At 37.7% G+C, this 288,358-nt stretch overlaps 9 protein-coding genes, 1 long non-coding RNA gene and 2 pseudogenes across 16 annotated transcripts; 6 read left to right on the top strand and 6 right to left on the bottom strand.

Annotated features, from left to right (window-relative positions):
• The window catches only part of LOC127435791 (WASH complex subunit 4-like), a 36,547-nt pseudogene extending 25,650 nt beyond the window's left edge, over positions 1-10,897 (bottom strand).
• A 2,664-nt stretch (positions 10,898-13,561) lies between these two features.
• On the top strand, positions 13,562-20,502 carry LOC127435707 (solute carrier family 41 member 2-like; annotated as a pseudogene).
• Positions 20,503-22,345: 1,843 nt separating this feature from the next.
• Positions 22,346-52,953, top strand: nfybb (nuclear transcription factor Y, beta b). Its single transcript, XM_051689494.1, has 7 exons — positions 22,346-22,449; positions 23,434-23,527; positions 23,624-23,757; positions 50,384-50,581; positions 51,114-51,192; positions 51,381-51,460; positions 52,490-52,953. Exons 2-7 carry the CDS (start codon positions 23,434-23,436, stop codon positions 52,520-52,522), a joined length of 618 nt encoding a protein of 205 aa, XP_051545454.1. The 5' UTR covers positions 22,346-22,449; the 3' UTR covers positions 52,523-52,953.
• Positions 52,954-72,633: 19,680 nt separating this feature from the next.
• Positions 72,634-88,433, top strand: si:ch211-106e7.2 (uncharacterized). 3 transcript variants are annotated; one of them, XM_051689822.1, is made up of 5 exons: positions 72,634-72,700; positions 73,631-73,690; positions 80,348-86,425; positions 86,539-86,598; positions 87,928-88,433. In XM_051689822.1, the coding sequence occupies exons 3-5, from the start codon at positions 80,392-80,394 to the stop codon at positions 88,080-88,082; spliced, it is 6,249 nt and encodes a 2,082-aa protein (XP_051545782.1). In that variant the 5' UTR covers positions 72,634-72,700; positions 73,631-73,690; positions 80,348-80,391; the 3' UTR covers positions 88,083-88,433. The 3 variants fall into 3 exon arrangements, with proteins under 3 accessions (XP_051545782.1, XP_051545783.1, XP_051545784.1); XM_051689824.1 differs by having other exon boundaries at positions 72,657-72,700; positions 73,631-73,670; XM_051689823.1 differs by lacking the exon at positions 73,631-73,690.
• A 1,250-nt stretch (positions 88,434-89,683) lies between these two features.
• On the top strand, positions 89,684-100,806 carry amn1 (antagonist of mitotic exit network 1 homolog (S. cerevisiae)). Its single transcript, XM_051690078.1, has 7 exons — positions 89,684-89,878; positions 90,021-90,153; positions 90,261-90,390; positions 95,819-96,036; positions 96,141-96,197; positions 96,344-96,455; positions 98,755-100,806. Exons 1-7 carry the CDS (start codon positions 89,850-89,852, stop codon positions 98,826-98,828), a joined length of 753 nt encoding a protein of 250 aa, XP_051546038.1. The 5' UTR covers positions 89,684-89,849; the 3' UTR covers positions 98,829-100,806.
• A 269-nt stretch (positions 100,807-101,075) lies between these two features.
• On the top strand, positions 101,076-105,942 carry LOC127435990 (uncharacterized). Its single transcript, XR_007896317.1, has 4 exons — positions 101,076-101,214; positions 102,107-102,211; positions 102,327-102,515; positions 105,282-105,942. It is a non-coding gene; the product is annotated as an uncharacterized LOC127435990 (long non-coding RNA).
• A 16,972-nt stretch (positions 105,943-122,914) lies between these two features.
• LOC127436166 (AT-rich interactive domain-containing protein 3B-like) lies at positions 122,915-175,750 on the bottom strand. The gene is made up of 9 exons (XM_051690159.1): positions 175,462-175,750; positions 173,318-173,992; positions 155,727-155,789; positions 153,653-153,725; positions 131,790-131,973; positions 131,182-131,432; positions 129,388-129,693; positions 129,189-129,278; positions 122,915-124,874 (listed from the first exon to the last, which is right to left on the bottom strand). The coding sequence occupies exons 1-9, from the start codon at positions 175,495-175,497 to the stop codon at positions 124,723-124,725; spliced, it is 1,830 nt and encodes a 609-aa protein (XP_051546119.1). The 5' UTR covers positions 175,498-175,750; the 3' UTR covers positions 122,915-124,722.
• A 608-nt stretch (positions 175,751-176,358) lies between these two features.
• Positions 176,359-181,525, bottom strand: LOC127436132 (cytochrome c oxidase subunit 5A, mitochondrial-like). Its single transcript, XM_051690079.1, has 5 exons — positions 181,358-181,525; positions 180,059-180,175; positions 178,720-178,841; positions 176,629-176,757; positions 176,359-176,518 (listed from the first exon to the last, which is right to left on the bottom strand). The coding sequence occupies exons 1-4, from the start codon at positions 181,428-181,430 to the stop codon at positions 176,644-176,646; spliced, it is 426 nt and encodes a 141-aa protein (XP_051546039.1). The 5' UTR covers positions 181,431-181,525; the 3' UTR covers positions 176,359-176,518; positions 176,629-176,643.
• Positions 181,526-185,322: 3,797 nt separating this feature from the next.
• Positions 185,323-189,307, bottom strand: rpp25a (ribonuclease P and MRP subunit p25, a). Its single transcript, XM_051689849.1, has 2 exons — positions 189,181-189,307; positions 185,323-186,949 (listed from the first exon to the last, which is right to left on the bottom strand). The coding sequence occupies exon 2, from the start codon at positions 186,835-186,837 to the stop codon at positions 186,139-186,141; it is 699 nt and encodes a 232-aa protein (XP_051545809.1). The 5' UTR covers positions 186,838-186,949; positions 189,181-189,307; the 3' UTR covers positions 185,323-186,138.
• Positions 189,308-195,103: 5,796 nt separating this feature from the next.
• Positions 195,104-209,059, bottom strand: LOC127435933 (protein mono-ADP-ribosyltransferase PARP6-like). Of its 5 annotated transcripts, none has more exons than XM_051689756.1 (23): positions 208,968-209,059; positions 208,216-208,401; positions 207,346-207,423; positions 206,228-206,322; positions 205,907-205,967; positions 205,701-205,791; positions 205,457-205,523; positions 205,191-205,340; positions 204,887-205,025; positions 204,536-204,670; positions 201,358-201,453; positions 201,154-201,246; positions 200,805-200,930; positions 200,634-200,699; positions 200,467-200,534; positions 200,034-200,082; positions 199,828-199,940; positions 198,242-198,314; positions 198,056-198,125; positions 197,027-197,106; positions 196,715-196,778; positions 196,082-196,166; positions 195,104-195,990 (listed from the first exon to the last, which is right to left on the bottom strand). In XM_051689756.1, the coding sequence occupies exons 2-23, from the start codon at positions 208,225-208,227 to the stop codon at positions 195,894-195,896; spliced, it is 1,908 nt and encodes a 635-aa protein (XP_051545716.1). In that variant the 5' UTR covers positions 208,228-208,401; positions 208,968-209,059; the 3' UTR covers positions 195,104-195,893. The 5 variants fall into 5 exon arrangements, with proteins under 5 accessions (XP_051545716.1, XP_051545715.1, XP_051545717.1 ...); XM_051689755.1 differs by having other exon boundaries at positions 208,857-209,028; XM_051689757.1 differs by having other exon boundaries at positions 204,536-204,667; positions 208,857-209,028.
• A 14,275-nt stretch (positions 209,060-223,334) lies between these two features.
• On the top strand, positions 223,335-237,906 carry pkmb (pyruvate kinase M1/2b). Its single transcript, XM_051690076.1, has 11 exons — positions 223,335-223,487; positions 224,454-224,623; positions 225,673-225,764; positions 228,393-228,524; positions 228,682-228,868; positions 229,445-229,715; positions 230,868-231,018; positions 231,133-231,285; positions 233,540-233,706; positions 235,351-235,532; positions 237,454-237,906. Exons 2-11 carry the CDS (start codon positions 224,482-224,484, stop codon positions 237,558-237,560), a joined length of 1,584 nt encoding a protein of 527 aa, XP_051546036.1. The 5' UTR covers positions 223,335-223,487; positions 224,454-224,481; the 3' UTR covers positions 237,561-237,906.
• A 5,100-nt stretch (positions 237,907-243,006) lies between these two features.
• On the bottom strand, positions 243,007-287,454 carry LOC127436129 (potassium/sodium hyperpolarization-activated cyclic nucleotide-gated channel 3-like). Its single transcript, XM_051690075.1, has 8 exons — positions 286,739-287,454; positions 271,001-271,424; positions 269,542-269,703; positions 260,731-260,949; positions 256,091-256,237; positions 255,524-255,764; positions 246,845-247,009; positions 243,007-246,278 (listed from the first exon to the last, which is right to left on the bottom strand). The coding sequence occupies exons 1-8, from the start codon at positions 287,329-287,331 to the stop codon at positions 244,762-244,764; spliced, it is 3,468 nt and encodes a 1,155-aa protein (XP_051546035.1). The 5' UTR covers positions 287,332-287,454; the 3' UTR covers positions 243,007-244,761.
• Positions 287,455-288,358: the final 904 nt, after the last annotated feature.

Raw genomic sequence — 288,358 nt, 5'->3', positions numbered from 1 at the left:
TACTGATTAATCTGTGCCAGTAGTTGCTTTTTGGAACTATCAGTTATTGGCAAAAATCAACACAGATAGTTTCCAAGAGTTTTTTTTTTTTACTTATTTTTTTTTTTTATTCCTCCGTGTTTCTCTGCGGCCAGTGCTGGAGGGTTATACATTTATAACGGCTTGTTTCTAAAGTATAATAGCAGCCTCAAAAGGTGTACACTAACACCTTTTGAATTTACTGTATCATCATTTATCATATTTTTATCCTCACTTCAATGCATATTTTGTCATTAAAATTAGATCAACTATACAGTTGACATATAACTTAGCCAGATACATTTAAACTCAGTTTTTCACAATTCCTGACATTTAATCATAGAAAACATTCCCTGTCTTAGGTCAGTTAGGATCACTACTTTATTTTAAGAATGTGAAATATCATCAGGGGTCTGGGTAGCTCAGCAAGTAAAGATGCTGACTACCACACCTGGAGTCACAAGTTTGAATCCAGGGCATGCTGAGTGACTCTAGTCAGGCTTCCTAAGCAACCAGTTGGCCAGGTTGATAGGGTGGGAAGAGTCACGTTGGGTTAACCTCCTTGTGGTCGCTATAATGTGGTTCTCGCTCTTGGTGGGGCACATGGCGAGTTGTGCGTGGATGCCGCGGAGAATAGCGTAAGCCTCCACACGCGCTAGGTCTCCGCGGTAACGCGCTCAACAACCCACGTGATAAGATGCGCAAACTGACTGTCTCAGACGCGGAGGCAGCTGAAATTCATCCTCCGCCACCCGGATTGAGGCGAGTCACTACGCCACCATGAGGACTTAGAGCGCATTGGGAATTGGGCATGCCAAATTTGGGAGAAAAGGGGAGAAAATCCAAAAAGAAAAAAAAGAATGTGAAATGTCAGAATAACAGTAGAGAGAATTATTTATTTCAGCTTTTATTTCTTTCATCACATTCCCAGTGGGTCAGAAGTTTACATACACTTTGTTAGTATTTGGTAGCATTGCCTTTAAATTGTTTAACTTGGGGCACCTGTTTTTGGTAGCCTTCCACAAGCTTCTCACAATAAGTATTATTGGTGTAACTGAGTCAGGTTTGTAGGCCTCCTTGCTCACACATGCTTTTTCAGTTCTGCCCACAAATTTTCTGTCAAATTGAGGTTAGGGCTTTGTGATGGCCACTCCAATACCTTGACTTTGTTGTCCTTAAGCCATTTTGCCACAACTTTGGAGGTATGCTTGGGGTCATTGTCCATTTGGAAGACCCATTTGCGACCGAGTTTTAACTTCCTGGCTGATGTCTTGAGATGTTCCTTCAATATATCCACATAATTTCCTTCCTCATGATGCCATCTATTTCGTAAAGTGCACCAGTCCCTTCTGCAGCAAAGCACCCCCACAACATGATGCTGCCACCCCCATGCTTCACGGTTGGGATGGTGTTCTTCGGCTTGCAAGCCTCACCCTTTTTCTTCCAAACACAATGATGGTCATTATGGCCAACCAGTTACATTTTTGTTTCATCAGACCAGAGGACATTTCTCCAAAAAGTAAGATCTTTGTGCCCATGTGCACTTGAAAACTGTAGTCTGGATTTTTATGGCAGTTTTGGAGTAGTGGCTTCTTCCTTGCTGAGCAGCCTTTCAGGTTATGTCGATATAGGACTCTTTTTTACTGTGGATATTGATACTTGTCTACCTGTTTCCTCCAGCATCTTCACAAGATCCTTTGCTGTTGTTCTGGGATTGATCTGCACTTTTCACACCAAACTACGTTCTTCTATAGGAGATAGAATGTGTCTCCTTCCTGAGCAGTATGATGGCTGCGTGGTCCCATGGTGTTTATACTTGCATACTATTGTTTGTATAGATGAATGTGGTACCTTCAGGCATTTGAAAATTGCTCCCAAGGATGAAGCAGACTTTTTTTTCTGAGGTCTTGGCTAATTTCTTTAGATTTTCCCATGATGTCAAGCACAGAGGCACTAAGTTTGAAAGTAGGCCTTAAAATACATCCACAGGTACACCTCCAGTTGACTCCAATTAGCTAATTAGCCTATCAGAAGCTAAATGGCTAATTGCCTTAAGGCTTTTCTGGAATTTCCAAGCTACTTAAAGGCACAGTTAACTTAGTATATGTAAACTTCTGACCCACTGGAATTGTGATGTAGTCAATTAAAAATGAAACAATCGGTCTGTAAACAATTGTTGGAAAAATTACTCGTGTCATGCACAAAGTAGATGTCCTAAACAACTTGCCAATATGAATAGTTTGCTAATATGAAATCACTGGAGTGGTTAAAAAATATTTTTAATGATGTCAACCAAGGTGTATGTAAACTTCTGACTTTAACTGATATTTATACACACCTTCATCTGGTTAATATATAGGATAAAAGCTTATTTTGGTTTAATATTTTAATATTTACATATAAAGCATTATAAAGGAGTCAAGTCTCTGTCACAGTTTATCGACTTTTGTACAATTATTAATATGGAATGTTATAAAACAAAACACATATGGAGCATAGACATTATTGAATGTACAGGTGCATCTCAATAAATTAGAATGTCGTGGAAAAGTTCATTTATTTCAGTAATTCAACTCAAATTGTGAAACTCGTGTATTAAATAAATTCAGTGCACACAGACTGAAGTAGTTTAAGTCTTTGGTTCTTTTAATTGTGATGATTTTGGCTCTTTTTTTCTCATTTAACAAAAACCCACCAATTCACTATCTCAAAAAATTAGAATATGGTGACATGCCAATCAGCTAATCAACTCAAAACACCTGCATAGGTTTCCTGAGCCTTCAAAATGGTCTCTCAGTTTGGTTCACTAGGCTACACAATCATGGGGAAGACTGCTGATCTGACAGTTGTCCAGAAGACAATCATTGACACCCTTCACAAGGAGGGAAAGCCACAAACATTCATTGCCAAAGAAGCTGGCTGTTCACAGAGTGCTGTATCCAAGCATGTTAACATAAAGTTGAGTGGAAGGAAAAAGTGTGGAAGAAAAAGATGCACAACCAACCAAGAGAACCGCAACCTTATGATTGTCAAGAATTCGATTCAAGAATTTGGGTGAACTTCACAAGGAATGGACTGAGGCTGGGGTCAAGGCATCAAGAGCCACCACACACAGACATGTCAAGGAATTTGGCTACAGTTGTCGTATTCCTCTTGTTAAGCCACTCCTGAACCACAGACAACGTCAGAGGCGTCTTACCTGGGCTAAGGAGAAGAAGAACTGGACTGTTGCCCAGTGTTCCAAAGTCCTCTTTTCAGATGAGATTAAGTTTTGTATTTCATTTGGAAACCAAGGTCCTAGAGTCTGGAGGAAGGGTGGAGAAGCTCATAGCCCAAGTTGCTTGAAGTCCAGTGTTAAGTTTCCACAGTCTGTGATGATTTGGGGTGCAATGTCATCTGCTGGTGTTGGTCCATTGTGTTTTTTGAAAACCAAAGTCACTGCACCCGTTTACCAAGAAATTCTGGAGCACTTCATGCTTCCTTCTGCTGACCAGCTTTTTAAAGATGCTGATTTCATTTTCCAGCAGGATTTGGCACCTGCCCACACTGCCAAAAGCACCAAAAGTTGGTTAAATGACCATGGTGTTGGTGTGCTTGACTGGCCAGCAAACTCACCAGACCTGAACCCCATAGAGAATCTATGGGGTATTGTCAAGAGGAAAATGAGAAACAAGAGACCAAAAAATGCAGATGAGCTGAAGGCCACTGTCAAAGAAACCTGGGCTTCCATACCACCTCAGCAGTGCCACAAACTGATCACCTCCATGCCACACCGAATTGAGGCAGTAATTAAAGCAAAAGGAGCCCCTACCAAGTATTGAGTACATATACAGTAAATGAACATACTTTCCAGAAGGCCAACAATTCACTAAAAATGTTTTTTTTATTGGTCTTATGATGTATTCTAATTTTTTGAGATAGTGAATTGGTGGGTTTTTGTTAAATGTGAGCCAAAATCATCACAATTAAAAGAACCAAAGACTTAAACTACTTCAGTCTGTGTGTATTGAATTTATTTAATACACGAGTTTCACAATTTGAGTTGAATTACTGAAATAAATGAACTTTTCCACGACATTCTAATTTATTGAGATGCACCTGTATATTCATACAGTATAACTTATCAATTGTTAAACTGAAACCACCGACATTTCAAATTAAGAGTCCCCAGTTTATTTTGGGCTTGTTTATAGTTAAAAGTCCTGCGTTATGCACCAAATCTTTATTTTTTTCTTAGGGTTTTGGCTACACAATAAACTGCATCTGGGGTTTTATTTATTTTGCACTCTTGGAGACTCTATGTCTGTACCCGTCACAGCAGTGGTATATTCTCAGGGCCAGCAAAACCTTCTCTGCTGGCCTAACATGCCAAATAAATAAATATTTTTCATCCTTTCATTCTCAATCACCTTTTATCCTATGTATTTTTAATCGCTTTCCACTCTTAATTAATCTACAAACAGATAGAGAAAAACTAAAAGTTTATCCAGTCAGAATTTATTCCTTGATGTTTACAAGCGAAGCGTGACAGCTGTTTCACAAATCGCATGCCCGAAGCCTGAAGCCGAAGCAGCGCGTGAGTCTGAGCTCCACCCCCTCAGGCCTTCAGAATTTCTTCAAAATCCCTCAACAGTGCAAATGAATGAGCAACTAAAGTCAGATTGTCAGATTCATCAGTCAATCAGATTGATTTATTTGTTCTTGGTGGGTGTGATCTTTAGGATATGTCCCGGTCGAGGCCTTCTAGCTGGCCTTGAGTGAAGCAATCACGCTTTATGTGATGTATGTAATTCAAGAGCGAAAAGCACGAGATCTTGCTGACGAGTCGGCTGTCATCACTGCCGCTATCGCCATTGAGAAAGAGATCCTTATGGATTTAAAAACACGAGATGTTCTGCATGACCGTGTGATTGCTTAATTTATTAAACAGGAAAGGAGGACTGATTTTCACTTCAAGCAAATTGGTAAGTGTTTTTTGCATTGTTATAGCAACATCAGGAGTTTTCTAAGTGTAAATTAGGCTGCTTGAGCATTCAGTGTCGGATCAAGTTTTGAGAAGTAGTGCTGCGTCGGATTTTACAACTTCCTAATAGGAAAAGTGCAATGGAATGCATCTTGAAGTCAGAATTACAACTTGTAGGCTCGTGCAGAAATTCTCAACTCAACATGTCACACAAACATTTCGACACTCAGGGAGATATACAAAGTAAGTGATAAACATTCACTTTATTAAGTAATATCGATAAATGTCTTAGTTTCCACATTATATGATATTAAAGCTTGTTTAACAAACACCTGCAGAAACAGGTATACAAATTTAAAACATTATAATCTCTTTTGATAATCGTACACCTGAAGCACAAATGCTAGCGCTGCAGCATTGTTGATCAGTTGGATTGCTAGGAGACATCTCAAACCCCTGCTAAGATAACAGGAGCACTGCAGTTCCGAATATCGGGGAATGGAATGCATTTATGGTCGGAGATATCAAGTAGGAATATCCCACATCCAACTTGCTTGAGCATTAAGCGTCACTTCAAGTTCTAGCTTTCGTGCGTGGACGTGTTTTTAAAATGTCAATTGGTATTATTAGTTAGCTGCGACATAATGTATGATGCCCAAAGGCATTGGGTGTCTTTTTCATTATGAAACTGTTTTCTTAATGGCATGAATCACACTGAAGGCTTAGACTTTAAATGCATGGCCCGCCACTGCATCACAGTAAGGAAAGACTAAGAACATTTTTTAACATTCAATAAATGTTAAAAACTATGGGTTGATTAATTGGTTATTGGCCTTTTCCACCAACTTAGCTATTGTATTAGCAAAATCCACTATCTATCGACCTCTACTGAACAAAACCCAGTCGTTCTCGACTAAAACAATGTAACTGAACGAAAACAATTCATTCACTAAAAAGATTCGTTCAAAAACCCTGATTTGAGTAAAACAAGACTAATGTGATAGCAGTGCAGAGAGTGAGTTGTGCTTGATGCTTTGGCTTCTTTTGGAACTATTTCACTGGCGGAGAGGAAATGCATAACTAACTGGACAATTTTTGTCTGAAACGTAAGTTAATCAATATTATTAACTTGCACATTGGAACTATTGTATTAAAGCAATAAATAAATACATGAAATGCATTCGCAACACATTTAGCTTTTGTAAAGAGTGACAAAATATTCAGCATGAAATAATTGTGAAAGACTTCAGCAGAAAAGTTGTTGAGTCAGAGGAAGTTATTATTTTTATCAAATTTTTTCTTTATAATGTGCACAATAAGACCATACAGTGCATTATAATTATTATTATTATTATTATTATTATTATTATTCTTTAAGCTCTTGCTAGCTGAATAACAAATAAAGCTCAAAAACTGAATGAGAAAAATGAGGTCTGGAAATGGTTTAACCTGAAAGATCATGCTGTCCAACAGCTGCCCCTCCAGCTTCAGTAGGAGTTTTTCAAAGGGCTTTAGCATCTCCTCTGGGATGGCAAACTTAGCTGGGTTATGATGGACAGATTTCAGTAACCTTCATAAAAACAAAACACACACACACACACACAAGGTTGTGATCAGAAAGTAGGGTCACTTTGTTAAGAACCACAAGCTAAAACATCATAAAACTCTTAATTTGCTTTCTTAAAGGGATAGTTCACCCAAAAATAAAAATGATCTCATTATTTACTCACCCTCATGCCATCCCAGATGTGTATGACTTTCTTTCTTCTGCTGAACACAAATAAAGATTTTAAAAGAAAAATATCAGCTCTGTATGTCCTCACAATGCAAGTGAATGGTGACCAGAACTTAAGTCCAAAAAGCACATAAAGGCAGCATAAAAGTAATTATATAACTCTGGTGGTTACATTTATATCTTCTGAAGCGATATGATAGGTGTGGGTGAGAAACAGATCAATATTTAAGTCCTTTTTTAATATAAATCTCCACTTTCACTTTCACATTCTTCTTCAATTGTTTTTGGCAATTCACATTCTTTGTGCATTTCACCACCTACTGGGCAGGGCAAGAATTTATATTTAACACAAACACCTATCATATCGCTTCTGAAGATATGGCTTTAACCACTGGATGCTGCCTTTACATGCTTTTTGGAGCTTCAACGTTCTGGCCACCATTCACTTACATTGTGAAGGCCTACAGAGCTCAGATATTCTTCTAAAAATCTTCATTTGTGTTCAGCAGGCATGAGGGTGAGTAAATGATGAGAGTAAATGATTTACATTTTTAATTTACATTAAGCAAGTTTTAGTGGCTAGTACAAAATGTACAAGACATGGCTACAAAGATGAGTCAAAAGAATCAATGAAGATGGAAACTATAGCTAGTTAAAGTCTGTTCACACCTTTTATACATCTTTCAGTGTTCCCTCAGAGTGTCATGGTTCTCCATAATCTCATCCAGCATAATGAGGACCACCAGCAGCTCACCTAGTTGCTCATACGCGGTCTGAGTGAAGACACAGAGAAACCGTCAATGCAAGAAAATAGGAAGCAATGAAGAATGACATGAAGAAAACCTAAGTTACCTGAAAGGGTACTCCAGTGGACTCAATGATTTTTGTTGCACTCCTAGAGGTGAAAATGAATAATTAAGCAACACTGCATTAATGTAATATTAAACATTATGTTAATATTTTTAACATCTCACTTGTTGCTGTTGTACAAAGCAGCCAGCTGGTGAACCGTATTGACCACCTCCTCAAAGCAGCATGCCGCAAAGCAAGACAGCTCCTGCAAGAATTCAAACAACAACAGAACAAATAATTTTATATTTGAGGGCTCAGAAAAATTTATTTTTTTTAGAATGCAAAAAAAAAATAATGTAATGCAAAAAAACAGATATCAAACCTGCAGAAAGGAAATGAAGCGGCCCATTTGAATTTGGGACTCTCTCTCTCCACCACACTAGTGTCTGATACTGCAATCCAATAAAAAGAGAATCGTATTTCGATGCATTATATTTTTCTTTTTATTAAAAGGCACAGCTGAGCTAAATGAGCTTAAAGTCAACATGAAATCAATATTTACCAATTAATGTTCTTAATATGCATTTGTGGTCATAAGTTTCATCAGTGCAAATTAAAAAAAAAATTCTTCTTAACCTTTTAATCAAAATGACTTATCCAAGCCAGTCACCTAACATATAGTGACCACGTTTGTTCTCGTTTCACTAAGAAAATGCCACATTAGGGAAGTAAAGTGGGTGGCAAATACTGTCTGTATATAGAATACAGACTGTATTGTAAAATCTAAAAACAGCAATTATTACCTCCTTCCCCATAATACAACAAGCTATTGTAGAACTTGGTTTCAGCCTAAAAGTAGAAAATGTAAAACACAAAACAGAATTAACACTTTCAATCGTAATTTACTTTACATGATTTTGTATAATCCATCTCCATTTATTCGGCCAGCCTTAAATTTACCTCATACTTCAGCTTTTTTACCTCACAGCAAAGAGCTGCATATACTGTGATGACTTTATTAAGCACCTGATGAAAAAAAGGAATGGGTGTACCTTACACATAATACACTATAATTGCCCTTTAGTATTTGCCAAGTCTATAGCTGCTATAAAATTAAATATAAATTCAAATATTTGAACCAAATAACCATCTCTAAAATTACAATGACAACTATTTCTAAAGAATAATATCTTTTACACTATCACATTTAAAACTCAAGTGATTGCAGCACATAAGAGGGCAAATTGTTCAATCGTGAGTTCAAGATCTGCAGACGTATCATACCTTATTATCTGTCTTGATGAGCTCCAACAGTGAGGGCTGTTCATGAGGGAGAAGCTGGACAAAATCAAAGCAAAGAGTTATATTACATGTCATAGCCAAATAGAAGGTGAATGCAATTTAACTGGAAATAATTGCAGGTATGAATCCATAATCATTAAGACAACACCTTCAAATCAATGGAGTCCAGAGTGAAGTCCCATACATCTCCGATAGAGTCATCCAACGCTTCTTCAATACCCTGGAGCTGAGCAGTATACTCCTCTAAAAACTTCTCATTGTTTTTATGCTGCACTTCCGTGTGAATTTCTGCACAGGAAGGAACCAGTTGCAATAATTAAACAGTCAACACAAAACCAGACTTACGCCTTAAATGATTTCCTTCTTTTTTTTGACTGAATGACATTTTTCAAGATACTGATTTCTGCATTAATTTCTACCATAGGAAGACATGTACAGTGGGGTCATAAAGTATTATGATTATAAAAAAAAGTAAAACAAAGAAAGGGTATGTCATGACATTAACAAGAAGTATTTAAAGGAATAGTTCATCCAAAAATGAAAAATCTCTCATTATTTGTTCACCCTCATGCCATTCCAGGTGTGTATGTCTTTGTTTTTCTGCAAAACACAAACAAAGATTTTTAGAAGAATATTTCAGCTCTGTAGGTCCATAAAATACAAGTGAATGGTGACCAGAAATTGGAAGCTCCAAAAAGTACATAAAGGTAGCATAAAAGTAATCCATAAGACTCCAGTGGTTTAATCCATGTGTTTTGAAGCAATCTAATCATTTTTGTGTGAGAACAGACCAAAATAAAACTCATTTTTACTGTACATTTTCCCATGGCAGTCCCTAAGCATGATCATGATTTCAAGCTCGATTACACTTCCTAGTGCTTGATGCATGCGCAGAGTGCTAGATGGCGCCAGGAAATTTTATTTATCTTAAAATCATGATCAACAAGGTGACTGATAATGTAAAGATTTATAGTGAATAAGGAGTTATATTTTGGTCTGTTCTCACCCAAAACCGATTAGATCGCTTCAGAAGATATGGATTACTTTATGGTTTTATGGATTACTTTTATGCTGCCTTTATGTGCTTTTTGGAGCTTCAAAGTTTTGGTCACCATTCACTTGCATTGAATGGAGCTAAAGGGCCGAGATATTCTGCTAAAAATCTTTGTTTGTGTTCTGCTGAAGAAAGAAAGACGAAAGACTGGAATGTATGAGTATGAGTAAATGATGAGAGAATTGTTATTTTTGTAATTTTTAAACTATCCCTTTAAGATTCTGAAATATTTTTACTCAAATAAGCAAATGCTCTTTGGAACATTCTCAATTCATGCTGGGATAAATTTGTGGAGTCATTACAGCAGAAAAGGGGTTATTTCAAACACTATGAAAATATTTTTATTTTTAAATTGACTTTTCAAATAGCGGAGCTGATAATATAATTTGCAAAGGGAAAATGTGGGTTAAATAAGGAAATAGAAGTATATTCAAATGGTCTCAGACCTTTTGACCCCAATGTATTCATACTCTACAGTACAATCTTTGGGCCATATTTAAAATATTTTAGCATGTGTGCATAGAATTTAGACCACTTATTAACAATGACAGTCAAACTGCATCTGATTCTGTTATCTAAAAGGAAATATTTCATGAGATATAATACATTAAGATACCTAACAAAGATGAATAACTGATGCAATTTTTGAGCACTGAATAAAATGGCCAATTAATGCAATTAGCAAACTGATTTACTATTTTTGCACATACAGTTTAAGTACTCCAGTGCAACAGTACCATAGTGTTTACACTTTAAAACAAAAGTGAAAGGTTTCCCTATCATTTTCATTTTTGTCAAATCAGGCCAACACAATCTAATCAAAGTGTCTTAACTTGACCACTTTCCCTGATCATCTGACAACTAACTAACATTACTCAGCTAGCAGCAGGCTCTATGAAGCTTTTACATAATTTTTTTTTATTTTATTATTTTTTTTTTTAAATCCCAACATCATTTCTGATCAGACTTACTTTGCGATCCGTTGTCAAATCGATCAAACTCCTAGTCAGGCGATAATGAATCCACAGCCATCCTAAAATAAATTACACAGACTAAAAATATTCGTAATCCATTTATGACTTGCAGTGCTCACTCTGTCCAGTGGGTGACAACATAATACAATTATATAAATGAAAAAAGAACCATTATTTTGCCAGTCCATTGATCCACAGAGGTCTGGAGGGCACATTTATACCTCAACCCTATTTTAATATTTTCAACAACAACAACAACAACAACAAAAAAATACATACATAAATAAAAAAATCCCTCACCCCCTTGCCCTTTGGATTCTGAACTTCCTGCAAAACAGATCACAAGTAGTGAAAATTAATAACAAGTTCTTGAGTTCAGTGTCTATATGTATGGGTGCTCCCCAAGGCTGTGTCCTGTCACCTTTACTATATTCTATGTACACTTATGACTGTATCTCACACTGTGATTCTGTTACAATTTTCAAGTTTGCAGAGGACACAACACTGATCGGTCTTATAACAGATGATAATGAATCAGACTACAGGAGGGAGGTGTCTACACTGATTGAATGGTGTTGTACCCATAATCTAAATTTGAATATCTTAAAAAAAAAAAAAAAAAAAAAAAAAAAAAAATATATATATATATATATATATATATATATATATATATATATATATATATATATATATATATATATACTAATGAAAATGTGTCTCAAATAAGTTAATGGGCAGTAGGGGCATCAGTGATTGTGCTGATCTGCTGATTGACTTCACTACTGCCACACTGTGGTAGGACTTCAGCTGCAGAATGTAATGAGGACTGAATGGCAGAGAGAAGAGGAAAATGTGCTCTACCTCACCATATGTTCAACTTGTAGATTTTAAGGCTGTGGCTACATTGGGGTAAGGTGATTTTTTTTTAGAGCTAATTATGATGCTGCTGCTTCGTTGACTGAAAGCTTATTTCTGTGATTTTATATATATATATATATATATATATATATATATATATATATATATATATATATATATATATATATATAGTAGTCACTATGTCAGCACATACTGTATGTTGTTGAAATGTACATATTTTTGAGTTTATGTTTATAACTTGTCTGGATGGAGAACATGCACTGCTCAGGTTTTCTAAATTTACTTGTTATCTCCTCATGTATGCCACTGTATTCTCAAAGTCCAGCTTTCATAGGTTTTAAACATTCAATGTAAAATGCCATAGACTTCACCCATTATGCTTACAAGTGTCTTTCTTGAGACCAATGCACATATAACGGTAACATTCACATTTAAAAAAACACTTTTATTTTAATGGTTTTCCTACTTTTTAAAATTGCTCACATTGGAATATATCTAATTTATTATTTACTGTTTTTTAGTTGGAACATATATTGGAACATTTGACAAATAAAATCCTTTATTTTCAACTTTGAACTTAATAGGTTACAACTTCATTTACAGTTCTTACAGTTCTTCTGAAACTAGTTACTCTTTACCGTATGCTAATGAAGAAATATTTTACAGTGAAACAAAGATTTGCTGACAGTTTTATCTGATGGCTTTCACCCTGCTGACTGACAAATTAACTATTTTTATTTATTTATGTATTTTTGTTTGTTTAAGTATGCATTAGACAACTAGTTTTATTTTGGTAAAAGAAATGAGTACTCAGATAGAACATGTACATCTCTGAGATGTCTGTTTTAGATATTTTCACCTGGAAAGCATCACAGTCTAATTAACATCTGCTAAACATCTTAAAAAGATCAGATTTACAAACATTCTACATCATAAATGCCTCAAAGACATCTGTTGAATGTCTTATTGACATCCGAGACATACTTATTGACATGTGCCTTAAAGACGATTTGCAGATGAGCTGACAATGTAAAAAATACGTCTTTGGGGGTCCTGGGTAGCTCAGCGAGTAAAGACACTGACTACCACCCCTGGAGTCGTGAGTTCAAATCCAGGGCATGCTGAGTGACTCCAGTCAGGTCTCCTAAGCAACTAAATTGGCCTGGTTGCCAGGGAGGGTAGAGTCACATGGGGTAACCTCCTCGTGGTCGCTATAATATGGTTCTCGCTCATGGTGGGGCAGTGGTGAGTTGAGCGTGGATGCCGTGGAGAACAGCGTGAAGCCTCCACATGCACTATGTCTCCGCAATAACGTACTCAACAAGCCACTTGACATTGAATGTTTCAGACACGGCGGCAACTGAGATTCGTCCTCCACCACCTGGATTGAGGCGAGTCACTACGCCACCATGAGGACTTAGAATGCATTGGGAATTAGGCATTCCAAATTGGGGAGCAAAAAATAAAATAAATAAATAAATAATAAAAAAATGACATGTTCCAGGATGAAAACACACACATCAAATAGATGTCTAGGTAATGTACATGTGTTGTCAGGGGAATGAGGAAATTTTAACATAGGCTGTCTCTATTAATTTCTCTAACATTATTTTTGCAAATTTTCCCTAGGTTTTAATTGTTTATCAGGTGAGATGTCCAGCAACTACATCATCAAACTTCAGCACTGAATGAACACCAAGCTACATCATACAAGAACAAATCTGAGAATGACGATAGCTGTACTAGTTAATGGTGATCACATTTTTACTCTGAATAGCCAACAAGTGAAACAAAACTTCTAAGCTTAATTACTTTATTTTCATGTTTAACTCAGTGAACGCTACATGAGTTTGTGGAATACATATTTGACAAGGCCATGTGATGACAATGGGATCTGTCACCAAAAACAACAGGGATGGCAGCTGACCTCAGCTAACCTGCCATCCAGAGAAAATGGCCATCCATTTAAGCCCAGTCTAGAGACAGGAGGACCTGACAGAACATCAAGCCTCACTCGCTGTATCTGCAATAATATAGACAAAGTGTATTCAGAGACAGATCCCTTGCTTCCCAATGCAGCCTCTGAGACCATATTACAGGATAAGCCGCAGAATATTCATGGCCAGGAGAATACCACCATGACTCGGACAGACACGTGAGCCTGTCAGAGTCATGGTGGTACAGATTTTGGTTCCATTCCTCTTAGCAGGCTTTGGAACAGTGCTTGCAGGGATGTTATTGGACATAGTGAGGGTGAGTTTGGGAGATAATGGGTTTACGGTAGATTCTGGATGAGTAAATGGATGTTTTCTGTCTTGATGTGACAGCACTGGTACGTGTTTCGGAATGTGACTGAGATCTTCATCCTAGTCCCACCTCTGATTGGCCTAAAGAACCTGGAGATGACACTGGCATCACGACTCTCAACAGCAGTAAGAATACTATTTTACCTATTTAGCTATAAAGACCCATTTGTGGTTAAGAAGCCTAGTGGAGACACCAGCAGCTGGGTTATTCTGTGTCAAATCAACCAATTTTTTTAGAAATTTCCATTGCTGAATTTTTTTTTATTTTTTAATACTTTTATGATCAATGATGATGAAATCCCAAAGTGTGAGGTGTTTTCTTTAACTTCTCTGTGGCTTCACTAAAGAGAGTGATGATCATGAGATTATTCTCAATTGAATGACTCGTGGCTTGTGATCATGACATGCAAACCCATTTTCCATGTGTGAAAATACTGTACATGGCCGAATATAGACTCATTATCCTCAGGCAAAATAGCTCACACAATCATAATTTAGCGTGAATGAAATTGTCAGTATGATTTATGGAATTTATTAGTGATGGAAAAAAAGTTAAGCATTGAACTTGCTTTTTCATAGATATGTTGAAAACAGAAGATATTTAACGGTGCTGGCAAAGGCAAGACTAAATGTATCAATCTAGTAGAACATAAGAATTTAATTGTAATTGTATAAAGTATATTCAAGTGTATATCCTGAATGGTTTTTATATCCTCAAAAACTGCTTTTTCTATGTATCATAATGGTTGGTTTGATTGTTGGATCAAAGAAGATAGGTGTCAACCCAGACAATATAACCACGCCCATCGCAGCCAGTTTTGGTGACCTCATCACACTGGGACTGCTTGCCATCATCAGCCAAGGCTTCTTTTACTGGAGAGAAGGGAATAAGTTAACATTCAAAACTAGTAGCTTTTGTCATGATTTGAGATAATGACACATTATAGATTTGAAGAAACCCCTAACCCCAAGTGTCAAACTTTGGTGGATAACTTGTCCTGCACCGTTTGTGGACATTAGTATCTCAAATCATGCAGCTTGTTGAGAAAAGCACATTTTCTGCCTGCTGGACAATAAATGGGCAAAAGAATCCTTCAGACTTATATTAAAAGATAGGTCGGAGCCATATCTAGAGACCAGAATATCATAGAGACTCGGGGGTGGGCTATTTTTAATTCCACCATAGAAACATCATAGTAATGCAATCACAAACATTCAGAAAACCTTAGTAACCATATAGCAATGTCCTGGTAACAAGTTTTGTATGGACAAACACCACTCACATTTCCTTAATTCCCTTTCAAGTCAGTCACTTTGACCCTGTGTCAGTTGCTGACGGTATGGGAAAATCCTCCCAGGAGTGACAATCTCTGATGCCCTATAAAATCACGGCAATCTTTTGGAAGATGGCGCTTGATGCTCTGCCCCTAATGCGCGCGTGTTTGCAGGCTGATAAACTGGAGCACGTGGCCATTTCATCAGAATTTTTCTTTACAGGGTTGCATGCATTGTGTTGTTATTTGTTTTATTGAGTGTAAAGCACATTACAGAGCTGTTTGCTTAACAACGTCTTTTTCAAGATGCCGTTCGCAAATGTTTTCCACCTAGTGAGCGATATATATCTTTGTCTGACGGGCACAAGTGCTGATTTATCTGCCTGGGCCAAGCTCACGCGGAAGCGGCACTCGGCTCGCCTTCTTTCTAAAGGATGATGCCAGTCCCTCTCACTATACACCCTCTGTGGCTCCTGATGGACTGTGTAAGACAGGCGGAGACCAGGATATAGAGTGCGGAGAGTTTAAGCAGGATTTGCCACCGGCGCAAGACTTGAGTATCTCCTCGCCTCCATTTCAAGCATCTTCACACGTTGAATGCACGCGAGACGATCTATGATCATGTTTGGTGGTGACGATGAAGACGAAGATGCTATATCACTTGCAGCATCTGAAGGCAAGGCCTGGTCTCACTCTGAAAACCGGGCGAAAGTCTCTGATGCTGAGCTAATGCAGATTCTCACTCGGGTGGTGGAGATGCACCAGCTTGAGTGGCCCACTTTGTGTGCGCACTAGTGTTCTTGGCTCGACGCACGGTTCTTACTGAGCTGGCACGACTCTGTGTCCCGCTGTTGGGTGCCATTTTCCCTCGAGCTGCATGACCAGCTGGTCAAAACGTGGCATTCACCCTACTCTGCATAAATGCATGTTTTCAGTGCAGTGGCCTTCAAGATGCTCAACTGTGGCGTGCAAAGAGGCTGTAGTGAGATTCCACCAGCTGATGAGGTAGTAGTAGCCCGTTTATGGCCCTCCTTTGGACTTGGATGGAAAGCCAAGCCGGTGCAGACATCTATGCCATGCTGGCTTACATCCTTGCTTGTGGGCCTACACTGCAGCAGGTCATGCTGTTTCGGCCCTGCACACCATGACGGTCTTGCAGGCCTACCAGGCTGACTTACTCAAGGACATGGAGGAGAATGGGCTGGACTCGCGCTACTAACCTGGCGCTCTGGTCTACTAAGATCACTGTCTAGGCCATCAGCAGATATATAGGTAGCTTGATGTCCATAGAGTGTCATCTCTGACTCAACTGCTCATTGCTTGACTCCCCAGTGTTGCAGCAGGGCCTCTTTAATGATGCCATGTGTGCTTTCACTGAGTGGATCCAGGCAGCTAAAAGCAGTCGCAAGTGTACAAGCACATCTTGACGAATGCTCTGTGGCTCTGTGGTACAACCGGCTTGCTCGCACTCTTCCTCAGGGCAGCGTACAGCAAAGCTTAGTGCCCCCGCCACTCCAGATCACCAGAAAGTGGAGAATAAGCCAGCGGTTAGGCCCAATTGGCCATGGCCTAAGCATAAAATTGTGCTCTCTGGCCCTCATCCCAGGCAAAAACCTACTTCTGGGCAAGGCAAACATTCCTGATGGTCAGAGTACCATGAAGTGGGGATCAGAGCCCACGGGACAGTCTACTTCGTCTTCGAAGAAGGCCTGGAACACTCCTCTGTGTCCCCACTGAGTTTTCTTTGCTGTCCCCGCTGCGGGATAAGATGTTCACAACAATGCTACTGTTTGTTCTGTTGCCCTGGCTCCATGGCAATTTTTTGTCACGTTCCAATAAAAAGTTCAGTCCTTGTTGCTCGAGACTCAACTATAAGCACAGAAATTATTTTATTTCCAGTTCCCAATACAAATTCAGTTGTATTGACCATTCACCGAGGGTGGGTGGCATTCATTTCCAGTGGGCACATGCAAGCTCTTTCCTTTAGTCCAGTTTTTATGCCTCAATGACATGCACCATCAGGGGCGGAGCGTCAAGCACCATCTGCCAATAGATTGCCATGATTTTATAGGGCTTCAGAGATCGTCACTACTGGTAGGAGTTTCTCATAGCATCAGCTACTGACGCAGCATCTCATTCCCTCCTGTCTGGAAACCAAGGTTACAGTCGTAACCAGAGTGTTATCTAGAGTTATGTACTTTTTTTTATTTTTTATTCTAAATCAGAATTATTTGTTTTTTCTTAATTCCCTCTTTTATTCTCTAACTTCCTGTTTGTAGAGTCTTACACTTACATTGCCTACCTGGTGTGTATTCTATTTGTGTGCCTGACTCCAGTGTGAGTAATTATTTCATTGCAGCACCCTGAGAGCCACAAACTGCTGTATTCTAGTTGGGAGCCAATAGTAACTGCTATGGTGGTCAGCAGGTAAATTTATCAAAACTGAGATTAAAATATTTTACCCCACTCACTACATCAACAACCATAAACAGTATACCATGTTGCAACTGTTCAGACAAGTTCTGTCTACTTCCAGTTTAGATACAGCAAAAAGCTTTGGCATAGGCAACAAAAGAAGAACATGTTTCTTTGATTCTTATCTCAAGTCTTGGAGGAGTAATTCTGGACGGAACAATCTCTGATCCAAACCTTGAGGGAATTGTGGTTTACACACCTGTTATAAATGGTAGGTCAAACAAAACACTTGAAAACTCACTTGCTAGGCCCTAATCCACTGACTAAAATTTACTTTCCAATGTTAACGTCTCCTTAAGGTGTTTGTGGTAATCTGGTTTCCATCCAGGCTAGTCGTATAGCTACATATCTTCATCTTTATTGTCCTCTGGGGAAGCTTCCAGAAGATGCTAAAGGATGTTACTGCCCATGTCGCAGCTTTTGAACCAAAGGTAAAAATAAATATATATGCAATTATATTAATATATGAGTGCATTAAAAATTATGCTACTCTGTGAGATAGCAATGCCTGCAGCTCCATACTGACACAGAAATAAGGAAAAAAGCACTTTTAATCATAAACATATTTTTTGGTTTTACATTGTGATGGTTATTTAATTGCTATCGCTTTCAGTGTGCTGCTGTCAGGGCTGAATGGCAGATCAGTGCAGGTTCTGCTGTCACATATTCCCTGTTTTTGTGTTGACTTATATGTTGAAATTCTTGTTTAGTTCCTGTTTCCTGTTAGTTTGTAGTCCTTTTGTAGTTTCATTTTATGATTGGTTTTCCCCTGATAGTTTTCCCCAGGTGTTCTTGTTTCCTTGTTTGCCCATGTGTATTTAAGCCCTTGTTTGCCCTGGTTTCTTTGTCAGTCTTCACATGTGTTGTCATGTTCTGTGCTTGGTTTTCTGTGTTTTGTTTCATTTTTATTCTGAGTTACTTTGTTTAACTTTGGTTTCCATTAAAAGCCGCATTTAGATCCTCATTCCACGTCTGCCTCGTTACAGAAAGACTGACCATCCGAAATGGATTTAGCAGCGTGCTTTGTCCAGTTGAGCTGAGCGAACTTTCCAATTAGAGAATACTCCTGTCTGTTTAGCACTGTTGCCAGATACACAGGATTTACCGATTCCCACTTGAAGTCCTTGTATCAGATCGGCCTCCAAGCTCACAAGTGGAGGGAATTGCTGGAGACTGGTGATTACATGTGGGAGGAATATTTGGATTTAATTTTAGAGACATTCGCTTCAGAGGAACCTCCTCTCTCAACCCTGGTTCCAGTTTCCAAGTCTTCCACGCCTCAGCCTGCTCCATACCATGTCACAGCCAAACCTCAGCCTGCTCCACGCTATGCCACAGCTACGCCTGAGTCTGCTCCATGGCATGTCACCACCACGTTTAAGTCTACTCCACGTTATACCACAGCCCAGCCTCCCACGGCCCTTGTTTCCAAGTAAAATTATCCACCACTTATGTCGGTGCGTAGGGTCACAAAGACCCATCCTCACAGCTTGTCAGTACCCATGCCTGCCACGGCCAACGAGCCCATGCCTGCCACAGTCAACAAGCCAGAAGCCTTGTCCGTCCCAGAGCCAGCATTGTCAACTTTGGCCATCCGGAGGAGGAGAAGAAAAGTTTCTGTTCCCAAGTCTCTTCTCGTGTACACGACCACGGAGGTCGTTCCCTCATTACAGCCTCATTACAGCTGCTCAAATTGGCCATCCCAGGTCATCTGGTCTTCATCTACACTATTTACTTAATACAAGGCAGCCCCGACCCGCCCACTCCTGTCTTAATTTACTTCTATTTGGCAGCAGCATTTACACAAGCAAGTGAACAAGATCCATTACTGGTACTATTGCTCATACTTAGGGGTTGTTGTTGTTGTTGTTGTTGTTAGTTACATATGGTTTATTTGGTCACAATGTCCATCATTGTCCATGCCTTTATTCTCAACCATCTCCTAATATTATTCCATGCAGGTTTTGCTCTGCACTGCTGATGTGATGGTTCACTGCTTGTGGAGTTATGGCAGGGATCCTGATTTTTTTCCATCCCCTATCTGACAGCTTTGGGGGATCTACTGGGCACTTTCTTCTTGGCACTTTGTTTTTATCTCATGACATTTTTGACACGAATGCAGAAGGCAGTAACCTCCAAAAACCGATCATATATATAATCTATGGCTACCTGATGTGCTGGGACGTGGTGTTGGTCTACACTTTTATTTCTCTGCACAATTCATATAATTGAACAGCTTTACTTGGAATATTTGAAGTGAAAGAAATCTTCAACCTCTTCAAGCATACCAGTCAAATCACTGTGCACAATTCATTGAATTGCACAAATGCTGCCTTTTACCATGTGTGACTGTAGTTTTTTTTTTTGTACATTATGATGTCATGTTACCATCTCCATTGGTTCAAGAACAGCTGTTCTCTGCTTCCATTATTATGTTAAATATATGTGGCACAAATGGCAGCTCTTACATTAACACATTGAACAGTACACCACAGCAATAAATTGTCCTGGATCTTGCTGGATAGAGAGATATGCAACCCAGTCTCATAGAATTGTGTTAATATAACTACATTTTTGCTAAATGAGTTTAAGAGATCATCTTACAGCAGCTCTGTGTCAAAGATATACATGTTGTAGTTATATGTAGTAACGTCTCTAATTATGCACTAAGGCATTAAGATCCAAATTATGTTTTGGAATGAATAGTGCTCTAACTTGACTAATACGTCACATGCGGTTATGTTGTTCTCTTGATTGATAAGGGTTGAGGGAATGTTTAAAAAGAAATAATAATAAAAAAAAAATGTCTATCTTTTCATCTTTAAACAATGATCCATGACTTTCCAATATTTTCAAGTTTTTCCTCTGGATTGCCTGAGTGTCTTCTTCACCACCTGATACAAACTTCATATGCCATAGACTAAGGGTAGTTACTTGGCAAAGAATAATTTAAGAGATGTTTTACATACTTGAACAACATTATTTACCCAAGTAGAGCAAATCTCTGGTTCAACATCTTTGTTTTGGAACAGCATTTCTAATATGGTTCTGATAAAGGTGTTAACATTTTTATGCATAAATGTATTCATTGACATCAAGATTCTGGAACCCTTAAACATTTAATGTAGATAAATGATTGCATTTAGGTAGCCTTATAAAACTGAACAGAATTCAGGAAAGCATTTTGATATTTACTTATTATAAATTTATTTTAAAGGGACAGTTAACCCAAAAATTCAAATTCTCTCATTTACTTATCCTCATGCCATCCCAGATTTCTAAAAGAATATTTCAACTGTAGTTCCATACAATGCAGGTGAATGGTGACCAGACCTTTCAAGCTCCAAAATCACATAAAGGCAGCATATAAGTAATCCATAAGACTCCAGTGGTTAAATCCATATCTTCTGAAGTAATGCAATCACTATGGGGTGAGAAACAGATCAATATTTAAATCCTTTTTTAATATAAATCTCCACTTTCACTTTCAGAATATAAAAGTGGAGATTTATAGTAAAAAAGGGATTGAAATATTGATCTGTTTCTCACCCACACCTATCATATCACTTCAGAAGACATATATTAAACCACTGGAGTCTAATGGATTACTTTTATGCTGCCTTTGTGATTTTTGGAGCTTGAACGGTCTGGTCACCATTCACTTGCATTGTATGGACCTACAGAGGGGAAATATTCCTCAAAATCTTCATTTGTGTTCTTTAGATGAAAAAAGTCATACACATCCGGGATGCCACGAGGTTGAGTAAATTATGACAGAATATTCATTTTTGGGTTAACTATCCCTTTAAGAATATGTTTGGAGTGTTAAAACAATAATCACATGATTTCACTCATTAGCATTTGTAGCATTCTGTTTGTATTTTCATAGCAATTAACAACTGGTCCAGATATCTACAGTAAAGTAGCAACTGAAGTAGAAAATTTAGGGTATGAATAGACAGTGCTGCTCTGAATGTTGTGTTATTTAACCTTATAGATGATTCAAACCTACAGATCATAATGTATGTTATCAATTTCAGTTATTTAATTATTTAAACATCCAAATAAATTATATGATTTATATTATATTATAAATGATAATTTGGTAGTTTTCCAAAAGCACTTAATTCATTTTTAGTAAGCACATATTTCAAAGCTGACAGCACATAAAGATAGTCTATATTTTCAAGATCTATTTTGGACAGTTATGCATTGGGGTGTGGGTTTAGTGCCTATATGTTGTCTGACAGTGGCCAGTGTTACACGCATGTTATAAGGCATGACGTGAGTTTCTATTTCTGAGCCAATAATTGAAGCTCTTGGTCAGCGTGTTTTCTTTTTGGGGCACTATAACAGGTAGTGATTGTGGGAGGAAAATATATTTTATAATAATATTTTTGGGATTCAAATTTGAGTCAAACTATGGTAATGATGTTTTTGTAAAGAAAACTGATAGCTAATAATTATGTCAGTTGAAGGACGTTCATCACCACGAGAGGGCACCATATTGATACTTGATTGTGTTATTAAAAATAACTAAATACTGCCACCTGGTGTCCATGTGAGACTTCTCCACGGGACTTTTCAGCCCTGCGCAGGGACTGGCTCTTCCGCAGCCATTTTCTGTCCAACCAAACGGCCGAACCGAGACGAGAACCAACCAGGGCTTCATCGCAGGTTAGTGTGCGGCTCCGGCCAATGATTGCTAACCAATATTTCGTTACATCGAATGGAATTCTCCGCGCGCGACTCTTTTATTAGTAGTTGGCGGGGAGAATGAGAAAATTAAGCGCGGGAAATGAAAAGCCACTCGCAGATGTGGGAATAATTGTATAAAAGCTTGTCATGGTGTGCGGCCCCTTTGTTTACTCCAAACAATTTTGAGCTGATTCACGTTTGCGTTGACTTGTCTACCGTCTTCGTGCCATTTAATACATTCACACATAATCATTCGTTTACACTCTTTCAATCTGTTTTATCGGATTAACCCAATAAGTGAATGTGGTCTGTCTTTATTTCACGTGTTTTCCTTCCCTGTTCTTTGCTAACACTAGCGCAAAATGAGCGGTTTAGCAAATAAAATACACCATATGCAGTCAAGTACCAGTTATATAGATATAATGTGTCCCCTTGTTCATACTATTTTTTTTTTCCATATTATTATTATTTAATGCCCTATTTGGCCTGAACTGCCTATCTACAAGATATAATGAACAATAGAGTAGTTTGTGTACAACAAACCTGATATGGTCAGTGAGTTTTTTGTTTTGTTTCTTGTAGTCCTTAATAAAAATGTGATCAGTTCCTTTGAAATAAAGTTATCTAAGCAATTGACACTAATGAATAAATGCCCATTAATTCAATAAATTATAGGTACTATAGTAGCCACAGTGCCTGTGTCTCAGAAACTAGTGAGCTGCCTACCTAGAAAGTATCTTTGGGCATTACAGACCTATGATGCCCAAAAGTGCTGTCTAGATAGGTGGCTCACTAGGTTTTGAAATACATCCATATTGTAAACGTTGATGTGTTTAGCAGATTACTAAACCATCCAACGTTCAAATGCACCTATCTAGGTAGGCACACTAGGTTTTGAGACACAACCAATATCTCCCTGTACCTACCTTGTACAAATTGTGTATAATTTCATTTATGTTTTAGATGGACGGGGATAGTTCAACCACAGATGCCTCCCAGCTTGGCATAGCAGGAGAATATATCGCTGGTAGTCACTTTGTGCTCCAAGCTCAGGATGGTGAGTTAGCCCAAAACCCATTTTATTGTTGTATAAAATTATTGTGCTGGGTTTGTCAACAGAGATTAATGTATGCATATTAATGTTATTTTGAAGATGAAGGTGATGAGGGACTCATTGACCATGATGATGGCAATGGAAGCAAAGACAACTTAAGGGAACAAGACATCTATCTCCCCATAGCCAACGTAGCCCGAATCATGAAGAACGCAATCCCCCAAACTGGAAAAGTAAGTCATTTTCAAGGCAGTTTTGTTTGGAAGTGGACAAAACTGCACTATACATTATTTATTTTAAAGGGATGATTTGCTCAAAAATAAAATTCTCTCATTTACTCACCGTCATGCCATCCCAGATGTGTATGACTTTCTTTCTTCTGCAGAACACAAACTAAGATTTTTAGAAGAATATTTCAGCTCTGTAGGTCCATACAATGCAAGTGAAAGGTGGCCAGAACTATGAAGATTCAAAAACATATAAAGGCAGCATAAAAGTAATCCATACAACTCCAGTGGTTAAATTCATATCTTCAGATCAATATTTAAGTCCCTTTTTACTATAAATCTCCACTTTCACATTTTAATTCTTTTGTTTTTGCCAATTCACATTCTTTGTGCATATCGCCACCTACTGGGCAGAAAGGAGAATTTATAGTAAAAAAGGACTAAAATATTGATCTGTTTCACCCACACCTATCATATCACTTCTAAAGACATCGATTTAGCCACTGGAGTTGTATGGATTACTTTTATGCTGCCTTTATATGATTTTTGGACCTTTGGACTGATTGCATTCTTGGGCTATAAAAGGCTAGATGCAGTGTAACAAATTAAGTTTAATAGAACACAGGTGTCGATATGTGTTCTTAAAGATTAAAGTTCTTTTTAACTTGACATGGAATCTAAAAAACACAGCCCTCCTGCATGAGACCCTAAATAAACTACAAAATGTGGCGAAAAGAGTCAAAGACATTTAGAAAGAGTTTAATTTATAAATGTGCGTCTCTAGATCCTTGTGTTTTGTTCCATACTGTTGTGCTCTATCTGTTTAAACAACACCAGGGCTTATAGTCTGAGCTGCTTCACCACCAACTTTAGCCGAATACCACTTCTATCTAGGAATATTGTTACCGTGCACACAACTGTAATAAGTAAAAAACAATATGCTATTGCCGTTGTTATGAAGCTTGAGTCTGCGGTAGTGGCACCAGTGCAACACCATGTTAACACAGAACTGTCTACTGAAGCTTTTTTCCCCTCATTTGACTTTGTACTTAAAGCTGATGTAATTTCTGCGACAGAAGCGCCATCGAATGTAACTGGAAAAATAAACTACAGCTTTCTGAATACGCTTCTCATCTAACGTTGATCAAACAAAGAGATAGTCCTGCCCCCATCTTATGCTATTGGTTTAGAAATGTTGTTGTGGTGGGTGTAATTGGGTCAATCAAAACAAATACCACCACTTTTCATAGCACCACAGTGTTTAAAGTTTTCGAGAAAATTAACCTATTAACTACTTTAACTACTTATTGTTGTCTCTGCATATTAAGCTGTGATAGTAGAAAGTATTTTAACACAAAAAAAAAGTTACATACTTCAGCTTTAACATTAGAGACTATGAACTACCTACTGTAAATCTTTTTTATTTATTTTTAATGCACTTTAGTTTTAAATTAAATGCACTTTTTTAAGAGCCAGGAATGTACTAATTCTAACACGGTACTGTTAGGCTTATATGTATTTGTTGTGCCCTCTTGTGGACTAAGGTAACAGCATCAATTTCAAATTCTGGTGACTAAAATTGTATATTGAAAATAAAAATTTGAATTTAGTTTCTTAGCCCTGTGGACAGCCATAATGTATTTTGTGTTGTTCAAAGACTCTTTACAAAACGGAATGTGATGATGCACCTTATGAGAGCTCTCAGGCAAGAAATCCAGCAACTCCAAATGCAGTTAGAGATGTTCCTTCTTACCCTTACAATCTCTTTGAAACAGACATGAAACAAAGAACTTACATTCCATGGCTGTAACTTATCAGCCAACCTTGAAGATAACAGAGACACAGTAGCAGAGAAACTCTCCTTGGTGCCAGAAGAAATTAAACCTGAAAAACATTGTGCATATTACAACTGCATATATGTATAGTATGACAAAAACAATAGAAATTTAATTTGATTACATTTACCAATGTAGAAATGTAATTAAAACAAATGTATGCCAAATGAATTTAAAGAATAGGTAAAATGATATATGAGATAAAAAGATGTATATTACTACATTATATGGATAGGATGTATGAGAAAACAAGTATGCCAAAATATGAATCATATAGTAAAAACAATAATGAATAGAATATAACGCAGTTGTGTCTTTGCCAAATGGAAGCAAGGTAAAATTAACAAAGCTTACAGTTTTCTCTTGGCATGAGCGCCCCTCTCAGATAAGATATACACACAAGTGGCTTTGAAAACCACTTATCCAAGAATCCTCCAACACTTTCCCTTTCCAACAACAGGAAGATTCGTTAATCCAAAAATGAGAAGAGTTTAACTATAACAGTAGTGATATCCTATGGCAAATGTCAGTTGATTGATGAGGGGGCATGGCCGGAAGTAGTTGACAGATGTTTATGTTTGATAACAATAGCTGGAAGTAGACCGGATGTCTGGCTGGAGAATAACAATAGCTGGAAATGGCAGACCGGATGTCTGTTTGAGAGATAACAATAGACCGGCTGTTTTGACAGCATGTGCATTTTGCTAGATAGGATGTGTGTTTGTGGTTACAAGATGTGTGTTTGACCTCTGGTTTGACTATGGTTTGACCGTTGACAGATGTTTTAAGTGATAAGCTTTAGGATGTGTCGAGCGTGTGGTTTAAAAGGTGAGTTTTTTCCTGAGTGTGGATAAGTCGGCACATTCAGAAAATATTCTGAAGGTTGAGGACCATGGCTGTTTCTCCAGTGCGTGGGCAAGTGGAATTACCTGAAAGGTTAACTTTTGCCCCGAAGCGCAAGACTGAGGCGAATCTGCCCACGTCGAACATTGTGAATTGTGAACTCCCCATATCTGGTAACTATTTTGCTTTGTGCGAGTTTGATAAAACAGCATGCACCGTCAAGATCTACACTAGGGTTGTTGATGATGACTTGTTCGACAATCCGCCTTTTAAAAAAAGATTGGTGTTATTTCTATACTTACTGTATGTCTGGAAGAGTGTGACAGCCGCCCGTGACACACCTCTGTCCATTATCGTATGGAACTGCATAACCCCAAATGTACGATTCAGTTGTTGGTGATTTTATGAACAAGATCATGTTTTCATAGGCACCTCGGGGGTTAAAACAGTAGATTCTGATGATGAGCACTGAAAAGCAACATAGCATTTTACATCCTCTACAGGATGAACAAGTCAGGACAAGTTGTAGGACAGGTTACATTGTCCCCCAAAGTGTATGACAAATGACATAGCCCAAAGTACAATCAGTAAGATGATTGTTTCTGTCATGGTCCTGTCACTTTGTCAGTCTGGGTTTTTGTCTGACAGGACCGTGGCTGTGTTTCTTAGTGTGAGCTTGTGGTTTCGGTTGTATTCTCTGCCATGCGCTCTTCGGTCTGTCTTGTTTCATGTCGGGAGCACGGTGTCTGGATCCTGACTTCCTGTCTGGTTTGTTTCGGTCTGTGTCGGGATCCGGACACTCGTGCTCCATGTCTGTCTGTTACTGACGTGGGTGCATCGTACTTATGTTGTCTTGGCAGCATGCACTCGCGTCGATAGTTTGATTAACAAAAAAAAAAAAAAAATAGCATGTAAAAATAACATGTAATATAACTAAAGCATGTTAGTTTACATGTTAGCATAGCATGTTAAATTAACTACTAAATGAAAAATAACATCAGCTGTGTGAGCTTTTAAAGTAATGTCCTATGATTATTAACAATTAACATATACTGTAGGTGTGCGACCGCACAGCCAGACTGCTCCTGTCTGTACCTTTAACTCAGTGGTTCTCAACTGGTTTTGCTGCAGGACCCAGATTTTACATTGGAAATCAAGTGGCGACCCACCATAGTAAAGACGTAACCTGTATTTAATGTATCCTGGGTCACATTTCCTTTTATGTTGCATAGTTTTGTTCATGGTTTTCAAGGACATGCATCAAGTGACATTATTTTGGCTGTTGATGTCAACAACAAAAGTGACAGGAAGTTTTCTCTCCCCCCTTTTAATAGTCTAAGAGCATATTTACTTACATGAGCCCATTATTATCCCGTTTGTTTCCTAATTTCAAACATAATTCAAACAGAACATACATATTACACAGGAGGAAAGGCTCCTCCTTACCATGGTTAGGTCAGTGTAGCTAGTCTTAAATAATAGTAATAATAACAAATTACAGTAATTATGAAAAAATAAATACTAGCTGAAACACATATTGAAACTTTAACTACAACTGCCACTGTTGATATAAAATGAGGTCTACTAGATTCTACCTTTAGATTATTTCATATGAAACTATAACATTTTGTCAAAATATAACAGTTACTTTTACTCATGTAAAATCGTGAAATTTTTTGTAAAGGTGATAATGTATAACACAGTGTTGCTCTTTTCCTCCTCAGTGCTGTTTGGCATGTCAGGGCGGCCTACTGTTTGAGAGGTTCGACTTGACTTCCTCCGTAATGCTTTAAACTAGAAAAGTCTCACTAGAATTGAAATTGGTCACATCAGTTTTGAGATCTGCGCTCCGCAATATCGAGGGAAGCCAGTTGTTGCACGTGCGTGCCAGAGAGAAGAGCAGATCATGATCGCGAGCTGGTTCCGTTACACTCGTGCGAAAGTGCAGATGAGAAGCCTTTACCTGATTGCGAGATTATCATTAAATCTGCCTTGGCAGTCCTAAATAGGCTATCACTTGGACGGCCGCCGAAATATCTTCAATGGAAGAACCATGGCATTCTTCTTTCCCTGCTGTCCGCGACCCAGTCCGAATAGACATGCGACCCACTTTTGGGTCACGATCCACCAGTTGTGAAACATTGCTTTAACTCACACACACATTCACTTATGTCAGACCCCCTCGCCTCGCTTCTCTCTGACATTTTCTCTGCTGCATGTGTGTGTGTGGCACAAGTTGACGAGTCTGACAGGCAGTCGAGGAGGAAGGGAGATGCGCATGCGCAGGTGAGATTCTCCGTCCGGTTGCATTATTTTTCTCAATACCGTAGATAAGCAAATGTACATGGTATGAAAATGTTCATACCATGGTATACCGTGAAACCGGTATACCGCTGCATCCCTATTGGCATGGCTGTATATTGCCTCATTGTCTTGGCGATGTGCGCTCATGCCATTCGGGTGTTTTGTTGTCTTGTAAGAGCACGTGGCTTTGTTTTGTTTCTGTATCGCCACGTGTCTCTCTGTCTTATGTCATACCCCGCCTCCTTGTTTGCCCATTATTAGTTTATTAGTCACACCTGCCCTGTCTTGTTAACCTGTTGATTTCTCTCCCTATTTTATTCTCCTCGTGTTTGCTGTCCAGTGCCAGTTTGTCTTGTTTCCAGTCTTGTGTGTCTTGTGTTTCCAGTTGGTCTTGTTTCCAGTCCCAGTCCTGTTCGGTCCGGTCGGTCCTGATTCCCCGTTACCCTCTGCCCCAGCCCTGGATTATAATTAAGTTTTATATATACATACATATATATATATATATATATATATATAAACAGATGCAGCAGATGCACAGGTAGCTGTAATAACCACCAGTGCCTTCAGCCAAGCTGTGGGGTCATCAGCCAGGAGCCACCTATCTTCAGTGTTTCACCCCATTAATCCCGGAACATCTCCTGGTGGTGGGGCACCAGTCAGGGCCATTTCCCTGTCACCCCCCGCAGCTGGACACCGGATCCCCTCCAATGCCTCTCATCCTTGTGTTCCCCCATATGTCATAACACCGACACGACCATACGCGCCAGCCCGTTGGCCAACTGGCACTGAGATGCGTACTCATTGCCCTACTTGCACTGGCACCGTATCTCTTGGTAACTTAGTGCCACCAGTTCCATATGGCGTACTACCTCAACACAAGCCTCACCACATATCACCCAGGTTCCCTATTCCTCAGTTTCCTACTTCTGAACCCCCCACTTTTTGTCCTTCCTTCTTAACCATAGCCAGAAACACTCTTTCTCAGCTTTCTCTGCCAGTTCCTTCAAAGACTTTTTAAAATCTGCTCCTATGGTGCCAATGTCTCTAAATAGGTGCTGCATTGATGTTCCCTTAAATCCTTGGTCCTCCATCAATTTTTTCCCTGCACTCTGCGGTCAGATCAGCATATTTTAGCTTCTTCCTCTCATAGGCTGTCTCCAGACACTCTTCCCATGGAACAGTAAGCTCAATCATTACTATTTTCCTAGCTGAAGTCGACCACAACACTACGTCTGGCCTTGAGGAGGTAATGTCAACCTCGGTTGGAAATTTTAGCTGCTAGCCAAGGTCGACCATCATTGACCAATCACTTCCAGGTGCCAAGCTTGATTTGGCTTCCCTCCATGCTGTGCCTTGTGCGGCACCTCCCTTTTTAACAAAATCAACACCCTGCCTCTGGGGAGCATGGTTGCCTTTGTTTTTCTTTATGCAACTCTAGGATCTTTGCCCCTTTGCAGGACCTAATCATGCCGCCACCTGTACTGTCCTTGTGCCAGGGCAGTCTTGCACCCAACCAATATGTGCTGCAAGTTTGCTCTTGGGGCCACACAGATGGGGCAACTCTCCTCTTTGCCATACCACAGACACAAATTCCCAGGGCTTGGTAGGGTATCGTAGGTGGATCTTATTAGAAAACTTAGCATGGTCTGGGTACCTTCTACAGATCAGCCCATTCTAACACTCTATCAGATGTCCCCTCCCATATGGTCAAGCACCCTTGCTGCTGCTGGCTGACTGCCCTAACCTTATACCCTTCCTCTTCCATCCTAGTTACTTCTGTAACTACCATTGCTTTCCTCTGTTTTCGGGAGGCTGCTGACCACAGTTTGGGAGCCATCCCCCCATCCAAGGCCCGTTCTTCCTGACTGTGTTCTTCCAACAATCTCTTGATGCTTCAGTCTTGAAACCGCCTGGTTTACGACCTCCTCTGCCTTCCAAGTTCTGCCTGTTCGGACTTGGACTTGACCTGCCCTCACTGCCTGGTCTGTCGATTCCCGTAGCTCCAAAACAAGCCTGGTGTTTTCCTGTTGTAGCCCAGAGTGAGTGATTTTAGAGGCAGTTGTAAAGCATTTCTTCCAAACAATGCTACATCTGAGAGACAACATGGCAGACCTAGCCACTTCCTGATATAACTGTTGGCCTTGTTGTCCATCCTTGCCACTGCCACTGCAGAAATTTCACACATTTTTAGTGGCCACATCAGGCGATGGTAAAGTGTAAGTTGGTAACACCAAACTTTTAAATTGCCTGGGAGATGACAATTGTCTGTCTTATCCAGGCCCTCTTCCAGTTGCTTCAGGACCAACTCTGCCATGTGTTTGTTTGAAAGATCTGCTGTGTATTCTGTCCCTAAACTTCAAATAGGCTTGCCCAAACGAAATCTGATCGTCCCTCATCCCCATTCTAATAAAATGACTATGTGATTTTGATCTTCATTCTGGCCCATGCCAATAGCTCTTCCAGCCTTTTCAAGAGCCGGTTAGTACATGCAGCAGTCTGGAGGATGCTTGTGACATCATCCATATAACTGTGCAGAGCTGGCAATCTCACCCCAGATTGTGCACAGATTCCTCGGATCATTTGTCTTGCACCAGTTAGGATGATCTCGAATGCAGTTGTGAACAGGATGGGAGAGATTGAACATCCCATCACTATTCCTTTTTCCAGTTGCTGCCATCGCATTGTGTAGTACTGTGTTGCATGACATATCTTCAGGTCCCCATAGTAGCTGTCTACCAAGCTCCTAATGCACTCTGGTAATATATATATATATATACTATAAACATATATATATATATATATATATATATATATATATATATATATATATATATATATATATATATAAAATGTATACTGTATAGTATATTAGAAATAATACTGGTCTTAATACAGCATTGAGATTACTAAAGAACAACACACTGTGTTGTGGTGGTTTTCAACACACAAGAGAAATAACACATAATGTGTGTGTTTACTTAGCTATAGATTTGTACCCAAAAGTGAGCTAAATTCTAATAATGCAAAAAGTTTTGCTAGGTTTAGGGTATGGGTTAGGATTTGTTTATAGTAGTTATTGTTGGCTTTATATAAAAGCAATAGAAATCTATGGTAAGTTCCCCATTTAGCTGAGCAGACGTGTGTGTGTGTGTGTGTGTGTGTGTGTGTGGTCAAAATGTCTGTTACGGTGAGATAATGGAAAGGAAGTGTTGACTTGGTCCGTTAAGGTGCAATAAACACCAGTTATTTAGATATATATACCAGAAAACAAAGACTAACATACTGTAGACCTATGGACCTTGCCATGGACCTTGAAAACTTTGGCTAGTCCAGCAACAACTTTTTCTCATAACCAACTATTTTATCTTATTTTATGGATTGGTAACTTCTAAACACAACTGACGATTCAGTAATTTAAAATTGTCAATTGTACACAATGCATGTTGAACTACGGAAAGTGTGTTTTGTTCATGTTTTGAAGTTGTGAATTGTGTTTAAACTACATTGAGCTTATCTGAAGTTGAGAAAAGATTTTCAGAAATATTTTAAAAAAGTATTTCACACAAGTCCTCACAGATGTAAACTTTAACCGTAAAGTGTATTATATTCCTATTTTCATCAAAGAATAATCCCCCATACATACCCCCATACAGTACATACCCTACCGCACCTGGAGTTAATACACTTCTGTAAAACTGTAAATATCAGGTCTGTGGACCACAATATCTGTGTCAGAGCATGGCCTGACTGTCTGAGTGTGATACCAGCAACTTAACAGAGCATATGTAGTTTTAAGTGTTATCATTTGAGTTAGAAGCCTGTTTGTGAAATTAACAGATGAGATTTGAATTAATAAAAGCAATTAAACTCAACAAAAAACATCTTACACAGTTTCATGTGATATTTCACATATTCAGATTTACTCTATTTTACAATCTGACTGACGCATTCAAAGAGATATTTTTAATTAAAACTATGATCAGTCACATCCACTGAATGAATAAGATGGACAAAGGGTGAAAAAGCAGACCACCTTCAAATCGCTAACCACAGCAGATCAGTATGCATACTCTATTTATGCTTATCATGAATTGGTGTGCTGTTTGCTAACAACCAGTTTCTTACTAATTTGTGAACTTAAAATTTAGTTTAATATGTTTTATGATCACTGAATATAAAACTTTTTGAACTAAAACTATAGGTTTTTACAAAAGTTTACATTTTAATTATTTATTTCATAGTTGTCCTGTGTTACAGAGGGTGACCCTTAGCTATTCTTCTCTGTCTTCATAAACCCTTAGTACCATGTCTGGATCAGTGAGGTAAGATAGATTGAGCATTTAAAACCAACTAAATAAATACATTTTCTCAACTATTTTATATACTGTACATTCACAGTGGTAAAATAAAATCATAAGTGCTTACCTTAAAACATTATTATTAATATTATTGCCATTATTATTATTTCACTATGTTTTCATCACAAACTAGGGAACACATACTCGACAGGCTTATGTTTGTTGCTTCTACCCCAAAATGATGTCTCTGCCATTTGAAATAATATGAATACATCAGTGATTAATCACTTATTCAGTGTTATAACTGTTGTGCTAAAATCATGTTTTCTGTGTTAATCGTAATTTTGATGATTTTAAAGAGTGAGATAAAGAAATATCCGTAATTATTTGATATATTTGTGTTGTTCTATGACTGCCCGCCTGGTATGGTAACTTTTTCATTCTAATAAAATTGCACATGCATAACAATTTAAAAATAAATGTCTATGTATTGTTTGCAACCAGAGGTGAAAATTAGAAAGACCAAAAAATGACAAAACCAAAAAGATGAAAAATGTCAATACTTTGAAATCAATACCCTGTTAGAAGAGGACAGCGATTATACATCAGTTGGTCTTTTCTACAAGTTTTCAATAAATTATTTTCTCCGGTAAAAGGTTATGTTTTAGTGTGCTGTCAAGAAAGAGGGGTGTTAAACGTAGGGGTGGCCAGCTATATCTGTGTGTGTGTGGAGGGGATTAGTGAGAGACATACAAACTTTAAAAACATAGTTTAAGATACAGCTGTTAGTCAAGTGACCGGTGTAAGTACTCTTGCTTATCCATAGCCGTTTAAACTTAGTAGAATTAAAAATATTTACGTCTAATTAAACATTTCGTTTAAACCTTAATTTTGTAGAAGATGGAATGATATGGAATGTTGTGTTAAACAACCTAGTCATCGTGTTTAAAAATCATTACATTGATAATTTTATAGAGTTAGGTAGTAAGAGAGGGATACAAAATGATCATTTAAAATATTTATTTATTCTTATTATTATTTCAGGTGTATGCAAAAATGAATCATCTTTAAATAGTGTACCCATTTATGATTGATAATAAAAGAGTAAATGTGACATTTTAAATTTCTTCAACATAAATTATAATGAAGTGTATGTACTTTAAAAACTTCAAGTTTTAAAACATGCTTGTTTGTTAAAAAAGCATTGGAAGTGCGTTTGTTTTAACATTAATTTACATGCAGAATTAAGCATTTAAATTTAATTTGTTTAAATGTACTTTGTGCTTCTTGACACTTTGTGATACAGACTGCTGTGCTTAATAGCCTAGTCTTATGAAGTGTATGTGCTTTCAAAACTTTATAAATAAAAAGTTTAAACATAATAGTTTGTTAAATAATCATTGTAAGTGCATTTTGTTTTAGCATTAATTTATACAGAAATGCCACTGGTGGATTCTGAAAACTGCTTACTCATGGCTTGTATGTTAAAGAGTAGACCCTCTTGTTAAAACAAATGTTGTTTATTTGTCTTTAACATTTTAAGTGAGTTATACATCTCATTCAAAACAGGTAAATACAAGCATCACACTTATACACATTCATTTCTTTTTCTTTACATTTAACTTTTTTGAAAACATTTGGTCTATTATTGGAAAAATCTCATTCAGCACCGTTACATAGCAACTGTCGAAAATAAAGTTGTTTCAAACACCTCACACAACCTCAACAACACAGACTCAGACACTGAGACAGACATGTCAAGAACCCAGTCTTAGTTTTCATCATCTGTGTCTTCAGAGTCTGTATCGCAGGAATCGGTGTCACTGTCTCCTGAGAAAGATGAATCATCATCAGATTCTACTGTATTAACCCACAGTCAGGAAAACACTCACCTTTTAAACTGCACGCTCGACACATCTGTCAATGGTAAAACAAAAGGTCAAACCATGCAGGGATGTGATTCTTCTGGATTAACCGGAATTAAATTTTTTCCGACCTAAATATGTGACCTGGATGAATTGTGTAGATCCGTAAAAAAAATAAATAAAAAGCAGGGGGTGTTAATATTTCATCGGTTGTTAATATGTTATCAACAATGTCCTGTCCGGTGCATTCTCAATAAGCATTTTTCACCCAAAAAAGTGTCATTCAACCTTCCCTCGGAACAACTTCACTCACAAACTTCACTGCTGCTTCTGCATCACGCACACACTTTGTTGAGAATGCGCGAGATGGAGGCTCCTGATTTTCACCATCAGGACTTCTTTCAGGTAAGGCAGGTTTATTTTAACTCATCAAGACAAATAAAATGGTTGGATATAAAACGGGTTTGAACCGTTGCCACTGTTGCTGACAGGTTAAAAAATCGCTTGCTGCAATTCCAGCGTTACTGACGTGATATTTGCAGTGAAATTGTGAAATTAATCTTCACATATTAAGTGCTCATTACCAGTATATTGAACCATTTGTATGTATAATCGTAAAACCCTGCAGATACAGTGCAGACATTTGAAAATGTTCAGTCTAGACTTAGGCCGGTGTTGTATCGAATTGTGTTCTCCGTCCGAATCTGTTTCCCCCTAGCCCCGATAGGGTATGGGGTTATGTTTAGGGTAGGTATGGTAGTGTAGGTTAGGGTTGGTAGAGTACGGTAGGGTAGGGAAGGGTTAGGCTTAGGTTTGTGCATGGGGGAATGCATTTTGACAGCAGAGAATGTTACCATCAGATACTGTTCCCCCCATACAGATCTGCTGGGGGGAAACAGATCCCGAAGGGGAAACAGAGTTCAACACAACACCGGGTGTACGCAGTGCAAATTCTGACCTGCCGACCTGATGAATTCCGGACCAATCGAATGAATTTTCGCAGTATTTATCATTATTAGACATAAAGCCAGATGAGGGTATTGCTTTAATTCCTTGTAGCTTGCGATTTGGAAATAAAAAAAAGACTGTTATGGCCAGGGTTTGCATTAGCTGCAAACTCATCTGCCGATGAAAAAAAAAAAAATAGGATATTTATTACAAATGCTGTCCAACATTTGACATATTCATATTTCGAAGGGAGGTTGTATGATTTTATGACAGTATACATCAATAATAACGTCAGTGTGTTTCTGCCAGTTACTGCATGATAATAAAGCGCACAAAATGAACAAGATTAAAAAGAAAGTGTGTGGATTCACGTGACGCCATGCGAGGTTCGCAGCTCTGTGCACTTTGCTAGTTTGATTACTTTTTATATCATAACCTGTGAGATTCGATACACCCTGTTCTAGGAAGACAATATGTCAAAGAATTCAAAATCCTCAGGCTCTGGAGACATTAAAAGACACTTACGTGCTCAAGCTGATGCCCCTGACAAGGCCGTGGACCAGGGAGATGATTTGGCCGGAGAAGTGAAGAAAATTTGATGAGAATTGTTGAACGTGTCGGCAATGCTGACGAAGGTCATTGCTGACTTGCAGGATCTTGCTGTAATATGTCGATCGATCACTGCCATGACGAAATTCATTGAGGTGGTTACAAGCGTGGGGGATGTCGAGAAATGGTTCGATTATCTGGAGTCATTGAAGAGGGAATTAGCTGCTAATCTGCTAGCAACCAAGGTGGATTTGGAACACGTCTGGGAGAAGTTAGAAGACTTGGAGAATCGTAACTGGCAGAATAAGGTCAGAATTCTTGGAATTCCTGAGGACGAAGAAGGTCGGGATATGGTGAAATTCCTTGGCAGGCTCCTTCCGAGTCTGCTTGACATAACAGGCCATAAGATGGAAATCGAGTGAGCTCACAGGGTTCCGGCTTGGCGATCTGCTGAGGGAGACAGGCCCCGATCAATTCTGGCCAAATTTCTGAGATCATCCAATAAAAATCTCGTTTTGCAAGGCGAGGAGTAAAGGAAGGCTTTCTTGGAAGAACCACAGCATTTTCTTGTTCCCAGACTTTGCGAATTTGACGAGAGAAACGTGATAGATTCAAGGAATGCAAGAAACTTTTACATCAACGGAAGGTCACTTTTGCACTGATGTTCCCGGCCAAATTGAGAATAGATGGTAAGGATGGCCGTAAAGTATTTACATGTCCCCATCAAGCGATGTCCTTCATAAAGTCAAAGGACTGAGTAAGTTATTCTGTGGCACTCACGTTGCAGCCAAGTGGACCGACTCACTGAACATCCACTTGATTGTACGAGGAAGCTGAGTGCCTTTTTTATTTATTTTTGTGCTGGTTCAGCCTAGCAGCTGGAGTTTGTTTTGTGTAGCAGCATTCCTTCGGGACAGTGTTGTGATGAATCTGCAAATTTTTTGTGCTTATGCCTCCTATTGGTTGGAGTTTGTTTTGTGGAGTATTTCTTGCAGGACATTGGAGTGATTGGGTCATTTGTTGCACTCGTTTAGCAGTCGAATGGGCCAGCTCACTGACCATTTGTTTGACTCTCTGAGGAAACTGAATGGCCTTTTTAAAAAAAAATATTTATTTATTTTTTATTATTATTATTTGTGTGTGTGTGTGTGTGTGTGCTGGTTCCGCTAGCGGCTGGAGTTTGTTTTGTGGAGGAACACACCTTCGGGACAGTTATGTGGATGATCTACATGTTCTTTGTGTTTATTCCACCTATTGGCTGGAGTTTGTTTTATAGATTATCTTCTGTTGTGTAATTCTGTTTTACAAAATTTGTATAGAAACACCGGACTTGAGCAATCCGATGGCAAAGTTGTCGCGGGGGCTCTCGTTGGCATACATGGACTGTTTGAGTTTAGAGGGATGGACGCCGGTTTGCACCGTCGTACGTGGGGTTAATGCGCATGTTTTTCTTTTTTCTGTTTGTTTGGTTCGGGGGGAAGTTTGGGGATTGATTGTTGCACTAATGTTGGAATGTGGTCTTTATAATTTTATTTTTGACACAATCTATTTTTTCTAATATGTCAAAATGTGGATTGTGTGGATTGTGTCTCTCCACCTGGAATGTGAATGGGTTGGGGCACCCCATAAAAAGAAGGAAAGTTATTTCTCTTCTTAAGCGTGAGAAATATGATATAGTGTTTCTTCAAGAAACACATCTTTCCCCGCAGGAAGCTGAAAATTTGGGAAGTTATGGGGTGGACATGTTTTCTTTAGTGCTGGCTCAAGTAAGAGCAGGGGAGTCATTACACTGACAAGTAAGCATCTACAATTCAAGTGTCTCAAACAGATTAAAAATAAATTAGGAAGAGTCATTATTGTTTTAGCAGAAATTCAGGGGCAACATTTTATTTTGGCTAATATTTACACACCTAACATTGATGATCAGGGCTTTTTTATAGATCTTGAAGGGATGTTGCAAGCCGCTGCCACCCCTCATGATATAATATTGGGAGGAGACTTTAATCTGTTGATGGACTCAGTCCTTGATCATAGTGAAGCAAAAGTGTGTAAGCTCCCTAGAGCAACATTGACACTTCACAGGATGTGTAAAAATCTTGGTATTACATATATTTGGAGACTTTTGAACCCATCTGGTAGGGACTATACATTTTTTTTCATCAGTCCATAAGATTTATTCTAGAATAGTTTTTTTTAATATATATATGTAAGTCCCTCATTTCATCTCTTTTGATTGCTCAATTGGAAACATCTTAGTCTCAGATCACGCCCTGGTGAATTTAGAGGTGTTGCCACATATGGAGAAAAAGAAATCATATTGTTGCCACTTTAATGTATCCCTTTTGCAAAATCCTGAATTTCAACAAATGTTAAAGGCTGAAATCAGTGTTTATATGGAGACCAACTGGTCCTCAGTATCCTCTGTGGGCGTGGCTTGGGAGGCACTTAAGGCAGTTCTTAGGGGTCGGATCATACAGTATGCCTCATTCATTAAAAAATCCAAAGCACGAGAACTTGTGTAGTTGGAAGGGAATATTTACAGTGCCAAGGCAGAGCTGAAGCACCAAATGTCGTCTGATGGCCTCAGAGAATTGGCCCGATTGAAATACAGATATAATACTATTTTGTCACGGAAGGTGGAGTTTTGGCTATTCAGGGCAAGGCAGTCATACTTTGAGTCAGGGTGACAAAGCAGGGAAGCTTTTGGCTAGATACATAAAGCAGAAAGAGTCTTTTTCTACCATTCCCTCAGTAAAATCTGCTGGTGGTGAAATATTTACCTCGGCCATTGATATTAATAAAGCTTTTAAAGAATTCTATCTCGATCTCTATAGTTCCACGTCATCGTCTACTGATGAAGATTTTAGAAACTTTGTGGAACCATTAGAACTCCCTAAACTGATGACTGAGCAAAAAAATTCTCTTGATTCTGAGATTACCTCGCCAAGCTCCTCTAAGGTTATTAAGGCCTTACCAACAGGCAAGGCTTCGGGGCCAGATGGCTTTGCCGCTGAATTTTTTAGATCTTATGCTACTGAACTGGCTCCACTTTTGTTAGAACTTTATACGGAATTATTAAAGAATGGAAAGCTTCCGCCAACCATGACACAAGCCCGGATCAGTCTGATTCTTAAAAAGGACAAAGATCCAAGCGAGTGTAAGAGTTACCGTCCAATTTCCCTGATCCATCTAGATGTAAAAATATTGTCAAAAATTTTGGCTAACCAATTAAGTAAAGTTATGATGTCTCTTATACATATAGATCATGTGGGGTTTATTCAGGGGCGCAGCTCTTCTGATAACATTAGGTTTCATCAATATCATGTGGTTAGTGGCGAATGATCAGACTCCGGTCGCTGCCATCTCACTTGATGCCAAAAAGGTGTTTGATATGGTAGAATGGGATTATCTTTCTAAGATTTTGGAAATATACAGGTTCGGGAATACTTTTATTGGATGGATTAAGTTACTTTATAGACACCCGGTAGTGGCGGTACAAACAAATGGATTAATTCAGATTATTTTACTCTGGATAGGGGCACCTGGCAGGGTTGCCCTCTTTCCCCATTATTGTTCTGTCTTGCCCTGGAACCATTACCAGCTGCGATAAGAAAGGAAGATGATTTTCCAGGGGTGGTGGCGGGAGGTGTGGCGCATAAGCTTTTGCTTTACGCAGATGATATTTTATTATTCGTCTCCGACCCTACTAGATCTATGCCTTGCCTCCACAGAATTATTCATTCCTTTTCTAAGTTCTCGGGATACACCATTAATTGGTCTAAATCTGAAGCTTTGGCTCTGACAGTGTACTGCCCGGTAACAGCTTTTCAGCCGGGTGCCTTTCAGTGGCCCAAACAGAGCATTAAGTATTTGGGTATTTTATTCCCAGTAAATTTGTGTGATTTAGTTAGTTAATTTTGACCCTTTAATAAAAAGGTGTTCGAGCGATGTGGGCAGGTGGGCTTCATTACATTTATCTGTGATTGGGAAGGTTAATGTTATTAAAATTAATTGTATTCCAAAATTCAACTACTTGCTACAGTCTCTCCCTATAGATGTCCCCCTCTCTTATTTCAAGCAATATGATAGCATAGCGAAGTCCTTCATTTGGAATGGTAAACGTCCCAGACTACATTTCAGTAAGTTGCATAGGCCAATTGACAAAGGTGGGCTAGGCCTACCCAAGATTTTGTTTTATTGTTATGCATTTGGTCTCAGACATTTGGCTCATTGGTCGCTTCCACCTGAGAGAGCCCCTCCCTGGTTTTGTATCGAACAGGAACTTCTTGCCCCTATTTCGCCATTGCAAAGCCTTTCTATCAAACTAACCGGAGAAGTTACACCCCGTTATCTTGCATTTGCACTCGGTATGGACAAAAGTGTCCAGAGTGTTTAATTCTGACATTTATTTAAATGTTGATTCGAGCATATGGCTGAACCCAAAATTATGTATTAATATGTCCCCTTTCTGCTGGTCAGAGTGGATTGTGAGGGAGGTTGCTACACTCGATGACCTATATGAGAGTATAGTGTTGAGATCCTTTGAAAATTTGGTTCAACATTTTGGGATTCCCAGATCTCAGTTTTTTAGGTATTTACAACTGCTCCACATGCTCTGTACTATTTTTGGGAGTAGCATACACCCCCCTAAAGCAGCAGACACTCTGGGAGTGGTGATTACTGCTTTTGGAAAAGGTCATGAGGCATCAGTGTATTACTCCCTGCTTATTCAGAGTCTGGGGGACGGAGCTTTAACTTCTATCAAAAGATTATGAGAGAAAAATTTAAACTTGGTATTGGAGGAGGGAGTGTGGGCTAGGATTAAAAAAACGTCAAGTCTGCATCTAGAGATGCAAGGGTGCGCCTTATGCAATTCAAGATTTTACATCGATTCTATTGGACACCCTCTAGATTGTATAGGCTTGGTCTTAAATACCCACCCACCTGCTGGCAATGTCAATCAGAAGATGGAGACACAATCCATGCCTTTTTTTTGTGGTGTGTTAAGATCCAAGAATTTTGGTTGAAGGTTCAGAGTTTTATTTGTGATGTATTGGGCACTCAAATTTCATTTTTTGTGTTTTCAGTGCCCCAGACTCTGTATTTTAGGGGATTGGGCGGTCATCAATATAGAGAATAAGCACATAAAAAATTGGGTCTTAACCAGCGTCATGATCAACAGACAAATAGTTTTAAGGGGATTGAAGTCGGCTGGAGCGCCCCCATTTCAGGAGTGGTGCTCGGAGATGGGGAGGGTGGCAGCTTTTGAAGAAGGGTCATCTAGAAGACTGGGGAATTTGGACTTGTTTGTGGGGAAATATCTGCCGTTTTTGGAGAGCTCTCGGGGAGGGGCAGTGGAGAGAGAGGTATAGTTGTTAATGTGTGTGATTATTATATATATTTTTTTCTTTGTTTGGTTTTTTGTGCACGTCTACAATAATAAGTTTATTTTTATTTATATAGCGCCTTTCCACAAAGGACACTTTACACTCCATAAACATTTAACAGGACAAAGTACATTAATATACATTTCAACAGAAGATACAATTTCAAAGGGGGAAATAAAACATCAATCTGTAATGGACCGATAATGTGCTGAGAAAAGATGTGTTTTAAGCTGAGATTTAAAGATAGAAATAGAGGAGCTGTCACGGAGGCTCTGAGGTGTGAGTTCCACAGTTTAGGTGCAACTACACTGAAGGATCTCCCACCAAAAGTGGATAGACGAAATCTAGGGACAGACAACAATTTGGAATCAGAAGAACGAAGAGTGAGTGCTGGTGTGTATGGATGCAGCAGATCACATATATAACGAGGTGCCAGGTCATTGAGAGCTTTTTATGTCAGGAGAAGAATTTTAAACTTAATAAGGCATGAGATAGGCAGCCAGTGAAGACTAAACAAGATGGGAGTAATGTGTGCAGAATGTTTGGTGTTAGTGAGAACTCTAGCTGCAGAGTTTTGGATGTATTGTAATCGGGCTTGTTTTAATCATGTTTTACCACTGGGGTGTTGTTGGGGGTCAGGGGTGGGGGTAATAGTGGGGGTTAAGTATTGATTCTGTTTGTATATGTGTTGCTTTTCTTTTTTTTATATATGAATCAATAAAAAAAAGTTAATCAAAAAAAAAAGAAAGAAAAAAGTGTGTAAAATTTGCGCACCATTTCTGTCGGTTATACTTGGATTTAATTTAATCACAAACATGACGTTTAGTGCAGAATTCTGAGTTATTTTAGTGGAGTAGGCTACCTGTATTATTCAGCTTTAGATGACAGCTACGTCCTTCTCATCTGTGTCACTGCTTGCATGTTGATAGCAGACATGCTGAAGAAGATCCATGAGGTCTTCTTGTCCATGTAAATGCGCTTTAAAGCCACACATAGCAAAGCTTAAAATTCTTATTAGCGCAGCGGTTGATTGACGGGTAGAACTTTCAACCTAGAAGTCCTTTGTTTCACTAGACGTGCGCTTGGGGAGTTAAAAAAAAAAAAATCTATCACATATCCACTGACTGTTGTGTGCATATACAATTATAACAGATGCTATATCCCACTAAATGTCGCCCTAGAACTGAAACGAATGCAAGTATGACGAATAAAAATAGACCATGATGGAAATTTGAAAACTATGTCCGTCAGAGTGATAAAGATTGTTTTCTAGCGCAACCTGTATGGCAAATTATTTGTTTGAAGAGCAGAGATCCTTTCTGTAGAATCCTTCTCAGTGAAGTGGTCATGAATATTATGGGAAAAACAACGTTTTAACACAACCATTTTCTCAAAATGTTTAAAAGCTTCATGAACACTCAGTTTACATTGATCGTGTGAGTTGTAACACCTTCTCCTGATTGGTCAACTTCAAGTAGATCACCAAATCAGCCCAAATTTTTAAAACATTTTTAAAAAATATCAGGAGGTCGTGAGCTGCTCGTAAGCCACTCAGCTCCGCTCGTAATTCCTCTCACACGATGTGAGCCGCAACCACACGAGCACCCACGATTTCCACGCAGTCTCTCCCGACTGGAAAAAATCGGTCGGGAGCTTGCACCACAGCCGAAAATCGCACTGTGTACACCCGCCTTAATGTCCCCCCATTAAGATCGGGAAATAAACTTGGGTTATGGATGTAATAAAAAGGGATATAAGTTATTGGGAGACCACTCTCTGTAAAAACTCTGTGAATTTAAATGCACAATACAGAAATAATACTAGCCACATGATGAAGAGGGGTCTACGCTTCTAAGAACATGTAATATTACATTTTTATTCATTGGCATTTTCACATGAATGTGGAAAAATCAGCGAAACAGTTGTAAAAGCAGCACAGGAACAGTACATGTTGAGGGAAATCGCTTTAAATTCTGCAAACGTTGACCTCAGAGACACTGGTATATGATATGATATCCGCAGCATTATGGAGTTAATTAAAATTGAAATCGCTATTTAGCCTTGCATGCCATATCTGCATTAACTGCTTTAGCCAGCACTGTACGAGCTAATGGCGCCATCTTGCGGTTGTGTGTGGGAAAACACTGAGATGGCAGCATCATTATTAGATGATCCAATGTTTATCATATTACAATTCAAATCGCAAAGCTTGTCAAAATTATTCCTTCCCAAATGTTTGCTATAGATTTATAACTTCTGCGCTCTGTTTGGGTGTTTTTGTGCTGATCAACAATAGCTATGTGTTGTCAAGAATTATTGGTAACACTTTACAATATGGTTTTATTTGTTAATGCATTATGTATCGTGAACTAACAGTTAACAGTCTTTTGCTGTCCAACACTTTGCGCGGTCCATTTTTGCTTTTTTGTGCTTAGCCAATCACATGCCTGACCATGGTCAAACCAGAGGTCAAACACACATCCTGAAACCTCAAGTATACATCCTGTCAAACTTTATCAACCCAAACACACATCCTGTCTAGCAAAACACACATCCTTTCAAAACATCCGGTCTATTGTTATCTCTCAAACAGACATCCGAGGCCTGTACCATGAAGCCAGTTTTTGTGGCTAGCCAGGTTAGTTTTAGTTTAGTTTGCTTCAACCCCAGGTGTTAAGCACCATGAAAGTTTTAGCGGTGTTCATCTTCATAGTAATTTCCGTTACACGGCTAACCAGCTCTGTAGCAGGTTTCGTTCTGGATTACAGATGGCTAACATATGCTGGACCAATCAGCTGTGAGTAAAATGACATCTCTGACACAATCAAGTCATTCCCCGTGTCTCTAAATGCACACTTTACAAATAAAATCTTAGAAATCCACAAAATTGACTCTTCATGATAAATGACTTATTTGAGAATCTAAATGTAGATTTTCAGCAGATAGAGTGTTGTATTTTATTTAAAATGTAATTGCTTTTCATTTACCCTCTTTAGCCATAGCAAAAAAAGGCTATCTATAAAACAGCCAGTAAAATGGATTAATATGATACCTGCAAAAAATAATTGTTTTTAAAATATTAAAAGCTTAAGATTGCTATGGGAAGGGGTGAATGCCACCCAAACCCCTTCTTTCGTTCATGGACTCAAGATGAACATACATTATTTTACTTGAAGTTATAATAATATAAGCAATATAAGCTTTTATAAAAAGAACAAATATGTCTTATTATTGCATACAATTTTTTTGCATACAGTTTTCCAAGTGCTCACTTTTTAATTAATTAATAGTAGCATTTTTTATGCTTTTTATTTTTGCATGTTTTCTTTTTTTTTTTTTACTAAAGACAATGTACAAATTGTACATCAAGAAAGAGAAATACAAAAAAACACGATGTTATTTTGAATAACCATATCAAATAACCATTCACAGCATTTTCTATAAATAATGTGTAATTCATTCATTTACATGTTATAGTTTATTTCAGATAAAGTGGAAAGTTAAGGCATCACAATGTTAAATGAGATAGGACATCTTACCTAATATTTTAACAAATTTAGTTAAAAAATCAAGAGTCTGAAGGAAATAATCTAATTTAATTTATAATATTTTTAAGCAAATCCCATTTATGTTCACATCCCAGACTTTAATTATTCATTTTAAATGTTACTTTATCCATTTGGTATATTTCCAAAATCATATTTCTCCATCTTTGAAATTGTGAGGGTTCTGGTTTAAGCCAAATTTTTGTAATCTGTTTCAAAGGTACTATTCTGATTACCCTAAATTTGTATTAAAATTTTATTTCTTAAGTACAATGGCATTTTACACAATAAGTTTTTCTGGATGTAAACTTAGCAAAAAAAGAAACGTCCTCTCACTTTCAACTGCTTTTTTTTTTTTCAGCAAACATAATGTGTAAATATTTGTATGAACATAAAAAGATTCAACAACTAAGACATAAACTGAACGAGTTTCACAGACGTGTGACTAACAGAAATGGAATAATGTGTCCCTGAACAGGGGGGGGGGGGGGGTCAAAATCAAAAGTAACCTTCAGTATCTGGTTGGCCACCAGCTGCATTAAGTACTGCAGTGCATCTCCTCCTCATGGACTGCACCAGATTTGCCAGTTCTTGCTGTGAGATGTTGCCTCACTTTTTAACCATGGCACTTGCAAGTTCCTGGACATTTCTGGGGGGAGTGGCCCTAGCCCTCACCCTCCGATCCAACAGGTCCCAGATGTGCTTAATGGGATTGATATCCGGGCTCTTCGCTGGCCATGGCAGAACACGGGCATTCCTGTCTTGCAGGAAATAATGCACAGAATTAGCAGTATGGCTGGTGGCATTGTCATGCTGGAGGGTCACGTCAGGATGAGCCTGCAGGAAGGGTACCACATGAGGGAGGAGGATGTCTTCCCTTTAACGCACAGCGTTGAGATTGCCTGCAGTGACAACAAGCTCAATTCGATGGTGCTGTGACGCCCCAGACCATGACGGACCCTCCACCTCCAAATCGATCCCTCTCCAGAGTACAGGCATCGGTGTAACGCTCATTCCTTCAACGATAAACGAGAGTCCGACCATCACCCCTGGTGAGACAAAACTGCGACTCGTCAGTGAAGAGCACTTTAGTCCAGCGAAGGTGGGTTTGGCCCATAGGCGACGTTGTTGCCGGTGATGTCTGGTAAGGACCTGCCTTACAACAGGCCTACAAGCCCTCAGTCCAGCCTCTCTCAGCCTATTGCGGACAGTCTGAGCACTGATGGAGGGATTGTGCATTCCTGGTGTAACTCGGGCAGTTGTTGTTGCCATCCTGTACCTGTCCCGCAGGGGTGATATTCGGGTGTATCAGTCCTGTGCAGGCGTTGTTATAACAAAATACCAAAATATCATCTGCGTAAAGCAGAAGCTTATGCGCCACTCCTCCTGCAGTCACCCCTGGAAAACCTCCTTTCTTATCGCGGCTGCTAATGGTTCCAGGGCAAGACAGAACAATAATGGGGAAAGAGGGCAACCCTGCCGAGTGCTCCTATCCAGAGTAAAATAATCTGAAATTAATCCATTTGTTTGTACCGCTGCTACAGGGTAAAGTAACTTAATCCAACCAATAAATGTACTCCCGAACCCATACATTTTCAAAATCTTAAAAAGATAATCCCATTCTACCATATCAAACGCCTTTTCGGCGTCAAGTGATATGGCAGCGCCCGGAGACTGATCATTCGCTAATGACCACATGATATTGATGAGACGCCTGATGTTATCAGAAGAGCTGCGGCCCCGAATAAACCTCACCAGATCTATATGTATAAGAGATGTCATAACCTTACTTAATCGGTTAGCCAAAATTTTTTACATAATTTTTACATCTAGTTGGATCAGTGAGATTGGACGGTAACTTTTACACTCGCTTGGATCTTTGTCCTTTTTAAGAATCGGACTGATCCGGGCTTGTGTCATGGTTGGAGGAAGCTTTCCATTCTTTAATGATTCAGTATAAACTTCTAACAAAAGTGGAGCCAGTTCTGTAGTATAGGATCTAAAAAAATCTGCAGCAAAACCATCTGGCCCTGGAACCTTGCCAGTAGGTAGGGACTTAATTACCTCGTCAAGCTCCTCCAAGATTATCTCAGAATCAAGAGCGTTTTTTTTTTTTTTTTTTTGCTCAGTTTTCTGTTTAGGAAGATCTAATGGTTCCACAAAGTTTCTAATATCTTCATCAGTAGACGAAGACGTGGAACTATAAAGATCAAGGTTGAATTCTTTAAAGGCATTATTAATATCAATGGCTGAGGTAAAAATGTCACCACCAGCAGATTTCACTGAGGGAATGGTAGAAAAAGACACTCTCTGCTTTATTTGTCTAGCCAAAAGCTTCCCTGCTTTGTCCCCCTACTCAAAGTATTACTGTCTTGCCCTGAATAACTCAACAATTTGGCCGGAATCGATCGGGTCTTCCTCCCTCAGCAGATCTGTGAGCTGGGACTCTGTGAGCTCGCTCGATTTCCAGCTTGTGGCCTGTTATGTCGAGCAGACTCTGGAAAAGCTTGTCTAGGAATTTCACCATATCTCTGCCCTCCTCATGCTCAGGAATTCCAACAATTTGAATGTTATTCCTGCGGCTTCTATTCTCAAGATCTTCAAGCTTTTCAAGAACATGTTCCAAATCAATTTTGGTCGCGGGCGGATTAGCGGCTAATTCCCTCTCTGATGACTCCAAATAATCTATTCGTTTTTCAACATCTGCCACTCTTGTGACTAGCTCAGAGAATTTTTTTTTCCATCGCCGTAATCGAGCGACGTATTACAGCGAGGTCCTCCAAGTCTGCAAGTACCTTCATCAACATCACTGACATGTTGGACAGTTGACGCTGGATTCCTTCTCCCACCGCGCCAACCAAATCGAGTCCCCGGTCCACAGGCCTGTCTGGGCTTTCATCTTGAACCCATAAGTGTCTTTTAATGTCTCCAGAGCCCGAGGATTTTGACTTCTTTGCCATGTTTACCTCAAACAGTAAATGTGTAACTGGTTGAATCGAATTTAACTGGATTATATCACGAAAATAATTACAAATAATTAGCAAAGTGTGCAGAGCTGTCTCTCACATGTCTGCCTTTTGCATGGCGTCACCGTACTCCTATATCTTTCTTAATTTTACTATTTTTGTTTTTTTCTAACCAAATTCAAAAAGTACTATTAATACAAATATTAACTATTGATCTAAATTTGTTGCTTTGTTTGGGTAGGAACAGGGATATACTAATAGGTTCCCCCATTTAATACATTTCCATCTTCTTCCATTTCACTTTAGATTCTTCATTCATCCAAATCAGTATAGGTTGAATTTGGGCAGCTTTATAGTAATTTATTAAATTCAGCAATTCTGGTCCTCCAAGCCTTTTTGATAACTTAAGACTAATTCTAGGTTTCCTATTATCCCATATATATTTACAAAGTAGTTTATTCTATTGTCTAAAAACACTTTTTGATATACTAACTGGAAGATTTTGAAAAAGGAAAATAAACTTAGGGAGAACATTCATCTTTATAGTCTCTATTCATTTTGTAATCAATAGTAGCCTATATTTATTTGTAATAGTTTTGAATGATATATAAAGTTTTCAGTTCAAATAAATATAAAACCTTTTATATTTTAAATAAATTTAAGCTTTTAAAATTAATAAGACTGTGTTCTTGTTGTGGGCCTATATGAATTCACTTACGCATTGATATACTAGCTGTTTTATATATATATATATTTTTTACCACATTAAGAATTTGTTTGCAGCAGTCCTCTTGAGCTCTCGTAGTGTCCTGAAATTTGGAAGTCTCTTTACTTCTATGCAAGAAAACTCTCGAAGTCAGGAGTTCCAGATGTCAAAGGTTAGGGTTTATTGAGCAAAACAACAAAACCTGAGATGCCAGCTGTTCATCAGACTCTCTCATTCCAAACTTTCATCTTTATACACTTCTGTTATCATGAATTACCTCATAAGCACACCTCTCTTGTCATTTTAGCCAATAGGCATGCTTTTCCACTTTCTCTGTCCGCCACCATTATTTCACAGACTCTCTGGCTTCTTGTTAATGGTGGAATTCTGGCAATCAATCTATTTTTTTTAAATAACCTTTTAATTTATTATGCAAGTATACATTTTAAGTAAATGGAATAGAACATTCTACAATAGAAGCATAATAAAGCAACTTTGACTATTGGTTGTGCCATTCAGTGCCTTAAGAATGCGCTCTCTCTGCCTTGCACCACTGTGTTTGTTACAGCTGAGTGCACCGTGTGTTTCTCTCAGCATAAGCACTTAGGCCCCACAGCCTCATATTCTCTTTCCTGGATTACATAATGCCCAGGCTATTCTATATAAGTACCTTTTTCTGTTTGATGTATAAAAATATACTATAGTAGCAGCTGCTGTTTCTTCTTGTTGTGTAAATGTCTTTAATTGCTTCATAATTTTACAGTTATCCCTTGTATTGTGTAAATCATGTGTTTTAAGTCTTCATGATTTCATGCTGAACTTTTGAGCAGTGTTTTTATATATATATTTTTTAAACAATATCTTGTGCAGAATGAATTTAAATTCTTATTTTCATAATCATCAGCTTTCAGCAGAGAGGTAAATCCCGCTGAGTCTCTCATGAGAAGTGAATCACACGATTGGTTGTGCGAGTTGACAGAGAAAGTTGATGAGCTGCATCATGGTACCAATTGAGCCCCATCATGGTACCAATTGAGCCCGATTGGATTGGTTTGAATTTGTCAACCCTAAAACCCTGAGTTCGTTCAGCGACCTTCATAGTACAGGCCTCCGGTCAACTTCTGGCTATTGTTATCAAACATAAACATCTGTCAGCTACTTCCGGTCACGCCCCCTCATCAGTCAAATTGACATTTGCCATAGGATATCACTACTTATAACTATAAACCTTGACGATGTAATGAAACAAATGAATATATGCATAATAAGAGTAGACATTCAACTGTTCAAGAAAGGGCCAAAGGAAATTGGCAGTTCTTTCAAGAGAGCTGATTTGTTTGTATTGGAATTTAACACAGTGTTGCTCATTTCTTTCCTTCTCCACAGATAGCCAAGGATGCAAAGGAGTGTGTGCAGGAATGCATAAGTGAGTTTATCAGCTTCATCACTTCAGAAGCCAGCGAGAGGTGCCACCAGGAGAAACGCAAGACGATAAACGGAGAAGACATCCTGTTTGCAATGTCAACGTTGGGTTTCGACATGTATGTGGAGCCTCTTAAGCTCTACCTGCAGAAGTTCAGAGAGGTAATGTTAGCATCTGTTTTAATGGCGTCATAGCACAAAAAGTCATGAAATTTGATTTGCCAATAAGGTGTGGGAACCCTTTCATAAGCTGCATCTGACACTCGTTGTGCTTGAAGGTCACAGAAACCCTGGAACGATCAGGCAGTTTTAAAATGGTGTTTTCCAGCCATGGAATCATAATGGAAATTTCTGTAATGAATACATATTTTTGTAGGTGTGCTATGCTGTTCATTGCCTAGATATTGCTTGCATGAGATCTTGTGTGTAGAATATAACTTTCAAAAGTGAGGTTCATGATTCAGTTCATTTAAACAGATCAAAATAATTGTGATTCTGTCTGAATTTAGAAGTATTTGATAATCCTTATTTAGCAAACACAAATGACTAGAAAGTTCATGGAAAAGTTGATGGAATTTAATTTGTCAAAAATTTTGGGAAACCGGTTTACATTTGGGAAAACTATGCATAGCTGTCCTCCTTTTTATTGGTCCAGCACTTCTGATTGACATTATGTTGGTTTGTTTGTTCTCAGGCTATGAAAGGAGAAAAAGGCATAAGCACTGTAACAGTAACCGAAGGCATGGGAGAGGAACTTACCGATGACTCTTTCAGTAAGTAACCCATTATTAGTGTAGATGGTTATGTTATTTATTAGTAGTACAACTTTCTACATTGTTGTTGTATGTGAATTTAAAATGCTGCCTCTAAGTCTCAAAACTTCACACTCTGGGTTAAGACAAGTCGACATTGCTATAGCAAAGGTTTTAATTAATCAAATGTAATATGTTTCCTTTCTCAGCAAATCCATTACCTGCAGGGATTATAACAGCTGATGGACAGCAACAAAATGTGATGGTGTACACCACCTCATATCAACAGGTACAATTCTGTTGGAAAATGGAGTGAGCAAGAGACAAACACAGTGGGACTGGTAATTAGTGGGAATCTGGCATCCTCACGGTGCAAAAGGACTGAAGGTTAGGGGGTGTCCGAAGGGATGATCCAGAACATGGTGGGATCCGGCGGTCGCATGCACTCCTTCCTAGGGCCGGGGGGTGGCGGCTTCTTCCTCAGCGGCTCAACCTCTCAGGGGTTGCGACGTGTGAGGAAAAGAGTGTCTTGGCATCCTAGACTGTTGGGCACAACGTGTGCCGTCATCTCCAGTGACACATCTACCTCACAGCTGTGTTCTGGGAAGTGGGTCCGGCGACACATTTAACTCACGCCGGCAACCTCCATGATCTGCTCCTGGACTTGCGAGGACACCAGTGTGCATGCACTTGTATATAGTAGCCATCCTCCTTAGGAGAGGCACACTCTAAGTTTAAAAGGCAGTGGCGATTACGCTTTATTCACATCAGGTGCGCCTCGTCATCCGCTGCCAAATGAGGGATATTAAATTGCGCCTCTCCTGAGCCTGGTTGAAGGATGGCCTTTAGAAGAGGTGGGGTGACGATGACATGAGGGCGGGAGGGAGGGAAGGGTCATTCCACCACAACTGCCAATCAAAACATTTCACAAAAAGAGTTTTTATTGATTTTAAAATTATTAATATGCTGTTTTAAAGAAAAAGTATTTTGACACTTTCTGATTAGTAGAACATGTCCATAGTTAATGTGATGAACTACACTCTGGTAGAACACCTGTATAAATGTGAGTGGAACTAACTTCATACATCCACTAAAAATCACCTTGATTGGTTAAAAGTAACTGCAAATGTGGCCAAGATTAGAAAAGCTATTTGTTTGGATATGACAAATATCTTTGAAATGCAGGATAAGTGTCCAACTTTGGGGGTCACTGTATGATATTACATTTTATGGGCTGCTGTAAATGAAGGATTTTACTTCTAAAGTTCTTTATGCTATTTTTATTTTTTCTATTATTTACATTTCATTTATGTTGCAGATCCCGGGTGTGCAACAACTACAGTTCTCCTGAAGTTGTGCTACATTGTCACGTCCAGAAATCAACACCTAATCTTCACAAATCAAACCTCCACACTTCCACACACAAGTGAAGGTTATGAATTAGTTGGGTCTGTTGTGGGGGATCTTCTGTGGACCCATTTTTGTGCTCTCAGATGTCAAAGAGCTGGACTTCTAAGTTTCACTTTGTTTTTGTGTGTGGTCTGTGTGTGTCTGCGCACACATTTTGATTTTTAAATGAACTAGTCTGTTGGGTGTTACTTTTGTTTTTTTCATCACATATTTGTACTTTTTATCTATTTAAAAGGGTTGAGATAAAAAGGGTGTTAAGCGCCTCTATTAAAGCAATAAAAATAGAACAAATGTGAACCTTCCAGCCACTGCATGTCTAATTTTAGTTTGATGAAATGTTAACTGTTAAAATAAAATGGGGTTGTGATTTTTGTTGTTGTTGTAAATAATGCAATTCCCCCCCCCCATATTTAGCAATATGAGCTTTACATCACTTCTGCAGAAACAGGGTCACATTTAGTCAAATAATCTTAAAACAATAAAGCACCTAAAGTTCCATAAATTACAAAACAGGGAACTGAAATGTAATACAGATCAATTTATCTTCAGTAGAGTAAACGGATGGAAACTATGGAAGTCTAGAGCAGAGGTTTTCAACCCAGGTCCGAGGTTTGCATGTGGGTGCTGGGGTACCCAGAAAATTTCAGAGAAGTGTAAGAAATGCATTAAAAAATAATAATAATAATAATAAAATAATGCAAAATAACGTCATTACATTATTGAAATTTTTTAAGACTGGTCAGAAATCATAAAATGCTGTTTAAAATACAGGTGCATCTCAATAAATTAGAATGTCGTGGAAAAGTTCATTTATTTCAGTAATTCAACTCAAATTGTGAAACTCGTGTATTAAATAAATTCAATGCACACAGACTGAAGTAGTTTAAGTCTTTGGTTCTTTTAATTGTGATGATTTTGGCTCACATTTAACAAAAACCCACCAATTCACTATCTCAACAAATTAGAATATGGTGACATGCCAATCAGCTAATCAACTCAAAACACCTGCAAAGGTTTCCTGAGCCTTCAAAATGGTCTCTCAGTTTGGTTCACTAGGCTACACAATCTGCTGATCTGACAGTTGTCCAGAAGACAATCACTGACACCCTTCACAAGGAGGGTAAGCCACAAACATTCATTGCCAAAGAAGCTGGCTGTTCACAAAGTGCTGTATCCAAGCATGTTAACAGAAAGTTGAGTGGAAGGAAAAAGTGTGGAAGAAAAAGATGCACAACCAACCGAGAGAACCACAGCCTTATGAGGATTGTCAAGCAAAATCGATTCAAGAATTTGGCTGAACTTCACAAGGAATGGACTGAGGCTGGGGTCAAGGCATCAAGAGCCACCACACACAGGCATGTCAAGGAATTTGGCTACAGTTGTCGTATTCCTCTTGTTAAGCCACTCCTGAACCACAGACAACGTCAGAGGCGTCTTACCTGTGCTAAGGAGAAGAAGAACTGGACTGTTGCCCAGTGGTCCAAAGTCCTCTTTTCAGATGAGAGCAAGTTTTGTATTTCATTTGGAAACCAAGGTCCTAGAGTCTGGAGGAAGGGTGGAGAAGCTCATAGCCCAAGTTGCTTGAAGTCCAGTGTTACGTTTCCACAGTCTGTGATGATCTGGGGTGCAATGTCATCTGCTGGTGTTGGTCCATTGTGTTTTTTGAAAACCAAAGTCACTGCACCCGTTTACCAAGAAATTTTGGAGCACTTCATGCTTCCTTCTGCTGACCAGCTTTTTAAAGATGCTGATTTCATTTTCCAGCAGGATTTGGCACCTGCCCACACTGCCAAAAGCACCAAAAGTTGGTTAAATGACCATGGTGTTGGTGTGCTTGACTGGCCAGCAAACTCACCAGACCTGAACCCCATAGAGAATCTATGGGGTATTGTCAAGAGGAAAATGAGAAACAAGAGACCAAAAAATGCAGATGAGCTGAAGGCCACTGTCAAAGAAACCTGGGCTTCCATACCACCTCAGCAGTGCCACAAACTGATCACCTCCATGCCACGCCGAATTGAGGCAGTAATTAAAGCAAAAGGAGCCCCTACCAAGTATTGAGTACATGTAGAGTAAATGAACATACTTTCCAGAAGGCCAACAATTCACTAAAAATTATTTTTTTATTGGTCTTATGATGTATTCTAATTTGTTGAGATAGTGAATTGGTGGGTTTTTGTTAAATGTGAGCCAAAATCATCACAATTAAAAGAACCAAAGACTTAAACTACTTCAGTCTGTGTGCATTGAATTTATTTAATACACGAGTTTCACAATTTGAGTTGAATTACTGAAATAAATGAACTTTTCCACAACATTCTAATTTATTGAGATGCACCTGTAGATGAAGAAAGTGTCACACAGCAGGACACCGATGACAATGCTTAAAATTTCATTTCAATTACCCACTGTTTATCTAAAAAAATGTATGAAAACAAAGTTGGCCAGAATATGTACATATAAATATAAACAAATATAGATATATGTAAAAATAAACACCTCATAAAGTGTAGATCTTTGCAGATATTTTGCAGATTAATTGCTCATATTTTCACTCTATGTGAGTTTGTTGCATATTAATATCTGCAGTGTTATAATTCTTTCCCCAGATTAAAAAGTGAAAAGTCCTTTGCTTTGACAAGCACTGTTTCTGCTATCCTTTAAACAAAGTAAGCCTCAAAGTCTCAAATAACCACAAAGTAATATTGTTCATGACTTATTTTCTGCATTTTTATCAGGCGTGAGCATCATTCAGCAAGCTGCACTTCTGCTCCCACTAATGCTTTACGGTATGAATGAATTATGCAAATGACTTTGTGCTGCTCATAGCTTTACTGTTTGCTGATTTTATTTACGCTGCTGTTATTGTATTTGTTGTAACTTGCAGTTATTTGTCATTTTGTGATTATTCAGAGCTCATCATATATTCAGGTTGTCACCATTATTGTGATTTGTATGTCAGATAATGAGGTCCAATTTCATGCATTCAGATTTACGTAAAAAATGTAAGTAATTTCAAAATAAAAGCCATTGTATTGGCTTTACCTTACAGAGTTTATTTATTATTTGCTTTATAATGGGGTCTGTTGCATGTTGGAGTCCAGGGCGGCCTCATATATCGCCTGTAGGGCAGGCCGGTACTTAAGCAGCAGCGGGCCAGCCCAAATTACCCAGTGACCCAATGGGAAAAAGCCTGGTGCTCCCGACAACCAGTCCCCCCTGGGTAGTGCCATAAATGAATCACACCTATTGCAAAATGGTCTGAATTATAAAACTTTTCATACAACTGAAAATAGCCCACTCGAAAAATAAACGTCATGCCAAACATGTTGAAGATTAGGGTGTCAATTTATCATGTGACAATCTGTTTCAAAACAAAATTCATTCATTTCCTGTCCTGGGTCATTTCTTGTGCTCACATTCAAAAAACAGCCTTTTGTCTTCCTGAAGTAGCTGCACATTTTAACTAGCCATGAAAGTGCTCTGGAGGATGGGCTTTGTTAATAACCCTCCTGTACTGTCCATCAGCAAGGAAATGACATAAAATATGATTGGCAAGTGTCATTAATCAATCACATTTTGACAGTCTGTTCTAATTACAGCTAACAGATTTCATCATCTGCAAAACAGACATCATGCTGTTTGGAGGGAAAACTGTGTTCTGAGAAAACGTTTAACAGCATGTTTCCAGAAATATGAGAAGCACTCACTCCTTGAAGAGAGGCAGGAGAGGAGGCTCATACATCAGATTGATTGACGTGTCAAAAATGGGGAAGGGGTGGATTCTGGAGACTTATGTCTCTGCAAACATAAATCTCACATGCATTTTTGACCACATTCGTATGTGGTTTTTGCGATCCTATCACAAAATGTTTTAGACCCCGTCTGGACCTGTATTTAGGGCTGACCACATGTGATTGGATCTCCCGAACACATCTTAACACTACATAGAAATGGGTCAAAGGCAGCATAAAAGTAATCCAAACAACTTCAGTGGTTTAATCCATGTCTTCTGAAGCGATATGATAGATTTGGGTAATAAACAAAGCAACAATTCAGTGCTTACTGAACAAAATAAGCACTCGTTCACACGTCTGCATTTGCATGTTCAAGCAAGAACTTCCGGTTGTATTGTGAACGAGTCAGTTTCCACCTATGTGCCTATTCTGTCCTGGCAGTTGTGTTCTTTACAAAGCTTTGACAGATAGTTAGCAAGAATGAAGCTTCATGACACGTCTTTCTTTGTATTGATGCCATGCATACTTAATGCGCTCCACTTCACTACATCTTTTCTGTAAATCTGAAAGAAACATAAAAACATACAAATTACAGAGTAATTCACAAACAACTTAGATATTTTCACATTCACATGAATTCATTTATACATTTGAATAACTGAACAAACAACCCGTCATTAATTACTTCGTGTAAATTCCTCAATTTGCATTTAACAATATGCATTTGCATAAAGAAAAGATTACATAACCTTCTCAGAAATACTACACATTAGCTTGTTCAAACTTTCATAACAGACCATCGATCGATTAACATTTCACTAAATGTTCAACTTTCAAGTAAACTTGCACATAAGAGCACTAAACTTGTTTAAACACAATAATTATTGTGGTTGAACATGACGATGTGCATCAGAACACAGACAGAGAGCTTTTTTTTTTACAGACTTCCTGTTTGTTCTTTAAACAGGCTCAGTAACATTTTTCACCACTAGATGTCACAGTAGAACCACATAACTCAAATCAAAGGACAGCTCAACAAAAATGACACACGATTAAGTATTATACAGAACACTCCCTGCCTGGTATAATTATACCACTATACATTCTTATTACTTGACAGAAGCAAAACTGTGTCACAGACAGGCCTTAAATTTTCCCTAATAATTCCTTGCTTGGCCGTCTTTACCATAACTTTGCGAACTTTTCCATCAGCTGAAGTCATGGTGTTTGTAAAGAGACCAATAGGCCATTCATCGCGCTTAGCTTCTCCATCTTTCAACAAAACAATGTCTCCTTCTTGAATGTTGTCTCTCTCCACTGTCCACTTCCTCCTAGGTTGTAATTTGGCCAAGTACTCCTGCTTCCATCACTTCCAGAATGAATCTGCCAGCATTTGATCTTGGCGCCACTGACTTTTGTGTAGATGATCCAGCTCAAAATTTCCTAGAGAAGCTGGAGCAACACTTGCTTTTTGGGTTAAGAGCATTGCTGGAGAGAGGACTTGAGGCACGTCTGCATCTGTTGAGATTGGGTTTAAGGTCGAGAGTTCATAATGGCCATGACTTCTGCAATTAATGTCGTTAAGACCTCATGCGTGAGCTTTGTGGAGTTCTTCATCAAGAGAGCGTCAAAAATATGCCTTGCAACTCCAATCATTCTTTCCCACACTCCTCCCATGTGAGAGGAGTGTGGTGCATTGAACGTCCAAGTGCAGCCTTGGTTCTGTAAAAACCTTTTAACTCTTGGTAAGCACTGTTGATCTGGAGTTCTTTAACTGCTCCAATAAAGTTTGTGCCTCTATCAGAACGAAAATGATGGCCAAGAAACGTCGCAAAGCATTGATGAAGCTTGATGCTGATAGAGATTCTATGACCTCCAAGTGAACTGCTCTGGTACTCAAGCAACTAAATATGACAACCCATCGCTTGTTCTCAGAGCTGTAACCCCTTGTTCTACTTGTCACCATGGCGAATGGTCCAAAGACATAAAGACCTGTGTGTGTAAATGGTGGGTCTACTGAAATCCTGTCTGTGGGCAAAGCTGACATCTGATTCTCCATACTTCCCCTCAATTTCTTACACAACACACATTTGCGGATTACATTTAAGATGAGTCTTTTGCCTCTGATGACCCACAATCCAGCATTGCGTATCGCACCTTCAGTAAAATGGTGACCTTGGTGGGCCACTTGATCACGGTAATGCTGAATTAGCAGATCAACTACATGATGATTAGGTGGAAGAATCAAGGGATGCTTTTCTGGATCTGAGAGATCAGCAGCATGGATACGACCACCAACTCTTAGCAGATCTTCATTGTCTACAAAAGGGTCAAGTTTTAGAAGAATGCTATGCTGCAACACTTTTCCGTTCTTAGTCAAGCTCTCAAATTCTTCCTTATATACCTCTCATTGTACAGTCTTAATGATAGTCAACTTGGCCTGTGAGAATTCTGTGTCTGAAGTTTTGTTACACCAGTGCCATTTCTGACAAAGACTGTTGGGTAGAGATCGAAAAAAATGACTTTGCAATGTGGATAAGTGTGGTAACAGCTCTTACCAGGGATCTCCAGCTTGAAAACCACCGAAACCTGCTCGAGCCGAGTGTCTGTGTGGTGATGTTGGTTGTCAGTGCAGTCACCTGGGGGCGAATTTCCACATCCTCTTCTGCCCGTACAAGTCCATAAGATTCCTCAACATCATACCTTGTAGAGCTGCATCGCCTGAGGAACTCTGGACCAGAAAACCAGTTGGTAAGGGGTAAGTGAGCTGCAGACACAAATCTGGTGGCATGATCTGCTGGGTTCTGTTCAGAACAGACATAATGCCATTGAATGGGTTCCGTAGATTTTCTTATGCGTGCAACTCTATTAGCCACGTACAGGTAGAATCTCCTTGTGGCATTATTAATGTAACCAAGAACTATGCGACTGTCTGTATAGAAATTGATGTCACATAGCTCTGTATCAATTTCTCCTCTTATAAATTCCATCAGTTCCACAGCAAGCACTGCTGTGCACAGTTCCAAATGTGGAATGGTGTGAACAGGAAAGGGGGCCAACTTAGATTTTCCCATTACAAAACCAATGTGGGGCTTTCCGTCTGTGTCAGTTACTCATAGATATGCTAATGCAGCAATAGCCAGAGTAGAGGCATCTGAAAAAACACATAATTCCCTACATTGAGCTCCAGAGAATGAGGTGGATACATAAGGCCATGGGATTTGCAGTAAGTTGAGTTCTGCTAGAGATGAAGTCCATGCCTTCCATTGGACTTCTTTGTCTGATGGAAGAAGAGCATCCCAGTCCTGTTGTATAGTTGAGAGCTCTCTCACTAAAGCTTTGCCTTGCATGGTTACTGGACAGACAAGACCAAGAGGATCATATAAACTGTTCACTGTAGAAAGTGTTCCTCTTCGGGTGAAAGGCTTGAGATCCTTAGAAACCTTGAAGTAAAACTATCTTTCTTGAGGTTCCAGCTTATACCAAGACTACGTTGAAGAGGCAATGGGTCCGTGTTTAGATCCAAGTCCTTGAAATCTTTAGCTCTCTCATCAGATGGAAAAGCATTCATTACCAAGGCACTGTTGGAGGCTACCATATGAAGCTTCAAGTTTGATTCTGACAACATTAACTGAGTGCGTTTTAAGAGATCAACAGCTTCTTCTTCAGTGGAGACAGATGTAATGCCGTCATCAACATAGAAATTGCACAATACAAAATCTTTGGCATCTGCTCCATATTCTGCTTCACCCAGTTCTGCTGCTCGTCTTAAGGTGTATATGGCAACTGCTGGTGAGGGACTGTTGCCAAACACGTGTACAGTCATTCTATAATCAATGATCTTCTTCTCTGCACAATTGTCTTTGTGCCACAAGAAGCGCAGATAGTTGCGATGCTGTTCTTCCACCTTAAAACAATAGAACATTTGTTCTATATCTGCCATTACAGCTATCTTCTCTCTGCAAAAGCGCAGCAAGGCACTCAAAAGTGCATTGTTAAGATCTGGACCGCTCAGTAATATGTCATTGAGTGAGATACCTTTAAACTGAGCACTCGAATCAAAGACTGCACACTAAGAACATCTCGTCCCAGGAGGAGGAGGATGGGAGCGCTATGATCTAAAGGCGGGATTTTATCTGCCACAGTCGTGAGGTGAGGGAAATGCAGTGCTATTTCTGGTGTAGGAATTTCCACTCTGTCGTCTGGTATTGTGTTACATTCTATCAGAGTTGGAAGAGCAACTGTAGTTACCCCATCAAGTGTAACAACTGTGAAGCCACTCACTTTCCTCCCCACCGTCTCCACTATGCCTGAGCATGTCTGTAGTGTGTAGGGAGATGAACTGCCATCAATGTTAAACAGACCAAAAAATTGTGACTTTACCAATGATCTATTACTCTGTTCATCCAAAACAGCATACATGTGTTTGGCCTTGTCACGCTGGTTGGAAGGATGGACATTTACAAGGCAAATCTTTGAACATGATTTGGGCTGATTTGATTCACCACAGATCTCAGTACACTTATTGGTGACTTCAAGAGCACTCTCCATAGTTCCTGCTTTATTTTGCTCTGCTGCCATTGCAGTCACTCTGATAGACCACGGAGTAGGACCGGGATGCGTGGCTGCAATATGTCCATCACTGTCACATTCCTTGCATTTAATAGGTGCTTTGCAGTCCTTTGCAACATTCTTGGTGGAAGCACAACATCTAAAACAGATGGACTTTTCTTTTAAATATACTTTCCAATCATCAAGGTGTTTGCTCCTGAATGCACGACACTTGTGTAGGGGGCGTGGCTTACTGTGAATGGAGCAGAATTTGTCAGGATCAATGTCCTTATCTGAGTTACTGCTCTGAGTTGCTTGTCTTGCAGCTGCTACTTCAGTTTTCTTCACAAAGACAGAAGTTTTGTTATTGAGCCTGACTGCTCTGTCGAGTTTCATACTGTTTGAGCAGCTAGTTGAAGCAAATGCGAAACTTGGATCATTTCTGTTTCTTGCTTGTTTGCAAACAAACTCAACAAAGAAGCTGAATGGGGGAAAACATACATTGTAGTCCTCTTTGTACCTAGAACCTTGTGTAATCCACTTGTCCTGGAGACCGTATGGGAGATTTTCTACAATGGGGTTGACTCCCCGTGCTGAGTCAAGATAAGCCAGTCCAGGTAAAAGACCATTCTCTTTTGCAGACTCCAGCTCCAGCAGCAGATCTCCTAAGTCTCTAAGACGATGAGTGTTTTTGTTTATGATGCGTGGAAAATCCTCAAGTTGCTTTAACATAGCCTGTTCTATGACTTCAGGACATCCGTAGCAATCCTCCAGGCGACGCCATATCATTCATACTCCTTCGGAAGGATTATTGACATGGACTTGATTTGTCGTTTGACAAATTGATTTGCTGATTCAGGACCCAGCCATCTGATGAGAAGATCAATCTCCTCTCTAAAGGTCAGACTGAGTTCACTTGTTGTGGCTTGAAAAGAGGTTTTCCACACCCAGTAGTTTTCTGGGCGAATCGGATTAAACCTGAACTCACCATCTCTTTTCTCAGCAAATACGTGGTGAAGTCATTAACTTGTGGAGGTGCAGGAGTAAAGCATCTAGAAGGGGCATGAGAGAATGGAACAAATTCGTGCTTTATCTGTGCTGACTTGTTTTGACGGCTTACTTCATCAGCTCTGTACAGCGAATCGACTTTAACATCTGAAGGAAGAGACTGAAGGTGATGTTGAATTGTGCATCTCTGACTCGTGGGAACTGTCTTTGTGTATGACCCCCCCTCGGCCACAGGAGGGTAATACTGAATTGAACTTTCAGCAATGCTTCAAGTTATATACTTGAACCTCCGCATACAGATTGGGATTTAGGAATTTGCTGGTGAGTATTTTGTACCTGAGAGTGTTTCTGCACGTACTCTCTGGTGCGTTCAGCTCTGTCTGACCTGCATGATTCCTTATCTAACTTAACACTCAATTCGTCTTCCAAATTAGCTGCAGCTTCGTAAACCTTCTGTGGATGCTGCCACAGCCTCCTTCTGTAGTTGTAACACATACAAGTCAGCACGTCATACTTAATGCACTCCACTTCACTACATCTTTTCTGTAAAACTGAAAGAAACATAAAATTACAGAGTAATTCACAAACCACTTAGATATTTTCACATTCACATGCATTCATTTACACATATGAATAACTGAACAAACAACCCGTCATTAATTACTTTGTTTAAATTCCTCGATTTGCATTTAACAATATGCATTTGCATAAATAAAAGATTACATAACCTTCTCAGAAATACTACACATTAGCTTGTTCAAACTTTCATAACAGACCATCGATCGATTAACATTTCACTAAATGTTCAACTTTCAAGTAAACTTGTACATAAGAGCACTACACTTGTTTAAACACAATAATTATTGTGGTTGAAAATGACGATGTGCACCAGAACACAGACAGAGAGCTTTGTTTTTTACAGACTTCCTGTTTGTTCTTTAAACAGGCGCAGTAACATTTTTCACCACTAGATGTCACAGTAGAACCACATAACTCAAATCAAAGGACAGCTCAACAAAAATGACACACGATTTAGTACTATACAGAACAGTGCCCTTTTAAGAGATTTTAAGTTTTGGACCCCATTGACATATTTTATTGGGGGGGGGGTGTCACTAACATCCTGTCTATACAGGGCGCATCCGTTCACGAGACGCAACACAACGTCTTAAGGCTATCTACACTGCAGTGCGGGCGTCGACATCAATGTTCTAAGCCATTTATTTGTGTTGTTGGTAGTAGTAGCGCCAGCGCGTGCAGCACTAAATGGTACGGGACACGCGTTTACTGTCTCCGCAATGCACCGCAACGGACGCTTGCAGTGTAGACAGCATCAATGATTATAATGGGTTCTATTGCTTTTGACGCAATGTAGACAGGGTGTGGGGAAACTATAACAAATAAAACTTGAATATTATAGGAATTTTATAATGGAACGCTAAATGTAATGGGCAGATTTAAACATGCCCACATTTATCCACCAAAATTTTTATAATTTTGGTAGTATAAATGCACACGGTCTGGATTAAACTGCCCATGTTTCCACCATTATATGTAGGGAATTAGCGACTTTGTGACAGGGTATATTTCCAACTGCCAGCATTCATCACCAATTATATGTAGGATTTTATATGTAAATAATTAATTAATTTGTTTAAGAATCTTGGCCGCATTCAACCACCATTATATGTCAGGAATTTGCATAATGGTTAGCTTATGGATTTAAGCTTATGCCTGCATAATTTTTCAACCACTAATGCAGGTAATTTAGCTCAAAGGGAATCTTGATTCGGGGAATAATATAAGAATGAATCTTTACGTAAGATCAAAGTCTTCGGCCAGCGATGAGTTGATCTGAACATAACGTTAATTCATACAGTAACACTACTTTCAGTGTGATTGAAAATAATATCACAAATAGATTTAAACAATGTTAATGAGCAATGCAGAATTTTAGGATCAACAGATTTCTAAGGACTGATATGATTTAATAAAATACACAGTCAAATTCTCTTTGAATACAAACAAGACTTTATTGCTAATCTACAACATAAAACTAAACTAATACACATAGACAAACATAAAACAGCTTGGTGAGTGAGCTGTAACAGAAGGTGAATGGAAATTATCTGTAGCAGAGAAAATTTAACTTTATGGAATCTATAGACCATGCCCTGAGAACCATCAATACTTAATTTATTATACCTCGATTTGCAATCGGGTTGCTCAAAGTATTTAAATGAAACACCAGCACTTTCTAGCAAAACTCTGGAGGTGTACTTGCGTTTCATTGTGTTGATTTGGTTCTTTGGCTGTGTCCGTAGAAAGTTCTGGTTGTGCTCCGCTGATGTTTTGGACCTCTGTTTAAGATCGTGGATGCCGGATAGTTCGGTGCTGGAATTATCAGGCGGGGCTTTGAAGCAATGTCTTCGACATCTTTGGAGAAGTTGGACAGGATGGAGTTTGAAAACTCCTGCTTGGTTCAGTTCCAGGAGGCCTTTGTTCGGTTCAGTGGATGGGTGATGGAATGACCAGGTAGAGCCCCGGAAGTGAGGCCTCCTTCCTTGGACAGAGGTCAAAGTGTGTGTAAGCTGTAGAGCATAGAAGAGAGCCAGCGAGAGGCGGTCAGGCATGGCCTTTTAACCCTTTTGGTTTGGTCCAACACTGAAAAGGCTCTAAGCCAATCAGAAGTGTCTTTGTTACATGATCGCCTCTTTTTTTTTTTTTATTTTTATTTACAATCCTTTGTGTAAAGGCCTCTTAAAATTCCCACTCGAAAAAGTAAAAGTTTTAATATTAAATAAAACAAATTATAACAACAAAATTAATTCACCCATTGCTCTCCTCATGGAAAGGCAAACTTTTACATACCAAACACGATATATCTGCTCTGAATAATAGTTAACTAACTATTTCAACATGGATAATACAAGGTTAAGAATCACAATCACAATGTATCAGTTATAAAAGTCATAACACATATTTTAAAGGTTACATCAGGCTATAATCATTTGTGTAAGATTAATTTTTACTATCAAAAATAGACTGTGCATTGTGCAGTGTAGAATCATAATACAATGGAGTCTTTTGATAGTGTTATAGTTCATAATATATGTATATGCATTGTAAAAACCTAAGAAAAGTTTGTTTTGTGCCTTTGGAAAAGCACTAGTTTTGGTCCAGCTAAAGAGAGTTTCCAAAAGTTCAGATCCAGTGAGAGTCTGTTCAATGTCTCTGTCTTGGATGAGTTTTAGCATGTGATGGTCATGCTTCCACAGAAAATGTCTTGTGCTCCCGTATTAGTCTATTTTTTTAAGTGTAGCAAACTGGTTATATCGAAGGACAAAGACTGGTTTAGTTCTGAGTGGGATTTTGGGGGAAGGTTGTTCCTTCAGCTGAGAGAGTTAAAATAGTCCTTTTGTTCTGGAAAAAGTTGACACTCAACAGAGCTGCTTTTATGGACTTTTTTCAGGCCTCTTCAGCTCATTTACACCCGGTTTTGGTAGACTTTCGGGCGTCAGCAGGGCAAAGTCTTTAATTTATGACGTTGAGGAATTTCGGGGCCTTTCTGTATAATTTATCTTACTCTTCCTCTGTTTCCTAGCTCCTCAGATCTGACGACAATAATATATATATATATAATATATATATATATATATATATATATATATATATATATACATATATAAATCTTGCTACATCGAAAGATTTAGCATATTGTGTCAAATTTTGCTCTACCAACATAACCCTTAAAGGGGACAAATTACATGATGTAATATAAGTCTCAGGTGTCCCCACAATGTTTCTGTCAATTTTCAGCTCAAAAGACCTCACAGATTGTTTATTCTACCGTGCCTTTATACCCCTGTTTTGTAGCCCTATTCCAAATGGGCTGTTTTAGTGTCTGTAGCTTTAAATGCAAAGGAGCTGCTGCTGCCCACACCCCTTTCTGGAAGTGGGCTGTGCCTTTCCCACTGGTGCCATGGATACCCCGGCAACAACAATGCAGGAGAACTTAAACAGTTAAAAAATTATAAATAACATGGAGAACACACTAAGTTAATCATCTTACTGTATTGTGCATAACAAAGGTCGAGTTATGAAATATGATAAACAGCTATAGTTGTCGAAAATGCCACTATCATAATAGTTTTTTTAAATGATGACCGGTTTTATTACATGGAAAATCTTCATGGCATGACCACTCAAGCGGGACTGGGGAGGACACCAATCAGTTTATATCATAACCAAAACAGAGCTACAGCTTCATTGTTATGGAATAAGGTAGTTAGGGACTAGTTGCTACGTTTTTCGCGCAACATGCAAACAAGCAAATTCAGAAAGCCAAATTGCAAACATTAAAATAGTATAAAGTGCGAAACTTACAACTTGCAAATCTGAAGTTGGGTCACGGATAGTTGGTATTGATTCATCCTTGATCCTTAGCTTTGAAGCAAATCCAGACTTGTGTTGACCATCGTTGATGAAGCAGTCTGAGTTAGCACAAACGGCTCTAGCAAGGAGATAAATATGGCGGACTGTGCGCTGCTTGCTCAGGTTTTAATGAGAACGGATCTCTTTGCCAGCCGTGGGCGGTACCTTTCCCCTTTTGACATCATAAGGGGCTGCTAACCTAAACGGCTCGTTCGGAGACACTGTTTTTTATTGATGGGGAAAGGAAAGAAATGAGGGGATGGTCTTTTACCATATTTTCTGGTTGTCTACACACACTGGGGACACATAATTACATTCAAAAAAATTGAAATGTGGATTTTGCATAATATGTCCCCTTTAAATCTAGACTATAGCACTATAGCCATCAAAAACTGAGACAAAAACAAATTCTGTAGAAAAGCATTATAGCCTTCAACCAGTTGTCCACTAAAATTAAAAACATGTATGTAACCATTATCTAAATCATTTTATTTCATTTTATAATTTATTCGTTTAGTGATCCAGCCTAGTGAATCACAAATTGATAATCTGATTGCTTTCACTCTGGCGCCTCATTTCATCAGCAATGCGTCAGATCCTCTTAATTCAATTAGACTGTTGTTAGGAATTTTCAGGATTGGCCCCTAAGTATCAAGTCAGGTCTGCAGTCACTGTCTCGATCCAGATCCTCATGAGGGGAGAAATGAATGACACAGACACTTAAGTATGCATCAGAGATTTCTCGTACTTTATTGTTCAGCACAGCATTATATATCTTTGTAAGAACAGGAAAAGCAGTACACTATCCAATGTAATCAATCATTACCTTATTTGAAAAAGACGTACATACAGAATCTGCATTAATTATGTAAATGAAACTAAATATTCTAGAACTGAGGAGTGGTGTTCAACATTTGACCTGACACTCAGAGTAGAAAAACAGGAAACCCTTTCCAAATGATTTCCGTTACTGACACACACACACTATGAAAATACTAACTGAGTACTAGCTGTGAAATGTCAGTTTAAATATATATCAACTGAGAGGTCAACTTTTCTCACAATGTCCGCTTTGATCCTGGAAGGACCACTCGGAATCTCAGTTGACTTCGAAAGCGGGTAAGTGTACAAAATGAAGCATAGCAATATTATGTAGTTTTCGTCCCTCCACTGGCCCTCCTAATTTTCAAGTTCCCGGCTAGGCACTGGCGCTGCGTGTTCAGCTCCTCCAGTACTTTCACCGTTCGCTTTCGAAATAGTCGGACTCTCCTCGAGTGCAGGTTTCACACAGCTTGTGTGTATCCACTGTGGTTGAAGATCCGTTAGCACTCCAGTTCTGGTCAACGCCAGGACAGTAGCTGGGCCCAGATACTTTGGCTCCCCCAACTTAGTAGGTTTTAGACACCTGAGCAGGACCTGCTTACAAATGGGTGAGTAGGGCTATCTGCAGGCAGAGGGAGAGAGAGAGAGACATTACCATTTATGCCACTTAATGTCTTAATGAGTGAATCCACATATTCTGCAATCACCACCTCCGTGTCACCTGTGGAAAGAGAGAGCCAGCGCAGCCTTTGACCCATGGGGTCAAGAAAGGCCTACCCATTAGTATTTCAAATAGAGAGAGAACTTAGTGGTAGAGTATGGTGTCTGAGCTCAGTCAACACAGCTGGCAATACATCAACCCATGTTCTTCCTGTTTCAGTACAGGCCTGTGGTTAGTTCTCTCCACCACACCAGCTGACTGTGGATGATACGGTGTGTTTATGTTTAGTTCTTTTGCTAAGAGCTGTGTTACCTTTGAAGCAAACTGCCATTATCGCATTCAGTGACCGACAGGATACCGAACCTCGGTATTATTTCTTTAGCTAAAATTTTAACCACGGTCTTAGCATTTTCCCTAGCACACGGGAAGGCTTCTGTCCACTTGGAGAAGTGGTCCACAATGATTAATAATAGTTTATTGTTTCAATACGGTGGCATGTAGGTAAAATCAATTTGCAGATGTTGGAATGGTAGTTCTGGATGTGGTAACGAGTCATGTTTTATAGGCTTATGTCTGTTATTCTGTACACACGTTAAACATGAATCCAGGATTAAATTTACAGCGTTCCCTACCCCGTTTATGCAATACGTTTATTTAATTGACTGGATTACCTTTTCTTTTGACACATGAGAAATACCATGATAATGTCGGCAAAGTACTACTATGGCTATTTTTGGTAAAGCTAGGCACCCTTGTTTGTCTCGTAACAAATTATTTTGATCTGGTTTTACTTAATTAGAGGCCCAATGTTGGAGATCAGATTCATATGGATTAGCCTGCAACAATTTGATGTCAATATCTCTGACTAAAGTGGATTACATCATCGAAACAGTTTCATCAGCTTGATTTAGATCAGGGCTTACCACAACTTCGCTGCCCATTTCGCAACCTCATCAGCTAATCTGTTTCCCCTTGCCTCCTCAGACTCTCCTGTCATGTGTCCTGCAACTTTTATTACAGCCAGTTTAGCAGGCAACTGTGCTGCTCTCAGAAGCTCTGCTACTAGGTTATGATGGGATATCAGTTTATCCTCGGCTGTCTTAAAATCTCTTTCTTCCCACATCATGGCAAAATCGTGCACCACCCCATATGCATATTTTGAATCTGTGTATATATTGATTGATTTGTCTCTGGCCAATTGGCATGCTCTAATCAATGCAAACAGCTCAGCTGCTTGTGCGGATTTGTATGGAATCGAATATGCTTCGATGATACGATTTGGAAGTTCAGTTATGGCATAACAACACCAGTATACAGCATCATTCGGTTTTGAACATCACCCATTATATACCAGTGATCCCCCTCCTCCTCGTCTGCCCTGCAAGAGGTGGATGCATGCAGATGATCCAAACAATCATGTGAGTCATCAGAAAACTGGTCATTGGTTAACAACTTATGCAATGACAAAGTTGGACCATGCACAATGGAGGTTGGTTTAATAGTCAGATTAGCAGTAGCCAACAAAATAGCCTCATACCCTGATTGACGTTGTGCTGTCCTGTGTTATGTAGTAATATTAAGCATAATTGCTCCTACCTGATGCGAGGTGTGCACAGTCATAGGGTGTGAAAGAATAATGCATTCTGTGTCTTGTACCATCATGCTGTAGCAGCAACCACCCGCAGACACGCAGTGAGGCCTTTGGCGACTGGATCTAATGTCTTCGACAAGTATGCCACCGGTCTATATGTTCCACCATGGGACTGGGTGAGGATCGCTGCTGCTGTGCCTCCAGCCTCATGCATGTACAGATGGAAAGGTTCACCATAGTTTGGCAGACCTAGAGCTGGTGGGGAACTTATACTGTTACGCAAGTGCTTGAAAGCCATGTCCATTTCAGCAGTCCATTTTATGGGCTCTTCGGTCCCTGAGAGTGTGGCCTCTCTCAATATCTTGTCGTACAATGAGCAGTTCAGGACCCAGGTTTGACAATAATTAACTAGACCCAGAAAACTTTCCATTTGGGTCTTTGTTGTCGGATGTTGAAAGGTGGTTACTGTTTTGACTCTATCTGTGGAAAGATGAACTGTTCCTTTCTGCAGCTCATAACCCAGATAGTCAACTCTCGGTTTCACCCATTGCAGCTTGCCTTTTGACGCCTTGAAACCAGGATGTCGTCAGCGTATTGCAGCAGACAGGTCTGTGATGGCAGCTTGGTGTCTTTCAAAGTAGCGTGCACTACAGCAGAGGACACAGCAGGCGAGTCTCTAAATCCCTGGGGCAGTCTTGTCCATGTGTATTGTCGGCCTCCATACGTGAACGCAAACAGGGTCTGCGTGACAGGCGAGACTGGCACACTGAAAAAGGCAGAACACAGATCAATAACATTAAAACAAGTTTGGTCTGCTGGAACAGAATTAATAGTTGTGTACACATCTGGCACTATAGGAGACATTGGAACAATTAAATCATTAACATTAGCCTTTTTGACAGGATTGATTGGTGTGTTATATGGTGAATTGGTTGGCCTCAATATCCCTTGTGACAGCAACTGTTGTATTACTGGACCAATACCTTCTTCCTTTTCTTTTGAGAGTGGGTACTGTTTGCAGTATTCTGGTATGTTAGACCAAAGTTTAGCCACGTATGGCCTAACGTCAATTAGGCCAGCCTCATCTTTGTGGGTGGACCACAATGCTGAGTTGACATTGAGTAGTTCCTGTTTCACATCAGAAGACTTCACAGACATTGAGCTGAGCACTTCACCACAAGTTCCTGTACACACAGACTGAAAATGCACTGAAGAAAATATAAGTTTCAAAGAGTTAGATTCAAATGATATCTTAGCACCAATTTTGTGCATCAGATCACGCCCCAATAAGCAGAATTGAGAGTCAGGTAAAATTACAAAATCATGCATCCGAATAATAATAATAATTAAAAAAAAAAAAAAAAAATGTAAACAATAATGTGCTTCCTGCCTTCTCCATGTGACGCGTGACCTTACCAACGAGCTTACGTCATCCCTCTCATGAGCGCACATCACAGAGATGTACGGAAGCGAACATTTGTAGTTAAAAAGTTTATAAGTATTGTTTTGTTTCACAAAATAATCAATCGTTTGCATTCAGAAGAAATTTATTTGTCGACTGGAGTTGTGTGGATTATTTTGATACACCCTAAAAATGCATTTTGGACCATCAAAAAATGGAGTACATTCACATGCATTGTTTAGAGGAGGAGGCCTGAAATGAAATCCTAAAAGTCTTAAATTCTGTTTTGATGAAGAAAGAAACTCAGATACATCTTGAGGGTGAGTAAATTATCAGCAAATTTTCATTTTTGGGTGAACTATTCCTTTAAATATATATATCAACTGAGAGGTCAACTTTTCTCACAATTGTCGTGGAACTTCTGCCTCTTATGTAAAGAATCACTCTCAAAGTCTTGGGTTTTGATGCCATGAGATAAGACTTTTTTTAAATAATAAAATCTGAGTTGGTCTGCAAAGCAACTGCAGATTCACTCTCTACATGCTCTTTTGTATGTTTCAAAACAGTCTGTCCCCCTAGGTGGGGATACATTTTCATTTACATCTTCAGTGTTGGGGAGTAACGGAATACATGTAACGGGATTACGTATTTAAAATACAAAATATTAGTAACTGTATTCCACTATAGTTACAATTTAAATCATTCGTATTTAGAATACAGTAACATTCAAAAAGTATTTTGATTACTGAAGAGATTACTTTGCATTTTATTGTCATTTGTTTCATTTAATATTTAGTTCTTTCAGATGGAAAACATTTATACATATAAATGATGTGATCCAAAGTGCATTTGAACAGCAGTGAAACACTTTCTTATGATGTGTTACATTCATACGAGCAGACAGAGAAGTAAGTTTGAAGTAAGTTTGGAGCACAAGAAATAGAAATAAACCTTGTGTAAATTGTCAGCTTTACGCTAAGCTAAAATGCTATTTCTAGCCATTTTACATGCACATGTTACCAGGCACGATCATATTTTTTTATCAAGAAAATTCACGTTGGATCATAATTTCTTTTCTTCTAGTAAGACCTTTGATATTAGGGCAAAAATCACATTCTTGATAATAATTTTTGTATTGTTTTCCTGTAAAAATATCTAAAAATCCTTAAAACAAGATCAATTTGATTGATCTTGTTTTAGAAACAACACTGCATAAGATATTTCGGTTTTTATAGTCAAAACAAGTGAAAAAATCTACCAATGCTGAAAACGTATTTAGATTACTGACCTTGAGTAATCTAACGGAATACGTAACAAATTACATTTTACAGCATGTATTCTGTAATCTGTAGTGGAATACATTTCAAAAGTAACCCTCCCAACCCTGTACATCTTATACCTTCTGGGCTCTCTGCCACAATTGTCTCCTCAACTTTCTTCACTTTGCTACTTCTGTGGCTCCAGTCTGTTTTTTCATGCATATAGCAAGAGGCCCAATTTTATTGCTTCCAGATGTGAGCACAGCCCCCCCACCCACCAAACACACAAATACATTCCTGGCCATATGCTTTCAGGAATGATAGTACTGTAACTTTTTCTCTTGTTTAACAGTTATGAATACGTTCTTACTGATTATAATTAATTACAGTTCTGATCAGATCTGTGGCGAAATCTCTCCGTAAAAGTCACTAACTTGTTAGGATAAAATTTACTAGCCCGTAAAAACAACAAAAACAAAACCCCTCACCAACAAAAGAACTGCAATGCATGAGTCTTCAAGATGAAAAGATACCTGGCAACTCAGGGCTGTTTCGTTCCCGCCCACCTCTCGTGCAGATGAAGGCGTGATCAAATCCTTCTGCTGTTGCATGGAGTAAGCGGAAGAGAATACCCTTTCTTTGCACGAACGATCAGTAAGTTATTCAAATGTTGTTTTTGTTTGGGCTTTGTTCATGGCCCGGTGGTAATGTCTTGCTGTTGAGGAGCAGGGTTTCTTGGTTTAAATGTGGTTGCTGGTTAAAATATGTCGATGTTGTTGTTTCCGAACACGGAGAGGAATTCTTTGTTTCAGTCCGTTTTCATTCAAATTCATCCCTAGAGAGCTTTTAAAGTTACATTTAATAAAAAAATCATAAAAAAAACTCTTAATACTACATATATCAGTTGATTGGTTGGAAATTACTGTGTTAATACATTCCAGTCTAAGCTGTGTGTTTTTTATTTATTTATTTATTTATTTTATTAAATTGTAGCTGTATCAGAGTGTTTGATTGTGCATCTGTTACAGGATAACGTTTAGTTTTTGTAGATTCGATATGTACAGTCGGGATGCAACAATTGTTGCATGAATATTCTGGGTTCAATACAAGTTAAGGTCAATCGACAGCATCTGCGCAATGTTCATTACCACATACATGTAGTTTCGTTTCGAAGCAAACATGGAGGTTACAGTTAGGCACTTATACAATGAAATTGAACGGTGCATTTTTTTTTTTTCTTTCAGTCATCTCATGGTTTATAAAGCCAAGCATCTGTTTAGTAAAATACACTATGCCCTTTAATTTCTCATGTCTCTTACATGATGAGTAAACTTTTTGCTAGAACAGTTGCTTGAACCCTTTCTTATCTCTAATTCTTTATATCCTATTTAACAATCAAATATTTCAGTCATTATTCTCTTACAGGCTTTTGATTGATTACATAACTGCATATATGGTTAAACGTAACATTACATGCACTGGAACTTTCTTGATCTAGTTTTTTTTTTTTTTTTTTTTTTTTTGGAATCCAAAAGTAGTGAAAATAGCATCAAAGACATTCAAGTCTCCTCTGTTTACCCACAGGCCTTTCTGTAACATGAGGATGCTTTCTGGATAATTTTCAGTGAGTGACCACTCCAACAGGTAACTAACATTGCCATCAAAAAAATCAGTTAGATGCTGGATTTAAATTAAGACCCTCAGAGCAATTTTAGACATGAGTATTGAACCCATGAATGGCATTCTCGAAAATCATAAACCCAATTGGTGGTATAAAACTGAAATCAAATTATCCAGAGAGAAATTTAAATCCACATTACAAATTACAAATCATTAATGATTACCAGCACCAGTGAGCATAGGATGACCTATATGGTAACACGCTCTCACTTCATTTTCTCTGTGAGTGAACATCACTCTGAATGATCAACTTCAAAGTAGACTATTATAGTAGATTTTTAATAAACATGAACTAAAAACATAGAAAGCCTGGACTTTATGTGACTCAGGAGAGGGCATATGAGGTTACTGAAAGTGCTGATGTTGCAAGAAACACTCTGTGCACTAAGCTGTAGCAGAGATGTTGCAAGAAACACTCTGTGCACTAAGCTGTAGCAGAGATGTTGCAAGAAACACTCTGTGCACTAAGCTGTAGCAGAGATGTTGCATGAAACACTCTTGTGTCCTCAGCTGTAGCAAAGAACAATGGTACTGAGACATGAGAAAACTCTGGGAAGCACAGCAAAGTTAAAGATTAACACAACCAATAATCAAAGTAACTATATTTTGCTTAGATTGTGATGTATTATTCACTCAGAATGTATACTTTCATGATAAATGAATTTAAAATGTTATTTTTTTAAATGGACTAAAAGCCAGGTTTCCACCATTAAAAAGATGTCAGTGAAATAATGGTGGCGAACAGAATCCATTGGATACAAAAAATATTAAGAGGGCATAGACACGAGGTAATGCTAGATAACAAACTGTATAAAAAAAGGAGGGTTTTGACCAAGAGAGTCAGATCTCAGCTGAAATCTCGGGTTTGTTGGTTTGCTCAATAAACTCTAACCTTTGACACCTGGAACTCCTGGCTTCGAGAGTTTTCTTACAGAGAGGGAAGAAAAGTCTTCCATGCTCCACAACACTATCTACGCCAACCATCTGTAATGATAAGACACTAGTTCCTTAAGTTAGTGACAGTGATGAAAACATCCATTATTCCTGGTGATCAGAATTAGCAACTATAGTATATTTTTATTAAACATATAAAAGATATTTGTAGAGTAGCCTGGGCATTATGTAAACCAGGAAAACTCTGAAGGCTGCATGGCCTACGTGACTGTGCTATGGGAAACCCTGAATTTTCACTGAATTAAAGGGAAAAAATTCTATTGTACTCAAGTGTTTTTGTCTTGTTTTCCATTTAAAATTGTCTAAAAATCCTTAAAACAATATACGTTTACTTGAGAAGCAACATATAAGATATTTAGACTTGCTTTTAGAGAACAGATCTTGAATATAAGTATATTTTGTCTTTACTGCACTCGCAGAAGTATAACCAAGTGAAAAAAACACTTATATACAAAATACACTTAAGATACATTCTCAAATATAAGTATATTTTTCACTTGGTGAAATGCAGTGCATCTTTTTTTTTTTTTAAAGGATGTTTAGATATTTTAAATTATTTGTATTTTTAATATTATATTCAACATTCTCTGATAACAATTTTTTCTTCTGCAGTATAGCTTCTATGGTATATTTTCATTTAATCATTCAGTTAATCCATTCTGATGATTGCATTGGCAATATGCAATGATCTAAAAATGACAATGTGTAATCAACGTACTATGATAAACTGCATTATGAATGTTATTCAGTATGCTACATATATAATCATTCATTTATTGATTTAATTATCATTTACTCAGTTTGATAATCAGGGTGCAGAATAATGGAAAAATACAGCTTGGAAAGTTACAGTCTCTATCTGTGTCTCCCTGTAAGGCCCTTTCTGTGCCAAGGAATAATGAGTTAATGCTTTTAATAGAACCGAGTCAGACAATGCATGATGCGAAGCAGACAATATGTGTGAGCTAGAAACGGATGCATGTGTCAGGAGAAATGGGGAGTATTAAGGATAAACGGGATGAAACGGATGCATAGGGAGTATTAAGGATAAAAAAAAAAAACCTGTGGCAGTGCACACACTTCTCCATCTCACAGGGATGTTTTGTGTGTGACCAATAAACTCAAATAAGGGAAATAATTTATTATACTAATCAAATTAATACAGAAAGTAATGATTGTTAGTAATATAAAATATGTAACCATATGAGTTGATTATAGTGTTTTATGCATATAAGATGGAATAGTTATGCTTTTGCCACCACTGAAGTAAACTAGGCCAGGATGTCTGGTTAGAAGGGAGATAGTGTGACGTAAATGGCGGGGCAAAAGATTTCATTGGATAATATTATTAGATGATATTATGGGATGATTTTGGGATAATTTTACTGGATAAAGAGGCCATCACTCAAAGAGATAAGAAGAATAGAAACTGTATAAAATAGGCATGTTCTAAAGTGTAATTTGGGATGCTTCATTAACCGTCTTTGCTTTGTTACTCTGTAATAAAAGTCTATTTTTAGAATCAGAACTTTGCGCCTCCGAGAAATCCTTGACTCGACTATGCTTTGATTGCTGGTGTGGGGAAGCTGCCATGAAACTCCCAAAGTAAATGTACATTGTTTAAAAGGAGTTTTAGATATTTATATTGAAAAACAAGCCAAAACAAATCAAAAACATATTTTGTTGCAGTGTATAATGGTGCGAAGACTACCTCTCACCTTTCTGTTCATTTCAATAAGTTCAATCCATCTTTAACTCACAAAAAAACAAACTCTCTCTCTCATTAATAAAGCTGCGCATTGCCAATTTTCTTCACGATAAGAAATGCACAGTGACACACATATAACGATTCAATAAATTGCGAGCCATCATGTTATAATCTAGCTGCGGCAAGCGTGCGTGAGGGGGATGAGCATCCTCACGACGAGCACGTGAAGGGGACGAGGCAGAGTGTGCCTCAGCCGGGTGCAGTTTCAGTCTCTTCCCCCTTACATCGGGACATTCGTGCAACTCATCGAAGAGGTGCTGACCGCACCAAGAAATGCCACTTTCGGAGTTTGTAGTTATTTACATGACCTGCTTCCGTATTATTTGAACTTTAATAAAGCTATAACGCATTAAATATAAAAGCATTAAAGATGTCACGTGTTTACTTTAAAGACGCTCGACAACTGTTTGACAACGAAAATTTTTGTCGACAATTTTTTATTGTTGACGTTGTCGACTAATGGTTTCAGCCCTAGTAATATGAGATGTCACATTGGGTATTAATATTGTAATGATAATCGATTCTTAAATTCCATAATCGATGCATTGAAATTTCTTTGAATGATTGATGCACTGCAATGCATCGATGCATTTTCACATACTGGGTAGTATGCCATTTTCTAACATCAGAACTTTAATATTAAAAAGCTACTTCGGAACTTTAATGTTAACTAGATTGAAAAGGTTGGCTTGAAAATGCCTAGTCCGAGTGTTTATTGATATATAGATAGAATGCTTAGCTAGGTATTGCTAGCATGTTTTAGCATGTTGCTTTGCAAGGCTTTTGTATTTGGTTGTTAGGCAGTTACCAGGGTGATACTAACAAGGCTCCTTGCTAACCTGAGTCAAATGAGCCAACCCGGAATCTCTACAGTGTTCTGGTGCAGAGATATGTGTTTTGCTACTTGGTTGCTAGGGTGATCCCATCTGGTTGCTAGGTAGTTGCTAGGGTGTTACTAACAAGGCTCCTTGCTAGCCTGAGTCAAATGAGCCAACACGGAATCTCTACAGTGTTCTGGTGCAGAGATATGTGTTTTGCTACTTGGTTGCTAGGGTGAGCTCATTTGGTTGCTAGGCAGTTACCAGGGTGATACTGTCGTGGCAGATTCCCCAAAATGGCAATCGATGCACAGTCGAGTCAGAGATTTCTCAGAGATGCAAAGTTCTGATTCCAAAAATAGACTTTTATTACAAAGTAACAAAGCCGAGGTGGTCCATGGAGCATCTAAAATTACACTTCAGAACATGCATATTTTATACTGTTTCTGTTCTCCTTATCTCTTTGAGTGATGGCCTCTTCATCCAGTAAAATCATCTTATGACTCCCTAGTTTTATCATCACCGTCTCCCTTCTAGCTTGTCATCCTGACCCAACTTTGCTTCAGTGTTGGCAAAAGCATGACTGTTTCATTTTATATGCATAAAACAAACTGTAATCACTTCATATGGTTACATATTTTATATTGACTAACTATCATTACTTTTTGCATTCATTTAGTATATGAAATGATTTCCCTTATTACAGTAGTTGGTTACACAAACATTCCTGTAAGATGGGAAATGTGTGTCCACCCGCATACATGTTTCATCTCATTTCTAGCACTAATTAACACACACACATCATATGCCTTTTTTGGACACCAGGCAGTGCCTGACTCCTGGTCTTATTAAAACATTACATCATCATTTTAGTATCAACACACACACACACACACACACACACACACACACGCATCTCCTTCAAGGTCATTCACGGAGTTATACAGAGAGAGGCTGTAATTCTCCATAAAGAAGTTAAGTTGTATTTTTCCATTGATTTGCACTTTGATTATTAAACCAAGTAAATGATAAGTAAATCATTAAATAAATGATTAAATATCTAACATACTGAATAATATTCATAATGCAATTATTCATAGTACATTGATTACACATTGTCATTTTTAGATCATTGCATATTGCATAAATATTAATTCAATTATCAAAAATGGATTAACTGAATGATTAATTAAAAATATTCCATAATACCAACAAGGCTGCTTGCTGGCCTGAGTCACACAAGCCAACAATTAAGTCTATGATATTCTGATCCGGAGATATCCATCTAAGCCAATTTGAATGGAAGTCAATGGGTTTTGGTTACTAGGGTGCACTAAATGGTTGCTAGGTTGTGGCTAAGTATTTTACAGCATGATATTTAAAGGCTCCTTGCTGGTCTGAGTCAAAGAAGCCAAAGTTGAAGTTTCTATGATGTTGTGGTGCAGAGATATGCATTTTGCTATACTGTTGCTAGGGTAAGTCCATCTGGTTGCTAGGCAGTATCTAGGTTGATACTAAAAAGGCTCCTTGCTAGCCTGAGCCAAATGAGTCAACCCGTAAGTGTCTACGATGTTCTGGTGCAAAGATATGTGTTTTGCCACTTGGTTGCTAGGGTGAGCTCATTTGGTTGTTAGGCAGTTACCAGAGTGATTTCAAAAGGCTCCTTGCTAGCCTGAGTCAAATGAGCCATCCCAGAAGTCTCGATGTTCTGGTGCAGAGATATGTGTTTTGCTACTCAATTGCTAGGGTGACCCCATCTGGTTGCTAGGCAGTTGCTAGGGTGATGCTAACAAGGCTGCCTGGCTTTTTCAAGCCAACCTAATAAGAAGTTTAAATAGTAGATCAGTAGGCTTGCTTTTCAAGCCAACCCATTTATTTTAAACATTTCTGTGATGCAGGCCTCCATTGTTTTAAAAATAAACGTGCACCTTACATAGGGCCCTATGAAATCCGATTTATTTTTTCTCAAATTCCGTTTTATTTTTTTCGAAATTCCGTTTTTTTGGATTTTTCATTTTTAACCAGTTTTTACTTGTAAAAAGTCAACTACGTGCACAATTGCAATATGTCAATATTTTTTTATTCAAACTGTGGATACATTCAGGATAGTGTAAACTCTCACCACTCAAAAGCTCTCGGGGCAAAAATATAATTCATACCAGAGAATAAAATAAATGAAATTGCAATAATTAGCCTGTAGGCCAAATAAAATATACAAATAAAAGTGTAGCTTAAAAACGGAATTTAGCTCAAACTAAGTCCTTTCTGGTGGCTCAATGCCCTCAGTTAATGTTATTTAATTTAATTTAACATGTGCTGCTTTTTTTTTATTTTTTGGATTTTTTCCCCTTTTCACCCATTTTGGAATGCCCAATTCCCGCGCATCTTATCACATGGCTTGTTGAGCGCGTTGACACGAAGACATAGGCTTCACCCCATCCACCACGGCAACCATGCTCAACTCTTATCAATGTTTCTTATCAATGATGGCAATTCACGCGTGAACGTGAATATTCGAGACATGGTTACTAGGCAACATTGACTCATTTGGCCATATTTTAGCAGGATTCAAAAGTCTCTGACTGGTTATGTTTGCGAGTATTTTACACTATCATGAGTTATGTGAAACACGTAGGTTTGGAATACCAACACAGAAAAATATGCAGATTCCGTGTTTATAAGTAAATTCCATTTTTATGTATAGATTCCGCGATTCTGTCCGTGTTTTTCGCAATGCGGAAACCATAGGGACCCTACTTACGGCACTTTGCAGTGGTCAAGAAGTATTTCGAAGACTTTTTGATTAATTTCTTTTAAACTCTGATGTGGATTCAGACAAATTAAATTATCACATGCCCTTGGTGTTTGTCAAAACACAGTAGGTAATTTGGCCGTTTCTTGCGGGTGGTCGGAGAAAACAATGACATTTCGGATTCAGAAGGTAATAATCACAGACTAGCCCCTGTAAATCCGGGAATTAAATCACGCCCCCATGTAAAACAATTACCGTCCGAATAGGGCTTAATAAATCTTTCTAATGTCAAGCAAGAACTGTTCTAATAATTGTCCCCTTTTTTACAGGGATGTGATTCCACCACATATTCAACAAGCACACATTCATTAGAATGCAAGCCGATTCTCAGCGCCCAGGACAATGGCAAAACTTTCATGGCAATGTGGACACATCTGGAGACTGGACATCCAATAATCCAGGCCACATCCTTCACCACCAATGTGTGGCACCTCATCTTGCAAGCTTCACATATCCAAATCAAATTGCAACTGGAAATGAGTTAACACAGTTCTCTTGCACAGTCCTACAGACAACCAGTGACAAAGGTTTGACTAGTAGCACTCAGTCTACTGAGAATATGATGCCACCACAAGAAAATAACTTCAATTCAGAATGTACAGGAAAACTGAACTCACACATTATTATGTGGAACATGCCCTCTTCTAATTGCCAGATGTTCTTGCCAGTGAACAACATTAATGTGCAGGGGTCTATTTATGTTGCATCGAACAATAATGGGCCAAACATGTCACATTGTGCTCTCCGACCAAGCTCAGAGACCTTTAACTCAAATAACAGTTCATACACACAACAACAAACTACCTCCATTTCAACTGGCCCAAGTAGCTCACAACAGTTTGAAGCAAACAGAACTATGGACACCCAGAGTCACAATGAAACTGAAAGAAATGTGAATACTAGAAGCCTGTATAGTAGGCAGCAACATGCAAATACTGCTAATAATTTGCCAAAACAAACTTTGCTAAATCAAAATTTGTCAAAGTCTGCCAAAAAAAGAAAGTCATCATCCACCATGAAAAATCCTCTCCCAACAGAAAATGCACCTCATAGACAGAGTAGTCCTATTGGTGGATACATTTACCCATCTACCTGTGCTAATCCGCAAACACTTTCTACTTGTAAACCGAACCTCCAACAGAACAATGCTGCACAAAAAGCTGTTGCTGTTGTCACACCATTATCTCCGGTAGAAATAGCATCTGCTGATTCTTCAAACAAATCCATACATAATACAAAGATAAGTGTTCTTGATGCAAGATCAGCGCAAGGAACAATACACCATTATCCGAATATTCCTCATCCTCTGGCAAACACAAATCTGAAGGCAATGGGAGAATCAAATAACCCGACAAGCAAGCATCCACGGCCAAGTTCAGGAGGAGAGCAAAGGCTATATGATGGACTTTGTTATGCAGCTGGAGCCAGAAGTCCTGTTTGGACTGATGAGTCTACCAGTGATAGTAACTGCACAGCCTCACCAAAGCTGCATAGAGTGGTTACAGAACAAAAGGAGTCTGTGCTGTCAACTCTGAGACAAGCTAACGAAAAAATGCCTAACAATAACTGTGCAGTCACAGATTCACAGAGGACGGCCAAAGAAGAAACTGACAGGTGCTCCCCTATTCCTGTAATAGAATGGTCACTAGACAGATTGCACACATTAATAGCCATGGTTCAGCAAATAGATGATGGACATCAGAAAAAAGTCTGCAAAACAGATCCTGGAAAGGAGATTTTGAAGATTTATTGGAATGGGGATTTTTGCAAGTTTTGTAATGCAGCTCAAACCGGCATATATCAAAACATAATGAAAGAAGTCTTCTTTTACTGTCAGAAAAATGACCCTGTGATACTGAGGCAAATTAGAGGTGATAAACACAACCAAATCGCCAAGGATTTTCACATTTTAAAACACAATGAAACTCCACCAAATATGATGCCCTACAAGTCATCTTGGTTAAACCTTAATGAGAAACTTGATGACATTGACAAGGAATGTGGTTTTTCTTGGTTCTATAGGTCTTTACATGGTACCCCCCAGGAGAGGGATGAACACAAAGTAAGCAACTCTGCTTGTGAAATGACAAGCAAATTGTTAGATGCCTCTGCTCAGTTAGTGGCAGCTTGTCACAGTCAATGCCAAGCAGAAGCAGTGAACAAAGTTCCAGTTGAAGAACAAAAATGCTTGGAGTTAAAAGACACTAAATCAGACAGTGAGAGTTTTTGTGAAAACATGCATGTTTCCTTGGAGCAATTGCAACCTGTGACTGATAACTGCTCAACAAAACTTAATGTTGTGCTTACAGAACAAGCCCATTCTCAACCAAGTATTGTAAATCCTCTGAAGACCATGACTAATCTGGTGAAGGTGTTAGATAAACAAAATGTCCCAACTGAAATGTCAGTAAAGGCAATGCTGGATGACAGATTTTGTAATGATGTTGAAGCCATGTTGACCGAATCAACCAGCCAAAGTAACCACACAAGTTTACCAAAGCTCAATCCCATGGTTGCAGAGCAACAGGAATTTTTAACATCTAAAATAAAAAACAAATCTAATATAAAAATGGACATCAATGACCGCACAGTCACCGATAACAATGTGAGATGTAAGACTTTGCCAAAACCTAATTTAAAATTGACTGTGCACATAAATAAAGAGGTGATTGAGAAGATTGAAGCTTCAGCCTCTATTCAGATTAATGTTCTCCCACAGGAAATGGCTAAAAAGTACTTTGCTGGTGAGATTATGGAAGATAAGGACCTGCAAAAAGATAATTGTACACCACCAGATATGATGGACAAGTCATCTTCACTGGATACACCCCATGTATTTGACCCAACAGCGGAAAAACAGAGAAACATGGAGAAGTTGGAGCTAAATGACACACATGCAGACAATTGGAGTCTTGGTGAAAACTTGCCTGTATCCTTTAATAAGCAATCAATACTTGTGACTGATAATTGCTCAGCTAAGATTAATGGAGTAGTTACAGAAAAAAACAATTGTCCATCATCAAATGTTGTAAATCCACTGAAGGCCAGGAATGTTTTGGTGAACATATTGGATAAACAATATGTTTCAAAAAGAGCACATCAGCACTCAACTGGAATGTCAGAAAAGCCAAATCTGAATCACGGATTTAGTAATGGTGTTGAAACCAAAAGTTCCATGTTGACTGAATCAACCAGCCAAAGTAACTGCACAAGGTCAACAAAGCTCAATCCTGTGGTTTTAGAACAAGAATTTAAGCCATCAACTCAAATACAAAATGGATCCAATAAAAACAGTTACTGTACAGATATAGATAAGGGCGTGAGATGTGCGAGTGTGCTAAAAGCTTGTGAAGAAGAGGAGACTGAGAAGATGGACATTTCAACCTCTATTCAGATTAATGTTCTCCCACACAGAACTGCTGAACGGTGCTTTGCTGGTGAGATGATGGAAGATAAGGACTTAGAAAAAGACAATGCTGCACCATCAGAGATAATGCACAAGTCATCTTCGCTGGAAACACCCCAAGTATTTGAAACCATATCAATAGAAAAATGGAGAAGTATGGACCGGTATGACAAGAATGCAAAAAATTCAACACAATCAATTCAAAGCACATTATTAGATGTCCCTAATAAGCCATATTTAATGGAGCATAATTCATACAAAACCAAAATGGCAAACAAAGTACCAGTAGAAGAACAATCATCCTTGGAGTTGCAGGAGAAAAACTCCGATATTGAGTGTCTTTCTGAAATCTTGCCTCTTTCCATTGAGCAATCAATAGCTGTGGCTGATAATCACTCACCGAAACATAATGATTTGGTTACAGAACAAACTAATTCTGAAACAAATTTTTTGAATCCACTAATGGCCATGACCAATCTGTTGAGGTTACTGGAAAAAACTGATGTTTCATTAAGAAGGCATCAGTGCCAAATTGGAAAGCATGATATTTTGGACCAAAAACATCAATACTCAACTCCATCAGAAGGGTCAAGGCTGGGAGATCGTTTTAGTAATTGTGCTGGAGCCAAAAGTCTTCATGAATCCTCAAGTCAAAGTGATGGTGCAAGCTCTCCAAAACATAATCCCGTGGTTGGAAAACAACCGGATTTAGTGGTGTCATCACTAACACAAAATGAATCCAATGAAAAATTGTCTAACAGGGACTGTGCGGGCACAGATAACTGTATGAGAGATGAGACTGAGCCAAACCCTTGTACAGAAGTTGTGGCTTATACAAAAGAAGATGACATTGGCTTGGACTCTTTAGCATCTCTTAAGATTAATGTTCTCTCACACTATATAGCTAAACAGTGTTTTGCAGGTGAGGTGATGGAAGATAATGGCTTGCAAAAAGACAGTGCTGCTCCACAGGAGATGCAGCACAAGTCATATGGGTTGCATCTTCTTGAGGAACTCTACAAGTCTTTTAACGATACACCCCAAATACATGAACAAACATGCTTGAAGTTAAATCAGACTCTTCCTGAAAACTTACCCATTTCCTTTGAGCAATCACTACCTGTGACTGATAACGGCTTGCCAAAGCCTAATGGTGTGGTCAAAGAAGTAACCAACTGTCAACCAAAATTTGTAAATCCACTGGAGGCCATGACTTATATGGCTAAGAAACTGGAAAGACTGAATGTTTCAAACAGAAAACGTTTACGTCAAATATTAAATGAACAAAACAGTGTTCTGAAAAGAAAGCATCAATGCTCAATTCGAACATCAGAAACGTCAAGGCTGGATGACCATTTTAGTAATTGTGCTGGAGCCAAAAATCTTGTGTTGATTGATGAATCAAGCAGTCAAAGTGATTGCACAAGCTCACCGAAACGTAATCCTTTTGTCGCAGAACAACAGGAGTTTGTGCCATCTCAAATACAAACTGAACCAAATGAAAAAATAACTAACAATGACTGTGCAGGAACGGATAAGAGTGTTTTATGTGAGACTGAGCCAGAACCTAGTGGAGTTGCTGTGGACGCTTTAGCCTCTGTTCAGATTAATGTTCTTTCACACGAAATGGCTGAACAATGGTTTACTGGTGAGATGGAAGATCAAAGCTTAGAAAAGGCCATGGCTAAACATCCTTCCAGTGAGGACCAGCTAAAAGTTCTAGTCCTGGATATAAGGTCTGACACAGAAGTGCTCATAGAAGATGTTAAGCCAAAAGAAAGCAACAATCAAAGTGATGTTCATGATGAGTTGGAGTCTTACTGTTGTCTTGCTAAATGGTTTCAAATTTTGCAATATGGAGATGGCTCATCATGCAAGTGCCAGGAAAAAGCAGTATTGAATGAAAAGGGGACTGAAATAGAGGCCCATGCTACGAATTTAGAGGTGCTGACAAATAAAGATGATGGTAGCAATGCCTTCTTTGATGAATGTGGACCTATGGAATTGGAATTTGGTTCTCCTGAAAGAATGGACGAAAATGCTTCTCAAAGCACAGAGGCAAAAAACCCATTAATGTTACATACAAATGATGCTTATGTTGACAAGATAAACATTGTGAAGGACAATACAAGTTCTGAAATAGAGGTATTTGAGGTAGAGAGAGTGATGTCAGAGCAAACAGAAGAGCAATCGCCTTCAAAATGTGCAACAAATGAGACTCTGAAGCTTTGTGAGGTGGAGAAAGACCCCTTAGATCCTGATTCTAAGAGACAGAAAACCAAAACTATATGTCTTTCACTGTATGGGTCATCTTCAGATGGAAGCAATAAAGTAATGCCAACAAGAAGATATCAAGTTAAAGAAAGTTGTCAAGAACCACCAGAAACTCTTAGAGTAATTTTAAGCTCTCATCAGAAGACAGAAGAGAAAAGCAAGTCAAATAAGCGTAAATGGCTAGAATCTCTGAACAATGAAGATGCTTTGGAGACGAGACGGAAAATATTTGGAGCATCCTTTACAACCATTGATCCGAGCAGATCCTCCCCTTCACATGAAATAACCCAAAAAAGAGTTTCTGAAGTTTCCAAAGAAAATGCACTTTCATCACCATCAATCAGTAAACTGGTTAGTCCAAGTTTTAATCCCCAGAGCAAAGTCCATTTTGCTGACGGAAATAGACGAAAGGGAAAACTGAATGATAGAACAAAACAAATTTCTATTAATAAATTTATTATAAGGGGGAAGTACATGCCATCCAAATCTTCTTTGCAGTCACCTTTGACTGTAATGAAAAGTCAATACGAAATGGGGAACCCTGCTTTGATGCCATTGGAGGAGGGTCTTGGGTTGGAATTTAAAGTATTGCCCAAGTCTTTCAACTTTACGGATGGAAATGAACTCAATGGCGATCAAGTGGACAAGTCCACAAATTCAAAAAATGGTAACTTTATGCTTATTTATACTTCTTTTATTTACGGGATGTGTATGTATTTGTGTCTGCTGTGTTGTATGTACTTAATGTATGTATTTAAATTATTGTCCCCTTTTCTTAAGAGATGTCACACCCAGAAGATAAACTAGCTAGAAGGATGAAGACTAGCCATGCAACACAAGGTTTGGGGTTGTTTATTTGAAACATACACTATATTGCCAAAAGTATTCGCTCACCCATCCAAATAATTGAATTCAGGTGTTCCAATCACTTCCATGGCCACAGGTGTATAAAATGAAGCACCTAGGCATGCAGACTGCTTCTACAAACATTTGTGAAAGAATGGGCCGCTCTCAGGAGCTCAGTGAATTCCAGCGTGGTACTGTGATAGGATGCCACCTGTGCAACAAGTCCAGTCGTGAAATTTCCTCGCTACTAAATATTCCACAGTCAACTGTCGGTATTATAACAAAGTGGAAGCGATTGGGAATGACAGCAACTCAGCCACAAAGTGGTAGGCCACGTAAAATGACAGAGCGGGGTCAGCGGATGCTGAGGCGCATAGTGCGCAGAGTCAATCGCTACAGACCTCCAAAGTTCATGTGGCCTTCAGATTAGCTCAAGAACAGTGCGTAGAGAGCTTCATGGAATGGGTTTCCATGGCCGAGCAGCTGCATCCAAGCCATACATACCAAGTGCAATGCAAAGCGTCGGATGCAGTGGTGTAAAGCATGCCGCCACTGGACTCTAGAGCAGTGGAGACGTGTTCTCTGGAGTGACGAATCACGCTTCTCCATCTGGCAATCTGATGGATGAGTCTGGGTTTGGCGGTTGCCAGGAGAACGGTACTTGTCTGACTGCATTGTGCCAACTGTGAAGTTTGGTGGAGGGGGGATTATGGTGTGGGGTTGTTTTTCAGGAGCTGGGCTTGGCCCCTTAGTTCCAGTGAAAGGAACTCTGAATGCTTCAGCATACCAAGAGATTTTGGACAATTCCATGCTCCCAACTTTGTGGGAACAGTTTGGGGATGGCCCCTTCCTGTTCCAACATGACTGCGCACCAGTGCACAAAGCAAGGTCCATAAAGACATGGATGAGCGAGTTTGGTGTGGAAGAACTTGACTGGCCTGCACAGAGTCCTGACCTCAACCCGATAGAGCACCTTTGGGATGAATTACAGCGATGACTGCGAGCCAGGCTTTCTCGTCCAACATCAGTGTCTGACCTCACAAATGCGCTTCTGGAAGAATGGTCAAAAATGACCATAAACACACTCCTAAACCTTGTGGAAAGCCTTCCCAGAAGAGTTGAAGCTGTTATAGCTGCAAAGGGTGGGCTGACGTCATATTAAACCCTATGAATTAAGAATGGTATGTCACTTAAGTTCATATGCGTCTAAAGGCAGATGAGCGAATACTTTTGGCAATATAGTGTATGTTGTATTCATCTCATGAATTTTAAAATAGAGGGATAATAAATCTAAACGGCCTTGATCTGCTTGTCTATCTTCAGGTGCTTGGTGTTTCACCCCCTTGAAGATGAAGCACACTGGTTCCAACCAAGCCACAGATGTCTCTGGCTCAGGCAGCCTCTTCCAAGAATTCAAGAAGAGATTTCATGACAAGAACAGGGAAAACGCCTCCAGACAGAACTTAAATTCTAAGTAAAGGACTTGAATTCTTATTATAATTTAAGAAAATTGGCTCATTCTCATGTTTTTACTCTCTGTGAATATGATCAGCCTCCCGAGTGTTTTCAAATGGGACCATACTTTGCCATTTTACTTTACTATATTTTATTTTTAATGCATTCATTTGCACATTGATGATGCTTTTAAATGGCTTGTTTGGTGTTACTGTGAGAGTCTGAGTTTTATACAACTTTATTCAAAAGATACATTGTTTGAGTGGGGTCATTGATATTTATATATTTTTGCTGCTTTATTTCACTGGTTTGTTATATTTGTCTTTTGATACAGTATTTTTGTACATTTGTAATAAAATCTTTTTTTTGTTGAACTGTTTTCATTTGATCTTAGCCTGATAAAGTTATGATGCACGAAACAAGTAAAGAATATTTTGAAAGTAACCCAATTTACAGAAGTATAGTGAATGTTCTCATCGATGACCGAAGAGAGGAGTGTAACGTAAATGAATACAGGAAGTACACTTTACATATACATACATACGTATTTACATATTCGGCCCAGGAAGAAGCAACTACAGTAACAGATAGGCTGCTTTAGTAGTTAACACATGCAGAGACAGGAACAGGAATGTTCAAACAATGCATATTTGCAGAAATGCAGATTCATTTTTTTTTTACTAATGCCAGTAAACTGTAAAGGAAAATTGCCACTCTATCTGCTATAATTTTTTTTTTTTTTTTTTTTTTACCTCAAGTAAAATAATACATATGTATAATGTATTAAATGTATTTCATCAATATGCCACAATTCATAATGAGTTTTCAGATAAACATTAAATGTCCTGAAGTTGAAAGCTCAAAGTATTGTTGTAATAATGGAGATACACAGAATAGATTTTAGACTATTGATAAAAGTAATACATCTAATAAAATAGGACAGATTATGTAAAAATCGGAATGTGCATTAAGTTTAAATATGCACAACTTCTTAATTTTAACCCTCAGATATCCAGTGAAGCAGTTTACAGCAATTAAACAATACCTATTTTTTATGATCAAAATTTTAAAATTATTTACAAATCTGGTGGGGGGAAATTGTACATTGTATGTCAAAGCTCACATACACACACAAAATGTGCTCAAAAATCAGAATTGTCACATATAATTTTTTTAAGTCACGCAAAATTCACCTCAAACTAAAATATGCTTCGAAATCGAGATTTTTATAATCAGTAGCTTCCTAAAAGCACATTCAAGGAGGGGAAAAACAACATCAATTTCTGTGCTTGGGTCTCTGAGGGTTAAACTCATTGTTTGTACACTGCACAAAATGTGGAACAATCTTTTTAAAGTCACTGTTACTATAGTAACAGTTCCTCTAGAGCTCTACATTTCCTCTACTTTATTTTATTTGCATATTACCGGTACATAAAGAACAGATAGTGCTGCATTGGAGAAAAAGGAGGGGGGTGAAATATTATTTATAATACGTTACAAATAAATAAGCTATATATAAATAATTAAAAAAGTAAATAACAAATACTCAGACAATCATAATACTTAAGAAATGTGTTACTCTTCAGTCTCTCCCTTCTGCTCATGTTTGTCGCTTGTGAATGACGTAAACGCATAAATGCGACACACCAACAAAACCAAAACAAAACAACGTGGCTACAGAGACGTTGATCAAATTAGAAATCAAACTAACAATCACCATGTTTATCTAATGTCATTTCCAGTGGTTAGATTTAAAAAGGTGTACAAGAATTGCTGAATGCGACCAAATAATGGCAACTGTAGATTCTCTAGTGAGCCTGTAAGTAATGTACAATATACTACTACCAGATTAGTATGTAAAGTAGTGACATTATTGACAGTATTGATTTTGTTTCTGTTAAAGCTTGCATTTTCGAGATCTATGAGTGATGCGTTCATATTCTCTTTTCATATATCCTTAGGTGTGCTGAAAGTGTTGCTCGGCGTGCTGAGAAGTATGATGACGACATCAGGATCTTGCCTGTTGGCGTTAAAGACAGATTATTACGAATAATGTCGTTTTATGGAACAGTCACCGATTCCAACATCAGTCAGGTAAGGTGTTCTCTGACTATATTATCTGGGGGGACATTATTGTTAAGCAATCAATCAACACTATGCCTCACACTAGGCCTGTGTGTCTTTTGTATTGGGGATTTTAGCTCGTGCACTCCGGAACTCACAAATTGGACCTGCAGAACTGTAAAGTGTCAGACTCTGCGCTTCAACAAATTAACTGTCGGCAACTGAAGACCATATTTCTAAGAGGCTGTGCAGATATATCATCTGAGGGTATTCCTTTTATTAACTTACAGTTAGGGGTTTCATTTGGGTTGCTGCTTAAAAGGGAACCCTCGATTTGGGAAAGTCTTGTTAGAGTTGCATTTGCTGCTACTTAATGGAATAGTTCACCCAAAAAAATTAATTCTCTCATCATTTACTCACCCTCATGCCATCGATGTGAATGATTTTCATTCTTTTGCAGAACACAAAGATTTTTAGATGAATATCTCAGTTCTGTAGGTCTTTACAATGCAAGTGAATGGTGACCAAAACTTTGAAGCTCATAAAGGCAGCATAAAAGTAATCCATATGACTCTAGTGGTTTAATCCATGTCTTCTGAAGTGATCCAATTGATTTTGGGTGAGAACAGAACAAAATGTGACACATTTTTCATTAGAAATCTTGACATCAGCAGTCTCCTTGGCGAACATGATTTTAAGCTCGATTTTTTTTTTTTCTTTTTTTTTTTGGATTTTTCCCCTTTTTCTCCCAATTTGGAATGCCCAATTCCCATTGCACTCTAAGTCCTCGTGGTCGCATAGTGATTCGCCTCAGTCCGGGTGGCGGAGGACGAATCTCAGTTGCCTCCACGTCTGAGACATTCAACCCGCGCAACTTATCACGTGGCTTGTTGAGCGCGTTGCCACGGAGACATAGCGCGTGTGGAGGCTTCACGCCATCCACCGCGGCAACCATGCTCAATTCACCATGCGCTCCACCGAGAACAAACCACATTATAGCGACCACGAGGAGGTTACCCCATGTGACTCTACCCTCCCTAGCAACCGGGCCAATTTGGTTGCTTAGGAGACCTGGCTGGAGTCACTCAGCACACCCTGGGATTCGAACTAGCGAACTAGCTAACTCCAGGGGTGGTAGCCAGCGTATTTTACCACTGAGGTACCCAGGCCCCGATTTTAAGCTCGATTAAACTTCCTAGCGCCATCTAGCACTCTGTGCATGCTTCAAGCACTAGAAAGTGTAATCAAGCTTGAAATCATGATCGTGCCCTGGAACTGCAATGACGAGATGTACAGTAAAAAAAAAAAAAAAGGGTTATATTTTGGCCTGTTCTCACCCAAAACTGATTGGATCGCTACAGAAGACTTTGATTAAACCACTGGAGACCTATGGGTTATTTTTATGCTGCCTTTATGTGCTTTTCAGAGCTTCAAAGTTTTGTTCACCATTCACTTGCATTGTAAGGACCTACAGAGCTGAAATATTCTTCTTGTAATCTCTGTTTGTGTTCTGCAGAAGAAAGAAAGTCATACACATCTGGGTTGGCATTAAGGTGAGTAAATGTTAAGAGAAATTTCATTTTTGTGTGAACTATTCCTTAAAGTTAGGTTTAGGGGTACTGTAGGTGTAGGGTTTCTCTGGGACTCCAAATTAACACAATAAAAACAGTGTATGAATGTTGCATGCCACTCTCGCAAGACTTTACCTGGATTAGTTGATGAATTAATTGAGAAATGTAAAAGTTGGTGTATAAAGGTAAATTGTAGCAGGGTTACCATGGTCATGGACAGCCTGGATATATCAGGGAAAGTAATAACATTTTAAAAGTAAGGAAATTTCTATTGTGAATATAGTAACGTTGATAATATTCTTATTTTCAACTCCTATATATTTAATTGTCTAGAAATTGCTCTTTTTGAATGCAATTCCACTAATATGATATATACAGTAATCACGAATGACTGGAAAAGTCATGGAAATTCATTGACCAGAAAGTCATTGTAATGCTTAGATATACAGTAGATAACCAGAAATGGAAATCAAAGCCAAAAAACCCCAACAACAACTGATATTCAATGCTAGAAAAAAATGGGAATGTTACAATAAATACAACCCCAATTCCGAAAAAGTTGGGACAGTATGAATTATGCTATATTCACCCTTTGCTATATTGAAAGCACTACAACTAAACATTATATGATGTTTTACCTTGGCAATTCACCCTCTACAGTGCACAATATAGTTAAGAGTCAAGGAATCTGGTCAAATCTCGGTGCGAAAAGGGCAAGACGAAAACCACTTCTGAATGCACGTGATCTCTGATCCCTCAGACATCACTGTCTTAAAAAACATCATTCATCTGTAATGGATATCATGAACATAGACTTGGGATTACTTTAGTAAACATTTGTTATTCAACACCTTTCGCCACTGCATCCACAGATGCAAGTTAAGACTTTACTATGCAAAGCAGAAGCCATATATCAACACTGTCCAGAAGCGCTGCCGACCTCTCTGGGCTCGGTCTCATCTTAGATGGAAAGTAGAAGAGTGGAACTGTGTTTTTTGGTCTGAAGAGTCCACATTTCAAATAGTGTTTTGAAAAACACAACCGTCGTGTTCTCCGGGCCAAAGAGGAAAAAGACCATCCAAGGTGTTATCAGTGTCAGGTCCAAAAGCCAGTGTCTGTATGGCCCAGGGGTGTGTCAGTGCCCATGGCATGGGTAACTCGCACATCTGTGAGGGCACCATTAATGCAGACAGATATGTAAACATTTTGGAGCAGCATATACTGCCATCCAGCACCATATTTTCCAGCGATGTCCCGGCATTTTCAGCAGGACAACTTCAAACCACATACTGGCCGAATAAGCAGAGAGTGCGGGTGATAGATTGGCCTGCCTGCAGTCCAGACCATCTCCAGTTGAGAATGTTTGGTGCACTATGAAGCACACAATACGCCAACGAAGACCCTGTACATTTGTGCAGCTGAAGACCTGCATAATGGATGAAAGGGGGAAAATTACAACTTTTAAACTTAACAAACTTGTGTCTTTTGTGCCTAAATGCTTAATAAGTGTTATTAGAAGGTATGGGGATGTTTCACAGTGGTAAACACTTGACTGTCCCAACTTTTTTGGAGTGTGCTGTGTGCTGATTTGAAATTATTGTACATAAAAAATAAATACAAAAAAACTATGAAATTCACAAGGTAAAACATCATGTAATGTTTAGTTGTAGTGCTTTCAATATAGCAATGAGTGAATATAATTTACAAATCACTCCTTTTTGTTTTCATTAGAATTTTTCATACTGTCCCAACTTTTTTGGAATTGGGGTTGTAGTAATAATTGAGAAAACTGATTTATCAGTTTATTAAACATTGATAAGCTTATTGTTCATATACAGTTTGTCAGAAAACTATATACACCTTTGCCAAATTCATTTAAAACTCAGTTTTTCACAATTCCTGACACTTAATCGTAGAAAACATTCCCTGTCTTAGGTCAGTTAGGATCACTGCTTTATTTTCAGAATGTAAAATGTCAGAATAATAGTAGAGAGAATGATTTATTTCAGCTTTTATTTCTTTCATCACATTCCCAGTGGGTCAGAAGTTTACACACACTTTGTAAGTATTTGGTAACATTGCCTTTAAATTGTTTAACTTGGGTCAAATGTTTTGGGTAGCCTTCCACAAGCTTCTCACAATAAGTTGCTGGAATTTTGGCCCATTCCTCTAGACAGAACTGGTGTAATTGAGTCAGGTTTGTAGGCCTCCTTGCTCTTTTTCAGTTCTGCCCACAAATTTCCTATCGGATTGAGGTCAGGGATTTGTGATGGCCACTCCAATACCTTGACTTTGTTGTTCTTAAGCCATTTTGCCACAACTTTGGAGGTATGCTTGGGGTCATTGTCCATTTGGAAGACCCATTCGCGACCAAGCTTTAACTTCTTGGGTGATGTCTTGAGATGTTGCTTCAATATATCCACATCATTTTCCTTCCTCATGATGCCATCTATTTTGTGAAGTGCACCAGTCCCTCCTGCAGCAAAGCACCCCACAACATGATGCTGCCACCCCCATGCTTCACAGTTGGGATGGCTTGCAAGCCTCACCCTTTTTCCTCCAAACATAACGATGGTCATTATGGCCAAACAGTTCAATTTTTGTTTCATCAGACCAGAGACAATTTCTCCAAAAAGTAAGATCTTTGTCCCCATGTGGACACTTGCACACTGTAGTCTGGCTTTTTTATGATGGTTTTGGAGCAGTGGCTTCTTCCTTGCTAAGCAGCCTTTCAGGTTATGTCGATATAGGACTCGTTTTACTGTGGATATAGATACTTGTCTATCTGTTTCCTCCAGCATCTTCACAAGGACCTTTGCTGTTGTTCTAGGATTGATTTGCACTTTTTGCACCAAACTACATTCATCTCTAGGAGACAGAATGCATTTCCTTCCTGAGCGTTATGATGGCTGCGTGGTCCCATGGTGTTTATACTTGCGTACTATTGTTTGTACAGATGAACGTGGTACCTTCAGGTGTTTGCAAATTGCTCCCAAGGATGAACCAAACTTGTGGAGGTCCACAATTGTTTTTCTGAGGTCTTGGCTGATTTCTTTTGATTTTCCCATGATATCAAGCAAAGAGGCACTGAGTTTGAAGGTAGGCCTTAAAATACATCCACAGGTACACCTCCAATTGACTCAAATTAGCCTATCAGAAGCTAATTGCCTAAAGGCTTTGACATCATTTTCTGGAATCTTCCAAGCTGCTTAAAGGCACAGTTAACTTAGTGTATGTAAACTTCTGACCCACTGGAATTGTGATATAGTCAATTAAAAGTGAAACAATCTGTCTGTAAACAATTGTTGGAAAAATTACTTGTGTCATGCACAAAGTAGATGTCCTAAACGACTTGCCAAAACTATAGTTTGCTAACATGAGATCTGTGGAATGGTTAAAAAATAAGTTTTAATGACTTCAGCCTAAGTGTATGTAAACTTCTGACTTCCACTGTATGTAGTGAAGTTAAAAAGTGCTTTTATTGCAAATGACGTAATTTAATAAAAAACTATAGAAATGTTTAACACTATGGATTTATGGTTGTTGATTGTAATGTATAGAAACAATATATTTTAAGTTTTCTGCAAAGCATTAGGATAAATAAATTATATATATGTAGTTTGAGGGTGTAGAAAGGCCGACTCAATTGCATCTTGGAAGTGGGCGGTCACTGCTGGACTTGTTTGTCAGGCTTTGTTGGCAGTGATTGTCTGATTGGTGGTTCTCTCTGCGGGACCATGGGTAGTGTAGTTTTTCACCAGGAATTCCGCTATTAAACCCGCTTTTTAAACAATGAAGTTGAAATAACGTGGACAGATGGCTTTAATAAAGCCATGTATTATTACCGGAATGGTAAACTAATAAACTGATTTTTCATATATTTGAAGTGAATTTAAAGTGTTTTTATGAACTGTCAATTGCATAATCAACCAAACTACTGTCAAAAATGTCGTCCCAAATTTGACAGAAGCTGTCATTGGCTGAAGCCCACTGACTGGTGTGGTAATTTATCATGTGAAGGTGTCTGACTTGTCTGAGTTACACACACACACACACACAAACAACCTGTATCTGGTTGCACTGTTGGTCAAATTGAATTATTAAAGTAATCAAAATATCTCCAGGTATAGAGGTATTGGCCTCCCAGTGCCCCTGTCTTCAGGTAGTTGATCTGACAGGTTGCACAGCTGTGACCGATTCAGGGATACAAGCTCTGGCTCAACACTGCAAATGTTTAGAAGTGATTTCCCTCCGTGACTGCACTGCTCTCAGTGATAAAGCCCTGCTAGAGCTGGGGGCAAACTGCAGGATGATGCACAGCATCTACTTCTCTGGGACAGAGGTACTACACACCATTATTGGGCTTTTGAAATCAAATGAAACTCAAATTGATGCTTTGTTGTTTTCTCCAAATACTCACTTCTTATCTATACAAACTACTTAAAGGTAACTGACCAAGGGGTCATTGGACTTGCAACTGGAGTTTGTTCAAACAGCCTAAAGGTATTGTGCTTGTTCTTTGTGTGTATTCAACAATATTTATACAAATATTACAGACTAATGAGGGAATTTGTTTATTTCTGACCATTTAAAATAAATATTATTATTTATTATTATTAAATAATATTTGTTATTTTTTTCTTACACAGGAGTTACAGATGGTACGATGCCGCAATTTAACCGATCTCGCTGTGACTGCTGTTCTTGCAAACTGTGCCAACATCCGAATTTTCAATTTCCATGGATGTCCCCTCATTACAGGTTAGTCACATGATCCTGGAGATACAATGCAACCCTGCGTTAATTTTTGTCCAAATAGGTGACACAAATTCTTACAGGGTTCGTACAGATGCTTCAAAGTTAAATTCAAGGACTTTTCAAGCACATTTTTATTTGTTTTCAAGGACTATGCTCGAGATGTCATTAAAACAAATTCTTTATTTGTTAATTTTAAATACAAATATTTTATTCAGTTAATTTATTTTTATAAAACACCACTTATTACAAATACAACATATCTCAATGTGCATCTTTAACTACGTATTCTCAATAATAATTCTTGGTTCATTCATGATGAAATTTATGTGCACTTGTAGTGTGCTCCCTTAAAACGCACTTCGCTTTCCAACAAAAGTGAATAACTGGGTCTGTAAACAGTAGTCCATATGACTCATGTGCTGTGTTCTATGTTTTCTAAAGGCACACAACAGATTTATGTGAGGAATTGACTGAAATTGCATATAGGACGTTCTCAAAAAATTATTGAAATTTTCCGTTCAGTTCTTGCATATAAACGCTGAGGGTAAACATTTTGTAACATGCTGACATTAATTTTTATTCATAAAGGACAGCTTAGCTGTTGTTCTTTATTTATTATATAATTTTCTTTCACTAATGAAGTTAACACTAATGAGGGTTAAATGGGGTACAACACCAAATATTTTTGTGAAAATATTAGTTAAAATGTGAATTAATAACTTTTTAACATGCTGGGAAAAATCACTATATGCATATTTAAGCAGCCTCTGAACTTTGACCTTAAAAATAATTTTCCACTTTTTATATTAATTTTTTTTAAAACATAAAGATGTTTTTAACATTGATAACACCAATGCCATGAAATCAAGGGACACTTTTTTTATTTATTATTTAAATTATAATAATATTTTATTAAATTAATAATATTTTTTGCTTTTTTGCACACTTGTTCAGCCTTGCACTAATGCTTGTATTAAAAAATAAGTACAAAATAAATACACATAACTTTACATGTCATAGAAGTGATGTACCAGATGAAGGGAACAAGGATTTTTTTCAGGCAACTGACATTTTCAAATGTATTTTCTAAAAAATTTGCAAAACAGAGTCAAGCCATTTCATATCAACATATTTTGATATTGACCCAAATGTTGTCAGAAATAACCTATTTTGTGAGACACAAAGCTGTCTTTACAGCAGGGGGCGCTAGACGGCTCACAAAACTGAATCCTCCATTGATCTGCATTCAAATCTCAGAACGTTTTACATCTCATTTTTTTCACACTGGAGAGTCATTTTTAATTAAAACTGATAGTTGCAAGGATTCATACTTGTTAAATCCGCCACAGCAGTATCTATAAAAAAAAAAAGTGTTTTAATCCTCCAGTTACTATTGAACTTTTTCACAGATTGTGATGCTTTTCCACCTTATTTAGCAGCTTAAATCTAGCAAACATTTTTATATGATAAATTTTTTTAATATTGAGTGTAACTTTATAACATTATACTTTGTGTTATATTACTCTGGAATTAGTTTTAAAAACGAATTACCACAGCTGCGAGGGGTTTCTGTTACAGCTCCTGAGAGTGACGGTACATTTAGCTTCTTCTCCCATCTGACTGTCTTAATCCACCACTCTCTATTTTTATTTATTTATTTATTTATTTATTTATTTATTTATTTATTTTTTGGAAAGTCATACAAACGTAATAGTGGATTTTTTTTCTTTTGGTCTTGGAGCAAATGGCTAAGTGAAAACAATATTTGCTTTGATCTCCCATTCACTCCCATTCAACGCTGTCAAGAGTTTTCCCTACAATCGTTTAATTCCGCATTCCAAAATGAAAAAGGTCTATTGATTGTGATTGACCCATGCTGAACAGCGCTGCCAAAAGTAACAGGTGCCACGTGACCGTGCCGTCTATGCGCCGCCTGCTTCAGCAGTGGTCTGTCATGGTGTTTTTCAGAAAATAAATAAATACTTTTCATTTATTAAATGATTTAAGCAACATATTTTATGATTTTCTGTAATTCAAGCACTTTTGTAATCACCTCTTGGTAATAATGGCTATTTTCAAGGGTTTTCCAGGACTTAAATTTGAAAAAGCCAAAGTCAAGTACTTAAAGCACTTTAAGCACCTTGTACGAACCCTGTTCTCAAAGATACAAACACACTGATATTTGACATACTCTGCAGGTACAACTGGCCACATGGCTGGTATATTTGGGCCGATCAAGATAGCAACAAGTTTTTGTGAATTTTAGTGTAATTAAAAGGTTGTATTTATACTTCTCTTGTAGATAAATCAAGGGAGGCGCTCCAAAACCTTATTGGCCCAGGCAAGATCCAACAAGTGTCATGGACTGTATACTGATAACAGTAGTCTTATATGTGTGTATGTCATCCTCATATCTACTGCAAAGTTCATCAGAGTTTAACGAAACAAACATTAAAAGCACATGCATTTCTAAAGTGTCATTTAGTCTTCACTGTTTGTATTGTAAATGTTTACAAACAGCTGTATTTAATATTATGGATATATTTATTAAGATAATTATGTAATGATGTTTTGTTGTTAACCTTAAACCTGTACACTAATAAATGTATAATAAATGTTGCACACTGGAAATACCATTAAAATAAGTACTAATTGATGAACATTTGCATATTCTTAGTTAGAGCAATATTTTTATTTTATTTACAAGTTTTACCTATTTAAGCTTAAATACATAAGCTGTCAGAGGTCAGGTTTGTAGCACCACACTGTGGTACTTGTTAGTCCATAATTCTCCTCTTTGACAGAGTCCGGTAAGTGAGCCAGTTGATGTAATAGTCTTCTGATGCCTTGGCTTTCAAATTGAGCATGTCCTGTGTCACCAATAAGCACTTGTTTCATTTGTGACAGTGTATGTGTTAAGCACTTACGCAGACGATCAGCCAGAGCTTCATCATAGAACATGTCTCCTAGAAGGATGAGGTCCCAGTCATCAGGCTTTGAGCCAATCATGTTGTCACACTGGTTAAATGCTGCAAGTTGTTTAGTTCACAGTTCAGTTTTGTGACAACTGTAGCAACTGCAATAACAAAAGCATAAAAGCAATGAAAACTTTTTTTATTTTATTATATTTTTTTACTTTCTTAAAATGCAAATAGTACATTTTTTTTTTTAGAAGTAGATTATACTACTGGAGAGTTTAGCTGGAACTCAACTAGAAAATTCAAAACATTCCCAAAGAAATGTTAAAGTGTTAGTTCACCCAGAAATGAAAATTCAGTCTCCAAACTTCTGTATCGGCCAAAAAATGTTACCTCGAAGTTTCTTCTTTAATTTTATAATGACTGTATTATTATTATTTCTTGCAAAATGTAATATATATGTGTAAATTTTCAATCCCTTCTTTTTTATTTACAAGAAAGGTATTGAATTGTACTTACAGTCTTTAAAAAAAAAAAATATTTGAATGATTGGGAATTTATTTATTTCACTTTTGTTGTACATTTTTTGTTTTGCATTGCTTAATAATAATAATAATAATAATAATAAAACCACATGACTGAAAATAGCACAGTGCACCATACCCATATTATGGAGGACAAATAAAAAGTGGAAATCATAAATAAATAAATAAATTGACAAATATGGTTTTCAGAGATGATAAAAATAAGACATCTTTAAATATATATATATTATTTTAAAACATGTTTATTAAGTTCAAATATAATATTTGTGTCCATGTTGGTTTCATTCATTTAAAAAAAAAATGTATAGCACTTTCTACAAAAAATTTTTTTTGTGAATTTAAAAAATATCCACAAAAATAACGATTTTTAAGTAGCCTTGTAGTCACTAACAAAAAGTATGGTATTACCATGTTTTGTGGACAGGTTACATGTACAGGTCAAACAGGCTAGATGTATGTTTAGAAATGTACCACAGTAGTACCATAGTATTCTTTGGTGTACCTTGGTGAATCATGTAAATACTATGGTACATAAAAATGGCAGTCATTCATCAGTACCATGATATATTTTAAAGAACCATGTTCTTATATGTAGTCTGCCGGACATTGTGCCATGGTAATGTCATGTTTGTGGGAGTTTGTTTTGGCACAATGCAATAAATGTCTTACATTTTCAAATGTAGTCATGAATGCATGATTTTGTTGACAACTTGATTACATATTTATTCATTCATTTCTGTAATAGTTTTATTTACCTATTCTAACATTTATTTACTTATCAGAGACGTTACATTTAAATCTGTACTGTTTCAAAGTAAGTTTATGTTTATGCATTTTCAATTCAGTCTTTCAATTCAATCTTTATGATAAGTCTTAAAAATAAAAAAAATCCTCAACCTTGTATGGAGGAACACATAAGTACCCTTAACTCATTAAAGTCATTAATGTTTGTTATGGAACAACTTATGCCATTTTTATTAACAGTCTTCATAAGCCTAACACCAGAAGAAAAAAAAAAAAAAACTTCAGGAAAGGAGCAGTGACAGTTCTGGCAGGTACTTGTTAAATCTTCATCACTATAATCATGCCTTCCAGAAATAGTCTCATGAGCTCACAAAATGATTATTCACTGAATAGGTGGGCTGTATATGACAGTCACCATAGATACCTGCTGCCAGGGCTTTACTTTCAACAGCACTGCCTGCTCAATAAGGAAGCTGATTGAAAACTGTTGAGTGTGTTTCAAGCACTGAAGCAGAGAAGAAAGTGTGAAAACAACTATAACCAAGGATACAAAAGGTACAGTATGTTAAGTAGTCTTGGTGATTATGTATTGGGGGGAAACATAGAAAGTATTGGTGACTGATATAATCTGATGACATTTGGCCGTTTTTCCATTGTATTATGTGTATGTCAGCATTATATCAGCCATGTTGCTCTTTCGAAATTAACATGAAGACTTTAAATCTCATTTCTAGTCTCTAAGAATAGTGCTCAAAAATATAAATTCTTAGCTTTGTTCTTAAATGTACATGTTATGAAAGACCAGAAACTGTGAAACCTCAAATTGCTTTATTGTCTTAAATGCTACTTTAACCTCGTGTAGTCCAAAGTACACAAGCATGGATGTTGTATTTTGGCTTCGGTATACACAATGGATCATTTAAATTCATTTAAACTGACTGATCTCAGTTCAGATGATTTGATGATTTAGAAAATGATTTGAATTATATTATTTTAAATTAATAAATATTTTTTTATGTACATTCTCTTTTCCAGTTCTTTAACTTACCTAGCAGTTTTCAAGGGATTTGCTCTTCACACATACTGAAACTTAAGGCAGTTAGCAGAATTAATAACCTGTCCCCCAGTGTCAGTGACTGAAATAAGTATGATGAAACAATATTTATAACTCAGAATAAAATACTTAGAAGAGGACAAAGATTCTACATTAATTTGGTCTTTTCCATCAATTTAAATAAGCCTTTTCTCCAGAATGAGATTTTATGTTTACTGTCAGACACACCCACTCATCAATCATCCTTAACTCATCCATCAGTCTATTTTTTAAATATGGTAAATTATATGACTACTACTGTGCTATACACTCTCATTTTAAACAGTTACACACAATTTTTTTACTTGTGCTTTTTAAAAGATTGTATTACAATCTATGTTCTTTTTACCTCAGGAAAGAGACCTGCTGATCACTAAGATGCAAAGACTGGAAGACAGATTGAATGACCTGAAGTCTAAGCTATCTGCAGCTTTAATGGATAAGGACCGCGTTATCCAGGTCTGGTATGGCCATATTTGAAAGACCAAACATTCCTGGGTTTTTACTGGATTTGTGACAACATGATCCATGGTATAAAATAAACAAAGTGTGTGGTTTGTGGTTTTCTCTAAAGGAGAAAGCTGAATTGCACCAAAGAGTCCAGGCTTTGGAACTGCAGTTGAAGAGAGAGCAGGAAGGCAAGCAGGGTTTCAGTGAGCAGGTGTGTGAGCTTCATTCTGAGCTGTCTCAAGCTAAGAGGCAGGCCAACAGACAGAAGATGGACATGATATAAATAAAGGAGGAGCTGCTCTTTAATAAAGAGGTCAGAGGTCACCTTTTCCAATACACATGAATAAAGGGTCTATGGAAATTTCAGTATTGCTTTCTATCCCCTAGAAATATCAAAACCATTAATTTAAAACATATTTAAATTATATATATATATATATATATATATATAAAAAAAATTTTCTTCTCATATTTCATATACAGTATAATGTATGTGGACAACATGATCACATGGGAAATGGACATGTTGCTTCCGAAAGTTCATGTACCCTAAAATCAACCCCATTCAGCTAAATAACTGACAATTTTGCATTCATTTAAGTATGAATACATTTCCCTCTAGCCAGGGCTGGTGCTACGATTTTCATGGCCATAGCCGACCATCCAACTGGGGCCCCTCTGAATCAGGGCAGTTTCCCAGAGCGTATAGCCATACTTCCAGGGGGGCCGACCGATTTGGAGGCCCCCCTTACTGCAGAGGCCATTGGCAATTGTCTTGTATTAAGATGAGTTTTGGGTGATCCGATCACAAGTGTACAAGTGAGACACATCACCGTTACACCTGGTTGTCTCTTTTGACCACTTGTGTTCAGATTTTGAGGGGAGAGTCTCTGATTTCATGAAATCAGTTATTACATCAGGTTATTACTGAATGATAATAAAGCGCCAAAATGTAAAAGAAGAAAAAGAAAGCACAAAAAACCGGCGCACATTTTCTCTTAATTATAATTACATTTAATATAAGCGCAAACATGATGTTTAGAGCAGAATTCAATTGTTTTAGTGTAATACATGTATTAACTGAGCTTCTGATGTGCCTGCTTCTCATTTCTTTTTTTTCTACCCACTATTAATTTTTTGATTTATAAACCTGAAGAGAAGCCTTGTCAACTCAGTTCAAATTAAATTGAATGGTGCTTTACACAAAATTTGGTTGCCTTACAACCCCCAGTGAGCACGCTAGAGGCGAGTAAGAAAATACATTTATCGCAATTAACCTCATGATTTCTGACGAGTCTTTAGAAAAAAATTATGAAATAGTAAACACCTCATGCACCATCTCAAACTCGTATGACTTTCTTTCTTTTGCGGAACACAAACGAAGATTTTTGGAAGAATGAGTGATGTGTTTTTGTCCATACAATATAAGTCAATCAGGTCCGTGAAGTGAAGTGAAGCATTTTGGTCAAAAAGGAATGAAACTTTGCTTTGTTTCTCACCCAAAGCTATCACATCACTTCAGAAGACATGGATTAAACTACTTAAGTCATCTGAATTACTTTTATGCTCCCTTCATGTCCGTTTTGAAAGTTTAGCACCCCATAAACTTGTTTGGTATGGACAAAAACACCTCATACATCCTTCCAAAATTTTTGTTTGTGTTCCACAAAAGAAAGAAAGTCATATGACTTTAAGATGGCATGAGAGTGGCCTATTTATTTTTTTATGAACTATTCCTTTAAGTAAATACACCAATTCTCTAATGCTCCATTGTGATTGGAGGAGTCAATGTGGGCCCACTTTGCATGTCATTCACACAAAATCCACCCCTCTCCCATGTCAATCAGTTTGATTTATGAGCCTCCTCTCCTGCCTGTCAGAAGAAAGTTAAGAGGCTGTGGAAATTCCCCAACCTCCTCTAGAAGTGAGTGCTTCTCATATTTGGGAATGTGCTGTTTTTCTCAGAACACAGTTTTCCCTGCAAACAGCATGATGCCTGTTTTGCAGATTATGAAATCTGTAAATTGTAATTAGAACAGACTGTCAAAATGTGACTGACTGATGACACTTGTCAAGAATATTGTATGACATCTCTTTGCCGATAGACAGTATCCATCCATCGTCACATATTCCAGTTTGGTAGTATGATAGTTTGTTATTCCAAACTTAACCATCGTTTTTTTGGACCCCCTTATACAATCATGTCCATGCACATTTCCTGTCAGAAGGGTTATTGACAGGGCCTCTCCCCCAGAGCCCCTTCAAAGCAAGCTAAAATGTTTCGACCACAGTTTTTGATGATGTCTGACAGAAATTGTCTGTTAAACTCTGTTGAAGTGGGCAATGATTTGCTTGAAGTTACTCAACTATAATCTGCAAACAGGTTGCAATTGAGTTTGAGGGGCAAATTCATTCACAACAAAGAAATACTAGCATTTACAGGCATATGCAAATTCACGGCATCTCTAAAATTCTAAAATTCTGGTTAAAGCGTAGAAGAATATTAGAAAACTTTCCAAATAGTTTTGTGTTTGTGCTCATAGATTAAAAGTAAACAATATGAATAGCACTGCATCATGCAGAGAGTCATTTACCCTCGTCTTATATTAAATATAGTTATGTTGGAATAATGCTCTAGTTCAAAGATGAAAAAATACAAATCCACAGTGGATCATAGTTTGATTTTGTATAAAGGGTTAACATCCCCCATCACCCATCCTGCAAGGAAAAGGTTGTAAAGTGGTGTAAGAGCATTCATACACGGTGCCTTTGTGGTGTGGCTACTCAACAGGATGTGAGACAATGGCCATTTTACTTTTGAACAATTAGATAACATATGGCAAACTGAATCGTTTCAGTAATGAATTCCTGCTTGTCAAAGTACAGTTCATTACAGGTAAAGCCAAGCGCACACTACACGACTTGCAGTTGGTGCCCTGCAGACCAACGCATCTACAAATCTAGTTTTAAATGTTATTTTGATTGTTAGCTTTCCAATATAATTAAAAAAAAAAAAAACGTTTTAATATATTCTCCTTTGAAGTGCTACTATAACATTTTCATTGCTTTGCACTTTTAGTTGAACGAAAAGCTGTCGCCTGATCTGACCAAGGCTACAGAGAGGCTACAGATAACCCTAAACTAACTACATGAGCTGGAAACAGAGAAACTGATTCAAACCAATCAGATCACGGCACTGGAATCTGAGCGCTTGCAGCTGATTGGAGAGGAGGCGGCATTGAGGAAAACCGTTGATAATGGAAATCAAGATGAGATTCGAGAGCTAAAAGCGATCTCTAATTCATTCAGTGTTTGGATTGTTTATGGTACCCTATAACACGTGACTGCCATTGTCAAAAACTTCAAGGATTTTAATTGCTTTCCTTGGTACTTTCTTGATGTAGAGAAAAAGTAGTAGTCATAACCTATCGCTATCCCTTGACATCAGCACATAAGTTCTGTAAAACCAATGATGGGGACTTGATTAGTGTTATGGTTAACTAATGATTGTTTGCACGAAGGAGGAAACAGAGACCATATTTGTAAAGTGCTTAGATGTTTGAAATAAGTGACCTATCAGGATCTCAGAAAGTGTTGTACTGTGACACCTCTAATTAAATTTGCTTGTGAATGTTTTTGAAAGTAAGCTTCTTCCTTTTCTTCTATATTACTGAACTACTGGATCCCATTGACTTGTGATGTAAATTGGAACTGCAGAGAACAATCAGTAAACTTTCTCTCAACTGATTGCAAACCTGAGTTTTTATTCCTCAATATTCATACTGGGGACCCAACTGTTACCCCGAACAGTCTTTTCAATAGGGATATAAGACAGTGCACTTGTTTCTGCACAATTTTTTTTACTATGATAACGTCTTCCCAAGGTGTCTCTTGAAGAGATGGATGAAGAGGTGGTGCAGGTGAAAGCAGAGCTGCAAAGGGTGTGTGACATGCTGAAGATCAGAGACACCGGGCTGGAGAAACAGCAACAGGAACTGCAGTCCGCTTGCAGCAAGGAAGGGCATGCAAACCAGAAAAGACTTGCCTAAACTGGTTGTTTAATGCAAGAGACAGATATTATGTCATAATTATGAACTGACTCTTTCATGTCATGCTGGCATCACAGAAAAGCGATTAGGTACAGAGACTGGAGCAGATACTGGCAGAGAGAGAACAGGAACTTAAAGAAAAGTAAGTCTATATGACTGTTAGGGCAGGCATAACTCAGCTGATGTTGTCAACAAATTAATGTGGCTTAACTGAATGAATGGGTTACTGTATGTGACTTACTTATGATCTCAAAATGTGAAATTCATGGCAGTCCATCGATACAAAGAACACCATTTTCTCAAGGGATCTGCCATTTGACCAGGCATTACTATGCTTCTGTATCAATTACAAATTAGCTTCTTATAAGAGGCTGTTTAGGGGCTATTTAGACCAAACACATTCTTGTGCTAAAAAACAGCGAGGAGTGGTGCAATAGTCAAAGACGTCCGTCTGGTGCCTGTTTACATAGAAAAACAATTCGAAAACAGTGCATATGGACACAAAAACGCATTCGGTGTGAACGACACCTTTTTGCTCCATTAATTCATGTTTTGGTATATCATCTTACAATTAAATTGCTACAATAAAATCTGTTTTCATTTTTCGGTCTCACTTTATATTAGGTGTCTTTAACTGCTATGTACTAATATTAAAATACATACAATACAATGTATTTATTGTGTAACTATGTTGTTCTGCAAAATTTCACATTTGCTGCTACTGAGGTTGAGGTACGGGTAGCTTTAGGAGCAGGGTTAGGGTTTACTGTAAGTTAAGGATTGCATTAGGTTTAGGGTAAGGGTTGGGGTAGGGTTAGGTTTAGGGGTAAGGTTAACTATATGTAATTAAATGCAGGTACTTAAAATTTTAGTACCATGCAACAACACGTATGTACATAATAAGTCAGTGATAAGTACAGAGTAGTCAAAGACACATAATATAAAGTGAGTCCCATTTTTCCAACCCATTTGTCAAGCCATCACAGGGAGCAAGATACAAATAACCTGGAGATACAAAGAGAGACAAAGAAAGCAGCGGCTCAGATCAAGATATCCCCTGAGCAGGAGGTACTTCAACATAAATAGCTTCTCAATTATTCTATTAAAATTCTGACAAGGTTTCAATATTGTTTTGTCTCTTACCTTCATCAGCTTCTTGAAACATACTCAAGCTGATACCCCTGAGAAGGCCGCAAGCCCGGGAGCCGATGTGGTCAGAGAAATGTGGGAAATTCGGTGAGAAATGTTGAACATGTTGGCAATGCTGATGAAGGTCGTTGCTGACTTGGAAGATCTTGCTGTAATATGTCGATCGATCACTGCCATGGAGACGAAGTTCTCTGAGGTGGTTACAAGAGTGGGGGATGTCAGGAAATGGATCGATTATCTGGAGTCATCGGTGAGGGAATTAGCTGCTAATCCGCTAGCGACTAAGGTGGATTTGGAGTGTGTTTGGGAGAAATTGGAGGACATGGACAACCATAGCCGGCGGAATAACGTCTGAATTGTCAGAATTCCTGAAGCCGAAGAGGGTCAGGATTTGGTGAAATTCCTGGACGGGCTCTTTCCGAATATGCTTGATATAACAGGCCATAAACTGGAAATTGAGTGAGCTCACAGGATTCCGGCTCGGCAATCCGCTGAGGGAGACAGGCCCCGATCAATTCTGGCCAAATTTCTGAGATCATCTGATAAAGATCTTGTGTTGCACGAGGCGAGGAGTAAAGGAAGGCTTTTTTGGAAGAACCACAGCATTTGATATGCTAGAATGGGATTATCTTTTTAAGATTTTGGAAATGTATGGGTTCGGAAATACTTTTATTGGTTGGATTAAGTTACTTTATAGACACCCGGTAGCGGTGGTACAAACGAATGGATTAATTTCAGATAATTTTACTCTGGATTGGGGCACCTGGCAGGGTTGCCCTCTTTCGCCATTATTGTTCTGTCTTGCCCTGGAACCATTAGCAGCCGCGATAAGAAAGGAGGATGATTTTTCAGGGGTAGTGGTGGGAGGTGTGGCGCATAAGCTTTTGCTTTACGCAGATGATATTTTATTATTCATCTCCGACCCTACTAGATCTATGCCTTGCCTCCACAGAATTATTCATTCCTTTTCTAAGTTCTCGGGATACAGAGTTAATTGGTCTAAATTCGAAGCTTTGGCTCTGACAGCATACTGCCCGGTAACGACTTTTCAGCTGGGTGCCTTTCAGTGGCCCAAACAGGGCATTAAGTATTTGGGTATTTTACTCCCAGCAAATTTGTCTGATTTTGTTAGAGTTAATTTTGACCCTTTAATAAAAAGGTTTTCGAGCGATGTGGGCAGGTGGGCTTCATTACATTTATCTATGATTGGGAAGGTTAATGTTATTGAAATTAATTTTATTCCAAAATTCAACTACCTGCAACAGTCTCTCCCTATAGATGTCCCCCTCTCTTATTTCAAGCAATTTGAGAGCATAGCGAAGTCCTTCATTTGGAATGGTAAACATCCCAGATTACATTTCAGTAAGCTGCATATGCCAATTGACAAAGGTGGGCTAGGCCTACCCAAAATGTTTTTTATTATTATGCATTCAGTCTCAGACATTTGGCTCATTGTTCGCTTCCACCTGAGAGAGCCCCTCCCTGGTTTTGTATTGAACAGGAAGTTCTTGCCTCTATTTCCCCATTGCAAAGCCTTTCTATCAAACTATTCGGAGAAGTTACACCCCGTTATCTCGCATTTGCACTCGGTATGGACAAAAGTGTCCAGATTGTTTAATTTGGACATTTATTTAAATGTTGCCTCGAGCATATGACTGAACCAGACAGGACTGGCAAAAAGTGCTCTTCACTGACGAGTCGCAGTTTTGTCTCACCAGGGTTGATGGTTGGACTCGTGTTTATCGTCGAAGGAATGAGCATTAAACCGTGGCCTGTACTCTGGAGCGAGATCGATTTGGAGGTGGAGGATCCGTCATGGTCTGGGGCGGTGTGTTACAGCATCATCGGACTAAGCTTGTTGTCATTGCAGGCAATCTCAACGCTGTGCGTTACAGGGAAGACATCCTCCTCCCTCATGTGATACCCTTCCTGCAGGCTCATCCTGACATGACCCTCCAGCATGACAATGCCACCAGCCATACTGCTCATTCTGTGCGTTATTTCCTTCAAGACAGGAATGTCCGTGTTCTGCCATGGCCAGCGAAGAGCCCAGATCTCAATCCCACTGAGCACGTCTGGGACCTGTTGGATCGGAGGGTGAGGGCTAGGGCCATTCCCCCCAGAAATGTCCGGGAACTTGCAAGTGCCTTGGTGGAAGAGTGAGTTAAGATCTCACAGCAAGAACTGGCAAATCTGGTGCAGTCCATGAGGAGGAGATGCACTGCAGTAATTAATGCAACTGATGGCCACACCAGATACTGACTGTTACTTTAAATTTTGCACCCCCCCCCCCCCCTTTGTTCAGGGATACATTATTCCATTTCTGTTAGTCACATGTCTGTGAAACTTGTTCAGTTTATGTCTTAGTTGTTGAATCTTTTTATGTTCATACAAATATTTACACATGTTAAGTTTGCTGAAAATAAAAGCAGTTGAAAGTGAGAGGATGTTTTTTTTTTTTTTTTTGGTTGCTGAGTTTACAAAGGTCTCCAGTGCTTCCAAAAAGACCTGGCTTGCTCAAGAATGCTAAAAGTATTAAGGTAAGGACCTCTTCTATAATATTTAAAGGTGCTGTAAGTAAGATTCAGAAACCCTTTATTAATGTTATTAATGACACATGTGGCTGTTAAGTGAACTGCAGCCAGCTACCCGTTGCTCGTGCTCGCGCTTGTGCACACACTCCATAAGGACACGAGTGAGCGAGCATCAGCCAAAACAATGACGTAATGTACAAAGAGACTGAACGTGATCCACCGGCATCATGCTGACAGATGAAGTAGCATAATTAAAATTACACAGTTATGATTGTTTTACTACAAACTTTAAGACTAAACTAAAACTACTTAAAACTACAGCTAACATAGCATACTGATACACACATACAGCTACATACTACCGAATTATACTAGACAGTTTACTGTTGCACTGCAGTTATGTTGCACTATTGTATGTTTTGTATGTCATATGTTGTGCTACAAATAAGAAACCAGCGTATTTGCTTAAATTTATCCTGTATACCAGACTTTTAGTATAAAGAGAAGATCGTTGAAATTAGTTACGAAATTACGAAGCAAGGTAGCTTGCAATTCGTCAGCGTTAGCAGGCAAGATCAAGTTAGCTAAAATTACACAGATCAATCCTTATGACACTATATTTCACATGCTTTGCAGTTATGTAAGCTTACCTGTCCAATAAGAAGAATGCCAATTCAGGGTCGGTTTTGATCCCCAAAACTGAATGAAGGTCCTCCAGGAATCAAATGCCCTGCCGATGTTCACTGTAGTTTTCGCTTGACCACGATCACGTTCCCGCTTAGCCAGACAGGATTCAGTAGATACGTTTTTTCTTTTTTTTTTTTTCTTTTTTTTGGCTTACTCAGAGTTTGTGTAGGACTCAGTGTTGTGCTGGGAGCTGGACGTTTGTTGGTTTCCATCTCTAAGAAATCGTTACCTAGTGTTGCAGTTTGTTGACACTGTTTAATAGCGGAAGAGAAGCTATTACTGTCTGAGGCAAGGCTCTCGGGAGCGCACATAAACGTCACATCCATTGGATTTTCCTGGCAAAAGCGACCCGCTCCCTTCACATGAAAATCAGTCTACAGGCTTTAATAGGCAACCTAGGAAGTCCAGGAAGGGCTCATTTTTTAAGTTGCATTACAAGCGATTCACACATTGGCAAAAAAAGGCAAATATTACATGAAAATTGTTACATACGGCACCTTTAATATAGAGGGTTTTTTCAGTCGATTATTTTTGTTATGTAAACCATGAAGTTTAAGGCCAAACACATTATGCCTAACTCTAAATTCTAACTCAAAAATTACTAATCATTTTCCTGTAATAACAATATAATAACAGCTGTATAACACATTTAGAGCCAGAATTCTGCTGACAGTCAGGGAAGAAAATCACTTCCAATCTGGAACAGGAGCAAGATCTCCAGCAGGGGGCAGCAAAAGGGTCTTCATTCTAGACCATAGTCGCTCTAGCAGGATCAAAGAGGTCTGAGAGAGGGGAGGAGCAGAAACAGCTAAACAACCTGAAGACCCACAGCAAGATTGTCCAGGCAAGTAATGATGATGACAAAGGTGATAACCTACTAAAATCTGTCTTATTAATATACCAGTAATCCACACTCAACTTGATTTCTAAAGATAGTGATGAAATTACATTGGCAAGGAAAAGTATGTGAACCCTTTGGAATTAGCTGGTTTCTGCATAAATTGTTAATGAAATGTGATTTCATCTTCATCAAAGGCTCAAGTATAGACAAACACTAATGTGCTTAAGCGAACAACACACAAACAGTTATAATCTTTTATGTCTTTATTGAACACATCCCATTAAACATTCACAAGAGCTGTGAATAAAATTATTGAATCATTGTATTTAATAACTGGTCGATCCTCCTTTGGCAGAAAAAACTTCAACCAAGCATTTCCTGTAGCTGCGGATTAGACCTGCACAACATTCAGAAGGAATTTTGGTCCATTCTTCCTTAAAGAACTGCTTCAGCTCCAGTGTGAACAGCTCTCTTGAGGTAATTCCTGAGCATCTCTATTGGGTTAAGGTCTGGGCTCTGACTGGACCACTCCAAAAGGTGGATTTTCTTTTTTGAAGCCATTCTGTAGTGGATTTACTTCGATGTTTAGGGTCACTGTCCTGCTGGATATCCTAACTTCTACTGAGCTTCAGCTGGCACACAGCCACCCTGACATATTCCTGTAGGATATCTTGATAAATTGGGAATTGTTTTTTCCCTCTGATAGCAAGCGGCCCAGGCCGCGAAGCAGCAAAGCAGCTCCAAATCTTGATGCTCCCTCCACCATACTTCACCATTGGGATGATGTTATCATGTTGGTATGCGGTGCCCTTTTTACGTCATACGTAGTGCTGCGTGTTCTTCCCAAACAATCAAACCTCCATTGGAGTGTCCTTATCTTACATTATATCTTAATTAAAGAGCATGCTGTGATTGCGGGGCACATAAGCAGCTTTAGAGAGCAAAGGATGTGGTCAGAGGCAGGGATAAAACACATCAGAAGCCCTGTACCAGTCATATACAGTATATAATGCTGTTAAGTGTTATGGGTTCAACACATTCACAGTGGACAAGAAGTGGAATTATATAAATAGCTTTAGTGCTGTGGTATGATGTTATTAAAACCAGTGATCTTCAATGCAGTTATTTAGTTTTCTATAGAAAAAAAATAAATGTGTTGCTTGCTTCCCTGGCAAATGTCAGCAGTGAGAGAGGAAATGGAAAATCTAGAAGAAAGAAATTTAAAAAATCTGCTTGAAGGTGAAAAGTGTGACAAGTCCAAGCATATTTAATAGTCAGGGGATAATTTCTTTGTTTAGGGCCATTTTGATTGTTCAAGTGAAAATTCTGTCATAATTTACTCACCCTCATGTTATTCCAAAATCTAATGATTTTCTTTCTTCTGTTGAACACAAAAGGAGATATAAGGAAGAAGGACAGTGGAATGACAGATGGAAAAAAAAAAGATGCAAAGAAAGTGAATTAGTGACTGAGACTAACATTCTGCCTAGCATCTCATTGGGTTTGAAACAATATTAAAGTGAATAAATGATGAGAGAAATAACATTTTTGGGTGAACTTGGACAAAGTGTAATTTTATTCCTTTCTATCTTGCTGTGCAGCCAATGTAATATATCATCATCAGCTACAAACTTTGGGAGTAAGAGTACAGCTTAGTGGTGAGAAAACATACTCAACCTGTGTGCCCCATTTACAAAATTGGGTTAAAGAAAAGGACCAGCAGGGAGAATTCCCCCCTGGACTCTAAGGATGGAACATTCTGTGCAAGGCAGATTGAGGTTTGTGAATCAGATGTGGAGGATGTGGAAGGGTCCACTCAAGCACAAAAGAGTTGGCCAGAAGGCTGCTGGAATGATGATATTCCGTTGTGAAGATTTACATTGCGTTATGACAACTCCATTAAATGCAAACCTGCAAACCGAATCAGTAAACTTCCAGTAAGAATAAACGACTGTGATTGGCCCATCCTGGCTAGCGCTGAGAAAAGTAACAGGTACTACATGTCAGTGAAAAGACTGAGGGATGAGAGGATGGTGATGATAGGCTGTCCAAGTTCCAAAAGCACCATGCAAGTCGTACTTAACTCTTGCGCCTTATATATCAATTCTTCTGAAGCCATTCAATAGTGTTGTGTGAGGGACAGACCAAAATATCAGTGTTAATTCATCGTTTCCCCCATTTGAAGCTGGCGCATGAGACATCTTTGTTTACATAAGCGCAGCTGAGAGCACACCTGACACTATTACATGCTTTGTAGAGTTCGTGCTGCGGTGCCTGCCAAAAGTTTAAACAAAGCAGGAGAAAAAGCAAAGGTGTAGATATTGCGCACATTGGTTCTGCCTGAGACACACTTTGAGAACCACTGAGCTAAACTAACATTTGATTTTGATTCTTGCGGATTACGTTTTCTGGGGGTTGCTGAAGGGCAAGAGGTTGAAGTCATTTTTCAGAATGTTTAAGTCTTCTGAGCAAGCAATAAACAATACATCTTCTGACAGATTAGAATGCCCAAAGTCATAAAGGTCATTATTATCTGTCCAGATTTGAGGTCTTGTCAGCTTTTCATTTGCTGCATGGACTTCTTGTTGTATAACATACCACCATACAGTTTCCACCTGACTCATGCTACATGTCACTCCAGTAAACCTGTCCCTCCTCTGGGGAATCTGGACCAATAAGAACATGGCCAATCACACTGTTTCGCAGTAGGAATGTCTCTGCAAAAAAAAAAAAAAAAAAGGAAATATTCAATGATCAGTGATATAACTTTAGCAGGATATTAGAGTAAACCACTGTGATTTTCACACCTGCATGCAGTGAAGTCCAGCATGAGAGGTAAACGAGTGACATGCAAGGGAAGGTCGAACAGACATGGTGACTATAGCGTTTCCACTTTCTCCTTGACATTTTATCGAACGATTCACCAAAACATTATAGAGTAGACTGATCACCATATGGTAGTCTGTTGAAAAAGAAGGAATAGTATTCATGAAATCTTGACGAAAATATATCTGTAGGCCTATTTCAATTTAAGGGTGTTTCTTCAACTTCAGGCAGACAGTTTACTGTGGCACTGCAGTTATGTTGCACTATTGTATGTTTTGTATGTCATATGTTGTGCTACAAATAAGAAACCAGCGTATTTGCTTAAATTTATCCTGTATACCTGACTTTTAGTATAATGAGAAGATCGTTGATTTATTTGAAAGTTACGAAGCAAGGTAGCTTGCAATTCGCCTTCATGCATTTTTTTTCTTTTGTTATATAAGTCACTGTTTTGGATACTTTTTATTTATTTATTTATTTATTTTATTTATATTTGTTACTTTTCAAATGCTTTTCAAATTTTAAAAACAGTTTTTATTGTTTTACCCAGTTGCAGACCGAGACTTTTAATATTAAATTATGAAAATCCATTATTAAAATATGAATTATTATTATTATGTTTAAAAGTATGATGATCTAAACAAAGAGTGTAATAAATGTAATTTAAATATATATTGTGTGAAAATGATTAAAAAAATAAATTTTCAAAAGAAAAATATACAACTCCCAGTCTCCCACAGTTCATCATTCCCACCACATTGAACAATTTTGCATATAATAAAGTTTTTTCCCCACGAACATTAGTGTACTTGTTAACAAAGTACAAGTAACCATCGACAAAAGTGTCAGTGCAAAGAAAAATTAAGGCAAATATAACTTTTGAACAAAATTTTTTATTTATTGTAGTATGTGCCACATTACGGATGTGTAAAAAGTTTTCACACAATTAATGCTTTAATTTATTTTTGTAATTAGAATACATAAAATGCTAGCTATTAAACTAGCCTTAGCAAGAGTCAGCTAGTGAGTGTGTGAATTTTTTTTTAATCAATATATATTGTTTTATGTATGGATATTTAGTTTAAAAAAAAACAACTTTATTTTAATTTTTACTTACTTGCTACTTTGCTCTACATTTGCAATAAATTCGCAAACTAGCATTCACATCCAGAGATACACTATAAGATTCTTAATAATGCTGACTACAATGGAGACAGATGCTACATGTGTGAATGACATGAAGGTCATGACCTCTCATTGCTGAGCTTTGAGCAGGTCTGAAATGGAATGGATGAGACTGCTGTCTGAAGGATTACAGAGGGAGGGGGGGATTAATCTGCAATGTCATCAAAATAGAATGATCTCCTGCAGATCTTGGCCCAGTAGGACTAGCATTTAATCCTACACAATAAAAGCAAACAATTAGGCTTACTTTAAAATAGATAAATCCTCAAGCTTTTACATAACAGCCAAGCAAGCTGGATCTTCTGTATACAATATAGGCAGACATATTGTCTTATCATGACAAACATATTCATTTATCCAGTAGGAAGGATTTGTGATGCAATATGCTTTCCTGAATTCCCAGGACATTTAAAAATTTTCTGATAACTGTATTTAGTGTATTTGGACAGCATGGTACCTCTTGACATTTTAAGATATGTGTAATGTAAAGTTTTTGGGTGAGCTATCCATTAAATTTTTTTGTTGTTAATACAGAATTAAACAAGAGAATGAAAGTAAAAATATATATATATTGGAGAAGATTAATACATTTTATAAATTGCAAAAATGACTGTCGTTAAAGGGATAGTTCCTTAAAAAATTATAATTCTATCATTATTCACACTCTTATTCTGTGTCAGTTTTGTATAATTTTTTTTCTTCTGTGGAACACAAAGATATGTATGAGATAATGCATACGACTAAAATGGTTTAATCCATGTCTCCTGAAGTGATACGATGGCTTATTCACTATAAATCTTGACATACATCATACATCAATGAAAATATCTTTGTTTGTGTGCTGCAGTAGAAAAATAGTCGGCATAAGGGTGAGTAAATTGTGAGAGAATTAACATTTTTGGACTTTAAATGTAAGAATGAATTTGTATTGTTTGAGCAATAAGTGTGCATAGCAACCACAAGGGGGCAGCTTGAATCATAAAATGACAAATGGGAAACCCTGCACTTTGTGTACACTAGCAAATGAAGACCATGAAACCACAAGGCCACATTAAGTGTGGCATACTGTATAAGTCTGGGCTCTTTTGGTCTATATGTAACGGTAGCCAGCTGGTAGGTAGTTGGGAAGTGTGTAAACCTCACTCCCCTGGCCTCAAGATTAGCCTTTAGCCTCCTCGTTAGTGCGCCCGCCTCCCAAGCCAGAGACCCCAGCTCGAATCCTGCTTGGAGCGGGTCGAGCAGGACCGGTTACAGTTGTGCCATAACTCAGATGGGAGTGAGGTTTAGGGGGGTGAGTGTAATGGTAGCCAGCTGGTAGGTAGCTGTGCAGTGTGTAAACCTCCCTCACCTTGCCTCAAGAGGCGCACTAGTGACTAATGCTAGAGGATATAATCTTTAGCCTCCTTGTTAGCTCCTATGCCTGAGACCTCGGTTCGAACCCTGCTCGGAACGCGTCAGGCAGGACCAGTTTCATATAGAGTGAAATGGGTCTTGAAGTATTTTTCCCATTCATTTTTCCCAAAGGGATTTCATAAAATCCTTCATAAAAGAGTTCTAAGCCATGAACCAAACCAACCAGCTCCGAGGTGAATCACAACACTACAAACTCTGATTTGAAGCAAAAAAAAAAAAAGAGTTTAAAATAACGCAAAATAATGGCTTCAGCATATACCATTGATTAATAACATCGAAGCCCACAATAGGTCTGTCCTTAAAGGATTTAAAGTTATCATTTAGAATCAATCCCCCTATGGAAAAATGTATGGGAATATTTACTTCTGGAACAAGACTGTTGTACTCTATTGGCCTTTGTTTTTTGGTGTATCTTTGAGACCAGGAAACTGTAGGACGTCCCATTTGTCATTTTAGGGTTCAAAAGGGAGTGCCCCTTATGTGTGCATTTGTGAAGGACCCACTGGTGTGGACTTCAGAGTGGTAAACATGATTTATGCACTGACGTGGGCAACAGTCCAAGCAAAGCTGGGCTTAAGTCACCATTTGTGCATTTGGGCCATAGAGGGTAAGAAAAATGTTTTGTAGGTTTACCTGGAAGCCCCAGCATTTGAGTCTGGTTGTTGAGATTCTGTTTTCAGGATCATGACTTTAAGCCAATGGAACAGTGTCTGGTACTGCAACAAGATGAAGAGCTGACCAAGAACCTCATGACCTCTCTTTGAATCTTGGGAGGTGACATTCTGAGTGGGACATCAATGTTCATGTCCAGTTAAAGTTTAGCATGCTAATTAAAATATGAGCCAGTCATCTTGTCCTTTAAAAGAAAACATGAGGTGTAGACATTTGACTGGATTGACGTGGTCTACTCTGACACACCGGCTAGAAACTATGAAGTTACCTTCTTAATATTGTCCACAACTTGTCTTAATTCTCTAATGTAGGTGACAGGTTTGTCTGGTGTCCAGTCCAGATCACTGCAGCAAACTTTCAGCTCCCCAAGTAGGGTTGTCTTTTTACTCTGTGGATCCTGACTGAAGACTGCCAGTTGGAGGGCACAACTCTTAAGCTCATCTAGAGAGCCGACACTGACCACCAAGTTCTTTTCATAGAGTCCACATTGCTCTTGGGAAGATATATCCAGAGGTCCTTGGCAAAGTGGGGGCAGCCTGACCTTGACATTAACTTCGTCTAGACTATGGACTGCACCTGTTATACCTACTAAGGATACAGCAAGAGTGTTCTGCATTGATGAGAAGGTCAAAGCGAAGTGCAAAGTGGTCCTGGAGGTCTCATTGCATAAATTTGACCCATAGTTTGGGAGCAAAGGTTCTTTCCCTAGTAGACCTTGGGTCTGAAGTGGACAGAGGGCGCAAGGTGATCCCAGGCTGGGGATAGTGAGTCTTTTGTGTTCGTTGAATGAGTAACTATCACCGGCCACAGTAACGTGGTGTTCCAAAACCTTCCTAGTCTTCGAGAGAAGACTAAGTTTTGGAAATGATGGGAAAGAGTAGCGGCCACTGGTCATGGGCCTATATAGAGAGGTGGAGATTGTTGGGGAACTGAGGCATCTCATTTGGAAGCGCAACTTCTGCTTGTTAACCTCCGAGATGGCAACGAATTCTTCATCGGATGGTGTAGTAGAGCTTTCAAAGGTAGATGGGTAGTCTAGAACTTCTTCCTCCTGGTCCTTGTACTGCAATTTGGTGAATGTGGTCCCAGAGGAAGGGGAGGGGCTCGAAGTCATGATCATGTGATCCACAGAGTCAGGTGGAGGGGGTGATGTCACATCCTTTTTGTCTTCAGTTGATTTGTGTCTGGTCCTATGCCAGCAAATGACACAACCCAGGATGAGGGTAAAACAAAAAACCACCAAGCCGACACTTAGCAGAATCTGTAGGTGGACTGAAGAGATGGAGGATGGTTAGAGTAGCATGTTAATCTGTGACTGAGATTCAAAATAACAGAACAACGGGGGGCCTGGGTAGCTTAGCGAGTATTAATGCTGACTACCACCCCTGGAGTCACGAGTTTGAATCCAGGGCTGCTAAGTGACTTAAGCCAGGTCTCCTAAACAACCAAATTGGCCCGGTTGCTAGGGAGGGTAGAGTCACATGGGGTAACCTCCTCGTGGTCGCGATTAGGGGTTCTCACTCTCAATGGGGCACATGGTAAGCTCGCGGAGAGTAGCATGAGCCTCCAATGCTGTGAGTCTCCGCGATGTCATGCACAGCAAGCCACGTGATAAAATGAGCAGATTGACTGTCTCAGAAGGTGGAGGCAACTGAGACTTGTCCTCCGCCACCCAGAATGAGATGAGTAACCACGCCACCACGAGGTCCTACTAAGTAGTTGGAATTGGTCATTCCAAATTGGAAGAAAAGGGCGATAAAAAAACAAAAAAACAGAACAACTGTTCAGTCATAATCCGTAAAAGGAAACTAAATTTAATCTGCATTCGGAGTCAGGATACAGTAGCAGAGGGGGTAATTTTTGCTCTGAAAGGTAGGAATGTTGGTATGATAACTAAAACCTGAAATCTAAATAATTGAAAGTTGAGATTCTCAGACCAAATGGAAATTAGTCCTGCACTACTAATAAATAGGTCCTTTAGGTTCAGTTTAAGAACACTTCTCTTATCAAGAGCCCTTTTTTCACTGTAAAGTGTTCTTGATTTTTATTTTTTTTAACTAAACTAAAACTAAAAAAGCTTTCCTACTTTAAATGTGACATCAGGCTGTAAAACCCTTCATGGAACCTTTTTTTTTTCTATGAGTGTAGTCCTATTGAGTTCTTGGCAGTCTGAGAACAACAAGACAATTGGATGTACTATATATAACAAGCAAGTTGCCCACCTTCAAGGTTCTTTGTGAAGAGCACCTGAAACAGCAGCCAGAAAAAAAGGAGGACAATGATTCCTTCAATCATTCCCTTACAGGTGAACAGTAGCACAGACTGCCACACAGGCTGCCCAGGGTTCTCCTCTTCTTCAGTAGGCATGTTGACTGAAGAACGCCACAGCTCTTACTTCATCTTCACCTTCTGAAATAGCATCATGTATCTCCACAGAGGTGACTTAAAAATTGTGATCTTCAATACTCCAAACAGGCTTTCTCTCTCCCTCTCTCATCTGAATCCATTTCAGCTGGTCATCAATTAAATTGCATTGTGTTCCCTCCAGAGATCTATCAAACACGTGTCTAGCCTCTAGCTAAAATCACATTGTTTCTCTTTGTTAAACCTTGTGGTTTTTCATCTGTCTTTTGGATATATCCTGGGCTGTAATCCTCTACAACAAATCTCATAGAGACTGAGCTGAGCTGAGAGGGGTGGTCCAGCTCAGGACAGAGGCGGGAACACAATAAGGATGGGACAGACACTGAGGTGGTGATGGGTGAAGGACAACCATTCTGTGCATCCCACAATGTGCTTCTCAAAAGGGCATCAATCCCAACCCACCACTCCCACAAAACAGCATCTGTCACATCTGCTGCCAGTGTTGCACATAATCTAAATATGCGGCATGCTTTAATACAGTATATATATGCATGCATTTCATTAGTACATGCACTCGAAGTCATGTTGCTCATCACAGGCGGTAATATAGATTACAAAGGCAGTGACAGATCTATGAAATGAGATTCAGTTAGATTTAGGCTTGGACACACTAACCATGTGACATCAAAAACAAAAGATGGATGTACTGCCACTTGGTGTCTTATGACATAAACTGCATCTCTTTTTCTTTTTAAGATTTAAAGATATATTCATGCTCAAACATGTGCTGAAATCACCAGCAGGGGGGATCTCATGAAAACGTGCAGGCGATTTCACCACAAAATCAGAAGAAAAAAAAAAGAAATAATTTTTGTTACTATTAAAGGTGCTGTTCATGGAAAGGTATGCAAAAAATCTTACTACTCCCTGAAAGTTATTAAAGTAATGTGATTTGAGATCTCTCACCAGTCTCTGTGACAACTTAAGACTCTGTAAACTGCAAACAAAAATGTGTCCACGGGCTCTGACGCTTTCTGCCTGCCAGTCATATGGTGTATTCTCATAGTATTGTAGTTATAGCAAATTATTTAGGCATAATCCCATTTTTATGCCATGTTGCTCATAACAGTTGTCAGTTGAGGGTGCTATTTTGCTGCTGTTGTTTTTGACAACTGTTTCTGCATGATGTCAGTCTCGATAAAGCTCATTTGGTATCTTTGGAGTGCAGAGTTTTGGAAAGAGGGGCCATGGCTAATCAAATCTTGTGGAAATTCTAGAACGTCTTAAATCGCTTACAGCACCTTTAGAAGAACAAAAGATAGAAGATTTTAATTATTATTAATGTTGATTCTCTTAATGACAATTACTGCAATTATTTTTTTTATTAAAATCAAATTTTATTCAAAAGTAGTACAAACATTCTACCATGATACATAAATATACACTGGTGGCCAAAAGTTTGGAATAATGTGCAGATTTTGCTCTTATGGAAAGAAAGTGTTACTTTTATTCACCAAAGCATTCAACTGATCACAGTGTATAGTCAGGACATTAATAATGTGAAAAATGATGATAACTTCTTAAACTACTTCAAAGAGTTCTCATCAAAAAATCCTCCATGTGCAGCAATGACAGCTTTGCAGATCCTTGGCATTCTAGCTGTCAGTTTGTCCAGAGACTCAGGTGACATTTCACCCCACACTTCCTGTAGCACTTGCCATAGATGTGGCTGTCTTGTCGGGCACTTCTCACGCACCTTACAGTCTAGCTGATCCCACAAAAGCTCAATGGGGTTGAGATCCATAACACTCTTTTCCAATTATCTGTTGTGCAATGTCTGTGTTTCTTTGCCCACTCTAACCTTTTCTTTTTGTTTTTCTGTTTCAAAAGTGGCTTTTTCTTTGCAATTCTTCCCATAAGGCCTGCACCCCTGAGTCTTCTCTATACTGTTGTACATGAAACTGGTGTTGAGTGGGTAGAATTCAATGAAGCTGTCAGCTGAGGACATGTGAGGCGACTATTTCTCAAACTAGAGACTCTGATGTACTTAACCTCTTGTTTAGTTGTACATCTGGCCTTTCACATCTCTTCCTGTCCTTGTTAGAGCCAGTTGTCCTTTGTCTTTGAAGACTGTAGTGTACACCTTTGTATGAAATCTTCAGTGTTTTTTGTTTTTGTTTTTTTGCAATTTAGCCTTCATTCCTCTAAACAATGATTGACTGAAGAGTTTTTAGAGAAAGCTGTTTCTTTTCTGCCATTTTTGACCTAATATTGACCTTAAGACATGCCAGTCTATTGCATACTGTGGCAACTCAAAAACAAACACAAAGACAACGTTAAGCTTAATTTAATGAACCAAATAGCTTTCAACTGTGTTTGATATAATGGCAAGTGATTTTCTAGTACCAAATTAGCAATTTAGCATTGATCAAGGATAAAGTGTTGGAGTGATGGCTGCTGGAAACGGGGCCTGACTAGATTTGATCAGAAATGACTTTTTTCAAATAGTGATGGTGCTGTTTTTTACATCAGTAATGTCCTGACTATACTTTGTGATCAGTTGAATGCCACTTTGGTGAATAAAAGTATCAATTTCTTTCCATAAGAGCAAAATCAGTACATTATTCCAAACTTTTTGCTGCCAGTGTATATATATATATATATATATATATATTTTCTTTTTACAATGAATGAGAATTTCTACTTACCAATAATGAGAACTGGGATGAAATGTGCTTAAATAGCATGAAAATAATGTCAATGTAATTATTATATATTAATATTATGTGTAAAAAGATAATTATAATTAAAACTATTTTTAGTAAGAAATTTGGGATAAACTATCATCCCCGTATGTCCTTGACAGTTTTTATAAGATTCGCTAAAACACTTTAGACGCCATAAAGTCACTTAACTTTAGCTGAAAGAGTATTAATACATTAAGTGTTGTAATAAACAAAAAAGCACACCATGAAACTATAAAAATGTTGCATCAGATCAGACTTTAATTTCATTGTGTAAAGTTGCATGTGTCTATACAGTGAGGTCATCAAAGAGGATAACAAAACATATGGTCTTTGGTTTTCAGCTATGCTGTTATCTGAGGAATAAAGAAAATAAATGAGAAGAATTTAAAGGTGTCTGTATCCCAGCAGGTCCCAGGGTCATGCAAATGCAGGATTTTATAAATGTAAAGCTAATTGTTGGCAAGGCTAAATCAGCAAAGTACATGAATATTTCATGACCAGACTGACTTGCATGGATTGTGCCATATCTACTGGAAGTGTATTGAAAGTCAGTCCATTCGATAATCAATACTTCATGGATATGAACAATATTCTCATCTCACACCAATGTATTAATGTTCTGTCTGAGGTATTTTGCTAATTCATAACCTGAGAGATATTTTTGCATCAAAAAAATAGGACAAAAGTTTTTCTGAGGTAAATTCGGTGATGCGCTGTGGGCAGTTGAAACTTTTAGGTAAATCCTGACTGAGGTAGCTGTTTCAGTCCCACACCGACTGCATTATATTTTATGTAGTGTTGTTTATTTTCCAGATACTATACTGCATCTTGGTTCTAAGGTTAAAATCTATGAAGAAAAAAATTCCTGAGAAATGTGCTTTCCAATATGGAAAGATAGATGAGGTCTGAAGTTTCAACAATCAAAAATACACAAGAAAAATAAACATTCAATCCTCCGTTGATTTGAATGTTATCCTGCTTTTCCGTGACCTGGTTTAAGTATGTATATAGTAGTAGTTTGCGCACCAGAGTAAAAGAATAGTATATTAAGGCTCTTCTGTACGAGCCTGTACATGATCGTCCAACGCACAGAAATGATTGACTTGTGGGACACCATCTGCTTGGATGGGTTTCCACACGGTTTCTTTTCAATCATACATTGTCTTGTGTCTGAGGTAGAGAAAAATCTTTCAACCAATTTGTTGCCTGTAAATATGTCAAAATAATAATAATAAAAAAAATACAACCTCTCAGCTGTGTAAAATGCATTTTCAAACTTGAAACTCTTAAAATCATATTAATATTTCTGTATCTAGAAACTAAAAAAAAACAAAAAAAAAACAATGGAAATAAAAACAATAAAATCAAGTAAATATTTTTTTTAAAAAGGAAAATATATATAACTGTGACCCCTTTTCATACCAAACCAACTTTGCAACACCTGATGGGGATTGTAGCCTGTTTTAAAATCCATCAAAATAGACAAAGAACACAGCAGTTTCATAGTAATCGAGCCCGAGTCTTTTAAATTCACTGCAGATGAGGTAAATTCAGCAATCTTTAAATAAGAGAATTAATAGACAGCAAAAAAAGTCAACCACAACCTCAAAAATGTGACTTTGGCAGAAGTAGATTAGATCATGCCACGATTGTTTTGCAGATATTTGTGAGTGACTGAATTACTGGTGTGAAAAGGCATGATTGCATGAACACTAGAAAGCAACACTCACAACAGCACTGAGATTAAGACAGCAGAGGTATTTTGTTGAATCAAACTTTAAAAACCCTCTCAAGTCCTGAGAAAACATCATGAAAACTTTCTGAAAGAAAAAAAAAAACAAAAAAAACAGGTGAGCTTAAACAGCTGTTGAGTTTGTAAGTGTGTGTATGTGTGTGGTCCAGCCTTCACTGAAAGGACAACACAGCTGCAAGACATGCAGGAGGCAGAATATGATTCATTATGCTGCCTCTAGAGGTCAGAGTGGCTCACAGCGGTACAACTGTAGCTTAGGCTGGATTGACTGGTTGTTTGGTTACAGGATGCTGGTGATGGTTAGGGAGAGCCACCTCTGGCTGGTTCCACAGAGTCAGAACTCTTTGAGGAAGAAGAGGGAATACTTGGGCTGAGGGTGGAGGTGTGGCCTGAGGGTGTGGCTGTGGCAGAGGTGGGGACAGTGGCAGTTGACTTTTGGGCATATAAAGATCCTGTAGAGGAGGGAAGAAACCATGTAAAGCAATGCAGAGAGTGGAATTACAGTAAAATGCTTTTGGCCATTGAATTAGAGAAACTGATAGAGCAATACTTTGCATTTCCTTGTTCCATATTACACTGAACAGAACTATCTTTATTGTCACCACAACCTTTACGCAATGTAACCACAGAACAGTGACATGTTAAATTAAAGGGCCAGCCCCCCTTTGGAGTAGCTTTGAGTTGAGACTAGTGATGGGCCAATATATCAGCCTAGCCGATTAATGGGCCGACATTTGTTTGCTTTGATATTATGGGCATCAGCACCGCTCCGGACTTCAGACTGCATGTTCCATTATCAAAATTTGTAGTGATTTTTTAAAATACATTTTATTATAATAATTTTAATAAAAGATGTTAAATTGTAGCAATTTTGTGTATGTATTTTCACGTTACCATTGCATATAAATGTTTGTATATATATTTTTATTAGGGCTGTCAATCGATTGAAAATTTTAATCGTATTAATTACACATGCCAATTAATTAATCAAATTAATAGCATACATTAATGTTTACTGAGAAAGGCCCCCAAATAAAGAACTTAGTATATGAATTAAAATAATTATAAATATATAATAAATATTATAATTCATTTCACTGAAATACATTACATCATATACATGTATTGTGGCAGCAGTATAAATTCAGCATTTCTATGATACAAAAAATGGCTTAAAAGTCAAAATATTAAAGCGGAAGTAAACGTTAGCAGGGTAAACTTCTACAGCGGTGAATAGGAGTGAATGGGAGACCACAGCAAATATTATTTTCACTTACCCATTTGCTCCAAGACCAAAAGAAAACATTTGAATGACTTTCCAGTAGTAAAAAAAATAAAAATAAAAATAGAGAGCAGTGGATTAAGAATGGGAGAAGAAGCTAAATGTACCGTCACTCTCAGGAGCTGTAATAGAAACCCCTCGCAGCTGTGGTAATCCAGGGTAATATAACAAAGTATAATGTTATAAAGTTACACTCAATATTGAAAAAATGTCTAATATTTAAAAAAAATTGCAAGATTTACAATGATAAATGAGGCGGAATCGCATCATCACAGTCTGTGAAAAAGGTCTATTGTGCCATTTTTTAAAAAAAATGGACAGCCCTACTGTATAGGTATATAAAATGGATTTACTTTTCCACGTGTTACCATTAACAACAATACCAATAGTTTGGTGGGTCTGCTTTTTTTATGCTAAGTTGTTCCAAATAACCAATAATTACACAACTTCTAAAGAAATATAAATAACATTATTCTTTGTCTCTTCCATGTTTCAGAGTAAATGGAATTAGTTATAAACAAAACACAAACAAAAAGCACATTATTCTCACATTAACTGAATTCTGAATAGCCTCTTGTTAAGCTCACATTAAATTAGTAAGATAAATTATTTTGGAAAGTTAGAGGCACCGAACGGAATTGCAAAACTGAACTGTTTACAAACAGCTTTCCAAATACGTCCCCATCTGCTCTTGGTCAAACAAACAGCCATTGGTTGAGTCAGTGTTGTTGTGTAGGACGGGCCGCAGGAAATTTTACAGTGCCACAGAGACATGGTGTTTAAGTTTTTGAGAAATTGAACTTGGCATACTTATAGTTGTCTTTGTATATTAACCCCTTAAACTCTTTGGACCGGCCAGCGGGTCCAAAGGGGTTTCTGGCACTATATCGAGGAAAAAGTTTACATTTAAAACTTTAAATTCCCCGTATACATAAGTCAGGCATATTAGGTATCATTTGAAGCTTAGAATCTGAACTTTTCAGAGATAACCATCACTTCTGCATTTATGTTACATAAAATAACAAAATAAGCACCCCCTAGAGGTAATGGGTAGAAATATTTATATGAAAATAAGTCTTTCACATAGCACAAATCTTATATCAAAAGAAAGTTCTTGTTCTCAGGAATGTGATGGTACAGTTTATTTTGTTGCCCTCATACCACAGTTCAAAAGATTTTCAAAAGAATCACAAAGTGAAATATGATTTCTGTAAGTCATCAAATATAAACGTCTCTTATGCTTCGATAACTGCAGCTGTAAGCCCCAAATAGCCAAAAACTTCATATCCGCTTTTACCTTAGGCAATTTCTAAAAATGAGCCATTTATACCTGTCTGTGAGCTTGCTTGGCTGAATAATACAGTTACATCTTAGATATCCAGAACAAAATATGCCATCTAGCAGGTAAAACATGGCAAACAAATCATCAGAAAAATATGTTTTCGACTATCGATTATAAAATGTTATACATCAACGCAAAGGGGAGGAGCTCAGCTTTCTAATGACACCTATTGAGCTTCTAGTCCACTCAGAGGCCGAGATATTCAATGAAACAATAAGGGTGGTGCTTGAACTGAAAATTAGACTGAATGTCAATGGACAAGCACATCTGTGAGGGCTAAAATGCGTTAGAGAGCCACCTACGTTTCAGATCTGTGATGGAATGCAATAGAGAATTTTTTTTATACATTTTGTTTGAGAACACACTGATTTCACTACATTTACATCTCTCATCCACACTAGAATGGCGAAAACTTTTGAAAATGATCTCCATAGGCAAATATTTTGGAAAACAATGGCATTAAGAAACTGAAAACGGAGGTTTCAAATTTAAATGGATTAGTGTTGATATGGCCTCAATTGGTAGAATTTCTTAATTTTTCTCACTTCTCAACTTTTTTTTTTTAGCAGAAGCAGCCGCCGCTTTCACAACCTCATCATATTTCTTGTTGTGTCAACTTTAAGGTGAGTAACCAAGTTTCGATGGTAGTTTCAGCTCTTAAAAATTCTAGCAGTGCAAAGCTTTCAAGTAATTCCACACAATACATTTTATTTTATTTTTTCACACACAGCATGATTTGTATGCTAATTGCCTCCTTTTGACATGAAAAGGCCCTATCCCACTGGCAGTGCTGAAGCCTGTTTTAGGTACTTAGTACTTTTCGTCGCTTTCGCACCTTGGGAACTATAGTTCCTCTGAGCCATTTTTGGGGGATTTTTAGCTCATACACTGGAGTAAGTACTTTGGGGGCATATAGGGACTGTGGGAGTTTCTGCAGCCTGTAATTGGTCAAAAACCTATGACACACAAAGCATTGAGAAAGGAGAAGAGTCCACAGCCACCATTAGTAAACAACTAGCTGCTAGCATGCTACTCAATATTGTGCTAATTTTACAATTCCCTTAACAGAGCTAATATAAAACCAACAAAGTATACAAAGAGGATCACCCATTTCTCATATGTGTGTGTGTGTGCCTGTGTGTTACTTCATCACATCTGTACTGTTTGTACTGTGTGACTACACAGAAAATAAAGTGATTTCTGAATTACTACATCAAATTTTTCCTGGGATGACAGATATAAATAATCAGATTTTTATCGAGAGTGGGTAATTTAACTCTATTATACACTAAACCCTCATGAAATCTAGTTAACATGAGGCAAGTATTGCGTGCCTGTTACTGCATGGTAACTTGCATCAAGACATATTTTTAGTATTTTAGTACAGTAATTTATGTTGAATCATAAAAGCCTTAATTTTAAAAGATTGTGTTGATAAATAGGTTTATAGTGCTTTCAACATGTTGTCCACTAAATTCAGCGTGTGCTGATGGCCTCTCCTCTCCTCTCTCAGGCAGCAGCATGCACAGCTCTCGCGCACCACTTTAAACTGTAACCTGAAGACACAGACTGCGTCCAAAAATGGGAAAATGCTGTCTTCAGGGGCTGAGGTAGGATGAAATAAGGTGCTTTTTAAACTGTTCAGAGACCAGTTTCCTTTAGAGTTCCATTCTTCCAAAAACGCTGTTGTTTAAACCATTAACTGATTAGACAGCTGCCTACATTTTCAGATGCAGCCAAAGCTCGTGTAAAACAGCCCTAACAAAAGTGTAACTCCGATCACGGCATCCTCCATCGGTGTTGTTGATTTCGATGTTGTTGCTATTGAATTTTGTGTTCCAACCACATCAGAAGAAAAATGGTTGATACTAGATTACGTCACTACAGTGGTAACTTTTGGCAATGCGAATGCAACGGGAAAACTCTCCTCGGGTGCTCCGTTCCTCAGAGTTCTCATCTAGAAAGTTACTAAAGGAAAAGTCCCAGGACTGTAGGTGGGAAAGCGCCAAATCGCAGATGTTTAAAAATGCGGATAATTTATTTTATCGGTCGATACTATGTGTGGTTGATACAACGGTCAGACCCTGCTCTCTAGATGTGGCATCGGCCAATAAAAATCTTATATCATGCACACATACACACCTGAATAAATAATCCCATTGACCTCCACAGACACGGTAATGCTAGCAGAGCCATTAGAAGAAATGCTGAGAGACAGATCCTGCTTTTCCTCTGAAAAACAAGACACAACTTACAACAATGACACAAATTTCACTTTCTGTAATCCTATAAGCCATTTTGGCAACAAACAGCTCACACCAGAAATGGTCATTGCACTCACCACGAGTGTTGATGGTGTTGTTCAGTCGCAGGTTGGTGGGGTTGACCTGTGATGCCATTGCCAACAGATTCTGTTGGAAAGCCTGCTGGAGTAGCCTCTGCTGCTCCTCTGCCAGTCGTACCATCTTCCTCTCAGGCCCCTCCACCACGGCGGCCCCAGTGTTCACTGCCCCAGCACCCATGCCGGTCTCCAGCCTCTCCCTCAGCTGCTCCAGGGTGGCAGCACGTGCCAGCTGCTGCTGATGCCCAAGAGCCAGTGCCAAGGGGAGTCGACCTGGCAGCATGGAGGCGGGACCATCCTCTGGAACTGAAGAGGTTACAAAAATGACGATTTAGATTATCTGAACATCAAAATCTTACCTTCATTGTCACGCAAAAATTCACTCATGGACAACATTCAGCAATTTTCGCTACAACAGTTAATCATCAGCAATGCAATCTGACTGGACGAAAAAAATTTTTTTGCATTCGCTACCCATTTTACATAGTATTGTGGATTTCAGAATGAAACTGCATATTCAATGAGCAAAAAACAATTAAAATAAAAACCACGCTACCACGAAATTATTTCGTCGGAGCAAAGCAGAGAAGACAGCAGATGAGCAGATAATGTATAGTACAGGGCTTATTTCATGACGGTCAACCGCTGACGTTGTTTCACAATGTGCAGCTGCCGGCAAAAACAAAACTATAAAACATTTTAATTTGTGACACCTATCACGAGACCTGATCATTAGAATGTTTTTGTACATGTAACAAATGTTAGTCAAACAGTTTTATTATGAATATTTTCCAAGCAAATAACTTTTTTCCGGGACATTTAGGTATTTTTCTCATTTTCCATGACTGGAAAATTGCACTGCTAAATTTCAGGTTTTCCAGTACACGTGGGAATGCTGATATGGGTTTGGTGACGTCAACAGAAAACGAAAATGTTTAAGAGGCAGAGCAAGCTCCTACATTTGAATGAAAAATGCAAAAAATTATGGAATTTATGACATGAAGTAAGGATACATACAATTCCTTGTATTGCACATCAGTGTTTGCAATTAGTTCACTGTGGCCCCTGAGGTCATTTGCTCCAAGTAGACCCTCACAGGAAAAAGGACCTTAATGGTTTTCACTCTCTGTTTCCCCCCCAATCAGCTCAGGAAACATGGTTAATTTTCTATACAACTTTTCCTAGTTGGTTCTGTTCAATTACACCCCACATCAAGGGGGTATTATGTAAAGATAAGGAGATCGAATAACATTAAGATTTAATTTACTGTATTTTGGGCAACACAGAGAAAACCATTTTCACTATATCCTTATTTTACTAGAATGTTGGAATATTTTTCAGTGTTGTTCAAGAAGAATATGAACGATTTCCTCACCACTAGGGGGTGCATAAACACTAAATGTTTATTAGAACAACAAACAGGCATTTTTCCTTTTGGCTAAACAGAGTACATTTAAATTTGTATTATCTTTTATTATTAAACTCAGGTTTTTCTGGCCTCACATCCTTTTGGGCAGGTATGATTATTTAATAAAATTTCAGGTATACTGACAATATGGGTAGTTGGCAAAATACTTTTGGTAAGCATTGAGACAAGCAGTGAGACAAGCTATACACCATCTATATTTACATATTAAAAACTGTATTTGCTACAATGCAAAACCATTTAAAATGAACTAGCGAAGGCAAAAAAAAAGTGCAACTTACATGACCTTCCCTTAAAAACTCAATTATCTCTATAATTTTAACCAAAAATCTTGATAATGCATCAACAACCCATGTTTGACTATAAACCTGTAGCTTTCTTCATGGCAGGACTCGGAGTAGCCTGAAGTCCATTGTGTCCAGTGGCGGGCAGGTGCATTTTGGGAGGAGACAGGAGGTGGGGGGTTGAGACACTGGAAGAAGGGGAAAAGCGATAAAGGCTGTTGCTGTAGCCAGGACGACGACCTTCTCTGCGGTTACTGTCGATAGCTGCCTGCAGCTCTCCAGGGGAGCTTAGACCCTTCTTCTCACATTCATATGGGTACAGGTACTTCATGTACCTAAGATGCAGTAAGATTAAAACATGAACCATAGATGCAAACTGTGAGGTCACAATAATCACTTTAACGATGTTAGAGACATAATGGAGATGTTAAAAGTAGTGGTTGAACTATAATGTTTCTCTATGGTCAGTCCAGATGGGTGGCAAATATACTGTATATAATATATACATAAACTTATATTAAAATTATATAGACCTTTATTTCCCATAGTTACTCAAGATTTGCTCAAAAATACAGTGGGCCCCAAACAGTATTTGGACCCTAAATTCACCCTTAAAAATTTATGAATGTCATTGCTTCAGATAACAAAATACCAAGTGGTATTCCTCTATGGAAGGTGTTCTAAGATCTTACTGTGTGCGGAGAGTGAAAGCGGCACTGGTGATGGAGGTGGGCAGGTTCAGGCCTTTTGTGATCTCTCTCCAGATCTTCTTGTTTATCACCTCCACCAGACCCCCCTTGTCAGTCACCAGCTTATACAGCATGTATAGATCTAGCACCTGTTTGGCCATGATGGGGATCCGATTCACAGGTGTACCTGCAGAGACCGAACAGAGAGGAACAGGTGAGCTTCTGTATAAATGTTCTGCATGATGGATCACATCAAACCAGCTGAGAAAACATGGAGTGTGTTGCTTATGAGTCCCAAGGATTAGTTTAGTTAGTTACAACTTGATTTAAACATTCACATTGTACATGGATGGACATTTTTTTTTTTTTTATATAGGATGTATGATTATGAGATTACTATTTTTACTAATGTTTTTAATTATCCTGCAATTGAAGTTCAGAGCAGACAGCATACTTAACTGGATGCAAATTAAATGTAAAATAAGGAAGTTAAGCCAACAAAATATTGACAATCATTGGGGGGGGGGGTTGGGGTTGTCCACTGGAAATTTGTGGAAAGGCATATTCTCAATGTGTCACAGCCTGAGCAACTGACACCCATGTACACAACAGAACCACATTTAGAACAGACTGCCATTCTGCACCTCACAGCCTTGTTTTCATTCATGCCAAATTAAATGTCTACTCTGACTTAAGTCTATAACAAAGATTCACAAATTGTACAAAATAAACTGGACAAACTCCACACTGTAATTTATCAAACACAGTAGCTCTTGTGCTTGAGACAGTAACTATGGGAAATGATGGGCTGATGAAGACCGATAAAAAGGGCTGATAAAAAAAAAAAAAAAAAAAAAAAAAAAAAACGAAATATGGTAGTGATCAAAACAGTAACTATGGGAAATGATGGGCTTATGAAGACAGTAGCTATGGGAAGTAGGGCTGTCAAATAAAAATTGGAAATTTGAATATTCATTGAATTTAAGAAAAATATGCACATTTGAATGCTAAAACTGCGCATTCGAATTTTGGATGTGTGCCAAGCACTGGCGATGACTTCAGACCGATTGCATTCTTGCGCTAAAAAGGCTAGATGAAGCGCAACAAAATACAGTTTAACAGAAACCAGCTGTCTTGAGATGCATTTTTAAAGTTCTTTTTAACTTGACACGGTATCTAAAAAAAAAACAAAAAACAACTGTGCTCCTGCACGATACGCTGAATAAACAAAAACAAAGTGAAACAAAGACGTTCGTCTAGCGCGTTTACATAGAAAAACAAATGGTAAACTGGATGGTTGCAAAAGCGTTCTGTGTGAACAGCCCCTTACAGTAGGTGGAGGTCTTTGGCCGTTACATCTTGCTTTCTTATCAGCATTTCTCAGATTAAGCAATGGGTTTGTCTGTAAAGGAGTTCAAGTTGGAAATGTGCGTCTCGAGATCCTCACGTTCTGTTCCTTTCTGTTGTGTTCCGTCTGTTTGAACAGACCCTGACCAGGGATCATCAGCTGCTTTACCACCGAGTTCAGCCAAATACCACTGCTAGCTGGGAATAATTCTACCCTACATACAGCTGTAATTAATGAAAAACTCTGTGGTATATCACTATTATTATGAAGTTTGAGTCTGTGGTAGTATATACTGTGGCACCAGTGCAAGTGAAACACCATGTTAACATATTCATAGACCTTTTTTGTTGAGGTACTTGATGTCAGACCAGATACAAATTGTCTCCAACTTTTCCTTTTAGCTTCATTTATTATTCTTCGAGCTTGTGCCCTACCTATTTTAACCTTAACAAGATTTTCATTTGTTGGCCTTCTGAAGAATAATCTTTCAGCTTTCTTCCGTTCTTTTATAGCTGTCTTGCATTTATCATCAAACCATGGGATCCGTTTGCATTTTGTGTTTGATGTTTTTGGAATGGTATAATCTGCTATGGAGATGAGTGTGCTGGTGAAATGTTTAATAACTTCTGGATCATCTTCAGAGGCTTTATTAAACCTTTCATAGCAAAGCGTTTGAAAATGATACCAGTTAACTTTTTTAAACTGCCATCATGGTATTCTTACAGCTTCTTCCTTTTAGGGTTAATATTAAATGGAAAGTGGTCACTACCACATAGGTCATGCCAGACTTTCCATGAAAGGTCTAAAACTAATTCAGGTTCGCAAATTGTTAGGTCAATTGCCGAGTATGTTCCGTGCCCTGGGTGTAGGTAAGTGCTGGATCCATCATTTAGAAGACATAAGGCATGATTGTCTAGGAATTCTTCTATCCTCTTTTCACTATTATTATGAAGTTTGAGTCTGTGGTAGTATATACTGTGGCACCAGTGCAAGTGAAACACCATATTAACATGTCACAATGGGTATTTCCCCACAGAGTGTTGTGACTATTAAAGTCTCCCATAAGTATATATGGAGAAGGAAGTTGGGCTACTAGGCCATCCAGGTCCTTGTGTGTTACAGTAAGATACTGTAAAGGTTCTCTGCAGGGTCAAATGCACTGCTCGCATTGATGCGACTATGAATCACATCGTTTCTGATTAAAATGGCTGTACCACCAAAGGTCTGTCTATTAGTAGGACAAAAAGTATTTAAAATTGTAAACTTTTTAAAAGAGAAGGTAAAATGGTAGTTTTGTCTCCTGAAGACAAAAACCAAGGGGGTTGAGAACTGTAAGCATTGCAACTCTGCAAAATTTGCTCTGGAGTCCACAACAGTTCCATTGGATAAAAATATTTTCCATTCTCACATAGGAAAAATAGGAATATTTCCCCTGATTTTTCCTTTTGGGGGATAAACTTCTACTCCAACTATCCCTTTCTTTCATTTCGACATCTTTGGTTTGTTTTGTCTTTGCTATTTCGTCTTTTGCTTGTGAACAACTCGATCTTCTTGTATTTCTATTTGTAGTTTGATTTTCTGTTGAGTTCTGATTAGACTTGAGTATTGATTGAGGTAGATTCACTTTGAGTTCCTGTATTCTTGGTACATTTTGGGGTTTATCTTTGTGCATCCAGGTGAAGTCTGTCTGGCATTCCATGGTCTTCACAGATTTCTTGACAACAGAGGTGGAGGGACAGCGTCTACCATTTTCCTTGCCTCGTAACTGATCTTCTTTGTGCATCTGATTCTCTGTATTTCCTTCTCCTTGATCCATGTAGGATATTCTTTTGATGCAGCCGAATGGTCTCCTGTACAATTACAACATTTGGGTGGTTTTTGGCAGCTCTCCATGTTGTGGTCTTCCTCGCCACACTTGCAACAGATGCTATTATTTTTGCAACTATCTGACCCATGTCCATATTTTTGACATTTAAAACATCGCACTGGGTTGGGCACGAATAAATCCACTGAGACACTCAGATATCTGATTTGGATTCTTTCTGGGGGAAGAGGCTTATTAAAAGTTAGGATGTACGTACCAGTTTTGATAACTAGATCCTCTCTTTTGATTATTATCCTTTTCCCATTTACTATTTCTTGTGGTTTGAGCTCACGGGTAATTTCATCTACATCTACATCATCCAATTCTTTAGTGTGGATCACTCCTTTGATGTAGCTTAATGTTGGATGAGGTGATGTCTTTATTTGAACTCAAGCGAGTAGTGTGGCTGGTAGTAAATTCTCTGCATTTGCCTTTTTAGAGCATTCCAGTACAATTTGTCCAGATCGTAACTTTTTCACTTCTTTCACTGTTCCTGCTATTCCTGTGATACCCTTGTGTATAGCAAATGGAGAAGCCATATTTTTGGTTTTCTGTTTCATCATCCTTGTTCCCCTCCCACCTTGGAGCCCAAAAAACAGGGATGCACAGCGCTATGGAATTTCAGCAGATTATGCATCAGGGCTATAAGGATGATATACTCAATCAGATTGTAAACTGCTCTATCCACTCGATTGACCCTTAGCCAACGCTTACTGGGGATTCTGGAAAGTTAGCAGTTGTTGAGCTATCACAGAACTCACAGAGCATGTCCTGACCAGCCAAATGATTGGAGTGAGCCATTCCAACCTCCCGTCTAGGTGAAGTATGAGCCAAAGTACAGTGTTGAAACAATAGCAGCCGCAGCAAAGCATATTTCTCAGGCAACAGGATCTCTTCCTCCATTGACACGGGTTGCAACTTATGGCAAACAAGTCGCACCTTTTATCGCTTCTTGCGAACAGCATTGGGATACTGAGGATCTATTTTACTCTGGATACTTACATAGTGATGAAGGATAGTATTAGCACATCTAGATGGATAAGGCATGTGCAAAAGGTATAATCAAGAAAACTGTAACCCTCGTAAGGTGGGCACAAGGGTTGTTCTATCTTGCCCAAGGAGAAGACCCTAGCACTACGGAGGGAAGTAGTGTGCCACTGTTCCTTTCATGAGCTACCACCAAGAAGATGGGTCTCATGCTGTACCCGGGCCAGGTCTCATAAGCAACCAAATTGGCCCCGTTGCTAGGGAGGGTAGAGTCACATGGGGTAACCTCCTTGTGGTCGCAAGTAGTGGTTCTTGCTCTCAATGGGGTGCGTGGTAAGTTGTGTGTGGATCGTGGAGAATAGCATGACTCCACATGCTGTGAGTCTCCGCGGTGTCATGCACAGCGAGCCACGTGATAAGATGCGCGGATTGACTATCTCAGAAGCGGAGGCAACTGAGACTTGTCCTCCGCCATCTGGATTGAGGTGAGTAACCGTGCCACCACGACAACCTAGTAAGCAGTGGAAATTGGGCATGCCAAATTGGGGAGAAAAGCATTATATATGTATGTATGTATTAATGTATGTATGTATGTATATATATATATATATATATATATATAAAAAGAGTACCTATGGAAAGTGAGGGGCATTCAAAACAGTAACTATGGGAAGTAATTGGCTTACTGAAACCATAACTATGGGAAAAGATGGGCTTATGAAGACAGTAGCTATGAGAAGTGATGGGTGGATAAAACACTAAATGTGTAGTGATGGGCCAATAAAAACAGCAACTATTGGAAGTGATGGGCCAATCAAAACAGTAAACATGGAAAGTGATGGGTTGAACAAGAGAGTACCTATGGAAAGTGAGGGGCAATCAAAACAGTACCTATGGGAAGTGATGTGCCACACAAAACAGTATACATGGAAAGTGATGGGTAGATCCTAACACTCAATATAGAAAGTGATCAGCCAATCAAATGACTAAATATAGGAAACGATTGGCTGATGAAGACAGTAGCTGTGGGAAGTGATGGGCCAGTCAAGACAGAAACTGTGATGTGGTGGGCCAGTCAAGACAGAAACTGTGATGTGGTGGGCCAGTCAAGACAGAAACTGTGATGTGGTGGGCCAGTCAAGACAGAAACTGTGATGTGGTGGGCCAGTCAAGACAGAAACTGTGAAGTGATGGGCCAATCACAACAGTAAATATGGGAAGTGATTGGCCGATCAAGACAGTAACTGTGTGGAGTGATTGGCCGATCAAGACAGTAACTATGTGAAGTGATGGGCTGAAGTGATGGGCTGAAAGAAAGATGCAAGCAGAAGCCAGTATGTGGCATTAAATGTGCATGTGTATCAGCGCCGGCCACCCCTCCCAGCAGAACAGGATTTGAGAGTTTAATCTGTGAGCAGTAGCAATGAGCCGGCATGTGGATAGGCTAGTGCAATGAAGCTCATTTGGAGGGATTGTGGCCACTAAAACCACACACTTTGTGGAACAGGACAGGAGGGGCTTTGAGCCCCCATGATGCAATGCTCAAATCCTCCACTCACATACCACACTGGGCCTATTCGGGAATAAAACCAATTAATGTATGTGTGTGTGTGTGTGTGTGTGTTTTGTGCAAAGGGGGGTTTAAATGGTCCTGGTGACTTGAGGTCAGGATTATGCCCTAATTTAGCCACTCCAGTAATTAACATGGATTTACATGTGCATAAATGGCCACCTGTGTATAAAACAAATAAATATCATCAACAAATAAACAAACAAGTCTAAAATGCATACTGCATTAAAACACTAATTTTGTGGCTCACACAAGTGTGTAGACATTGTCTACGTGCAGATATGCCTTCTGTGTTTAATTAATGCTATGATTGCTGTCCCTATAAGAAGGGGAAATCAGGTGAGGCACAGGGGGCAAAGGAGGATGAAATCAGGAATGTGTGTGAAGTGTCTTCTCTTTAACACCATGTCCTGATCAGGCATGATTGCAACAGGACATCAAACTCCACATAACTACTATTTTATGGTCGATCGGTGTGGGGTTTTCAAAGGCCAGTGCTATAATACCGATATCTAGAGACCAAGGTGGCTGGTATAATTTAGATATAATGGTAAACTTGTACACAAAATTGCACACCTATTCTACACAATATTTACTCAAAATTCACAAAAAACTAAATTTGATTATCCATTGAGAAAGCAGATAACAATTGTTGGTAGATTTTGTGCACAAGGTGGAACTACCGTTTCTGTTAATCGACAAAGCAGGCACATTTATCGGGTGATGCTGATAATCTCACAATAGCCAAATATTGGCCAATTAATTGACCTGGCTTATAAGACCCTTGCCTAGGAACTGTCTGAGAAAATGTCTAAAAGTTCTCTTCTGAAACACTTACAGCCATAAAGAGTTCATTTATCCAGACATCCCAGTGTAATTTAGAACCCCAGGCCTCCAGGACGAGGCCCAGAACCCCCTGGAGAGTCCATAGCAAGGTCTGCCTTTGAAAAGCAGTTATTTAATGATTGCAATGACATTACTCATTCATCAAACAATCATAGCTCAGATTCAAGTTAAAGGTTAGCACTGGGTCACCGAGCTAGAGATTCAGGTAAAGCTCCTCAAGAAAAAGTGTGGAGCTAAAGCGTCTAGAGAACGACCTTGTGACACGCTCCATAACTGCAAAACCAATTTAGCTGAAATTCAAGTCAAAAGTCATTTGAAGCCTTTCCCAGTTAAAGAGGCTTTGTTATTGATTGATGTATAGTGCTATGTAGTGGTCGAACGATATGGGTTTTTTAAAGGCCGATACCGATATCCAGAGAGCAGCGTGGCCGATATATCTCACAATTTAATAAAGTATATAACAAACATAAAATTACTAAAAAAAATAAATAAAATAACTCTTATTTAGCACTATATTTACTCAATTTCACACAAAACTTTGTAAAAAAGAACCTAACAAAAATAATATTGTATTTTAAATGGTTAGATTGCAGTTCTTCTGATTTCTGTTTAGTCATCAAATTTTAGTAATTTAATTGCACATGAATTTTTTTTTTTAAATATTAGGAAAGAAATAACAGTACACATAGTAATCCAGCAACCATGAATGGCATGTCCACGTTAGCAATTGCATTTACTCAAAAAATACAGAATCAAACCAATTATACCTACAGTGTATAGTGAATAATACATTTACTTATAGCACACGTGAAGCGCTTTTAATTTGAAGTTGCACCAGAGACTATTTAACAGAGACAGGCCACTTGAATGGGAGAAATTAGAATGCACAACTGCAGCAAACAGTCAACTGATGTAGATAGGAAGTCCCGCCTTATCACCAGAGCCAATCACCTTTTAGATACAGACATCGCCTGTCAATCAACTCGAGAACGCGCATGCGCATTAGCTATAAAATCTGGGAAAATTTAATTTTTTAGTGTAATCTGAGGTAAAGCAGCACCATTTATGATACCAGTGTTGTCAGATTTTACTGCTGATTTGTAATATAATCTTGACCAACCGTTTTGGAGATTTTGGTCTTTCCCCATTCAAGTAGATAGAAGCTGCACTGTCATGACTGGAAATAGCCTCCCGAAAGCGTTCCAAACATGGCCAACAGTGGACTGACTTGCTAGAAAGACTTTGGTTGCAATCATGTGCTCGTGGAGATCCAGCGAGCAGCAGCAATCTCCTGACAGTTTAAATGGCCAGGATCGCCTGCTTGGATTGTTGTCATGATCTGTGAATCAGAGGAACTTTTGATCTTGATCCTGAAGTTTCGATTCTGGCAGATAGAATATGCGCTTCAGAGGAAGATATTAGATGTGCACTCGACGGGTAGAAAACACTGGATTTTTGTGAGATGAATTACATCTGTTTAAATGAGATATCTGCATATTTGCAAATGGTATATAATAGAAGTTTTATTGATATTTGCCTTTCATTAGAAATTAAAGTTAAAAGTTACAGGGAACTGTTGAGGAAAGACTGTTAGAATACCTGCTTTAGAGGTAAATGAGTGCTCCACAGGATGCTGGATCTGCTCAAGTTGTGAGATTGGTTTATTACATCTAAGCGAGATATGTGCATATTTGCAGACGGTATATGATATTAGTTTTATTGATATTTGAATGCTCCAGACTAAAAAAATTACTTAGGAGCCACTGGCTCCTAAACTGAAACATTAAGGAGCCAAATGGCTGTTTTTAGTAGCCAAATCACAGATTTTCTCGATTTAGATTGCTGTTCAGAAACAAGATAGAAAGCTGAAGACAGCTGATAACCCATTCATCGAAGGTTTAATAAACCGTATATATAGTTAAGATGATAAGATTGCATTCCTTTTGTCTCATAAATGTTCACACCCCTTTCATAATTTAAACAAATATAAAAGATTTAACTTAGTACTGCTCTTCAGAATCTACATTACAGCATAACATTTTCAATTGTTTTAAAATATTGCCTTTTTGTCTTTACTGTTACCAGATGGCCCAGACACAGAGAGTGCAAATTGAAAGAAATCCCATTTGCAGTTTATTGTGCTACTCCAATCCCAAACAATAATTACCAGAAGAAAAAAAAAAGTGGTACACAATACTGGACTTTTAATTATAAAGAAGCCCGAAATACACATGGGACACTTATTTTGAAATGTCTACACTCCCAGTTGTGAATACACTGACGGCTGATTCGCTGAGAAAGTGAATCTGATTCAAACTGCTAACCTGAGCTCCTGAGTTCAAACCCTCAGTTCTTTTTGGATGATTCATGAAAAAGATCCGGTTCAAAAGAGTCATTTGTTCACGACTCTCTCGCGCTGGGTTTGTTGTTGCGTGCGGTGCAGCGAACTCGTCAGAAACAGAACGGGTGAAAAGCGGTGGAGACACACTGGTGCGCACACTAAAGATGTATTCAATAACTCACAAGATGATATTTGACGAAACTGCATATGAACGCGCACAACCTGACTGTCGCCAATGGTGACTAGATAATAAATTGTCGCAATCAATTATTTTTGGTCACATTTGCGACCATTTTAGTCGCAGTCTGGAGCCCTGTATTTGCCTGTTTATCAATAGACAAGACAGTTAAAAAAAGTTACAGGGAACTGTTGAGGAGAGAGAGGGAGAATGAAACAGGCGAGCGCTTTAACATTATGAGCTCAAACGTGTCTGCTGCTGCTCTGATATGCGAACCGTTTAAATGACACTGTGTTGCACACCGGTCTATTACTGAAGTAACACGATGCACGTAACAACAAAACGAACAAATGCATGCAGGCGATTTTCGGCACCCAAAAAAATTATCGGCCAAACAGCATAATTTATATCCGATGCGATAATTAAAAACGTCAGAATATCGGCCGATTTATCACTCTCAGCGATATTACGACCACTAACGCTTGCTATGGCTTAATGCTGAAGCAATGGACTCCTAATTGATATCATGTTTTTCTTAATTTGTCTCAAAAAACAGGCAAGTCAGATGGAGTTAATGAAACAAAATCAAGTTTGATGTTGTATGAACTCGATGAATGATGTGAAAATGGCAGAAAGCTGATAAAATAAAGACACCATGAAATTACTTGACAAGCAGTTTTCTTTCCTGCACTAATGTATTTTCTATTGAAACAGTAAATTTGGCCTTTGCCTTTTGTTTTTAAATAGTCAATAGGCTTTAGATACTATTTGCTAGCTGGTTGCAGGTGGTATTAGCGGGAGGGACATTCTCATCTACAGAGCATTTGACTGGATAAAAATCTATAAGATGACATTATTTTTGGTCTGTTTTGCTGGAAAACAAAGACTGTGCATTTACAATGCATATACATGCTAAAATGACATTTGTTAAATGTTTACAAGTACACTAGCATTGACTTCAAAAGCTAACAGACATGGACTAAAAGCCATAAACATTTATTTTGATTTCATGGTCTTAAAAAAAAAAAAAAAAAAAGAAAACTTGTAAAAGAGAATTCTGAAGCAAACATCAACTCAAAATGCCAACAAAAACAATAAAAAGACAAAACCAATGAGAACAAAGTTCAGCGAGGACATTACAAATGTATGGAAACAAAAGGAGGATAGTTCCACACTCAATTCCAGAAATGGACAGAAAAATTACTAGAATTAAAAGGTCACTGCTTGGACACTGATAACAGATAAAGGGATAGTTCACCCAAAAATGAAAACCTCCAAGGATTTGGAACAACATGGTTTTAATTTTTCGGTGAACTATCCCATTAAGCTACATACAGCACACAGTTTTTACTTCTACATTTGGGCTCTGGTGTTGCAAACAACTTATCGGCTGACTGCAGCTGAAAATAATTACTGATAAAGTTATATTTAATCACAGCACTTAATTTCATTTCCCCTCCCCCATTTGCTTTGAAAAAAAAAAACCAAATATATTATATATATATATATATATATATATATATATATATATATATATATATATATATATATATATATATATATATATAGGTCAGTCAATCAGATCACTGCCCTAAATATAGAGGAAGCAGCTGCCCACATTAAAAGGCCACTGTTCTATAATGAACCAGTTGGGCACCCTGAAACACCAGTCTGGTGAAGGAAATTCCACGCTCTAGCCTATAGAGTGATTGCCATTTCTACTATAAAGCCTCAGCAGAAAGGAAATGAGGGGGCATACAGGAAGCACATGATCTGACATCCGATGAAAGATTATGGATGATGTTGTGTGGCTAAATCTCATGTTTTGATAAATCAAGAGGTTTCAGTACTGCAGCACAAAATAGATCCAAGATTTTAAACTCTTTAAAGCTGCTAGAAAACACCTAATTAGTGAATCTCACAAATACACACCCAGGTCACTTTTCATCATAGAATCAAGAGAAAATAAACATGAAATTATATTTGGCTTAAAAGAAAAAAGCCTACTGTAGGAATTTTTTGCATTGTGACATTTTCATGAAATGTCACATTACCAGACTCATGTAATGTGCCCATATGTTTTGCTTGAGTAAAATTTGAAGCCTGTTTTGAAAATTAATCCTATTTTAGGTCCATCAAGATTTTTTGCACTACCAAAATTTGATTGAGTGAAATATGCCCGTTTTCGACAGGTTTTGTGACACTCAAATGTTCATTTACGACTACCATGACAACATTAAGATAATAACAAACAGAGTCGTTTTTCATTTTATGTTGGCTATAAGCACTTTCCATTCAGTATAAAATATTCATGCTTCCTCTGACACCCATCTTCTACTCTGCAACTCTAAAAACAGTGTGCATATACATATAGCCGCCTCGGCTCCACGTGAGCTAATTTCAGGTGGGTTAAGGCAGGATTACCTATGCAAAGCCACTTACTTTACTTGCAGAGAAAACTATTATTAAAAGGCATTAATTAAGATTAGTGTTAACTTTATTAACATACATGACACGCAAAACACATTCATGAATTTAGTCACGTTCAAAATCCGAGTCCACATTAAAACTGGGATTTTATATTCTAAATTAAACCTTGAATTCAGTTTTAGGATTTGAAATACTTTAAACAATGTTATGACGTTAAAATGAATAAGACATTGAGATTCTGCACTATTTCTAGGTGACTAATCAAATAAGCACATTTGTCACATTGACCATTGCTCATTGGAACGTTCTTAAATCATGCTGGATTACATAGTGCATGAACTCCACAAGTTTGTGCAAAACCTGATCCAAGAAATTCTGAAATTGTAATTTTTCAATTCAAATTGCTACGCTAATAATATAACTGCTGAAAAAAAAAAATATTAAAATAGAAAAATACAAAATAAAAAGTAGGGATGCTCCGATCAATCGCCACCGATCGGTATCGGACGATATTCACGTCCTATAACTCGATCGGTGACCGGTAATTTGGCCGATCGCATAAACCGATAGCTAATGTCGCAAAAGACGCGCGGCTCCTTTAAGACATCAGCAGCACTGTCATGACATCACAGAGTGTGGGGAATACTGGCAAAGTGTTGTAAGACACTTTAAGACTTGATTCAGTAGTTAAGAATGATGCAGTGGGAGAGGTATGGCAAATATGAAAAGTTTGTGTACTGTACTGTTAATGTGGCATTTCACACGAAACAAGGCAAAGGGAAAACAGCGCGAGCTGTGAAACGGTCCTTATTATCGTTCATGGCGGCAGCTTCTCCGCCGGTCATAGGCATCTCAGTAATAACGCGAGTTACAAGATGTGGTGTAATTCAAACATCTTTATTAAATATCTCGATTAAACGGCATTAAAATAGTAGCACCAGAAACATGCACTGTTTCTCCGCTTTCCTTTCATCTCTTGCCCTCCTGAGAGCGCGCGTGTTCTCCTCATTAAATTTCAAGCAGGATCAAGTGAAAACTATTAATACAATCATCCAACTAAATGAAAAGGTAGAGAAGGAATTTATAAATATAATTTTTTTTTTCAATATTAAGATACCATAATGCATTAAATATAATGCAAAAATAAAATAGAAATAAAATGTGGAACAATAATAATTATATGAACTAATGAAACCAAAAATGTCACTTAAGTTTAATTGCACCTTTGTTTTCAGTTTGACACTAAGCTTTTATCTATCTGAATATACAGTTGTGCTCAAAAGTTTGCATACCCTTGGAGAATTGGTAATATGTATCAAAAATCATTTTTAAAGAAAACATGAGTGAGCAAGCAAAACATTTCTTTTATTTCTTATGGGATTCATATTCAACTGTAGGTTATAACAGAATGGCACAAACATAAAACAAAACATTGCAAAAAAAATAAAAATAAAAATGAAATGACCCCTGTTCAAAAGTCTGCATACCCTTAGTTCTTAATACTGTGTATTGCCCTCTTTAGCATCAATGACAGCATGCAGTCTTTTGTAATAGTTGTCTATGAGGCCCCAAATTCTTGCAGGTGGTATAGCTACCCACTCGTCTTGGCAAAATGCCTCCAGGTCATGCAAAGTCTTTGGTCGTCTTGCATGAACCGCACATTTGAGATCTCCCCAGAGTGGCTCGATGATATTAAGGTCAGGAGACTGTGATGACCACTCCAGAACCTTCACCTTTTTCTGCTGTAACCACTGGAGGGTCAACTTGGCCTTGTGCTTAGGGTCATTGTCGTGCTGGAAAGTCCAAGAGTGTCCCATGTGCAGCTTTCCTGCAGAAGAATGCAAATTGTCTGCCAGTATTTTCTGATAACATGCTGCATTCATCTTGCCATCAATTTTCACAAGATTCCCCGTGCCTTTAGAGCTCACACATCCCCAAAACATCAGTGAGCCACCACCATACTTCACAGTGGGGATGGTATTCTTTTCACTATAGGCCTTGTTGACACCTCTCCAAACATAGCGCTTATGGTTGTGACCATAAAGCTCTATTTTGGTCTCGTCATTCTAAATTACAGTGGGCCAGAAGCTGTGAGGCGTGTCAAGGTGTTGTCAGGCATATTGTAACCGGGCTTTTTTGTGGCATTGGCGCAGTAAAGGCTTCTTTCTGGCAACTCGACCATGCAGCTAATTTTTGTTCAAGTATCGTCGTATTGTGCTCCTTGAAACAACCACACCGTCTTTTTCCAGAGCAGCCTGTATTTCTCCTGAGGTTACCTGTGGGTTTTTCTTTGTAACCCGAACAATTCTTCTGGCAGTTGTGGCTGAAATCTTTCTTGATCTACCTGACCTTGGCTTGGTATCAAGAGAGCCCCGAATTTTCCACTTCTTAATAAGTGATTGAACAGTACTGACTGGCATTTTCAAGGCTTTGGATATATTTTTATATCCTTTTCCATCTTTATAAAGTTCCATTACCTTGTTATGCATGTCTTTTGACAGTTCTTTTCTGCTCCCCATGGCTCAGTATCTAGCCTGCTCAGTGCATCCACGTGAGAGCTAACAAACTCATTGACTGTTTATACACAGACACTAATTGCAATTTAAAAAGCCACAGGTGTGGGAAATTAACCTTTAATTGCCATTTAAACCTGTGTGTGTCACCTTGTGTGTCTGTAACAAGGCCAAACATTCAAGGGTATGTAAACTTTTGATCAGGGCCATTTGGGTGATTTCTGTTATCATTATAATTTAAAAAGGAGCCAAACAACTATGTGATAATAAATGGCTTCATATGATCACTATCCTTAAATAAAAGATGCATGATCAGTCATATTTTCAAAATCAATGCCAAAATTTCACAATTTCTGCCAGGGTATGCAAACTTTACTGTTACTCTAAACTGTAGAGATTTTTTGTTAGCCTATACTTTTTTTTCCCTCCCATTTTCTCCCCAATTTGTAATGCCCAATTCCCAATGCGCTCTAAGTCCTTGTAGTGGCGTAGTGACTCCGGGTGGCGGAGAACGAATCTCAGTCGCCTCTGTCCCCGAGACCGTCAATCCACACATTTTATCATGTGGCTTGTTCAGTGCGTTACCGTAGAGAGATAGCGCATGTGGAGGCCTCACGCTATTCTCTGTGGCATCCAAGCACAACACACCATGTGCCCCACTGAGAGCGAGAACCACATTATTGCGACCAAGAGGAGGTTACCCCATGTGACTCTACCTTCCCTAGCAACCGGGCCAATTTGGTTGCTTAGGAGACCTGGCTGAAGTCACTCAGCACACCCTGGATTTGAACTCGCGACTCCAGGGGTGGTAGTCAGCGTCTTTACCCGCTGAGCTACCCAGGCCCCCAGCCTATACTTGTTTTAAAGTCTTATAAAAAATAAAAATAAAAAGCCTTTTAAAACTTTTTTTGTCGCAAAAATTAGGCAAAGTGATATTACTGGGAAGAGAAAAATGTAATTAGTGGTGACAGTGTGTAGAAAGCTTACATATAGCCAGTTATGACAGAGATCCTGATAAAAGGTGAAATGATCGGGATCGGCCGATCAGGTGACAAGAAATCGGCGATCGTATCGGCTGTAAAAATCCTGATCGGAGCATCCCTAATAAAAAGCATTTCATAAGTGGTCTCAGACCTTTGGATTCCATTGTATCTATTCATCCATCCACCCATGAAGCTATTTGGGTCATAATTCAGCTGGATTTAATGCAACCCAAGCAGGAATTTGCTGTTTGTTTGATTTAGTGCATTTGATTAAGATTTCTACATGTTTACTGGCTTAGTAGGGCCATATTCCTGCAGCCATAAAAACAAACATAGGGCTAAGAGGGTTAAGAGCAAGGCTACATTCCCCTGGGGGACAGTAAACACTGATGTAAAGAGAAAAGGGATAAGGAAAAAGTTTTTTGGGGATCTTCCTGGCTTTCCAACATAAATCTGTACCATAAGGGACAGAGGCGCTCAGGTGGGAAAGGTGCAGCCCACTTCAAACCCCAGAGGAAGAGAAGCCACCAGGATGTCATAAACATGCTTGAGGAGAGTAACAAGCCTCAGGAGTGACAAAACAAATGCTGCAAACAGGACGTGCCACACTTATGAACTCGCACAATAGAGGCCATGCACACACATAACCTCCGCCCTGTTGACTATTGGAAATTGAGAAGCAATTTCGCTGCAGCTGTTGGGTATGTCTACAATAAATGTAAATAGTAAATGTTCTTCGTCTTAATCCATGGCAGTTATTTGTGCCCAATGATAAGGGACTAAGCGAATAAGCTTGTTAAATAATTCAATACAGCATCACTTGATGACTAAGGTTCCATTCATACCAAACTCTTTTTGTTTCATTATAAACATGCGCTAGATGGACATCTTGGACCGTTGTGCCATGTCTCGCGCAAGTGCCACTTAAGACATTGTGTCAAGTTAAAAAGAACTCTTAAAAATGTATCGAGGCACCTGTGTTCTTTTCTATTTGGTGTGCTGTGTCTAGCTTTTTTTTTTTATGCAAAAATGGGTTTGATCCCTAAGAACCTCATTTAACAGAAATAGAACAATTCCTGTGTACAATGTGGATATTTAGAGCTTGGGACTTTATTACATGGCTCTGTGGAATACTTGATTCCGATTGTCCAATCTTGAAAATTTTTGTACAATAATCACTAAATTGTAAGATTGACCGTTTTCCCAGCCAACCTGATTTCCTAAAGAGCTTTGATAATTTCACGTGTCTTGAATCACTCTGCAGTGCCTTTCTTCTCACATTACAAAAATTATTCAATATAATAAACAAAAATCAATATTTCATTTCCATGCATTTATTTAGTAAGTAGGTGTGTAATAAGCTGTGTCTATCACCCTTCAGAGAGATATAAAACGGTCCTGATCACCCAGTTGGGGTTTATTTTGCAGTAATGTCCTGCTGAATGTACATTTTTCCTTACTTAAAACATACAATTCCAGCTATAAAATCTAATTGGCAGGATCACATTTGAACATGGCCAACACATGCACATTATATTTGTTCTATACTAATGTGCTAAATTGATACAAACTATGAAAATGGATGGCATTTGAATTGTTATTGTGCTTCTTATTTTTTTAAATAATGCATTTAAATATTGCTGCCGTTTTTTAAAAACAAGTCACATTGAGGCCATAGTGATTGTCCTACTGTTTTACCGATTTGCTTTAATAACATTTCAACAGAGCACAGGGCTGCACAATTTACTGAATAAGTAATCGAGATTACAATTAAATTTGTAAATTGTTGTATCCCACTTAAGTCTAACCATGTTGTGTCAAAATGTTCAATTTAGAATTATTTTTATTTTTTATTGCAGCAGCAGCAGCTGACCATTGTAACCATATCACAGACATGTCTGTTGCCAGATAAGTGTATAATTTATTAAAAATGTAAATTAATTTTCTTGCTGCTAATAGGGTCAATGTGAAGTCTTGATTTACTGATATTCTGTATAAAACAGCTATATAAAGTAACTGTACACAGTTTGAGCTTGTTTTGGATGTGCAGCCATCCAGATGCCCCACACAAATTGAAGTACTTTAATGTCAATTCTATTAATTTAAAATGAATCACAATTACAATATTAAGGGAAATCATCAACAATTATGCTTTTTGTCAATCAAGCAGCCCTAATAGAGCAAAGAGGGAGTTTTACATTGCTCCATATACACAACACTAAACTGAGCAAGACCTTCTCAAATCAACTTTGTTAATTTCAAAACCTAGTTACTGTGTGCACAAATTCTCTAGCCGTTTTTATGCATTCCAATAATTTGTTATACCCCCTCTCTCTTTCTCTACTCATCTTGTCATAATTTCCTCTCATCCACACAATCCCTTCCTATTCTTTTTTCCCCTTGCTTTCTTACATCCCGCTGTTATTCACCGGTCACTCCATTGTCTTTACTTTTCTACTGTCTGTCATTCTTCTTATATCGAAGGTGGGGCCCTGAGTTTTAGGGTCTCATTAATCTCCGGGAGAGAAACAGAGGCCCCTTAATCCACCTCAACCGCACTCTGATCCCACTAGTCCCCAGGCAAGATGCCCCCCCAATCTGCCCTCAAAACAACACACACACTGAACATCCTTCACAAAACTGCCCTGCAGCCACTGCTTATGTCCTCCTCCCATATTATCAAGTTTCAGGGGCTCTGATGTGGACAATACACAGGGTAAGGGCTGACTTTTATAGGTGTGTGTGTGTGTGTAAAGTTAGAAGGATGAAAGCAAAAAAATATACTGCAGATTTCTTTGGGGAAAAAGGCAAATATTGGTCTTTAGACAATAACTTTACTATGCATATAAAATGCGCAGAAATGTGAACAAGGCAACAGTCGCAAATAGGGTTGGGAATCAGCAATACAATATTATATCGATATCTGGGTTACGATAAGATAATATTGTGATTCTTTGTTTAGGGTACTGCAATTTAAAACTGTGATATACACTCACTGAGAAGTTTATTAGGAACACTATGGTCCTAATAAAGTGCCCGATGTGGTCTTCAGCTGTTGTAGCCCATCCGCCTCAAGGTTTGAAGTGTTGTGCATTCTGAGATGCTATACTGCTCACTACATTTGTACAGAGTGGTCATCTGATTTACCGTATTTCTGTCAGCTCGATCCAATCTGGCCATTTTCCGTTGACCTCTCTCATCAACAAGGCATTTCTGTCCACAGAACTGCCGCTCACAGGATGTTTTTTGTTTCTGGCACCATTTTGAGTCAATTCTAGAGACTGTTGTCCATGAAAATCCCAGGAGATCAGCAGTTACAGAAATTCAACAATCATGCCACAGTTGAAATCACTAAGATCAAATTTTTTCCCATTCTGATGGTTGATGGCATTAACTAATGCTCCTGACCCATATCTGCATGATTTCATGCACTGCATTGCAAAGTTCTCTGCTGTTTAATTGTTCAGATAAATTCATCTCAGTTAATATTAAATTCATTCTCAAACTCGCCACGTTTATTGCAGCTGAACTATCTCATCAAATAGTTAGACACAGTGCCTACACATAACTGTAAAGTGTTCACTGAATGCAGACAGGGTTTCGTCTTCGTGCGATTCAGCATTAGGACAATCATTGCCAGGTGAAGCAATTGATAAGAGCGACACACACACACACACACACACACACACACACACACACACACACACATTAAGGTGTTTATTAAGATTAATCCCTCGCTCTGTATGCCAAATGTCTTCACAGTTATCCTTCTTTGTGCCACACAACTTGTTTTATTCATTTATAAGTGGTACCATGCAGCTGATCAGTTGGGCACTGGTGGTCCACACTGCACTTGAGAATCAGCTGGCATTCACAGTTAGGGTGACCAGACGTCACTTTAAAACCGAGGACATCCTGATATTACAAGTCATGTACTGCGTCATGGTGGACTTACAGTTGGGACACTTTTTGTCCTAATAATTAGTCTAAGGCAGCTATAGTTTGATTGCTTTAAATAAGCGTTTTAAATTGACTGTTTCGTGCATTTTTTAAATGAGAAATCAAAGAGTAAGGAAAGAATCAGTTTATTTTCATTTTCACATATTGCAGTGCAATGAACAAAGCAAGCTGTCTGATAAATCTGACTATTTGATGAAAGAGATAGCTCAGCTGCAATAAACATGGCGAGTTTTGGAGAGTAAATGGTAAAGAATCTAATAATAAATGTGCACTCAGTATTTCTAATCCAATACACTTTTTGTCAAATTCTGCAAATACCTTCTCACAGTCTGCTAGCTGTCCGTTCTGTGGGTGGGCTGAAAAAAAAAAAAATCTAGTATTTGTACAAAGCCCTGCCTCTGTAAATGGGACAAAAACAAAGTGGATTGGACCAATCCACACAACACTACTCCAGCCAATCAGCAACAGGGGGTGCTTCTTGCACGTGAACAGGATGGGGGGTGGGGGCAGAGCGAGAAGGAAATTCATTAGAAGAGTAATAGCAAATCTGGGTGATGCGAACCTTCTAAACTCCAAGGAGGACAAATGGCTGAGAAACAGACCAAGAGAAAAAGGTCAGATGAATATAAACTAAAAAAGTCGAGGGCGGAGCTTCCAAAGGAGCACTGAATGGAGGGGTGTGTTTGTTTTGGTAGTTGAGTTCGAATATCAAGTGTTTCTCAGGAATCGCTGAGTGCACCTTCAACTGAAACAGATTTATCTGAACAGTTAAACAGCAGAGAACTTTTATTCTGTCTCACAGCATTGAGAAAGACGACGGTGCAGGTTGATCAATCAGAAGAAAGGGGCATTTCAGGCCCTCCCAGATGTGCGAATCAAATATTCAAGCCATATATTCGTGAAATCAAAAAATCAAAACGCACAGTGTCCCATACCTATTTAAAAAAATAAAAATAACTTATGCATTAAATCGAAATTACGAAAGACGAGTCATTATTTGTTTTTTAATATTGGTATAATTGGTTTAATATTTAATAAATAAGTCGTTTTTTGTTTTCCCAATTTTGAATTCGTAATTGAATATGAAATGAACGAATGATAAACGGATTATGGAGTGGTTTATTGCAATTCTTTGAAATACCGATTTTCCCCCCAACTCTAGTCACAAATACAGACGCTACACAGATAAAGTGTACTGACTCTTCAGCGAGTTGGAATGAAGTGAAAATAAATGAGATATTAGCAAGCTAAGAGCTGTCACTGATAACATGTGGGCAAAGCCTCTTCAGACCAACACCATACAACAGAATCATCCAAACAGTAATAGCCTTGTTGCTTTTTAAAGCTTTAACGTGCAAGAATAAAAATAGGCCTTGTAATCAGTGCAAACCATGATACTTGTGGTCACAAGTTAAATGTCATGATTAAAATAGTTCTCTGAATTCTGAGACGCAAAACAATCAAGAAGATAAGAGAAACCACCCACAGAGTACTTTTTATCAGATGGGTCACAGTGTAAAAGGCTGAAAACACTTTCAGGACAAACACTTTAAAGGGTTAGTTTGGCAAAATAAAAATCGTCAACATTTACTCATGTTGTTCCAAACCTTATGTGGCACACAAAAAAGATGTTAGGCAGAATGTTGGCCTCAGTCACTATTCAATTTCATTCAATTTTTTTGTTCCAATGAAAGAGAATGGTGACTCCTTTTGCATTTCATTGAAGAAATAAAGTCATATGATACATCACAGAATTTAAATTTTTTTGGGTGAACTATTCCTTCAAATAACACCAGCCCAGCTCCCTTATAAACTCAGCCCAATCTGTCCATTCAAACGTCACCCACAAAAAAAACATCATTAATCATGTGCCATGAGGACCTCGGTGATGGACATTTGGCAAGATCACACTTTTTTCCATCCCCCCACCTATTATGAAGCCTCAACTGACAACTCCACTTACACACACTAGTAGGTGGTATGGGGGGTTTGATGGTAGACCAACACAAACAGCTCTCCATCTGGTTGAGTTTAAACCCCTTGGTATGAGGTTAATAGCCCTGTCAAGCTGTGTGGTTGAGAGCTTAGTCTTAGTCGGAGTAGGCCGTCAGGCCCATCTTTCTGTCACAGTATGCAAATCTGAGACCAGGGACATATGATTCCACTTAACTAAAAGGGACCGTCAAGGTTTAGGTGTCCTATGAAATCGCTCATCGCCAAATAGTGAAGCTAAAGTGGACATTTATTTATATTTTTATTCATTTTTATCTCCTTTTCTCCCAATTTGGAATGCTCAATTCCCACTACTTAGTAGGTCCTCATGGTGGCACGGTTACTCACCTCAATCTGGGTGGCAGAGAACAAGTCTCAGTTGCCTCCGCTTCTGAGACAGTCAATCCGCGCATCTTATCACGTGGCTCATCGTGCATGACACCGCGGAGACTTACAGCACATGGAGGCTCATGCTACTCTCCACGATCCACGCACAAATTACCACACACTCCATTGAGAGCGAGAACCACTAATCGTGACCACAAGGAGGTTACCCCATGTGACTGTACCCTCTCTAGCAACCGGGCCAATTTGGTTGCTTGGGAGACCTGGCTGGAGTCAATCAGCACACCCTGGATTCAAACTCGTGACTCCAGGGGCGGTAGTCAGCGTCAATACTCGCTGAGCTACCCAGGCCCCCGAAGCTAAAGTGGACTTAAATTATTTGTACGGACACTTGTCCCAGAAAGATTCGCTCCAGTAGTAGTTCCCTTAGGGGAGGAGGTATTCTGAAAATTCACATTGAAGGCAATTTCAAAGAAGTTTGGAATAGGATTAATAACTGGCTGTCCTACCTCTTTTCTGCATGTACGCAAATAGGTCATCCAGAAACTCCTTCCGTTTTGGGTCATTGTCCAATTCATAAAGCTGAAAAGGAAAATTCTGAACAATTAATTAACGTTCATCATTGTGAAATCCTAACAGAAACTTGTGATGTCAACATTTTGTAGACACATTTGAAAACTAATGTTTCAGTGGACAATTTTGCATCCATCTGCACCGTTTTTCAATTGTTAACATGCACTTGATGGATGTCTTTTACCACTGCTCCATATCTCACTGTTTTTTCCCCTGCATTTTGAACACAAGTGCATTTTTTTAAAATGCTGTAGCAAGTTAAAAGAACTTCAACTTTCAATAACGCGTATTGGAGATACCTGCGTTCTGTTCTATTTGATGCACTGCGTCTTTTTAATAGCAAGAACGTGTTCAGTCTGACTGGCTCCTTACACAGTAAAATTTTTCGTAATCACTTTTTTGTCTTGTTTTTTTTAAGTAAAAATATCTAAACATTCTTAAAACTAAATACATTTACTTGAGAAGCAAAAATGCATAAGACGGTAATACTTGTTTTCTCAGAATACATCTTTAATTACATTTATTTTTCTTACCCTATTGGCAACTCGTTTTTTCTTGTTTTAAAGGAATATTCTGGGTCCAATACAGGTTAAGCTTAATCGACAGAATTTGTGGCATAATATACTACCCCTCCTTTTCTTAAAAAAAAAAAAAAAAAAAGAAGCAAAAATCTGGATTCCAGTGAGGCACTACATTGGAAGTGAATGGGGGCCAATTTGTAAACTTTAAAATACTCACCATTTCAAAAGTATCGACACAAGCCATAAACAATACGTGTGTTAACAATTTTAGTGTGATAAAATCACTTAGCCTTTTCTGTGTAAAGTTGTATCCAATTTTACAACTTTGTCGCATTGACCATGTAATGTCAACAAACACTAAAACCTTCAAATGACTGTAAAAATGGCCATTTAAACTCAAATAATACATGAGTTTTATTAGAATAATTTAAGTACTTTTATACATTAAAAAGCTTCACATTTCTGCCTTAAAACCCTCAAAAAAATAGCCCCATTGACTTCCATTGTAAGTGCCTCACTGTAATACAGATTTGTTTCTTTTTTTTTTTTTTTTTAAGAAAAGGTCAAATTATTTTTGTAGTAATCAAAATTATGCCACAAATGCTGTTAAACTAAACTTGCATTGAACCCGGAATATTCCTTTAAGTACAAACCTCTCTCTTTTTTTTTAATCCCCCTTTTCTGCCCAATTTAGATTGCCCAATTCTCACTACTTAGTAGGTTCTCGTGGTGGCACGGTTACTCACCTCAATCCGGGTGGCGGAGAACAAGTCTCAGTTGCCTCCACTTCTGAGAGAGTCAATCCACGCATTTTATCACGTGGCTCATTGTGCATGACACCGCGGAGACTCACAGCATGTGGAGGCTCATGCTATTCTCCGCGATCCACGCACAACTTACCACGTGCCCCACTGAGAGCGAGAACCACTAATCGCGACCATGAGGAGGTTGCCCCATGTGACTCTACCCTCCCTAGCAACCGGGCCAATTTGGTTCGAACTCGCAACTCCAGGAGTGGTAATCAGCGTCAATACTCGCTGAGCTACCCAGGCCCCCACAAGTACAAACCTCTCTCAATTTTGTCTGAGTATGCTTAAAACAAGACAAACCAATTTGCCAATAGGATAAATAAAAAAAAAAAATAAAAAAAACTTCATTCAAGATGTATTCTCAGAAAACAAAAAAGGTTAAATGTATCTTACTTTAAGGACTTTTTGATATTGCTACTGGATAAAAATTAAAAAAAATACTGATGAAGAAAATGATTTTTTGGAATGTATATTTTGGAATATACAACAAAAGGTGTATATTTCACAACAATTTACACAAATTTCCCAAAATACAGAATCTCTCTTTAATCAACGCATTTTGTAACATTATTTGAATGCACACAGGTCTTCCTTCACTTGCTGCTCAGCAGAACTGTGTTAGTGTGTCACTGACAAAATGTGTAATGACTAAATAGCCGAAGCTCAGATCCAATGTTTACCTTGGCAAAGTCTCTAGAGGCCTCTCCTCGGCTTCTCCCTCCATCGCCTTCATCATTCCCATTCTACGAGAAAAGAGAGCCAATTAGCAAAAAACAAACAAACAAAAAAAGTGATGGGGAGGGATGGCATGTGGGCACAAGCTACTGTTTGAGAGGACATGTTTGAAAGTTATTGGGTGTCTGGAGTTAAGACATGCAAGCAGGCTCCTCTCCATGTTAGAAGGGCCTTCTTTAAGGCTAATCTTTGAACTCCAAGGGGCTTCCTTGTGCTAATTTAAAGGGGTATAAATGTAAAAAATGTAGCTAGTTATGCTTATAGTTACGCTAACGTAAAAGGACATGCTAAAGCATAAGGATGTCAAAAGTACCGGTTCTTCTGTATCAAGTTTAATACATATAAAACAAAAGTCTTTATGCAGCATCGGTAGTACCGATTCAATTTGTTACCCTAGAACTGTCTTGACTGACAGACTATGACAGTAATTTCAGTCATTTTACTTTTAAATTTGATTATTTTTTTCAATTTCTGAATGTTCACTTGAATGCTTGAAGCACTGTTTACCTAACTGAGAGATACTTGCCCTGGGGCAATCAGTTTTAGCGTCTTACCCAGGGCCGTGACTACAAAACAGTTATAAAATCTAATAGTCCCCCTGTGCACATGCAATGTGCTTGATTACAGGTTTTCAACCATGGCTGCAATGTTCATTTATACAGAGTCTGAAAGGAAAAAGGCAGAGTAGCAATAAAGCAGTTTTACAGGGCTCATCCACCGTCCCACTCTTTAATATGCTAAGTGAATCACAGCTGGGGTGAGAGCGGTCTACAGGCTGGTCCTCTTCACATTTACAGCAAACACACACCAGCTGGGCCAAGAAGAGGGAACTCGGCAGGGGATCAACTGTGGTGGGCATACATGCTGTGTGGTATTGTGATGTTGGAGTCTGGGTCAGTGTGTGCGAGTGAATGCGGCAATGAGCGTCTACTGTTTAACCTTGAGGCTCCTCGTTATAAGAATACAAAAATAACATGCTTATGCTTCAAGGAATAGTTAGCCCAAAAATGAAAATGCTCATCATTTACTCAGTCATGCCATCCCAGATGTGTGACTTACTTTCTTCTGCTGAACACAAACGAAGATTTTTAGAAGAATATTTCAGCTCTGTAGGTCCAAACAATTCAAGTGAAAGGTGGCCAGAACTTTGAAGGTCCAAAAAGCATATAAAAAGCACATACAAGTAAACCATAAGACTCAAGTGGTTAAATATACATCTTTAAAATAATTTGCCCTATCAAGAAAAATATGAACATATATTCAATATTTAGAAATGCCACCAAATTGCATTTGTCGGTAGATCCTATATTGCCTAGATTAAGAAACGATAACATATTAAGTAGCCAGGTGTGAATATCTGTATGAAATATTGGTCAAATCGATTACTGGTCTCTAATTTACATTAAATAAAATAATTCTGATAAAATCTCTATACAAGGATAATATAACAGCTAAAGCCGATCCCTACAAACTTTGTTCAGAACTTGTTCTAAGCCAAAAGGAATGACATACGATCCAAACGCAAAACATTACCCTACAACGAAGACACTTACGAACTGTGCAAGCTGTTATAAGGCTTACAGGTCAGGCTTTGGCCTTACTAATCATATTACGGGAGGATTGATTGGTTAGTGGCCAAATTAGCTGAGAAGCGGAAGCAGATGACCATCTGGGTCACAGAGAGGAAATAAAAGCCCCTTCCCCGATATTAATTCAACTAAAACCACAAACCTAGCTGAACATCTCAAATAATTACTTGGGTTGAAGGAACAAACACAGGGTTTTATATTCAGCTCTGTGGCTTTAGATTTTAGTAAATATCATGTATATGGGCAGAACTGTATCTGGCACACACAACAACCAGTAAAGCCTTGCAAGATAAGCAGAATGAAGCTTTCTAATGTAAACGCAGCCCTATCAATCCTGACATTGAGACCCTGAAGGTGATACTCTAATGTGAATACAATCCAGCATTGAGAAATAAGTGTGGTGAAAGACATTACATCAACAGGCACCAATGCTATAACAGGGTGGGCTTTTTCAAAGTGCTATCAACACCTAGATGGGATTCTTCTACTGAGATGAAACAGTAACCTTGTCTATCAAACAGACCTCTCTGGGTGTCAATGTAAATATACCAGTGTACTGACAGGAATGGGTAGTAATTGGATTGATGAGTTAGAGATCATGCTGTACAGACAATTTCGCCTTTTAAGCAAATCACAATGCATTTCTACATATAAACATAATCGGTTTAGAGATTAACTGATATTTGATATATTATGACCGATACAATACTGATTCTTTAAGTGTCCGATAATCAATATGCCAAACTGATTTTTAATTACCATTTAATGTCTGCTTTCAAACACAGTAATAACCAAATTATTCATCACATACTAATGCAGATGAACAGTCTGCTTTACAAGACCTAATATTGTGCATAGTGTAAAAAAGTGAAAGTGTCAATTTTGGTTAGGTGAAAATTATTTTTATTGGTCTAAATCTGTTGGAGCACCCAGGTTGACTGACTTTGCTTCAAAAACCATTAATTTACAATAAACATAAAAAATGAAGGGAAGAAATATGCAGATCAACGTTCCCTTTTAGGGATGAGAAAACCTATGTCCAGGCTCCATACGGCCATTCGATTTCCAACAGCGTCGCAGCTGCTCATGGGCAACACCATTGAAATCCACCTAAAAAGCACCACAGGGGAGGGTTTGAAATCTTAAATCCAAATCAAATAACTGGGCGTGCGCTGCCAAAAGTCATGGTATCTTTTATTCGGCTCCTTGCTGTGTGTGTTTGGGGATGGGGAGAGAGTAGATTGAGTACTTTTATCCCTGGGAATTTGTAATGGATCCATTAAGAGCAATTCATGGCAGAATGCCATGCTACGGCAAGTGATATTTTAAGGTGTGCAGTTAGCCGCTCCTGGAGTCTTCCACAATAAACTGATACAGTAAAAGAGTTGTGAAGTTTGTGTGATTGTGGGAAAAGTCTGTAAAATATGCAGTCTGTACAAATGTATTATAAAAGCAGTAGTTCTCAACTCATGAGAAAAAACTGGTCACAGTTCTGAGTGTCGCGAAAACAATGCTATATGCAAATAATTAAAAAAACTAACCATATAACGATACATAGATATGAAAGCAAATTAAATACACTGGCAGCCAAAAGTTTGGAATAATGTACAGATTTTGCACTTATGGAAAGAAATTGGTACTTTTATTCACCAAAGTGGCATTCAACTGATCACAATCTGTCAGGACATTAATAACGTGAAAAATTACTATTACAATTTGAAAAAAATGTTCAGAACTTCTTCAAAGAGTAGACCTCCATGTGCAGCAATGACAGCTTCGCAGATCCTTGGCATTCTAGCTGTCAGTTTGTCCAGATACTCAGGTGACATTTCACCCCACACTTCCTGTAGCACTTGTCATAGATGTGGCTGTCTTGTCGGGCACTTCTCACGCACCTTACAGTCTAGCTGATCTCACAAAAGCTCAATGGGGTTAAGATCCATAACACTCTTTTCCAATTATCTATTGTCCAATGTCTGTGTTTCTTTGCCCATTCTAACCCTTTTGTTTTTCTGTTTCAAAAGTGGCTTTTTCTTTGCAATTATTCCCATAAGGCCTGCACCCCTGAGTCTTCTCTTTACTGTTGTACATGAAACTGGTGTTGAGCGGGTAGAATTCAATGAAGCTGTCAGCTGAGGACGTGTGAGGTTGCTGTTTCTCAAACTAGAGACTCTGATGTACTTATCATCCTCTTGTTCAGTTGTACATCTGGCCTTGTGCATCTCTTTCTGTCCTTGTTAGAGCCAGTTGTCCTTCGTCTTTGAAGACTGTAGTGTACACCTTTGTATGAAATCTTGTATGGCAATTTCAAGCATTATATAGCCTTCATTCCTCAAAACAATGATTGACTGACGAGTTTCAAGAGAAAGCCATTTTTGACCAAATATTGACCTTAAGACATGCCAGTCTAATGCATACTGTGGCAACTCAAAAACAAACACAAAGACAAAGTTAAGCTTCATTTAATGAACCAAATAGCTTTCAGCAGTGTTTGATATGATGGCAAGTGATTTTCTTGTACCAAATTAGCAATTTAGCATGATTAATCAAGGATAAGGTGTTGGAGTGATGGCTGCTGGAAATGGGGTCTGTCTAGATTTGATCAAAAACGACTTTTTTCAAATAGTGATGGTGCTGTTTTTTTACATCAGTAATGTCCTGACTATACTTTGCAATCAGCTGAATGCCACTTTGGTGATTTAAAGTACCAATTTCCTTCCGAAACAGCAAAATCTGTATATTATTATGGCCGCCAGTGTAGGTTTATCATCTTCATAAAAAGGGAAGAGAAAACTTCATATATCTTTTGTTGTTGACAGTAAAAGTCATATGTGCAGTGAAACTTTACAATATTTTACCACAAATTCAAGTGATACTTAGTAGAAGCTAGCCAAATTAGGCAGATGCCAACATGGGCAAGTTCCATAACATTCCCTTATGCTCAAAAACCATGAACAAAACTATGAAAAACAAAAAACAAAACCCACGACCTTGGGCTACTCAAGTACTCATTCTTGGGCTAAAATTGTTTTTTCAACAATTTAGTATTCTTGTTTTTTATTCATTTTATTAATTTATTGTATTACTTTTTAATAGTATTTAATGTTCTAAATTGGTTTTTACATGTATTTTTATGTATCTTTTATTTTCTTTATAATTTTTATGTAAAGCACTTTGAATTGGCATGGTGAAAGAAATGTGCTATATAAATAAACGTGCCTTACCTTGTCTAAAGATTGAATTTCCTTTTAAATTGACAGCATCTTAAAAAGTGCATAAAAAAAAAAAAAAAAAAAAAAAAAAAAAAAAACTGCGAGACACGATGCAATGGTCAAAGACGTCTGTCTAGCGCATACTTACATAGCGCATGTTTACAAAAACGGATGTGTTTGGAGTGAACAGACCCCCAGAGATAAAGGCCTTGGCTTGCACGGAGTTAACATAACCGTCTATTAAAGCATTTGTTTTCTAGTTTTACTTTACTTAATATTTAATAATATAAGCTGGCTAAATCTTTTGACTTTATAATTTTACACACAGTTGTTAACAGCCAAATATGTTCTTAGCAAAAAAACAAAAACATCTTTGACACGGTGCTAATTGGTTTGCATCGATTATTTGTGCCTTCTTGTCGACACGACGTAGGTGAAAATTTAAAATTTGAATAAAATTAAGTGACAATTTATAATTTAGCTTCTCAGCCCTGTGGACATCCCTAGACTAAAGCAATCATTAGTCTTTTTAAATTGTCAAAAGACAGAGGTGATGCGTGACTAGGGGCAGGCGATATGATCAAAATTAAAAGCATGATAAATATCCATTGTAATGCCTATTTTTCCAGTAAGTGAATTTAATACTTTATAAATGAAAAATACTTCCTCTTATATAGTTTTCTCTTTATTTGGAACTTGGCAAACATATCCCAAGTAAAAAAAAAAAAAATAATAAAAAAAAAAAATAACTCAATTTGGTTTTAAATCAACCTTACCATAATGTAAATTTCACATTATGCCACATTTCAGTCTGTTGTTGTTGACTGGTATTATTATAATTTTTTTCTCAAGAAACTCAACATCTTTCCAAAGCAATGCAACAAAGAAAATGCATAAGTACAAAAATCAATCAAAAAAAATAAATAAAAAAAAACACTTCATTATGCTTTTAATGATTCAAGTCATCTTAACAGAGAATATATGAATATCCAAAGGCAAACATGGCTGGTTTGTTTCCTTATATCTAACATCGTTCGAACAGAATTATATTGAGGATGATGTGTAGTGTAAAGAACCTGCATGACATAACTGTTGCCACATGACACATCGTTTTAACGGTTTTCCTCATCTGTGGTGGTTAGAATGTCGGACTATCTAGCCATCTAGCCTTTTCAGATGTTTGACTTGTAGAAATCACATGGGTCAAGTAAGATTTGTGGTTTGTGTCGTGGTATAGAGAGAAACCGGACTGGATAGCACGAATGATCCAGCTCTGCATTCTTGCGTGCACTTGCATGCTCCAGAGATAGCGCATGTGACAATCATGCGAAACAAAGCTGTGCGTGTCAGATGAGAAGCATATTTAGAACGAGAGATGAACGTCACTGAATTTGTTCCGGCACCCCGAAATTTCGCTGGGGTAGCGTGGAAAACATTGTCTGTCTGCAACATCCATGTTTCTTCAATTCTCTATTTACATATCACAATATACACAATGTAGAAATATACAAGATGAAGCAATATACTTAACGAAACACACAATATGCAAACCTTACAAAATCGCTGTTTTCTGCCCTGTATCGTTTTTTTTTTTTAAAACAACAGAGAACGCACTTTTTTCTTCACAATCTCCTCATATTCTTGTTCACAGGGATTTGAGGAACCAGCAGTTGCTCCGCCTTTTTCCTCCATTTATCGAATATTTGTAACATAAATTGAACGCTGTGCACATTTCTTGCCACGCTGTGGCAATTTTGCATAACCGCGATAGAGGCGATAATCCAAGATGAATATTGGTTGTCAAATTTCTACCAGTTTAGAGTCTACTGATAGAACTGTGTCCTATTCTGCCTATGTCTTGTTAATTTTGCATATTGTTGGGATGATGCAGTTTAAAACATTTATTTGTTTGATTTTTAAGGATATTTTTGTCAACTTCTGTACAATAAACCATTCTGGTACTGTGGACTTGATGTCCAATGTAAAATAAGGTTCCTGAAGAAAAACCACTGAAAACCAGAAGTATACAAGGGCAGTGAAAACTAAATGTAAAATGTTTATTACAGAGGAGGGGCATAAAAAAAGTACCTTTATTAGCACTCATTGGTGATACTGCTCTTTGAACACCACAAATGGCACATTGTTGAGAGGAGCCAAAACAGAGACAAAAGGCCCAAGCCCGGACCTGTAACTGCTTGTCCAGCTCCTTGAACATCCTGCAGAGGCCTGAGGCAGGGTTCACATCCATTATCTTAGTCTTGACTAGGTGCTACTTGAAAAAACAGATCGTCTTTCAAACAAATGGACACAGGTGTGAACATCTCCATCCATACAGGTCTACCATGGTCCTGTATCACAATAGGGGCCCCACGACTAGCAAAAGTTTGTAGGATTTGATGGAAGGTGGAGGACATATCTCAGATGCTAACCTGAACTGGGTGTCTCTTCTACTAAATTTGAGAATGAGAAACAATATTAATCCCTCAAGAGTGAGAACTAGGGCTATTTCGGATTACCAATATATTGGGCAGGCAGATTAATCGGCTGATATTTGGCCATTTTGCGATTATCAGCGTCGACTGATAACCCTGCTCGCTTGCCCAAATAACAAAAGTGTTAACTTTCCAAAATCTACCAGTAGATTTGTCAATGGATAGTCAATTTTTTTTTTTTTTTTTTTTCCCCAAGTTTATGCATCGTTATCGGCCATTGAAAAACCCATGTTATGTCCTACCTGCAGTTGAAATCATGCATTATAGAATAACATGCAGCAATTTTTGCATCATGTCTATATCATCAAAACACATTCATTACTTGGTCAAATGGGACTAACCATACAGTCCCCAAACTTAATGCAATTCCATGTATTTAAATCAAATGCAATTTAAATCAATACTTTGGTCAAAAGAGACTAAAAATGTAGTCCGTAAACTAACAATGCAATGACATTTATTTAAAATAAACGCAATCGAAATCACTACAAATCAAATATAAATTTAAACAGTTTGTGTTTACTTGAACTCAAAAAGGTTTTAAAAGGAGGATTAGAATCGTAAGGCATTCTCTGGCCATCTCCACACTAATCCGTTAAAGTCTGAAAGCTCCATCGTCCTCCAAAGTTTCCGATTATGGAAATCTTTTTCAAAATTCTCTGTCTTCGTAGTAATTTTACTACGATTTTACTTTGAAAGCGTAGTAAAATCAATACGTTTTCAAAAAAAAGTGTGAACGTGGCCTCAAATTCTTAAACCATCTTGGTTGCATTTTCAAACTAAAACGGACTTGTGGCAAAAACAAATAAGAATTGAAAAAACACTTGCCATTTCCCAAAAACCTCTTCACAAATGTATGGAATTTGTTTCTTACGCACATGACATTTCTTCGGTGTGCTTGAAATTCCACATTCTAGTGACACTGATAAATAGATACCGTGTGATAAAGCCCTAAGCTGCTTTCGGTAAAACTAAAAAAGGTGAAAATCTCAAGCAAGTCAGGACAGGTTTTGATGGGGTAGGGGGTTGGGGCAAAACATTCTATACTTGTTAAGAGGGAAAGGAAATGGACAGACAAATAAGACAACATACCCTCCCCTCCCTCATACACCTTTCTGCTTGATTACCATTCCCCCTCCATTACTCGCTTCTGTTACATTTGGTGAAATAGACAAGAAAAGGTCACAAATCATAGGATGACTGCTACCAAGACACTCCCTTTATTCTCCCTTTATGCACAGGTCCCTAATGGGAATTCTCACCATTTGAAGAAAAGAAACTAATTCCACTTGGAATGTTTCCTCTGGGTGGGGCTGGACAAACTAGACGCAGATGCCAGCCCTCACCAAACTCACATTCTTGCCTCTGGCCTTTAAAGATTTTTTACTATCAAATGCCTCCTATTGAAGGGTTAGATTTCCCACCCAACTAAACAGTTCACTACACTACTGAAAAAGGGATGGGCGAAATGGCAACAAAACACAGATATGAAACATCTACCATTTGATAGTTTGGAATGCTGTTCAAATAAACCTAGTTTTAATACTAAATTGGCCTGTTGATATAATATTCTTAAAGGGAAAGCCCCAAAAATGAAAATTATGTAATTATTTATTCACCTTTGTGTCATTTCAAAGTACTTTTCTTCCTTCTGTGGAACACAAAAGGAGTTATTTAATGTTAAATGCCCATTTTGCTTTTAGTCCTTGTGTAAAGCTATGGATTAGAGGACTTAGAATATAGTGCACAAGTCATATGGACTACATTTATGGTAAAAAATTACAATGGTGAATGGGGCCAGTCCATAAATGTAAAAAAATACATGTCGTTTCAAAATTATAGCCACAAGACATAAACATTATAAGTGTTAACATAATTTTTGTGTGAAGAATCATGTACTAACCTTATCTGTGTAAACTTATATCCAATAAAACAAATTTGCACCATGGCGAAAACACAATACACCATGCAAGTGATTATTGACACTAAAATCATGTTTACACAGACAATGTTTATGTCTTGTGGCTATACTTTTGGGGGTATTTACACTTGGTCACTTCATGTGTTTTTACTGATTGGATAGCTATACGATTAAATAAGCACATTCCATTTACACTTGGCCATTTAAAAATTTCTCCACCAAACTGATATAAACCCGATCTTCAATTCTGGTGCTTTATGCAAATAAAACAGACCACTTCCATGATTATGCTTATGCCGGGCAGCGATTTCAAACAATGTGATTTATTTTTTTATTTTTTTTCTTATATATGTATTTTTACCCTCAGGGCTTGTCGTAGGTAAGATATGTCCATGTGCGTCAGCTGAGCTTAGTGCCAATGTTTAGTTTCAATTTCGTTAGCAATCTGCATCAAATTAAGAAAAATAAATTCCGTCTCTCCTACAACATGCATACGCTTAATAATTTTTTGCTATTTATTGCACGACACGAGCCCATACAAATGCTTGTAGCAGCTGTTGTTTTGCATTTTCCCTATGCTGACGTAACACTGTTTGGGCGGAGTATAATGTACATACAGTATGTTGCATAGGTGGTTCGAGTGATCAGATTTATAGCCATCTCAAATCCATCTAGGAGGGCACTTACACTTGGTCTTTTCATGATCGGATAGCCATCAGATCAGTAAAAATGCATGTGACTAGGTATGTCATAAAATATCGATATATAGATTGATCCGCACATTATTTTATTGATATATTTTTGAGGCATCGATATATTAAAATTAGCCGACATATAAATTAGAAGGCTAATTTGCCTAATTAGTTTAACAGTCTGGCATAATAGCATTGGGAGACCACAAGAGGTGATATAACATTAACTGAAGCCGGTCGCAGTCGGGAATAGTGATGGGAAGATTGGATCATTTTACTGACTTGGATCTTTGAGTCTCGTTCAGCAAAATGAGCAAATCTTTATTCAAGTCATTTTGTTCATTTGAGCAGGATTAATTTAATATATTACATTTTCAATAGCCAAATCCCCCCCAACACATCTACTTTGATTATAGTCCCAATAAGGAAACATTTATAATGCAGCCAAGGACAAATTATGAGAAACAGAAATGATTAGTTCACCTCTGGAATCTTCTTGTCCGAGTCATTCGTTATTTTGTCACGTGACAGCCGTATGTGCATAGCGTATATGGCTGTCATGTAACAAAAGAACGAATGACTCGGACCAGAAGACTCGAGAGGTGAACTAATCATTTCCGTTTCCTGTACAGCGCCTATGCGATTTTCATGTAACAAACAGAGGTTGCGCAATTCACATGCGTGGCCAACACAAAATGAACGAATCACTCAGACTACTCGTTCTTCTGAGTCACATAAAAGATTTGTTCAAAATGAACGAATCGTTCATGAATGACCCATCACTAGTCAGGAAAGGTATCATACACACAACACACAGGACAAGCTGAGGCACAAAGCAGATGGCAATCCAAAGTTATAAAGGTTTTTGTACTTCAAGAATGAACAGTGATATTGATGAGTTTGCAGGTTAGTGTATGAAACTGTTGTAACCGCGCAAACTGAACGGTTAGAAATGGTTTATTTTGCAATTTCTCTTTACATAGTCTTGAATAGGTCTTTCATTCAAGCTGTCAAACAACAAAATGACATACTTGTAACTGAAAATGCATTGTGTAGGCTCTATGAAAGATGCATATAAACAATATATAATCCAGTGATGGCTAGAGTAAATAATCTTTGTCCTTAGATATTGATTTGGGTTGAATTTAATGGAAAATCATAGCGGTGTGTATGTACCTTCTAGAAAATTATTGTTTTGAATTTTACAACATGTCTGGTGTCCCTTTAATTTATCCTGCTGCTCACACTTTACCAAAGTTGTGTTGAGATAAAGACTATTGTGCAACAAGCAGGCCAAATTATATCTGAAAAAACAATCCCGATATATATCGATAATCATCTGGAAAATCTTCAGATTATCAATGCATGAGCTAACCATTTAAAAGCAGAACAAATTATATTCTTAAGAGTACAAAGCATGAAGACCATGCTAATTAAATAGCCACTGGTCTATCTCACAGATGGTTAGACTCCGAGCTGATGCCAGCGACCACATCATCATAGGACCCAGGAGAGCTGTCCAACAGTAATGCCAAAGAAACTTCTCCATCAGAATGAACCACCAAGCCAGGACAAAGCTATCAGTGCAAGATCAGTAGACTTTTCAAGGGTATTAACTCCTAGACAAGCATTAGCAACTGTAACACATACGGGAAATAGCCTATGATGTACTAATAACATACACCAGGTGTCTTAACATTTGTCGCAAATGCAGAAGTGTGAGGTGGTCAGGTCATTAATAACATATGGAAAATTATTCCACTACAACAGCAAGCCCTGATATAATAAGAATTGATTGCTACCAGCTGTGTTGTATTGCCGGCATGGGGGTATAATGTTGTCAAGGTGATAGGGACGGTTTAATAATGCAACAGTGTTTGACAAACGAGATTGTTCACCAAACTCAAGGACAAATTTCTGCAACATGTTGTTCATCCAGTTCTGAATAACATGAAACATACTTGGGGGTAGGGCCGCAACTAACAATTATTTTGATAATCGATTAATCTAATGATTATTAGAATGATTATTCGGCGATTATTGCACGCAAGTTTTGCTTCAGCGGAGTGACAGGTCCACTTATTCCACAACGAGAGTGATTCTGTATTTAGTTATTGTAATTTTGCATTATAATTCCCTCATACTTTGCGATCTACATCACCTTAAGCTGTGAAAGTTTAGATGCATCTGGACTGTGAGCTGTGTAATTTTTCTTCTCCTCAGTCAGGCTTGAGCTGCAGTGCCACTCATGCGTCATCATTAAAGTTTCATGTGATCTCATGTTATGTTAAATGAGATCAAACGACTATTCGACAACGAAAATTGTCACATTTTTTTTTTTTTTTTATTGTCGACGTTGTCGATAACGTCGATTAATTGTTTCAGCCATACTTAGGGGCAGTAAAGGTTTTCCATTAGCACTGTCGTCTTTTTCATTATTCGTTCAACACTCATTATTGCATCCACAAAGAAACATAATAGAGCCCACAATTTCTTTTTTTATCATCTGTTGGGTAGCTACAATGTAATTGGACAATCCAAATGAATATTCAGCCCCTAAAAAATAAATGAACATGTACTTAGCTATTAGGGGCGTGTTCTTCACGGCCCAATGCTTTTGATATGGCTATATCATACTCACCATATGGGAGGCTAACTGCGGTCGGCCATAACTCAAGGCACATGCCTGCTCCATCGTCAACTGAGCCCGATTAAAATGCAATTAATCTCCCTAGATTACCATGCTGAGCTCCCTAAAAAGGGCATTGTGTCAGCTACTGCAAGAAACACTAATGATTCAGATTTTAAGGTTGGTGAACTATTGGGACTAGCCTCAGCCATGTGTTCAAGGAAAAGTTTAAATTGCAGCCATTTTGACAGCTCCCCTTTTACTTATATTTAGAGAGGATTTATTGAATTCAAGACTAGTAAATTCAAATTTGTAACAACAACTCTACAACCTTTCAGGCATAGAAATATAAATAATGTAACTCAAAGAAAGTTTACATCTAGAGCTGGGCGATTTTATTCGATTTACAAACTCTTGATTTGATTAAATTCTGGTTAATTTGGGTATATTATAGTTATAATGTCCATTTTGCTTACCTATGAAAAATAAATCAGATAATGCTGTAAATTTGAGAAATTACCAACAAAGCCCAAACTATGCAGTTCAACTGCCATTTATTAAACAGATCCAATAATTAACTCAACCAAAACTGAAGTAATCTTCGAAGTAAAAGATCAAGTGAAGAGTTTAATAATCAATTTCGGGATCACTCAATTAAAGATTAATCCGACATCTCATAACCAAACAACAAGGCTTTATTCCCATTTATACTGGTGTGCAAGATGACACATTTTTGTTAAAAATTAGTTATGACTGAAATCGGGTCTCTTAGACTATGATGTCCTGTGACAAATGGGTTTGGCCCAACTATTCTCAGATTTAGAGAAAACAGAGTGTGAAAATGTCAGTAACTATAAAATCCACACTAAAACTTTTCTCAGTTTCAGTGTTGGGGTAGTTAATGTGTTTTGCCTTTGTAGGACACCACAGGCCTCTCCCAAAAGCCCTTCTGCTTGGGGGAGATTATAAACAAAGCTAGCGTGAACTTCCTTTAACTATAAGAAGCCAATTAATTCGGCTGTTTGTTAATATTATAAGCAAACGCGACAATCATCTTTGCGTTTCACCATTGCGCTTTTACCAAAGGTGTTTACTGATTGACTGAGGCTTATCCATTTAAGTGTGAAAAGCTTCAAAAAGCCATCCCCCACCTTCATTTTAAAATGCCATTTTGTGGCATCTGTTCTCTTTTGTGTAGTCAGTGCCATCAAACCAGTCTCTTCACTAACCCACCCCCCCACCCCTGCAATCTGATACTGTTACCAAAGAGAGCATCATTAAATACTAAAGAACAGAAATAAAGATGGGTGGGACAAAACGGTGGGGGAGAGAAAAAAAATAAGCCGTTGCTCAAGCTATAAAACCATCCGAATTAAAGCTTTTTTTTCCAGGTCATATATTGCTTGCATTTAAATTAAAACAAAGTAAAAAGAAGTGAATTAGTAACTAAATGTATTGCATTTGCATAGTTTTCCATCCTGAAAACAATCTTAGTTTTCAAGACTGTGATTCAGTGACTTAATTCAAACCTGGCTATCTCAATGATTTATTTTCATTAGCTTTAAAAATGCACTCTATAAAGCTCATTCACTAAACAAACTAAACTAGCAGCCTTTTCAGAGCGTACTCACCTTTTGTTTTCTATACACGTGGACAAGCCTATATTTGAAAAGCAGTATACAAGCCCTCTATAACCTCTATAGACCATCATCCTCTATAAATATACATATATAAATGACATGGGTGTGATGAAAACATCACAGCCCTGCCTGTCAACATACAGCCGTGCCTAGCATCACCACAGTTTCACAGTTTTATGCTTGTTGTTACTCATCTACCAAAAATAAAACTGCATTGAAGGTGTTTGATGTGTGTTAGTATCAATAAAAAAGGTTGGATGTTTTGAGTAAAAACTACGACGTAAAAAAAAAAAACCCATCAGAACATCAAAGGAAGCTACATTCACGGAAATTAAAACCGCCCTTTGCGAATGCACTGCTAAATGGCGCTTATGGGTTAGCGCAATATATAGGCTACTTTGTTTTATTCACTGTAGTATAATAAAGTGGGGTAAATGGGCTTAAATTGAAAGCATGCCAATTTCAATGGCTGAAGGTAGCCATAAATGTGAGTGTATGAAATTAGAGCAATCCATTTTTCCCTGATTGATCGATCATTCAAGCGCAGCTGAGCAAACAAAGAGCTCAGACCTGGGACCATTAAAATGGATGACAGCACTATAGGAAAATGTCTACATTAAATCCATTGAGACAGCATTCGAGAATCTTTTGAAACATGAGTTCATCCCATCACGATTGAAACAGGCAATTTAAAGGGGAAACCTTGAATTTTTCCAAGTCTGTTTCACTGAGAAAACAAACAGTACATTAAAATTGCATATTTACCAGTTGTATATGTAAGCGTCCAGTATAGAAGATCTAAATCCATGGTTTTCGGCCTATGAATTTCAATTACATTTACAGTAGTTTGCGATTAATGGATGAGTTTTTTTTTTTTATTCAAATTCAGACCGACTCGTTAATGATTAATGCAGCCCAAAATGAGAAAAGAACCAACAAGCAATGATTTGCAAAAAAAATAAATAAAGATTGGCTGACGAGCAAGTTCTACTTTACACAAGCGCAGTATTAAATTAATATTTTATTAGATAGAATATCTAATATATTAGATGAATATTTTTTTTAAAAAAAAAAGAGAATAACTACAAAAATCTCATTCAGACCGATTCACTAAGGATTCAATCGGGCCAATTTGTGAACAGGTTCGACCAATTCATCAAAAAGGAGGAGTCACTCAGAAATCAGACATCACTACAGGTGTGTCCTAAACTGCACACTTCTGCACTATTCTACGTAATTTTGTATTGTAAGCAGTGAAAGAAATTCATTCAAATTAATTTAAGCCGATTTGTGAACAGGTGAGCAATTCATCAAAAAAAACAAAACAAAAAAAAAACCCATTCGCTCACAAATCAGGACAACATTATGGCCTGCAAGCAAGTTTTACTCAACACAAGAGCAATATTTGTGACCAATGAAATATTTTAGAGCAGAGAATTATTCGACGCACTATTCACTGCACTATTCTACATAGCAGAAGCGGCGGAGTTACCTGGCTGTTTGCTGGTCTGACAAAACAATTGTAAATAAAGGAGAATGTAGCAACTAGCAAAGCTTCAGTGAAGAGCGCACCACACAGATTAAGTTGAATGATTTACCATCAATCCATGCTTTTCGAATATGTATGTCGTTTGAGATACAAGTGTTGAACTGAGGTTTGCTACCACATTTAAGCTAGCGGCAACACGTCGCACGCGTTTGAAAAGTCACTTCCGTTAGCTGTTAAACGGCGAATGCTTCAGGTGTAGGAGAAAAACTTTAAAAGTGTTTCATTTGGGATGATACTACACTTTGAAAATTCATATTACATGGCTGAGTGCATAGTGTATAATGCAATTGCAGTGTATATTGCGTAATTTAGGACACAAGTAAGTTTTACTCTACACAAGAGCAATATTTCACTGATGAAATATTTTAGACTACAGCATAACTAGAACAAAACAATTCAAACAGATTTATAACAATTTGTGAACACATTTGACCAATTAAAAAAAAAGAACCAACTAATAACTCTGCTCAAAAATCAGGCATCACATGTCTTTCGAGTAAGTTTTATCCTACCCAAGAGCAATATTTGGCAGATTAAATGTTTTCAAGCAGAACATAACAGGACGAAAAATAAAATTCAAACCGATTTGCTAATGATTCATAGCGATTTGTGAACGGGTTGGACCAATTCATCAAAAAGAACCGACTCACGAGAACAACTCACAAATCAGACATCACTAGAGTACCAACACATTTAGAGCAGAGCATAACTAGAATAGAAAAGGAAAAAAAAAAACAAAAAAAAAATACATTTTCGAACTCAAAGTTTAGTGTGATTCATTAATGATTTATTCATAGCAATTTCTGAAATATTTTAAAGCAGAGCATAACTAAAAAAAAAATTTCCAGGCCTGAAAAATGCCATTTTAAAATTCCCAGATATTTCCAGGTTTTCCCATGACCGTGGGAGCCCTGTAAATCACGTAACATCTCTGGATGTAAACTGACAGGGCGGCTCTCCAACAGCACGTGCCTGTAACACTTCTGCCTCTTGTATGGCAACTTGACAGCATGCCTTCCTGGTCACAGGCCAAGACAGCATTACAGCACACTGCCAAGAGCTTGTTCAAGAAACACCAGCAGCAGGGGAACAACAGAGAAAAGTGAGAAGGCAGGAAGAAAGAAAAAATGAAAGCGCACTCCTATTGGGCGGTCTGCCAGAACGCCACACTTCGGGGATATTCAGAGACAAAAGCCTTATGTCAGTAGAGAATTCCCTAAAGACTTGGGATGAACAAACAGAGAAATTTACTGACAGAGTTGTAGAACCATGTCCGAGGGTACAGCTTGGCTCCCAGCAGGACACTATTGATAATAAGGGAAGGGGAGGACAATCACTTCAATAGAAACAAAAAAAAAAAAAAGTAGAATGCAATGACCAGAGATAAATCAGAGGCACAATTTCTTTTGTACACGACGCAGAACGTGTATTTCTGTTGCGCTTGAGAAAACTGGATTAGTTGTCCCCTTTCAAAACCATAGCGTTTCAGAAAGTCGAGATGAGTCAGAATTCTTTTAAGCAGTTTCACCCACAAAAGACACCTTTTTTGCACAAGTTTACAGTGTATGAACATGTAAAGACTCTTTAGAATTCATCTTATGATCAGGCACTCCCCAAATCATTCAAAGAAGAATGAAAATATGCTGTATTGCAGCTTTTGCAGGTCAAAGGTCATTAAAGTGAGAGGAAACACAAAAGTGCAGGTACACTGCTGCGTGGGAATCACTGCGCTAAGAATATTTAACATTCTGAAAACCCACTGAGATTAATGATAGGTACACATTATATAGTCACATGATAATAGACACAAACCTGTTTGAAAGAGTCATCGAGACTCCAATCGGCCAATCCATTTGGTGTGTTGAATGATTGTTGATCAGTGAGGGAGTCATTGGGTTCATCCTTCACCTTAGTGGTTGGTGATTTGGGACGTTTCTTAGCAGCAGAGGGTGAGGCGCCATACACAGGGAATGAATACGGAGGTACCCCGACGGCCGCTTGCTGAAGAGCAAGGCTCTGCTTCCTGAGGAACTCCAAACCTTCGCTTTCCTCATCTTCACTACCCTCTTCCCCGTCCATCATCTCATCATAATCATCTTCATCCCCCTCAGACCCTCTTCCCCTGTCCATCTCATCCGCAGTATCCTCCTCATGTAGGTCAGCACTGCTTTTCATGGGGCCCCTGGCGGCTTGCGGCCCCTGTCCGCCTTTTAGCGCTCTGTCTCGGGAGTTTTTGTTGTAAAAATCAGGGGGTAACGGGGCACCTTGGGCCCTGGCGGTGGCCATGATGGCTTGCTGTGCAGCCAGCTGCTGGGCATACAGAATATGGGCTTCCCTAAAGTGTCTCTCTTTGCGCTCCATCTCTAGTTTCGCCTGCTGTTGTCTCTGGAGTTGCTCCATAACCGCCTCCAATTTGACACCGGCTGCACTTCCGAAAGCTGCCTGGGAGAACACTCCAGCCAGGCTGCTGTCCTGGGACAAGCTTGGCTATAGGGTCGAGAAAGGAAAAATTACTTAAAACAATTCCCTTTACAAGCCAATTACTTTGAGTCAGAGAAACACTTTGAGTTTCTTTTCTTTCTTTTTTTTTTATTATCCCCTTTTCTCCCCAATTTGGAATGCCCAATTCCCACTACTTAGTAGGTCCTCATGGTGGCGCGGTTACTCACCTCAATCCGGGTGGCAGAAGACAAGTCTCAGTTGCCTCCGCTTCTGAGACTGTCAATCCATGCATCTTATCACGTGGCTCGCTGTGCATGACACCGCGGAGACTCCACACGTGGAGGCTCATGCTATTCTTCGCGATCCACGCACAACTTACCACGCGCCCCATTGAGAGCGAGAACCACTACTCGCAACCACGAGGAGGTTACCCCATGTGACTGCACCCTCCCTAGCAACCGGGCCAATTTGGTTGCTTAGGAGACCTGGCTGGAGTCACTCAGCATGCCCTGGATTCAAACTCGCGACTCCAGGGGTGGTAGTCAGTGTCAATACTTGCTGAGCTACCCAGGCCCCCACACTTTGAGTTTCTAATGAAATGCCATCAAGTGGGAACACTCTATTGAAATAACAGTTCAATTTGATTTATAATAAATTTTGAGTAAGTTAGTCAGACTTAAATTTTTATTTATAAATAAGCAATTTAATTAGCTACCCAAACTTCAGGTTACATGCTTTTTGAAACACAAATACATGTAAACAAATGCTCCCAAACGACAAGGCAGAGCTATCTGAATAAATTTTATTTCGAGTTTGTAGTATTTATATTCTACAAAAATATCGTTGAACCCATGGCTCGCATATTGCCCAGTAGGCCAACCTACCTTTGACCCCCCCAGCAGTTGGCCCTAGTCTGGATAGTAGAACGACCGGATGTCCGGCCAAAACAGCGTGTCGCTTTACATTTAGCTAAATAATTAATATTTGGCAAACCCCAATCGATGTATGAAATTACTTTATAACTAATTAGCTTATAGTTTGACAAGGTCGTCCAGTTATACAAGATAGTCGTATCACACCGACTCATGGCTGCCCTAAAGTATGGCGCTCTTCCAAAAACAATTAAGCTATTAAAAGAGAACGAACACACGACGCTACAAAGTATCGCGTTCTACTGGAAACAAACGAGGATACATTTAAACTTTCAGAATTCCAATGATTACCCGCGCGCGAAATGAAACTTAGTAACAGCAAATAAAGAACACGAGTTGTATGATCAAAAAATCTTGAAATCGTGACGTGTACAATGTGGATTTTCGCTACATAAAATAGCTTGATCAAAGTCACGCGAAGGTAATCGAAATAAACATTGGTTCACATTACAGTCACATTAGAAAATCTTAAAGATAGATAACATATCAAAGGATTTTTCATGCTTGATGTTTGCTGATCAAATATTACAGTAGCTTATCAATACATTCAACAGGGCTCTGTGCCAACAGGACAGAACTCACCACTTGCGCTTTGCTGCTACTGGAATTGTCCACCATCACTCTTTTCCTAGACAAACCACTGTGCGTGTTTTGTTTTTCCACCACAAACCTTGATCAACGCACCGAGTATGTGTGCAGCCACCCGATCGTTTAATATCCCCTCTAATAAAAGAGTAATACGTGTCTCGGTGCTTGCAGAAAAAAAAAAAACACTCGATGCTGGGATTTTTAAATAGGGGCCAGTCAAAGGGGAAACGCCTGACCTCACCTCCCGAACTGCCGCTCACAGGGACTCCCACAGTCCCCTCGACTTTTCCTCCTCCAGCCGGAGCCAAACCCCCCGCATATAAACGCACATTTAAATCCCGCCCCACCGGTTCGTGCAACAAGTTTCTACGTTCTCATGTTTCCCTTTTGCCACCAGCTAAGTAAAATACAAAACTGATGAGTCCACATTCACATATGCGACCATCCGTGAATCTAATATTATTGACATTAATGACATTTCTTATTTTGAGTCATAATTGTAATACTCTAACCAAATATATATTTCCTTATAAAAAATACATTGAATATAAATAATCCAATATTAAAATTGATGGTTTTTTTTGTTTTTTTTACCACTTACTCATTTTGACCATCAAGTAATACTATAAAGTGTTTATGTAATTTGACTCATTTATAAGCTTCTATGTTGAAAGCATTGTTGCTACGCCCTCTACAGGTACAACAGTGCTATAACATGTACTGTATCATTTTAGCTGGTAGGTCAGAGCAGACTTGTCACTTCTGTTGATTTGACACATTTATCTAAGGATTGTCTAAGGATACTTTATAACCATCTTTAAAATAGTAGCTAATACAACAAAGGGTTAAAACAAAGTCTATGACATCCAGTAAAGACACAACAACAGTCAGTAAAGATATACCTCCCTTTATTAGGTCCATCGATATTTTACAAGCAAAAGAACATAATAAAGGCCAATTAAATATAACACAAACATCATGACACAGGGCAAAGACTATAAGTACAGTGGTCTACTCAGTCCAGACAGGAGCGGCAGTCCATTGGAAGACTCTGTAAGGTAAAAACAGATGCAATGGACAAGTTAAACCAAATAGAGAAGGTACATATGCTTGCTTAAATAAAAAGTGGTTCAGAATCTCAGATTGTGTGCTAGCACTCACCACAACAGCAGACATCTATGCTTTGTCAATGCCAAGTTCCTCAGGTGTCGCGATTCCAAGCTCATCAAGGGTAGGTCGAAGCTGTTGGATAACGTAGGGGTAGATCTCTTTGTGTGGGCCAGCTTTGTCCTGCATTGTGAATAGAAAGAGAAAGAGAATGAGAGGCAAAAACTACAAGATAAAGATGTTTAACTGATACTTTTTTCCATACTCAAAGGCGGCAAGGGTTTTACGAGTATTTTTATGACCATGTTTTGCGTGTTTTTGATCGAGTGCAAGGTGAATATGTTAGGTGCAAGGAATTTTCATGAATTTGAAACCGGCCTTCAAATTTTCCTGTTTGGCTGATTGGTTTCTTAAGAATCGCCTTCTTGCTTGTGAAGGAACCATCAGAGACATGTTAATGACCAATTACAGTTTGTTTTGTTAAGTGCCATCATGTTAAGACGATAATAGTGGTAACACGATCTCATTTAAACAGTCCCGCATATCAGAGACAGACAAGTATGAGTTCATGATGTTTAAAGTGCTCGGGTGTTTCATGCACTCTTTCTTTCCTCTCAACAGCTTCCTGTAACTGTTAACTGTCTTGTTTAATGATTAAAAAGCAAATATCAATACAACTTCTATCATATACTGTCTGCAAATATGCGGATATCTCGTTTAAACAGATTTAATTCACAAACCTAAAGAAACAAATGCGCAAATCCTTTTTCTTCCTGTTGAGCACTCATATATTTTGCTCTTAAGTGCATTTTATAATAGCCTGGATCTGTGCTGAATGTGTACTGAATGTGAATTAGTTTGATTTGGTCTTTTTGTTAGAAAATGCAATTGCTAATACGCACACACCGTCCATGGTTGCTTCACTACTGTGTGCACTGTTGTTATTTCCTTTTTCCTAATCTATTACAATTTCTTTGTGCAAACAGAAACCAAGAGAAACTGCTATCTACCATCTAAGGGTACGTTTACACAACAACAATGTACTAAAAACGGAAATGTTTTTCCTTTGCATTTTTGAAAAGTTTCGCGCACAGACGGCAACGTTGTCAAAACGATCCCCGTTCACACGGATCTGCGAAAACGGCTAAAAACGCTGTATTATTCATGCCAGGCCAGTAATTGGCGATGTCACTTTGTAAAGAAACACTACGCGCCTAAGCACATAAGCATTATTCCACAGAGCGGTGAATACAAACAATGAAGATGGCGATCGCTGGTCGTAGTAGTGATGAAGTAAATCTACACTTTGCTGGAGAAGTGTCAATAAACTCAAAATCTTGAGCAGCACAAACACAGTCTTTTAGTCCGCCATTGTAGTTTTGAATGTCTCGCACGTTGTTTTGAAGTACTCGCACGCATGCCTATAGACTGAACATGTTATAAGCGTGCGCATGACGTCATCGTTTTCACAAATTCGCGTTTTTGTATGTTTACACGGAGACATCGTTTTCAAAAACGTACACTTTGAAACCCGTTTTCAAAAGTTTGCGTTTTCAGGCCCCAAAACGCCGTTGTCGTGTAAACGAACAGCCAAAACGCATAAAAAGTTTTCCGTTTTTAGTTGAAAACGTGGTTGTGTAAACGGCCCCTTAAACACACAAAATCTTATTTTTGAAGATTTTTTACAAAGTTAAAGTTTTGTGTGAAAGTTTGAGTAAATATTATGTATAGATTTAGATGTAATATATAATGTAATTTAATATTATATTAAATTGTGTGATTTATTGGCATTATATCATCAGCCATTAAAAAAAAAACCCTATCGGTCGACCTCTAGTTGAAATCAAGAGATCCATATACAAGTTTCCCACGTCAATCATTTTGCCTTCAAGTCTTCTGCCTACTAGTGCAACAAAAGCTAAGTAATTGGGCAATATCGTACTTGCTAGATTACATTTTGCTCTAAATTTAAGCAATTCGATTGCGTCCATGCAATATTTCTCCTACTAACGTTCTCGAGATTATTAATAGTGTAGCATTTAAAAAAAAATCTGAATTATCAGATTAAGTGATTTCATCTTTAAAATGTGTAGTGAATACAATGTCATTGGTGTATTCTGCAGTTGTCAGGAATGTTCCATTGACCTTGACTGCTTCAAGGATGCGGATGGCACTGGCCAAATCGTTTAACCTCCGACAGGCTTTTAGGGCTGCATCCAGGATCTTAGGCTCAGGTACCAAATCGTAACCGATCAAGGTGTTCATCCCTGAGATAAATAAAAAGAGAAGGACACAGATTAACTTAACAGGGACCAAATGGTTTCAATTTTATTGAGTTTCTTCCGTACTATTATAGCAAGCATACTTCCTAATTCAAAAGATTAACAGCTCATAAACTTTTAAGAAGTGTTCAGTTTTGAAATGATACTACTGGATCAAACCAAACTCGCTTTACTGGTTACTTCCACATACTCATAAAATGATGCCAACACTATATTAAAAACATGAAAACACTAGTCTGTTGTTACTGATGGAAACCTGTTTGTTCTGATCCCCCCCCAAGATAACACGGTGAATGCTTCACATTCACAAAGTTCAGAAAAATTCAAACAGGGACCAAATAATAACAACAGACTTTCATAATAGCTTGCTTTCTGAAATGTGGTGGTCTTAAAGGGATAGTTCACCCAAAAATGAAAATTCTCATCATTTACTCATCACTTTCTTCAGCAAAACACAAAGATTAAAAAACAAATATATATATATATATATATATATATATATATATTAGTTCAGCTCTGTAGGTGCATACAATTCTAGTGAATGTTGGCCAGAACTTTGAAGCTCCAAAAAGCATATAAAGACAGCATAAATGTAACCCATAAGACTTCAGTGGTTTAATCCATGTCTTCATAAGCGATATGATAAGTGTAGGGGAGAGACAGATCAATATTTAAGTCCCTTTTTACTACCAGTTGCCACATTTTCTTTCACATTCTTCTTTTGTTTTTGGCAATTTGCATTCTTTGTGCATCTCGCCACCTACGGGGCAGGGAGGAGAATTTATAGTAAAAAGGGACTTAAATATTGATCTGTTTCTCACCCACACCTATCATATCACTTCTGAAGACATGGATCTAACCACTAGAGTCCGATGGATTACATTTATGCTGCCTTTATATGCTTTTTAGAGCTTCAAAGTTCTGGCCAGCATTCACTTGCATTGTATGGACCTAAAGAGCTGAAATATTCTACTAAAAATCTACACATACACATCTGGGATGGCATGACACTGAGTGAATGATGAAAATTTTAATTTTTGGGTGAACTATCCCTTTAAGGAACAGCATTCAAATTACATCCAAAAGGATTAAAATAGGACGCAGTCCCATCAAAATATATTTACGTGTTTAAATTCTCTTGCTTTACAAGTTCAGCAGTCAAACGCTCTTGGTTCAACCACTAGGTCAAACTCCACACACACCTTTCCTCAGCTCCCAAGCATCAATGTCTGGTTTGTTAAAGTATGTGACCCAGCGGGCATCAAACTCTTCGTCTGTCTCCTGTTTGCCATGGGAATAAGAACGAGCAGCTAGTGAAGCTGTGAAAGTAGAAGAACAGAAATAACCAGAAAGACTCCAAACTTTAAGATTGATTCACCTCATAAGACTAAATAAACAACATAACTTTGGAGGAATCACAACATGTCAACAAAGTACAGGTCTGTGCTGTCAGTTAAGCACGAACGAGCAGGAAGTCATAGCTTTCCAGTCACAACTTGAGTATTTCCGTAAAAAGCATTTCCTGGACACTGTAGCTGTGTAAAGGGGCCATTGTTTTATGGCATGGTTTGATCAATGTATCAGTAAAGGGTAACAACTCTTAATGGTGGAATTAGATTCTGCACACTGGTTTTGTTTCAGCTGGAACTTGGCCAGTGCTCTTGTTTGACCTACATATGAATGGTGCAGTGGGTCAGAGTCTGACTTGAGCTAACTCCTGATCATCTACTAAAGAAGGTCAGGCAGAGTTTAACTGACACCCCAACATATCTTAAAAATGAGACAAGGATGCATACATTAAACTGCATGTTTATGCTGACGACATTTATTGTCCGCTATTTTTGAATCTACCTAATCACACTTATGATCTGGTGAAGTATTGACGTGTGTTTATGGAAACAATTCTCAAAGACAACAATCTAGAGTGGCACTGACAGCACTGCCTTGATGCAATGTAAATTTATGCGCACTCTTCATAGTTGTTAGGCTGCGGCGCACGTAGTCATTTGCCTCAAATCTAGACTGCAAAAAATAATAACCATACAGTTCCTTACCTACGCTAAATATATTTTAAAGGCTAATCATATACGAACTATTCAACCTGTCCTATGAGAGAACAAATGCAAGGTCAGAATAATGTGTCAATCTGATGCTGTCAGTCTTGAATACAGCGTTTCCTCCACCAAAGGCCGAAGCCTCACTCTCGTGGGTCATTACAAGGACACTGTCGGAAAACAGCTGCTGGACTCAATGAAAGTCAGAGAAGACGCGCTTTTAAAATACAAATGCTTTTATAACAGCACGGTTATTTAGAGCGTGATTATTAGTGCGCATGCTGGCCGCTGATCTTGTCAATCAAGCACACATCCGTCACCGGTGCGGTTTGGGTTAGCGCGTGGGCTAAGCTAAATTCAAAATCAAGGTGTTCTCAATAACTCTGCCTCTTATTTGTCGGGTTTTCAAGCAAACCACTTCCATACTGTAGTGAAACGTGTATTTACCTGTATACTGTGGCCGTGACCTTGTTAAACTCCGAGCACCGGGGACTGAGAGTCGAAGGGCGGCTCTGAACATGGTTTGGCTCACCGGGCTAAAGCGCAGCTCGGACGGACTAGGGAACGTTACACGGGCTCCCGCTGCTGAGGCTAGTTAAAACTAGCCGATAAGCTAACACTCAACCGCCGTGTGACTGCGCATGCGCTTTGCAGATGCTAGTTAGGAAACGAAGGTAACGCCACCTTCTAAGTCTAGGTCTCGCGAGAGTCTCATTCGTAGTTATTAATAAGGTTAGGTTTAGGATTACATTTGTATGAGGCTCTCGTGAGACTTTAGGTAACAGGGAGGTTACCTTCTAGACACGACCGTATTTTGCTGGGTACAACGGGGGTTTAAATGTAGAATATGTCATATATTTACTAAAGTGAGCTTAGAATCTGGGGAGGAGGGGGCGGGGGAGACAACTCTCTCCAATATTTTGAATTTGGACTGCAGTACGCATTTTAAACGCTTGATTTCAATGTTATATATTGCTCTTTTAAGCATGAAGGACAAAGATGAAATTCCTAGAGCTAGATGATAGATCACTACACGGTACACCATACTTAATTAAACAGCATGATCACAGCAATATATAGTATATGACTGTATTACATGTCAATTACAAGTGTATAATACTGTTGTAAAGTCATTGTGAGGTATGTATCAGAATCAGAATCAGCTTTGTTGCCAAGTACGGGACAGGAGCTTCCAGTGTACAACAATACAAAAACAATACAAAAACAGCAGCAAGACATAGATAATAATAATAATAAATAAAAAATACATACACATACATACATACAGACATACACATACATACATACATACACACATATACATATGTAGCGCAATCTAATACAAATCTGTTATCTGTTATGTACAGTGCAAATACAAATCTGTTATGTACAGTGCAAATTTTTTTTTGTTTTTTTTTTTCCCAGAGGAATGAAATGGCAGAAGAGGTTGGATGTGTTGGATAAATATAAAAAAAAAAAAAAAAAAAAAAACTGTGTATTGCACATAGTTATTGCTCAATGGGGCAATTTAACTGTTCATGAGATGGATAGCCTGAGGGAAAAAACTGTTCCTGTGCCTGACGGTTCTGGTGCTCAGAGATCTGAAGCGTCGGCCAGAAGGCAACAGTTCAAAAAGATCAAGATCAGTTCAAGGCAGAGTGAGTGGGGTCCAGAGTGATTTTTCCAGCCTTTTTCCTCACTCTGGAAGTGTATAGTTCTAGAAGGGGGGGGCAGGGGGCAACCAATAATCCTCTCAGCAGTCCGAACTGTCCTTTGTAGTCTTCTGATGTCTGATTTCGTAGCTGAACCAAACCAGACAGTTATTGAAGCGCAGAGGACAGACTCAATGACCGCTGAGTAGAACTGTATCAGCAGCACCTGTGGCAGGTTGAACTTCCTCAGCTGTCGAAGGAAGTACAACCTCTGCTGGGCCTTTTTCACAATGGAGTCAATGTGTATCTCCCACTTCAGGTCCTGTGAGATGGTAGTGCCCAGGAACCTGAATGACTCCACTGCTGCCACAGTGCTGTTTAGAATGGTGAGGGGGGTCAGTGTTGGGGTGTTCCTCCTAAAGTCCACAGTCATCTCCACCGTTTTGAGCGTGTTCAGCTCAAGGTTGTTTTGACTGCACCAGACAGCCAGCTGTTCAACCTCCCTTCTGTATGCAAACTTATCGTCATCTCGGATGAGGCCGATGACAGTGGTGTCGTCTGCAAACTTCAGGTGCTTGACAGAGGGGTCCTTGGCGATGCAGTCGTTGGTGTAGAGGGAGAAGAGTATTGGGGAGAGCTCACATCCCTGGGGGGCACCAGTGCTGATTGTATAGGTTCTGGAAGTGAGTTTCCCCTGTCTCACAAGCTGCTGCCTGTCCGTCAGAAAGCTGGTAATCCACTGACAGATAGACATGGGAACAGGGAGTTGGTGTAATTTATTCTGGAGTATAGCTGGGATGATGGTGTTGAAAGCCGAACTGAAGTCCACAAAAAGGATCCTTGCATATGTCCCTGGTCTGTCCAGATGTTGCAGGATATGATGCAATCCCATGTTGACTGCATCATCCACAGACCTATTTGCTCGATAAGCAAATTGAAGGTGATCTAGAAAGGTCCAGTGATGTTCTTCAGGTGGGCCAACACCAGTCTCTCAAATGATTTCATGACCACAGACGTCAGGGCGACAGGTCTGTAGTCATTAAGTCCTGTGATTTTTGGTTTCTTTGGGACAGGAATAATGATTGAGTGTTTGAAACAGCATGGGACTTCACACTGCTCCAGTGATCTATTGAAGATCTGTGTGAAGATGGGGGCCAACTGGTTAGCACAGGATCAAAGACATGCTGGTGAGACGCCATCTGGGCCTGAAGCTTTCCTCATCTTTTGTTTCCGAAAGACGCGGCTCACATCGTCTTCACAGATCTTAAGTGCAGGTTGATTAGCAGGAGGGGGGAGGAGGGGGGTTGCAGGAGGTGTTGGTGTTTGTGTGAAGTGAAGGTCAGAGTGGTTGTGAGGTGTGAGATTGGGCCTTTCTACAGTAGAAAAATCTACAGTAGAACACATTCAGGTCATCAGCCAGTAGTTGGTCCACCACAGGGTTGGGGGTAGGAGTCTTGTAATTTGTGAGTTGTTTCATGCCACTCCACACTGATGCAGGATCGTTAGCTGAAAACGTGTTTTTCAGCTTCTCAGAGTATCTTCTTTTAGCCACTCTGATTTCCTTGTTCAGTGTGTTCCTGGCCTGATTGTACAAGACTTTATCCCACCCCTGTAAGCATCCTCTTTGGCCTGACGAAGCTGCCTGAGCTCTGCTGTAAACCATGGTTTGTCGTTGTTGAACTTTAAATAAGTCCTAGTAGGAATGCACATATCCTCACAGAAACTGATATATATGATGTAACATTATCTGTGAGCTCGTCCAGGTCTGTGGCTGCAGCCTCAAAAACACTCCAATCCGTGCAATTGAAGCATGCTTGAAGTTCCCGCTCTGCTTCATTGGTCCATCTCTTTACAGTCCTTACTACTGGCTTGGTTGATTTTAATTTCTGCCTGTAGGTTGGAAGAAGATGAACCAGATAGTGATCAGAGAGTCCCAAAACTGCTCTAGGGACAGAGCGATATGCATCCTTTATTGTTGTGTAGCAATGATCCAGTATGTTCCTGTCTCTGGTGGGGCATGTAATGTGCTGTTTGTATTTGGGCAGTTCACGTGTGTGATTTGCTTGGTTAAAATCCCCAAGAATAATAATAACAAATTTATTTATTATGTGAAAATGCCATTAGAATTCAATTTACTTTTTTCATTACAAGGGTCATTGACAAGTTGTCCACAATGATAAAAATCAGAAATATAGTGTAAAACACATATGCCAAGTTCATAGAAATGTAATCTTTGTGTCCATGTTGGTTTTACACATTTTTGATACGCATTTTATACAAAGAATTTGATTGAATGACTTTACAATGTAGAGTAACCATCAAGTAAAATGTATTAAAATACTTAAGTTACTTTCCTTGCACCTTGAATACAAGAGAGTGTACACAACTTAATAATTAATTTAAAAACTATATAGTTTTCAAATACATTTTTCAAAGTATTTAAAAAAAATAAATATCATGAATTTGTGTCAAGAATATTGAATATTGAAGCAATTGTTTTGTGTGTATTGCATTTTTGTGTTTAGAGTAATTTTGTGCATGAATTCTTTAATTATTTAATAAATCTGAAAAAAAAAAAAAAAATGAGCATCAGGTCATTGGCCCCCATGCAAAACTTAAAAGAAGACACAATCATATTAATGATTACTTTTTGGGAATAATAGCCTAATTTATTGAAAAGATAAAGTTAAGAGAATATGTAGTTGTATTAGTAGTTTATTGTATATAAATAACTACAATAAGCAACATTTATATCTCCTGATTTCTTTGTTTCAAGGACAGTTTGCTCTCACCAGAAGGAGGCAGTATTGCATACGAACCCTGAAACTGGTCTACTAAAAAGCTGAAAGTTAAGCTGATACAAATCTTTAGTAAGTTAACATGAAGCAGTTAAGATAAAAGATAGTGAGAGAGAAATAACTGTCAATAAACCCTTATTTGGTTTCATATTATGGATGTAACTTAAATACAGAGTATTGTGAGGTAATATTAACATTTCATGAATATATACATTACTACAAAGGCCCTTAGAGGACAGGGCGGGAATGGTCATAAAACCATAGTAACCACAAGAATTAGCATGGTTAATCTATGGTAAAACAATAACAAAACATGGTTAGCCTACAACAGTCATGGTTACTACAAAATTACTATAGAAAAATTCTTTCAGCCAAAAACCACTGCAGTCTTTGTTGCTATAGTAAAACCAGCTAAACTATGGTATGTGTATAGCAAAACCATAATAACAAAAAAAAAAAAAAAAAAAGAAAAGATGATTGTTATTACCATAGATTTCATTTTCCTGTATTATCACTATGGTTTCACTACGGATATCACGGTTAAAATATGGCTTCTGTAGTAAAACTATAATGACTTTATTGCAAGGGAATGCAAAACTATTTCAGAATATCCCACTCTTTCCAATAAGGAGCTCCGTACTATTAACTTACACATTCACATTTGTTGCAAAATAACAGTATATGACAGCTAAGCCTTTAGCATGTTATCTAAATCAATTTTTTACACAAAATATACATGTAAATGAATTCCTCCCTCTTAAATTATCTTTTTATCACTCTATTCCAGAGTTGGAAATTTGTCCTGCCCCACAGCAGCTCTTTTTAGACTGGACAGAATCACAGAGGGGCCAGGACTCAATGGTCTTTTTTCTGGGTTTCCAGACATCTGTGGTCCATCATCTCCTTTCCTTTCCTCTAAAAGAGAGCCTATCTTTGCAGGAGCCTGGTAGCCCAGCTCCTGAGGGTCCAGCGGTTCTTTAGACAGAAGAATACAGATGGACGGAACAGTTCTGTGTATCGTCATCTGAACCTGACCACCCTCCTGGCTCTCCCACACCTCAGTCACTGTCCTATATTGGACTTTCGACACCTGGTGTAAGCCCTGCACTTTACGTTTCATTATCTCTGCACAGGTGATGGTTTTAGTGACAGCCCGTCCCATCCCACTGAACAGAACCTGTGATGTCGCAGCCTCGTGTCCATCCCCTTGCAAACGAGACATGGCGAAACCCAAAAGGTTCCTGATCTTGCTCCCCTCCTTTACACGCATTTCCAGAATCCCAGATCCCAGTCCTGGGATTGGCCATGGGCTGGGCTCTCCAGTGGAACAGACCTTCCTGTATCCACTTTGTTTTGGTTTGTTAGAAGATCCAGAGGGGTTTGTGGCGTTGAATTCAGAGTGTTGGATATAAGAGGCAGAAGTGGTACATTTAGACTGATTATTGGCATCATGAAGGTCTGTGTTTGGCATAGGCATATTTACAGGTGTTTCTTTTTTGTTTTGTTTTTAATCTTCTTGCAGCAAAATTTAGTGTCACTTAAGAATTTCTTCAGGAGCTCTTATGAGGGTACCCACGGTCATGGAAAATCTGGAATTAACAGGACATTTTAAAACAGTGATTTCCTGGAAATAGAGATTAATAAAATCTTAAAAGGTTGTGGAAAAGTAATGGAAATTATAAATCGATATAAAATTATAAAATTATTTTTTAAAATTGTGCAAAACATTGCACAGCTGTGGGGGAAACAAAATTATCTTAACTCTGGTGTATTTTTGTAAAACAATTGGTCTCATTTTTCAGAAATCCCCACAAATAATAAAAAAGACTCCAATTATTCATAAATTATTCATAAATAATATTGTATGTGTTCATAATCTTATGATAAACAAAGTTCTTTTTTTTTCTTTCTTTTTTTTTCTTAACTTTGTAAACATGTAATTATGGTTCAGTTCACTCTACCTTACTTTGAAAAGTCTTATTTCATTACACTAGATGGCAGCAAGTATATGAAAAAATATATTTTTTCTCTATCACATTCAATCACAATATACAGATCTGAAATGTGGTAGCTCTCTAATGCATTTTAGCCCTCAAAGATGTGCTCGTCCATAGACATTCAGTCTAATTTTCTGTTCATGCACCACCCCCATTGTTTCACTGAATATCTCGGCCTCTGAGAGGACTAGAAGCTCAGTCTAAGTGTCATTAGAAAGCTGAGATCCTATATGAAATATAACATTTTATCATCAATAATCAAAACACATTTTTCTCATGATTTGTTTAGCATGCTTTTCCTGCTGGACCGCCTATTTTGTTCTGGACATCTAAGATATAACATTGGATTATTCACACAAGCAAGATCACAGACAAGTAAAACATTTCTCATTTGCTTAAGGTAAAAGCAGATATAAATGTTTTAGCTATTTGGCTATTTTTAGCTATTACAGCAGCAGTGATTGGAGCATAAAAGAGGTGTTTGTATTTGATGTCTTACAGAAATCATATTTAACTGTGATTCTTTTGAAAATATATCGAACTGTGGTATTAGGGCAACAAAATAAAATGTACAGTTGAATTCTTGAGAATGAGAGGTTTCATTTGATATATGACTTGTCCATTTGCTGCTATGTGAAAGACTTTTATTTTCATATGAATATTTCTACCACATTAACTCTAGGGGATGCTAATTTGCGACTAGAATGTTTTGAGACCTTATTTTGTTATTTTATGTAACAAAATACCTCATGATACCTCAAATGCCTGACTTATGTATACTTTTTTCTCGATGTAGCGCCCCCCTTTGGAGATTAAGAGGTTAACTGTTAATTTTTTTTTCTTATGCCCAGTGCTCTGAACAGAATGACAGGCTGTGAAATACTCTGTGGACATTGACATGAAGAAAATAACAAATCTGTTCTTTAAATCGAGCTAATTCATCAAAGGAAAAAGTGCTGAGTGTCAGCAATTTCTCAGTCCCAGTGCCTTTGAAGCATATTTCAGTCTCCATGAGAGGGGAGATGTAACCACAAAGCAAAAAATATGATGAATTCAGATATGGTACCTTCTTTTTTAGCCGACATGCTCAGTTTGTTCTCAATGGAATATTAATTGACTGATTTGTATTCAAACTTTACAATAAGGTTGTATTTGTTAATATTAGTTAATGCAATAGTTCACATGAACTTACATTGAACAATACTTTTACAGCATTTCTTAATCTTGGTTAATATTCATTTCTACACATACCCATGCATTTTTACATTAAAAGTTATATATGTTAACATTAGTTAATGCAATATGAACTAAGGATTATCCTGGGTTTAATACAAGGTCAATCAACAACATTTGTGGTAAAATGTTGATTACCACAATTTTTTAAAGTAATTTCTTAAAAAAAAAAAAAAAAAAAAAAAAAAAGCAATGATTGAGATTACAGTGAGGCACTTACAAATTTTTTTGGTAATCAACAATATGCCACAAATGCTGCTGAATGAGCTTAATTTGCACTGAATTCTGAATATTCCTTTAACATTAACCAAGTTTAATAAATGCTGTAAAAATATTTGTTCATTGTAAGTTCATGATACCGAATGCACAAACTAATGTTAACTAGTACTCTAGAACCTCATTGTAAAGAGTAACCGAATAGAAGTGTTTCAACATGTTAATTTTCTGGAATTAACCAAGGAAAAAAAGTATCTAAATATACAATTACTCAAAAAAAAAAAAAAAAAAAAAAAAGCAAGCATGCAAAACAAAAGTTTATTAAATGTATTTAATTCATGGAGCTGATAAAGCCCTTCCAGCGATGTATTTACCTTTAGTTCATTGTATTCTCACTACACTTCCAATGGATGCTGAAGTTCTCAAGTTCACTGCATGTCACACTTGACGCTTGGTTATATTCCGAGACCTGTCCTATATTGACTCTTAAGTGGTGAATGCCACACTCCAAAATGCACTAAAGACACAATCTGAGTGGTTGTGAGGGACTAAGAGGGAGGGGGACGGAGGGGCAAAGGACCTCTTAAAGGAACAGCCACTATTTTCCTGCAACTAAGTGCTCGGTATAATAATTACATCCTAACTGTGTTCCCATTTAAATGTTCAGTGCTAATGGGGTCCTGTCAATCAGAGTGTCTGTGAATGTGGCTGATTAAAATGCGTGACTGATTAAGGCTGAAAGTTCAAAAACAGATCCTCCCAAGCATGACAGCACAATGCAGCCAGTAAACAATTATCTAAATAAACACAGCTGACTTATGCCAGGCATCTGTTTTAAAATGTGCTTTTGGGGCAAATAATTAAGTTTAGCTATCACATTTACATGTAAAAACTGTTTAAGTTGAAACATGTTATAAAAAGGCACATAAATCAACTTTCATGAAACTTCCATTTACAAAACAAAAATGCATAATGAACATGATTGTCCAAAGGTGCCTGTTTTGTAAGTTCTATTTCTGCATTTTCTCCCACTATGGCTGCTGAATGCTCTCAAAGTGTTAGAGCCCTGAGGCTATGATTTCAATCTGAGAAGAGGGCCACGCAGTTCTGCTTGACAAAATACACAGTCTGTATCCTGAAGGGGAGCATCCAACATTCTAGAGACTGGGTTGACAGAAGGCAAGGCAGGCTTTCTGTTCTATGAGACAAACATGGAAGAAATGAGAAGCTAAATCACTTAACATAATCTTAAAGGGTTAGTTCACTCAAAAATGAATATTCGGTCATCATTTACTCAGCCTCTATGTCAGTCCAAACCCATATAACTTAATTTTTTCTTTCTGTGGAACACAAACGAAGATACTTTGAAGAATGTTGACACTGCTCTTGCCCATTCAATGAAAGTGAACGGTGACTGAGCTTTTCATTCCCTAGAATCCTAATATTTCACACAAGAAATTGACACGTTGTTTCCAAATGTTCATGCACCCTGAAATGGACCCAATTCTTGAGTTACTGACAAGCGCCAACCCCCATTAGACATTTTTACATTAATTCAAATGTGTTCACCTTTCCCCCTAGCTCTACTGATAATATGCTGTGCAAGCAATCGCCAAGATACGGATTCTGGTCCCAGGGAAATCAGGAAGTAATGGAGTTCACATAAACAATGGTCAACGTGATTCAGAGGTTGCATTTTTGCTCTAAAATTACATTTTTACTACACTGACAGTTAGGTTTAGCCTCCTAAGACCCAAGCATGACTGCAGTGTGCATTTTCCATTCCCCTATTTGATTTGTAATGAGTAGCCCCTAATAAACAAGCAAAAAAAAAACAAAAAACTTTTTTTATAGACCAAATATTTTTCCAAAAAATCTATGTCCACATACTGTATATGGAAAGTGGGACTAAGTTGTGAAATTTTAAATTATACCAAGCTATAGGAAGTCAGATTTTTTAAATAAAATTGTTTATTAGCCTGTTTCCCAGAGTGCTGGTTATTCATGTTTTTGAGGCGTTACAGACATTACATCACAAATTAGCATAAATAATTCTGATTCGAAGTAATGGCCAGCGTCATCCAATCAATGCCAACCATGTTCAAATTAAATTATACGTTATAAATTCTGAATCTATGTATTGATTACCATTGTCCCATGTCTGCCAAACATGTTGAGTGGTCCAAACATCATCTGCAGCCTGAAGCTAAACTTTTGAACAGATGTTAGCAGTGAATACACTTGGCTGCATAGGAAAGCTACAGGATGCTCCCTTGCTCCCTAATTAGAGAATGACTTAACCTCCAGTTTTTGGATGCATCCATTGATCTCAATGTGATAATGCACATTGAATAGGATGATTTCAGGAAAATGAGCCTATAGCCAGGTACGTGGTCATTGTGTTTAACAGTGTGCCTTTTGCGATAAATCGAAGAAATTTTAAAATTGGCATATCAGATGAAACTAGAGACTCTACTTTTTTGACTCAAACAGGTTTTAATGTAAAAATTTAATGAAGTTTCTTACCAGATGTAGTTTTGTTGCTGTTTCTCCCATAGACGAACTCAGCTGAGATCAGTGCCATGTTGTTCTGTCACATGACTCGGTGTGTCGAAAGTTTAACCCTTTAATGATAGCCTAGAACTGAAATTAAATTATACATAGTCTCTAGCGAAGCCAAAACGTAATGTCCACACATGTGTATGCAGGGTCTCAGGAGGTAAGGGTAGTCTCAGTTTCAGACGGCAAGACCACGGACCACCCACAGTCCGTGAACTATCTGTCTGACGCACATAGCAGACAAAATTGGAAAATGTTTCTCAAACCCCTCAGTGCAAATCTGATTGACTGGTTTGATGAAACTTCTGCGAGTAGAAGCACACACTCATGCGCCATTTTACAAATAATATCTTTCCCCATCAAAGGTCTTTAATTATGGAATGATATATCTCTGATAACCCCACCCCTAAACAGCACGTGATGACTTAACCAACTGTGATTGATCACTTTACATGTCCGTTAGAGGGCTTTTCCTGTCTAACTGGGTGGTTCTTGGCCAATGTAAACTGCTATAGATACCAGACCTTTGTCGTTTTAGTCAAAGGTCTGGCTATGCGAGACAAAGTTTAGGGTTGGGATTTGAGTTAGGGTGAAGGGTTTATAAAATATCGAAAAATACAACTCGCTTTTGGACATTTCACCCGGAAACTGGAGCTCACACGTGCCCATATGTTTAACAACACCTCCAAATTCGGCCACTGGAGGTAGTGGTTTCAAAATTTGGTAAACACACATCGATTTCAGCAGCAGAACCTTCAACCTTCTGTCGCTGAAATTCACAGTGCAATCAGTCTGTTTGTGTTTCACAGAAGAAATTTATTCACACAGGTTTGGAACCTGGATCTCTTTAAAATGATCAATCTGAAGTGTGCTTGGATTATCCTTTCAGGGAGGACTTTAGATACAGTTTGTTACATGACCAGCTATGCTGGTAAAACTGGGCCGTTCAAGTACATTGCCAGCCAGACAGTCTTATTTTAGAAGGCTCCCAGAACAGATAAAAAGGAACATGTTGACAATTACTGTTTCAATTACTTTATCAATCTCCAAAGACAACACGTGCTCACAGCCGTTATCTGAGCGAAAACAGAAACCCAGCCGCAGGGCCTCACTGCTGGATTTCTTTGGAAGTCTTACTAATTTAATTAAAGGGAAATTAGGTCTCAAAGAGGAGTACTGCAGATTGCAACACCCACAGGGACATGAAGTCAGAATTGAGTTTGTTTAATGGTGCGAACAGACTGAGTGGGGCTTCAGTGAGAACTTTGGTTCTCTTACAAAGGCACATAACTAAAAGGGATGAAGGAATTTTATAAGAATTCTGCAATGTGTTGTACAGTATAGAAGTACAGAATGTGTGGCAGACAAGTGCGTTTCAAAAACAAGTAAAAGCAAGTTTCTCTGTCACTGTAGCGAGAAATATGCAAGCTTGAGAACTGCCTGGGTAATTTTCTCGCTGATGAAAAATTGGAAAAGTGCTCCTTCATGCCTCACTTCCATTTAGGAACTGTTATCCCTTACGGCGAGCAGTCCAAGTGATCTTTGAACAAATTTTGCTGATGTATCGGAACTACTGGAGGTAGATTTTATGTGTTCAGCCGTGATCTGCACTTGTAAAACATTTGTCAGGGTCAAAGCTTTCAAATGTTTCTAGGGAAAGATAATAACCACAATCATTGAAGGATACAGTGTAATAGACAAGGGAATAGAAGGAATACTAAGGAGATCATTCAAAACACTGTTGAAACATTGTTGTGATTTGGTTGTGCTACCTCAGTGGTGATGTCTTCCTTAATATGATTTCTGGAAAGACATGATCTGTGATCCATTAGTTTTGGAAATATCCACTTTGAAATAATAGAATGTTCTTAATACAAATGTACTATTTCATTTGTATTTTCCCTTTATTTTATCCAAATTGTGACATTATCACCCACTTCCCCCATAACTACCTGTCCTCAGCTGTCAACACCATCATTTTCTGACTGTAGTGTCAATACATTCATTGTACAATACATATATATATATGTATATAAAAAATTGACACATAAGTTTTGTGTCTGACCCATATTGAATAATAGAAGACATGATTAAAATTGTACTTTTCCTAATTTTGCACTCTTCCTAAAAGCAAACTGATGTATTTGAACAACACGTTAGAGTAAATGAAGTGGTGTGCACATTATCACACAAGGCAATTCTGTTAATTCTGAAGGTCAAAACAACATAGAAAAAGAGGCAATTTTGTCTAAGTGAATAATTATGACAAATTACGGCAGATATAAAGGGATAGTTCACCCAAAAATGAAAATTCTAAAAGCTACATTTTGTAAAAGAACATTTCAGCTCTGTTGGTCCATACAATGCACGAATGGTGGCCAGAACTTTGAAGGTCCAAAAAGCATGTAAAGGCAGCATAAAAGTAATCCATTCGACTCCAGTGGTTTAATCCATATCTTCAGAAGTGATATGATAGATCAATATTTAAGTCCATTTTCTTCTCCCTGCCCAGTAGGTGGTGATATGCACGAAGAATGCAAATCGCCAAAAACAAAAGAAGAATGTGAAAGTGAAAGTTGAGATTGATAGTAAAAAATTGCTTAAATATTGATCTGTTTTTCACCACACCTATCATATCGTTTCTAAAGATATGGATTTAACCACTGGAGTCTTATGGATTACTTTTATGATGACTTTATGTGCATTTTGGAGCTTGATTTCAAGCTTCAAAATTTTGGTACCCATTCACTTGCATTGTGAGGAACTACAGAGTTGAAATATTCTTCCATAAATCTTTGTTTGTGTTAAGCAGAAGAAAAAAAGTCATACACATCTGGGATGTAAATGATGAGAGCATTTCATTTTTGGGTGAACTATTCCTTTAACCTCTTTATCAAAATATTTAATTCAAATAAATTTTATTTAATATCACTGAATCAACTATATTCAGTAACAATTTTTTGAAGGGTTAGGTACTTTAGATCAAGTACAAAGTAGAACCGTACTGTAACAATTGCAGGTTACCACATTTCACAATTTATGGTGAAGGCAAAACGAAATTGTGACCCATCATGGCACATTAGTAAATATATGTATTTATAAAAATTATATATAATATAATGTTAATGTTCACTAAGTAAATTCACATGTAATGCAACAACCACCCACATATTTGTTGGTTTATCATTTATGTAATTAATTTTTTTTTATTTCTATGTAATGCTAAACAGGGAAAGAATACAATATGAAGCACAACCTGACAAGGGAGTCAGAAGAAAATATTGTGATCTGACAGAGGAGGTGGGGGTTCAGGGCAGATGTGGGTCTCATGTGGATGCAGTGCACTGAATTATCAAGTGTTTCTGCTTCAGAGGAGAACAGACCCACAAGCTAAACTGAAACATTTAAATGTCCTTAGGGACATGATAACATACTACGTTAATTTTCTTTAGTGGTTGTGACAGATAACAGTGAAATAACACATACACAAGGGCCATAACCACCATAGACATTGAGATGTGTGCACCACCCCCACCCCCAAATAAATTCAAATCAATCAGTGTGGGGTTTTCAATGACAGATTCTTATAATTTGGCCTTTGGTCCCCACTAGTCTTGAATATTGGATTTCACCCTTGACATGCACACACACAGACCAATGGCATGCACATTAATACACTATAACATAGTCACTCCCTTTCTCCTTTTACAATAAAAACACATTAGTCACATGCTGTAAATTTATTGAAAAAAAGTGCTGATTTACAAATGTGGGCTACATTAAACTGCAATGTTACCTTAAAAGACAGCAAGTCTAAGTTTTACATCTGCTTCAGATATACATTACATAGATGAGAGTTAAAGACAGAATCATAAATGTCTTCGTGTTCATGTATCACCTATAACATAATTTCTGTGTCATTTATTGGCAGTCTTCTCAGCTTTAAACTCTCTTAGAGTGCACAAGAGCACTATGTCCTCTTGTTAACTTTTCATGTTATAAGGTTTCAATCCATTACAGGTGACTGACATCACAACATTCTCATGAAAATAAAAAGCATAATAATCTGATGTGTGTGGACAGGCTGCATTACACTAGAGTATAAAGACAACAGGCAGGGATTGATAATGCTTAATGTTGAATTGTCCATAACTGCAGATGTAAACACCTATTTTTTTCCTGATGCTTAGCTTGGGAAATAGAGCCCCCCAATGGGCAAAACAGTAATGAAACATTTCTCCAATTACAGCGTCTGTAAAATGAGCGCTAATTCGATAACAGCACTTTCCATGACATAGAAAACGTAAAGCTGCAAACATAACATAAATAGTGACTTAATGAGAAATAAGTTAATAAAATGTTTATCAAAAAAAGTTACACAAGTTTTTTTCTCACTTCTTTCCATGTAGACAAACATGACAGGAGGCTAACATAATCAAAAAACACTTTGTTAGAGGTAATTCCTTCACTTTATCCAGTTTATATGCTTCTTTCTTTTTCAAAGTATCACAGTAGTGAAGCAGGTTAGTCAGGTTGATTGCCCCCCAATTGCCCGCAATATCTCTTTCTGTATCCGGGCGTCCTGTGTGTTGATATTAGCATCTCCTACCTGACCGTCTTCATACCTGTGTGAGACAAAATATATAACAGGGTACAATTACACATTGTGGATATTTGTAGTGGGATAAGTAATACTAAAGCATCTTAAATACTCACACGAAAAAGAACCGTGTGCAGACGTGATCAGAAATCGGGCAAACCCAAATATTACCATGTTTCTGGAGATCTTTGGATGTTATTACTGTTGAAAGAAATAGAAAAACAGAATTAATATGGAACTTTAATAGTACAAGGAATAGTTCACCCAGTAAATTCTGTCATTATTTATTCGACTCAATGTCAAGCTCCAAAAAGCACCTTTAAAGTATGCATTCAATGTCTTCTGAACCCATATGATAACTTTATGTGAAAAACAGATGGAAGTTTTTTGTTATTTGCTGAAAATACCCTCCGCTGTAGCTCTCAAATCTCATTTACTCTTGCATACATTCAAAATAGGTTTGTTTGTATGCTTATGTGGAAGTCTTTTATGGTACTTTATATGTTTTTAGGTCATTTTTGGAACTCGACAGCCCATCCCCATTCACTTTCATTTAACTGAAAAGAGCAGCCATGACATTCTGCAAAATTACTTTTCACACAGGTTTACAATGACATGAGGGTGAGTAAATTATGACAGAATGTTTATTTTTGGGTGAACTACTTCTTTAATTTAGTAGTCAAACAAGTAAATAAAAAGTAACTGCTACATTAATTTGGATGTCAGTATCAGGTATTATTAATTCGTACCCTCACACAGAGCAACACAGTTCAGATTCCGACTCTGAAGAAATCTTGATTGTGTGGGCCGACACTGCAAATAAAATAAAATAAAAATAAGCATTCAGCAGAGGTGAATTAAAAATTATTAAAAAAAAGGTGAGCTCGGAAATTGTATATAGCTGTCAAACTGTTAGTGTAACTGTAGTCACAAATGCCTGCAAATATCTATAACAGCCCCAATATACCTCTGACTTGATTTCACCTATAATCTTTACAACCAAGGTTTGACTTACCTGCTCAAAGTAACTACATGGAATGCATGTCAGATAGAGTTAATACCTGTAAGACAGTGTTGACCCGGTTGTAGTGTTGTACTAATTCCTCTTTAGTAGGCATATGGTGCTGTCCCTTTCCCATTCCTGCACACAAACACTGTCAGTCAGCATAGAGACCACCAATATACCAATGCCACAGATACAGCTCTAATAGAACATAAAACACTACACATCATAATATCATAATAATAGCAACAACAAGCACTACAGTAAAACATTAGAAATGCTTAATTTCAAAGTCCCTTCTTCAAGACTCGTTTTGTAGTCCCTTACAAAAAGTACTGTGGGGGTACCATAAGTGCAGTAATGCTATCAGATGTTCATACCATGGTACTTTGATCCATACTGTACCATTCATTGTACTAATCAATTCTTTTAACATAGTATTTATATTGGTATTCTAAGATAATGTCACAAAAAATATGATATGTGCTCAAAAAACATGACATTACCATAGCACCATGTCCACAAACAACTTTGATCTATACCATCCATAAATGGCTACCATATTAATTTACATGGAATTTATAGGCATTCCAATGTAATGTTCCCCTAAAAAACATGGTATTTCCACTGTACATGCTCAAAAAAATATTAATACTATGGTACTTTGATACATAGTATACTATGATACTGAATTATTGCCATATTCATATAACAGGCTATTTACATGCTATTCCAACTTAACATCCAAAAAAGGACATGGCATTACCATGACATGTGTTCCAAAACATGGTACAAACATGGTAACATGTACACAAAACACATGATAATACCATAGTACTTTGATATCTACCATGATACTGAATGAATACCATATTCATATACCAGGCTTTTTACATTGTATTTCCCAAAAAAAAAAAAATGTATGTAAAAAAAAAAATCCCTGGTTTTGCCATAGTACATGCACAAAAAGCATTGTATTATTATGGTATCATGACCAGTAAAAAAAAACGTATGTAATACCATGGTACAGATTTTTTTTTTAATAAGGTTTTGTACATTGTAGATTGTAGAACCCAAACATTCCTACCTGAGTACCCAAATGAGATGCTGGAAATGGGGCTGAGGTAGATACCCTTCCCATAGGCCGCCCCATGAAGCTTATTTCAAAGAGAACAGAAATAAACCTTGGCTTAGATACAATATACTAAACAAGAAAACTGTATATGTGAATAACACATTATAAATTCACCATTTAGAATAATTGCAGAGGTACCTGCAATTTTGTGTAGGAGGCATTGACAAGTCCATTTCGTAGAATAGAGTGCCAGTTTTCTATATGAGAACCACTGAGAAAGATAGACCTTGATTAGCCATACAGTTATTAGAAGATTGACCTCGTCATGACTACAGTGATATAAGACATAAGATAAACATATGGAAATGCTCACAGCCCTTCTGGAAAGGCCAGTTTACAATTTCCATGCTAGTCAAGGCTGGTTTATGCTGTTTTATGGTGCTGGTCTAGCTGTTGAATGCGCTAGTCATGCTGTTCAGCAGCAAAACTGGTGAACATGGTCAAACAGCATCTTCTCTATGGTGTCTGTTGATTGACTAAGGAAGTCCTGCTAGTTAAGATCCCATGAAATAGATTGACGAACACAGTGTTAAGCATTTCCTACTGAAACAGGAAGTTTGGGCTGGACATATAGAAGGGCTGGTCCCTGTTGTTTTTTTTAAATAGACAAAAGACCTTATTCACGGTAGCGCCATCTTTGATTTTTAATGGGAATGAAAACGAGGCTGTGTGGGATAGACTTACCATCTCTTCAATGGCGCACACGGCATAAATCCGTAAATAGCTCCTAGATCCCATCTAATTTTCCACAATTCATGTCAGGAGATTTTTATTTGATTTTTTGATTTTTTTGTCGACTGAATATTCTTGAAAAGACGTTTTTGTTTCAATGTTTTGTCCACGGAACGATCCAAAACACTTTAAACTGCAGTACAACCAATTGAAGAGACTGTACATCAATTCCTCACAGCCTCATTGTCATTCCCGTCAAAAATGGCGCTGCTGTGAATAAGGTCTATAGGCTTTAGTTATGTGTCATTGTAGAGAGCATTTGATTGGACAAAATCAGTGTAGTCATTACTGTTTTATTTTTGGTCTGTTTTTCCAGAAGAGAATGACTGTGAATTTGAAATGTATATATCTGCTAAAAGCTAATTTTGTTAGCTCAATCGACAGCATTTGTGGTATAATGTAGATTAAAAAAATAATAATAATAAAAAATAATAATAATTATTATAATTTCGACACATCCCTTTTTTTCTTAAAAAAGCAAAAGTGATGCAAGGTTACAGTGAGGCACTTATAATGGAAGTGAATGGGAACAATTTTTGGAGGGTTTAAAGGCAGAAATGTGAAGCTTATAATCTTATAAAAGCACTTACATGAATTCTTCTGTTATTTGAGCTGTAATTTGGTTTTAGGGGTTTGGCAAGTTTGGGGGGCGGCTTCTGATTTAGTGCCCCCCCCCCCCCACAGCTGGTGGCACCCTAGGTGACCCCCAATTTCGCCTATGCCTAGAAACGCCCCTGCGTCTTGTGGCTATGCTTTTGAAACAGTGAGTTTTGTAATGTTTATGGATTGGCCCCATTGAATTCCATTGTATTTGCCTCTCTGTAACCCATATTTGTTGCTTTTTTTTAAGTAAAGGAGGGACAAGTCGAAATTTATGTTTGTGGTATTTAACATTATGCCACAAAAGCTATCGACTGAGCTTGTCTTGAACCTAGAATATTCCTTTAAATACGATGACAAGCTAAAACAACATGATGAGTGGAAAAACTCACTGAAAAGCAAAAGTGCTGCCATGGAGTTTCCTAGCGGTGCGGAATCGGGCCTCTTTAGCGGGAGGACTGCTGAGTAGCAGGAACTGATGGGAGGTGTGCATGAACTTGAGTTGCTGTTAGTACAGAAAGAATAAGTGAAACAAAGAAAAAAATAGACATTAAGCGCACGTGTTTATTTCACAGATAATGAGATCATACTCCCTTACCCTGCTCGAGGGGAGTTTGACAATGTGAGACCTGTTGCTGGATATAATCCTGTGAAGAAAATAAAGATTTCAAAAGCAAAGATAAAGGGTCAATATTTTGACAGGAAAATGAAGAAAATATGGGGATGAAAGCAATCATAATCTGCTTAAAAGGGCCATACATATCATTTTGTAGCATTTGTTTTGCAAATTAAATGATCTTGCACATAAATAGTTGTAATTTTGTTTTAACATGATGTATACGATTTAGATTTTTAGAATTCTCTCACCCAGAATTATTCAGGTTATTTTTGCTACTGTACAATGAAGACATCTATATGTAAATAATATCCTTAGAATATGTGTACATAGTACATCGAACCCTTTTTATTTTTAAAAGAGCAAAGAATGTTCAATTTTACATAATAATAATAGTCCAATGTGTCTCACTTACCATTGCAGCAGAGGATGTGCAAGTGGGTCCATTTTATCCATCTGTTTCTTTATTTCGACATAAGGGCCCTATAAAATGTCAATGATGATGTTACTCGTTTCTTTTACCAGGACTACAATAAAATACAATTATTGTATGTAATTGCTGCTATTCTCCGAATTGCTCACTTGTGAAATTTCCCGAATTGATGTGATGCTGTCCAAAGCTCTCTGTAGCCGCTCATAACTTCTTTTCTAAAACAGAAAAAGAATGGAAAAACATGACAATCAGAGGTTAGAAAGATGAAACATGATCAAACAAGATAGAAACATTAAAATGATCTCATTCAATTAATTTACCTTTGGGTTGAAGGCCAAAGTCTTGGGGTCATGAGGGTCAACAACCGAAGGGTAAGGGTCAAAGATAATGCTTTTACGAGCAGATTCAAGAGCAGCACGACACATTGCCACCAGCAGGTCCACTAACTGTACAAAAACCATCTATCTTAGTCACCTCCAATTGGATGAGACTTAGGTGCTTGTGTGTATACATACTTAGCTATAGCCAAAATTGTCCCCAAAAGAGAGCTAAATCTGGCAAAACCTTTTGTGGACATCCTCATTTGAACAAACGATTCATATACAAAATTAATTGTTTATTATTCTAAAAATGTAACGATTTCTTTAAGGGTTAGGGTAGTGGTGCTACCTCAGCTCCTGTGGCAACATCCTCCGCAGCTCCTGACATCACACCCAGAGTGTTGAAGGAGAACACACACAGCTCTCTCGTACAAACAGCTGGCTGAAAACACACACACACACACACACACACACACACAGAATAGAAGCTGTGATAATGATTATATGAACATAATAGTATAAATTAAAGGAGTTCTCCAAGTTTTTGCTGTACCTTGAGCATGGAGCCGTTTTGAAAGACATGCTGTTCATCACAGACCACACAATAATCATTCAGAGTGGGGATTCTCTGTTCTGAGTACTTCATAACCTGGAGGACAAAGAAGAAAGAAGGAAGGAGATTAAGAAAAAAAATCCAAAGCTAGATTTGCAATTGAACGAAAAACAGATGCTTGCATAATTTAATTTAAGAGCGCAACAGCACTAAGTGCAGAAGTATGCCAAAAGTCATAAGCGCAAAGTCAATGGGCATGAAGTTTTGGTATTTTCGTGCAAGTATGCACTAAGTCTAGGTGCATGGGTTTGGCAAAACTGTGCATGCAAAGCGCTAATGGGCTGGGTCAAGTGCAGTTTAATTCAGAGGTTCTTCTCCAGTTATTTCAGCGTTTGCGTCCTATTATATAGTCCATTCCCTCAAGCACCAGCGATATAAACAAAGACAGCACATTCATAAGAAGTTGGTAGTGTAAATGGACTATACACTGTAAAAACTTTTAGTGTGTGTTTACAGTAAATTCCTGGCTACTAGTCGCATGAATTTCACAATATATTTTACAGTAGTATTTCTACAATTTATTACAAATAAAACACAACAGTATACTGTGACTTCACAGTGAACAGAACCAATAAATTACTGTAATGTCACAGTGCTATATTGTAGAACAGGGTTTCTCAACCACTGGGTCAGGACCCAAAAGTGGGTTGCGGATCATTGTCTACTGGGTTGCCAGATCTTTTCTGTCATGAGTACAAATGACCATTTAGAAGGATAGAACTGTACATTTGCAATGTTTGGGGCAACAGTGACCTCTATTGTCAAATCGTGTTAATACAGTTAAAGTCAGAAGTTTACATACCCCTGAGCCAAATACATTTTAACTCAGTTTTTCTGACATTTAATCATAGAAAACATTCTCTGTCTTTAGTTAGGATCACTACTTTGTTTTAAGAATGTGAAATGTCAGAATAATAGTAGAGAGAATTATTTATTTCAGCTTTTATTTATTTCATCACATTCCCAGTGGGTCAGAAGTTTACACACACTTTGTTAGTATTTGGTAGCATTGCCTTCAAATTGTTTAACTTGGGTCAAACATTTTGGGGAGCCTTCCACAACTTCTCACAATAAGTTGCTGGAATTTTGGCCCATTCCTCCAGACAGAACTGGTGTAACTGAGTCAAGTTTGTAGGCCTCCTTGCTTGTACACGCTTTTTCAGTTCTGCCCACAAATGTTCTATTGGATTGATGTCAGTGCTTTGAGATGGCCACTTCAATACCTTGACTTTGTTGCTCTTAAGCCATTTTGCCACATCTTTGGAGGTATGCTTGGGGTCAATGACCATTTGGAAGACCCATTTGCGACCGAGCTTTAACTTCCTGGCTGATGTCTTGAGATGTTGCTTCAGTATATCCACATAATTTTTCTTCCTCATGATGTCATCTATTTTGTGAAGTACACCAGTCCTTCCTGCAGCAAAGCACCCCCACATGATGCTTCCACCCCCATGCTTCACAGTTGGGTTGGTGTTCTTTGGCTTGCAAGCCTCACCCTTTTTCCTCCAAACATAACAATGGTCATTATGGTCAAACAGTTCAATTTTTGTTTTATTAGACATTGGGACATTTCTCCAAGAAGTACGATCATGGTCCCCATGTGCACTTGCAAACTGTAGTCTGGCTTTTTTCTTGAATTTTTGGAGCAGTGGCTTCTTCCTTGCTGATTAGCCTTTCAGGTTATGTTGATATAGGACTTGTTTTACTGTGGATATAGATACTTGTCTACTTGTTTCCTCCAGCATCTTCACAAGGTCCTTTGCTGTTGTTCTAGGATTGATTTGCACTTTTTCGCACCAAACTACGTTCATCTCTAGGAGACAGAATGCGTCTCCTTCCTGAGTGGTATGATGGCTGCATGGTCCCATGGTATTTATACTTGCGTACTATTGTTTGTACAGATGAACGTGGTACCTTCAGCTGTTTGGAAATTGCTCCCAAGGATGAACCAGACTTGTGGAGGTCCACAGTTTTTTTTTTGGCTGATTTCTTTTTGATTTTCCCAAGATGTCAAGCAAAGAGGCACTGAGTTTGAAGGTAGGCCTTAAAATACATCCACAGGTACACCTCCAATTCAGTACACCTCCTATCAGAAGCTAATTGGCTAACTGTCAGCCAGGACACGGCACAGGTATCAAATACCTGCAGGGCACGTCGATGAGGTTCACATACACACAAAAGACAGTACACACACAAGTTAGCAAGGTTTTTCCCTTCTTAAAGAATGAACAAGGCTAGATAAAATCATATATGTCCATTGATAATGATTTGGGTCGAATTTAATGGAAAATATTCGAGTTGCGCTCTGTGGAGCAGCCTCCGGAGTTGTAGGTGGGTGCTGCGACAGACAGCAAGTGGCTGTTCATAGAAACAGTATGTGCGCACATGCGCAGTCTGTCAATCAAGAATGCGCGCTCTCAATCTCACCTGAGAGTCACTCCTCAGTGTGAATCTGTCATACCCATTTGAATAGCTTAACAGAGATATTTGCTTGTCATGAAAACAGTCATAACAGGAAAAAAGTTTATCCTGCAATAACGGCGTTGAGTCGCCTTCACGCAAATGCTAATTAGCGATATGCGTTACTTCACCGCAAAACACTAAAGAGGGTGAACAAATCTTAATGACTTCTCACTGGAGCAGTTTTGGAGTTAATAGTAGATATATCTCTCTTGTTTTGGAATGTAGTATCTCAGGTGAGTGTAATGTTGAACACATTAATGGAGTTGTAAGATGACAATGTCTTTGACAATGACAACAGAACGGATCATATCTGTTTTTTTATTGCTGTGAATGTGGGAGAAAGAGGCTCTTTGAAAAATTAAAACCAAACCATGAGAAAATTTAACAGTTACATTCCTAATTTAGGCTTTTATATAGGCTTATATGATATTATATTATATTATAAAATTAAGAATTCTTAATATAAAAAATGTTCACTATAAAAAAAAAAATATATATATATATATATATATATATATATATATATATATATATATATATATATTTATCTCACGAAAATTGGACAGGATGTTGTGCACAGTCCTAGCGCTTAGTGATGCGCTTTGCAACCTCATGAAAATAGAGCCCTAAGAAAATTATTACAACTGAGGTTTACCTGTACGAGGAAGCCGTACTCCAGGGTTGGGGTGCTCTTGCAGTGGATGAGAGCTTGTGAGGAGAAGAACAGCTGGATGAGCTGCCTGGTGGTGATGTGCACGGTGGATTTTGAGCCCGGGACAGAAACACTCTGCTAAAACAGCACTGCATCAGTCACTCAGCTCTAAGGCAATGCCAGTAAGTCATGTTTAGACCTGTATGGGCTTGTAGAGGCCTTTCTCATAAGTAAATGGTAAAAAACAAACAAACATTAACCTCAGTCAAGGTTAACTGATATTTGACTGTTTTAATATGATGCAAACTTATTATAATGACATCTGTGAATTTAGACCAGTATGTCTAAACACACCTGTCCGATCGGGCTGGAGGTGTGCAGCTCTCCTTTGGTGCAGGACACGGAGCGACTCATCAAACGGGTCACTCTCAGTTCCTGGCCAGTTGACCTTCCCCTCACCCCAGGGCCCTGGATCAGAGGAACACTGGAGCACCTGGGAAACAGAGGAATCTACATCCATACTTCATGTCTTCATCAATATTTCATATAAAGATGGTCCTGTGCCAAATGTAAAGAATTAATTTAATACATATCCTGACAAACCAAGTTTTTTGCAAACCAAAAGGAACATTCACTCTGTAGAGTTTTTGGACCTTACTTGGTTATTGGTGAGAAGATGCTGAGTCCAGCTCGAAACTTCTTGATGGTTCCTCCAGCTTTGAACCAACTGTGTCTCTTCCTCTGTTGTGTATTCAAGAACTCGTTACTGAGATGCTTCCATTGATTTGATATAAACGTGCAGATAATTCTGAGGAAAAAGTCAATGTTAGCTGGTGAAACGATTATTGCCGTTATAGATATATTGGCATATCTCAAAGACATTATTCCCAAGAAAACAGAACAGAATAGAATAGAATAGCTCACCTTTTAAGCTGTACACCAAGACTGAAGCCATCTTTACAAGTTGGTTGGAATACCTCTACTGTAGGTTCTGAAAGGGGTTAAGATGCATATTTATCAAATTTGTGGGTGTTATGTTATGCAGAGCTGCATCACATCCATAAAATAACACTTCATTGACAATTAAATTAGTGCCTTACATTCATGCATACACATCCAACCTCCCACATTCTTAATTTATGCCATTAAATAATTATTTATTGCTCACCTGGTCCATCCAAATACTGGGACAGTGAGAAACGAAGGCGTAAAATGATTGGCTCTGTTCTGTTGACCTTCCATGCTGAGGCCACTTCCTCCTACAGAATGAAAACATACATAACATCAAAAGCTTTATGGTAATAAAATACAGATTACATATGAATATTTCTTCCAGAAAATAATTTAGGTAAAAATGATTTTGTCGTAACTCACATCCAGGAAACTGATGTTAATGTGTAGGTCGACATCCACATCATCAATGGTCTCATACTCCCTGAAATACAGAAAGCAGCTAAAAACCAGTTTACACTGATAAAATATTATGTGACAGACTTACAATTGAGGTAATTAATATGTAGTAATATTGTAATAAATCAATAATTACATGAACAATGACCACAAACACAGTAAAAATGACAAGACCCTCATATGTAAGCTTAGTTTATTTCTTTTCATTGTTTTTATATCATGTAATGATGATTTTAGGGGCTTCATGGGTCGAAAATGTGAATTTTGAGTGGGTTAATGGAGTACCTTACAGAAACAGCATTTTCAGAATAGATGTCTTTCACTGCGCCAACATCTATGTCCAGCTGAGGGTGTCGACTCAGGTCAGTGGCATAATGACTCTGCAGAAAACATCAAAAATAGCTTTAGCATAAACTATAATCAGGCTGCACCATTGTCTGAATCTATATAGTAGCTCAACCAAGCAAAGGGACATCCTAAATTATTTACTCATTTGTTATTCATTAAATAAGGACAAATAGCCTCTGTTTGGGTGTGAGATCTGAAGTAGTTACAGGTAATCTAAAAAAAAAAAAAAAAAAAAAAAAAAAAACTAGCCATCTGCCTCTCCTCGTTATAGGGACTGCCACCCTTAAACCTACACTAATCCACTGAAAACCCCACAAGGCCCTTTGGTGACCCCACTGCCTTACACATTAAGTAACTATTATCCTATTATAGAAACTACCACATGTAGATGTGGAATTTAATCATGAATCTTAAATTAATGAAGTTGGCTTCAAAGTTTGGGGTGTTTAAAGTAAATAATTTGATGTAAAATGACTATTGATTATCGAACAACCTCTTCATTTACAGTTCTACTGAGCTATTTAAACAATAGAAAACTATGGCACATTATCAGGTGTTCTGAAAAAGTAATTGGCTGCAATCGTCCATCCTTTGCTGAACTCTGTATTCAGATCTGATATTCAGAACAACACCACACTTGCTCATAAGATAATGCTTAAATCTGCTCTCCTGTGTACTATACTCTCTACCTTATTTTTAACTTCATACTGTATTGTAAATACATTGCTACTTTTATGGATACTTGGGTATAGATACTTGCATTAAGTACATTTAAATACCTCTGTAAGAATATGTGACATATAAATTGAAGCAAATGTATAAAGTGTACATTGTAGGTTATAGATAAATGTGTTTATACTTTATAATGTAGTGTAATGTGTATATTGTATTGCATTATGTGTTTGGAACGTGTACACATCTCATTGTATTTATTGTAACTGTGTTTATTGTTGCACGTTGAGCAGATATCCAATGTGACCAAAGTAAATTTTGGTACTTCGCATATACTGGCGAATAAAAGAGATTCTAATTTTGAAAATATTTTTAATGGTAACCTGGATGCTGTAGAAGATCTCCTCACTATCGCTGTCCCCATTTGAGTCCTCATCAGTCCAGAATTGGTCACCGATGCTCTGAACCACAAATAATCATTTGTCAATCACACTTGCAATTTTCTCTGTGATCCACTAATTCATTACACCCATCCCCCATTCATTAGACACTGAGTAGTCCTTATCAGTCAGTCTCTAATCTACTCAGCAAGGTGACTGTGTCAGTAGGACAGCCCACATGTATATCTCAAAACATCAACTTGGAATACGCTACACTGTCCATTAATACACCTTATTTGCTTGCGTTGCATTGCAAAGCAACAAACAGTGGGTCAATCAAACGTTAAAGGGACAGTTTACTCAAAAATAAACATTCTGTCATCATTTACTCATCCGTCTTTTTCCAAGCATGTATGACTTTCTTTTCTCCATGGAACATGGAAGTTTAGCAGAATGTCTGTGCTGCTCTTTTCAATACAGTGAAAGTGGATGGTGACCAGGGGGTGTCAAGCTCCAAAAAGGACAAAAAAGGATGTAAGCATCTTAAAAGTAGTCCATACAATGCTACATTCCAAGTCTTTTGAAACCAACTATAGTTTTGAAAGAGGAACGGAGAAAAATGTAAGTTGTCATTCACAGAAAATCTGGTTTGACAGCCACAGTCACCATTCGCTTTCACTCTATAGAAGAGCAGCTTGGACATTCTGCTATAAATAAATCCTTTTGTGTTCCATGGAAGGAAGAAAGTCATACAGGTTTCAAAAACATGAGAGTGAGTAAATGATGAGAGAAATTTCATTTTTGTGTGAACTGTTCCTTTAACAGCACCAATTTCATGAACAGGTTATGGTTAGTAATGTATGACTGCCATACCATGCTGTTCATAGATACTGTTCTCTTGCTCTAGAATTCCCACTGCCACATTCATCCATTCCAGCTTGGTGTGGTTTGGGAAAAATAGCCAGATTTGTTATGAAAGTCAAGACAGGTTGAACAAAGCTGTCAGAAAAGTTGCGCTCATTTTCTGGGGTCCATTAGAAAAGTCATCTCCATTGCAACCTGTGACAACATAATGCAAGAGCGCCAATTCATTAACTGTCCACTTAAGAGTTCATTTGTGTACCCATACATTGATTCAGCACGTGTGCCGCACGTTGATGGTTTTCTTTCAAAAACACTTTAGGTTTAATAATTGCATGTGTGTTTGTGTTTGCATGTGCATGGTGCATTAAAATTTTTGATTGTGTTAAAAATAGAATAATAATAAAATTGAATCTTAAAATTTTGACACTATAGGTGACCACTGTTCTCTGTTTTTAACAGATATCATGTCTATTGTTATTTATACTGTACACCTGTTGGATGTTCTGATGCATGTTCTCTTTAAAAAAAAATATGAAAAAATACATAAATGAAACTTAATCTGATCACTCTAAATTATACAGTAGAAAACTAGCTATATAATAGGTAGATCTGCTTTAGTTTTGCACAATAAGAGAAAATTCTAGTCTTACCTCCTGAAGACAAGGCAGATGCTTTAAATGAGGTCTGTGATACCCTACACCAACAAGCTTACATATAAACCGAGTCAGCAGACAAAAAGAGTCATAATTAGAAATGAGTACCCTTATTGTCCACCCATCACTGTTTCTTGTCTGGCTTTGAACGTGGATCTCACGGGTTGCTTTTCTCGCTCTCTCCACTGTCTGCTTTCTCCCTGACAACACACAACAGCTCGGGCATGCTCAGTGTGTATCGTCCGGGTCCTGAGACCGGCAGCTGACAGCTAGTGTGCTCGTAGCAGGAGGGGAGGAGGGGTTGAGGAGAGAAGGCATGCCTGGTAAACAGTGTTGGGCAAGCTACTCAAAAATTTAGCTAGATAAGCTACCAACTAATCAACAGAAAAATTAGTTAAGCTAAGCTAAAAGATACACTTCAGAAAAAGTAGCAAGTTACACTACAAACTACATGGCAAAAGTAGCTTGCTACATTTAAGCTACTTCATTTTTTTCAACCGCAGATGCACAGAGCATACTGTCATAGACAAAGCACCTAAAAGACATATTCACATGACGTTTGTCAAAGCCATGGTACAGTATATTACAGTTTAGTGCAATGCAAGTATACAGTAGGTGCAATACGTATGTGCACGTAAAAAAACAAACATGTAAATTCATATTTAGACATGCTACCTATACAAACCCATGTGTTCAACATGTAAAATCACAATTTTTACATTTTATTTTTCATATTTATACTACTACCTCTACAAACACGTTCAATATGAAAAATCACTATTTTTACATTTTATATATATATATATATATATATATATATATATATATATATATATATATATATATATATATATATATACTACCTCTACAAATCCATATCCATTTAAACGTAATTTAATTTGCACATTTCTGTATAAAAACATGGTGTACATACAGTATACTATTCATTTTATCCTGTAATTCTGTGTCTAGCTGTTGTATTTCTGTATGTACTGAATTCTTTTGATAAGAGGCCAAATTCTGTGTGTGTGTGTGTGTGTGGGCAGGTTTAAGTGGTTTACAAGGACTTTTTTTTAGGTTACAAACTGGTAATTACAAGGGTATTATGCTATAAATGTGGTTTATGAGCACATTTCTAGTGTCCCCATAATTTAAAATGCTTAAAAAACATACGAAACGATGTTTTTTTAAAAATGTAATAATGCAGAAAGTTTTTTGTGAGGGTTAAGATTAGGGGTAGGGTTAGGATATAGAATCTATAGTTCGTACAGTATAAAAATCATTATGTTTATGAAGAGTCCTCATAAGGATAGCCGCACCAACATGTGTGTGTGTGTGTGTGTGTGTGTGTGTGTGTGTGTGTGTGTGTGAGAGAGAGAGAGAGAGAGAGAGAGAGAGAGAGAGCACATCTGGGCAATAACAATGTGATTTCTGATGGTATCAGATGGTAATACCATAGTACTTTGATATACAACTATTTATGCACCATTCTGTTGTTGCATGGTGCTTCAAATAATACCATGTTACTACCATGGTAAATTGATATATGATTACCATATTCATATACTACTGTATTTACATGGTGCTTCAAGGTAATTAAAAAAATACCATGGTACTTCGCTATATTACCACATTCATATATCATTGTATTAACATGGTGCTCTCAGTTAATGGTACATGTCCAAAAAAACATGGTAATGTCATGGTAATTTTTAAGTGTTTTCTTGTAGGCTAATACGTGTTTTGATACTCTTTCGGTTGGAAAATGTCTTTACCTGCAGAAGTCGTTTACAAGCTGTATTAAACTTAATAAAGACTTTCTTCGTCACTGGCAAATGATAAGGTGTATTTGCAGGTTTGGTATCCATTGATTGTAGATCCACTGCAACCAGCTTTATCTTTATTTGCCGTATTATAAAATATTCCATGAGCTTGTTGACAAGTGAGAGCGCGCACCAAATGATTCAGCAGCGCGAGCGTCATTCAGAGTGAATCGCGAACCGATTCAGACAGCTTTCCTATAACGTGTGACCAATTCATTGTAAAGAACCGACTCAAATGAGCGATTCATTTGTGAACGGACATCTTTAGTTTTGTAGGTAAAGTAAACACCAGGTACAAGGCATGATGTAGCAGTGTAACGCTTTTGTCAACGCTACGCCGCTACATAGTCAAAAATATAGCGTCGCTAATGAAGTTACTTGATTTAAAAACTAGCGAAACTACCATCTCGCTACTCAGAAATGTTGTTAAGCTATTTGTAGTGAAGCTACTGCCCATCACTACTGGTAGATCATGGAACATAAGATCAAATGTGACCCCCTGCCTGCCCATGACCTTATATTTTCATTCTTTAATTCATGCTTAATTAAATTCTTTCAACACACTGCCTAACTGTGTGTGTGTGTGTGTGTGTGTGTGTTTCATTGATTAAAAAAAGGGTGGATCTCTTCTCTTGATCTTTTATGGCAAACTACTGAGCACTGGTGTTACACTAAAATTGTATTATTCTATTGTATTCTATTCTATTGAGTTGAACCTATCTTTTATGGCAAACGTCTGGGAACTGTTCTCTTCTGTTTTATTGTATTTTGTTGTGTCCTCTGGAGATTGATTCTATTCTATACGTTTAATGGCAAACTGCTGGGCTCTGGTGTTTTACTAAAAATTCTGTTCTATTCAATTCCAGTCTGTTGCAAACTACTGGTCACTGGCACATTCTGTTCCATTCTATTCTATTCTACAGTATTCTATTCATTGTGTTCTGTGGAGTTTGATTCTATTATATATATTTAATGGCGAACTACTGAGCTCTGGTGTTATACTTAGATTAATTCTATTCTATTCTATTCTGTTCTATTCTATTCTATTTTGTTTAATTCAATCATATTTGAGTATTTTCTGTCTTTTATGGCAAACTACTGGGAACTGGCGCTTTCTATTCTAATCTATTCTATTTTATTTTATTAAAGGTGCAGTATGTGAGATTCAGAAACCCTTGTTATTAATGACACCTGTGGCCGTTAAGTGAACTGCAGCCAGCTACCTGTTGCTCGTGCTCGCGCTCGTGCACACACTCCATAGGGACGCAAGCCAGCGAGCATCGGCCAAAACAATGACGTAATGTACAAAGAGACTGAACGTGATCCACCGGCATCATGCTCACAGATGAGGTAGCATAATTAAAATTACACAGTTATGATTGTTTTACTACAAACTTTAAGACTAAACTAAAACTACTTAAAACTACAGCTAACATAGCATACTGATACACACATACAGCTACATACTACCGAATTATACTAGACAGTTTACTGTTGCACTGCAGTTATGTTGCACTATTGTATGTTTTGTATGTCATATGTTGTGCTACAAATAAGAAACCAGCGTATTTGCTTAAATTTATCCTGTATACCTGACTTTTAGTATAAAGAGAAGATCGTTGAAATTATTTGAAAGTTACGAAGCAAGGTAGCTTGCAATTCGTCAGCGTTAGCAGGCAAGATCAAGTTAGCTAAAATTACACAGATCAATCCTTATGACACTATATTTCACATGCTTTGCAGTTATGTAAGCTTACCTGTCCAATAAGAAGAATGCCAATTCAGGGTCGGTTTTGATCCCCAAAACCAAACGAATGTCCCTCCAGGAATCAAATGCCCAGCCGATGTTCACTCTAGTTTTCGCTCGACCACGATCACGTTCCCGCTTAGCCAGAAGGCTCTCGGGAGCACACATAAACGTCACATCCTTTGGATTTTCCTGGCAAAATCGACCCGCTCCCTTCGCATGAAAATCAGTCGACAGACATTAATAGGCAACCTAGGACGTCCGGGAAGGGCTCATTTTTTAAGTTGCGCTACAAGCCGTTCACACATTGGCAAAAAAATCCGAATATTACATGAAAATTGTTACATACTGCACCTTTAATAATCCATTTATTAAATTAAATTTGATTATTTTCTGCCTTTTATGGCAAACTACTGGGTACTGGAACTTTATATTGTATTCTATTCTCTTCTATTGCAAACTGCTGGGCACTGGCACATTCTGTTCCATTCTAATCTATTCTACAGTATTCTATTCATTCTGTTATGTGGAGCTTGATTCTATTCTGTATCTTCAATTGCGAACTACTGAGCTCCGGTGTTATACTTAAATTAATTCTATTCTGTTCTATTCTATTAGTTTCTGTTCTGTTCTATTCTACTTTGTTTAATTCAACTGTATTTGAGTTTTTTCTAACTTTTACTGCAAACTACGGGGCACTGGCACATTTTATTCTAATCTATTCTATTTAATTTTATTTTATTAAATTACAATTGATTATTTTCTGTCTTTTATGGAAAACTACTGGGTACTGGAACTTTCTTTTCCATTCTATTCTATTCTGTTCTATTCTATTCTATATTTAATGCAAACTACTGGGAACCAGAGTTACACTTAAAGTTTATTCTATTCTATTCTATTCTATTCTCTTGCGAACTATTGGGCACTGGAACATTCTGTTCAATTCTATTTTATTCTATTCTACAGTATTCTGTTCATTCTGTTCTGTAGAGCTTGATTCTATTCTGTATCTTTAATGGCAAACTACTGAGCTCCGGTGTTATACTTAAATTAATTCTATTCTATTCTATTAGTTTCTAATCTATTCTATTTTATTTTATTTTATTAATTTAAATGTGATTATTTTCTGTCATTGAAGGAAAACTACTGGGTACTGGAACTTTCCATTCTATTCTATTCTATTATATTCTATATTTAATGCAAACTACTGAGAACTGGAGTTACACTTAAAGTTTATTCTATTCTATTGCAAACTACTGGGCACTGGAACATTCTGTTCCATTGTATTCTGTTGTGTTCTATTCTATATCTTTAATAGCAAGCTACTGAACACTGGTGATTCTATTCTATTCTATTTATTTATTTTTTTTATTAAATCTGATTTTTTTCTGTCTTTTATGGCAAACAACTGGGTACTGGAACTTTCTTTTCCATTCTATTCTATTCTATATTTAATGCAAACTATTGGGATCCGGAGTTAAACTTAAAGTTTATTCTATTCTATTCTATTCTGTTTTATTGAATTGTATTTGACTTCTTCCTTTTATGGCAAACTACTGGGCACTGGGACTTTCTGTTCTATTCAGTTTCTTTTATTAAATTGAATTTGTTTATTTTTTTATGGAAATCTACTGCGCACTGACATGTTCTTTTTCATTTTATTCTATTCTTCTCTATTCTATTCTGTTCTATATTTTATGAAAAACTACTGAGAACTGGTTTTACACTTAAAATTATCTATTCTATCCTATGCTGTTGTGTTCGGTGGAGTTTGATTCTATTCTGTATCTTTATTTCTGTATCTACTGGGCTCTGGTATTGTATGTAAAATTCTATTCTATTCTGTTGTATTGAGATATCTTTTATTGCAAACTACTGGGCACTGGCACTTACTATTCTATTCTTTTTTTATTCTATATTTTATGGCAGACTACTGGGAACTGGTGTTTCATATAAAGTTCTATTCTATTATATTGTGTTCTGTTGAGTTTGATTCTGTTCTATAGCTTTAATGGCAAACTAGTAGGCACTGATGTTATAATACCAAAATTAACTATATGGACTATCTTACATTTTTTGAAGATTATGGAGATTGTTCTTAAATATTCAGTTCAATTGTCTTTGCAAGTCTCAGTCCTCAACAGAAAATATCTTCCTGTTCCTGGCACATTAAACTGCACAACACAGTGATTTTCATAATTTATAATTTTAACAAGAATTTCTGTGTCTAAAAATAGGTATCTCTGTGAAAATACCTCATCATTTAATCATTCCAGTGAGAGGAGAAAGACACTGGTGAACTGAGAGATGGATGGCAATGTAGAAGGAGAGATGCCAGTACAGTTGTCAGAGCGCAGTAAAGAGCCGAGGACAAGATCATAAACACAAAAGCCTGTCAACGACCTCACTCTTCCTGACTAATTTCTATCATATGCTGAGTTCACATTTCAACAAGATTGTGTTCTAATTGCATGTCACCAAACTTTACCGGACCTACAGTTCAGGCAAGCTGGCGGCCCCCGTGGGTGGCAATAACAGTAGTTCACTGCAACTACACTGGAAACCAATGACTGGCAATGCTTATCAGACTAGAATGACATTTTCTGCTTTATGATATACATTTTACAGTAAGAGTAATTCCTTAAGTTATATAAGGAGTACACATCTGACAAACAAGCAAAATCAAAATGAGAGTTATGGACATAAACATGTAATAAAGACACACATGTCCATTAAAACGAGTAAGCTCTCGTCTTTTTGTCATTGCGAGGCTTCAGTAAACAACCTCCATTAGAAGTTGTAGTCCAAATATATGCATTTAGAGGCAATTTTATGGATTCTCATATGTTTAGTTAACATTTGCTTAGAAAAGATTGGATTGTCATTCAGTTTTCCTCTAAATTATGCAATTCTCATAGTGTGTTATATGTACAGAAAGAGAGGGGCACATATAAAAGAGAGTTATTACATCACAGCTAGTTTATATTTTCTGTCGAGTTTAGATAAGCAACTTCTACTTATGGATTAGATCATTTATTTTGTGAGATGGCGTTGTATACTATATGTTACAAAAATTAATGCTTGCTAGTGAAAGATAGTTTCTTAAATGCTCCATGCTTTCTTATCTCTCTCTAAGAGCATTACTGAAGTCTTTACAACACCCCAGACAAGCACATATTGAATGTGAATTCAATGTATCAAAATGTGGTATTATTCAGTGGTGTAGTAGTGTCTGAAGAGGTGAGCATACTGTGAATTTATGAATTTATGAAAATTGTTAATACTTTATAATTACTCTAATTAATAAACTAATACATACATAAACTGTTAAGCATTGTATAGATAATATAAGCATAGTAATGCTTACGTTAAGACGTTATCTTGTATTACCATAGCCTACATAAGATTTAATGGTTATTTGCTTTATTTGTGTAATATAATGTGCTTTTCTGTGTATAGTGAAATGGTTTTCTTACTTAGAAATCTAAATTAAAATGATCTGATATCATGAGAAAAAGGCACCACCGACAGCAGTAAAAGGCAACAAAACAACAACAAAATATAGCGATTAACGGGGTTCAAGCCTTTAAGGTCCGTTAAGTGCATATGTAACAGATATTAAGTATTAATTAGGCAGTCTGTTTGCAACTAAAACAATGAGAAAGTGCCTTAATTTTCAGAAACATCAGGTTAGGCAGCACAGAGATATGGTATTTTTACATTTCTGACTGTTAAAGCACCAACAGAGGCAGAGGTACCCAATTTTACGTAAGTATTTTAAATTTGGTGATGAAATCTCATTCCGTTCAAGAGTTTTAAGTACGCTTTGGCGTACTGTTGCAACGGTGCATCGGAAGTTAAAACTTTTTTTTTTTTTTTTGATAATTATTGAGATTGGGACTCCAGAGAACCTTTCTGCACTGATTTGGTTCCGATCAGGTGAACGACCTAGGATTAGTTCATATAGCTGCTAAAAGTTGATTGGTCCTTATAGACCTTGATGGCACCTTGGACAATGACACTGCATGCAAAATTTTAAAGTTAGAGACATTTTTAGTTTTTTAATTATTATAGCGCTACCAAGAGGCAGAGGCGTGCAATTTTATGTGTGTCCTCAGAATGACCCTATACTTATGTGTACCAAATTTGGTGATAAAATCTCATTCCGTTCAAGAGCTATAACCGCTTTAGTAAAAGTGGCCATGCCTCCACGTACGTTTTGGCGTACCGTTTGACGATAAATCAAAAGTTGAAAATTCCTTTAAAAACTTATCATATTGGGACTCTGATGAATCGTTCTGCACTGGTTTGGTTCAGTTTAATTTTTTTCAGACAATCCAAAATAGTGGGAAAATGAGGGGGCGGAGCTAAAATTGTTCAGAGCTTAAACGATTCACCATGACGCAAGGAATCACTGGAAAAAAATCATTTGTTAAAAAAAAAAAAAAAAAAAAAAAATCCTGACAAAAACATTAGGGTTTCTAGCCCTTCAGGCTTGAAACATTAAAAACATTTGATATAATTACGGGACATAGGTGTCCAGCATCTGCAAAGAGAATCAAAAACTAGCATGGGTGCAATAACATGCAGTATTTTCATAAAGTTTAAGTGCATAAGTTAAATTTAAATGAATATATATATATATATACACACACACACAATGTATTAAGCAGGGAAATAAAAGTACAGTGCAAATTAGGGTTACTCCAGGGATGCTTGTGCATCAGCATTAGATGCTGTAAATGTCCCGCCCCTTACTGAAACGGAAAATATTATTGGTTAGCAAATATACAATCGCATCTGAAATGAATGTTCTGATTGGTGGATCATTGGTGGATATTGCCTTCTCTAGCTCATTTTAGATGTGCCTGCAATGTGACAAATTACGTTTTAAAAAGTACTTCATGTGGTCTTTCACTAATAAATATAATGACATGAGCTCATCATGCTTAAAAATTATAAAGGAATTAAAGATGCAATATATCATCTAGAGATTTGAAGTTTAAAGGATTATTGAAGAACTTCAAAATGTGTTGTTTGAATAGTTTGAATAGTATTCACAGAGTTTTCAATACAAAGCTAAGTAACGGTGACACTCAGCAAATACCATTAAATAAAATATTATTAAAATTATTAAAAGTTATTAACATCACCACACAACTATTAACTAACAGTAATGACATAAACAACAAAAATAGCACAAATAAAGTCCGCAAATTTCAAACAAATAAGCCTACAACACTAACCTCATTATTTATTCATGCTGCAATGCATATTGGGAGCTGGCAAATCTTTGCTTTTTCAGTCAACTTTGTTAAGTGAGTTGAAATGGCAAATATGATTGTTAATCCAACTTAAATACAAATTAATAGAAAAAAAAACTTAAGTTGGCATGAAATTTAGCTAGCTAATACAACTAAACCTTAAAGTCAGTTTTTACAGTGGATAGTTCAGTGATTCCCATGTGTCCGTTTCTTGTTTTGTCTTGGATGACTTTTCAAACAAATTTGAACCAATATTCAATTTTATTTTATTCATTTTATTACATTATCCACAATGAAGTTTTGAAGTAGTAACACTATCTGTTTCAGGCAATTTAAGTTACCCAAAGAACAATGCAACTAGAAGCCTAAACATGCAAAAAGAATTCCACTCATATGCCATTTGTTTCGTATCAAGATTTCATTCTCCTACTAAATGACTAAATGTAAATGTGCATGTAAATGTATGAAATTGCACACTTGTGTCTGTGCCTGCAAAAGAGACAGCTGGATGACATCTCCATTACAAGCAAATGTATCTAAATTTAGCACTCCAAAATATTTCTCTCCATTCCATATAAATATCAATGTAAAAATCACTTAGTAATCTTTCATTAAAGGAATATTCCAGATTCAATAAATGTTAAGCTCAACTGACAGCATTTGTGGCTTAATGTTGATTACCACAAAATTTAATTTCGAATCATCCCTCCTTTTCTTTAAAGAAGTAAAAATCAAGGTTACAGTTAGACTCTTACAATGAAAATTAATGGGGCCAAATTTTGGAGGGTTTAAAGGAAGAAATGTGAAGCTTATAATTTTATAAATGTACCCACATTAATTCTTCTGTTAAAACTTGTGTATTATTTGAGCTGTAAAGTTGTTTAAATGGTCATTTCTACAGTCGTTTTAGGGTTTTAGGGTTTGTTGACATTACATCATCATGGCAACAAAGTTGTAAAATTAGATATACCTTTACACAGAAAAGGTTAGTAAGCGATTTTATAACACTAAAATCATGTTAACACGCATATTATTTTTTGTGGCTATACTTTTGAAACAGTATTTTAACATTTACAGATTGGAACCATTCACTTTCATTATAAGTGCCTCACTGTAACCCAGATTTTTGCTTTTTTTAAAGAAAAGGAGCAGCAAGCCAAAATTTATTTTTGTGGTAGTCAATATAGGGCCACAAATGCTGTCGACTGAGCTTAACTTGTATTGAACCCAGAATATTCCTTTAACTTGAGGCTTAGTGACATAAGTCCTGAAGTTTACACACAAATGTGTCTTGATCTTCAAATGGGCCTGTGGAAGTCAGCTTTATAAGCCAATCCTCCTAAGACTGTGGAGTCAGGAGACATCTGTCTGAAGATATGAAAGAATAGAGGATGTGAATGTAGAAACTGAGAGAAGAGGGAGAAAAATAAATTCAGGACAAACAGTTCCACAAGAGCATTGCTGACTGCAGCATATGTAGAATGAAAGTGGGATGTGTTTAAATATGACCTCTGCATATAGAGACAGACAGTATAAACTTTCAAGCTTGTTGGCTTGCTTTAAACAAGACGATCGACCAATCAGTTAAGCAGGACGATGCAGTTTAAAACATGATATGCTATTAGAGTATTACAGTTATACTTATGTTCTTAGCATATGTTTTCTTATTAAAGCGACAATACAGTGCACAAATCACAAAACTGACAAATACCTATATATACAAACTAAATTGAAATATAACTAAGATGAAAGTGTAAATTTACTATTTAAATGCATCCCTAAATGCTACTTTACATACTTAGAATCCTGCAGAAGACAAAAGTTGTACAGGGTATCAAAATAGGTGATACCATATCTCTTGGTACATTTAAATACAAAACACTGGGGGTCACTCAGGCCTGTTGCCTACATGACAGCTCTTAGTTAACGCATTTACTTTACATTTCATCTTCAGTCACTAGAGAATAATGACGAATATTGTCTGAACCTCTTACTGAGTGAAAGCATATCTAATCAGTATGTTTTGGGAAATTTTCCTGGTTAAACATAGTCAATGTTCAGTGACTATGTTTTGTTACTCATGATACCTACCTAAGTGCTAGAATTAGTTAAGGTTATGATAAAAACTGTTATGTCTTAAATAATACTGCTTATGCAGTTTTAGGCCCTGAATGCCATTGAGAAGCAGGCTGAATGTGTTGTTTTCTCTGTCAAAACAAAAACATTGAGATAAACCAAGATCGCACGCAGATTTGTATTATAACGTTTCGGACAAATATCTTTTCAGTTCTTCTCTCCTTGCTGTCTGCATTGACTACTTCTCTGAGGCCTCAGTCTATCTTAATCTTTTCATTTACATACTTAGTTCATTAGATGAGACAACATATAGACTTAGTTTAGGGGTTATATCTTTAAGACCTTCACTGGTGGCCAAATGTTTGGAATAATGTACAGATTTTGCTGTTTCGGAAGGAAATTGATACTTTAATTCAACAAAGTGGCATTCAACTGCTCACAAAATATAATCAGGATATTACTGATGTAAAAAACTGCACCATCACTATTTGAAAAAAGTCATTTTTTATCAAATCTAGACAGGCCCAATTTCCAGCAGCCATCACTCCAACACCTTATCCTTGAGTAATCATGCGTAATTGCTAATTTGGTACTAGAAAATCACTTGCCATCATATCAAACACTGCTGAAAGCTATTTGGTTCATTAAATGATGCTTAACGTTGTCTTTGTGTTTGTTTTTGAGTTGCCACAGTATGCAATAGACCAGCATGTCTTAAGGTCAATATTAGGTCAAAAATGGCAAAAAAGAAACAGCTTTCTCTAGAAACCCATCAGTTAATCATTGTTTTGAGGAATGAAGGCTATACAATGCTTGAAATTGCCAAAAAAAAAAAAAAAAAGATTTCATACAAAGGTGTACACTACAGTCTTCAAAGACAAAGGACAACTGGCTCTAACAAGGACAGAAAGAGATGTGGAAGGCCAGATATACAACTAAACAAGAGGATCAGTACATCAGAGTCTAGTTTGAGAAATAGACGCCTCACATGTCCTCAGCTGACAGCTTCATTGAATTCTACCCGCTCAACACCAGTTTCATGTACAACAGTATAGAGAAGACTCAGGGGTGCAGGCCTTATGGGAAGAATTGCAAAGAAAAAGCCACTTTTGAAATAGAAAAACAAAAAGAAAAGGTTAGAGTGGACAAAGAAACACAGACATTGGACAACAGATAATTGGAAAAGAGTGTTATGGATCTAAACCCCATTGAGCTTTTGTGAGATCAGCTAGACTGTAAGGTGCGTGAGAAGTGCCCGACAAGACAGCCACATCTATGGCAAGTGCTACAGGAAGTGTGGGGTGAAATGTCACCTGAGTATCTGGACAAACTGACAGCTAGAATGCCAAGGATCTGCAAAGCTGTCATTGCTGCACATGGAGGATTTTTTGATGAGAACTCTTTGAAGTAGATTTTTTTCAAATTGTAATAGTAATTTTTCACATTATTAATGTCCTGACTATACATTGTGATCAGTTGAATGCCACTTTGGTGAATAAAAGTAACACTTTCTTTCCATAAGAGCAAAATATGTACATTATTCCAAACTTTTGGCCACCAGTGTATTTACTTAATATTCAGTATGTATACCTGTATTATTTTGCATTTATTCAGTGTTCATTACAATTGATTTTACTTCATTAATTAAACTTTACCAATTAAAGTTTGTTATTCCTTCTACAAATCATCAGTTATTGGAGTTATTTTCCATCTGCTGGATCAGCCTGCAACAATAAATAGCAAGTAAAACACAAAAGTAAAAAATCATAAAAACTCTTATATTATGATGAATTAAGAAAGTTTTCTGAAAGGAATATTCCGGGTTCAATACAAGTTAAGCTCAATCGATAGCATTTGTGGCATAATGTTGATTACCACAAAAATAAATTTTGACTTGTCTCTCCTTTTCTTAAAAAAAAAAAGTACAAATCTGGGTTACAGTGAGGCACTTACAATGGAAGTAAATGGGGCCAATTTTGGAAGGTTTAAAGGCAGAAATGTGAAGCTGATAATTTTATAAAAGCACTTACATTCATTCTTCTGTTAAAACTGTTAAAACTTGTCATTTCAGCTGCAAAGTTGTGTAAATCATAGTTGTTTATGGTCGTTTTAGGGTTTTAAGGCGTTATGTCGTCATGGCAACAAAGTTGTAAAATTGGCTATAACTTCACACAGAAAAGGTTAGTAAGTGATTTTATCACACTAAAATCATGTTAACACATATTGTTTACATCTTGTGGCTATACTTGTGAAAGATTAAGTATTTTAATGTTTACAGATTGGCCTCATTCATTTATTAGTGCCTCACTGAAACCCAGATTTAAGCTTTTTTTAAAGAAAAGGACGGACGTGTCGAAATTAACTTTTGTAGTAATCAACATTATGCCACAAATGCTGTCGACTGAGCTTAACTTGATTTGAACCCAGAATATACCTTTAAATGTATGTGCAACATTGTCAAAATGGACATAGTTTTTTGGACTCAAATGCAGATGACATCAAATAAACAATTTAGGTCAGAGGTAATCCAAAAGTAATCATATAAGATTACCCAAAAACATAATCTAAGAGATTACATTACTGATTGCAATTTTAGTCATGTAATTTGTAATCAGTGCTGGATTACAATTCAGAAATAATCTACCCAGCACTGGCTGGAATAACATGGAGTACATTCCAGTTCAAGTGCATGCTGCCATTCAAGCAAAATGTAAACTCAACAATTACTAAATTCTGCAATTCTGAAATTCATGTTAATGTGTACATTTTTTGTTTTGTGTTGTTGAAAATGTTCGATTTATAGCTCAAATGTTTTATTGTTTTGCTGATAATATGCATTTGTAAAAAAAAAAAAAAAAAAAAACCCTGTAGCTTTAAAATCTGAAAAATGCAAACTAGAAGAATTTTCATAAGTGGACCTTTTCAAACCCCATTGTATATGCAGAACTTCAGATGGGCTGACGTATCCTGAGACATACAGCACGGGCAACATATCAAAACAGGCAAGCAGGTTGGCTGTAAGCCTTGAGCTATTATTAGTAGCCTACTCCAGATGCCTGTAATGGCTGGTATTTCCCTGTGTATGAAATGACACGGGGTTGTGTCAGAGGACAGTCATATGTAGTGTTCTCTTTTCATTTGAGTTAACAGTGCAGTGTGAAACAGAATCATACAATACTTTCAACAGCAACAAAAATCAACACATTTAAAACTAAAATCTTACACAATATGGAAAGGTAAGCTAAGTTTATTTTATACACAAGATAACGTTTGTAACATGTTTCTTGTTCACTAAATTGCCAAATGAAAAGACCACTTAAGAATACTTTTAATTTGATTCCACATAAACTCTTTTCAGAAGACTTCTGCAATCAAGTCGTTATAAACCTTCAGGTGGTTTCTGATTGGTTGAAGTGTAGTCCTTAGAATGCATTGCCATAACAGGCTACTCCCAAGTATATATCTTTCACATTAATATAATATTGAATGACTCTAATATAATTGATATATTTTATTATATGAATTATTTGTTCATGTAATAACCTGCCCTCAGTTATATACAAAATATAGGCTATACAAGAGAAGCACGTCAGATTATTACAGACACTGACTCGGATGGACACGCTGTGGAAAGTAGTCCCGGTTAGTTCAGACTGGATAAATTGTGACAGTGGCGGTGGAAGAACTCAGAAGTTGCTGCAAGCGTTCATTTCGTGAGGTAGGTGGTAGACTTTGTAAAAGATGATTTAAACAGGGCAGATCAAACCAAAGAACTTCGATCAAACTTAGTTTCAGTAGATACTTAGAACTGTCAGCATGCTTTTGAATTTCGGATACTTTATTCGTGCATATCATGCCACTAAATGCACTTTAAAACGTCATCATGTGTTTTATATATTCACCAAAAAAAAAAAAAAAAAAGTAGCAAAATGTACTAAATTGAATTATTATTACATAATTAAATCATGATTCAATTTCGAATGGTTTGCTGTTTATTGAAACAATCTATCTATCTATCTATCTATCTATCTATCTATCTATCTATCATCTTTGTTTTATAAAATATTCTAGATCTTACAATATTAATCTATTTTGTAACCCGTGTTTAGTATGTTTCATGTAAAAAAAAAAAAAATTATGATATAGAATTATTTTCATATTTTAATATTTGACATTTCCCCCTCTTTATTACAGTATTATAGTATTTGAGCACTATGTCAAATTCACTTGTACTGTCAAGTGTTTGCATCGCTGTTTGCTGGAATGTGTCTGATATGTGTATGCAGTCATGCAAACTCTTCCTTTCTGGATCAGACAGAGCTGCCAGTGGAACTCACTCTTCATCTTACTTTGGGGTTGACATTTTTTATTAACAAAAGACAATACAAATAAAATAAAAGTTGATTAGCCTAATTTTACTAATGGTAATCATTCTAGACATTTCTAAAGTCTTACATTGCTTATTTTCATGGGGGCAAAATAAAAGCTGTACTACGTTCAAAAGAATTTTGGATAACAGCTGGTTGCAGCAGCGTAGTTTCTAAATTCAGGAAATTAATACTTAACAATGAAAGGCTTTTCAAACTTTCACAAGAAACAGCACTAATGCTGATTAAAAATTAAAAAAAGAATTAGGATGCTACAAATTGATTGTAACCTAAAAAAACATTTTATTGTCCTCCAGGATATTTCTAGCACACACAGCTCCAGCCATGTCTCAGACGAAGACTAAGGATATCCAGGCGCAGCAGATGCATGCTGCAATGGCAGACACCTTCCTGGAGCACCTGTGTCTGCTGGACATTGACTCTGAGCCCACAGTGACCCGCAACACAGGCATTGTCTGCACTATCGGTCAGTGGGCCACCTCTACAACTTTAATATTACACTTACAGTTGCATGAACTTTCTGCCAACATCTAATCTGTGTATGAAGTTCCTTTTATTAATTATTGCTGCCTTCCTACAAGTGCACTGTATACCTTACGCAATTAAAGCTGAAGTATGTATTTTCTGCGACACTAGCACCATCAAATGGAATTGCAAAATTAAACAATGTTTTCAAAACCGCTTTCTGAATACGGCCCGAAGTCTTTCTTGCAAGTCAGTCCACTGTCGGCCATCTTTGGAATGCGCTCGGGAGGCAGCTCCTATCTACTTGAATTCGGAAAGACAGAAATCTCCTAAACGGTTGGTCAAGATTACGATCAAAGAACATATTTCAAATCAGCAGTAAAATCTGACAACACTGGTATCATAAATTGTGCTTCTTTACTTCAGATTACACTAAAAAACACACGTTGTCGAGTTGATTGACAGGCAATGTCAATCTAAAAGTTGACTGGCTCTTTTACTTGTAAGGCGAGACGTTTCTACATCCGTTGACTGTTGGCTGCTGTTGGGCGTTCCAATTTCTCCCATTCATTTTAATAGAAGTGGCCCATCTCTGCTAAATTATCTCTGATACGCCACTCATCTGCCATTGACGGAACAAACAAATAGCCCTGCCCCCAAACAACGCTATTGGTTGAGTAATGCTGTTGGGGGCTGGTCTAAATTGGTCACTCAAAACAAACATAGACATTTTTTATAGTCCCACAGAGACACAGTGTTAACAGTTTTCAAGAAAATTTACCAATTATAATATTATAAAATTAACAATTATAAAAATGTAAAACAAGATTTCATTTTAGCAATTTGGCGTACCTCTTATTTGCTGTCATTAAATTGTATTATGTATATATCAGCGATATTGACCATCGGTCACCCTGCTCTCTAGATATTGTTTCGACAGGAAAAACCCATTGAAAAATGGGTTATTGAAAACCCCAAATCATTCGATACCTCAAGCTTTTATTTATAAGTTGCCCTTATTTCACAGTAAGTTTTGTTATCCTAATGCAGGACCTGCTTCCTGCTCTGTGGAGACATTGAAGGAGATGATCAAGTCCGGCATGAACATTGCACGTTTAAACTTCTCCCATGGGTCTCACGAGGTAAACAACTTATGAACTTATGAACTTCATTCAGAACAGTACTCAGTTTACACGTTAACCTCTGCTGAATGTGGCATTTGCTTTCAAAGCAGCTGACACAATAAATTCACAAATGCAGCTTCACAAATTGTTACAGTACCTCATAAGCAGTTTATTTCAGTTCAGCAACTCACATAATTACATTTTCAGGAGCTTTAAAAGAACATCTCTTACCCTGCAGCTCTGATCAAGGTCATATAATAAGATTTCTTTGAAAAGCTTCTCAGTCAGACACTTTACGTTGTCCACCACTGTAGATCCTCCATTATTATGGTATTCCCCTTGTGCCTCTAGAAATGTTGGAAGTTGTAAGCTAATCTTGTTAGCCACTCTGATCTGTCTGGGCGATACATTGGCTTTGCTTTGCTTTCCAGTTCAGTTGAGTCATATTAGACTCAAGCCAAAGTATGAGTTTAGACTCAGCTGACCTCTTCCCTTTAAAAGTCATGGCTTTTTACCTTTTTTTGCATGGCACCATTGCCATCTTCTACTACTACTACTTCTACTACATACATTAAGCATAATATTTTCATTCCATAGTGTAGATATTTCAGAGCTAGGGCTTCAGAAGTTCAAAAGCTCAAGTTAGCTTGTAATAAAGTTATTCCTTTTATCACAGCTAAATAACAGCACATGCAGTTGATTTTAGATTTAACAAACATAATCCTAGTTCACTTTCAAAGTGAGTTCTTGCTCCAATTGTGCTCTGATACTAAGCAACCATTATTAACTATCTTCACATTGTTATAAAACAAGTAAAAAATTTTCTTAACAGGCTGATCATTCTGAACAGTGTATCTGACATTTCATCCTCCTTAAAACACATCGCAATAAACATCTGACAATACTACACAACCTCTCTTATTTCTGCACTCTTTAGTGTATTTGTATACCACGGTGGCAGCTACCAAGGTCATTGTTACATGTATTGACATGTTCTGGTTTGACTGTGTTGCGTTCTTTGCTTACATATGGTCGGCAATGATGTACAAAAAAAAAATAAAATGTCCTTTTGAAATGTATAACACTAAAGCTGTCAGACCATTCATATCTATTCACTGAAGCAAGATAGATCGGTCAGAGTTTGACATTTACATAGGTCAGAAACAGTAACTGTAAATGTCTCTGTGGGTCATTGGAAACATGACCTGTCTCACTGATTCTATATATATCTCTCTGTCTCTGTGATTGGACTGACAGAACAGAGACTATCAAGCCTTTACAGCTAAAGCATGTTTGCTTTGTTTTGCTCCAACTTGTTCGGTAGAGTTTGATAGGTCTCAGAGCTCACATTGTCAATCAATAGAGCTTCTTTCTGAGATCTTACTCCTGAGTGCAGGGATCGATGTACAAGCAGAACACAAAACATAAAGTTGACTGAAAGATTTTTTTGGCCTAACCAACTGTGACAAGCAATGAGAAAAGGGACAGTTTGTCATCCACTTAGATTCTATTTCTGCTGTTTCATGCTGGGTAGCTTCGCCTGATTAGGGATGGGCATTTTTGAGTAATTTTGTAGTCGACTTCTCTAACCCACAAAAAAAAAAAAACGAGTAATTGATTTCTCAGAAATTAAAATGAAAGTTAAAAATAAACTTTTTGTTTTATCCACAAACGTTACTAAAGCGGTTTCAAAATAAGTAAACTTCAACAAACTATGCGTTTCTTTTTCTTTTAAAAATGAAATGAACTGTATTCATTAATAAAAATGGGAAAAAAAGATTTAAAAATAACAGCAAACATTTGCACTCACCCAGACCTGATGTTTCATACATAGAAACCAATACTGAAGGCATTAGGGTAATGCATATAAATACATTCTAGTCTACAAAAAGGCTATTACATTTTTATAATTTCACATGTTATTATTCAGAAAAACAAGTGGTAAAAGTTGGCTTTTTATAAAATGAACACATACACACATACTGGTCTGATAAGCTGAGATGAGTTTCTCGTACCGCTTCACATTTTCTTTTCACCAAAAAAATCAGATCATCATCCGTTGGTAGACTCCAACAAGATCTGAATACCAATAGAGTATAACTCAATAATAATCAAAATATTACAAATATTGCCACACTTGACTTCAAAGATGCCATCATAATTCCTTCTCTTATCCAATACCTTGATGATACGCATCCACAGTGCGCCCTGTGGACTCAGTTGTAACTATGAGATTTGGGGAGAGATTCGGAGGGAAAGAACAGTATAATTCAGCATTTCTCAAGGCAGACAAATACTCAAAGGAAAAATCATTTTGAGATATTTGAGTAGTGTTTTTAATAGTCGACTAGCTGGTGCAGAATGATTACTCGATTACTCGCGCACATCCCTAGTTCTGATTTGTTTGATTGTGTCACGTCACACAGCAGTTTTGCATTCTGTGTGGATAGACAAATTACTTGTTGCTAGAAACTTGTCGCTTCATGCCTAAATAGGACACGGTGTAAGACGGTTGTTCCACAGAGGAAAGAGTTATTTGGTCAAGAAAATAGACAATGCAATGTCGTCATGCCTAAAATGTATATATTTTACTGTTAAGTTGACACTTGTTGCAAAATTTTGACTGTACATGACTTTTTTACACAGTACCATGCTGCAACCATCAAGAATGTCCGTGAAGCCACTGAGAGTTTTGGAGCTGGTAGCATTGAGTACCGACCTGTGGCCATTGCCCTGGATACCAAAGGACCAGAGATCAGGACTGGACTTATTAAGGGCGTAAGTGTTTGCTTTAGCCATTAAAAGCTCGGTATCTTATGCTCAAACATTCTTCTTAACATTGGAGGCTCTTCTGATTTGTTAATCAATATGTATTTAAATTTATTGGCTTTGCAACTTCTCATCACATATTCTATGTGGTTTCTTCTACCTTTAGAGTGGCACTGAGGAGGTTAAGCTTGTCAAAGGTGAGATGATCAAACTAACTCTGGATGACAAGTTCAAGGACAATTGCGACGAGAAGACCCTGTGGCTGGACTACAAGAACATCATCAAGGTGGTGGAGCAGGGCAGCCATGTTTTCATTGACGATGGTCTTATTTCACTTAAGGTTAAGGAAATTGGTGAGTTCCTCTAACTCAGAACCAAGTCAAAGAGTTAAAGGAGGTTCTTAACTCCTTTCATAAACATACTGTATATCCAGGGGCTTAGGAACAATCTTAAAGTGGGGGGACCCATTAAAATCTTATCAGCTTGGCTCATGAATTTTGATAAGACGATATAATGTTACAATAACACATATCTATATCCAATGTCATTTAAATACTGTGTCATTGATTAAGTACTGTCTGATGGAGTCCAATTTATTTTTTGTAATTTACTGTTACAGCTGTTGTAATTTTCTGCCATGATATAGAGCTCATTGTGTCTTTTGTCTGCTTGGATGTATGGTAAATGTTGCACTGTAGTTTTCTGAAGGAATCTCATTTCGTTTTGTTCATCGTTTTGTATGGCAATAAACCTGATTCTGAACTTAGACATTTCTAGAAGTGAGAGGAACATGTTCCCCCCAGTTATAATGGCTGCAACGCCCCTGCATATATCATTTTTTAATGCTTTAAAACCTAATCTACAAGACGCATTCCAGCCGAACTGTCAAAATCCATGTGTGAACTCATGCACAACATTCAATCATCCAGGTTCTGATTTCTTAAACTGCGAGGTTGAGAACGGAGGCATGTTGGGCAGCAAGAAAGGCGTGAACCTGCCCGGTGCTCACGTCGACCTGCCCGCTGTATCTGAGAAGGACATTCAGGACCTTCAATTTGGTGTGGGGCAGGGCGTGGACATGGTGTTTGCCTCTTTCATCCGCAAGGCTGCCGATGTGCAGGCTGTGAGGAAGGTGCTCGGAGACAAAGGCAAGGACATCAAAATCATCAGCAAACTGGAGAACCACGAGGGTGTGCGCAAGTGAGTGATTTACGTCTGATATCTTTCACAGCATCTATCCATAGGCTTTCTTAAAGGTGCACTCTGTAATTGTTTTCTTTATGTTGTACTGGTCGATATGACAATCGTCTTGGACTCCTACTGACATCTAGCGGTGTGGATGCAACATCATGGAAAAGGTTTCGGCTACCGGTGACATTGTAGAAATGCTCTATTAAAGAGATAGTTTACCCAAAAATGAACTCATCATTTACTCACCCTCATGCCATCCCAGATGTGTATGACTTTATTTCTTCTGTTGAACCCAAACGAAGAGTTTTAGAAGAATATTTCAGCTCTGTAGGTCCAAACAATGCAAGTGAATGGTGGCCAGAACTTTTATGCTGCCTTTATATGCTTTTTGGACCTTCAAAGTAATCCATACGACTCCAGTGATTAAATCCATGTCTTCAAAAGCAATATGATAGATATGGGTGAGAAACAGATCAATAAGTCTTTTTTTACTATAAATTCCCACTTTCATGTCCACATTCTTCTTCTTTTGATTTTGGTGATTTGCATTTTTCATGCATATCGCCACCTACTGGGCATGGAGTAGGAATTATAGTAAAAAAAGGACTTATATATTGATCTGTTTCTCACCCACACCTGTCATATCACTTCTGAAGACATGGATTTAACCAGTGGAGTTGTATGGATTACTTTTATGCTGCCTTTATGTGCTTTTTGAGCTTCAAAGTTCTGGCAACCATTCACTTGCATTGTGTGGACCTAAAGAGCTGAAATGTTTTTCAAAAAATCTTCATTACAGCAGAAGAAAGAAAGTCATACACATCTGGGATGACATGACGGTGAGCAAATGATGAGAGAATTTTCATTTTTGGGTGAACTATCCCTTTTACAGTCAGCCATGATTAATTTATTTAGAGAAGAATCAAAGTTCCTTTAAGGCAAGTCAGGTCATATGGTGGCCATGTTCATAACACCTCCGGGCAGCTATTTTCTATGGATAAAAGTGGTAAAACTTTTATTAATAAGGAAAAAAATCACTGAGTGCACCTTTAATGTCAACTCTGATATGTTATTAGCTGAGAAGGTGTGAGTTACATAATTTAATAGCTGTTTTTGTTGATGTGAGTAGGTTGAGAATGTTTATCATTATATATTTATTAGGTTTGATGAGATCCTAGAGGCTAGTGATGGTATCATGGTCGCCCGTGGAGATCTGGGTATTGAGATTCCCACTGAGAAGGTTTTCTTGGCTCAGAAGATGATGATTGGTCGTTGCAACAGGATTGGCAAACCAATCATCTGCGCCACACAGGTTAGGACAAATACTGTTAGGGCACATACAGTATAACTAGATCTGAAACGGTGTGATTGTAGTGACTCTTGTCGTAAATGTTGTTCTCATTTTTTTTTTATCTGTGATTGACAGATGCTGGAGAGCATGGTAAAGAAGCCCCGCCCCACCCGTGCTGAGAGCAGTGATGTGGCCAATGCTGTTCTTGATGGAGCTGACTGTATCATGCTGAGTGGAGAGACCGCCAAGGGAGACTATCCACTGGAGTCTGTGCGCATGCAGCACCAGGTACGAGCAACAGCGCTCCCTTCTGACTTTGCCCTGACTTGCGCCTGACTAATGCTAATCTTGAAAGTTAAGTATACTAAGCAGAGCTCATTGTGTAGTTTACCGCATCACTTTGCTTGTTGTGTAGCACCACAAACCTATGAACCACATACTTGTGAAATATATTACACTTCTTATTCTTAACTCCAGACTCTGGAACAGCACAGCTTGCAAAGAGCCTGATCAAATGCTAATGGTTGTTGTAACTGCATGCGCTGACCACATTTACCATTAAGTATTAAACCCGCTCAAGTCTTATCCTCTAACATGTGTGCTCTGATTCTTTCTGTGGCGTTTACAATCAAGATTACCTATTGGGCTGATGTGCCACTGATCTCTTGCATGATTTGGAGGAGCTGCTACACAAATAGATAGAGCTATCATGGCATAGAGTAAGTACAATAGAACATGATATTAGTATATTATTGCAAACATGCTCAAGGTTGACTTAAAGAGATAGTTAACCCAAAAATTTAAATTCTGACTTTTTTTCTTCTGTGGAACACAAAAGGAGATGTTAGGCAGAATGTTAGCTTTAGGCACGATCACATTTACCTTCGCACAGCGAAATTCCGCGTCCACAGTGGACTTCCCCTTGCAGATTTCGCGTGGAGTTCAAGTTTGGTGAACTTTGACAGGCGAATTTGCCGTGTTGACCAAAAAGGAAGTTGCTTGGTTTGGCAGTGATCTCTATGTGGGCGGGGCTTCCTACACAGCTACAGTGAATATTCACAGTTGACATGGATATCATTTTAGCGGTGAGTTTCTCTTACAACTTCACTCTCCAAAAGTGCAGCATTAAAAAGAGGCTGCTTGGCAATTCGTTTTTGCTGGTTTCACACATGCATAACGTCTGCCCATGGAATTTCGCTGTGCAAAGGTAAATGTGACCGCGCCTTTAGTCACCATTCACTTTCATTGCATCATTTTTTCCATATAGTCACGCTAAATTTCTTTTGGGGCCTGGGTAGCTCAGTGAGTAAAGTCGCTGACTACTGAGTGACTCCAGCCAGGTCTCATAAGCAACCAAATTGGCCCAGTTGCTAGGGAGGGTATAGTCCCATGGGGTAACCTCCTCGTGGTCGCTATAATGTGGTTCGCTCTCGGCGGGGCATGTGGTGAGTTGTGCATGGATGCCGCAGAGAATAGCGTGAAGCCTCCACATGCACTGTGTCTCCGTGGTAACGCGCTCAACAAGCCACGTGATAAGATGCGTGGATTGACGGTCTCAGACGTGGAGGCAACTGAGATTCGTCCTCCACCACCCGGATTGAGGGAAAGAGACTTAGTGTCACCACGCCACCACGAGGTCTTGGAGTGCATTGGGAATTGGGCATTCCAAATTGGAGTCCTTGCTAAATTATTCAGTATCAGTAGATGTGCAATTCAAAGTTTTTTTTTTTTTAATACAACAAGGAAGTACTTATATAATTATTCTCCATATATATATTAGAGGTCGACCGATAGTGGATTCTGCCGATACCGATAACTAAGGTGATGGAAAAGGCTGATAATCGGCTAATAGTTCTAAATCGATTTCTAGAATGTTAAAAAGTATTTTGTTACTGTAAAGGGTACAGATATAGAGGCTACAGGAGTAAAAAATGAATAAAATTAATACAAATTAATAAAATCCCAGATGCAAAAACCCAAGACTAAAACCCCCAAAAATAAGTTATGGTGCATAATAACGTGGGACTTTTAACTATAAACAAGCCCAAAACACACAAGGGACTCTTATTTTATAGCCTATATACAGTATTCGCCAGATGAAGTTAAATGAGCAATAAGGTTAATTAATACTCACAGTATATGAAGCTTGAGACATGATGTATGTGCTGACAGGGCACATTTCCATACCTAATTAAAATAACAAAATGTACAATGAAGTGAGGATAAAATATGGATGAATATTGTCAGTAGTATAAGATTCAGATACAGCAAATTCCCATGTGATTGTTTATATTTCACCTCTAGAGGCCACTGTTATACTGTAAAACAAAGCCGTTCTAACTGTAGAATCCTCCAGGGCTGGCCACAGTGGAACACGAAGGAATAAAAAAAAAAACTATTGGCAACTATCGGCATAGATTTTAGCCGATAACCGATAGTTCCAAAAAGCAACTATGAGCACCGATTAATCGGTAAAAATATGATATATCGGTCTAACTCCTAATATATATTCTCTCGTCTCTCTGGTGTTGGGGCTCTTCAGATCGCCCGTGAAGCCGAGGCTGCTATGTTCCACAGGCAAGTTTTCGAGGATCTTCGCCGTACCTCTCATCTGACCCGTGACCCCACTGAGTCTGTGGCCATTGGTGCAGTGGAGGCCTCCTTCAAGTGCTTCGCCAGCGCCATCATTGTGCTTACCAAGACTGGCAGGTCAGAGACACACATATTCACACATATACCCACAATGACCCTTGAGGCTTACTGTGCATGAACACACCCCACACTTGGTTCTAATATTAGGTACAGGGACCTGAACTCAACCATGCTTACATGAACAAGAGATCGTTAACATTATGAATGCATTGTGAGACCCAAGACTTATTTTACAGGAATTTCTCCTCCCCTATATAAAAATACCTTTATTTCAGCAGTTGTTAATAGTTAGTTAGCTGAATTAGCCCTAACTGTTTCTGTGGCTCTATCTCTATCTCTGTTTCACTCTTACATTATCCTTTTTGCCCTGTGGCTGATCGAAATGCATCTCGTTGTGCTGAGGGAGACAGTCTGACCTTTGCAGAACCTGAACCTTGACATTTTGTAGGCTAATTTAAACTCCTTATTTAGTTGTCCCAGAGAAGGTTGCATGTATAAATTCATGGTCACTGGAGCTCATATAAGGGAGTATGCATTTCAGGCTGACACCAACTAGAATAGATATGATTTCAAGCAAGCACATACATTATGTCTAATATATGCTAAGTTTACAAATACCTAAAAGTTTCAGTCTCTTACACTTAAACTAAGGCAAAAGTTTGAACACACTAATTATTCTATATACTATTTTCCACATGTTAGAATAATAGTAAAATCATCAAAACTAAGAAGTAACACAAATGGAAGTATGGGAATTATGTTGTGACTAAAAAGGTTAAACAAATGTAAACTATATTATAATTATATAATATATATTTATATATTACAGTGTATATATATTCAATATAATGTATGTAACCTATATATTATGTTATATAATATATAACAATATATTGCCATAAAAAAGTTTATGAAACTGATTTCAAGCATAAGCTTGAAAATCAAAGGAAAGCTTTTAGATCAAAATGTATTTAATTTGTGACTAAACTTTTGACTGGTTCTACGCATAGATTAGCAAGTGAGCTGACATTCATATTAAAATTGATTTCAGATGTTGTTCTTGACTATTAAACGATATTTTAATGTATATAATTTAAAATAATATATTGTTTAAATTATGATTCTAGATTATGAATTATTATAAAGTAATTATTATAATGATAAAATAATATAGTATTTCTTCTTCTTCTTATTATTATTATATTATTTCATTATTATATTAATAATAATGAAACCCATATTTAAATGTGTATAATTTAAAATAATATGTTGTTTAAATTATGCATTATATTATCTTTTATCAGAATAATGTAATTATTAAAATTATACAAAAATGTAGTTTTATTATTATCATCATCATCATCATCATTATTATTATATTAAAATATTATTTTATTATTATTATTATTATTATAATTTTCATTAAAATAATAATAAACCCTAATAGTATCATTATATTATATGTAATATATTATATAGTATAAACTATAGTGTATATAGTATATTTTATTATATTATTAGTAGTATTTTAAATTCTATAATATTTTAATTATATATCATAAATTATTTATATTTTAGATCATTATAACACAACTTATGAAATTAAACATGAATGCTTGCCTTAAAATATCCTGTTACTGAACCTGTCCTGTATATTTTGGAAGATTAGTGTTAAACATCACCCCTCCTGTGTCTCCTCAGGTCCGCTCAGTTGCTGTCCAGGTACAGGCCACGTGCTCCTGTCATTGCTGTGACCCGTAACGGCCAGACAGCCCGCCAGCTGCACCTGTATCGGGGCATCATCCCCGTCTTTTACAACAAGCCCGCCAATGATGTATGGGCTGAGGATGTGGATCTACGTGTCAGCTTCACCCTTGAGATGGGTAAGGAGACATCTAATTCTTTCAGCTTGTGTGACACTAACAGATACTCATTGATTCAATTATTAGCTACTCACTGAGCCAATTACTAGGTTAAAGCTGAAATGAAGAGTTGCTGGCAGCAGCAACGGGAAATCACTTGATCACTTTGGTTGTTCTTTGGTTGGTCATGGTGACTATGGGTTGCTAAGGGAAAAAGCATCAGTATTTCCATCCAGACTTTACATAGTTGATGGTTAGACATCTACAATATGGGTGTATTTCCTATTGAAACTGTAAATTGTGGCGGGACATATTTAACAGTCAACTGGTCTTAGTTACGTCACAGCTTTTGAAAGTCAGTGGCAGGTAGTATTGGGGGAGGGACATTCTTATTCTATAGTGCATTTTATTGGACAAAGTCATTAATATTTTTAGATGCGTTTTCCGGGAAGAGGAACACTGTACATTTTATATGTGTTTATTACACGGCTCTCTGGAATACTTCTGATTGGTCAATGGCGCCATCCAGCAGTCAGATACTTCTGAACAGTGAGCGCACATTTGGGGTTAAAGTGATATCTTACTGGCCATTTGGGTATTGCGAGTCATCACACTGCGATCTCTACTAGTAAGCTAATAAAATCATTTAAAATCAATATTTCATGTCCATTTATTTATTTACTTGGCAAGTAGTCGTGCAATGAACATGATAATGAGCAGTCGGTCATTTTCGCATGATTAACACCTTACAAAACTCTGACACAGGTGGAATTCAGCTGTTTTTGGAGACTCTGTGGTCTCTTTCTACTCACATAATAACTTCTTTTCAACTCGAATCATTTCATGTCCATTTGAGTTATTTATTTGGTAAGTAGCCATGTAATAAGTGGGATAATCTACAGTCAGTAAGTTATTGCACAATAATCCTCTTCAGGGTGATAGAAGTACCCTTTGCACTGCATCAGGGTCCTGATCACTGAACACTGTGTCAGGGTTTATTTTGTAATAATGACTGGCTGTAGACTATCCCTTATATATCTGAGGCTATGTCCACATTAATCCGGATACATTTGAAGATGCCTTTTTTGTTTTCGAAACGCTCGCCGTTTACACTGCCATTTTCAAGTGTTTTCACAAGTTGCTCGTCCACACTGAAATGTGTGAAAATGCTTAAATCCCCTTAATGCGCATTCAAAAAATCGCCGTTCCATGTACGAGCTGAAATGCAACTGTCCTCGTGTTTCAACACCGGACAGCAATTCCAAGTAAACTTTGCGTGGCCTTTTAAAGGAATGCATTGTGAAGGTTGTACAAAGTAACATTTATCTTTAACAATGCTCTCAAAGTAAATAACAGGCACAATAACGCCGCTACAATGTGGGCCACCATCTTGATTTTTTTGGGGGGTTGAATAGATCATATGACTGCGTCACATGACAACAAATACTTCATGGTTTTCAGATATCTCCGTCTTTCCCTTCCACACTACAGCACAAAGGCGGCGTTTTCAAATTTATCCACTTGGGAAAGCGTTTTCGAAAAGCTAAATTTTTGCTGTCAAAAACGCCATCTCAGTGTGGACGGAAGGCCAAAACATAGAGAAAAAGATGCGTTTTCAAACGAAAACACATGAGTGTAGACATGGCCTGAATAGGTCATTTTGACAACGCTTAGGAGTACACTAGCATAGATGGCCTCAAAGCTAACAGACATGCAAAAAAATCGTTTTTTTTATTTCATGGGGTCTTTAACATCTCACATTATTGCAAGAAATGTGCCTTTATGACACTAACTAGTTAGGTAGTAGCAGAATTATATAATGTCAACATTTGTCTGAGTGATCTAATTTTTGAAAGAGTATTGCATATTTAGAAGTTGGACATGAAAACCTGTTTCCTTTGTTTTTGAGTCCCTTGTTTACACTCTCTATTTTGTTTTTCAGGCAAGGCCCGCAAGTACTTCAAGTCTGGCGATGTTCTGATCGTTGTCACAGGTTGGCGCCCAGGATCTGGCTACACCAACACCATGCGTATTGTTGTGGTGCCTTAAGCACAACCCCATGGACTGAATTTCTATCCCCAGCCCCCATTTATTACAACATACAAATCCTTTTGTTAGCGTTTCTTCCTCCAATCAAGATATTTAAGTCACAAAAATAGCCTTGTGGACATTTTAATTTTCCATCAAACTCATGTAGCGTCACACTGTGTCCTGCAGTCACAGAGCTCCTTTAACCATTTCCATCCCACTGGAGAATTCATTATCACTGTACTGTAAGTACCTTACAGTCATACATTTTGTTACCTGAAGAATAATGGAATTCCATCGTTTTTTCCTGTATGTTTGTTTTATTTGTTTCTTTTTTGAAAACGATTAAACAGATAGTTTGAGAGTAGGTGTGTTTGATCTTGCTGATGATGGTTGAGTGTAAGGGAGGCATTTAGTACATGTATTTTTGCTGTGTAACACTACCCCTTCCATCCAAAATAAGTCTCACCATTATGTTTTCATTGGTTGTCAAGGTTGGCTTTTCATATATATTTAGGATATACTGTATTGATGATAAACAGTAACTCCACCCTGTGGACAAAATTTAAAATACATAGTGTTGACAATTAGGTCAGTCCAATGTCATTTCTGTTTGCTAATGTGTTTATACATCTAAATTGCTCCTGATGATAAGGAAGGTCAGTTGAATATTTTAAGAGAACTTATGTTGAATTGTACATGCATACAGTAGTTATACACATCCATATTTAATAGTTTTCAAAGGTATGGTTTCCTTAGGACATTTTCTATCAAGGACTCAACACAATAAGCTATAATATTGACAATTACCCCTTAGGAGCAGTTGCAAAGGCAATTGAATTGGTTTAGGCTATGAGCAGTTAACACTAGGGGGCAGTGTACAATTGGACATCAAAGCCACCGCATTGCACATTATTAAAAAAACAAAATGCATGATGAAAGCATTCATAATTTATTAATGTATTATTATTGTATGCCTGTTATTGTATTAGTTATGCGTGTTATACCACATAAAAAAAAACAAAAAAAAAAACGATGAAGATACACCTAAAACAAAATCTTAAAAAAAAGGACCTAAAAAGCTCCATTCCATTCATTAACATTAGTTAAGGCATTAGGTATCGTGAACTAACAATAAACAATAGATTTTTACAGCATTTATTAATCTTTGTTAACGTAAAAAAATTCAATTGTTCATTGGTTAATACACTATGAGCTAACAATGTTAACATATACAACTTTAGATTTTAAAAATGTATTACTGTATGTTGAATTAACATTAACCAAGATTAATAAATGTTGTAAAATATTGTTCATGTTAACTAATGTTGTTTACTAATGTAAACAAATGGAAACTTATTGTAAAGTGTTACTAACATCTCTCATCTTTTGAGCAACTAGAAACAGCTTGAATGCAGAATGAGTGAGCAGTCCTGATTCACAATTAAAATTCATAGCATACTGTAAATACTCAACGAACTTCTCAAAATTTGGACCCACAATACGTCAATGGAAACGTATTTTTTCAAAGCATCAGGTTTCATTCCAAGATATGGCCCAGACTAGGGATCTGTTTGGCATTAATATAACGGGATCATGCTGTAATTAGCGGTGCTTGCAGTCTGGGTGTACCTTGGCTGCACTGTCAGAGTGACAGGGATCAGCTGGTCAATTTGTATGCAAATAAAGTAAGGCTTAGCCAGCCTTTGATACGCCAGCAGAGCTCGCCGACATCTAGCTGCTATGAGTGGAATTCTTACTAAGCATCATAACCATTGCAGGGGAAAAGTATAATAGCTGAAATAAACATAATTTCAGCCCTTGGTTTGTTCTGACAGCATTGACCATCCTTTAATCAGTTCTTAACAAGGTATTTCTTCTTTGTTCCACTCTAGAAAGTATATAGGAGACCGGGACTAGTTGTCACTCTTTTTACTCCAGTAAAACATTTTCAGGGTTTATTTTTCAAAGTAAATTTCTGTATAGACAAATACCTTAAAGTCTTGGCTGCAAAGAACTATTGAACATTTTTACCGTTATTGTCCAGGAAAAAATACACAGTTTACTGTATAGCAATGTTGTCACAGTATAAGGGGTAAGTTGTCACAATGGAACCTGCCACTGAACAGTTAATTATTGTCTTTTCTGCACAATGTAAATCGTAAAACAATTATGAAACCCAGTGCCTGAAACAGCAAAAAGGTGAAAGGTAATGTAAAAAAACATCAAACTGTTGTTCTGGTCTGCAAATATTGTAATTAGTAAACTATAAATTTATAACATTTAAAATATATTTGAGAACCTGCCCCCCAAAAAATGCGACAACTTGTGTTTATCAGAACCCCTCTACCAAGGCAGAGCCTTGAAGGTTAGCCAAACATAGCCCAAAGGCCGAAACATGTGTCTGCGTTCGCATACTTGCGTGAAGTGAGCGCTTGACTAACGCATGTCCTACGCGTGGTCCCGTTGTACATACTTTACATGCACAGTTGCATTGCTCTGGCGGTTACAAACCTCACACCACAAGGGGGTGATAGTGTTTTTTAGGCGCCACAAAGTGTGTGATGTTAAAGAATGAGGGGAGGAAGAGGGGGTTAGGTTGTGGCTGTGGTGGTGGTTGCTTCTGGGCATCAGACTGTTGTTTTGGGTAATTTTGACAGGAATGCTTGGGGTATTCATTGAAGTTTGCTTTTAATAACAATAATAAAACATTCTTATGACCAGTCACATTTAAACAACATTACCGAATCACGAAAATGTGACTCTGTGGTCCAGTGTTTTATGAAGTCAAAAAGCCATCCCAGCATGTCCAAAATGACTGGATATCCATAGCTAGTTGCGGCATCTCCGCCGCGGATGCCTTTCCATTTCTTCTTGGCTCAGACAAATAGGTACCGTAGTTGTTTCCATTTTTTCTTTACAGTGACGTTATCAGAATTTAGGGAAGCTGCAAATTCTTGCCAAGCATTTTCAATCGCTGGTTTATTCAAATGGAGAGGGGACGAGGAGTTGTAAATATAATCTAACTTGTTCGGCAAGACACTCCTCAAATTGCTGCTCCGCCATGACGGACGAAAATCCGCTCTAGCGCCCCTTGCGGCAACACAGGGAATGCAGCGCGTACACAACCACGCCGGTTCAGTAAGAACCATTCATCAAGTTGGGAACGCTTGAGTCTCTCAAATACCTGGCCAAGGACCACCATCAACTCCGTCACAGAAGCAGATCTTGCACAAATGGTGGGTTATGAATTGAGCGCTGACACATTTCACTACGCAATGACAGGTGGAATCAAGCTTGCGTAGCAAGGTGCGTCTGCATTCATGTACTTGCATGAAGTATGTTTTGGCCTTAACACAGCAGTGGCAAGGACACCAGAGGCCGTTTAAAAAAAAAAACATTTAATGGAAAAGTTGCTTCAGTACGCTGTACAAACTGTTTTTGTGAGGAAATAGCTCATCATTTAATGAATTAAGCGCATGTCTGCTAAATTTCAACATGTTTTACACTAAACAATCCTTTTGGAGTGACCTATATGTGGAGATTACTACAATAAAATTGCTATTTTATAAGAAAAGTCATGGATTTGAAACGGGTAGGTGTCAGTTTACGGCTCTCCCAATGAATTTGTATCGTATCTGCAAATGGTGGTTTAACACTTTAGTTGACCGTTATGCTCTCTCCTGTGGTAGAGATGCAGATGTTGGTATCGCCATATAAAAGAATCTATGTTTACCTGTTTAAATTCCATGGGCAATGAAGGAGTTGAACCCCAAGTGAATTTCCAAACTGAACTTTCTTTGCCACCGGAAGTCGTTAAGACATATTTTGGCTGTGGAATGTCTCTGTGCAAAGGTATATGTGAATGAGCCTTAACCCAACAGCTATTACAAAAATATGATGATATTGAAATTTTATTTTTGAAGACAGAAGTCTTAAAAAAGTATTCTAATTTGAACTAGGTTTTTTTAAACCAACATACAAAACCACTGCTGGAGAAAACACATTGGAATAATAGGACTTTTGACTCAAAACCTTCTCCGTTATGACTGCAACCTTGGTTCCCTCAGAAGAGGGAACTTGATGCTGCATCAGTAGCTGACCCTATGGGAGCTCCTCTCAGGAGCGCTGATCTCTGAAATCCTGCACCTGAGACATGCTTTTGCAAAGCATGGCAGCTGGAAAAGAATGGTACCAGACTGCATAATGCACAACCACACCGGTTCGGTAAGAACCGTTCATCAAGTTGGGAACGCTTGAGCGCATTACAGAAGATATGTGGTTGAGAGAGATAATATATGAATGCTAGAAATACTAAAATGAAATTTTGATTAAACAGAACCAAATGTGGGAAGGATTTTCACTCACCTGGACAGGAAGAAAGAAAGATAGAAAACAGCACAGAATTAACAAAGAAAAACAATACATTTTTAATTTGTACAATTATATATCGATTGACATACAGTTCAAATGAAATATCGTCTAGCTATACTCATGAATGATCATACATATATGATTATTCAGTATTCATGATACATACTATATTTTAAATTTGGAGCATGTTAGTCATATTAAATATCGTTACCATTATTATCAATATAATAATCATGATACAGTGAAACACTGACAAAATATGGCAAGTGTAGTCAACTTCCAAATCAAAAACAATAAAAGAAAACCAAAATCTTTAATTGACATGGTAAAATTGTACATTTTCCACTTGTGAATATTGCACTTGTATGCTTGTGATTTCTGAAGGGGCATATTTTCAGGCATCAAAAGGAGGAAGCTGTTTATGATGGAAGAACAATTTCAGTTTCTTGACGAATTAAAAGTGCACTGTAGACTGATGCATACTGATCTCATATCATAACTCATCCTTCATGGATATGGCATATGGTTTAACCATATTGCCTTACAGTGACCATAAATACCTTAATGTTTTGGAGTATTACACAACCTACATTACAATTTCATGAAAAATCATAATCCTTTGTGACCTCATAGCCCACCAATACTTCACCTCTTTTTAATTCAGGCTGTTGGTAATGATGTGGTTGTGGGTTAAAAATGCTACTGTATAACCATAATTAATGATACCTCACTTTGGTTATGATAAACAGTGAATGCACAGAAAATTTTAAAATGCTACTATGTAAAATATGCACATTAAAACACACTTACTCAAGCACACATACAGACCTGAAAAAAATGTTGCAAAGAGAAATATTACAGTGTAAAGCATCACATGCTTTGTAATACTAACAAAAAGGTCTTTGATGCTTTGATATTTAAATCATTAATTTTCAACATTACATACACCACTCTCATTTGCATTTTGTCTTGCAATTTTACCAATGCAGGGAACAAATTTAAATGAATAAAAAAGGAGGGGCGAGTCTGAATTATTTTTTGTGGTAAACAACATTATGCCACAAATGCTCTCGATTGAGCTTAAATTGTATTGTACCTGGAATAGTCCTTTAATAGGGTCTGAAAATTAAAATAATAATATGATAATCAAATGCATAGTGCAAGAATGAAACAGAGTTGAAAGACAGTGGAAAGACAGAGTGATGCTTAATGACAGTATTAGCGGGTTGATGATGACGGTATATAGATTAAATTATGACTATATAGATCAACAAAACAAATAAACACATACACAATAAGTAGATATATACATATACATGTATTAAAAATGATATAAACCATAATATATTAACTTGGAACAAAGAAGGGAATTTTTATCATCAACCTGTGTAAGCTTTGCTTAAAAGGAAGGAGACTTAGAAAAATACTATTCCTCTTTTTTACCACCGGCCACATATGGCATATCATAGCAGGTGCTAGCCTAAATATTGTGTCTGTTTTGCATTTGCAGTTAGTCTGTATAAAATTATTACATTTCAATAACATTTTGTCCTCTGATTGTTGTAATACATCTCAAGTGGTCAAAACTGTTCATCTTTACAGTTATGAAATATAATACGTATGAACCTAAACATATATTGCACAACCAGAAAGCATATACAGTACAACCTAAAAACATGTACAACCTCACGCAGATTTTGGGGTATAGGCCTACTGCATTTTTCAAAATGTGCATTTCATAATTTCTGAACAGATGCAAAATGGAAATTAAAACATACAAACCAAATCCAAATATGACTTTGTAATTACAGTTCGCGACTCATAAGCTTTGGTAACTGCAGTGGGCTTGTTTTATAACTGCATCATATTAGTAATAGTGTCGTTGCCATTGTCACAATCATCCAGGATCTTCTGTTTGACAGGAAGAAAGCTGCAATATACAGTTCAACCTCTGTGCATGTACAAAAACCAAGCATACAGTTTTATTGCTTAAGTACTGCACAAGTTCACAAAAGCACATACAAAATGATTGCAAAACATTCTTAATATAATTTTTTCTGTTGTGGAAATGAGGGTGTCATTCCCTGGTGTCCAGTCACTAAGGCAGTATTGTTACAAAAGGAAAGGCCATAGATACTGAGCAGTCCCCCTATGTCAGGAAGAAGGTATGTATGGGGTCAAGGTCTAGTGGAAAGATCACACCAGGTCTAGATGACTGGGGTATTGAGGGCTAGGTTTCTTTGTGCATCTGTATTACTGTGTGTGTGTGTGTGTGTGTGTGTGTGTGTGTGAAACTGTGCCACCTGCCTGGAGAGACCTGAACAGCGTGTTCTTTCACAGTGACAGATGATGCCCAACTGATGAACTGTGACATATCTAGTTTTGCTTCCCTGACCCAGCATGTTTCCCTCCTTTAAAAAGAGCATACTATTAAAACATAACAATAACTAGCATTCGCTCACACACACACAAAATCACAAACATACATACATCCCTTAGAATTATTACTCTGAAGAACCTTTTTTGTTTTGTTTCTTTTTTGTTGTTTTTTTGGAAGTCGTAACTTGTTGCATATCACTATACAGTCTTATCATCAGACAATAATATTGCAAAAATTACTGACAGAACTTGGAAGACAAATTTAAGTCACACCTTCATTCTTCTGTCAGTTTTATTAGTCTGTTCCTTCTTTTGGCATAACAATCTAAAAAGTCATTGGACTAATAGAAATGAAAGTAGACAAACGTACACCCTCCTTTTCTGGCAAAAAAAATGTCAGTTCCTTTGACGAATACTTCTGGCTATTAAAAATAATAGTTTACTTGTTGTAGGAGGGTGCAGCCCATTCTCATAAATTTGAAGGGAGTTTTGGATGCAAGCTTGTCGTCTCAGGCGTGGACCTGTCACTAGACCCATGGGCTGGTGACCCACCTGAGGATCCAGTCTGAGCTATGGACAACTTTGAAGTTTGTCTTGATAAGACCACGTGACTAGGTATTGAGCTAAATGGTTTGATAACGGGTTGGGGCGAGGGCAGAGGTGACAAACCTGAAGCTGATCCTCTGTGATGGGACAAGTCAGGAGGTTGTGGTCCATGTCCAACTGGCTTGGACTTTTCAGGTGGTCCTGGGGTTGGGGGGGACATGGAAATGGTGCTTAAGTCATGGGATGGTAGATCGACCAGAGATCCACCCATATCTCTTGTTTGAGATGGTGGTAGATAGAGTGTCTGAGGGGTTAGGAGTGAACTTTGTGATCCAAAGATGCTGGCAGGGTGGCTATGCATGGACATTCTCATCTTCTCCACTGTGGGACTCTGGCATGTGGGACTCCAAGCTGAGGGAGTGCTACATGGGGACGCATTTCCTGACCCATACTGTGCTAGGGAAGAAAGAGCAGAGGGTTCTTGGGAAAGCTGGGTGAGAACATCTGGCTGTAGACCACACTGTGGGTGTTGAGACGGGACACTTGAGACTTGTTCTTGAATGCTCCTGAAGCATACAGGGGACTCCGTTATAGTAGATTTAGAAGCTGTCCTTGTGACTTTATTCAAGTCAGAACTTGGTTTCGGTTGTTGGGGAGTAGGCTGAGCAGGATGCAGTTGGGTCAGTATGGGACTGACTGAGTGCGCTATCAAAGGAGTGAGGGTGGACGCAGGGGGAACTGCATGGTGGAAAGCCTCTCCTTGGTAGAAACCAGGAAGTAATGCAGCAATGCTGGGGAAAGAGGCCTGAGGAAGTTGTGGTTGTGAATGGAGCTGGGCAACACTGAAGTCTTTGGAGGCAAGGGATCTTTGGGGGTAGATGGAAGACTCTGTGATGCTGGAGGAGGTGGTGGTGATGGTTGTCGTGATGGTGGATGGTAAGGAGCTGTAGGACAGTGGTGGAGGTGTGGAGGTAGATGATCTCTTTGCCCTGAGTGTGTCAAGAATTGGGGTCTCTATACAAGAGCTGAACTGTGAGCTGGTTGATGAAGAGCCACCGAATGCATCAGTGCCCGAAAGAGCTGTCTGGAATCTTTTTACGTACCCTGGCTGGTCTTTAAAAGAGCCAAGCAAGGGGACAGGGGGCCGGAAGAGCGTATGGGGCAAATGGGGGTGACGGGTCAGGGCGATGGCGACTGAAGTGGTGGCTGCAGCAGCTTGTAGAGGAGCCTGGATTAGGGGTGCCCAGATAACGGGGGTGTGAGAGGATGGATTGGGTGCTGGGTGAGGAGCTGGGGGAGGTGTCTGCATGAGGTGGGCACAATGGGCCATGTCCCTGTCGTGCTGCACAATCTGCTGGATTATCTCGTTCTCTTGGTAGTTCAGCACTCCGGAATTGAGATCCCGCTGGACTTTGTGCTGGAGCACCGAGTTTCTCTTACCTTTGAGGACAAAACAGGAGAAGATAAATCATGGATCGCAAATTCAAAAATGTAAAAACTCTTGTCTTCGGTCGTGTTGGTGCGCACTTTACAAAACTAATCGCAGACTAGGTGAGTCAATTACAAGATCATTCTCCTCCTTGACTATAGTTAAGAAACCAAAATTCATCCTCAGACAAACTCACACACATAGAAATAGGAGAGTTTATTCTTGACAACAAAAGTTTGTGGTCATTTTTGCACATAACAGGAAAAAGTGCACACAGTGTACACACCTGACGACTGGTCGGCCAGATATCAAACCATTTTGTAATCTGTCATAGTGTCTGCAACTAGATGCACCGTTCCGTAGTATCCTTATGTATGCACACTAAAAGCGAGATAGCTACGATCTGGAGCTTTTTATCACAGACTTAAAACAGCAATGAATGACAAGCTTCAGTCTTCTAGAGTGTGCTTGGTTTAAATAAGCTCACAAATACTTTTAATAAAAAACTGTCAAAAAAGCAACGATGTGACAGGTAATACAATTCGTGTGATAAACACGATGAAATGACAGATCTCACCTATGCGGTCAAGGCGATCAAGAGCTACGGTCTCAAAGGCCCGCCGCATCATGGGGTATTCCTCCAACACCTCGTTGAAATGGTCCACAGACAGCGAGTAAAGACGACAGTATGTGTCCGCCCTAATGCTTGCTGTTCTTCTGCCTCGGGTCAGCAAGCAGATCTCTGTGGAGGTTTTGCAACATGAACCAGCAGAAAACCACTTTGAAAGAACATGTACTCTTTTCATAAGAGTAACTGTTTTGAAAGAATATGTTACTGTTTAACAAGTATGTATGTACATTTCTATACATAAATCATAGAATGAACGAAGAGTAAATAAATGAATGTATGAACGGATATCTCCCTAGTATCCAACTCCTAACCAAGCATTAAACATAAATGTTCCTTCAGCCTAAGTTTAGAGCACTCTAGCACTGTTAATACAGTATGTGCATAAATTCACAACAGTGCGAACCATAAATTAAATATGCTTGTCATAAATGCAATAACTCTGGTGTTTTCTGCACTGCTATGCAGCAGTGGCACTGCGCTGCTAAATAAATTATATTTTAATCGAGTTGCGAGATTGCAGTCTTAATTGAATTTAATGAGACAAAAAGACTGGGTACAGCAAAATAATATAATAAGACAATAAATTGACAACACGCATAAACAAACATACAGCGCGACCATGAAAGAATTATTCTTATCAGCTGGTTCTTTAAATTAATCGATCAAAAAGTCTCACAAACTCACAAACATAAAGAAAAGTCACCTGCCTCCAAAAACAGAATTCTTTAGGACACTGCTATATACATTTGAGCTTAGAGTTCCCAGAGTACCCAGCCATAATCTGTCCAGTCATTTCACAGAGTAAATCTCTATTTGAAATGCAGAGGAAATTTCTAAGCGACAGACAAGCAGGCAGAATTAAGGGAGGAGACAGGGGACTGCCAACACTAATATGGTAATTGGGGCTCCAAGTCAGTTTCTCACCCTTGCACCTATACTGTTTTACTGTTTGCCCAAAAGTTTACTGACTTGTTCCTAACATTATTCAGGACTCAGACACATTCTCTCAGTTTAAGTCTAGACTAAAGATTCATCTTTTCAGCCAGGCATACACCTAATTTATCCCTCAACCCATAGTTTTGCTGCATTATTCAGGTCTGCTGGAACCAGAAACACTTCTCATATTTTATAACTTTGCTCTGAAGTGAATGACATCTACGCTAATATTGTTCTATTTGTTTCCCTGTCTCAGGATACATATACTGAGGTTACCAGAGCCTGCCAGATCCAGCTCTGGTCCAGCCCGATGTCCCACTCCCACCGCTATGTGTCGCTGAGCGATGACTACTCACTGCTGCCTGTTAGTTATTTTTATTTTTTTCCTCCTTGCGTCTTCTAATTTTTCTTTCTCTTTTTGTTCCTCCATCTTTTCCCACCATTTATCTCCTCCCTCTCCCCCTTTCCACCTCTGGGTGTGTGTTAGGAAATATGTGTGCTGTGATGGAGTGGCTCTTGGCAGCATGTTGTTTATGACTCTGGCCATGACGACTAGACAGAGAGAAGAAGAAGAAGAAGAAGAAGAGAGAGAGAGAGAGAGAGAGAGAGAGAGAGAGAGAGAGAGAGAGAGAGTGAGAGTGAGAGTGAGAGAAAGTAATATTTTCAGCCTGGTCTCCCGCTCTGTCTTATCCAAACAACAACACTTCATCTTCCCTCAGGTTCTCGAATGCCCAGAGGCAACTAAATTATCCTCCTGTATTATTCTTAACCTTTAGTTTTTGCCAAGGACCAATCATTAATTTCAGCTACATGCAAACAAACATTCAAAAATACACTATATTGCCAAAAGTATTCGCTCATCTGCCTTTAGACGCATATGAACTTAAGTGACATCCCATTCTTAATCCATAGGGTTTAATATGACGTCGGCCCACCCTTTGCAGCTATAACAGCTTCAACTCTTCTGGGAAGGCTTTCCACAAGGTTTAGGAGTGTGTTTATGGGAATTTTTGACCATTCTTCCAGAAGCGCATTTATGAGGTCAGACACTGATTTTGGACGAGAAGGCCTGGCTCGCAGTCTTCGCTCTAATTCATCCCAAAGGTGCTCTGTCGGGTTGAGGTCAGGACTCTGTGCAGGCCAGTCAAGTTCTTCCACACCAAACTCGCTCATCCATGTCTTTATGGACCTTGCTTTGTGCACTGGTGCGCAGTCATGTTGGAACAGGAAGGGGCCATCCCCAAACTGTTCCCACAAAGTTGGGAGCATGGAATTGTCCAAAATCTCTTGGTATGCTGAAGCATTCAGAGTTCCTTTCACTGGAACTAAGGGGCCAAGCCCAGCTCCTGAAAAACAACCCCACACCATAATCCCCCCTCCACCAAACTTCACAGTTGGCACAATGCAGTCAGACAAGTACTGTTCTCCTGGCAACTGCCAAACCCAGACTCTTCCATCAGATTGCCAGATGGAGAAGTGTGATTCGTCACTCCAGAGAACGCGTCTCCACTGCTCTAGAGTCCAGTGGTGGCGTGCTTTACACCACTGCATCCGACGATTTGCATTGCACTTGGTGATGTATGGCTTGGATGCAGCTGCTCGGCCATGGAAACCCATTCCATGAAGCTCTCTGCGCACTGTTCTTGAGCTAATCTGAAGGCCACATGAACTTTGGAGGTCTGTAGCGATTGACTCTGCAGAAAGTTGGCGACCTCTGCGCACTATGCGCCTCAGCATCCGCTGACCCCGCTCTGTCATTTTACGTGGCCTACCACTTCGTGGCTGAGTTGCTGTCATTCCCAATTGCTTCCACTTTGTTATAATACCACTGACAGTTGACTGTGGAATATTTAGTAGCGAGGAAATTTCACGACTAGACTTGTTGCACAGGTGGCATCCTATCACAGTACCACGCTGGAATTCACTGAGCTCCTGAGAGCGGCCCATTCTTTCACAAATGTTTGTAGAAGCAGTCTGCATGCCTAGGTGCTTCATTTTATACACCTGTGGCCATGGAAGTGATTGGAAAACCTGAATTCATTTATTTGGATGGGTGAGCGAATACTTTAGCAATATAGTGTATCTCTTTAATAAGCTTATAGTACTGTAAGCTATATATTTTCAGAATATCATGCAAAAAGTTCCCTATTGCCTGACAGATCACTCAAGTACATGTCCTGAGAAATAGCACAATCTGTAAACCCCCAAAAAGTGCTGAGCTGAGCTGTGCATGTTTGACAATCAGAAAACTGACTTTTTCTTTGGAAGATGGTTTTAGGGAGAAGATGTGTGGTTGAAGGGATAAGAGGGCAGTCTAATTCAGCGGCTAATGCTGCCTTTGGATTAAAGCACCTACCAAATGCAAAAAATAGCAAGCAGTATAATTTAAGTAATGCATAGTATGCAGTAATATGCCAGTTTTCCATTCTGAACATAGCCAGATAGAGGGGAAATGAATAGATGAACTGAGTGAAATCTGTACTAGGCCAGAATCCAGACTGTGCTCCCCTTTCTGCACTTTCACACAGGGTTTATCAGAAAAGAGATTATGAGCGGCTTGTTGAACATGTAATGACCCCAAACGAGCCCGGGTTTTTTGGTAAATATGATGATAATATTTTTGTAAATTCTTGACTAAATCTGCTGCACACTGATAGCACAGACTACTTAGTTGTGATCCCAAAATCACACAGGAAACAGTAACAGAGTTTCTGATGGCAAAAAACAGCAGAATGATGCTAGCTTGCATTTGGAGACCAGGTGGTGTTTAATTTTTTCAAAATATTTGCATCCTCCTCATTTTCTTCAGAAAACAGAACATGTTGATTTGTTTGCTAAACTGAATAAATGTTATTTTTGTCATTGTTGCAATCCTGACAATTTTAAAAGCCATTTTAATATCAGACATCAGATAATGTATATCAAAAACAGAAATAGTTCTATCCCCAAAACACAAAAATATATAAATCCATCTGGACTCATACAATGGCAATTGTAATGACAAAACTTAAGTGAACTGCCTCTAAAGACAATGCTGCAACTGTTATCTTCACTCCTTCCTCAACCGTTTGATTGAATGAGTTAAGGAAAATTAATTTCATGAATGGTTAACTTATGTTGAGTGAGGAATTTCCCCTGGCTCCTGATTCAGTTCCCCTGGAGAACCAGCTGGTAACACTGAAGAGCACAGTAGTACGTAGTACCTCCTTTTGTCAAATATGAGCCTGCGCCTCCACCACAGCCCAACATCCATTGAGAAAGAAATGCGTGCTCAAACCCAGACATACTGTATTCTAAATGACATATTATTTAAATAATATAAGGCTATACAATACATTAAATATACACTGCCTGGCCCAAAAAAAAGTTGCAAATTCTGCTTTGCATCCAACTTTGATTAAGGTGCGCTTTCATCGTGGCATTGTTTCAACAACCTTATGCATTGTCACAACATGTATTTCCACCCAGAGTTGCATTCATTTTTGGCCGAGATCATGTATTGATGACGGGAGATTTGAACCCCTCCGTAAAGTCTTCTCCAGCACATCCCAAAGACATTCAATGGGGTTAAGGTCAGGACTCTGTGGTGGCCAATTCATGTGTGAGAATGATTCCTCATGCTCCCTGGACTACTCTTTCACAATTTGAGCCCAATGAATCTTGGAACTGTTGATGGGATAACCTGGTCATTCAGTACATTCAGGAAGTCAGCTGGCTTCATTTTATTGCTGCATAATGTTGCTGAGCCTAGACCTGACCAATTGAAGCAACCCCAGATCATAACACTGCCTCCAGAGGCTTGTACAGTGGGCACTATGCATGACAGGTGCATCGCTTCATGCACTTCCCTTCTTACCCTGACGTGCCCATTGCTTTGGAATAGGGTAAATCTAGACTCATCAGACCACATGACCTTTTTCCATTGCTCCACAGCCCAATCTTCATGCTCCCTAGCAAACTGAAGTTGCTTTTTCCAATTAGCCTCACTGACAATTGGCTTTCTTGTGGCCACACAGCTGTTTAGTCCCAATCTTGTAAGTTCTCCTCGCATTATGTGTGTGGAAATGCTCCTACTTTCACTATCAATCATAGCCATGAGTTCTACTGTCGATTTTTTATGATGTGACTTCACCAAGCGTTTTTGTGATCTCCAATCACGATCATTCAAGATTTTTTTCCGACCACATTTCTTCCGCTGACGGTTCACCACTATCCTTCCAGGTTTTAATAATGCGTTGGACAGTTCTCAACCCAATTCCAGTGATTTCAGCAATATCCTTAGTTGTTTTCTTTGCTTGATGCAGGCCAATCATTTTCCCCTTCTGAAACACAGTAACATCTTTTCCACGACCATGGGATACGTCTTCCGACATGATTGTTTAAGAAATGAGAAGCTACACACTGCATCAGTTAGGGTTAAAAACTTGTTGCCAGCTGAAACATATAAATCACTGCAATAATGATCCAATCATTGGCTTTTAAATATCTGCTTATTTAAATCCAAACGGCAACTTTTTTTTGGCCAGGCAGTGCATATAGACCTTCGCTTACCGTATTCAGTGTAACTGTTTGGCCTGTTTCTGAGAGCAGATCAAAACAACACATCTAGTTGTAAATCATCCTCCACTGTCAATAAATGTTAACATGGTTTTGCACTGCGGTTTGGCTGGTCATTTTTACTTTTTGGTTTGTCAACCCTGACTCTTTACAGAGGAAAAATTCAATTAGCTTAACTTTGAGCATTTGGTTTGTAAGTGTGGACACACTTGTTCTTTTATTAGTTTCACAGGTCTTAAAATGTCAGATGCAATCACCTCAGAACATTCTGAATGTGGTTAGTTATTTTTGCATGATGCATGTGAATCACATGTAGCAACTCATTTTGTGAATTCTTTTTCTTGTGTAGTTTCGTTTGTGAACGAATCAGTGTTTCAGTGTTTTTGAATGAATCTTTAAAGTGAACCAATCCATTGTTTCAGTCGTGAACGAATCAGTGTTTTTTTAATCTTTACATGAGTCTTTACATGAGCTGTAAGCTATTTTTTTCATGGAAAGGTATGCAAAAAAATGTCTGCTCCCTGAATGATATCACTGAATAAATGTCAAGAGATATCTCACAGCTCTAGACTTTATAAAAAGCAAATTTTGCGCATTCTTATAGTGTTGTCGGTGCAGCGAATTATTGAGGCTTAAAGGAATGTTCCGGGTTCAAGACAAGTTAAGCTCAGTCGACAGCATTTGTGGCATAATGTTGATTACCACAAAAATGTATTTCAACTCGTTCCTCCTTTTCTTTAAAAAAAGCAAAAATCGAGGTTCCAGTGAGGCACTACATATACACTGGCGGCCAAAGGTTTGGAATAATGTACAGATTTTGCTGTTTCAGAAGGAAATTGGTACTTTAATTCACAAAAGTGGCATTCAACTGATCAAAAAGTATAGTCAGGATATTACTGATGTAAAAAACAGCACCATCACTATTTGAAAAAAGTCATTTTTGATCAAATCTAGACAGGCCTCATTTCCAGCAGCCATCACTGCAACACCTTATCCTTGAGTAATCATGCTAAATTGCTAATTTGGTACTAGAAAATCACTTGCCATCATATCAAACACTGCTGAAAGCTATTTGGTTCGTTAAATGAAGCTTAACATTGTCTTTGTGTTTGTTTTTGAGTTGCCACAGTATGCAATAGACTGGCATGTCTTTAGGTCAATATTAGGTCAAAAATGGCAAAAATGAAACAGCTTTCTCTAGAAACTCTTCAGTCAATCATTGTTTTGAGGAATGAAGGCTATACAATACTTGAAATTGCCAAAAAACTGAAGATTTCATACAAAGGTGTACACAACAGTCTTCAAAGACAAAGGACAACTGGCTCTAACAAGGACAGAAAGAGATGTGGAAGGTCAGATGTACAACTAAACAAGAGGATCAGTACATCAGAGTCTCTAATTTGAGAAATAGATGCCTCACATGTCCTCAGCTGACAGCTTCATTGAATTCTACCCGCTCAACACCAGTTTCATGTACAACAGTAAAGAAAAGACTCAGGAGTACAGGCCTTATGGGAAGAATTGCAATGAAAAGGTTAGAGTGGGCAAAGAAACACAGACATTGGACAACAGATAATTGAGTTTTTGTGAGATCAGCTAGACTGTAAGGTGCGTGAGAAGTGCCCGACAAGACAGCCACATCTATGGCAAGTGCTACAGGAAGCGTGAGGTGAAATGTCTCCTGAGTATCTGGACAAACTGACAGCTAGAATGCCAAGGATCTGCAAAGCTGTCATTTCTGCACATGGAGGATATTTTTTAACTCTTTTTTTTTTTTCAAATTGTAATAGTAATTTTTCAAGTTATTAATGTCCTGACTATACATTGTGATCAGTTGAATGCCACTTTGGTGAATAAAAGTACCAATTTCTTTCCATAAGAGCAAAATCTGTACATTATTACAAACTTTTAGCCACCAGTGTATATGATGGAAGTGAATACAATGGAAGTATATGGGGGCCAAATTTTTAACATTAAAATAATCACTTTTTCAAAAGTATAACTACAAAACATAAATTATATGTGTATAAACATAATTTTAGTGTGATAAAATCACTTACATACATGTTCTTTGTAAAGTTATAGCCAACCATGATGATGTAATGTCAACAAACCCTAAAACAACTGTAAAAATGACCATTTAAACAACTTTACAGCTCAAATAACACACAAGTTTTAACAGAAGAATTAATGCAAGTGCTTTTATAAAATTATAAGCTTTAAAATGATAATTTCTGTTTAATCCCACTAAAAATTGGCCATGCTCACTTTTATGGTCCCCATTCACCTCCATTGTAAGGACCTCACTGTAACCTCAATTTTTGCTTCTTTGTTTTTAAAGAAAAGGAGGAACGAGTCAAAATGTATTCTTGTGGAATCAACATTATGCCACAAATGCTGTCGATTTAGCTTAACTTGTATTGAACCCAGAACATTCCTTTAATGCCATATTCTGATTTATAATTTGTCAGTTAAGGGGACTGTTTCGCTACTGTTTTGTTTGACAACCGTGGGAACAAGCTTTGTGTTGGTTTCAACGGTATCGGTGCAGCGTGGCTAAATCAACGGCTCAGTTGAAACAATTATTTAATTAAACAATTATTTAATGACTCTTTCATAACACATTTAAGACGCTCATCTGTACCACCTACTGGTGTAAAGATCTGTAAAAATGCTGACAGAACAAATCTGGTGAAAATGTTGAACTACTAAAAAAAAGTTGAGTCCTTAGGACGAATCAAAATCCCCACCACTGTGAAAGAAATTAATCTCGCACCTCACTAAACAAGTGCTCAAGCCTCACTACAGCTTAAAATCCCCTGTCCTATCAGAGTACCGATGGGTGTAGTAACTGCAAACACATTAATTATGCTAATTTATTCATGTCAAATACTATGCTTGAAAATTATGTTTGTGCTATTTTTCTTTCAAATAAACGCTGCTTGGTTTGATATTTTGTATTTACTATAATGACATTCATACATTTTTATGTATGACTTAAGTCTCCATATACTTTATGGGACCACTGTAAATATCAAGAATCAAGTGAAACCATCAATTTTTTTCTGCATCAAAATTCCTAATCAGATCACAGAACCTACAACTGTCTCGCGGATATCAGTGTTCTCTTACCTCCAAAGTAAGAACCATCAGAGATCTTTGTCTCTTTGCTGCCCTTTGTCAGGACAGTTAGTACGCCGTGTTGGATGAAATACATCTTCTTCCCAACCGTCCCCTCTCTGATAATATAGTCTCCTGGCTGGAACACCTCGAAACGTAACTTGGTAAGCATGGAGGTTACAAAGTTGGGATCTGCATTGGCGAACAAAGGCATGGTGGCCACAAGCTTTCGACAGTTAAAACTGATGATTTCCTGTAAATGACAATGGAGAGTAGAAATATGAATAAATATTGGAAATAATAAATAAAACAGTTCAACACTAACAGTATGTCACACTACCAGTCAAACACTTGTTTGGACACTACATTTGTCTTGATCTTAATAACAGTTTGATCTAAAAGCTTATGCTTATAATTTGTTTTGTAGACAAATGCAAATTGTGACTACTACATATGAATTTCTTTACAAAACAAAAATACAAATTTTGTCACAGTCTACAAAACTAAAATTTTAGTTTATTTTTATATCCTGGCTATGGAATGAAACCTGTGCTAATTGTCTTATATTCTAGTACTAACCTCTCTGAGTGGCTCATTTAGTTCTCCCAGAATGCTTTCCTCGTCAAACATCTTGCCCTGATAGCGATGCTCATAGTAATCATGGATCCTCTGCCGCATATCTGCTGGAAGCTTGTGGAAGGACATGTACTGCTCCACCTGTTTATACTGCACAAATTACAAATACACCAAATATTATTAACCTGAATATTACACTTATCTACATGTTTCTAACAACAATAGTAAAAAAATAAAAAAAAAAGACAAAAAAATTGTTTACAGGACTTCAAATGGAATTTCTATGAAACCAATTCAAATAGATCCTTATGAGATCAAATAAGAATCCAGAAATCAAATTAAATCCTACTGGATAAACTAAAAGTCTGAAAAAAATAGGAATGTAACTTTATCCTCGTGTGACCCTGCGTCCACATGTGTGGATGTTGTATTTTGGCTTCGCTACACGCAACGCATAATTTAATTTAATTTAAACTGACTGATCTCAGTTCAGGAGACTCTTTGCTGTCAGTAAAGGATTAAATTTTCGACGCACAGAGTCAAGTGATAAAACAACATGGCAACGATCACAGAGTTGAAACGCCAACAAAACTACATCTGGTAAGAAACATAATTAAGCTTTTACATTAAGACCTGTTTGAGTCAGAAGAATAAAGTCTCTAGTTTCATCCGATATGCCATTTTTTAAATTTGAGCGATTTATCACAAAACGGCACACTGTTAAACACAGTGACCGCATTTGTGGTCTGTATGCTCAGTTTCATTTAAAATATCCTATATTCACTGTGAAATAATGGATGCATCCAAAAACTGGAAAATGTTGCTTTCAGAGGCTTTATATGGAGTTAGGATAAAAAAAAAAAATAAGGTGCATTTTGAACTGTTCTGAGACCAGTGCAGACAGACAGCACACTGGAGGTTAAGTCATTCGCTAATTCGCTAAATAGGGAGCAAGGGAGCATCCTATAGCTTTCTATGCAGTTAAGTCCATTTACTACTAATATCTGACCAAAAGTTCATTTTCAGGCTGCAGATGATGTTTGGACCACTCAACATGTTTGACAGACATGGGACAATGGTAATGGATGATGCTGGCCATTACTTTAAATAATTAATTATGCTAAATTCTGATGTATTGTCTGTAACGTCTCAAAAACATCAATAACCGACAATCCTGGAAACATAATAAACAATTTGATTAAAAAAAATCTGACTTTCAATAGCTTGGTATTATTTGAAATTTCAACTTAGTCTCAATGTCCACATATGTATATATATATATATATATATATAATGTATTTTTTTCTTTGGGCCTACACAGCAGTCACGCAGGGGTCTTTAGAGGTTATTGTTCATTGTTGAACAAAAAAGTTAAAAAATGTCCATGTTATTACTATATTTTTTGGAACCCCTGCAGAGCTTTTAGTTTTGTCTCTGACTACATTCCTCATGATAAATAAATATCGATTTAATGTCTAGCAAATCAGTAGACTGGTCAGTGTAACTGTCCGTCTCCATATTTATGGCAGTCATTCTATGCAGCTCCTGGGCTCCATTTGCAAAGCTCGGCAGTATTTTCACATCATTGACCATCTCCCCATTTATCCTTGTCTCTTTGACTCCAAAGAAGGATATACTGTATTGATAGGGTTTCTTTTACCCACGCTCCCCTTGTGCGGTCTCTTTGTTATTTCATTCATGTCTCTGAAATCGAGCGTCTGCAGCACTGCGACTCCAAAACCTTGCGCCACATGGTTTCAACTCTCTCTCCCTCTCCTGTCCTATCTAATAAACTTTGTTCTGTCACTATACATACTGTATGTCTTTCTCTCCTCTCCTCTTGTTCTTTGTCTCATCCCTCTCTCCTACTTTCATGAAGTCCAGTCCCGCCAGTCAACAGTCGCCTGGTTCCAATGTGCCCTTCACCACATGCCAATGCTCCTGCCATGTCGGCTGTGAACATTTTAACAGTACAGCCACACTGCCTCTCTAGACTCTGCTGCAGTGTCACTGAGTGCCTCTTCTATTATCATATTCAAGGGCAGGGGACAAAACCAGCAGGGATGAGTTCGAACAACAGGAAATATGTCACACAATACAGTTAGGTTTTGACTCCGGAGAGCAGCGATGGTGTGAAGATGCTCTGTAAAATGCCGGCGTAAGGAAAGCATGACTCATGAGCTCTGTTCAAGTCCTAGGTAGCTGACTCGCTCCTTAAATAGACTAGGCAGCTGCCTTTTAAGGCCCAATTTACACATGGTATTAACATCCATTTCCATATTATCCATATTAAATGGTTGTAGTGTAATGTGTTCAAATGCTTTTGAACAACAGCAAAGGACCCCTACTCACTTGTCAATTAGCTTGCATGACAAAATTTAGTTTTTCTATGTTATGTGATTTTGTTCTATCCCAGCTTAATATGCAGAAACAATATAAATCATTCGTAGGAAGCTGTAAACACTGTGGCTCTGTATGGTGCTATCAAAATATTGCTCTGTTTGTTTAAGCATCAGAAATTGGTGCAGAAATTACACACTTCAGGTTTAACCTTTGCTGGACATGTGTGGTTTTAAAAGAAAAAATTTAAAAAGTGCATACATAGCAGCTCTAACACATGCACCAGACTTGACAGAACTTCTGCAGGGCGGCAATATACTTCTAAATTGAAGAAAGAGCGGGTGTGATGTCATTTCAAACTAAATCTGGCCAGAAAGAAGTTGTTTTCGAGTTCCAAACAGCTTGCCAGTGAGAACTTTCAGGAACACCCCTTACAAAAAATCTAAACTAGCCGCAAACTTGCCGCAAATCTGCAGCTCATTATTTTCACATGCAAATGATTTTTTGATTCATCGCAAATGTTTGCCAGAAGTTTGCAGCTCTTCACCGGTAATGGTGAACCTCCGGCAAACCTTTGGCAACAATGGACAATTTGCTGCAAGTTTGCAGCAAAGCTCATTTGCATGTTTGCCATGAACACTCGATTTTCGTAAGGGACTTCATGCCACCTTCTTACTGCCTTTGATCCATGTGATAGGTGGGTTTGATCTGGTGCTCCACCTACTTTTATGCCAATATCTTTTTCCAGTTAATTTCTTCACACACTTGAGATCAGTCAACATGAACACACAGTGCAGTGTTGCCACCCTTTTATACACCCATTTTTACAGTAGTTTCAATGTTGTTCTTTAAAAAGCAAGTATAAAAAAAACCTTTTCATGATCTTACATGGATTATTTTTTACAAATTTCATAAAAATTCCAATAAAAGAAGGTAACCACTGCATATTATAGCTACATTTATCCTGTTAGCATTAGCGCCATAAATGCAAAATGTAAACATGACAAATTACAGATAAACTACTGCATTTATATTATTTTATTCATCAGTGAGTGGTTAAAACAGCTTCTTTTACTGATTTCATGTGGATTCTATTCATAGAATTAGGCAAATAGTCATCAATATCACATTTTAATGTTACATTGGTTTTAAATGTAGTTTTTGTGTCAGCGTGCGTATCTTATTTTAATGCTCCTGTAAACGGCAGCCCCAGCAGGGTGGGCGGTGTCCGAATGTTCGCAAACCCTTGCTCGACTGTTTTGACTTTCTTTCTAGCTCTGAGCGAAGAATAACTTTGCAGTTAATCGGAGCCTTTAGGATGCCTGATATCAAAGTGCAGTGTCATGTGGAGCACATCCAAAGCTCAGTTAATACAGGTACTCCACTAAAATATCTGACTTCTGCTCTAATTTGTTTTTGTGTTTTATCATGCAGTAGTAACCACATTTTTCCTTTGCAGAGCAGGGCAACTCACTAGGTTTTGTAACAATGCTGTAGTGTTAGAAAAAAGTGCCATTGTAAATCATCCTTTTTTGTAAATGGATACTGGTAATTACATTGACACTGAGGAGAGATTTCCAATCAAAGTGGGTAAGGTCCAAGTGCAGCAATGAAATCGGCAGCTAAGTTAACAGGACAAATTGACAACTCAGCATTTTTATCCCTGTTGAACTCTGCCTAACCTAATTTATCTCTTTCTAACACTTTCTCACTCCCTCACTCCCTGTCTCACACTTCGGCTTGTGTTTCCTCAGAGCTTCAAACCCCTTTCAAACAGATGCAAAGACTCTAAATTATGTACTGTGAAACCATAATCAAAATGGTTGGCCTTCATGCATTCCGCTTTTGAGAAAACAAAACATTTGCTGACACATTATACTGTAGCACATACATGGAGGGGGAACCTATTTTCGGGAAACCTATTTGAAACCGTAATTATTTTTGCAATTCCGTTTGGTGACTCTTAATAGCAAAAAAATTGCACACTTTACCTTTAAAGCATGTGTATTATCACCAATTGCCATTTTCAGTGTAGTAGGGACTGAAATAGTGCTCTTAATTCAAACAGACATTGGTCAAGCATTTTGATCCACATCCAATAAATGTGAAAATTGTATTATGTTTGATAAATCATAAAAAGGGGCTCCAAACACTTTCAAATTGACCTTATTTACCCTTAAAAACATATGTCTACATTTTCCATTGCAATGCATGCGGATATTTGCACTTATTACCACTTCCTCCCACACTTCCTGTCCCTTATTCCATATTTTCACCTATTCTTTTTTTTTTTTTTTACTAACCTTCTCCTGGTACTGCCTTCTTGAGGAGTCCAGTGATTGAATGAGGGTGGTAGCATGGCCCACAAACATGGCATAGCAGGTTGCGCCCACAATCATGCTGAGAATGGTCAGCCATACATCCGTCATGCCAACGGGTGGGTACATGCCGTAGCCGATACACAGCATGTGGCTCATGGCCTTAAACAGGGCGTAGGAGTACTGCTGACCCCATGTGTCATTCTGAGAAGAGGAGAGGTGGAGGAAGAGAGAAAGGGAGGGATAGATAGAGAGACAAAGTGAAGAAGGAAAGAGATAAAGAGGGAAAATAACCTGAATTAAAGCATGAATACAATTATGAGCATGAAAGACAAAGCAATTGTGATAGAGAGCAAAAGAAATAGGAAAGAGGTTGAACGAGGGACAAAAAGTGTTGTGAGAGGACAAAGGTATAGGCCAATGAGAGTGAGAGGAGAGAAAATAGAGTTGAGAATGACAGAATGTGAGAAAAAGAGAGCATGTGAGTGTTAGACTGGAAAATGTGACAGTGTTTCTATATATTTCTGACAGGACTCAGAAGGAGCTAAAGTAAAGTCCAGAGAGAAAGGAAAATATCATGTCCTTTAGCAGAGAGGTCATTGAATACGCTGCATGCATTTTCTTGATATAATAAGATGGAGGAAAACCGAAGGCACTGTTTTACAAATGCAAATTAAGGGTTTTAAAGGGCAGCATTAGTCTTTAAGTGATGTGAGTGGCAAGGGCTTGGCAGGTTTGGGCCAAATACTTATCATGCAGTACCAGGAAATGATGCAGGTGGCCTTATTTAAGTCAAAATGTTACATTTGCAAAGTGGCACTTTCCACGAACTGGGTACACTTTGGTGTATGACAACATAGTTTAGAGCATTAGAGACATGAATCCTATGTTATATGTTGTGATAAAAACAATTATCTTGCCTAAAATTAAAGAAGCATGAAAAGTACAGTAGGCACTAAACCAGAATAGGCTTAGTACTGCCGCAATCACTTCATGGATTAGTCATTAGCAGCTCTAAACTGCTAAGGGGCTATATAACCACAGAATGTCAACAGGCCAGAGCTGAGCGCCTCATATCTCTTTCTCACAATGTCACGAGCATTCAGTTGGAGGCGATAATGCAAGTTAAGCTTGTTTTTCCAACCGCCATAAAAGAGAAGAAGAAGAGGAAGAACAATCGTAAGAAATAAATGCAAGAATACCACCACAAGATTGATTTACTGGTTGGACATTGCAATGGAGACGCATGTTAAACACTAAATTTTGCAAAATTCTGCATTCACAAGAACGCCCACACATCGAAAGCTGATTTGTTTCTCTTTTTTAATATACTTTTTATTTTTACATATTTTTACTAAAGACAATATACAAATCATACATCAAAAAAAAAAAAAAAAAAAAGAGAAGGAAACAATATATACTGTATATACAGTATATATATATATATATATATATATATATATATATATATATATATATATATATATATATATATGCATACACATACATACAAACACACACATTGTTTTAAGTATTAAATGAGATCATCATACATCAGACATCATACCTCATAATTATTTAAATAATTATGTTAAAAAATCAAGGATTGGAAGAGAACAGTTCACATTCCAGGCTTTTATTAATTTTAAATGTTACTTTCTCCATTTGATATATTTTTGAAATTGTTTCTCTCAATCTTTGAGATTGTGAGATTGTGGGGGTTCTGGTTTAAACCAATTTTTTGGAATCTATTTTAAAACTGCTTTTCTGATTACCCAAAATGTATATAAAAAGTTTTATTTCTTAAGGACAATGGCATTTTACCCAAAACAAGGTTTTCTGGATGAATTTCAATTGTGCAATTAAATATTAAATTAATCTGTCTAATCACTTAATTCCAATAAATTGTCAATTTAGAGCACCCATATAAAATATGATTGTAATGAGCCTTATTTTCTCCAAAGTTTCGCCAACAATCCCCTTTTACCAAACTATTATATTTACTTTGAATAACAGGTGTTATAAAAATATAATTTGTATCTTCCAAGCATATTCCTTCCAAACACCGGATTGAGTAGTTCGAAATGTATTATATGATATTTCTTCTCAGTCTTGCTGACTGATTTTTATTTTGAATTCATCCTCCCACCTACATATAATTTTACTCTGAGTGTCTTGTACATCAACTTCAAGTGCACTCTTTAAAGATCCTAATTTTTTTATTTGGATTAGTTTTATTGTATGTAATAATTATGTAATTAATTAATGGCTGCATTTCCCTTTTTATTCATTTTGCTTTAACTTCTCTCAATAAATAGCTTCTTACCTGTAAATAATTAAAAAAATATAAATATATATATATTAATTTGGAAGCTCATACTTTTTTGATAGGTTTATAAAAGAATCCATTCCTTTATCAGTAAACAATTGATGATATCTTTTCAGACCTCTGTCTGCCCAAAACTTAAATCTATTATCTAATATATTTGGCATGAAATCAGGATCTTTAGCAATTTCTCTATATCTTTCTTAATTTTACTATTTTTAACTTATTTCTACCCAAACTCTATAAGTACTATTAATACAAATATTGTCTATTAATTATTATTAATGTCTATTATTTAATACTGTCTTTGTTTGGGTATGAACAAAGATATACTTGTAGGTTCCTCCATTTGATAAATTTCCATCTTCCTCCATTTCACTGTGGATTCTTCATTCATCCAAATAAATTTAGGTCAAATTTGGGCAGCTTTATAGTAATTTATTACATTTGGGAATTCTAGTCCTCCAAGCCTTTTTGATAACTTAAGAATTTTAAGACTAATTCTAGGTTTCCTATTATCCCATATATATTTACAAAATAGTTTATCCCATTTTTAATATGCTAACCGGTAGATTTTGAAAAAAGAAAATAAACCTAGAGAGAATATGAATTTTTATAGTTTCTATTCGTTTTGTAAGGGTCAGGGGAATTAAACTCCATCGTTTTAAATCTTCCTTAAGTTGATTTTCTAGTACCCCATAATTATATTTGTATAATTCTGATTTTGTGGTATACTTATACCTAAATACTTAAAAAAATTTTTTTATCTCATTTGAATTTAAATGTATTTTTTAAATCTCTGGCCAATGGTGGGCCCAAAATCATTTAATTTATATCCTGACACTATACTATATTGCCGAATATCATTCATTATTACTGTGAGAGATTGACTTATATTTGTCACATATAAAATAACATCGTCAGCATACATTGATAACTTATGTTCTTCATCTATAACTACTACTTTTATTTGCTTACTACTACTAATTAATTCAGCTAAAGGCTCCATACATAAAATAAAGAACACGGGCGACAATGGGTCTCTCTGGCGAGTCCCTCTATATAAATTAAACACATTTGACTCTTATTCTTGCTTCTGGTTTGTTATACATAATTTTTAACCAACCCACAAACTTTTCATGAAAGCCAAATTTTCAACGCGTTTCAAAAATAAATGGCCATGCAAGCCTATCAAAGGCTTTTTCCACATCAAAAGTCAATAACAATACTTGTTCCTGAGTTTTACATGCGTGTTCTATAATATTTAAAGTACGTCTCACTTTATCTTTCAATAACCTATTGGTCACGTATCCTGACTGGTCTGGATTAATCAGATATGCTATTTCCTTGTTCAATCTGCTAGCGATCATTGATATTAAATATTTTTGATCTGTGTTTAATAAAGATATTGGTCTGTATGAAGCGCATTCTTCTGGGTTTTTTCCTTCCTTACGTATTATTGTAATGATGGAGAAATTCCAGGTGGAAGCATATTAATTATTTTCTAATGCCCAATTAAAGGCTTTACAAAGACTCACATAAGATCTTGCATAAACTCTTTATAATATTAATTTGTAAAGCCATTAATACCCAGACATTTTCCATTTTTCAAATTCATTGTGGCTAATTTTAATTCTTCTTCTGTAATTGGTTTTCTAAGTTCTATATTTTGTTCACTTGTCATTTCAGGTAGATGCATTTTTTGTAAAAAAAAACTTCTTTCCATCTGGGCTTCCATTTTCCGGTGTATATAATGTTTTATAATAATTAACAAATTCCTCTGCCACTAACTCTTTTTTAACAATATTTTCCCCATTCTCATTTTTAACTCTTACTATGGTTGCCTTTTTTATTTGTTTTCTTAATTTGTATACAAATAACTTTTGGGCTTTTGGACCACTATCATCATTCTTTTGTTTAGTAAATATCAAGGTTTTGTAGACTCTTTCAGATAATAATTGATCTAATTTGCTCCTTCTTTTAATCTTTTCAATATTGTCTCGTTTCCACTTGTCTTATGTCTAAATTCTGTCTCTAATATTTTTTTCTATTTGCATTGTTTATTTATCTCTCTGTTTCATTTTATATGGTGTAATTGCTATAATTTTAGGACTTAGCCCCTTCGCAAATCATAATGGGGCTTACTTCCCCAGTATCTCTGCCATCTAATAATGAATTATTAAATCTCCACAACGATTTTCTTCTTTCCATTCCTATATTTACTTCTATATTTAATAGACAGTGGTCTGACACTTCAGAAGGTTGAATTTCGCATTTCGTAACACTTCCTAATTCATACTCAAGCATGAAGAAGTAGTCCAATCTGGAATATTAGTCATGTACACTCAAGTAGAATATGAAATATCTATCCAATGGCTGTAGTTTGCTCCATACATCTACAAGGCAAAATTCATGATTTGCTCGTCTCATTTGTCAAGCTATTTTTTCTCCCTTATGTTTTAAATTACACTGGCAATCAAGTTTTGAATTCATTACCAAGTTAAAATCCCCTCCTATTATGGTCAGTCCAGATGCTTCTAATACAATTAATCTTAGCAATTTATTTATAAATTCTGGACCTTGTTCTGGTGGATTGTATATGTTTAGTAAGGATAATTCTTTATCTTCTATCTTGCCTTTTACTAGAATAAACCTTCCCTCTTTATCAGTATGGGTCTTTATTACTTGAAAGCCTATTTGTTTTTTAATCATGATTGCTACTCCCCTCTTAGATGTGCGATGTAACAAATACACTATTTCCATTGAAGATAATTTACCTAATTTACAGTGCTCTTTCTCTAATCTATGTGTTTCCTGTAGGAAGATAATATCTCCTTGCTCTTTTTTAAGTTAAGCTATCTTTTTCTTTTTATTGTATTGTTCAGTCCATTTACATTTAAAGATAAAACATAAATTTTTATCAGATATGTTTCTTTTTGTAATTTATATTCCTCAGTTACATTTTTCTTAACCTGCTTATTTCTATTATTCATGTCTAAACCAATTTCTAATACCTTGTATTTAAACTTTTTCATATTATAACTCACAAATAGCATTCTGTATTCATAAAGAAAAAATAAAATTACACAAACATTAAAACAGACTTCCATTATTGCTACCTTACTCTGCTGGCAGCTGTTTGTGGTTTTCCATGCTTTCTTCATTGCATGGAACATGGGCCTGGTGTGTAACACTAGGCCTTTATTGCTATTTAATTAGACAGTATCAAGAAAAAGTTATTTTAAATATGATACTGCTCGTAACCCAAAACCTCTATTATATTTTTTTATTTTTGTTTGACCCATAATTAAATTAATTATTTGCTTAAGGTATTTAAGATATTTAAGGGAAAGAAGGTAATTATTGATATTTATACATTCAAATATACTGTATCTATGACAATATAATTTCTCATCAATACACATTGTTTATAATCTCATTTGAACATTGTTCCATTCAATTCTTGATTACAGGTGTGAAAAAAAAGTTAAATATTTAAGAAGTTTACCAAAATAATGTGACATCAAGTAAGTCAGTGTTAATAATTATTATAATCCACAAATAATCCTCATAAATTCCAGACTGTATACTCAAATTTAATTCAGTAAAAAAAAAAAAAAAAAACTAGGTTCAAGAATAAGTCCGTGATCAAGGTCATACCTTACTGATGTAGTGTAAGTCTACTGTCCAAGTTACTATAACCAAATCTGTCCAACTATTTTATGCAACTCTTTCTCTTCATCAGTCAAGCTCATCTGCATATTTTCCCATTCCTTGGTCCTGCGTCACTGTTCTCCCCTCAATCTTTGAGTTAACCAGTTATCCATTTTGCGTAATCTCTTTTCCAAGTGATTCTGGAACCGTAAAGCCCTGTGCTCGACTTGCACTCCATGGATCATCAAACATGTCCATCCTGTCTTTCCTGAATATCTTCAGTTTGGCCAGGTAGATGATGTTAGACCTCACATTCTTTTGATGAGGTGCTTTGCATATTGGTTGGAGAAGACGTCTTTCGTTTTGGACTTTATGGTGTAATCATGATCGAAGTATATCCTTGAATCACCAACTTTTACCTCCTTTTTCTCCCATGCCATTCTCAGGATCTTCATTTTAATTTCCCATTTAAGAAACCTTACAACAACTGACCGAGGGCGAGGACTCTGCATGTTATGTTTGACAGGTCCACAATGAACTTTCGTTATTTTCAGCGTTTCTAGCTGTATTCCGAATGTTCCTTCTAGCAGTCCTCCGATAAATCCAGGCAAGTCTTTACCCTCAGTACCCTCTTTCAAGTTGTGTATTCTTATATTATTTTGTCTGGATTTACTTTCTAAATAGTCTATTGTAGTCTCGGCGTCTTTCATTTTCTTCATTAGGAAGAGAGTCATTTCTTGTACTGTTTCTCTTTTCTCTTCACAAGTGTTCAATCTTTTCTCGGCCATCGTGACACTCATAGCTAAGTTTTTTTAACTCTGACTTGAGGTCTTTCACTTCCCGACTTAAGTCCTGCATTGACTGTTTGATCTCTGATCTGAATTCTTTCACCTCATTTCTGAATTCGCTTAGTTGTGCCATTATTTTTCCGAAGAAATCTTGTGTTTGTTCGTCCATCTTTCCTCTAATATGTTGACTTCGCTGATCCTGACAGTTTGACTTCATTTCAATCTGTCAAACAATTGTACCTGATCTTAAATTCATACCATCTTTAGGCATTTGTTTTATGTCTTTTGACGGCAACAACAAATTACTCTTGAGGATCTTTTTAAACCTTTTTCTGAGGTTTTGTTTAGTAATGAGTCACGCTGTTAACTCCAAGCCATGTTTCCGGCGGAAGTCCGAATAGAAATGATTTGTTTCTATTTATTCATTCACATTTCATTAGAGAGAATTATCATTTGTGATTATTTTTATAAATATACACAGACATTATGAGTGAGCATCATTAGTCAGCATATATATATATATATATATATAAATTAACTTCCAAAAACTGTCAAGACTCTAAACCTGTGCTTTCTTTTAATGTGCCGATAGGCTAGCCCATGTTTTCTATTATTAAAGAGTATTATCAAATGTGAATTCATTAATTCATATGTGTCATATGTTATATTCTCCTGGCAATAAAAATGAAAGGAAAGGTTAACAGAATTGTTCTTCATGGGAGCACAACAATGATCAAATAAAATATTGTAAAATATTTGAATAAGAATCGCTATTTTCTATTAAATGAATTAGGCTGGAAGAATTGTGGCAACATTCTTTGTATAAAATTTGTCTCAATACATGTGTTTGAGTTTAGGCTACATATAATAACCTTATAATAACCTAATACATGTAATAACCTAACAATAACATAATAACCTAGAAGTAGTAGTTACTTCTAAACATATCAAATGTCTGTATTTTCCCTTTAAAATTTTAAAGAGGTCTTTACTTTCTTGACTGTATTCAACAATTCCAATCTTAACTATGACATAATCTGTTGAAATTACCAAATGATTTTAAAAAGGTGTGACACTCAAAAAGTATCATCATTCGAACTCTTTCTACAGCATGACGAGAAGATGAGAGAATAATCTCTTTCCATTTTCTAAATTTTTACACAAATTGTAGTGTTAACTGTCACTCAGTACATTTTTGAATATGTCATCTTGGACTTACACTGACACCTAGGGGTATGGATGCAGCATCATTAAAATACAATAGTTTTTAGTTACGATGCCATTGTAGAAGTTCACTATTCACGGTCAGCCAGAATCAGAGGTGGATTGGCCATTGGGAGAACCAGGACTTTTCCCGGCAGGCCGGCCGCGAAATGGGGCAGCGATATGCCAAAATGTGCCACAATATGATGAAGGAGGCCGCGAAATGGTGCTGCGATATGCCGAAGGGGGCCGCGATATGCAGATGGGGACAGCAAAACACATTACCAAAGTCCAAATACCCTGGTCTATACCATGGTCACATGGCTGGTCATGTGATTTTAACATGGCGGGACCCTCCCCATGTAGTAATAAAACAGCTTTTATAATTTTACTGATATGAGTCTTCATCTCATGTGAATGGTAATGTTTTTATTCATAGTTTCAAAATTACTATTCATTTCTTTAGAAGTAAAACTTTTTAAATGAGGAAAAAACGTCCGTAATTACCTTTAAAAAGAACTTCAGCTGTTAAAAAATTTCATAAGACACCTGCGCTCTGTTATATTCATTGCACTATGTCTATCTTAAGAGTTTCAGGTCCTAATTTGTACCCTGTTTGTGGAAAATGACAAATATTAATTCAGAATGTTCCATACAGGCTATTTTATTCTGATTTCCAACAGTCAAAATCTATTTTCTTCTCCTGCTTTTATGTTTTCAGTTTTTCAGCCTAAAAATATGGGTGTTGGGATTAATAAACCATAGCGAGCTCTGCTGGAGGAAAATAAGTTTGAAAATAGACATGGGTCTGCCCTCCGCACTTACCACCATTTTGTTTTTGGACACCCAGCAGTCGGAGGGAAAGTCCTGCAGCATTGGTACCAGGAACTGTAAGCAGCCGTCCCAGTGGCACAGCAACAGCATCATTCCAATCAGATTCACAATGCGCACCATGGCACTAGCCAGGTCATAGGTCATGTGAAAAATCTATGGAAATGGAAAAGAGGGCAAAGATGTGCTCGCGACAATGATGACAGAACTAGAATATGCCGCGTGGGTCACAATTAAGGTTTAATCCTCACTCAGTTCTAGGCCACATTGTTCTTAAGCTGGTTTATAGTAGCAAAATGCTCGGGTTGTTGGGTATTGCATAATGTACTGCATGTCGCTTCTGCTAATGCAACTAATAGATCCTAGGAGATCAGTGACACACGAAAAGAGAAGTTGATGTTACCCATGATCCATAATGGCACTGATGCACCACCCCCCAGTGGACAAAAAGGGGGTGTTCACAAAGATCAGTAATTAAAGGACTCCAATAGATTTCCTTTAACTCACAAGGTTGTGGTCTGATAGTGCTGACTGATCGAAGCATTTAAGGGGTCATGGTGTATGCTTTTAACTTTGCCATGGATAAACTATGGTTAGGTCAAGTAACATATTGCTGCCTGCAATTGTGGATAATTGCTGCTTGATTTAGAAGCATGCATGCTATTCTTTTGCAGAGCTAAAGTTACAATCAAACTGAAACAAAAAGCAATTGTGAATTTCAGATTTGAGACTCAATACATACAGAAGGTAAGAAACATTAAGAGCTAAGTGTAAAGGTGATGTGTCTCTTTCTATTCATTTTTGGTCACTGTAATTTTGCCAAATGCAATGTTGGCGAAATGTTCCTGGATATGTTGTTCATCCTAGAAAAATAATCCGATCAACCAAGCAGATTTTAGTTTTAAGGGTTTGAACAACATTCTTATCAACTGATCATCTCCCTCTGATTTTAGGGGTAGTAAAGTCAGAATTAGGGTTAGGGTTGGGGTCAGGGTTAGGGTTATGACTGTTTAAGTAACTGAAAAATGTGCTCCATGTGGAATAAATTAACATTAATTCATGTCTAAAATGTTAAATCAACCTGAAAAATTAGGTTACAACAACAAAAGTAATTTTATGGCTTAGATCAGGTAAAAATGGACCCTTGAGGTAACAATTGCAGGCTACTAATTTTCCAGTGTAGATACGCAACATGGCCAAAAGTATGGTGGCATCCCATCCTAATTAATATGTTTAGCTTTTTCAGCTACACCCCTTACTAACAGGTGCATAAAACCTTAAACAAATAATATAATATAACTAAATCAACCTGATTATATTAGGTTAGAACAACAAAAGTAATTTAAGTGTTAGAACAAATAGAAATAGATCCTTAAGGTAACAACTGCATGTCACCTTTTTTTACACACTGTAATTTTTGTGTAAAAAAGTTTATTGTAAAATCGCAGCTTACCTCCTCCCATTGGTGGATATATCTAATGAGTCTGGACAGTCTTAGCAGCCTAAGCAGACTGAGTATTTTAGTGAAACGTACAATCCTCAACGCTCGCGCTGTCTTATAGAAGTCTGAGTCGATGCGTGTTTCTACAATGAGGAAGATGTAATCCACAGGGATGGAAGAGATAAAATCCACAGCAAACCAGCTCCGAAGGTATCTCACTTTGATCTGCTGAGGGTCCAGGATGATTTCAGTGCTGTCCTCCTTGACGATCCCGGTGCGGAAGTTCAGAACCAGGTCCACCAGGAAAAATGTGTCAGAGACCACGTTAAAGACTATCCAGGCAGGGGTGTGTTCATCTTTAAAGAAGGTGATGCCTACAGGGATGATGATCAAGTTGCCCACCATCAAGAGGAGCATGATTAGATCCCAGTAGAACCTGGAGGACATCAAATGGACAAAGTGTTAAGAGAACATTGAGGACAACGTGTATTTGATGCAATGCAAAAAGAACAGTTTATAATGCAACAGACAGACAGATAGATAGATAGATAAATAGATAGATACAGATAGATATATTTATTATATAGAATTATTAGCTTTTCCTACTTTTTTGTTTCCCATTCGTCCAAGGTTGGGTCCACCTGGAGGGTGTATAGCTAGTTTTACATCATCATCACCTTTATTATTATCATTAATCTGAGGGACCTATACAAATATGTTGAACTGAATTGTTGCATTAAAAATATTGACTGCTGTAACAGTGCAAGTTTGTTCGGACTTTAGTGGGAAGGAACATTAGAAACTGGACATCTTTCAATGTTAATTAAATACCCGTACTATATGAACTTGAGTTAATTTAACTTGGCATTATATGATCCTTTGAGACGCACACACACACACACACACATACAGGGCCCTGTTTTAAGAGTGTAAGCGCTAAGTGCAGCACAATGCCATAAGTCATACATGCAATGTGCATTGGCATGGCCAGGGGAAGTTTAGGTATTTTCGTGCAAGGTGCTAATTGGCTCATGTGCAATTTAATTCGTAGGTTCTTCTCCGGCACGTCTGCGTCCTATTATATAGTCCATTCCCTCAAGCACCAGTGATATAAACAATGACAGCACATTCATAAGAAGTTGGTAGTGTAAATGGACTGTATGCAATTAATAAGAAGAATAGAAATATGGACTTGTTCTTTTGTGCATAAACTGCGTCCTTCTTGAATGTCAGGCATATTTGTATGACAGTGACCCGCTCCTTTTATGCGCATGGGAAATGTGGTTCTCGTCAAGATTTGGATTTACGCTCCATTAAATTATAGAGAATGTATGTATTAGTACTGACACAAATCATGGCTAGTATTAACAGTGTTTGCATTGGAACACACTTCACTCCTACCGGTCAATTTTGATAAAAAAAATAAAATAAAATTAAACCAAAACTATTTCTAAATTCAAATCACACTTCAAACGAAATGAAAATATGATCAAAATAACGAAGTTGTGAAAAGAAACATTTTACTCTCTCCCGCTTCTTCCTCTGACCCCTTTTGCAGTGACTTGAAAATCACTCTACGACAACAGGTGGAAAAACACCAATATAAATTAGATCATGAATACAATTGTAAATATAAACATAATAATCATAATAATTGAAAAAATTTACCATGACCTAAAGATAGTTTAACAAAAATCTCTATTTTGCTGGTAGAATCTCCAAACTGTAAATGCAGGAACTGAATTTGGATTTTGTACTGAGATATGACCTGCTTTTGAGACATCTTAGCTCAATGACCTATTTCTCAGGAAAATAGCAATCTGTGCTTTGCGCCACTTCATTATCATACAATACACCCACAGTTTGCACGTATACACCCACAGATAGTGCAAACACTTCCACCCATGCTCACTTGCACTTTGCGCTCTCACAAAAATTGGATAATTGGACGTTGCGCACGGTCATAGTGCGTAGGACAGTGCTTTGCGCGCTCACGAAATTAGAGCCCATACTGTATATATACACATATACATGTACATATACTGTACATATACTTTTTGATGTGCCACCCTAAGACTTTTGCTGTCTTTTACCCCCTCTGACTACCCAATAAAAAAATTCCTAGAGGCGCCACTGATTATGATGTCAGTAATCAAAAACATTAATCTAAAGGATGAAAAAGCTTCATGAGTTGAAACCCTGACTGATGCTGGGAATGGCAGCCTGATTGGGCTATTACTTCTCGTTTATGGATGAGTTCCCTGTTTGGTAACTGGAAGTGTCGCATGTATGTAAATGAAAGGGCCTCGAAGACATCCAGGAGACCTCTGGTAACACTGCAATTTCATCAATAAAAGATCTGCTGGGTGAAACATTTACACAAAAACAAACCGTCATAATTGCTGAATGCAGCATTAATTACCCCACTGGCCCAGACATGCCAAAATGAGATCTTAAGTAGCAGCCATTTCTGGTTCCATGATGCTTTTAATATTTCATGCTTTATTTTTTTTACAATATTTGCCTGGCTCTTTTCCCCTGTGCTAATATTTTTTGACATGATTTGATATAGATTACAAATTATGGTCTTATATCACTTGCACAATGGTAGAAACATGATTGGTTTTAAATAAATCTGGTTGATTAATAAATTCCAGTCCATCGCTGCTTTGTAATTAAGCAGAAATCAACTGATATACCGTCTAGCCCAGTTTGGATTACAAAGACAGCATGTGATGCTCAGAGTTTTCCAGTGGAATTAGGTGTTATTTGACCCCATCAACAATAAAAATACATTGTGTACGATGGTTAAACTTTACTATAAGTTTCTATATGTTAACATTGGTTAATGCATTCGGTATTATGATCTAAAAATGAAAATCAATAATAATAATAATAATAATAATTAAAAAAAATAATTAATTGCTAGCTAGTTAATGAATACATTCACTAATTTTAACAACATATACAACTTTTAATGTTAAATATGTAGCTATAGGTGCTCTAAAAGTATTGTTCATTGTTAGTTAATGTTAACTACTGTGTTAACTAATGTTAATATATACAAATTTATGGTAAACTGCAAAATATAGTAACTACACATTTTGTCAATAATAAGTTTAGGTCAGAAAACTGAAAACAGAGACTTTTTTTATATTCCACATTTATCTGGGCAATCAAAAAACATTTAAGAGGGCAGTAAAGTGTTTTTAGACTTAAATCTAAATTTACGCCCTTTAATTGTGCTTAAAGTAATGTACAGTAAGTACTCAGCTCACAATCACGTTTTTTCTTCAGCAAAAACACGATGGTCAGTATAATTACTGAAGGTTACTGTTAATAATTACCACTATTATCAGACATAATGGCATGAATGACCATACATTTTACGCATTTATGGCTGTTCATACTTTTATGACCACTGATAATGAGGATTACTAATAGTAACCTTAAGTGATACTGGGATTGCATAATGTGTCAAAGCTGTTTGTGTTGTTGTGGTTATGGGCCTTACACACATCAGGTAGCAGAATAGCAATTTAGAACAGAAATTAAGTATTAGAATAAGCCTAATGTTATATACTACCTTACTGAAAAAATCTTTGTATAAACACTGGCCACTTACTCAATTTACTCATTTTAAACCATGACATAAATAACTAATATTGGCATTATATTCATGCTGGTTAGCCAGAGGGGATCTGGCCCCCACAATGAGCACAATTTTTCTCCATTAACCAACATCTTATGGAGTTTCATGTTCCATGCCACAGTCGCCTTCGGCATGCTCACAAGGGGTCTAAATACAATTATGATTTAATTATTTATTTTTATACACAATTTACAATCATATATAATCAAACTACACAATGATGACTCTCAGACTTTATAGATATTACAGTTTAATTTTCTGTTAAAGCATGATTTTCTGTAAAGCTGCTTAGAAACAATGTGTGTTGTGAAAAGCGCTATACAAATAAAAAATGACTTGACCTTACTGGCAAGATAATACTATAATCAAGTAATTACATGCTAAATACCTAGTTATTAATGTAATATAATATCTGGGTTTACTGAACACCTCCGCATTTCAGTCCTCTCTTTTATATAGCTTGAAATAAGCTTTGGGAGAGGTTAAACAAGAACAAACCATCTATATGAAGTGTCACTAAATCTGCCAAATTATTCCCAGACAGTTTTCAGATTATAAAGGATTTGCAGATGCTCTAGTGGTCAAAGCAGTCAGTAAGCAAAAGAAAAAGTTATGCAGCATCTGCAATTTGTTCACTTACGCAAGAACTAGGTCATGTATGACATGTATTGATATGTATTTAAAACCTAAACAAACAAAAAGAAATACTAAATATTATACAACAGTTAGTTCCGGTCCTCGAATCTGATTGGACGAGAGACATTTAAAAAGAGTTGATAGCTCAGACCATCGGCACTGGTACGCTTTAGTGTTTGTATCATTTTGCTAGTGTTCGTGGCATTCCAAACTATTGTGTAAGAATAGTGCAGTAAGAACAGCTAGATGTGTGAATTTTCATTTATCACTGCACTGAAAAAAATTTGGAGTGAGGTTTACATCAAAAAACCTAGGAAACAATTTGCATGCAGAAATATTTAGTAAATTTAACAGAGGTAAAGGCTACACACAATTCTTCATGGCTTTAATTAGAACTTCCCAAGTAGAGTTTACTTTGCAATACTCTGTTTCAAGCTAATTTTACTTTGTACATTTTATTCAAGCAATGTAGCGCTGAATTAAGCTATGCTTTTAAAAGTGTACTGGCATTTCAATGCTTTTTTTAACATACTTAATCATGTACCACATGCAACACGGAACAGGGATGCTTATTCCATGCTTTGAAGTCTATTAAACAACATTATCTTTCTTAAATGGTGGTAGAAACAAGATCCAGAGCTGTGCATGCCGACCTTAACACTTGGTGCATAAAACACGATGACGGTAACAATCAACAGATAATTTTTTTTAAAACAACTGACAAATAATTTTGTGTAAAAAATGAAACACTGACTTCAAAAAACAAGAAGTTACCAAACATAACAACAAAATCAACAATAAAATTGGTGTAAATCGACTTGCAAACAGTGAAACTATGCAAGCTTATTAATTATTCAAGCCCGGTGCATGCTGGGAACACCAGCTTCTAAAAGTTAAGTAAATGTTACTTATTTTATTTACCTGTGAAATTTACTCAAATTAGGCTTTCTCCTTTAGGATTCATACATGAAGATGCATTGTAAAAATAAACAATCATAAATAATATTTACTTATAAGCTAGAACATTAAACTTAATCTTTTCTGCTATATTTACTTCACCACAAAATAATTTTTTTCAGTGTGTGACATTAAAGATTTGAGGAAGCAGTTAGCAACAAAAGACCGTTTTGTGTGTGCTATGAGTGAGTTGAGCTGGCATTGACAAACTGTGTTGTCAATCTGTGCACCAATTTCTTTGAAGTCATCTGGAATTGTCTCTCATTCCATGATCGCTCAAATTACTACACTATGGCTGAGAAATAGAGTTAAACTAACAGCTTCAGCATTACTGCCAATCACAGCTGAGAGTTGTGTCAGATGGAGTAATCAAACATGCTCAGGACGCCTACCTGATTCAAGTTTCTGAGTTGCGAGAAGACGTAAACTTTCAATTTCAAATAAGAGTTCACAGAGAAATACAAGAATGAAACTGCTGTCCACCATTTTTTCTTCCCGACAACAAAACACTTGAACGTGAGTGAAATACTTGTAGGATAATTCAGATAACACCTATGGCAGCATCACTCCACAATCAGAGCAGATTACTATTACACTACAGTTGAGGAATAGAGTTAAACTAATAGCTGCAGCATTACTGTTCATCACAGCAACAGATGCAGGTAATCACACGCTCAGTCTCTCTTTCTCTCTCTTTCTCATACACACACACATCCTTGTTTCTCCAGTAACTTGTGTAAGAACCAATGCTGTATTTAATATCAATTAGTTTTTAATGTCATCATATCAGATCAAATCATCATATTTTCTTGATTCACTTAATCTCAGGATGTGAATATTAGCCTTTACACAGCAAATATATACTGTATGTATATACTACATTCAGCTTTGAAACCACACTGTTACTAGAGCGCTAGGTGTATTGGGAATATCCAATATCTATCCCATCAAACTTTGACTGTCTGTCAGTACAGTCTTATTAGATATGATTCTCTCCTCAATCATAACCTCATTTGTAAACAAGTGACACAGCATAAAAGGATACAATTTAAACAACCACATACCGCAAGAGGCACTCTTAAATGTCATCTGCAAGCAATGTAATAACTTCTTAATCATGCTACTGATACTGTAATGTTTGACAGGCTAGTATTGCTTGAAGTGTGTAATGAAGTGTGCAAAACATATTGACTGTTTTCGAACCGGTTACCCAAACATTCCCCCATCTGCCATTGGTCGGCCAAATAGATAACACTGCCCCAAACTCACACCATTGGTTAAGCTGACGTCGCTATGTTGGGCTAATCAGACATGATCACACGGGAAACTGACATGCAACCCCGTACTGCAGAATTACTAACAAGTGCCATCCCCCATTAGACATTTGAAACCAATTCAAACACATGCATATTTCCATGTGGCACTACTGATTCACATTGTTCACACAATCTTCAAGACATGGGTTGTGGTCCCATTGAAACCAGGAAGTAATCATGTTCACAAAAACAATGGTGAGCATGATTTGGAGGTTGCCTTTTTGCTCTAAAATTAAATTTTTACTCCACTGACAATTAGGTTTAGGGTTTGGGTTAGGGGGTAGAGTTCATAAAATATGCATTTCTGTGTGACTGTATGATGTAATTCACAACTAAAAATACAACTTGCTTTTGGCACCACCCTGTGGACATTTCACCTCAACAGCACGTCCAGCAACAGCTGGGGGCAGTTGTTTGAATTTAAATAAGCACAGACCGATTTCAGCAGCAGAATATACGGCCTTGTTGAACTAGGGCGATATTTAAATAAACAAAGCAATGTTTTGATAGAGCCGCATTGTTTACAATTTTGAGTGAAATCAACCTGCTAGCTCAGTGGTAAAATACGCTGGCTACCACCCCTGGAGTTTGCTAGCTCAAATCCCAGGGCATGCTAAGTGACTCCAGCCAGGTCTCCTAAGCAACCAAATTGGCCCGGTTGCTAGGGAGGGTAGAGTCACGTGGGGTAACCTCCTCGTGGTCGCTATAATGTTCATTCTCGGTGGGGTGGGGCGCATGGTGAGTTGAGCTTGGATGCCGCGGTGGTTGGCGTGAAGCCTCCACACACGCTATGTCTCCATGGCAACACACTCAACAAGCCACGTGATAAGATGCATGGATTGGCGGTCTCTGATGCAGAGGCAGCTGAGATTCGTCCTCCACCACCCGGATTGAGGTGAATCACTACGCAACCACGAGGACTTAAAAGCACATAGGGAATTGGGCATTCCAAATTAGGTAAAAAAAAAAAAAAAAAACTGTTGTCTCTGCATATTAATTTGGGATGGGAGAATGTATTTTAATAAAAATTACACCACCTTTAATCCAGAAATTGCATTACCTTTAATCAGAAAAGTGTTTTTCAAATCAATAACCTACTTGGTTTCTCATGGAGCCTCCTTGAATTTTGAATCAGATTAATTTCACAAGTTAAAGGTACACTCAGTGACTTTTGTCTTTGTGTCATGTTGGACTTGCATGTACATTGACACCCAGTGGCCTGGATGCAGCATCATTTAAAATCATTAGTTTTCAGTTTCAGATGCCATTGTAGAAATTTCGTATTCACAGTCAGCCATGATTACTTTAATCAATGAGTGAAAGTGTCAAATAACAGGACGGTTACTGAGATTAAACAAGTAATTTTCGCCTGGTCGTGTGATTCTAACATGGCAGCCCCCATGTGTGGACCCTCTCCATGTAGAATAAAACAGCTTTTATAAGATTACTGATATGACTGGAGACTTCATTTTAATGTGAGTGGTCATGATTTTATACATATATTGCAAAATTACAATTCATGTCTTTAGGAGTTAAACTTTATTAATGAGGGAATAATTACGGGGTGCACCTTTAAGTTGTACAGGTGTGTATCTTTAACAAGCCTATTAAAGTTAAAAATCAACTGACAAACAAGAGCCACTGATAATTGACAGAAAAGAGAATGCATCTCATGCAAACAAAAGCCTTTGCAATAATCAGCTTTCTGTTACAATCTGCCAAAATTACACTCTCCATTCTCCATCTCTATCTGTTGCTGCTTAGCATGTTATGAGTCCTAATTGTCTTTCCCAATCCCCATCTCACCAATTGTGATGATCTCTCTGTGGAATCTGTGTCACCTCTACTCACCAGATCCAGCCATCATCTCTCTGAGCCAGATGCTCTGCAGAGTTCTACCAGTCACTCTGGCCATTGGAGTTGCCGGCAAAACGCTAATGCATTGGGTACATAATAAAAGGTTTATGCAAGAGCATTGCTATGGTTCATTTGGGTGGCTTTGTCTCACCACAGTCATGCAAGTAAAGTAAATGAGTTCAGCTACCCTAAAATAAAAATAAAAATCTGAGCAAACTCCATTTCATAGAAATCTATTGTAGTAATATAGGCTATTTTGTGAAGTAATAGTCCACAATTTAATTGGTAAGACTTTGCAATAAGGTTGTATATGTTAACATTCTGTTATGTACCCCAGTATCAGAAATGAACTTTTCCATAAAGGGTCAAAAATTGACCCATGGATTTTATTTTCTGGGGCATTATTATTACTATTATTATTATGAGGGCATTTACTTTCTAAACATATAAAAAACACACTTTGTAATCCTTTTATTTAAATACTTCAATTTAATAAATTCATTAACAAAAGTTCTAAATTTCAATATTTAGCCTCATACCCATACAATTAAATCAACATCAAATCATATATGTGATGTGTATAACTAGCCTTAGAATCAGATAAAATAGAAATTTATGACAAGGCCATTTTTGCCCCCCGTATATTGAATTCCACTGGAATTTTTGCTCTGAGCCCCCCTTAATTTCTGACCGTGATGTACCCTGAAATTGACCCAGTTCTACCAAATTACTGACAAGCAGCATTCCCCATCAGATATATTTTTGCATCAATTCAGGCATTAACATATTTCTCTCTGTTGCATCTGATAGCGCTTTGCTCAAGCAAACCCAGAAACATGGGTTCTGATCCCATGGAAACCAGGAAATAATCACGTTCACATAAAAAATGCTGAGCGTGACTCAGAGATTTTTGCTCTAAAATTAAATTTTTATTCAATGATGGTAAGGTTTAGAGTTGGGGTTTGGGTTAGGGGGTTTAGTTAATAAAATATGCATTCCTGTTGACTGTATTAAATCATTTACAACTAAACATACAACTCACTTTTTGCACCACAGTGTGGTCATTTTACCCGAAAACTGACACTCACACCTGTTCATTAGGGCAGTGACTAAAAAACGTTTTGATAATCGACTAATCTAACGATTTTTAGGATGATTATTTGACTATTTGGGCGATTATTGCAATCATTAATCATTAGCTCTTAACCGATTATTCAGCTTGTGCTCCAACTTAAAAGGTTGTATTAAACGTGCTTACTAACAATAAAGAGGACAAAATCATCTTTTAAAAATACCTCTAAATGACATTCACTGAATTACAAGGAAAAAAATCTTGGATTTTGGAACTCACTTCAAAAAAGTCTTATTGTTATCAAACATTTTTTTGTCTTGTTTTCCATTTAAAATTATTTAAAATACCTTAAAACAAGATACATTTACTTGAGAAGTAACATATAAGGTATTTAGACTTGCTTTCAGAGAATGCATCTTGAATATAAGTGTATTTTTTCACTTGTTCATACTTCTGCCAGTGCAGTAAAGAAAAAAAATACTCATATTCAAGATATATTCTCTGAAAGCAAGTCTAAATACCTTATATGTTGCTTCTCAGGTAAATGTAAAAGGTAAAAGGATTTTTAGATATTTTAAATTATTTAAATATTAAATAATGTATTCAAATTTTTCTTCTGTAGTATAGCTCCTAATGTAAATCCATGTTGTTTTAAAGGAGTTTTAGATATTATCTTGGAAACAAGCCCAAAAAAAAACAAAACATATTTTGTTGCAGTGTATAATGGGTTAACACTTCTCTCTCACCTTTTTGTTCACTTCGATCCATCTTTACCCCTTTCTTCACGATAAGATACGCACTGTGACACATACAGTATATTATGATTCTATACGTCGCCATCACGTTAAAATCTAACTGCAGCAAACGTGCGCGAGGGAGAAATGCCAGTTTCCGAGTTTGTTTATTTACATGACTCGCTTCCTTACAGTGCTGCTCTCGCATGCCATACTAAGAGTTTCATATGATATCATGTTATGTTAAATGGGATCAAACGCCTATTCGACAACGAAAATTTTGCCGATAACTTCGACTGATTGATTCAGTCCTACTGTATATATATTCATTAGCAATTCCAGCTTCTGCAACTGGGGGCAATGGTTTGAATTTTGGTAAGCACTGATTTCAGCAGCAGAACGTTTGATCTACTGTCACCGAATTCACAGTGCAATAGGTCTCGAACTAAAAATGAACAGTTCTTTTACAGCATTTATTAAACTGGCCCATGTTAAATTCTAATTTTATTAATATATTTTTTACATTTAAAGTTGTATACGTTAAAGGTGCAATGTGTACAATTTTCATGTAATATTCACCTTTTTTTGCCAATGTGTGAACTGCTTGTAACGCAGCTTGAGCCCTTCCCGGACTTCCTAGGTTGTCTATTAAAGCTGTAGACTGATTTTCATGCGAAGGGAGCGGATCAATTTTGCCGGGAAAATCCAAAGGATGTGACGTTTATGCGCGCTCCCAAGAGCCTTGCCTCAGACAGTAATAGCTTCTCTTCTGCTATTCAACAGCGACAACAAACTGCAACACTAGGTAACGTTATCTTAGAGATGGAATCCAGCAAACGTCCAGCTCCAAAAACAAGGCAAAAAAATAAATAAAAATGTATCTACTGAATCCAGTCTGGCTAAGCGGGAACGTGATCGTGGTCGAGCGAAAACTAGAGTGAACATCGGCAGGACATTTGATTCCTGGAGGGACCTTCTTTCTGAATTGGCGTTCTTCTTATTGGACAGGTAAGCTTACATAACTGCAAAGCATGTGAAATATAGTGCCATAAGTATTGATCTGTGTAATTTTAGCTAACTTGATCTTGCCTGCACAGTAACTGTCATAATCAATGTTAATCTGTAATTATTCAGCAAGGTAAACTACAATAACACATGAAATGAATGCTAGACAATGTTCAAGATAATGCAAAAAGACACATTCATTAGTGTAACATAACTTGGTTATACAGAAAATATATACATTCTATTATTATAAAACAACAGCACATCAATATATCAAAATGACAGTTGTGATGGAATCACATCAATACTGAATTGTATCAACATATTTATAATGTACAGTCTATTTTATAAACAGCTACTGTCATCATCCACCAAATTTAGCTAACACCTATTGATAAAGCTGGCTAGCTAGCTAACGCCAACATCGTATAAACGCAGTCAATGTATCATGCAAAGAAAAGTGATTACTTCAAACTACAGTCTCGCATAGTCAGACTTATATCCACACTTTGTTTTAGCCCTGTTCCAGCACTGGAGAGTCAAATATAATATACAGTCTCAATGTTTGTAGTAAAACAATCATAACTGTGTCATTTTAATTATGCTATGTCAGCATGATGCCGGTGAATCATGTTGTCTCTTTGTACGTTTCACCATTGTTTTGGATGCTCGCCCAATCAAGTCCCTATGGAGTGTGTGCATGAGCGCGGGCACGAGCAACAAGTAGCTGGCTGCAATTCACTTAACGGCCACAGGTGTCATTAATAACAAGGGTTTCTGAATCTTACATACTGCACCTTTAACATAAGTTGATGCATCATGAACTAATATGAGCTAACAATGAACAATAGTATATTTATAACTTAGATTAACATTAACCAACATTTATAAATGCTATAAAAGTTGTTAATTCATGATGCCACATAAAAAAACTAATGTTAGCGTATCGAACCTTATTGAAAAATGTTACCATTTAATTAAAAAGTCTAAAATGTGAGTTTACACGTCCGTTGGTCTGTGTGGAGGAGAGAATTTTTAGCTCTGTGAGAGTAAGAGCAGCACTTTCACTCTCCACTGAATGTAATAAATAGAAATAATGTGATGTACCATATTGTTTAGCAGACCATTATATTTCCTCTTCCCAACTGCACTGCAAAGCAGAGCTGCTCTGTGGTAATTCATTTTAAAAAAGCATGTCTCTTTGCTTCCTTAATCCAGAACCCCTTGAACACTGTTCCTAACCTTCCATCCTCCTCTTAATGAGAAGAGAGTGTTAGAATGTAGATAGAGGCTCTGTATAATGTAATATTTTTCTGTATTAACCAGGTGATGCAATCAGCAAATGGAGCTCCCGTGCATTGCCCACCCCCTTCCCTAACAGTGTTAGGGGAGGAAGGTTAGAGAGCATGGGGAAGAGACAAGGATGTAGCAAGTGCAAGAGGAGGGAGACAAGGGCAAATGTGAAAATGACACCTGAAAATGCCAGACAACCGAGCATACAATTAAATGAGAAGGATGCTGCCTCTTGTGACAGGTGAATAATTACAAACCTGCTTTATGCATGAACACACATCCCCTGCTGTTGCGGTCATTTGGTACTCAACCGGTCTAGATGTTCCCTCTTGAAATAAAATTAATTATCTCGTAAATAAAGGCAAGACTGTAGCGTAAGATGAATGAATGATGTATTTTGGATAGATTTTTGAGGTCACTATTGTTGGCCATGCTATTGAATTAAGATTGCATATGCTTCAAGATGAAGTTTGTAAATTTTTCGATATTGAAATACTTTCTCCTATCCCAGATTAATATGCCGAGACAACTATAAGTAAGCCTTGTGTATAATGTAAAATGTGCTAACATGCAATTTTTACCTTAAAGAGTTTTTTCAACCTTACTTTTTTTTTTTTTGGTGTATCCTAATGTATTCAAGTTTATTCAGGAATGTTAAATACAATTTCTTACTTGAATCTAACCAGTTTACTTAGATGTTACCACATAAAGCACATTTTATAAAAATAAAACTAAAAAAATTCAGTGTAGGTTTATGTACCCAAAAATTAAAACATGATGGTTCTGCAGCGCTAACAAAACATCGCTATGTTTGTTTGGGCATGCCAGTACAGAAACCTTGGCTCAACCAATGGCAGAATTTTAGGGTGGTCTATCTTTTTTTTTTTTTTTTTTTTTTTTTTAAGAAAAGGACAGCCTAAATTTAAACTAAAGTATAAATTAATTTTTGTGGTAATCAACATTATGCCACAAATGCTGTTGATTGAGCTGAACTTTTACTGACCGATCCAACTCTGTCACCACTAGCATGGCCCTGGTCTCACACTTTTCATTTCAACTGATATCCAAAACAATGTGGCAATTGCTCAGTAAGAGCGCATAACTGCACGGCTTAGATATCGCCTGTCATGCTAACTGTAGGAAGGCTATGTGCTGCATTTCATCTAACTGACTGTGAGCACTGCCCCCTCCAACTCGCACTGTTTATCCACACCAACCCAAGTTACATTAAATAAATTGTGTTGTTATAATCCTCTCTGCTGTTTGCTCCCAATAATGCCCGACGTCATGTTAACCCACTTGATCACCCTATTTCCCTGCCAATTTAAAACGGCGAGCGCTCTATTTGAGTGGGTTTAGTAATATTAGAAAAACACTGCACAGCAGTGTTGCATGAGAATAATGCAAATCTATCCACTGAATATGATGTGATATATTTCAATGCAGTAAAGTGGGGGGAGAGATTAGGGACAGTTCACGTCCAAGCTTGGCACAGCGGTCATTGGTTTGTTATGATTTCCTGCCAATATATGGAACAGTTAGTTTGACACAATCAGTAAACTTTAAAGGAATATTTCGGGTTCAATACAAGTTAAGCTTAATCAACTGTATTTTTGGCATACTGTTGATTACAAAAAAAATTATTTGGACTTTTCTTTAAAAACAGTAAAAATTGAGGTTACAATGAGGCACTTACAATGGAAGTGAATGGGGCCAATTTTTGGAGGGTTTAAAGGCAGAAATATGAAGCTTACAATTTTATAAAAGCACTTACATTCATTCTTCTGTTAAAACACGGGTATTAATTGAGTTAAGACGTTTTAATCATCGTTTTTACGGTCATTAGGGTTTACGACTTATCAACTACGTTTACATGAACACCAGAAAGAACATTGCTTATTGTAAGAAAGCGGGTTATTGTGAAAAATCAGTGTTCTGGTTTACATGCACTGTATAAGCACCATATAATTTCCTCCATGCGGCTCGGTCAGTAAGCAGTTCTGTAAATAACAAACATGGTATCCGAGGAAGACTTCACTATTTCATTCTCTGTTGCTTTGCTTTATTCCTAGATATTCCAGAGTTGTTGCTGTGTTTGTTTCCTTGACTTTTTATTGCGACCCGCAGCTCTGCAGTTGTACATCTTACCTAAATCTCCAGGAATCCCCCAATGTATGAGCCTATATGCGAACGTGAGGAACCGTCAATATTTTACAGTGGTGTTTATAAATGGGTATAGTTTATAGTTAATGCACTTTTTCCACTGTACTTCCAGAAATGTTTTGTTGACTTGTTGTAGGGCTCCATCCGATGATGTTTGTTATCCGGTCTGTTCAAGCACATGCGCACTCTTCAAACACCTGTGAGAACGCCGCTTTCTGCAAAAACCCTGGAACATACCGCTTTCTTAAGTGCATGTAAATGTGGTCCTTTTAATGGCAACGAAGTTGTAAAATTAGATATAACTTTACACAGAAGAGGTTAGTAAGTGATGGTATCACACTAAAATCATGTTAACATGCATATTGTTTACATATTGAGCATTTTAACGTTTACGGATTGGCCCCATTCACTTCCATTGTGAGTGCCTCACTGGAACCCAGATTTATGCTTTTTTTAAAGAAAAGAAGGGACGAGTTGAAATCAATTTTTGTGGTTATCAACAGTATGCTACAAATGCTGTCGATTGAGCTTAACTTGTATTGAACCCAGACTGTTCCTTTAAGAAGACAAGCAATGATGATCAATGACGGATTAGTGCAGATAGAGCACAGCCCATCACAAAAACTCCTAGGCACCTGCTGTGAGTCCTAGTGTTGGTGATACTGTTTGCCCTTGTATCATATCTTCCTGAAGAGGATGCTATCAATGTCATGCAAATAGGAGAGGGGTAAATATGAGCAGGTGAGGTTGGGCTGAGCACCATGGGCCTAATTTTAATATCCTTAGCAAGCTCAAGGACATAGAAAGACAAATATCTTCATCTTTTTTTAATCTGAACTATTAGAGCTAAATGGAACCAAACATCAATGAATTAAGAGAAAAATAGGCAATTTTTAGTAATTAAGGCTGAACTGTGCAAAGTACAAAATAAATTCTATTTCATTTAGGAGAGCTCCTTGCTGGAGGCCTGATGGCAGGCCAAAGTCGATATTAAATCAGTGCTGATTGGAAACGTGTGATCATATATACAGAGCCAGTTACTAGATGCAGTTGACAGGGGATTACCTGAAGTCACTGTATGGGTGAATGATCCAAAAGCCTGCGGATTTGACCCGTTCTTGTTCGCGCTCCACAGCCTTTTCGCTCCCGAACATTCGGAGTGAGAACTTGTTGACCCCGGGCTGAAGCATCGCGCCAAATTGCTTGTGCATAAACCCCGCCGGATACAACCTCTCATCGTCTGGCATGATCTGATCGATACCCTCCAACTTTATGAAACTCGACTGTTCTTCAGAGGACGCCTGTTGTGCCCCGTCGCTATGACCACCCTGCGCGCCTTGGCTCTCTCCGGATCCGGGTTGCTCCAGAGGACCGTCGTCCTCGGGACTCGCGTCCCCTTCGGTGATGAGTTGCCTCTGCTCCGCCAGATCCGCGTCTGGGGCATGCCGACTGGTGATGGAAGACAGACTGCCCCGAAACCTTCGGCAGTCGCCGTTAACGTTGGTTCTGAAGGGTCTCCCCACATCGGTCTCCGCGTCTCCGCTCTTGGCCTCGCTGACACCTTTAGTGCTCCCTATGGAAGAGGGAGAACGAAGATGCTTCATCTTGACACTTTTCCTCCGAGTGTCCTTGTCGCTGTCTACGCCGTCTCGAGTCATTGCACCCTTGTGTCCAAACTGATGTGGTAAGCTGTAAAGCCGTTCGCGTTGCACCCTATCTCACCAGACCAGATGCAAAAATATGCATACACCACTGCATCTGTAGGCTCCTGTAACATAGACACCGATTCAGAGCGCGCAGAATCAAAGCGCGCGCACGCTCGCACACGCACGCTGGATGCGGGAAGATGGACGGACGTGTCTGAATGAAAAACAGTTTGATGAGCGCCTTAATGACTGTAGGCTACCCCTCTTTCAAAGTATACTCTGGAAACAGCAGTTACAAAGCCTAAAACGCACGTCACGTGATCGGTCCCGGCATTTGACAGATCAGTAAACCAGCGTGCGATTGATGTCCAATGTGGTAACATGCACAGGGATGAATAATCTATTACGTTGCCATAGGAGCGCAGACAGCAAATACGCGCGCACCACTTAAACCCCTGTTAGTGGTGTTGGGAAAAAACGTGACATTGTTTAACTTGATTTGCTGATGTTTGTTGTTCATTTTTGATACGTAATTACATAACCTTTTTATTATTATTATTATTATTGCAATAGAAACGCTTTTACGTCATTCATTGTTATACGTCATAACGTTTGGAAAAGGATTTGTATTGTTCCACGTGAACAGCTTGGCATTGTTTATCAGTTGGCTTGACAGAATCATGCGCATAACTCTAACTTATATGGGCTATTTATTATTCATATTCAGTTGTTTAGTTTGGCGGAGTTTTATGTTGATTTGATAAATACCAGTTTAGGCCTTATGTTAATGATCTATGGTTGTTGCTGTTGTCAGACATGTTGGCCTGTGTCTCGTGTTCATGTTTGTGACGTATCAGCATGATGAATAAGCAGAAAAAGGAGCATCATAAGAGCCTCATTAACAATATTGCAACACTTTACATTATGTCCAACACTAAGTGGAACAGCACATTATTGTAATAATTGGTATAGCCTAATTGTTACTTGAACCCTTTAAGCTCGGATGGGCCTGCCGATAATTATAAAAAAAAAAAAAAAA

Source organism: Myxocyprinus asiaticus, chromosome 46, assembly GCF_019703515.2.
Source record: "Myxocyprinus asiaticus isolate MX2 ecotype Aquarium Trade chromosome 46, UBuf_Myxa_2, whole genome shotgun sequence".
Taxonomy (NCBI): domain Eukaryota; kingdom Metazoa; phylum Chordata; class Actinopteri; order Cypriniformes; family Catostomidae; genus Myxocyprinus; species Myxocyprinus asiaticus.
Note: the sequence above shows the minus strand (reverse complement) of the source record. Positions and strands in the feature narration are given on the sequence as shown.

Coding starts and splice junctions, on each gene's coding strand:
- pkmb (XM_051690076.1), top strand. CDS start 224,482: ATGTCTCAGACGAAGACTAAGGATATCCAGGCGCAGCAGATGCATGCT. Junction 228,525..228,681: donor GGACTGGACTTATTAAGGGC/GTAAGTGTTTGC, acceptor TTCTACCTTTAG/AGTGGCACTGAGGAGGTTAA. Junction 228,869..229,444: donor ACTTAAGGTTAAGGAAATTG/GTGAGTTCCTCT, acceptor TCAATCATCCAG/GTTCTGATTTCTTAAACTGC.
- LOC127436166 (XM_051690159.1), bottom strand. CDS start 175,497: ATGGTGGACAATTCCAGTAGCAGCAAAGCGCAAGTG. Junction 173,993..175,461: donor GTAGCAGCAAAGCGCAAGTG/GTGAGTTCTGTC, acceptor TCGACCCTATAG/CCAAGCTTGTCCCAGGACAG. Junction 131,974..153,652: donor TGCGTACATGCAGAAAAGAG/GTAGGACAGCCA, acceptor CGGTCTCTGCAG/GTACACCTGTGAATCGGATC.
- LOC127436132 (XM_051690079.1), bottom strand. CDS start 181,430: ATGTTCAGAGCCGCCCTTCGACTCTCAGTCCCCGGTGCTCGGAGTTTA. Junction 180,176..181,357: donor GTCACGGCCACAGTATACAG/GTAAATACACGT, acceptor CTACTTTCACAG/CTTCACTAGCTGCTCGTTCT. Junction 178,842..180,058: donor TGCTTGGGAGCTGAGGAAAG/GTGTGTGTGGAG, acceptor TATTTATCTCAG/GGATGAACACCTTGATCGGT.
- LOC127436129 (XM_051690075.1), bottom strand. CDS start 287,331: ATGACTCGAGACGGCGTAGACAGCGACAAGGACACTCGGAGGAAAAGT. Junction 255,765..256,090: donor TAAATGAGCCACTCAGAGAG/GTTAGTACTAGA, acceptor TGTCATTTACAG/GAAATCATCAGTTTTAACTG. Junction 246,279..246,844: donor TGATCGCCTTGACCGCATAG/GTGAGATCTGTC, acceptor TTGTCCTCAAAG/GTAAGAGAAACTCGGTGCTC.
- nfybb (XM_051689494.1), top strand. CDS start 23,434: ATGGACGGGGATAGTTCAACCACAGATGCCTCCCAGCTTGGCATAGCA. Junction 51,193..51,380: donor ACTTACCGATGACTCTTTCA/GTAAGTAACCCA, acceptor TTCCTTTCTCAG/CAAATCCATTACCTGCAGGG. Junction 51,461..52,489: donor ACACCACCTCATATCAACAG/GTACAATTCTGT, acceptor TTTATGTTGCAG/ATCCCGGGTGTGCAACAACT.
- si:ch211-106e7.2 (XM_051689823.1), top strand. CDS start 80,392: ATGCAAGCCGATTCTCAGCGCCCAGGACAATGGCAAAACTTTCATGGC. Junction 86,426..86,538: donor GTCCACAAATTCAAAAAATG/GTAACTTTATGC, acceptor CCTTTTCTTAAG/AGATGTCACACCCAGAAGAT. Junction 86,599..87,927: donor GACTAGCCATGCAACACAAG/GTTTGGGGTTGT, acceptor GTCTATCTTCAG/GTGCTTGGTGTTTCACCCCC.
- rpp25a (XM_051689849.1), bottom strand. CDS start 186,837: ATGCCTATGCCAAACACAGACCTTCATGATGCCAATAATCAGTCTAAA.
- LOC127435933 (XM_051689756.1), bottom strand. Junction 201,247..201,357: donor AAAACGGCTCCATGCTCAAG/GTACAGCAAAAA, acceptor GTGTGTTTTCAG/CCAGCTGTTTGTACGAGAGA. Junction 198,126..198,241: donor CCTCCTACACAAAATTGCAG/GTACCTCTGCAA, acceptor CTTTGAAATAAG/CTTCATGGGGCGGCCTATGG.
- amn1 (XM_051690078.1), top strand. CDS start 89,850: ATGGCAACTGTAGATTCTCTAGTGAGCCT. Junction 90,154..90,260: donor CCGATTCCAACATCAGTCAG/GTAAGGTGTTCT, acceptor TGGGGATTTTAG/CTCGTGCACTCCGGAACTCA. Junction 90,391..95,818: donor TGCAGATATATCATCTGAGG/GTATTCCTTTTA, acceptor AAATATCTCCAG/GTATAGAGGTATTGGCCTCC.